This window comes from Homo sapiens, chromosome 4 (assembly GCF_000001405.40).
Source record: "Homo sapiens chromosome 4, GRCh38.p14 Primary Assembly".
NCBI classification, from domain to species: Eukaryota; Metazoa; Chordata; class Mammalia; order Primates; family Hominidae; genus Homo; species Homo sapiens.
This window is the reverse complement of record NC_000004.12, coordinates 144,991,497-145,279,854: the sequence shown is the minus strand read 5'-3', so window position 1 is coordinate 145,279,854 and position 288,358 is coordinate 144,991,497. Positions and strand designations below refer to the sequence as shown.

Below are 288,358 nucleotides of genomic sequence, written 5' to 3'. Positions count from 1 at the left end.
TTAAAACCAAATTGACTTACAGCATTACTCATTAGATTTAAGTACTAGGATGATTCATCATTTACAGTAAATCTATTAGAGAGATTACACTGCAAAATCCACCATTGTCCATGTGGCAGGCCTGCCTGGAAATTAAGAATGGGAAGGGAAATTGAAGGAGAGAGATTCCTATCCGTGATTTGAAATTTAAACTTAGATAGCTATGGCAAGCATCCGAGCCTCAGCCAAAGCGGACCAAGGCTTCTGTCACATGTCTCAGATATTCCACTCTAATAATAGCCTAAGATCTCTTTTGGAATAGGTTGGTGCCTTGTTTCATAAGGAAAAGGCTTGCATGTTAAAATACTTTAAGGAGTATTTCCTTACCCCTTAAAAAGATATTTGCAATATAACTGGGCTGCACATGTGATACATGTAACAATAGTTGAGTCTCTACTGGTTAAATATAACCCCAAACCAATAGCGTGTTCAGCTGGGGGCCCATGCTCACCAGATGTTATTCCACTAATAGTGAGTGAGCTCATCCTTGATGTGGAAGGTTATTCATTTGGGAGAGAATAATGAACGTGAGACAATCATTACATCACCTTTTCCTGTACATTATTCTCCCCTGCAGCTAAGAAGGAAAACATGCTGCCGGGTTAGCTGTCAGCTAACTCATGTTCTTGCTTTCTTAGATCTACATAAAGTGAATCACAGGGTAACTCTCGTCCAAATTAATTTTTAATGTAGTATCTAATAGTTTATTAGGAGAGTTAGACTTTGGGACGGTCTCTGTCTCAGACCAGAGCAGCATGGCTTTTTGAGGTGTGATTATCAGTACTTTACTCCTAGAGGCACTATCCTCTCCTCACTCCTTTGCGGGGGTTATCTCATTGTCCACAGTTGACCATCTGGGAGGCAGAGATGGCTGTTTCTAGAAACATGAAGACTTCTGAATAATAGAGTAAATGTTTAAAATAGTGCTCATGAGATCATGTCTTTTTTTGTTTGAATGACTCATTTGGGCTACCTATCAAACCACAAGTTCAAATTCAGAATAAATTAGGTTATAGATAATATAGCAAAAGGGAGCAAAACATATACACACACATATACATATATATACACACACATATATATACATATGTGTGTGTATATATATATATATTTTATGAAAGACAAAAACAATCTTTCTGAGAGAAACTGGGTTTTTTAGAAAGCACATATGTATCAGTTAAGAACCTTAACTCACCACTGAATTTTAATGCAGCCTTCCTTTAAACACAGTAACAACTCAGCAACTGGCAATCTTACTAAATGTCTTTAAAAGGCTTTAACTTTATGCCAAGGGCTTAAACTTTGTTTCTGTCATGTCTTATTCATGTTTATAGAACATGATCACAAAGGAAAGTGAAGCACTAATAATAACCACCCTGATGAGTCTGTCTTGGGCAGCAGCACCATCCCCTCACTTTCCCTTATACCTTCTTGGGCTACCTAAAAGTATACATTTTGACAACTAAGTGTCATCTCAGGAAGAAAATGTGGTGGCTGGGGAAACACTTGGCCAGTTATAAATCCTTCCATACTTTAAATTTTGATTCTATTCTTTCCATATTTGTCCCTGCCCCATATCTGCCACCTCCTGTGGCACCCTTTGCACAAAGAGCACTGAAATGAAGATCAGGACACCTGAGAGTAGCCCCCAACTCTATCACTTTCTTTCTCTTCACTGCCTTCCAGGCGTCAGAGTCTTCATTTGTAAAATGAGAATAAGAATATCACAGGTGGCAAAAAACTGCATAGCACATACATGTTTAATAAATTTAAATCATTTGGGACATGAGAGTGTACCCAGGGGTGCATTTTGTGACTTCTATGGGCCCTAGACACTTTTGCCTTCATGGACCCCTTCCTCATAAAAATATATTAAACATTATCTTATGACTGTGTTGGTATAATGATAAACACACTAATATCATATATCGAAACTTTTTCTTGGCTGGGCGCGGTGGCTCACACCTGTAATTCCAGCACTTTGGGAGGCCGAGGTGGGTGGATCACCAGGTCTGGAGTTTGAGACCAGCCTGGCCAACATAGTGAAAGCCCAAAGTTAGCCGGGCATGGTGGTGCACGCCTATAGTCTCAGCTACTCGGGAGGCTGAGGCAGGAGAATTGCTTGAACCTGGGAGGCAGAGGTTGTGGTGAGCCGAGATCATGCCACTGCACTCCAGCCTGGGCAACAGAGCGAGACTCTGTCTCAAAAAACAAACAAACAAACAAACAAACAAAAAACAACCTTTTTTCTTGACCTAAAGGCTCATTTATTTTTCTTCTGATGTTAAAGAAATTAAAACACTTTTCTAGCCCCTCAGCACTGTGCCCGATAGTAAGTCAGCCCTGTCTGCATCACAGAATCCCCGCTGGTGGATCATACTTTGCTCTTTTTTCTCCCTCTTGGATGGCTTTTGTGGATGCTGTTCCTTTCCTTCTCTTCTCCTCATTTCTTGCTGATTTTTTCAATGAGTATACATTATCTCTTCCACCTCTCTCCAACGTCTCTTGGGTTCTCCAACTCTGGTGAGTCAAAGCTCACTTACAAACAGACACATAGTTCAAAGAATAAAAAGGATCAAAAACTGTTCTAGGAGAGTGGAGAACTGATTCCAATTCAGTTCAGGCTGCTATCCTCCACCATCCCTGGAGACCCTTCTAAGCTGATCAGAAACACCTCTAAGTAGAGAGGTTTATATGCAGAGGTTTCTGGAATGGTGTGCAACAAATTTTAAGAATAGTTTGTATTAGGTAGTGGGCCTTGGGTGTATTTTCCCTTTCTTCTTGGTAATTTCTGTATTTCTTACACCTTTTAAATGAGCATTATTTTTAATAGGAATGGTAGAAATATTGAAATCCAACTTTAATAAGGATTGACTATTATACTTTGCTTCAGTAATTAAAAAGGGGGAGTTACTATCTTGGGATACTTTAAGTTGAATAGTTTTCTCAGCGGGTGGCCGGGTGCGTGCGCGCACACACACACACACACACACACACACACACACACACACGGTGGCTGTGGCCTAGCCCACCATATGGTCCTCATTTTCTGTATCTATTTCTATTTATGTTAACTCAAGAATTCGACCACTGTAATACAGCTGACTAACCTTTTTCCCCCTGCTTCCTTCTTGTATTAAACAGAGGGCTTATTTCTTGGGTGCTGTTTTCTTCAGTTTTCCTCACATAAGAGAAAGAATTCAAAGCTAAATTACATAGTAAAAAATTATATTTGTGTAATATTTTCTTTTAAGGCATTCCCTTCTCTCTGAATTGTCGAAATCATTTTCCTTTTGTGGCATTTCATTTATTGAAGGCCATAGTCTTACCATCTCCTTTTCAACCAAGGAAGAAAGCGAAGAAGTCTGAAGAATCAGAATCAGGGAACAATTGAGCACCTACAAAGAGCCCACCCTGAGCCCTGCCTTCTGCTGGCCACTATGGGCAGTTAGAAGAGGTTCCTGGAGAGACGGGGAGGTCCACTGCCTCGGTGTTCACAAGCACTCCAGTCTCAGAGTGGGGTGGGGACTGAGGAGAACTGGATAGCACCAGCAGCTGCTCCCCAGCTCCAGCCAACTGTTGCCATGTGGGAATGGAGGCTCAGTCTTGCCAGGTCAGCAAATTTTTCCAAAAAAGTTAGGAATCATGATTTTTGCATGAAACCGCTCTATTTAATAAGTTGACAACGAGAATTAAAAAACAAAAAAAAAAAAACAGAAACAAAAAACACTGTGTGGGCCAACAAATGTATAGGCCAAATTGAATATGTCTGCAGGCCTGATTTGGCCTGCCAGTTTGTACTGGCTGCTTTATATTATGAATTCCCTCAGAATTTAAAAATGCTTACCACTCAAAATGATTTGGTGACATTTATAATGATCTGTACACATTTTATGAGAAAAAAACTTGAATAAGATTGCTTGTATACAAATTATAAACTACAGAACTGGCAACTCTAGTCATTTAGCACTTCAGGGCAAAGTAACTTCTTGACAGAATTTTTCACTTTTGTTTTTCTTTTTAAGAGATGGAGTCTTGCTTTGTTGCCCAGGCTGGAGTGCAGTAGCACGATCATAACTCACTGCTGCCTCCAACTCCTGGGCTCCCACCTTAGCCTCATGAATAGCATATGCCACCACACTTGGCTTATTTTTAACATTGTTTATATATTGTAAAGACAAAGTCTCACTTTTGACCCTGTCTGGTCTTGAACTCCTGGGCTCAAGCAATCTTTCTGCCTCAGCCTCCCCAGGTCCTGGGATGATAGGCATGAGCCACTGCTCCCGGCCACAGAATTTTTACTTCTAAATAATTGCTTTGATATCATGTAGATTCAGGCTAAATTATGTCTATACCAAGTCTTAACAACATATTTTCGAGGATGGGCTCTACCTGTGGAAGATTATTTTGGGTTCCTGCAGGATTATTATTGTTGGAAATATCATTTTCAGTTTTGACAATAATCATTAATAAAATGCATAAATCTTTTTTGTCCTTGTATCAAAATAAGTTTGTTAGCATATTTTTGAAGTATAACATAAATATTAGAAGGTTCATGAATCTTAAAGGTACAGCTTAGATGAGTTTCACAAAGTAAGCAACTTGATATCCAAATAATCAACACCCAACTCAAGAAAAAGATCATTACCAGAAAATAATAAACCAGCACATTTGGTGTATTATTACTCTTAATCTTAAAATATCTAGAAATGAGACTCCTTATAGCATACCTTAACTTTCTAAGAAGCAGGAACCACCCTGTGGAATGATTAAGTTAAAACATATTTTATTATTTTCTTTAATTTTCCAACTTTATTAAGCTGATCATTTTTTAAAGAAAGATAACTTTCTGAAGAATCTCTTAAAAATCATATATGAAAAGCCCACAGCTAAATCATAATCAATGATGAAAGACTGAAAGCTTTTCCTCTAAGGTCAGGAACAAGACAAGGATGCCCACTTTTGCCACTTCTATTCAACATAATCCTGGAAGTCCCAGCTGAAGCAATCAGGCAAGAAAAAGAAAGAAAAGGCATCCAAATTGGTAAAGAAGTAAAAATTATCTCTGTTCACAGATGGCATGGTCTCATGTGTAGAAAGCCCTAAAGAAGGCCAGGCACGGTGGCTCCTGCCTGTAATCCCAGCACTTTGGGAGGCTAAGGCGGGTGGATCACTTGAGATCAGGAGTTTCAGACCAGCTGGCCAATATGGCAATACCCCATCTCAACTAAAAATACAAAAATTAGCCAGGTGTGCTGGCACAGGCCTGTAGTCTCAGCTACTCAAGAGGCTGAAGCAGGAGAATCACTTGAACCTGGCAGGCAGAGTTTGTAGTGAGCCAAGATGGCGCCACTGCACTCCAGCCTGGGCAACAGAACGAGATTCCATCTCAAAAAACAAAGAAACAAACAAAAACCCTAAAGATTACACACACACACACACACGCACACAAACACTGTTAGAACTAATAAATGAATTCAGCAAAGTTGAAGGATACTAAATCAACATACAAATATCAGTTGTGTTTCTGTACACTTAACAATGAAAAATCCACAAGGAAATTAAGAAAATAATGCCACTTACAATAGTCTTAACTGAGGAGGCAAAAGACTTATACACTGAAAACTACAGAAAGTTTCTGAAAGAAAACATAAATTAAAAGACATCCCATGTTCATGAATTAGAAGACTTAATATTGTAAAGCTGTCCATACTACCCAAAGCAATCTACAGAGTTAATGCAATTCCTATCAAAATCCTAACAGCTTTTTTTGCAGAAATAGAAAAATTCATTCTGAAATTCATATAGACTCCCAAAGACCCTGAATAGATGAAACAATTTTGAATAAGAGCATAGTTGGAGGGCTCATACTTCCTGATTTCAAAACATATTATAAAGTTACAGTAATCAAAACAGTGTAGGACTGGCATAAAGATAGGCATACAGACCAATGAAATATAATACAGTACAGAAATAAACCTTCACACGTGTGGTCAAATGATTTTCAACAAGGGTGCCAAGACTATTCAATGGCAAAAGGACAGTCTTTTCTCAAAAAATGATGTTGAGGAAACCAGATATACACATGCAGAATAATGAAAGTGGACACTTACTGTATTAGGCTACTTGGGCTGCCATAACAAAATACCACAGACTGAGTGTCTTAAACAATAGAGATTTATTTTCTCATAGTTCTAGATGTTGTAGGTCCAAGATCAAGGTGGCAGCAGAGTTAATTTCTGGGAAGGCCTCTCTTTCTGGCTTGAATATGACCACTTTTTCACTGAGTCCTTACGTGGCCTTTCCTCTGCATGCACATTGAGAGGGAGCAAGATCTCTGGTGTCTCCTCCTCTTCTTATAAGGATACCAGTGCTATTAGATCAGGGCCTCACTCTTATGACCTCATTTAACCTTAATTGTCCCCTTAAGGGCTTTATCTCCAAATGTAGTCACATTGTAGGTTAGAGCTTCAACATATGAACTGAAGAGGGTGCACAATTTAGTCTATAACACTTACTTTATGCCGTATAAAAAATTAACTCAATCAGTCAAAGACATAAACATAAAACCTAAAACTATACAACTCTTAGTAGGGAGAAACCTTCATGGCATTGGATTTGGCAATGATTTCTTGGATATGACACCAAAACATAGGCAACAAAAGGAAAAATAAACTGGACTACATCGAAATTAAAACTTTGTGCACATCAAATGACACAATTAACAGAGTGAAAAGTCAACCTACAAAATTAGAGAAGATATATGAACTCATGTATCTGAGAAGGGGTTAATATCCAGAATATATAATGAAATACAACTCAACAACAAAAAAAACTGAAACAACCTGAAGTAAAAATGGGCAAATAACTTGAATAGACATTTCTCCAAAGATGATATAGAAATGGGCAACAAGCGTGTGAAAAAATGCACAATATAAGTAATCATTACAAAACTGTAAATCAAAAGCACAAAGAGGTATCACTTCACACCCATTAGGATGGCAACTGTAAAATTAAAAAAAAAAAAACAGAAAATAACAAGTGTTGGTGAGAATGTGAAGAAACTGAAACCCACATACACTTGGTAGAAATGGAAAATGGTGCAGCCATGTGGAAAACAGTATGGCAGCTTTTTAAAAAATTAAAAATAGAATTAGTATATGACCCAGCAATTCCACTTCTAGGTATAGAGTTAAAAAATGGAAAACAAGGTCTTGAAGAGATACTTGTACATGCGTATTTATAGCAGTGTTGTTCACAACAGCCAAAAAGTGGAAGCAATTTGTGTCCTTTAATGAATGGATGGATAAATACAAAGTGGTATATACATACAATGGAATATTATTTAGCCTTACAAAGAAAGCAAATTCTGACACATGCTACGACGTGGAGAAACCTTGAGAATATTACCTTAAGTGAAATGAGCCAGTAACAAAAAGACAAGTACAATATGATTTCACTTATATGAATGAAGTATCTAAAGTAGTAAAACTCATAGAAACAGAATGTAGAGGCCAGGAATAGTGGCTCAGACCTGTAATCCCAGCACTCTGGGAGGCTGAAACAGGAGGATTGCTTGAAGCCAGGAGTTTGAGACCAGCCTCGGCAACATAGTAAGACCGTGTCTCTACAGAAAAATTTAAAACTTAGCTGGGCATGGTGACTCACACCTGTAGTTCCAGCTACTCAGGAGGCTGAGGCAGGAGGATTGCTCAAGCCCAGGTGTTTGAGGTTACAGTGAGTTATGATTGTGCCACTGTACTCCAACCTAGGCAACAGAACAGGACTCCATCTCTAAAATCAAACAAGCTGGGCACAGTGACTCACGCCTGTAATCCCAGCACTTTGGGAGGCTGAGGCAAGTGGATCACTTGAGGTCAGGAGTTCGAGACAAGCCTGGCCAACGTGGTGAAACCTCGTCTCTACTAAAAATACACAAAAAAGAGCCAGCTGTGGTGGCGCACGCCTGTAGTCCCAGCTATTCCAGAGGCTGAGGCAGGGGAATTGCTTGAACCCGGGAGGCAGAGGTTACAGTGAGGGGAGATCGTGTCACTGCACTCCAGCCTGCACTCCAGACTCTGTCTCAAAATAAATAAATAAATAAATAAAAAACAAAGAAAGTAGAATGATGGCTGCGAGGGGCTGGGGAGTTGGAGGGGCAAACAGGGAAATGGGAGAGTTGTTTTTTAATGGTTGTGTAAATCAGGGTTCTCCAGGGAAACAGAACCAATAGGATGTGAATATATGTATGCACACACACACACACACACACATGCGTGCACACACACACATACACACAAAGAAAGTTTATTTTAAGGAACTGGCTCAGGTGATTATGAAGAGTGGCAAGTCCAAAATGTGCAGGGTAGGTTGGCAGGTTGGAAACTCAGGCAAGGGCCAATGTTGCAATTTGAGTTCAAAGGCCACCAGGCCGGAGACCCAGAGAAGAGCCCATGTTGCAGTACAAGGCTGTCTGCTGGCAGAATCCCCTATTGTTTGAGGGAGGCAGTCTTGTTCTTTTCAGACCTTTGGCTGATTAGATAAGGCCCACTCACATTATGGAGGGCAGTCTGCTCTTCTCAAAGTCCATTAATTTAAATATGTAAATCTCTTTTTTAAAATTTAAAAATCCCATGGCAGTGTATTTATAAATGTAAATCTCATCCAAAAACACCCTCACAGAAACATTTAGAATAATGTTTGACCAAATATCTGGGGACTGTGGCCCAGCCAAGTTAACATATAAAATTAAGCATCACAATAGGTAATAGAATTTCTGTTTTGTACGATGAAAAGTTCTGTGCAACAACGTGAATATACTTAACACTACGGTACTGTACATGTAAAAATGGTTAAAATGATAAATGTTATGTGTATTTTACCACAATTTTTAATAAAGGTATATTAGCTCTTTCACTCAGACCTGTGGCACCAGCAAGATGAGCAAGTGTTGCAGTCTTTTTTTTTTTTTTTTTTTTTGAAACAGAGTCTCACTCTTTTACCCAGGCTGGAGTGCAGTGGCACGATCTCAGCTCACTACAACCTCCGCCTCCCAGGTTCAAGTGATTCTTCTGCCTCAGCCTCCCAAGTAGCTGGGACTACAGGCATGTGCCACAATGCCCGGCTAAGTTTTGTATTTTTTTAGTAGAGACAGGGTTTCGCCATATTGGCCAGGCTGGTCTCGAACTGCTGACCTCATGATCTACCCGCCTTGGCCTCTCAAAATGCTGGGATTACAGGTATGAGCCACCACAGCCGGCCTGTGTTGCAGTCTTTACACTGCCAGGAAGCTCTCGAGCCACCAATGCGACCAGAAGAGGCATAATAAACAGTTTAAGACCCATTTGGGTATATTTTTGAAGGCAAGCTGCCACCAAGTTTTTTTGGGGGAAAATGGTCTTGCTCTGTCACCCATGCTGGAATGCAGTGTCACAATCACAGCTCACTGCAACCTCGACCTCCCAGACTCAAGCGATCCTCCCACCTCAGCCTCCTGAGTAGCTGGAACCACAGGTGCATGCCACCACATCCAGCTAATTTAAAAAAAATTTTTTTTTAACAGATAGGACCTCACTGTGTTGCCCAGGCTGGTCTCAAACTCCTGGGCTCAAGTGATCCTCCCACCTTGGCTTCCCAAAGTGCTGGGATTCTGTAATCACAGGGGTGAGCCATCACACCTGACCTAAGGCAAACCCCTTTGAAGGCACTTCACATGCAAAGGGAATTGTGCTAGAAAAAGTAGAGGTTAAACCCAAATAGCCAGATGCTGCCAGCAAGAAGTGTATCAGGGTCCAGCTAACCAAGAAATGCAATAAAATCACAGCTCTCATACGCAATGACAGTTGCTTAAACTTTACCGAGGAAAATGATAAAGTTCTGGTTGCTAGATTTGGTTGCAAAAGTCATGCTGTTGGTGACATTCCCGGATTTCGCTTTAAGGTTGTCAAAGTAGCTGATGCTTCTCTTGGCCTGATGCAAAAACAAGAAGGAAAGGCCAAAATCATAAGGTTTGATGATGCAAAAATGGTAGCAATAAATTTTCATATGCTAAAAAGAAAGTATATTAGAGAGAGAAATTTCTTTAATTAAATACCAAAAGAAATCTTTCCCTAAGAGATGTTAGAATACAAAGAGAATTTTACCTTTGTCTTGGGTAAAAAGACCTTCAAAGAGTGAACTTCCATAAAGATTGAGAGGGCAACTTACTAAGTCATATCTCTAAGAAGCAATTTCTGTGGGGGAGTTGAGATTGCAAAATCCAGGTATATTGCTTCTTGGGAATGTAATTTTTCTCGGACATAGAGAGTAAGAGAAATAGCAAGTAGCTAATACATTCCTTCTATTGTTACTCTAAAATAACAAACTCTTAAAACAAAATTTTCTTCCCAATTGTTCTTTTAGAGACAAGTCCGAGATAACTTTTTTTTTTTTTTTTTGGAGACAGGGTCTCACTCTGTTGCCCAGGCTAGAGTGCAGTGGCATAATCACAGCTCACTGCAGCTTCAACCTCCCGGGCTCAAGCAATCCTCCTACCTCAGCCTCCTGAGTAGCTTAGGACTACAGGTGTGGGCCAGCATGCCTGGCTAATTTTTTAATTATTATTTGTAGAGATGGGGGTCTCACTATGTTGCCCAGGCTGGTCTTGAATTCCTGGGCTCAAACAATCCTGCCTCCGCCTACCAAAGTGCTGGGATTACAAGCATGAGTCAACACACCCAGCCTAAAATAACACACTTTTCAACTGAAGTATTGGTAATACCAGTTAATTTATGGCTAATTATACGACAAATGACTATAATTTTAATACTGTGGTGAACATTGCTATGTACACAGGAGGTAGAATTTGATCCATAGAATAACCAAATCTATGCTTCCAATGCATTTTAAGTAGATTTTATGAAATTTTATGTTCATACTTGGGGATTCTTCACTAGGTAAGGGAGGTATACATTAAATGACTGTTATGGTGATCTTAACTTGGAAACTATCAGAACATTCATTCAAGTTTTTGTATTCTAGAGAACCTCTTAATACAAGTTCCCGAAACACACTTAAGTATGACAAGAAGAATCTCTTCTTTAATCCCATTATATCGAGCCATTAGTTTATCCTATTAACAAGATTATATGAGTAATAATAGTTCTGATCCTAATGCTGATGGTCAAGGTATAATCAAGATAGTAAAATAATTACTAATTATAACCAAAAAAGTAATATAAATTCAACTTACTCTAAATTCTATAGGAAAGATCAATTTAGCTTTTTGTATTCTATTAATTTCTGTAGCAGCTTTTTTTCCTCCATGAAATTAGAGTTAAAGAAGAGAGATAAGTATTGCCAAATCAAGAAATTAGCTTTTCTTCCCCAAGGAAAGTTAATCCCTTGAAAAGTCTTCCAGGGCCTGGCGCAACAGCTCGTGCCCACAATCATAGCATTTTGGGAGGCGGAGGTGGGAGGATGGCTTGAGTCCAGGAGTTCAAGACCAGCCTGGGCAACATAGAGAGACCCTGTCTCTACAAAAAATAATTTAAAAATTAGGCAGACATGATGGCACATGCCTGTAGTCCCAGCTACTCGGGAGGCTAAGGTAGGAAGATCACTTGATCACTTGGGCCCAGGAGGTCGAGGCTACAGTGAGCAATGATTCATAATTGCACCACTGTACTCTAGCCTGGGTGACAAAATGAGACATCTCAAAAAAAAAAAAAAAAAAAAAAAGAAAGAAAGGAAAAGTCTTCCAGTCTCCAGTAAAAGCTCTAACCCTTTGAGGAGCTCATTTAGGTTGGGTAGAGCAAATCCAATGAGGTGATGACAGAGGAGCTAGCTGAAATGCTGAGCTCAGGCCATTGCAATTTCACGTTTTTAAGTATCCCTGTTTTGAAAGGAAATGTATTCTTTTCCTCCATTTCTACTTCACTTTAAAAAAATTCTTTTAAAAAATGAACACAAATTTGGGAAACCAATGAATCATAAATATGAATGAAATCTCTAAAGGGTGTCTAGCCTATTTTCCTGCTTCTGAGTAAAAGTCTAACTTAAAATATATCTCCAGGGAAGGCTTTTCCCTAAACTCCTCCAAATTAGGGCAGGTACCTCCAGTATACCCTTTCACACTATATTGTATTTATCCTTCAAAGCACTTACCACAAACGAACTCAAATAATTATGTGGATTTGTTTAAGATGGCTAACTAAACTCCTCACTCACCTCTCTTCCCTCCCAAAATCATAACAACATGATGAAAGAAATATGGCAATACAAATAAATCCATAACATGAAAGGTACCAATAGACTGGAAGAGTATGGAATTTCTAGAAGATTTAATCCAGCTAGAAGAAACCCTATAAACTTTCCTACTGAAGAATAGGACTAAACTCTGATTCAAAGTAGCTGGGGATAGCAGGAAACTGAGTCTAAGAGGCAGCCAGCATGTAATGAAGGGTCTAGGGAATAACTGCATCAGCTTGCAACTCTCAGAACTGCTGACTTGGCCTCAGCCCTGGGGTAAAGCCATGAATCCACTTTCAAATAGCCAAATAAAATTAATATTCTATTAAGTAAGACTCCCAGTGTGAGCTCTGAGACTACAGAGTTTAAGCAATAACCCCTATAACTGACAACTAGCTTGAGGGACAGGGAGCTCCCACATGCAGAAAACCAGGTTCCAGATGCCCTGAAGAACAGAGCTCATTTGGCCGCACTCAGTACTCCTGGCCCTCCCCTTCCTTCAATCACCATTGCTGGATCCTGTGACGGGAAGTCATATTCACTGACAGGAGATCAAGTGTCTTCAGAGACACATCAGCCAATCTAGGCCTCTTTTACAAGTAGTTACAAACAATAGAAAACTACCAAACATTGAAATAAAACCAAATTATTTCATTGTGTGGTATCATTTTATTTCACTGAATTAACCTCTGAGAAAATAGGATTAATACAGGAAATGAAAGATAATTTTTAAAGTATATAATTTATTATCCCAAGAGAATATCACACTCATTAAAACAGAAGAGATTGCTGTGAGAAAGAATCAATTACAGTTCTTGGAAACAAGAAATTTGATTAACTAAATTTAAATGTTTCAATATTTTGGAAAAATATTAAAGATAAACATTTCTCCTGACTACTAGCGATGTTGAACATCTTTTTATGTTTTTTTTTATTATTTAGACTTCCATTTCTATGAAATATCTGTTCATAGTTTTTGCTCACTTTTTCCTCTTAGGTCATTGCAATTTTTCTTATTGATTTGTGAGTTCTCTTTATATATTCTGTATATTGTTATACACCAGGCAGATAGTTTCTTTCAGCCTGCCACCTGCCTTTTAACTGTCTTTAAGTGTCTTTCAACCTATAGAAATTTAAATTTTTTATAGAGAGTAATCTGTAATTATTTCCCTAAAAGCTCACAAGCTCTAATTTTGCATAGAAATGTTTTCTCCAGCCCCAATACAATAACAAATCTTCTTCTGATATAATTATAAACATTTGCTGGGCGCAGTGGCTCACACCTGTAATCCAGCACTTTGGGAGGCTGAGGCAGGGAGATCACCTGAGGTCAGGAGTTTGAGACTAGCTTTGCCAACATGGTGAAACCCCGTCTCTACTAAAAATACAAAAATTAGCTGGGCGTGGTGGCACACGCCTGTAATCTCAGCCACTCAGGAGGCTGAGGCAGGAGAATTGCTTGAAACCATGAGGCGGAGGTTGCAGTGTACCAAGACTGTGCCACTGCACTCTAGTCTGGGAGACAGAGTGAGACTCCATCTCAAAAAAAAAAGATTATAAATATTAAAACCATCTAACCTTTCTATATTTCAGTTTCCTAATTTGTAAAATTGAGATAACTTCCTTGCAAGGTTGTTGTGGAATGAATGAGACAATGCACATAAAATGTATGATATACAATAGGCACTCAAAACAGACTTAGATGATGTAGCCTTATTACAGGGATAAGAAAAGTGAGAACAATGAAAGAAAGGGACCTGGCCAAGATCAGATACAAACAAAAATATAACCTCCCAAGTCATAGATTCAGAGCAACAAGACTAAATGATTTCTCTTTAGCCTCTTTTATGGCCTGGATAGGTCTTTACCACTACTTTATAGTTTAAAAAAAAAAAAAGAAAAAAATACATAGATACCTTGTAAATAGCTTATCCATCCCCCAATCAGCAAGGGAAGATTGTTGCACATGTTGAGATTTCACTTTATTGCTCTCTTCTCTTCCACCACTTGCTTGACTCAGCATAGCATGGCTATGGCTTCATCTTTCCCTCTCCTCACCTTGTCCTTCTCACCTCCTGCTTTTGCTTTAAATCTATCAGTCCACATGCCATGTCCCTGAAGCCTGGGACATTGATGGTCATGTCGCCAATGAAGGCACCAGGACTGCCAAACTCCGTAGGGAAGAAGGAGCATTTTTGATTTTCCTGACTCCCACCATTTCCCCATATTCACCAAGTCCTGCCATGCTAATTCCTAAGGCTCTCAATCTCATTTTCTTTCTTGTATGTTGCTTCAGCAGCTTCCTTGCCTCCCAGCCTCACATATACTCCATTCTGTTGTCCTAATGATATTCCTAAAGTATAATTGGATTATGTCACTTTTTATTTAAAACCCTTCAACGCTATGTCATTCACAAGTTGTTTGGCACCAGGAAAATATTTACCTTCATTGAGCCCATTTCTCCATTTGAAGAATAGGCATAATAATGGTGACCCCATTACTTTTAATATGAAATTAGAGTAGCTTAACTTGGCCTATAAATTCCTGCATGGTCTCCAGCTTCATCCCTGGCCATTCCCCATCTTACATTTCTTGGTCCAGTCATCTTAATCCTCTTTCTATTTCTAGAACACAACATGCTCACTGTTACTCTATCATTTTGCACATGCTGTTCCCTCTGTTTGGAATAATAATCTTCTCCCTAATCCCAGGGCCCTTCCATCCACCTTTATTGACTAACTCTTGTTAATACATCAATGTTTAGCCTTCTCCTGAAGTATGTTTCTGACACATAGTTATTATTGAATGAATAACAAATATGAAGCATCTACTCTGTGTTAATCATTTTATGTACAGTATATCATTTAATCTTCATGAAATTCCTATAAGGTAGATATCATTATTCCCATCATTGTGGAAGTTGAAAGCAAGGCATCAAGAGGTTGAGACACATGTCTAAGTTGATACAGTTATAAGAGGCAGAACTGGCATCTGAATCCAGGTCTTTCTGACTCTAAAGGCCAAGTTTGGAATGAAGCAGAGGATCAAGCAGGACATGAAAGATGAGGTAATACTAAAATCAAATCTTAATCAGAAAGCTTTCAAGAATAAGGCCCTCTCCTGCAGAGTCTGCATAGGTTTTCAGAAGCAGCACAATATCTTTAAAGGCTAGCTTTTTCACCAAGTCCTGAAGAAAGAAGCCAAGGACCCACACAGCAGTGGGCTCTCTTGGCCAGCAAAGAGACGTGGCAACCTGTGATTTATATATATATATATATATATTTTTTTTTTTTAATTCGCAGTTCCTGGCTTATACCTCCCATTGCCCTTGTTACAGTCCTTTGTTATAATGTTGGGGCACTTTAGGCCTCAGGACCAGCTCTCAGGAAACAGAATTTCTCCCTCTCACCTTCTCCTGTCCTCCTTTTACTTGCCTATGGCAGGACTCTAATCTGACTGTGGGCTAAAAGATCCTCACTTCAGAGAGAGTCCTGCCCCATACTCTGGAGGAAGGAGTGCTACAGAGAGAGGCCAAGAAGAATCTGAACAGACAGGCCTTGCTGAGTTTAAATCATATGCTTTTTGTCCAGTCACATTTCTGCATGGTTGTCAATCATGCCTACACAATGAAGTTGCCATAAAAACCCAAAAGGGCAGAGTTAGAGAGCTTCCAGAGAGCCGAACATGTGTAGGTTCATGGAGGGTGGTACACCAAGAAAAGGCATGGCAGTTCCGCGCCCCTTCCCCAATACTTCACGCTATGCATTTCTTCATCTGCCTCCTTTGCAATATCCTTTATAATAAACTGGTAAACATAAGTGTTTCCCTGAGTTCCGTGAGCCACCCTAGCAAATTATTGAGATCCAAAGAGAGGATTGTGGGAACCCCAGCTTGAAGCCAGTTGATCAGAAGTTCTAGAGGCTCAGACTTGCAACTGGTATCTGAAGGTGAGGGCAGTTTTGGGGTCTGAGCCCCAAACCTGTGGGATCTGACATTAGATTCAGGTAGATAGTGTTGTAATTAAATTAGAGAACATTAAGTTGGTGTCTGCTGCAGAAGTGACCGTATACTTGGTGGTGGGAAAAACCCCCACACACATATTTGGTCATATATGTCTTCTGTGTTAATGATTGTTGTGGCATGAGATCACAGGGGAAAATATTTCCTGAGTTTTTCCCAAACATGACCATTCTAGACAGCCCTCCCGGAGGAGCACTTTTGTCCCATGACGTCTCCATGCATAAGAAATTAGGAATTAGGCTGGGTGCAGTGGCTCACGCCTGTAATCCCAGCACTTTGGGAGGCCGAGGAGGGCAGATCACAAAGTCAAGAGATCAAGACCATCCTGGCTAACACGGTGAAACCCCATCTCTACTAAAAACACAAAAATTAGCTAGGCATAGTGGCACATGCCTGTAATCCCAGCTACTCAGGAGGCTGAGGCAGGAGAATTGCTTGAACCCCGGAGGCAGAGGTTGCAGTGAGCCAAGATCGTGCCACTGCACTCCAGCCTGGTGACAGAGCAAGGCTCTGTCTCCGAAAAAATAAAAAAAAAAATTAGGAATTAGAGGGTTATTTTCAGACTATTAGATCTCCTTTTGTGTTCGTCCTTTTTCATGCTGCTAATAAAGACATACCCAAGACTGAGCAATTTACAAAAGAAAGCCCCACAATCATGACTGAAGGCAAGGAGGAGCAAGTCACATCTTAAGTGGATGGCAGCAGGCAAAAAATGAGAGCTTGTGCAGGGGAATGCCTCTTTTTAAAACCGTCAGATCTCATAAGACTTATTCACTATCACGAGAACAGCATGGGAAAGACTTGCTCCCATGGTTCAATTTCCTCCCACCAGGTCTCTCCCAAAACATATGGGAATTCAAGATGAGATTTGGGTGGGGACACAGCCAAATCATGTCACCTTCTTTCTACACTATGAAGTGTAGTGCATTTCTTAAAAAATGTCTCTCTTTTTTAAAAAGACACTTGCACTTTTTTAAAAAGGACTTCCATCCTGATATATACAGGTTTACAAGAAAAATCATACTATTAGAGTAGAAACAATTTAAATATAAAGGATAATCTACTTAAACATCGATTTTTAGAGCTTAGGACAATCTTATTTGTAGTCATAGCAAATTAAAACACATTATTTTAGTGTGCTATACATGGTCATAGATTATAGGTGCAGAAATAAAAATATGGTAAAATATGGATCTTTCTATTTTCAAAATATCTGAGTTTCCTTTTTCTTTGTTCATCATAAGAAAATGATTTACAAATAATTGCATGCTTGTGGTACTGTTAAAGTTTGCTGGAAGCTTTTTTGAGTGGTCTGTTAATGGTATATACATAATGATTCTATAATGATTTATACCTAATAATTCTATAATGGTTTTTCCTCAAACAATTCTGACTTCAGGTAAGGAAGAAGGTAACTTCCTCTGAAGATTAGTGTAGTGATGAATAGAGAGCCAAAGAGAAGGTTAGAAGCAACAATTGTGTGCAATAATGATGGATATGGTGGGAACATAAGAACTGAAAGTGAGGCACTCAAAATATAATGGATAGATATATTGTTAAGTAAAAAAAGCAGAAAGAGCAATGGACAGAATATACTACTGTGTGTGTGTGTGTGCATGTGTGTGTGTGTGTGTGTGTGTGTGTGTGTGTGTGTGTATGAAAGAGAGAGAGAGACAGAGAGAAATGTCTCTGGAAAGACAGGAAACTAGTTGCCTCTTAAAAATGGGATTAGAAATACTGGGTTGAGGGAAGAGGTCAAGAGTTAGTAAAGGCTTCTGCTCCTACCATGTGAGACACCTGCTCCCCCTTCACCTTCCACCATGAATGTAAGCTTCCTGAAACCCTCACCAGAGGCAGATACTGGCACTATGCTTCCTGTCCGTGAGCCTATTAAACCTCTTTTTTTTTTTTTTTTTGAGACAGAGTGTCACTCTGTCACCCAGGCTGGAGTGCAGTGGCACAATCTTGGCTCACTGCAACCTCCACCTCCCGGGTTCAACCAATTCTCCTGCTTCAGCCTCCTGAGTAGCTGGGACTACAGGCACCCACCACCACGCCCAGATAATTTTTGTATTTTTAGTAGAGACGGGGTTTCACCATGTTGGCCAGACTGGTCTCGAACTCCTGACCTCAGGTGATCTACCCACCTCGGCCTCCCAAAGTGCTGGGATTACAGGCGGGAGCCACTATGCCCAGCTGTAAACCTGTTTTCTTTATAAATCACCCAGTCTCAGGTATTTCTTCATAGCAATGCAAGAACAGCCAAATACAGAAAATTCGTTCTGAGAAGTGGGGTATTGCTATAAAGATACCTGAAAATGTGGAAATGACTTTGGAACTGGGTAACAGGCAGAGGTTTGAAGAGTTTAGAGAGCTCAGAAGAAGACAAGAAGATGAGGGAACGTTTGGAACATCTTAGAGACGGGTAAAATGATTGCGACCAAAATACTGATAAGTGACTTGGACAATGAAGTCCAGTCTGACCAGGTCTCAGATGAAAGCGAGGAACTTACTGGAAGATGGCATAAAGGAAACCCTTGTTGTACCTTAGCAAAAAGCTTGGCTGTATTGTGTCAATGTCCTAGAGAACTGTGGAAGTTTGAACTTGAGAGTGATAACCTAGGGTATCCGGTGGATGAAATTTCTTTGTTTTTTTGTTTTGTTTTGTTTTGTTTTGTTTTTGAGACAGAGTCTCACCCTGTTACCCAGGCTGGAGTGCAATAGCACAGTCTCAGCTCACTGCAACCTCTGCCTCCCAGATTCAAGTGATTCTCCTGCCTCAGCCTCCTGAGTAGCTGGGATTACAGGCACACACTCCACGCCCGGCTAATTTTTGTATTTTTAGTAGAGACGGAGTTTCACCATGTTGGCCAGGCTGGTCTCGAACTCCTGACCTCATGATCCACCCACCTCGGCCTCCCAAAGTGCTGGGATTACAGGCATGAGCCACCACGCCCAGCCCGAAATTTCCAACCATCAAAGTGTTCAAGAGTTAGCGTGGCTGTTTCTAATGACCTACATTCAGATGCAGGAGCAAACAAATAACTTAAGGTTGGAAGTTATATTTAAACAGGAAGCAGAACATAAAAGTCCGGAAAATTTTCAGTCAGGCCATGTGACAGAGAAAGAAAAAGCATTATCTGGAGAGGAATTCAAGTAGGCTGCAGGGCAACTACTTGCCAGAGAGATTTGCATAACTAAAAAGGAGGCAAGTGCTGATAGCCAAGACAATGGGAAAAAGACCTTGAAGGCATTTCAGATATCTCTGCGGCAGCCCCTCCCATCATAGGCCTAGAGGCCTAGGAGAAAAGAATTGTTTAGTGGGTGAGGCCCAGCGCCCCACTGTTCTGAGCAGCCTGGGGACACTGGTACCTGCATACCTGCCTCCCTGCTGCTCCAGCTCCAGCTCCAGCTGCAGCTCAAAGGGGCCCAGTTACTGCTCAGACCTCCACTCTGGAGGGCACAAATCATAGGCCTTGGAGGCTTCCATGTAGTGTTAAGCTTGTAGGTGCACAGAGTGAAGGAGACTTGGCAGCCTTATCTAGATCTCAGAGGATGTATGAGAAACCCTGGGTGCCCAGGCAGAAGCTTGCTGCAGGAGTGGAGCCCTGATAGAGAACCCCTACTAGGGCAGTGCAGAGGGGAAATGTGGGGTTGTAAGCCCCACACAGAGTCCCTACCGGAGCACTGCCTAGCGGAGCTGTGGGAAAGGGGCTGCTATCCTCCAGACCCCCTAGAATGATAAAGCCACCAGCAGCTTGCATCCTAAGCCTGGAAAAGCCACAGGCACTCAAGCCCAACCTGTGACAGCAACTGCAGGGGCTGCATCCTACAAAGTCACAGAAGTGGAGCTTCCCAAGACCCTGGGAGCCCAACCCTTGTGCCAGTGTGCCCTGGTTGCAGGATATAGAAGGCATCAAAGGAGACAATTTTGGAGCTTTAAGATTTAATGACTGCCCTCCCCTGGGTTTCAGACTTGCATGGGGCCTGTAGCCCCTTTCTTTTGGCCAATTTCTCCTTTTTGTAATGAGAATGTTCACCCCATACTTGTACCCCCCTTGTATCTTGGAAGTAAATAACTTGTTTTGATTTTACAGGCTTATAGGTGGAAGTAGATGAGTCTCAGATGAGACTTTGGACTCTAACTTGGGACTTTTGAGTTAATGCTGAAATGGGTTAAGACTTTGGGGGACTATTTGGAAGGCATGATTGTATTCTGCAATATGAGAAGGGCACGAGATTTTGGGGAAACGAGGGGTGGCATAATATAGTATGGATATTTGGTCCTCATTCAAATCTCGTGTTGAAATGTAAACCCAATGTTGGAGGTGGGGTCTAGTGGGAGATGTTTGGGTCATGGAGGCAGCTCTCTCATGGCTTGGTACTGTCCCCATGATAGTGAGTGAGTTCTCATGAGATCTGGTTGTTTAAAAGCACCTACCCCCACCTCTTGTTCTCATTCCCACCATGTGACATGCCTGCTCCATCTTTGCCTTCCAGAGGCCTTCACCAGAAGCAGATGCCAAGACTATGCTTCCTGTACAGCCTATAGAACCATGAGCCAATTAAACTTTTCTTTATTTAAAAAAAAAAAAAGTATGAGTGGACTTTTTTGTTCTGTACTTTTTGTGTGTGTGCATGTGTTTTTGCTGGGTTTTTTTGTTTTTGGTTTTGGTGTTTTTTTTTTTTTTTTTTTTTTTTTGCCATGTATTTTCATTTCAAAACAAAACAAGAATGCATGAAGTTGCCCAGAAATGCTAGGCTCAGGTGATTGGGGCACATTCAAGTTTAGCCAAGCCATACTGGGTGCAGCCTCTCAGAAACTGGCCTGAAATAGATATACAACTTATATTAAATTAATGGTTAACCAATTTTATTGTGCTCTGCCTGGAGAAAGCCTGATGGCCAATCTGAGAGCCAAGGAAAGAGTAGTGGGACAACTGAAAGATAGATGAGCACTATGGAGCCAAGGAAAGTGAGAGATGGACATCAAGAATGTATCTCCATTCAGATACTAGGTACCCAAGTAAATGTAACTCTTGGTCTCTGTAAGGTCTTTCTCCAGCAGTAGAAGAAGGCACTTTAGACTATGATAGTGATTGACATAATCCATTTGACTCTACTTGCTTTGATAGCAAGTTTCTAATTATTATTTGGCTTCCCATGTGTATTATCCACATAGAAAATATGTCCCAATAGAGAAAATTTTTGCAATCTACCCATCTGACAAAGGGCTAATACCCAGAATCTACAAAGAACTTAAACAAATTTACAGGAAAAAAATCAAACAATCCCATCAAAAAGTGGGCAAAGGATATCAACAGACACTTCTCAAAAGAAGACATTTATGCAGCCAACAGACACATGAAAAAATGCTCGTCATCACTGGCCATCAGAGAAATGCAAATCAAAACCATAATGGGATATCATCTCACACCAGTTAGAATGGCAATCATTAAAAAGTCAGGAAACAACAGATGCTGGAGAGGATGTGGAGAAATAGGAATGCTTTTACACTGTTGGTGAGAGTGTAAACCAGTTCAACCATTGTGGAAGACAGTGGGGCAATTCCTCAAGGATCTAGAACTAGAAATATCATTTGACCCAGCCATCCCATTACTGGGTATATACCCAAAGGATTATAAATCATGCTACTATAAAGACACATGCACACGTATGTTTATTGCAGCACTATTCACAATAGCAAAGACTTGGAACCAACCCAAATGTCCATCAATGATAGACTGGATTAAGAAAATGTGGCACATACACACCATGGAATACTATGCAGCCATAAAAAAGGATGAGTTCATGTCCTTTGCAGGGACATGGATGAAGCTGGAAACCATCATTCTGAGCAAACTATCACAAGGACAGAAAACCAAACATGGCATCTTCATACTCATAGGTGGGAATTGAACAATGAGAACACTTGGACACAGGGCGGGAAACATCACACACTGGGGCCTGTCGTGGGGTGGGGGAATGGGAGAGGCATAGCACTGGGAGAAATACCTAATGTAAATGACGAGTTAATGGGTGCAGCAAACCAACGTGGCACATGTATACATATGTAACAAACCTGCACGTTGTGCACATGAACCCTAGAGCTTAAAGTATAAAAAAAAAAAAGAAAGAAAAGAAAATACATCCCAATCAGCCAAGGGAGGGTTAGGGGTGATTCCAGTCCACCTTGAATTCAAATTTCTTACTGTATTTAAATAAATAAATAATGAAGTCCTTTGTACGTAGACAAGACAATATTTCTGAAAGAGGAGTTTTTTGTTTCCCAGCATTTTCTTCACTCTACTAAGACACCTAAACCAATAGGTATTAATTGGCTTAGGAAAGATATGTAATAGCAGAAAAGAGAGGAAAAAATGGAAACTCTTTTTAGCTTTGTCTTTTGAAATTTAGCTCCTTAGAGTAACACAAAGGATCATGACAACATTCTTGAACAGTATGAGCAGACCTTTTCTATCAGCCTCCCTTACCAACTACAAACAGATTCTCCATATCTGGGGGGAAAAAAGTTAAAGGGGAAGTGATAACGGTATGATACCAGTGTGTCTGGGAGAGTCTGCCTGTCAGGCCTCTGACCCCAAGCTAAGCCATCATATTCCCTGTGACCTGCAAGTATACATCCAGATGGCCTGAAGCAACTGAAGATCCATAAAAGAAGTGAAAATAACCTTAACTGATGACATTCCACCATTGTGATTTGTTCCTGCCCCACCCTAACTGATATGATATTCTCCCCTGCCGTTAAGAAGGTACTTTGTAATATTCTCCCCTGCCCTTAAGAAGGTACTCTGTGATATTATCCCCGCCTTTGAGAATGTACTTTGTACGCCTATCCCAAACCTATAAGAATTAATGATAATCCCACCACCCTTTGCTGACTCCTTTTTTGGACGCAGCCTGCCTGTACCCAGGTGAAATAAACAGCCTTGTTGCTCACACAAAGTCTGTTTGGTGGTCTCTTCACATGGACACACATGACATTTGGTGCCGAAACCTGGGACGGGAGGACTCCTTCAGGAGACCAGTCCCCTGTCCTCGCCCTCACTCCTTGAGGAGATCCACCTATGACCTCAGGTCCTCAGACCAATGAGCCCAAGGAACATCTCACCAATGTCAAATCAGTAAGCGGTCTTCTCACTCTCTTCTCCAGCCTCTCTCGCTACCCTTGAATCTCCCTGTCCTTCCAATTCCAGTTCTTTTTTCCTCTCTAGTAGAAACAAAGGAGACACATTTTATCCGTGGACCCAAAACTCCGGCGCTGGTCACAGACTCGGGAAGACAGTCTTCCCTTGGTGTTTAATCACTGCAGGGACACCTGCCTGATTATTCACCCACACTCCATTGGTGTCTGATCACTGCAGGGACACCTGCCTTGGTCATTCACCCACATTCCCTTGGTGGCAAGTCAATTGCAGGGATGCCTGCTTTGGCTGCTCACCCACATTGCAGCCCAGGGCCACTCACCCACCTTCTCTGTGTCTCTACCTTTCTCATTAAACTTACCTCCTTCACTGTGGGCAACCTTCCACCCTCCATTCCCCCTTCTCCCTTAGCCTGTGTTTTCAAGAACTTAAAACCTCTTCAGCTCACACCTGACCTAAAACCTAATTGACTTATTTTCTTCTGCAACACCACTTGACCCCAGTACAAACTCGATAATGGTTCCAAATAGCCAGAAAACAGCACTTTCAATTTTTCCATCCTATAAGATCTAGATAATTCTTGTCGTAAACTGGGCAAATGGTCAGAGGTGCCTGATGTCTAGGCATTCTTTTACACATCGGTCCCTTCCTAATCTTTGCTCCCAATGCGGCTCATTCCAAATCTTTCTTCTTTTTCTCCTCTCTGTTCCTTCAGTCTCCACCCCAAGCTCTGAGTCGTTTGAATCCTCCTTTTCTATGAACACATCTGACCTCTCCCCTCCTCCCCTGGCTGCTCCTCGCCAGGCTGAGCGAGGTCCCAATTCTTCCTCAGCCTCCGCTCTCCCACTCTATAATCCTTCTGTAACCTCCCCTTCTCACATCTGGTCTGGCTTACAGTTTCATTCAGCAACTAGCCCTCCCCCACCTGCCCAACAATTTCCTCTTAAAGAGATGGATGGAGCTAAAGGCATAGTCATGGTTAATGCTCCTTTTTCTCTATCAGACCTTTCCCAAATCAGTTAGCATTTAGGCTCTTTTTCATCAAATATAAAAACCCAGCCCAGTTCATGGCCTGTTTGGCAACAACTCTTAGACGCTTTACCACCCTAGACCCAGAGGGTCCAGAAGGCTATCTTATTCTCAGTATGCATTTTATTACCCAATCCACTCCCGACATTAGAAAAAGCTCCAAAAATTAGATTCCGGCCCTCAAACCCCACAACAGGACTTAATTAACCTCACCTTCAAGGTGTACAATAATAGAAAACAGTTGCAATTACTTGCTTCCACTGTGAGAGAAATCCCAGCCACATCTCCAGCACACAAGAACTTCAAAATGCCTAAACCGCAGTGGCCAGGCATTGCTTCAGGACCTCCTCCCCCAGGATCTTGCTTCAAGTTCCAAAAATCTGGCCACTGGGCCAAGGAATGCCTTCAGCCCGTGATTCCTCCTAAGCCATGTCCCATCTGTGTGGGACCCCACTGGAAATCGGACTGTCCAACTTGCCCAGCAGCCACTCCCAGAGCCCCTAGATCTCTGGCCCAAGGCTCTCTGACTGACTCCTTCCCAGATCTTCTCAGCTTAGCAGCTGAAGACTGATGCTGCCTGATTGTCTCAGAGGCCCCCTGGGCCATCACGGACGCTGAGTTTTGGGTAACTCTCACAGTGGAGAGTAAGTCGTCCCCTTCTTAATCAATACGGAGGCTACCCACTCCACATTACCTTCTTTTCAAGGGCTTGTTTCCCTGTCCTCCATAACTGTTGTGGGTATTGATGGCCAGGCTTCTAAACCTCTTAAAACTCCCCAATTCTGGTGCCAACTTGGGCAACATTGTTCTGTGTACTCCTTTTTAATTATCCCCACCTGCCCAGCTCCCTTATTAGGTCGAGGCATTTTAACTAAATTATCTGCTTCACTGACTATTCCTAGGCTACCTCCATACCTCATTGCCGCCCTTCGCATTGCCTTAACTCGGGCCCTCACTCTTGCAAAGAGACTACATGTCAATATTTATACTGACTCTAAATATGCCTTCCATATCCTGCACCACCATGCTGTTAAATGGGCAGAAAGAAATTTCCTCACTACACAAGAGTCCTCCATCATTAATGCCGCCTTAATAAAAACTCTTCTTAAAGCTGCTTTACTTCCAAAGGAAGTTGGAGTCATTCACTGCAAGGGCCATCAAAAGGCATCAGATCCCATTGCTCAGGGCAATGCTTAGGCTGATAAGGTAGCTAAAGAAGCAGCTAGCGTTCCAACTTCTGTCCCTCATGGCCAGTTTTTCTCCTTCTCATTGGTCACTCCTATTTACTCTCCCACTGAAGTTCCCACCTATCAATCTGTCTCCACTCAAGGCAGATGGTTCTTAGACCAAAAAAAAAAAAATACATATATATATATATCCTTCCAGCCTCATAGGCCCATTCTATTCTGTCATCACTTCACATCCTCTTCCATGTAGGTTACAAGCCATTAGCCCACCTCTTAAAACCTCTCATTTTCTTTCCATCGTGAAAATCTATCCCCAATCCGCCACTCTTGACTCCCTTTTGGAGTGGATAGATGATCTTTGCTGACAGGGCACACTCCAACACTTTTACCCTGATGAAGTCCTTTTTTTTTACTTTTATACTCACTCTTATTCTTGTTCCCATTCTTATGTCACCATCCAGCTCTCCCCAGCTATCTCCACCACACTATCAATCTCACTCACTCTCTCCTAGCCGTTTCTAATCATTCTTTAACAAACAATTGCTGGCTTTGCATTTCTCTTTCCTCCAAAATTGCCGAGGCCCCGACTTACTCACTGCTTAAAAAAGGGGGGACTGGGTATATTTTTTAATGAAGAGTTGTTTTTATCTTAATCAATCTGGCCGGTATATGACAACATAAAAAAACTGAAAGAGCCCAAAAACTCACCAGCCAAGCAAATAATTATGCCGAAACCCCTTGGACACTCTCTAATTGGATGTCCTGGGTCCTCCCAATTCTTAGTCCCTTAATACCTATTTTTCTCCTTCTTTTATTTGGACCTTGTGTCTTCTGTTTAGTTTCTCAATTCATACAAAACCGCATCCAGGCCATCACCAATCATTCTATATGACAAATGCTCCTTCTAACAACCCCACAATACCACCCCTTACCCCAAAATCTTTCTTCAGTTTAATCTCTCCCACTCTAGGTTCCCATGCTGCTCCTAATCCCGCTCAAAGCAGCCCTGAGAAACATCGCCCATTATCTCTCCATACCACCCCCCAAAATTTTCACTGCCCCAACACTTCACCACTATTTTGTTTTTCTTATTAATATAAGAAGACAGGAATGTCAGGCCTCTGAGCCCAAGCTAAGCCATCATATTCTCTGTGACCTACATGTATACATCCAGATGGCCTGAAGCAACTGAAGATCCACAAAAGTGAAAATAGCCTTAACTGATGACATTCCACCATTGTGATTTGTTCCTGCCCCACCCTAACTGATACGATATATTCTCCCCTGCCCTTAAAAAGATACTTTGTAATATTCTCCCCACCCTTGAGAATGTACTTTGTATACCTATCGCAAATCTGTAAGAACTAATGTTAATCCCACCATCCTTTGCTGACTCTCTTTTCGGACTCAGCCCGCCTGTACCCAGGTGAAATAAACAGCCTTGTTGCTCACACAAAGCCTGTTCGGTGGGTTCACTTCACACAGACATGCGTGACACTGCCTTGCTCTCAGACTGAGCATAGGAAAGTGAGGCAGAGCCAAAACCCCAGACGAAATTATGGAATCCAACAGCAGAAGACACCTGTGCTCCTGCAACTAAGTAGAATCCTGGGTAAATAGCATAATACCACAGAAGAAATATCTCTGTGATCTGTCCAGAGATACTCTCAATGTCTAACTTTGAAGCTATCATGGTGGGGCAGCAACAGAATATTCTCATGCACCCAAAGGACAAAAATATTTGAGGGAGACTAACTAGATTTGCACAGATGAGAACAAAAGATATTGCCATGACAACCTGCATAGCCCAATGAGGGAGTAACAGATTTCCCTTTGGCACCCTCAGTGAAGACCAGATTTCCTTTAACCCTATGCTAACCACCAATGCTCTGGAACCAAATAAACCATATAATCACATAAATTTATATAAACCATACGAAGTCAGAACTCAGATATAACCCCATGTAAGAGAGAAGGCAGGAATTCAAGTTGGGAGAGATTAACTTTTTGCCATCCTGTTGGAATAGTGGCTCAGGATGTAAATTTAGCTGAGTTACATAAGAATAAAACTGATGTATTTCTTGTGCACCTAAATCTGTGGCCTTAGATTCATACCCACTATACATATTATTCACATCAGAGTTCTGTGAGTTGGAGAGGTTGATCCAGAACTACTTACATATTGTGTGCATCGTTGGAGTTTCAATTTCCCCATAAGTCAAATAAGGATTTTAATACCCATTGCATGAGGTTAATAAGAAGACTCAATGAGATGATGTATGCTGTATAAGTTGCCAGGCCCACCCAAAGTAGATGCTCCAGAAAAATGCTATTTCCCTCACCCAGTATTATTATTTCAATCAATATACATAAAATGTTACAATTTCCAAGTTTACAGCTGGTTATACATTAGTTATACTTTAGGTTGGCTGCTTCACGATGGCATTTTAGCATCTTAATCTCATCAGTAAAATGTCCTCAAATCACATGGATTACTTCTGGGAAGAATTTCTGTGGCCAGTTAGGCCCACCCACAATGTGTGGTTTCCAGTAAGCTTCAATCAAAGAGAGTGTCCCCTCCCTGACCTAAGCTTGCTGTCATTTCCCAGTCCTTTTGCCACAATCATCTCAGAGTCCATCTTTTGGCATGCTATCCCTCTGTCTTTTATACAGAAGTTAAGCCATGGCCTTCTTGTTCCAGGTCCGGGAAGTGTGTGCTGCACCATTGCAGGACATCTTCTCCTGTTACTAGGTAAGGAAAAGGGAAGGATACCAGAGCAGGTATTCAATCTTTGCAATTTTCATCATTTTATTAACCAAGAAACCAAGGCTCAGAGAGGCTAAGTGATTTCCTTGGTATCCAAGAACTAGTAAGTGATGGAGCAAAGCTTGAAGCTAAATGCAGTGGGCTCCAAAGCCAAAGCTCTTTCTACCATGTAATCACCACATAGGAAAGGATATGAATAGCAAGTATAATTTGTACTAAAGTGATGGTTGATTGGAGTATATGGCCAGTATGTAAAGGTATTTGCAATTGTCACCAAAACACATACATGTGTTTAGATAGTAGCATGTAAACTCAGAGAGAGAGAGAGAGAATTCAGTCGTCTTTCATTGGGCTACAGTCAAAACTTGGGTTGACATTTAGCTCTATAGTAGTAACAATAATGGTAATAATACTTCTTGTATGTCTAGTACTCAGCTTTGCTAAGTATTTTCATATCCATTATATGATTTAGTTATCACAAAATTCCTGGCAAGATATATAGGGAAAACATCATTATTCTCATTCTTTTGAAGAGGAAAAGAGGCACAGACTTGTTCCACATCCCCTAGCAGTCTCAGAAATACAGAATTGAAGCCTCAAACTGTGTTTGAGTATGTGTGGGTACTCTGAATGACGGCTGGAGATATGAAGACATATGGCTGCCTTTTCCTTGGTGAAGTAGAGAATGAGATGTACTGCTCAGTGCCTCAGCAGGAAACAGATGACATGGTCAAAGTTGATACTTTGAGGAGATTTTAATAAAGGAACTATCTACAAAAGAGTGCTCAGAATATAGGGAAACTACAAGACCTAGTGGAGTTCTCTAGGTGGCATCCGTGAGGAACCATTACCATGCATAGGACTGAGTGAGCAAGAGCATGATGTGGTTATTAGAACAGGGAGAGAAAAGTCTGTGTGGAGAGACCATGTGAAAGGAGCTTTAGCATTTGACCAAGGAACACAGCAGCTTGTAGTGACCCTACAAGGTGGGGGTCCAGGGAAAAAAATACCTTGATCTTACTCCTCTCTCTCCATTCCTCTGATCACCTGCTGATGATTCCCTTTGGCCAAACCCGCCTGGAAGTCAGAGGCAAGGATGCCTATTAATGGAGTCAATACCATTTTGTTTCATGAGGTAAGAACAGGGAGCAAACGAGTGGAACAGATCTGGAGGAGCAAACGGAAGATGTCCTGCACATGAGGTTTTCCACTGAGAGAGGCCACACTAGAACAGTGTATCAGTAAAACTTCAGCTTAGTTGAAGTAATTAAACAATAAAAAGGAGTTAACGGACAGGTTTCAAGTGCAGTCAGGTCAGGAGGCTGTCTCTCTACAATGCTGTGGGACCTGCTTTCCTCAGTGTGCCAACTGTCTACTTAGCCTACTTTACTGCATAGTAGCAAAATGGATGCAGCAGCTCCTGACATTGCACTGGAACACCACACTGACTGGAGAAAGAGAGGGACAATATTTCAGAATTCCCAGCAAAAGTTTTGAGACTCACTCTGATTGGGCTATCTTGGTTTAAACACCCAGTTGTGAACAGTATGGCTACACTATGGAGTGCACCAACTGGCTTTGTCCCTGGTAAGTCTGCTTCGTCCCTGAATATGGGAATGAGTTGGCTTTCCATAAACCATACAGATTTGGGAACAAAAGTAGGAACTTTGTGAACCAGTTAAAGAGACCACCAAAAGATGCACACTCAGGTAGAATTGCAAACTGCCACTGTAAAGAAAGGGAGCCAACTGGTGCTAAAAAGTGTTTCAATCCAAAGTGTAATCAAATAACGAGAGCCTAACATGGATTAAATGGACAGGGGTTTATTTATTTACCCAATGAAGGGACAATGGAAAGGAAATAAAGGTGGTTTAATAATGCCCTTAGAAGCCCAGGTTTCTTAGGATTGTTACTTCATGTGGAAAGATGGCTGCAGCACTTCCAGGTATTCCATCCAAGTTCAAGGTAGGAAAAAGAAAAAGAAAAAGGACCAAACAATTTAAAGGGAAAAAGTGTTTTCATAGGGAGCTATTACCTTTCTATTTGCCAAAGGAAGCACTTTGCTTCATTGGCCAGAAGTATTTTATATCTCTTCACTGCAAAGGAGGCTGGGAAGTAGGGAATTTTAGTTTTCTCATCTGAATTGCAGATAAAGGTAAGAGAGAAGATGATTATAAATTGTTTCAGATAGCTCAGCCTCAGTCTCTGTCACAGAAATGATTGCCTAACAGCACTGAAGATCCAGCCGACGCTTGAAATCACAAATTTGTGGTGGAACCAATCAGCAGAGAATCACCCACTTGGTTAACTGGAAAAAATGACAGCTTTATACTAAATTTCACTGATTCTGCTAACTTGGGAAATCTATGAGCCAAATTTTTCTAGCAAAGAGGGCAGTAAAACCAACCACATAGTTCAGGAAAATTGCTGGAACAATGCTGCTATTTTATTTCCAGAAAAATTAAGAGACTTTCTGAATAAATTTATAAACTAAAGCCCATAATTTGTAACATATCCCAACATTCATATTTGTTATTTTTCCAGAGAAGCTCATCCATTTAGGAAGAAACCTTGCATCTAATTTTAAAGACTACTGACAAAGTTTTAGTGCTTGTCTAGATAAATGCAAAAGAAAAAAATTATTTCGCTCTCTTTTAAGGCAGTTTTTCAAAAGAAATCCCTTAGTGGGCAGGTTTTCTCAACTTTTTTGCATTATCATCAAAAACACAATTTTTTTTCTTATATAAGCATTCTGCACAAGGCCATACACAAATGTGTATTTAATTAAATATAGCTGAATTAAATACATTTTGTGTATATGATTGTATCATTCAAATATAACATTGCTGCAATCTTAGGACTCACAGTGACACATTCAAAATATTTACAAATTCTGGTGCTGGGCATGGTGGCTGATGCCTGTAATCCCAGCACTTTGGGAGGCTGAGACGGGTGGATCACAAGGTTCAGGAGATTGAGACCATCCTGGCTAACATGATGAAACCCCGTCTTTACTAAAAATACAAAAAAATTAGCCGGGTGTGATGGCACACACCTGTAGTCCCAGCTACTCAGGAGGCTGAGGCAGGAGAATCGCTTGAATCCAGGAGGCGAAGGTTGCAGTGAGCTGAGATCGTGCCACTGCACTCCAGCCTGGCAACAGAGCAAGACTCCATCTCAAAAAAAAAAAAAAAAAAAAAAAAAAATTTACAAATTCAACTCCAAAAGCCTTGAAAAATAACATAAATCTTCATAGATCTTCTACATCACAAGGTTCCCTTCAGTCTCACATCGCATGGAAGCTGCTGTGCCCACAATATTCTTCCTGTCTCTCTTGCCTGTTCCAGGAGAGCTGCCTCGTGTCCTTATATATGTGAAACCATCTACCCTTTTTTCTAGGCTCCCATGGGTCGGCAGCCTTGCACATTTCTCCACCAGTATGTCAAAGGCCCCAGTCTATCTTCCCAAACAGGAAAAGACCTTCCTCTTTAGACAAAAGTGAAGAGAGAAAGACACATAAAGGTCAAATCATAGCAATAGCAAACTCCAAGCAAGTGCTTAATATAGCATCATAGAAAGTGCCAGTAACTTCCCACCTTCAATAAATAATAAAACGATTGGAACAAAAACATATTAATTTATTTTCATATGGCACCATACGGCAAAAATAACAAATGCCACAGATTTCACTGATCTTCAGTGTGAAACAGAAAAGGAAAAGGGAAAGAGGTAGATAACGACAAAAAATATATGAAGCAAGAGCAATAGTTAGATTTTCCTTTGCAAACCATGTGTAACTGGAAGGGAACTGCTGAAAATATGAATTTTAAGCTATCCAATAAAAGGCGTTAAGTGTTCTATTAAAATATGAAATAGCTTGCAGTGTAAATGAATAAGAAAAATTATGCTTCACTGGAAACCATCATTCTCAGCAAACTATCTCAAGGACAAAAAACCAAACACCACATGTTCTCACTGATAGGTGGGAACTGAACAATGAGAACACATGGACACAGGAAGGGGAACATCACACACCGGGGCCTGTTGTGGGGTCAGGGGAGGGGGGAGGGATAGCATTAGGAGATATACCTAATGTTAAATGACGAGTTAATGGGTGCAGCACACCAACATGGCACATGTATACATATGTAACAAACCTGCATGTTGTGCACATGTACCCTAAAACTTAAAGTATAATAAAAGAAAAAGAAAAAAGAAAAAGTATGCTTCATACAGCACATGAACTGACAAAGTTTCTTTGTGGTTTGTGGATATGCTTAGGTATATTACTACAAGGCAAGTAAAATAAGACAATTTCCATTTCAAAACAAAGACATGATTAGGGCAATTATTAAGCTAACCAACAATTCCACGAATGACTGTTTTCAATCTCCATGATTCTTATTAACAACCATGAGTAATAAAAACTTATATTCTACTTTGGGTTCTTCAGTTTACCAGCCATGTTCAACTCAACTTTTCTCCAAGCCTCTTTTCCTACCTCTATTACACTGAGATAACAGTTGCCCTTCTCCAGGTGCAGTGAGGACCAATTTAGATAATGCTATGCCACCATTTTGAGAATTGCAAAGTATTTATCAAACTTAAAGTAGTTTTGTTTGGCAAAATGCTGCTAGGTGCATTGGAGACATAAAATGCATGCATTATAGCCACTCTAAAATATTTAACTTTGGCATCATTGTCTAGGACAGTATAATATACTCCTTGGAATTTTAATTAGTAGATAATCATAGCATCTATCTTTTAGTGAGCACCTGTGAAGCATTAGTCTAAACTCTTTAAATACCTTATATCATTTAATGTTCACAGGAACATAATGAGAGAGGGTATTGTTATAATCAGCTTTATTTCATAGTAGAGTATAGGGACTCAAAGAGTTTAAGTAGGCCAGGCGCAGTGGCTCTTGCCTATAATCCTAGTACTTTGGGAGGCCGAGGTGGGTGGATCACTTGAGGCCAGGAGTTCAAGACCAGCCTGGCCAACATGGTGAAACCCCGTCTCTACTAAAAATAAAAAAAAGAATTAGCTGGGCATGGTGGCAGACACCTGTAATCCCAGCTACTCGGGAGGCTGAGGCAAGAGAATCACTTGAACCCAGGAGGCGGAGGTTGTAGTGAGCCAAGATCATGCCACTGCACTCCATCCTGGGTGACAGAGCAAGACTCTGTCTCAAAAAAAAAAAAAAAAAAGAGTTTAACTTCCTCAATCCCAGTTACAATAGTATTAAGTAGCAGAATTTGGGATTGAATCCAGGCAATCAAATTGACATGCCATGACATTCTCTTGTAGATAAACCATGGTGTGTGCGGGTACACAAGCAATAAAATACATGTTGACTGACTGAATGGACATATATAGATGCCTATTTTTCAAGTAGTCAGAGTATTACCAAGTTCTCGTGGCATATGTTATTATTTTCTAAATGAGGAAAGGAAAAAGAAACTTTCCCACTATTAATAACTGTCATCATTGAGAAATGAGCTTCCAAGAGCACAGTTTTTTGTTTTCTTTTCTTTACTCTTTTTTTTTTCTTTTTTCAAGACAGACTCTCGCTGTGTTGCCCAGGCTGGAGTGCAGAGGTGTGATCTTGGCTCACTGCAACCTCCATCTCCCGGGTTCAAGCGATTCTCCTGACTCAGCCTCCCAAGTAGCTAGGATTACGGGTGCCTGCCACCATGCCCAGCTGATTTTTGTATTTTTAGTAGAGATGGGGTTTCACCATGTTGGCCAAGCTGGTCTTGAACTCCTGACCTCGGGTGATCCGCCCTTCTCAGCCTCTCAAATTGCTGAGATTACAGGCATGAGCCACTGTACTCGGCTTCTCCCCAGCTTCTCTTCTTTTCTTTTCTCTGTTCTCTTCTCTTTTCTTCTTTTCTCTTTTTTGTATTCTTTTCTTTGAGACAGAGTCTTGTTCTGTCACCCAGGATGGACTGCAGTGGTGCAATCTCAGCTTACTGCAACTTCTGCCTCCTGGGTTCAAGTGATTTTCATGCTTCAGCCCTCCGAGTAGCTGGTATTACAGGCCCACACCACCGTGCCCAGCTAATTTTTGTATTTTTAGTAGACACAGAATTTTGCTATGTTGGCCAGGCTGATCTTGAACTCCTGGCCTCAAGCAATTTACCCGCTTGGCCTCCCAAAGTGCCTGGCCAAGAGCAGAGTTTTCTAGATAGACAATGAACTCTTAGAAGACTAAATTATAAATTATAAACTTTTAATTTACTTTGATAAAAATTTCTTAAAATATATTACAAAGAAACTTTTGAGGGTCAATAGAGGTGGATAGCTATTTGATGCCCCCTCCAGGAACTAAATTTCTTTGTCTCCTAAACTATAGTCTCTGCTTTCCAAGTATCTGTTACTCACTGCACCTGCTTCTAATACATGGTACTGTGATATATCTCTACTGTTTTCCTCTTCTTTTTTTCTCTCTTTGTTCTTGCATCACAGATCATTTATATCCTCTTTTCTCTATACTTTCATTTGAAAATCTGGCTTTTTACAGACAGAATCCAATTTTTTATTTATCAAAGTAAGTAATCACAATGAATTGAAAGTGTTCCTGGTATTTATTTTCCTTTCACTCAGTTTTCTTCTTGCTCCTTGCCCAGGACTTGTCTCATTAGAAACAAATACCTTTTAGGGGGTCTAAATCCTAGTTAGACTAAAGTGGGCCACCAGCACTTCCTGATAATCCTTCCACATTTCTGTAATCAATTTGCTATCCCATTCTCTCAAAGGATACCTTATCATTTCTCCTCAAACCTGCAACACCTTTTCACTTCAGCTGATGCTTATATCTCTAATTTTACTGAAAAAAATAGAAGCAATACAAAGGTATCTGCCTAATCTTCCATCACAAAATGCACCAATTTGCCTGTTTCCATACCCATACATACTCTCTCTTTGCTCTCCTGTATTCTGGGGTATTCCTTTTTAAGATCTTGGAAATCACTAATTTTTTCTTCAACTATATCAAAATTCAAATCTTCAAATACATTCGCACTCCAGCTTACAAATTTCTAATAATTTCTTTTGTATTTTATTTTTGCTTCTTTTTATTTCATAATTCCTTGTTCCTTTTAGTGGAACTTAGGCTTTTATGTCTTTGAACCACTCATTCATATTTACATTAAAAGCTTTTCAAATGGCCAGGTGTGGTGGCTCACACCTGTAATCCCAGCAATTTGGGAGGCTGAGGCAGGTGGATAGCCTGAGGTCAGGAGTTAGAGACAAGCCTGGCCAACATGGCAAAACCCTGTCTTTACTAAAAAATACAAAAATTAGCCTGGTGTGGTGGCACACACCTGCAATCCCAGCTACTAGGGAGGCTGAGGCAGGAGAATCACTTGAACCCAGGAGGCAGAGGTTGCAGTGATGTCACCACTGCACTCCAGCCTGGGCAACAGAATGAGACTCTGTCTCAAAAAAGAGAAGAGGTTCTTCCAAGATGGCCGAATAGGAAGAGCTCCAGTCTGCAGCTCCCAGTGAGATCAATACAGAAGGTGGGTGATTTCTGCATTACCAACTGAGGTACCCAGCTTATCTCACTGGGACTTGTTAGACAGTGGGCGCAGCCCACGGAGGGTCAGCCAAAGCAGGGTTGGGCATTGCCTCACCCAGGAAGTGCAAGGGGTCGGGGAACTCCCTCGCCTAGCCAAGGGAAGCTGTGAGGGGCTGTGCCAAGGGGAACGGTGCACTCCAGCCAAGATACCATGCTTTTCCCAGGGTCTTCGCAACCCACAGACCAGGAGATTTCCTCTGTTGCCTACGCCACCAGGGCCCTGGGTTTCAAGCACAAACCAGGCAGGCATTTGGGCATTCACCAAGCTAGCTGCAGGAGTTTTTTTGTTGTTGTTTGTTTTTTTTAAACCCAAGTGGCGCCTGGAACACCAGCGAGACAGGACTGTTCACTCCCCTGGAAAGGGGGCTGAAGCCAGGGAGCCAAATGGTCTGGCTCAATGGATCCCACCCCCACGGAGTGCAGCAAGCTAAGATCCACTGGCTTGAAATTCTTGCTGCCAGCACAGTAGTCTGAAGTGGACCTGGTGTGGGGAGGGGCATCTGCCATTACTGAGGCTTGAGTAGGCGGTTTTCCCCTCACAGTATAAACAAAGCCACTGGGAAGTTCAAACTGGGCAGAGCCCACCACAGCTTGGCAAAGCCCCTGTAGCCCGACTGCCTCTCTAGATTCCTCCTCTCCAGGCAGGGTATCTCTGAAAGAAACGCTGCAGCCCCAGTCAGGGGCTTATAGATAAAACTCCCATCTCCCTAGAACAGAGCACCTGGGGGAAGGGGCGACTGTGGGCACAGCTACAGCAGACTTAAACTTTCCTGCCTGCCAGCTCTGAAGAAAGCAGTGGATCTCCCAGCACAGTGCTCGAGCTCTGCTAAGGGACAGACTGCTTCCTCAAGTGGGACCCTGACCCCTGTGCCTCCTGACTGGGAGACACCTCCCAACAGGGGTCGACAGATACCACATACAGGAGAGCTCCAGCTGGCATCTGGTGGGTGCCCCTGTGGGATGAAGCTTATAGAGGAAGGAACAGGCAGCAATCTTTGCTGTTCTGCAGCCTCCGCTGGTGATACCCAGGCAAACAGGGTCTGTAGTGGACCTCCAGCAATCTCCAGCAGACCTGCAGCAGAGGGTCCTGACTGTTAGAAGGAAAACTAACAAATAGAAATGAATAGCATCAACATAAATTAAAAGGACATCCACACAGAAACCCCATCTGAAGGTCACCAACATCAAAGACCAAAAGTAGATAAATACACGAAGATGAGGATAAACCAGCCAAAAAGGCTGAAAATTCCAAAAACCAGAATGCCTCTTCTCCTCCAAAGGATCACAACTCCTCACCAGCGAGGGAACAAAACTGGACAGAGAATGAGTGCCAACTGACACAAGTAGGCTTCAGAAGGTGGGTAATAACAAACTCCTCCGAGCTAAAGGAACATGTTCTAACCCAATAAAGGAAGCTAAGAACCTTGAAAAAAATTTAGAGGAATTGCTAGCTAGAATAACCAGTTTAGAGAAGAACATAAATGACCTGATGGAGCTGAAAAACACAGCATGAGAACTTTGTGAAGCATACACAAGTATCAATAGCCGAATAAATCAAGTGGAAGAAAGGATATCAGAGACTGAAGATCAAATTAATGAAATAAAGTGTGAAGACAAGATTAGAGAAAAAAGAATGAAAAGGAATTAACAAAGCCTTCAAGAAATATGGTACTATATGAAAAGACCAAGCCTACATTTGATTGGTGTACCTGAAAGTGATGGGGAGAATGGAACCAAGTTGGAAAACACTCTTCAGGATATTATCCAGGTGAATGTCCCCAATCTAGCAAGACAGGCCAACATTCAAATTCAGGAAATACAGAGAACACCACAAAGATACCCCTTGAGAAGAACTCCCATGACACATAATTGTCAGATTCACCAAGCTTGAAATGAGGGAAAAAATGTTAAGGGCAGCCAGAGAGAAAAGTCAGGTTACTCACAAAGGGAAGCCCATCAGAGTAACAGTGGATTTACCCACAGAAACCCTACAAGCCACAGGAGAGTGGGGGCCAATATTCAACATTCTTAAAGAAAAGAATTTTCAATCCAGAATTTCATATCCAGCCAAACTAAGCTACATAAGTGAAGGAGAAATAAAATCCTTTACAGACAAGCAAATGCTGAGAGATTTTGTCACCACCAGGCCTACCTTACAAGAACTCCTGAAGGAAGCACTAAATATGGAACAGAAAAACCAGTACCAGCCACTGCAAAAACTTACCAAATTCTAAAGACCACCAACACTATGAAGAAACTGCATCAACAAACAGGCAAAATAACCAGCTAGCATCATAATGACAGGATCAAATTGGCACATAACAATATTAACCTTAAATGTAAATGGGCTAAATGCCCCAATTAAAAGACACACACTGGCAAATTGGATCAAGAGTCAAGACCCATCAGTGTGCTGTCATCAGGAGACCCATCTCCCATGCAAAGGCACACATAGGCTCAAAATAAGGGGATGGAGGAAGATCTACCAAGCAAATAGAAAGCAAAAAAAATCAGGAGTTGCAATCCTAGTCTCTGATAAAACAGACTTTAAGCCAACAAAGATCAGAAAAGACAAAGAAGGGCATGACATAATAGTAAAGGGATCAATGCAACAAGAAGAGCTAACTATCCTAAATATATATGCACCCAATACAGGAGCACCCAGATTAATAAAGCAAGTCCTTAGAGACCTACAAAGAGACTTAGACTCCCACACAATAATAGTGGGGGACTTTAACACCCCTCTGTCAATATTAGATAAAAGAGACAGAAAATTAACAAGGATATTCAGGACTTGAACTCAGCTCTGGACCAAGCAGACCTAATAGACCATCTACAGAACCCTCCACCCCAAATCAACAGACTATACATTCTTCTCAGCACCACATCTCACTTATTCTAAAATTGACCATATAATTGGAAGTAAAACACTCCTCAGCAAATGCAAAAGAACAGAATTCATAACAGTCTCTCAGACCACAGTGCAATCAAATTAGAACTCAGGATTAAGAATCTCACTCAAGTGGCCAGGCACGGTGGCTCATGCCTGTAATCCCAGCACTTTGGGAGGCTGAGGCGGGCAGATCACGAGGTCAGGAGATCGAGACCATCGTGGCCAACATGGTGAAACCCCATCTCTATTAAAATACAAAAAATTAGCCAGGCGTGGTGGTACACGCCTGTAGTCCCAGCTACTCAGGGGGCTGAGGCAGTGGAATCGCTTGAACCCAGGAGGCAGAGGTTGCAGTGAGCCGAGATCGCGCCACTGCACTCCAGCTTAGCGACAGAGCAAGATTCTGTCTCAAAAAAAAAAAAAAAGAATCTCACTCAAAACCTCACAACTACCTGGAAACTGAACAACCTGCTCCTGAATGACTACTGGGTAAATAACAAAATTAAGGCAGAAATAAATAAATTATTTGAAACCAATGAGTTATTTGAAACAAATAAGTTATTTGAAACCAATGAGAACAAAAAAACAATGTACCAGAATCTTTGGGACACATTTAAAGCAGTGTTTAAAGGGAAGTTTATAGCACTAAATGCCCACAGGAGAAAGTAGGAAAGGTCTAAAATCAACACCCTAACATCACAATTAAAAGAACTAGAGAAGCAAGAGCAAACAAATTCAAAAGATAGCAGAAGACAAGAAATAACTAAGATCAGAGCAGAACTGAAGGAGATAGAGACGCGAAAAACCCTTCAAAAAAATCAATGAATCCAGGAGCTGGTGTTTCAAAAAGATTAACAAAATAGACTGCTAGCAAGACTAACGAAGAAATGAGAGAAGAATCAAATAGACACAATAACAAATGAAAAAGGGGAGATCACCACTGATCCTACAGAGATACGACCTACCATCAGAAAATACTATAAACACCTCTATGCAAATAAACTAGAAAATCTAGAAGAAATGGATAAATTCCTGGACACATACACCATCCCCAGACTAAACCAGAAAGAAGCTGAATCCCTGAATAGACCAATAAGAAGTTCTGAAATTGAGGCAGTAATTAATAGCCTACCAACTAAAAAAGGCCCAGGACTAGACAAATTCACAGCCAAATTCTACCAGAGGTACAAAGAGGAGCTGGTACCATTCCTTCTGAAACTATTCCAAACAATAGAAAAAGAGGGACTCCTCCCTAACTCATTTTATGAGGCCAGCATCATCCTAATACCAAAACCTGGCAGAGACACAGTTACAATCATCTGATCGTTGACAAACCTGACAGAAATAAGCAAGGGGGAAAGGATAGCCTATTTAATAAATGGTGTTGGGAAAACTGGCTAGTCATATGCAGAAAACTGAAACTGGACCCTTTCCTTATACCTTACACAAAAATTAACTGAAGATGGTTTAAAGGCTTAAATGTAAGACCTGAAACCACAAAAACCCTAGAAGAAAACCTAGGCAATACCATTCAGGATGTAGGCATGGGCAAGGACTTCATGACTAAAACACCAAAAGCAATGGCAAAAATAAAGCCTAAATTGACAAATGGGATCTAATTAAACTAAAGAGCTTCTGCACAACAAAAGAAACTATCATCACAGTGAATAGGCAACCTACAGAATGGGAGAAAAGTTTTGCAATCTATCCATCTGACAAAGGGCTAATATCCAGAATCTACAAAAAACTTACACAAATGTACAAGAAAAAAACAACCCCACCAAAATTGGGTGAAGGATATGAACAGACACTTCTGAAAAGAAGACATTTATGCGGCCAACAAACATGAAAAAAAGCTCATCATAGGCTGTGCATGGTGGCTCACACCTGTAATCCTATCACTTTGGGAGGCCAAGGCAGTGAGATCACCTGAGGTTGGGAGTTCAAGACCAACCTGACCAACATGGAGAAACCCCATCTCTACTAAAAATACAAAATTAGCTGGGCGTGGTGGCACATGCCTGTAATGCCAGCTACTTGGGAGGCTGAGGCAAGAGAATTGCTTGAACCCAGGAGGTGGAGGTTGTGGTGAGCCAAGATCGTGCTATTGCACTCCAGCCTGGGCAACAAGAGCAAAACTCCATCTACGGGGAAAAAAAAAAGCTCATCATCACTGGTCATTAGAGAAATGCAAATCAAAACCACAATGAGATACCATCTCATGCCAGTTAGAATGGCAATCATTAAAAAGTCAGGAAACAACAGATGCTGGAGAGGATGTGGAGAAATAGGAACACTTTTACACTGTTGGTGGGAGTGTAAATTAGTTCAATCATTGTGGAAGACAGTGTGGCCAGTTTTCAAGGATCTAGAACCAGAAATACCATTTGACCCAGCAATCCAATTACAGGGTATATACCCAAAGGATTATAAATCATTCTACTATAAAGATACATGCACACGTATATTTATTGCAGCACTGTTCACAATAGCGAAGACTTGGAACCAACCCAAATGCCCATCAATGATAGACTGGATAAAGAAAATGTGGCACATATACACCATGGAATACTATGCAGTCGTAAAAAGGATGAGTTCACGTCCTTTGCAGGGATGTGGATGAAGCTGGAAACCCTCATTCTCAGCAAACTAACACAGGAACAGAAAACCAAACACCACATGTCCTCACTCATAAGTGGGAGTTGAACAATGAGAACACATGGACACAGGGAGGGGAACATCACACACCAGGGCCTGTCAGGGAGTAGGTGGCTAAGGGAGGGATAGCATTAGGAGAAATACCTGGCTGGTTGCAGTGGCTCACGCCTGTAACCCCAACACTTTGGGTGGCCAAGGTGGACGTATCACCTGAGGTCAAGAGTTCAAGACCAGCCTGAGCAACATGGCAAAACCCCGTCTCTACTAAAAATACAAAAATTAGCCCAGCATGGTGGCAGGAGCCTGTAATCCCAGCTATGTGAGAGGCTGACATGGGAGAATCGCTTGAACCTGGGAGGCAGAGGTTGCAGTGAGCCGAGATTGCACCACTGCACTCCAGCCTGGGCAACAAGAGCAAAACCCCATCTCAAAAAAGAAAGAAAGAAAAAAAGAAATACCTAATGTAGATGATGGGTTGATGGGTGCAGCAAACTACCATGGCGTGTGTATACCTATGTAACAAACCTGCACGTTCTGCACATGTATCCCAGAACTTAAAGTATAATAATAATTTTTTTAAAAAAGATTATCAAGCTGCTCCAGAGGTAAAATTAATTTTTATCTACAGGCAATTCACATTCTAATTATTGATTTTGTTGACTTTCTTGCTGAGCATTAGACCTACCCATGTTTTTTGGAATTTGGCTTTTCAGGCTCATATTGAAACATTTGCAAGCTTTTAACATTTTTTTCTGCCCTTCCCCCATGCCTTAACCATGAACTCATTCTGTCAGCAGACCTTCAATCAGAAACCAAATCCAACTGTTCCAGCTTGAAATTTTGTCTACAAGGTGATATTGAGGACTCCATAGGTCTAGTCATAGAGCAATTAGGTATTTTGACTCAATTTTTGATTGTGAGATTGTATCTATGCACCCCCTTCTCCTTAGGTCCACAGCTTTCTAAAAGCCACATCTCCAAATACAAGTCATGCAGAGTTTTAATATTTTTTCAGAGCCAGGCATGGTGGCACACATCTGTAGTCCCCACTATTCAGGAGGCTGAGGCAGGAGGATCACTTGAGGCCAAAAGTTCAAGGCTGCAGTGAGCCATGATTGAACCTGTGAATAGCTTTACACTCCAGCCTGGGTGACAGAGTGAAACCCATCTCTAAAAAATAGATAAATAAATGTAATTTTTTCCAGCCTCACTCCTGAGAATAGAAGAGTTTTCAAGCTGTAAAACTGGATTCAGTTTCTCATGGAGCAAGTTTAGTGTCCTCTGCCCCTCAGGAGCTGAAATCCTAACCAGTACTTTATGCTTTCTGGATTTTCCATAAACTTTGTGACTTCAGTCTAGCCACTTTGACATTTTTGTTCTATTTTCATTTAGGAGATGTTTGTCTTATTTTTTATCCTAGACTTATCTTTTTTTTACATTTGATCTATTTTTGTCATGTATTTGGAGCAAAGTGCGTTATCGAAGCTTAAACTCAGTGAGCCGTCTTGCCTATAAGTTGTGCCCCCATACTCTGCTTTCTCTGTCATTTACATCAAATGCTGATCTCATTTGTGCTTTGTATTTTGTCTCCCCCGTCTTCTTGAGGACTTTACTCCTACAATTATTCCCCTTTCCCTGAGTCATTCATTTCTTCTTTCCTAAACCACTCCCATTATTATACTAATAGGTTGAAATATTATTCTTTTTATAAAATGAAACAAAATTCTCCTGAGATTTTACATTCTCCTCCAGCTACTTCCCATTTTTCTGTTCCTCTGCTCTTCTTTCTATCAAAACTCCTGAAAGAGTTCTCTATACTGTATTCACTGTCTTCACTTTCTCACTCCTCATTCTTCCCTCAACTCACAGTCATTCATCTTTGAGTCTCCATTACAAAGGCAATGCTTTGCTCATGTTAAGTTTTAGTTGCCAAGTGTGCATCCAAGCACAGTAAGTGGTCTTGAGGCTTGGAGAAGAGTGCAGGGCTGGAAATATGAATATGGGACTCTTTGATATATTGATGTTATGGCAGAAACTACTAGGTACTTACCAAATATTCTTTTTCCTCTTCCCCCTTAGAACTTCACATTTAGGCAGGGAGCAGTGGCTCACACCTGTAATCGCAACACTTTGGGATGCCGAGGTGGGAGGATCACGAGATCAAGAGATTGAGACCATCCTGGCCAACATGGTGAAACCCCATCTCAACTAAAAATACAAAAATCAGCTGGATGTGGTGGTGCGTGCCTGTAGTCCCAGACTTGAGAATATAAGCCACGTGCTAAGATGATGGAACAGAAAGTCAGAAGCAGCCTGAGTTTCTGATGACCTTGTGAATATGCCATATCAGCTGTGGATGGCCTCCTTCTGACTCCTAATATGGAAGAGAATGAACTATTTTGTGTCAAAGCTGCTGTAATTGGATCTTTGTTATCAGCAGTTGAGCAAAATTTCTTAGGGAACAGATGATATTTAAAGTCATGGAACTGGATGAGATCACTTGGGAAGTGAATGGAGGTAGAGGAGAGTAGAGGACCATGCCAGAGCCTATGGAATTCTAGCATGCTAATGTTCAGGAAGAGGAAGAGGATACAGAAAGAGATCAGCCATGAAGGATCAACTAAGTAACAGGACAACCAGCCTCTGTGGTGTCTTGGAAGCAAGTGAAGAAAATGTTTGCCAAATGCTGCCCATAGGCCAAATTAGAGGAGAACTGAGAAGCGGCCATTGGATTTAGCAACATGGAGGTCACTGGTTACCCTGACGAGAGCAAGTTCAGGGGCAGGTGGGGAAAAGCCTGATTTGAATAAGAAGAAGACAGAAAGTATAAGCAACTTTTTCAAGTAATTTTTGCTGCAGAGGAGGGCAGAGACACAGGGCAGTAGCTGGAGAAGTAGGCTCAAAAGAAGTTGTATTGGCTGGGCATGGTGGCTCACACCTGTAATCCAGCAGTTTGAGAGGCCGAGGTGGACAGATCACTTGAGGTCAAGAGTTCGAGACCAGGTCAACATGGCAAAACCTTGTCTTTGCTAAAAATACAAAAATTAGCTGGGCATGATGGCACGCACCTGTAGTCCCAGCTGCTTAGGAGGCTAAGGCAGGAGAATTGCTTGAACCCAGGAGGCAAAGATTGCAGTGAGCCAAGGTCACACCACTACACTCTAGTCTGGGCAACAGAGTGACACTCTGTCTCAAAAAAAAAAAAAAAAAAAAGAGTCATATTTGTTTAAGATTAGAAAAACAATAGTATATTTGATGCTTGTAGGAATGATCTAATTTAATAATGCACAAATGAGAAGGTAGAATTGGTGGTGTGATATCTTTGTTTAAGTCAAGTTGCTCCCTGAGTTTCACTCAAATAATCACTTTATTATGTTTCCATAACTACCACATAGCTAACTTTTCCTGGTTCTTTTTCATTTGTGTAATTTTTTTAAAAATCAATGCAATGAGTTAAAATGGCATAAATATAGAAAAGAATTTTAAAGAGAATGCTTGATTCTAAAAAACAATTAAATATATTCTAATTTAATCTTATTTATATTACATCATTTAGATTCTAAGTGCTTCAAATACTTAGATTCTAAGTGCTTCAAATTTCTAAGTGCTTCAAATATCTCCAATTTATTAGGAGAAAGTATAGATTGAAGAAAAAAAGAACAAAAAAGTACAGTAATTTTGTTTTTTATACATTTGTATCTAAGGATAAGAACTTTAATCTACAATGTATGAGGCATGATGTGGGGGTTATCTTTCCTGTCCATCCAGGAATTTATAACAAAAACAAATACATACGATTTTAAAATAACATTACTTGCTTCAAAAAGTGTTTAAAGTGTTAGTCAATATTAAATCAGGACAGACATGAATACAATGTGAATGTTGAGCCTTAGTGTTTATAATGTTCTATAGAAACTGGAACTGTATAAAGACCAGAGGGTGGATTCTTTAACATGATACCTATAGGCTCTCCAGGAAGGAACTATGGTGACCCCTGCTGGGAGGATGAAGCTCTCCATATAGGGCCAGGCTTAGAGTAAATGAGAAGGTCACAAATTAGAAAACTTAAGAACATGAGGATTTAACATGAGGAAGGAAAAAGAATACCAGAAAAAGTGATCATGCATGAACAGGCTGAAGTAGCTGGTCTTCAGTAAAAATCAGAGCAAGGGCAGGATGAAGAGTCATAGCATGAAAAGAAAGAACTGTAACAGACGATACACAGGATGTGTAAATTAAAATGGAGCTTTGGGTTCCAGACCCCTTTTAAAGGGGATCTTTGAATGCTGTAAGTGTTCCCAAACCCCACATAGGTCAAAACTCCCTGCTAGGAGAAGGCAATATTCTCTCAGATGTGCAAGTGGTCAATCTTCATACACAAAAACTCTTGAGAGATTCATCACAATTTCAGAGAAACATTGGGATTTTAAAAAAAGTCTGGAGAGAGAGGAGGAAATGGCAAAGGGAAAGATGAGTTTTTTCCAGGGGCCGTCAGTGTCCCTTTGCACCACAGTTTAGAAATTGCTGCTCCAAGTTATTTTAATTATTTCCTGTCTCACTTCAGACAATTATACTTAATAGATGAAGGTAAAAGTGAAGAGATAGATTAGTATCAGAAGATTAAAGCCTTATTGATAGATGAAGTTGTTAGCCCTTGGTTTATAAGCCAGAGAACTAATGGATGACTTCTAGAGGATCCACAAACCTGGGGAAAAATATACTTTTTTTGTACGTCTTCCCCAATATTTAAAACTATATTTTGGGGAGAAAAACTTTTTGTATAACATTTTATGAAAGCATTGTTTCATAATAAATAAGTAAAAAGCAGTATGCAAAATTACAGTTTGGTACATTATTGGTGTCATTGGCCTGTTATAATATTTACCAGGCCATTCTTTGACATGAATTGAAAATGAAACATGATTATGAACATCTGTTTATACCTTAATATCAGTTTAGGCTAGGATATATCACCAAAAAAAAAGAATCCCTCTTTTTTTTTTTTGAGACCGAGTCTCGCTCTGTCGCCCAGGCTGGAGTGCAGTGGCGCAATCTCAGCTCACTGCACCCGCCTCCAGGTTCAAGCGATTCTCCTGCCTCAGGCTCCCCAGTAGCTGGGACTACAGGCGCCCACCACCACGCCTGGATAATTTTTTTTTATTTTTAGTAGAGATGGGGTTTCACCGTGTTAGTTAGGATGGTCTCAATCTCCTGACCTCATGATCACCCGCCTTGGCCTCTCAAAGTGCTGGGATTACAGGCATGAGCTACCGTGCCCAGCAAAAATCTCGCTTTTTTTTTTTTTTTTTTTTTTTTTTTCTTGAGACGGAGCCTCACTCTGTCGCCCAGGTTGGAGTGCAGTGGCACAATCTCGGCTCACTGCAAGCTCCGCCTTCCGGGTTCACGCCATTCTTCTGCCTCAGCCTCCCAAGTAGCTGGGACTACAGGCGCCTGCCACCATGCCCGGCTAATTTTTTGTATTTTTAGTAGAGACGGGGTTTCACCGTGTTAGCCAGGATGGTCTCGATCTCCTTACCTCGTGATCCGTCTGCCTCGGCCTCCCAAAGTGCTGGGATTACAGGCGTGAGTCACCGCGCCTGGCCAAGAATCTCTCTTTATCTCTGTCTGCCCCCTTGGATTTTGCTTGCATTGTTGAACATATTACCTATGGAAGCAGGAACCGAACAAAGCTGAAGTGATCCCTTACATCCTGAAAATACACTGCACAGTCTGCCTCTTTTGCCTTAGTAAAAGGGTCAATTGGAAAGCATTAAAAACTTGGATTTTCTCCAACACAAAGATGTATTGTCTTGAGTCATCCTGCAAGATCGCTTGCTGCACGACTAAATAAAAGACCTTGCTGAAGCAAAATGTCCTGGAAATGGTTATTCTGATTTGTAATTTGAAGGAAAATTTAAAAAGTAAAACAATGCTTCTGTCAAATCTTCTCATCCATTCCAGAATCACTAAAATCTATTCCAATATTTTGAAGCAGATCATGAAGGAATCGCTATTTCTCTTCATCGTGAAAGTATTGACATCTGTTGGCAGAGCCAGGTCCAGTTCCCATGTTATCTGCACAAGAACAGCATCAAATGAGGATTTCTATTTTGGGAGCACTTTTAGAAAGTTCAAAGGCCTCCTATGGTGTTGAAATTGTAAAAACTTTATTGGCCAAACAAAATTTCCACTCAAAGAAACATTGATACTATGCATGCTTGGAGAACTAGCAATGAGATTCATTCCATTCTAGATTGTCTTGCATTAGTGTCAAAGGTAAATCCCAAATAAAATTTTGCTTGCAACCACAAAGTCATCAACCTATTTAGCTTCAGAGCCTTGCATTTCTGTCTTTTCAAGAAGTTTTCTTAGAAAAGCAGATTATGAAGTTTTCTTTTGCTATATGGAAATTCATCAGCTGTCTGGAAGTTAAGTCTAATAGAACTTAATTGAACTTGGGGTAAGTAACTCTTTGATAACTTCTACTTAGTCTTAAGATTGCAGATTAAACAATGTTTTCTTATTGGTTAAGTCTCCATTATTTTTTCTCACAGAACAATATACCTTTTCTCCACAGCAACTTTACATGTGTGTTTATGACTATTTGATTAATATCTGTCTTCCCCATTAGACTGAAGGCTCAATGAGGCCAGGCACTGATTCTATTTTAGCTGATCATTGTATCTCTGGCACACAGCACAATGCTGAGCACATAGTGGGTGCTCAGTAAATACTTAGAAATATATGAATGAATGAACAGAAGAACGAACAGCAAGGAAGAGATTTTTTCATAGTCTTCCAGATATATGTGGCCATTTGAACAACTAAAAAATGCAGATGCCCCTATTATAAGGTTTTATCTGAATTAAGCTAATTCCTATAATAATCCTATCAAATAGGTACTGTTTTACTCACTGATGAAGAAACAGGCAAGTCACTTGCTTAAATTACCATGGTTAGCAAGGGGGTGGAGCAAAGCTTTTAACCTTGGTAGTCTAAATTTGGAGCCCATACTCCTAACTACAGGTCTCATACTCACCATTATGGAGTTGTTGGAAAACCGCACTTTGGAGGAAGTACCTCTCTGTATGTGAATATTCGAGGTAAGCAACTGTAGAAACTTTCCAGATCTGGGGGAAATTCTTCTGGCAGCTAGAGTCTGTAGTGGCCATCTCTCTGCGGGAAGAAACTGCAGCACTTGGAAACACTGCAAAACTCTGCTCAAAATACCATGTAGACAGTGCCAGTAACAAAGATGTTCTCAATGATCTGGGGAAAAAAAAAAAGGCACAAATAGAATCTAACTCATAAACTGTTTGAGAATTCTGGTATTTTTTGATACAATCCTTACTTGAAAAAGCAAGCAAGCAATGGGAATTTTGATTCCATCTGCAATTACTCACCCTTGGAAGTCAGAGATTTCATAACTTTCTATCATTAGTGTTAGAGTTGACATCTGTGGAATGTCAAAGTTGAAAAAGTTGGCATGTTAACCTGCCAGTGACCGCTCCAAAAGTTGTTCTTATTGAAGTTAAAAAAAAAAAAAAAATCCATGTACTTTTGGAATGTCCTTGTTAACAGAAATTTCCTATTGAATTTCTTTTTTTTAAATTTTAAATACACAATTTGGATTTATTTTTTAAGTTGTTACATATTGGCCACTTTTTTTTCTGAGAATATAAGTGAAAAAATCAAATTCATTATTTACTAAAATATTATCTGTCTCTGAGGAGGCAAAATATTGTACATAAATTTGTGTGAGTACTTACATGCACATCTTAAAATCTGTGACCCCAAAGGAATTAAGAACCACCAATCTCTCTCTCTTTGTTTTTTGTTTGTTTGTTTGTTTTTGTTTTTTTGAGACAGAGTCTTGGTCTGTCACCCAGGATGGAGGGCAGTGGTGCCATCTCAGCTCACTGCAACCTCCACCTCCCGGATTCAAGCGATTCTCCAGTCTCAGCCTCCCAAGTAGCTGGGACCACCATGCCTGGCTAATTTTTTGGCATTTTGAATAGAGACGGGGTTTCACCATGTTGCCCAGGCTGGTCTTGAACTCCTGGCCTCAAGTGATCTGCCTGCTTTGGCCTCCCAAAGTGCTGGAATTACAGGCATAAGCCATTGCACCAGGCCTTCTTTTTTTTTTTTATGTATAACAAATAGAATTTATTTCTCACAGTTCTGGATGCTGGGAAGTCCAAGGTCAAGGTGCCAGGAGGTTCTGTGTCTGGTGAAGTCAGCTCTCTGCTTCATAGGTGGTGCTCTGTTGTTGCATACTCACATGGTGGGAGGAAGACAGGCAAGAGGGCCTGACTAGTTCTCTCCACCCCCAAGGTCACTAATGAGAGCTCCACCCTCATGACCTAATCAGCTTCTACAGGCCCTCTATACCTAATTCCATTGCACTGGGTATTTAAGTTTCAACATGAATTTTGAGGGGGACATAAGCTTTCAAACCATAGCGCCTCCCTAATGAATAAGTTTCTTGTATGTATTTTATTTTTTCTTCCAGTGCAAGTATTTCTGTTTCTATGAGCTCTCTAAATAGTGATTCAGGGACTCAGATTTCATCCATCTTTGACCTTTTCATCTTCAACATATGATTCCTAACATCATAATAGTAAAGTTTGCCTTCATTCCAGCCAATTTAAAGAGGAAAAGAGCATGGATGATCAAACATGCAGTTTTTCATGAGCCAAGCTTGAAAGAGGGATAAACCCTTTATACTCACCTCCCATTGGTCAATTCAGTCTCAATGTGTCACCTACATACAAGGGGATGGGAAATGTGGCTCCTGGATGAGTGTTTACTTCCTAGAATAATCTGACATTAGGAAAGTATAGAAAGAAAATTTTGAGAACCACTAGTCTCTAGATTGAAACCATGTATTATGACTTTCTAGATCAGAAGTGAGTAGTTTAAGGCATTAATGTATAAGGAGAACAGGGTATTGTTGGAAGTCTGTACATGGATATTCTCTGTATGCTTCTCCAGACCCACTATCTATTCTTTCTGGCTCTTCTTTGAACCTCTGGTGACTGAGCTGTGCAGAATGCATCATGGATCCCCTGTCTTCTGGCTTCCAGTTGGTTCCAGAAGTCAACAGGCAGGAGCAGAGGCCTGGCTAGCTTCCTGCAGGTCTACAGTATGGCAATAGTTGTGTGCCCCCACTAAGACCCTACTTTTGTCTGGCACATTCAGCCTTTGCCAGCTTCCAATTGCCAATCCCTCATATTGCCCCCTTAGCCCTTAGATTTATTTGACTCATGGTTCTGCAGACTGGGAAGTCCAAAAGCATGGTGCTCTAGCATCTGCCAAGGGTCACCCCACAGTGGAAGGCAGAATGACAAGGAAGCATACAAGGCAGAGAGAAAATCAAGCCAAACTCATCTGTTTATCAGGAGACCACTCCCAAGATAATGGCATTAATCTTTCACCTCTTAGAGGCCCCACTTCTGAATACTGTTACAAAGGCAATTAAGTTTCCAACACATGAAATTTTGGGGGACACATTAAAACCATAACATAGGCATATGTCAAAATGCATCTAAATGGGGGTTCCATTCCAAGATGGTCGAATAGGAACACCTCCGGTCTGCAGCTCCCAACACGATTGATGCAGAAGACAGGTGATTTCTACATTTCCAACTGTGCTCTGAAGAGAGCAGTGGTTCTCCCAGCATGGCCTTTGAGGTCTGAGAACAGACAGACTGTCCCCAAGTGGGTCCCTGAACCCCATGTAGCCTAACTGGGAGACACTTTACAGTAGGAGCCAATGGGCACCTCATACAGACAGGTGACCTTCTGGGACGAAGCTTCCAGAGGAAAGATCAGGCAGCAATATTTGCTGTTCTGCAATATTTGCCGTTCTGCAGCCTCTGCTGGTGACACCCAGGCAAACAGAGTCTGGAGTGGACCTCCAGCAAACTCCAGCAGACCTGCAGCTGAGGGACCTGACTTGTAGAAGGAAAACTAACAAACAGAAAGGAATAGCATCAACATCAACAAAAAGGACATCCACACCAAAACCCCATCTGTAGGTCACCAACATCAAAGACCAAAGGTAGATAAAACCACAAAGATGGGGAGAAACCAGAGCAGAAAAGCTGAAAATTCTAAAAACCAGAGCCTCTTCTCCTCCAAAGGATCACAGCTCCTCGCCAGTAATGGAACAAAGCTGGATGGAGAATGACTTTGACGAGTGGACAGAAGTAGGCTTCAGAAGGTCAGTAATTACAAACTTCTCCAAGCTAAAGGAGCATGTTCTAACCCATTACAAGGAAGCTAAAAACCTTGAAAAAAGGTTAGACGAATGGCTAACTAAAATAAACCGTGTAGAGAAGACCTTAAATGACCTGATGGAGCTGAAAACCATGACACGAGAAATTTGTGATGCATGCACAAGCTTCAATAGCCGATTTGATCAAATGGAAGAAAGGGTATCAGTGATTGAAGATCAAATGAATGAAATAAAGTGAGAAGACAAGGTTAGAGAAAAAAGAGTAAAAAGAAATGAACAAAGCCTCCAAGAAATATGGGACTATATGAAAAGACCAAATCTACATTTGATTGGTGTACCTGAAAGTGCTGGGGAGAATGGAACCAAGTTGGAAAACACTCTTCAGGATATTATCCAGGAGAACTTCCCCAACCTAGCAAGGCAGGCCAACATTCAAATTCAGGAAATACAGAGGAACATCACAAAGATACTCCTTGAGAAGAACAACCCCAAGACACATAATTGTCAGATTCACCAAAGTTGAAATGAAGGAAAAAATGTTAAGGGCAGCCAGAGAGAAAGGCCGGGTTACCCACAAAGGGAAGCCCATCAGACTAACAGCGGATCTCTCCAAGGAAAACCTACAAGCCAGAAGAGAGTGGAGGCCAATATGCAACATTCAGAAAAGAATTTTCAACCCAGAATTTCATATCCAGCCAAACTAAGCTTCATAAGTGAAGGAGAAATAAAATACTTTACAGACAAGCAAATGCTGAGAGATTTTGTCACCACCAGGCCTGCCTTACAAGAGCTCCTGAAGGAAGCACTAAACATGGAAAGGAACAACTGGTACCAGCCACTGCAAAAACATGCCAAATTGTAAAGACCATCGATGCTAAGAAGAAACTGCATCAATTAATGGGCAAAATAACCAGCTAACATCATAATGACAAATCAAATTCACACATAACAATATTAACCTTAAATGTAAATGGGCTAAATGCCCCAATTAAAAGACACAGACTGGTAAATTGGATCGAGAGTCAAGACCCATCAGTGTACTGTATTCAGGAGACCCATCTTATATGCAGAGACACACATAGGCTCAAAATAAAGAGATGGAGGAATATTTACCAAGCAAATAGAAAGCACAAAAAGCAAGGGTTGCAATCCTAGTCTCTAATAAAACAGGCTTTAAACCAACAAAGATCAAAGGAGACAAAGAAGGCCATTACATAATGATAAAGGGATCAATTCAACAAGAAGAGCTAACTATGCTAAATATATATGCACCCAATACAGGAGCACCCAGATTCATAAAGCAAGTCCTTAGAGACCTACAAAGAGACTTAGACTCCCACACAATAATAATGGGAGAATTTAACATCCCACTGTCAATATTAGACAGATCAACGAGACAGAAGGTTAACAAGGATATTCAGGACTTGAACTCCGTTCTGCACCAAGCAGACCTAATAGACATCTACAGAACTCTCTATCCCAAATCAACAGAATATAAATTCTTCTCAGCACCACATCTCACTTATTCTAAAATTGACCACATAATTGGAAGTAAAGCACTCTTCAGCAGATGTAAAGAACAGAAATCACAACAAACTGTCTCTCAGACCACGGTGCAATCAAATTAGAATGCAGGATTAAGAAACTCACTCAAAACCACACAACTACATGGAAACTGAACAACCTGCTTCTGAATGACTACTGGGTAAATAAGGAAATGAAGGCAGAAACAAAGATGTTCTTTGAAACTAATGAGAACAAAGACACAACGTACCAGAATCTCTGGGATACATTTAAAGCAGTGTGTAGAGGGAAATTTATAGCACTAAATGCCGACAAGAGAAAGCAGGAAATATCTAGAATTGACACCCTAACATCACAATTAAAAGAACTAGAGAAGCAAGAGCAAACAAATTCAAAAGGTAGCAGAACAGAAGAAATAACTAAGATCAGAGCAGAACTGAAGGAGATAGAGACACGAAAAAACCTTCAAAAAAATCAATGAATCCAGGAGCTGGTTTTTTGAAAAAATCAACAAAATTGATAGACAGCTAGCCAGACTAATAAAGAAGAGAAGAGAGAAGAATCAAACAGATGCAATAAGAGATGATAAAGGGGATAACACCACCGATCCCACAGAAACACAAACTACCATCAGAGAATACTACAAACACCTCTACACAAATAAACTAGAAAATCTAGAAGAAATGGATAAATTCCAGGACACATACACCCTCCCAAGACTAAACCAGGAAGAAGTTGAATCTCTGAATAGACCAATAACAGGTTCTGAAATTGAGGCAATAATTAATAGCCTACCAACCAGAAAAAATCCAGGACCAGACAGATTCACAGCTGAATTCTACCAGAGGTACAAAGAGGAGCTGGTACCATTCCTTCTGAAACTATTCCAATCAATAGAAAAAGAGGGAAGCCTCCCTAACTCATTTGATGAGGCCAGCATCATCCTGATACCAAAGTCTGGCAGAGACACAAGAAAAGAAAATTTTAGACCAATATCCCTGATGAACATCAATGCAAAAATCCTCAATAAAATACTGGCAAACCGAATCCAGCAGCACATCAAAAAGCTTATCCACCACGATCAAGTTGGCTTCATCCCTGGGCTGCAAGGCTGGTTCAACATATGCAAATCAATAAACATAATCCATCACATACACAGAACCAACGACAAAACCACATGATTATCTCAATAGATGCAGAAAAGGCCTTCGACAAAATTAAACAGCCCTTCATGCTAAAAACTCTCAATAAACTAGGTATTGATGGAACGTATCTCAAAATAATAAGAACTACTTATGACACACTCACAGCCAATATCATACTGAATGGCCAAAAACTGGAAGCATTCCCTTTGAAAACTGGCACAAGACAATGATGCCCTCTCTCACCACTCCTATTCAACATAGTGTTGGAAGTTCTGGCCAGGGCAATCAGGCAAGAGAAAGAAATAAAGGGTATTCAATCAGGAAAAGAGGAAGTCAAATTGTCCCTGTTTGCAGATGACATGATTGTATATCTAGAAAACCCCATCGTCTCAGCCCAAAATCTCCTTAAGCTGATAAGCAACTTCGGCAAAGTCTCAGGATACAAAATCAGTGTGCAAAAATCACAAGCATTCCTCTACACCAATAACAAACAAACAGAGAGCCAAATCATGAATGAACTACCATTCACAATTGCTACAAAGAGAACAAAATACCTAGGAAGCCATCTTACAAGGGATGGGAAGGACCTCTTCAAGGAGAACTACAAACCACTGCTCGACGAAATAAAAGAGGATGCAAAAAAATGGAAGAATATTCCATGCTCATGGATAGGAAGAATCAATATTGTGAAAATGGCCATACTGCCCAAGATAATTTATAGATTCAATGCCATCCCCATCAAGCTACCAAGGACTTTCTTCAAAGAATTGGAAAAAACTACTTTAAAGTTCATATGGAACCAAAAAAGAGCCTGCATTGTCAAGACAATCCTAAACCAAAAGAACAAAGCTGGTGGCATCACACTACCTGACTTCAAATTATACTACAAGGTGATAGTAACAAAAACAGCATGGTACTGGTACCAAAACAGATATATAGACCAATGGAACAGAACAGAGGCCTCAGAAATAACACCACACATCTACAACCATCTGATCTTTGACAAACCTGACAAAAACAAGAAATGGGGAAAGGATTCCCTATTTAATAAATGGTGCTGGGAAAACTGGCTAGCCATATGGAGAAAGCTGAAACTGGATCCCTTCCTTACACCTTATACAAAAATTAATTCAAAATGGATTAAAGATTTAAATGTTAGACCTAAAACCATAAAAACCCTAGAAGAAAACCTAGGCAATACCATTCAGGACATAGGCATGGGCAAGGACTTCATGACTAAAACACCAAAAGCAATGGCAACAAAAGCAACAATAGACAAATGAGATCTAATTAAACTAAAGAGCTTCTGCACAGCAAAAGAAACTACCATCTGAGTGAACAGGCAATCTACAGAATGGGAGAAAGTTTTTGCAAACTACCCATCTGACAAAGGGCTAATATCCAGAATCTACAAAGAACTTAAACAAATGTACAAGAAAAAAACAAACAACCCCATCAAAAAGTGGGCAAAGGATATGAACAGACCCTCCTCAAAAGAATTCATTTATGCAACCAACAGATACATTACAAAAATGCTCATCATCACTGGTCATTAGAGAAATGCAAATCAAAACCACAATGTGATACCATCTCAAGCCAGTTGGAATGGGAATCATTAAAAAGTCAGGAAACAACAGATGCTGGAGAGCATGTGGAGAAATAGGAAAGCTTTTACACTGTTGGTGAGAGTATAAATTAGTTCAACCATTGTGGAAGACAGTGTGGTGATTCCTCAAGGATCCAGAACTCGAAATACCATTTGACCCAGTGATCTCATTACTGGGTACATACCCAAAGGATTATAAATCATGCTGCTATAAAGACACATGCACACGTATGTTTATTGCGGCGCTATTCACGATAGCAAAGACTTGGAACCAACCCAAATGTCCATCAATGATAGACTGGATTAGGAAAATGTGGCACATACATACCATGGAATACTATGCAGCCATAAAAAAGGATGAGTTCATGTCCTTTGCAGGGACATGGATGAAGCTGGAAACCATCATTTTCAGCAAACTATCACAAGAACAGAAAACCAAACACCACATGTTCTCACTCATAGGTGGGAATTGAACAATGATAACACTTGGACACAGGGCGGGGGACATCAAACACCAGAGCCTGTCGGTGGGTTGGGGGCTGGGGGAGGGATAGCATTAGGAGAAATAGTTGATGGGTGCAGCAAACCAACACGACACATGTATACCTATGTAACAAACCTGCAGGTTGTGCACAGGTACCCTGGAAATTAAAGTATTTTAAAAAAATGTATCTAAGTAGACACTTTAAAAATATGCAGTTTATTATAATATTTTCTGTTATATAATTATATATTATAATTGCTTTATTGAAGTATTACCTCGGTTTAAAAAATAGAGATAACAAAAGACACACAATGTTGCAATTTGCTTTTAGGCAACTTATATGTTTTTTCTAATGTAAAGTAGGTGACAGGCACAATTAAGGTCAGTCTTACTAAACAAAATGCTCAGGGATAAAAAGAAACTCCCTCGTTGTTCAACAAATGAACATATTACTAGATTATCTTTCTTTTCATATTTCCATAGTGTTATCTACAAAGTTTCTGAAAGATAACCATTGACTTAAGATGGTAAAAATTGATATTATAAATTTAAAAATGAGTTATTGTGTAAGTTTTGTTATCCTTTTCAAGTATTTCTTTAAATTTTTTTTTTTAGTTTATACATGTAGGGGGTAAAAGTATAGGTATTTTACATGTGCATAACGTGTAGTGGTAAAGTAGGGGCTTTTAGTGTACACATCAGCCAAATAGTGAACGCTGTACTAAATAGGTAATTTTTCTCCCCTCACTCCCCTTTCGCCCTCCCACCTTTTAGAGTCTCCAGTGTCTATTATTTCAGTCTGTATGTCCCTGTGTGTCTATTGCTTAGTTCTCACTTGTAAGAAAGGACATGCAGTATTTCTGTTTCCGGGTTATTTCACTTAGGATAATAGCCTCCAGTCCCATCCTTGTTACTGCAAAAGACATGATTTTATTCTTTTCTATGGTTGAGTAGTGTTCATACATATATATCACATTTTCTTTATCCATTCCTCTGTTGATGGAGACTTAAGTTGATTCCATGTCTTTGCTGTTGTGAATAGTGCTGCAATAAACATATGAGTACCGGTATCTTTTTGGTACAATGATTTATTTTTCTTTGGGTGTATACCCAATAATGAGATTGCTAGATAGAATGTTAGTTCTATATTGAGTTCTTTGAGAAATCTGCATACAGTTTTGTATAACAGTTGTACTAATTTACATTCTAACAGTGTACAAGCATTCCCTTTTCTTTCTTTCTTTCTTTCTTTCTTTCTTTCTTTCTTTCTTTCTTTCTTTCTTTCTTTCTTTCTTTCTTTTTCTTTCTTTCTTGCTTTATTTTGAGACAGTCTGTCTCTGTCACCCAGGCTGGAGTGCAGAGACACGATCTTGGCTCAGTACAACCTTTGCCTCCCTGGTACAAGCAATTCTTGTGCCTCAGCCTCCCAAGTAGCTGAGATTACAGGCGTGTGCCACCATGCCTGCCAGGCTGGTCTCGAACACCTGCCCCCAAGTGATCCACCCGTGGCCTCCCAGAGTGCTGGGATTACAGGTGTGAGCCACTGTGCCCGGCCACCTTTTCTTCACATCCTCACTAACATCTGTTGTTTTTTGACTTTTTAAATATAGCCATTCTGACTGGTATGAGATGGTATTTCACTGTGGTTTTAATTTGCATTTCTCTAATGATTAGTGATGTTAAGCATTTTTTCATATGTTTGTTGGTCACTTATATGTCTTCCTTTGGAAAATGTCTGTTCATGTCCTTTGCCCACTTTTTAATAGGATTATTTTTTTTTCTTGTTGAGTTGTTTGAATTCCTTATAGATTCTGGATATTAGCCCTTATGGATGCATTGTTTGCAAAAAATTTTTTCCCATTCGTAGGTTGTCTGTTATTCAGTTGCTTTTATTTATTTATCTACTTATTTAGTTACTGCTGTGCAGAAGTTTTTTAGTTTAGTTCGTTCCATTTGTCTTTTGAGGACTTAGTCATAAATTTTTGCCTAGGCCAGCATCCAAAAGAGTTTCTCTTCTAGGATTTCTATAGTTTCAGGTATTGGATTTAAGTCTTTAATTGATCTTAAGTTTTATATATGGTGAGAGATAGCAGTCCAGTTTCATTCTTCTGCATATGGCTCTCCAATTTTCCCAGCACCATTTCTTGAATAGAGTGTCCTTTATCCAGTGTAAATTTTGTTGACTTTGTCAAAGATCAGTTGTTTTTAGGTATGTGCCTTTATTTCTGGGTTCTCTATTCTGTTCCACTGATCTATGTGTCTATTTTTATACCAGTCCCATGCTGTTTCAGTTACTATACTCCTGTATAATTTGAAGTTAGCTAATGTAATGCCTTCAGCTTTGTTGTTTTTGCTTAGGGTTGCTTTGGCTATTTGGCTCTTTTTTGGTGTCATGTGATTTTTACAATTGCTTTTTTCTAATTCTGTGAAAAATGACATTGATAATTTGATAGGGACTTTATTAAATCTGTAGATTGCTTTGGGCTTTTTGATCATTTTAACAATATTGATTCTCCTAATCCATGAGCATGGGATATTTTTCCATTTGTTTGTGTCATCTACGATTTCTTTCATCAGTGTTTTGTAGTTCTCCTTATGGAGATCTTTCACCTCCTTGGTTAAATATATTCCTAGGTATTTCATTATTATTTTTAGCTATTATAAATGGAATTGCCTTCTTGATTTGGTCCTCAGCCAAATTGGTATTGGTGTATAGAAATGCTAGTGTTTCTGTACATTAATTTTGTATCCTGAAACTTGACTAAATTTATTTATCAAATCCAAGAGTTTGTGGTGGTATCTTTAGGGTTTTCTAGATATAAAATCATATCATCAGTGAACAGGAATAATTTGACTTTCTCTCTTCCAGTTTGGATGCGTTTTATTTCTTTATCTTGCCTGATTGCTCTGGCGAAGACTTCCAGTAGTATGTTGAATAAGAGTGGTGAAAGTGGGCATTCTTGACTTGTTCCAGTTCTTAGAGGAAGTGCTTTCGACTTTTTCTTATTAAGTGTGATTTTGGCTGTGGGTTTGTCATAAACAGCCTTTCTTATGTTCAGGTATGGTACTTTTATGCCTAGTTTGTCAAGGATTTTTATCATGAAGGTATGCTGAATTTTATCTTTTAAAATTCATTTATCTAATGCGTTTTCTGTGTCTATGGAGATGATCATATGGTTTTTGTCCAAATTCTGTTTATATGATGTATCATATTTATTGATTCCTTTTCAAATATTTAAAAATCTCTAATTGGTTTAATGCAATTTCTGTCTTAGTATTATTTAAAGGGGAAATGGTTATTGATATATTTTTTAAATGCTAATAATTTCAGTGCCCATATTTCAAAGTCAAACAGATCTCAATTTGGATCATCACTTTAATCATAGGTAGAGTCTCCTCTACCTATGATCAATAAAAAAGAAAAAAACGATTCCTATTTTTTAGGGTTTTCATGAAGAGTAAATGTGGTAATTCATATAATACACTCAACAAATGTTAGTTCCCGCTTGTTCTTCATAAGCATATTTTTCTAGTCCAGTAAATAATCTTCTATATAAATCATAGAATGACAAGTGGGATAGTTTCTGGGAACCTTAGAGGGTCTGATGAGGCCTCCCTGGGAATCTTAGAGGGTCCGACGAGGCCTCAAATTTGAGATAGGTGGCATAAGGGCCCACACATTCAAAGAGAGAAATTAGACACATTCCTTTCAAGGTAGCCACACTGGTCCAGCAACCAGTGCCCACCAAAAGCCTAGCAATTCATTTGATAGCAGATTTCTTTCATGGAATCTGAAGGGTAGAGAATCACTGCAGATACACAGACCCAAGGTACAACCAGATCACAATGCAGTGTACAGTAAGAGTTCTTACAGAAACGTGACACGTGTCCCCTGAAATTTGGGAGCACAGAAGCTGGTGCCTGGATGAGCCTGAACACAGGAGGATGTCTTGAGCTGCCAGCAACATCAGGGCCAGCATGCAAAACAGCAGAGGGCCCACAGTCTTACATAGCTGTAAATATTCTGAGTTCCAATTGAACTAGTAACTTCTCATAGCAAAATAGGAATTGCTTTCATGAACCAAAGACAAACATATATATATACCTACAAAATGGAAAAGGAGTTTAAGGTTTTATTATACTTTTCATATTGATGAAACATTGTTTATGTAATTCAAACATATATGGATAAAAATATGTTAAACATGTTACTGCTATCAAACCATGAATCCTTAAGTGGCTGTAGCTGGAGGCAGAAATATTTGAATATGTTATTCAATTCTTTGGAATAAAATTGTGCTCATTTCAGCAGCATATATACTAAACACTGGAATAAAATTATATTTGAAGGTGGGGTACTTACTTCCCTTTATTATAAATAGTATTTGTTCTGTATACAAGTATAGGTAAATAAAACCACAGAGAGTAATATCATTGAACTAATAAACTATTAGTTTAGTTGAATCACATACTTTCTATGATCAAAAGCTATTATCTTTTCCCAAAACAGTTAAATACTTCTAGTGCCTTGGGATAGACTGTTACATAAATCAGCCAAAGATAGCCTCTGTATATTAGCCTCAAAGTTGGTTGTTTCTCCACTGCAGGCTGAGACCCATTAGCTCAAAAGCCCACTGACACCAAACTTAAATTTTTACACATCCAGTTATTTTAAAAATAGCCTGACCAAGAAAAGTTTAGCTGCTTAGAGCCTGTCTGCTTTGCATACCCCGCAAAATCTCACCCAGCAGCTGTTACCTATTCATAAGACAGGGCCGTGTAGTTATAAGGCCTCAAGCCAAGCTGGGCTCTCTGACCCAGAGACTCTATGTAAGCTTCCTCTCCAATCTCTCTCTCCCTTGTCCTCCTCCCTCACCAGTAAGGCTGTGAGGGACTTCTCCTCTCATGCAACCCTGGCCAAGCACCAACAAACTTGTCACTGCCTCTCTTGTGGACATCCTGTTCCTTGATCAGCCCCATATCCCTCGACCCCCTACATAGACTAATTACAAATTCAGTGAAAAATTATAAGATGCTGCTGATTATGGTTAAGATATAACTATAGAAAAGAAAAAATTTGTGAACTGCATCTAAAATTCATTAATTGTAATCTGAGACTATTAAGAAAAGTTGTGAAATTTTATATGGATTCAAAAGATGTCAATCTGGGATAGGCAAAGAAATATGTCTCAAACTTAAAAAAATTCTTCCTATTTCCACATGCATTCAATAGGAATGGACCATCATCTTGATTCTCTCATTTACTAGTTGTGGGAATTTAAACAAGTTTTTCTTTTTGAAGAAAACTCTCTCTGAACTTCCAGTTCTGTTCCAATAAAATGGAATTAGTCGTGCTTATTTGCAATGTTATTGTGGGTTACTGTGAATATTATTTGAGATAACAAGTGTAAGTCACCTGCCACATAATGGGTTTTCAAAGTTCGTTAGCTCTCTACCCTAGACATGATAACAACACGTTTTCTTGAAAAGAAAAACTATCACTAACATATATAGGAAGTATTTCATTGATCTTTACAAACAGTATTTTCAGGAGTAATTTATTAAAGAAAAAGCTAACATTCAAAAGGCAGAGATGGCTCAAGTCACTCGCCTGTGAATAAGGCTATTCTTACTGTTCCCTGTCCTTGCCTTAAAAGAAGTTTTTATAAAACAAGTGAGTTGAAGAGTTTCCTTCCTGCTTTCAGCACTACTGTGGTTTCATTTGGAAGACAATGTGGTCTAGTGGGAAGACAGAACAAGGATCTTGGAGCCAGCTGATTCCAACACAGTGTAGAGGAGGCTAGCCACAAAGTCACCAACCTGAGACCCCAGGCAAATCCCTTGACCCCCCAAGCCCCAGTCAAACCCATGACAACCAAGTAAAATGTGCTAAAATCTGACTCTCTTTTCCTGAAAGGAAGGCATCTTTTAAAGGAACCAAAGTGCCTTGAGAATTTTTTTAATAGTGTCTTTCAGAAACATGAATTCTGAATGAAGTAGCAAAAAAGTGATAATATGAATGATAATATGTATGATTCCAAATACCGGAATCCATACAGATGGCAATTTCTCCACATCCTTTATTGCTAAATATTTGGCTTAAGCTTCCATTATGCCAACCATGGTAAATGCTGATGTCTGAAGTGTTGATTCAGAAAAATAGGTATAAGGGATTTCTTACATACATGAAAGAACTCCCTTTCAATCCAAACTTTTACAAAATTTGGGCCAAACAATAGTCTCCATTTTGCTTAGAACCTCACATTGAACTTCAGAACATTTTTAAGATTTTTGTTCTAAAAGTATCTAATCCAAGGCAAAGAACTGGAGAATATTTGTTGTAGAAAAAAAAAGGAAGACATCATTTAGTCAACATGTAGTTGCATAATGAAAGAGGTCTCAGGATGCCTAGCTTCTATATTAATTTATATTTCATTCTAGACCTCAAATAACATTTGGATCAGCTTTTAAATCCATCAAGCTGTCAAAACATACATACACACATCCAATAAGCAAAAATCTCTGTAACACATGCCCAAGGATCTAATGCCACCTAAAGGCAACTGTAGCTAATTGCAAAAACAAAACAAAACAAAAAAAGGATATATGACAAGATATTAAAACTTTTCTCCCTGGATATAAACATAAATGATATGTTCTTAGCTTAATACATTCCTATGTTGCTTACAGACAATACCTACTAAAGTGAGTGACAAATTTAGCATAATCAATTTTAAAATACAAATAGCTACTCAGGGGCAAAATCTGTGTGTTTGTGTGTGTATGTGTTCAGTATTACAATAAATCAAATAAATACAATTAAAACTAGGGTAGAGTCTTTTTAAAATTCAATGCTGAATAGCCAAAAGGTGAAAGCAACCCCAGTCTCCATTGAAAGATGAATGGAAAAACAAAATGTGCTATATACATACAATGAAATATTATTCAACCCTAAAAAGGAAGGAAATTCTGACAGATGCCATAACGTGGATAAACCTTGAAGGCAATTAATTAAATAAACCCATCACAAAAGGAGAGATGTGATTCCACCCATATGAGGTACCTAGAGTAGTTAAATTCATACAGACAGAAAGTAGAAGGGTGTTGCCTGTGGTCGTGGGGAGAAGAGAAAGTTAGTGTTTCATGTGGACAGAGTTTCAGTTTAGGAAGAGGAAAAAGTTCTGGAGATGCATGGTGATGATGGTTGCACAACAATGTGAATACACTTAATGTCACAGAACTGTACACTTAAAAATGGCTAAAATGGTAAACATTATGTTACCATATGTTTATGGTATATTTTACCACAATAAAAAAATTCAGTGCTGATATGAGAAGGATGAGATGCACTAACATATTGCTAATAGAAGTAAAAAGTGATGCAACCTTTCTGCAAAATGTGACAATTATGGAGCAAGAAAATTTTAAATGCTTATATCATTTGATTAATTAATTCTATACCTAGGACTCTAGCCAAAATATATATATAACAGAGATACATTCAAAGAATTATGTCCTAGGATGATCATCAAAGTCTTATTTATAACAGAAAAAAATAGGCCGGGTGTGGTGGCTCCCGCCTGTAATCCCAGCACTTTGGGAGGTAGAGATGGGTGGATCATGAGGTTAGGAGTTCAAGACCAGCCTGGCCAAGATGGTGGAACCCCATCTCTACTTAAAATACAAAAAAAAAAAAAAATTAGCAAGGTGTGGTGGCGGGTGCCTGTAATCCCAGCTACTCAGGAGGCTGAGACAGGAGAATTGCTTGAACCCGGGAGGCAGAGATTGCAGTGAGCCAAGATCGTGCCATTGCACTCCAGCCTGGAGGACAGAGCGAGACTCTGCCTCAAAAAAAAAAAAAAAACAGAAAAATAGAAAACAATCTACAAATTTTGTAACAGGAGACTATAAAACTAAATTGTAGAAAAGCCATATGGAATTGTTACAATTACAACCATATTTATAAAGAATAGTTAATGACATGCAGCATTAAATGGAAAAAGGAGATTTTTGTGTATTTTATCAATATTCTCTAAGTATTTCTCATGGCTAATTGGAATAAGTGTGTACATATATTTAACAATTTGTAACGTGAGGAAAGAGTTGAATTAACTTGCTCTTTGAAATATATCAGGAGGTTATTTTACTAAACTAAAGCCTCAGAACAACCCATGATCACATTATACTAATAGCCAAAACTATATTCTGTTTTAATTTAATGAGAAATCTGTTGAGAATGTTTAAGAATTTTTAAGGGTTATATTGAGATATAATTATCTTTTATTTTACAAAAAAAAATTGAATTTATTCAAAATTCACATCATATCTACCACTGTAAGAATCCATTGTGAGTGGAAATGTAATAGGCCCTTAACAGATTAAATACAATTTATTTAAAACCATCAACTCTCTCCAGCTACGCTTAGACTTCATTTGAACTTAAATGACATGATACAACTTTTAGATGAACAGAATGCTTGTTCTGTCACAACAAATAAAATAAGCATTTGTCTCTATGCCAAAGATAATGCTTTAAAACGTTGATTGCAAGCCAGATGCACACCTATAATCCCAGCTACTTGGGAGGCTGAGGCAAGAGGGAGGATCACTTGAGCCCAAGTGTTCAAAGCTGTTCTGTGCCATTATCACACCTGTGAATAGTCACCGCACTGCAGCCTAGGCAACACAGTGAGACTTTGTCTCTAAAAGCAAATAATTATAATAAAATAAGTGTTGATGGTTTTATTCAATCCAGTAACATTTACCAGTATGATATAGGTATTAGAGCTATAGAAGTGATGGCAACAGGAGGAAGCCAAATGCCCAGGCAGATAGGGGTGGGTCCCCAGTGAAACCACCTTCAAGCCAGAAACAGCCTGAAGGCTGAAAGACCAGACTGCTGGTTACAAATGAAATCCACAACCCAGAGAACTTCTATTTCTGTTTGCCTGCCCTTTCCCAATTGATTCTTTCTGAATAGTGCATTTTAACCAATCAAATATTGCCTTTCCCAATACTACCTATGGCCTGCACCTCCCCATTCTGATCCCATAAAAGCCCTGGACTCAGCCATATACAGGGCACTTTCCTGTCTTAAGGTAGGAGGACAACCCCCACATCTCCTCACCCCTGAAAGCTATTTCAACACTCAAGAAAACTCCCCGCCTTGCTCACTTTTCAGTTGTCAACATATTCTCATTCTTCCTGGATGTGAGACAAGAACTCGGGAACTGATGTGCAAGCAAGACTTGGCCCAGACGGGCCAAGTGAGCAGGCCATCTCCTGCAGCAGGTAGCATGCCCTGAGCAAGGCCCAGGCAGGGGCATCACCAGCCAGAGGTCCTTGACTGGCAAAGGGACTGAGAAAAATCCTGCATCAGGAGTTAACACAACAGACAAAAATCCCTACTTTTACAGGATTTACAATCTAGTGAGGAAGAGAGAAAATAAAGGAAATAGATAAGTAAAACAAAAAGTATGTTAGATTATGATAAGTGCTTTGGAAAAAGATAAAACAGAGTAAAAGAATACAGAGTACTAGAGGGGAGTAAGTAATGTGATGAGGAAAAGTGACCTTTGAGGAGGCATGAGAAAATCGAGGGATGTGTGTGTGTTAGCCCATTCTTGCATTGCTATAAAGAAATACCTGATGCTGGGTGCTTTATAACGAAAAGAGGTATAACTGGTCACAGTTCTGCAGGCTTTACCGGAAGCATGGTGCTGGCATCTGCTTCTAGTGAGGCCTCAGGAAGCTTATAATTGTGGCAGAAGGTGACCAGGAGTAAGGCATGTCACATGAAGAGAACAAGAGAGTCATGGGGGGAAGTACCACACTCTTTCAAACAACCAGACCTCACATGAACTCAGAGTGAGAACTCACTCATCACCAAGGAGATGGTGTTAAGCCATTCATGAGGGAATCACCCCAGTAACCCAAACACCTCCAACCTGGCCCCATCTCCAATACTGGGGATTACATTTCAACATGAGATTTGGGAAGACCAATATTCAAACCACTTCACTGGAGATATTTGGGTAAAGGGCGAAGGCATTTCAGGCACACAAAAAGGAGCCTAGTGTGCCTGGGGCAGAATGCACAAGGGAAAGAACAGGGGGTCAGAGAGGTGGGGAGAGCAGGAAATCATGTAGAGCCTCTCGTAGATCATCATTAGGATTTTGGCTTTTGTTCTACAAGACTGTCCATGAAGCCTGGAAATGTAAATAATTATGTTATTTTATTTTTTACAGATTGAAGATGTCCTGGATAGTGTTATATATATGAGCCTATGTTTTCAGACTTTATGAACACCTTGAAATGAGATAGAAAGTCATTTGGAGGGACAACTGAATGACACACTTCTGGTAGGTCCAAATGTTATCCTTCCACAGGTTAGCCTAGGATGTTCCCATCGTGAAGGCAGAGGAACCAGACAGTGAGTGGAAATGTGCAAGCACTTTTTCAAGCCCCTGGTTGAAAAACATCCCATTGGTCATATCAAATCACATGGCTGAGACCAGAACAAAATCCCAAGGCAGATCATCTCATCCAGAATGGGAGGGTATTACAAAGTTAAAAGGGCATGGATATGGGGAGGGGTGAAGCACTGGGCCCAATAATGAACACAACTCCCTGAGGGAGGGAGCTGCTGTAGGAAATTCTTATTTCTCAGCCAGATGAGAGCCTAAGAACCTACACTAGAGAACACCAATGCTAGAATCTGATCCACAGTTCCTGTGTAAACCATGGTTCTCAAAGGTCAATAGACCACTGGGAGGAAGGACAATATATTAGGTCTAGCAGCCAAGGAGAAGATGAATACTCAGAAGAATCCCTTATTAAAAGAGAGTGACTGGAAGAGAGTTAAAAGTATAATAAGAACTCTTAAAAGAGTTTCATGAATAGCATGAATGAACTAGGAACTCAGCGTCTCAATTAAAAGAGATGTTTAAAGTTGAAATTCAGGTTACTGGCCTGAAGTTCAAGTGAAAGAGATCTTGAAGCAAAGAACAAAATTACAAAGAGATGAAAATCATTAGGGAAATGATAAAGGATTTGAAGGATAGATCCAGAAGATCCAACATGTGAGTAATAGGCAATCCACAGGGGAATAAAATGAAATAATGGAAAAAAGAAAATAATTAAACATAGAAGAAGAAAATTACCTTGAGCTGAAGAAACATACGCATCTGCAGACTGTAAGGGCTCACTGAATTCCAGATGGTTTTAACAAGAAAACACACATTGCTGGGCACGCTCTTGTAAACTTAAAACTTCAAGAATGATGAAAAACTCATAAAAACTTCGAGGCAGAAAAAAAATTTACTCATAAAGGAAGAAAGACAATCTGTCATTTGACTTCAAATCTACAATGTTAGAAGCTAGAAATTAGTAGAGGCCAGGCGCAGTGGCTCACGCCTGTAATCCCAGCACTTTGGGAGGCCGAGGCGGGTGGAACACGAGGTCAGGAGATCGAGACCATCCTGGCTAACACAGTGAAACCCCGTCTCTACTAAAAATACAAAAAATTAGCCTGGCGTGGTGGGGGGCACCTGTAGTCCCAGCTACTAGGGGAGGCTGAGACAGGAGAATAGCGTGAACCTGGGAGGCAGAGCTTGCAGTGAGCCGAGATCGCGCCACTGCACTCCAGCCTGGGCGACAGAGTGAGACTCTGTCTCAAATAAAAATTTTAAAAAAATTTAAAAAAAAGAAATTAGTACAATAACATCTACCCATTACTGTGAGGAAAGGGCTGACATGCTACTTTACATAGACAAAGAACAAAAACAAAACAAAACAATTGGCTAACCAGGAAATAAAGTTATATGCAGGAACACAGATAATATATTACCCTTGTATTTGATCTGAGAACAATGCTTGAAAAATAACTCTAACCAAGCAATACACAAATCAGACAAGAAGCCCTATGAGTGTTGAGCAAACAAGGAAAAATGACCACACAGCACACATATAGTTGCATTCATAGGAGAAGATTCACAGAAACAGAAATCTTAGGAATGTAGATTGTCCCATTTTCCATACATTCTGGGGCAGCACAGAGACTTCTGGCTGTGTCAGTCTGTGGGGGAAGGACCCCAACCCTTGGGCTATGAGGCCTTTTTGCTGCTCATTATTAAGGAAGCAATAGCCCCCTACTCCAAACCCCCATCCCCCATGAGGTATCATCAGAGCCTGCAACACAACAGCAATATGACAGAGCAGAAACACAGATCTAGCTCTGTTCTTCCAGTTCAGCACTATCCTCTCATCTTCTGGTATGAAATGAGTAGAGGCTGGAGTCCAAGCCTGGAAGCTATGTGATATGGTGAGTTGGTTGCCTAACTCAATACCTTAACATTCACAGTTAGGGGAGCACCAATCCATTCCCTGACATCATTAGGATGGGGGAGCTTAGGTCCAATACTTACCATTGGCCATTGTCTTATGCACTGAGCAATAATCAATTTCCATAAAACTTTTCAGGAAGCCAACTCATTTTCTAAACAGCATCCTGCAAGGGGATCAATCTTGTACAAGTTGACCCTTATCTCTTAGTGCCTCCTCCTGCAACTCTGATCCCCGGGTTTGCCTGGGGACTTCACTCTGTCGGCACTCTGTTTCAACCACAGGGCCAGTGAGGCTGGTCACTGACTTTGTAGGTTGCACTATAGATAATTAGGAATGACCAAGGGTGAACCCTAGAGTACTCTGTACCCCAGAGCACAGATAATATGTACTCAAAACAGACAGAAGAGGCCATTTGTGAGAACAGCCTGTGAGGCACACATTATCCAGTCTGGAATGTAAAACAAGACCAGCATACATTGCTTTAGTCCAGGGATACAGTAAAGGTTGAACAGAACCTGGGACTTTGCTGGCATACCTCCTTCAATGACAGGGTATCCCATGTTTACTAGGGAGAGGAAGAGCCATCCTGTGTGACTTGATCACCAATCTTTCCTATCTTTCATCTGTCATTGCTTACAGACCCAGAAATAGAGTCAGATCACAGCATGCTGTGGGGGAGAATTGCAATCTGATCCAGGTGCAGATAGCCTATATACCAAAAGAATTGTCAAATCTTGCCAATTTTCATCAGAATGAGCCCAGGTAAAATGTTTAAAGATAGTTTCTTTTTTTTTTTTTTTTTTTTGAGATGGAGTTTCGTTCTTGTTGCCCAGGCTGGAGTGCAATGGCGCAATCTCAGCTCACTGTAACCTCCACCTCCCAGGTTCAAGCAGTTCTCCTGCCTCAGCCTCCCACGTAGGCGGGATTACGGGCATGTGCCACCACGCCCGGCTAATTTTGTATTTTTAGTAAAGACAGGGTTTCACCATGTTGGCCAGGCTGGTTTCAAACTCCTGACCTCAGGTGATCCACTGGCCTCGGCCTCCCAAAGTGCTGGGATTACAGGCATGAGCCACCATGCCTAGCCTAAAGATAGTTTTTAGGGTGCTAGACCAAAGAGAATGGAATTTAACACTGAATCAAGCCAAATTTATCTAAGGGTGCACTTATTCAGTATATAAGATTTGGGGTACGTAAGTGGGAAATGGCTTAGCAGTGTCCTTGGTTGATTGGCTTAAACTTGTATTCAGTAGAGGCCTACCTTCAATGAAGTTAACATACCAGAACTTCCCTTCAAAATGTGGAAGAAGAAATTTTAAAAGCTTAGGGGTACGAGAATGTTGGAGTAGATTAATTCTATGAAACTCACTCGCCCTTTCCCTATTTTCCTTATTTGCTACTTCACTGAGAAAATGCATTAGCAAAAGGTGCACCAGCATCTTGGAAAAACCTGGTGGTGGCTGTTCTTTGTTGACTGGGTAGGATGCTGGAAGATGCTGCCATTGGGATGAGCTCCACAACTTGAGTGGGAATAATTGGATCCTGGCATGACCTAGGCCAGGTGAAAGCTCTTAACTATCAGAAACAAACTGGATGCAATTACCAGAATGAGCAGCAACAGGTACACAGTGACAATGAGAGTATTTTGACACCAAGGGATCTGTGGTGGTGGCTAACTGAACAAAGTGTTCTTAGGAATGAAATAGATGGCAGCATACTAACACATTTGATCTATACCATCAGAAATATTCTAGAAGTGAGGAGCTGAAACCTTACCTGATCACTGCAAAAGGAATTCATAGCCTCTCACATTTCCCAGATCTAAGCCAATTCGACAGCTTGGGACCCTTTGAAAGGGAGAGTGGGGTTTTTTTTCTTTTTTTCTTTTCTTTGTTGAAACGGAATTTTGCTCTTGTCACTCAGGCTGGAGTGCAATGGCACGATCTTGGCTCTCTGCAACCTCTGCCTCCTGGGTTCAAGCAATTCTCCTGTCTCAGCCTCCCAAGTAGCTAGGATTACAGGCACCGGCCAACATGCCCGGCTAATTTTTGTATTTTTAGTACAGATGGGGTTTCACTATGTTGGCCTGGCTAGTCTCGAACTCCGGACCTCAGGTGATCCACCTGCCTTGGCCTCCTGAAGTGCTGGGATTACAGGTGTGAGTCACCGTGCCCAGCCAGGAGTATGGGTTTTATCAGGAAGGATCTGAAAACACTGCCTGCTTGTACTAGAAATCGTCCTTCAAACCTACCCCGTGAGATCTGCAGTCCTTTACCAGGATGACTGTGCACTGGGAAAAGACAAGTATCCAAATTTGGGGGAATTCATAGATTTGAGTTGATGCTAATCAAATTTGAGTTGATGCTAATCCCTGGGAAAAATCACTGTGATCCATCATTCATTCAGAATGGGGGCTTATAGAGGTCAGGGGGTTAATGGAGTTTGGGGCTGAGACTATGTCACAGTGGGCCCAGTGGGCTCGCAGCCCCATCCTGTGGTTATATCCTCTGTCTCTGGATATATCTCTGGATAGTTGAGGTAGACATACCTAGCAACTGCAGAATCTCACATGCAACTACTCATAACTCAGAGTACAGTGGAGAGGGGAGCAAAAAGAAGATATTCGGTACAGCCTCTTTTCTCACCCATCGTGGTACTTGATTGCATACAAAGTGACCATAGCAGTAGGGATAGAGTCAATCATAACAGGGACTTCAATAACAGAGACTTCCCTTAACAAGGCTGATCTGACTATAGCCACTGCTGGGTGCCCAACCAGCCAACAGCAGAGGCCAACACTGAGTCACTGATAGGGCACATTTCCCAGAGGAGACCAGCCAGCTGTTTTGTGGTAGGTAGACAATAGTGAGCTCCTTCCATCACAGAAGGAGCAAATTAAGCACTTACTGAGGATATGCATTGGTCCTCAATGCCTGCAATAAATCTCCCAATACCATCTATGGGTTCACAGGAGGCCTTATTCAGTAGCATGGTATTCCTTACAATATGACTTCTGGAAACCATTTTACAAAAAAAAAAAAAAAAAAGTACAATTGTTCATTGCTCATGGAGTTCACTGGTCTTACTACCTAAATTATCAGCCAGAAGCAGCTGGCCTAATAGAATGGAAGAATAGCTTACTAAGAAGCCAGTTATGTCATCTGCCAGAAGACAACATTCTATGATGTAGGGGTGCAGTATAACTCTGATCCAGCTCTCTACTTATGATGTGTTATTTCTCTCATAGCCATAATACATGGGATAGTCCAAGTGATAGAAATGGGAGTGGCCTCTCTCCCTGTTAAGCCTAGCCCTTTCTCAGAGGTTTTGCCTCTCATTCTCACCCTTGGGCTTTGCTAGTTTACAGGACTTAGTTCCCAAAGAGGAATATTGTCACCAGAGAATCCAACACAAGTCCCATCAAATTGGAAGCTGAGACTCACCAACAAGTAGAGAAGGAAGTTGCTGTAGAGACTGGAAAAATTGATCTGATTAACACAAGAAAACTGGGTGGCTGGTGCATGGTGCAGGTAGGGAGGATCATGTCTAGAACCCCAGGGATTCTCTAGGATATCTCATTACTTCTATGTCCAGTGTAAAGCCACCCAATAAAATCTGAACTTCTATGGACTAAGATCCTTCAATATAAAGGTCTTAGTCACCCAATCAGGTACAGAATCCCAACAAATCCAGGTGCTATATTAGGACAAAGCAATCATGAAATGGGTGGTGGAAGAAGGAAGTAATAAATATCACTCTTGACCCTGTAATCAGTTACAGAAATATGGATCATAGCAGCTATGCACATACACGCACACAATATTTCATATGTGCCAGTTTTTTTTTCTTTCAGATTTTCTTACCATTATCTTCCCTCTTATGTTGAATGAGAATTGGTAGTGACTAATTTTACAATTTAGTTCACAGGTAACCAGGACCACAAGGAACCACAACAGGGAGGATTACAGGATTGTGTTATCACCTGGAAAATCTTGAGATAGGTACAATGGCTGACTTTTCTAGGACCTTGTGTGTCCATTTTCTGGAAAAAAAGACAACAGTATCTTTGTTTGCATGATGGATAGTAGACTCATGTTAGGCAGAATCATGGAGTTGCTGTTGTATTGGTATAAGGGTGTTATGGTTTGGCTCTGTGTCCCCACCCAAATCTCACCTTGAATTGTAATAATCCCCATATGTCCTGGGAGGAACCTGGTGAGAGGTAATTGAATCATAGGGGCGGGTTTTCCTCCACTGTTTTCATGATAGTGAATAAGTCTCATGAGATATGATGGTTTTATAAAGGGGAGATCCCCTGCACAAGCTCTCTTGCCTGCCACCATGTAAGATGTACCTCTGCTTCCCCTTTGCCTCTGCCATGATTGTGAGGCCTCCCCAGCCATGTGAATGTGTGAGCCCATTAAATTTCTTTCCTTTATAAATTACCCAGTCTCAGGTAAATCTTTATTAGCAGCATGACAACAGACTAATACAAAGAATAAGAATAGATCCTGAATGGCAAAATGGTTAGACTCTCAAATAAATTTTCTGCCTTTTCTGTGCTCCCCCCACGCTATCTCACAGGAAAGTACATTTTCCAGGTTCCTTCTTCCTCTGGCTTCCAGACAGGTTCAGCCAATGGAAAACACTGGTGGAAAATTGAAGTACAGGAGGAAACAAGAAGGTAAATTACTTGTAACTCTGCTAGGGGTGGTGGTAGCTTATTGTGGGGCCAGTCTCTTGGTTGCCTCAATGTCCTATGCTTAAATTTTCAGCTTTTGTTTCTGACCATTAATTCTCCGTATCAAAGCTCCCTCTGGTGAAACATCTTGAGTGGTTTATGCTTTCCTTCCTGGACCTTGAATGAAACTATATGTATATATATATTTCATTATAAACTACTTCAAACTGTTCTGAAAGTAGGTAGGAGTTTTTTAAATTAAAAGATATTGAAATTGTACTTGAAATTTTGTCACAATTATCTCTTTAAAAAGTCAGTTATTAATTTTATAAAATGTAAAAACAAAGCTTTTTCCTTATATAAGTGAAAAAGTACTTTAATATAAGATGGTGTTATTATTTACATGAATATTGTTGAGTATTTTTCTTGTAATGCAGCAAAGAAATGACCTTCTAAGTTTAATCTCTTTATTTACACAATGAGTATGGATAGTTTTTTGATAAATAAAACTCCACAAGCCTACCCAAAGAAGTCCATTTTTCAAATTTCATATATGGCCAAGCCTTAAATATATTCTTCTAGGCATTTTATTTTTTCCCTTAAAATTGCATGTGAAGTTGCAAGTAATCCAGATATTACTGATTTGTTTATATTTAACAAGAATTGTTTGCTACAAAATATTTAAAGGCCAAAATGCATTTCAAATATCTTTATTCTTAGAAAACTAAAGTTGAGTACTGCCGATGCTAAGTGAAACTTCAACTACACAAGGCTCAAGTCCAACGAACCTAAGAATTTTCAAATTTTCACATGGCCCAAAGCTAAGTGATATTTTCACATCTGACTCTAGATACTAAGCCACCAAAGACAGGAATTTTTTTAAATGGTTAATTCTATTCTTGTTGAAGTTCTTATTTTGTCACAAATTATATTTTAATGCCTTGTGATTTTAACCAGATAGTTTCAAAATTATACCACATTGGAATGCAAGAATGCAGCCAATATATTTGGCCTCTTTATTCTGAAACATTTTTTACTGATCAAATGAGGTAACTAGTCACCAAATAATACCTATACATTTCCCCTCCCATGTATTCAATTTTATTGTGCTGATGTTCAGCCAAAGTTCATTGAAGAATTCAGGAAAGAAGAAAGAAGAATTCATTGAAAGAAGAAAAGAACAGCAGTATGGCAGTGATTAAACACAAGTTTTTGAGTCAATAATACGTGGGTGTCTCTAGTGTTGTTCCTAGTTGTGTTACATCAATGCCTTCCTTCATAACATGAGATAATTGTACCTGTCTCATGGAATTGTAGAGATTAATTGAGAAACCATTTGTAAAGATCTGAGTATACTACTTGGCACACAACGTATGTTCAGTTAGCTACTACTATTTTATACATTTTCCAAACATACTTTTTCCACGTTGGAAAGGCTTTTTATACAAGATGAAAGATGGAGATTATAAAGCATTCCTAAGTATGGCTAGAATTAATGAAAGTTTTGTGGGTTCATCTGTGTATATTTAGTTTTAAATGATTTGTGTTTTGAACAGTTAGTACATTTACATGATTCAAAATTCAAAAAGTACTAAAAGGTATACAGTGAAAGGTACACACTAAAAGGACCCACTCCCCCCTCTGTATGTCAGTCACCCAGTACCACTTGTCATGAGGCAATCAATGCTAGCACTTGCTGATGTATCCAAAGACATGTTATGCATATACCAACAAATAAATATGAATACAACCCCTCTCTTTTACACAAATAGTAGCATACTATTCACTTTGATTTTTACTACACTCACTATTTTTGCTTCACAGTATGTATCTTATACATCATTCCATATTGATATGGCTCTGTAGTATTCCTTATTTTATTTAACCTGTCTTTTATTAATAGAAATTTAGGTTGTTTTCAGGCTTTTGCTATTACAAAAATATGTCACAACAAATAACCTATGTGTGCATGCTTTAGCATATATGTATATGCTATAAATATCTGTAGGATAAATTCTGTATATCTGCAGCAGAAATTCCCAGAAGACCTTCTGTGTCATTGGGTATATATAATTGTAATTTTGATGATTATTTGCAAATTATTCCCCATAGAAGTTACATCATTATATATACCAACAAACAATGCGTCTGGATAGTTAAAATTCCTTTTTTTTTTTTTGAGACGGAGTCTCACTCTGTCGCCCAGACTGGAGTGCAGTGGCACGATCTCGGCTCACTGCAAGCTCTGCCTCTCGGGTTCACGCCATTCTCCTGCCTCAGCCTCCTGAGTAGCTGGGACTACAGGCGCCCGCCACCACGCCCGGCTAATTTTTTGTATTTTAGTAGAGACGGGGTTTCACCGTGTTAGCCAGGATGGTCTCGATCTCCTGACATCGTGATCCACCCGCCTCGGCCTCCTAAAGTGCTGGAATTACAGGCGTGAGCCACCACGCCCGGCCTAAAATTATTTTTCAAAACTACTAACAGACCAAGGGTTCAGCTAGCTTAACAGTCCACGAGTCTGTCTAGATATACTTTGAGCTTCACATCCTTTTTTTAGTAATAAGCTCCATGCGGGAGGAGATCTCGGAGAGATTTCTTTTTGTATCCATGGCAACACTTACCTACTTAGAAGCCTCAAATTATCGTTCCTAGGTTACGAAAGTAAAAACTCTGGATTAAAACATTCTGCCCACTCCATGTTTTAAATAGAGAAGAGATAAGAAAAATCTGTGTTGGAAACCAATGGTACACACACTGCTTCAGGTACTTGAGGATTGCTCGATTTAGGCATTTTCCTAGTGCGTATTTGGAATATATTTTTCTGCTTTCTGAGGCTCTCTTCAGTTTTGCTCCCTGGCTTTTGAGAAACAGACTAATTTGTTTTCTTTACTGGCTGAACATGGAGCAAGTCCAGGGTAGGAGTGGTATGATTACGGGTTTGTCCTTAATTCTTAGCCTCTCCTTTAAGCAGGTAAATGTGCTATATTCTGGTATGGCCCTTATTGACCTAAATGCATTTGAATTTATTTTTGCTGCTAAGACTTAAATTGGAGTGAACAGTATTATCCAAGTACAAAAATGTGTCTACTTGTCAAATTTTTTTTTTCATTTAAATAGTAATTAGAAAAAAAATCAACTGAGCATTTGGAAAATCTCACAGGGAAGAAGTAAACACATGTATAATCCTTAGTGTTATTAGCTGCAGTTACAAAAAAAAAAAGTCCCTTTAAGATGTCCTGCTTTGAAAACATCAGAGGCATGTACATATATGCTCCTGCCACTTGCAGTCCACATGTAAAAATCTGCCTATTTGCAGAAATGATTCAATTGACTGTTAACCTATTTGTTTGCAACATTGAACAGCCCATTTGTAAATGTGTGCCCATCTCCGGATGAACTGTCTTTTGCACATAGGCCAAGCCATTGGAAGGTATTTAAAAACAAAAGTTTCTGTGGGGCTAGGCTCTCACTACAATCCCCTTCTTTCACAGTGTTGATTTTAAACTCAAATTCAGCATTAAGTGAGGTATGATTTAGTTGGTCCAGTTTTATAATGCTTTTCAGAGTGAAGCAGCAAAAAGCATTGTTGTTTCCTTATTGGTACAAAATTAGTCTTTGAATTGTGGATAACTTGTAATTTCAGTTAAAAGAGAAAAATAAAAGCAAAACTAGCCTATTGTACGATAATAACTCAAATCAGTTATTTGCCACACATAAGAACAAAAACTTGACTGATGTAACAAATGTTTTTTGCTTTTTATCTATCTTTTTTAACATCATAAATACAGCTACTGAAATATTTTCTGACTGCAAGTAATCGATACAGCACAACTGATCTTTTCAAGGTTCTCTCCAGGAACTGATATAGAGTTGAAATGTGAACTACAGCAAATGAATTGAGATTACTTTATTTACATGAATAATAGTCTTTAAAAAAAAAAAAAAGAGCCACAAAAACTCCAGCAAATAAATTTTTAGAACAATTGCTCAAAGTAGCTTAGGAAAAAAAGAAATTAATTGGTTCAACTAGCCAAACATGAAAATTTTGACTTATGACCTAAAATTTAATAACCTCACCTCCAAAGGCCTGATAATTATTGAAAAAATGCTGCTCTGGCCGGGCGCGGTGGCTCACGCCTGTAATCCCAGCACTTTGGGAGGCCGAGGTGGGCGGATCACGAGGTCAGGAGATTGAAACCATCCTGGCTAACACGGTGAAACCCCGTCTCTACTAAAAATACAAAAAATTAGCCGGGCATAGTGGCGGGCGCCTGTAGTCCCAGCTACTCCTGAGGCAGGAGAATGGCGTGAACCTGGGAGGCGGAGTTTGCAGTGAGCCCAGATCGCGCCACTGCACTCTAGCCTGGGTGACACAGCGAGATTCCATCTCAAAAAAAAAAAAAGAAAGAAAGAAAGAAAAAATTCTGCTCTGTGTATCTTTTCTTAATGTACAGTAAGCTTAATTTGATAAAAAAATATTGAAATGTATCAAACAAATTTTTAAAAAAGAATAAGAGAAGGCAATTTGGTCAGAGGATATTAAGACAAGGCTACTTGTATATATGTTTTATTTTATATTTTTCTCAGAAAAATAAAACTAGCTTTAAATAGTCACTGGTTTTATTTCAGGACTATGACTGGAGCTTCTCTTCACTGCAATATAGAACAGCATCAAAGGCAAATAAGACCAATAGAATCACATTGCTAATACTGCCCTCATTTCGTTGTGTGCACACCATCAAACAGGCAGATGAAGAGGATCCTTGTCTTGGGTAGATTCAGTACTTTTTTAAAAAGTCGAACAGTGTTCAATGTTTAGTAATAATATTTTTGTACCCTGGGCTCTACCTAATTATTCTTCCTAAACCAACTTTTATAGGCAAAGGTTGAACTATATACAATACACCTTCAGGGGTTTTCCTTTCAAAATATAATGTATCTACACTATGGGTGAAGCAGTATAGCATAGTAGATGAACTTAGGAGTCAGTGAAGCCTTGGTTCAAGTTTTGTCAAGTTATTGTAATTTTAGTATTTTCATATTTAAAACAAATAACAAAACTTCCTAGAGTGACAATTAAACAAGATAATATATGAAAAACATAGTTCCTTAAATAAAATGGAGTGTTAACAAATAGAGGCTATTGCTATTACAGTATGCTATCTGAATATTCCTTAGGCACCATATACAGTTGGCCCCCTGTATATCCGCAGGTTCTGCATCTGCAGATTCAACCAACCGTGGGTTGAAAATATGTGCAAAAAACCATTTTAAATAGCAATACACCGATAAAAAAATACAAATAAAAAAACACAACAAATATTTACATGGCATTTACATTGTATTAGGTATTATAAGTAATCTAGAGATGACCAAGTATACCAGAGGATACGCATAGGTTGTACGCAAATATGACACCATTTCATACAAGGGACTTGAACAGCATGGATTTTGGTATCTGCAGCGATCTTGGAACCAATTCCCCCTTTCACACTCCCCCACCCCACCCCATGGATACTGAGGGAGGGCTGTCCTGTAGTACATATTTAAATAAGACCCCTAAAGGGAAATAACCACATTTGTAACGCTATGGAATTTCCATTCATCAACTAAATAGCAAACAACATGCATGGCACTGTAACAGATGTGCCAATTGCCATCTAATTGGCAATAACAAAATGTATATATGCAAAATATGGCCTTAGATACCGTTAGCTAAAAATGTAAAATTGTGCCATATGGGCGGTTAGGGAAGAAGCACAGTGTAAAGTAGCAAATGGTTAGTACATATAAAATATGCTGAAGGAATAAAGAGTGGAAGTGAGAATGCGGTCAAGGGTCCTCAGGAAAGTTAACATTTTAGGATACTCAATTATAAGTGATAGAAACCTAACACAAAGTAGCTTAGGGGGAAAAATAAATTAGTTGGTACAAGTAACTAAACCGTGGTAAGGGCCAGGGCACATTTGTGCCTGTGATAATACTAAAACCAGGCGCTCTAACGCCAACATTTTTTTTTTCATTTTCCTCCTACTGTTGCTTTTCTCTATATGTCAACTTCATTTTCTTAGACTGACTTTTTCCACAAGGCTAGGAAATTACTAAGCCAAGGGAAAAGTCAAGCTGGGAACTAGGTCAGACAAACCTGCCTCCCATTTTATTTCTAAATAAAATACCTACAAAGCTACATACCTCCCTCACAATTTGCCCACAAGGAAATTCCTTGTGGGCCTCAAGATCTTTACCCTAAAACAGTTCTGTTGAAGTTCATCCTGATCGCTTATCTTCACAGATGTGAGCAGAAGCTCATCCCTCTGCTCACCTGAGAGAAATGCATATCTGATGGCTTCCTCTGCCCTAATATTCATGTAAAAATGTGGATTCACTGAGCCAGACTAAATTGTGTACTCAGTAAAAAGCTGATCAAGGACTCAAAAAGAATGTAACCCTTTGTCTCTCACCTACCAGTGTCCTAGAAGCCCCTTGCTTTGAGTTGTCCCATCTTTCCAGACCGAACCAATGTACATCTTATATGTATTGATTGATGCCTCATGCCTCCCTAAAATGTATAAAATCAATCTGTACCCTGACTACCTTGGGCACATGTTGTCAGGACCTGCTGTGGCTGTGTCATGGGCGTGTCCTTAACCTTGGCAAAATAAACTTTCTAAATTGATTAAGATCTGTCAGGTACTTTTGGGTTCATATCACGGATAGCAGATTTAGGGAGCAGCCACTACCCACAGAACCGAGATAAGGAAGCCCATTCCGGGCTGACATCCAGACCTCATAGAAACAGCAAGGACTTAGCTCAGTGGATGGCAGAGAAGTTTGCGGAGGTGCCATACTAATGAAACTTGCTGGAAATCCACCTAATGAAGTGCTGGGGGAAGCTGTTCATGGAGAAATAACTTGTCGCCAGCACTCCACTGTCAAGTCACCAAAGAGGTCCCATGAAAAGCTGTTCATAGGGAGGTGCCATATGCTAATAATCACTGGGTGCAACTGGGTGTGGCTGAGTACTGCAGGAGCCTGACAAGAAGAGCACACTGCAACCAGGGAGAGAGAAACTCTTTTCTTCTCCAGCCAGCATCCCCCCAACACCCTCTACTGACAAAGCTTAACATCATGGCAACTGGCAAAGGAGAAAGTCTAGCTTCATTATTATGGTGCAGGCAATGAAGTGTGGATTTGGAGCTAAGAAGCAATAAACTAGTAATTGACACAGATTATTTATGGAATTTTCTTAAATACTCATCTTGAAAAAATACCATCCATCAGCCTTATGCTGCTCTACTTAAACACAACTTAGCCAGAGAAGGAGGAGGGGATATAGTGTCTCAAAAGGCTCTGCAAATTCTGCAGGTGAAAGGAGACTACTTAAAAATTAAAAGAGGCCAGGTGCAGTGGCTCATGCCTGTAATCTCAGCACTTTGGGAGGCCATGGTGGGCAGCTCACCTGAGGCCGGGAGTTTGAGACCAGCCTGACCGACATGCAGAAACCCCGTTTCTAGTAAAAATACAAAATTAGCCAGGCGTGGTGGCACATACCTGTAATCCCAGCTGCTCTGGAGGCTGAGTCAGGAGAATCGCTTGAACCCAGGAGGTGGAGGCTGCAGTGAGCTGAGATGGCGCCATTGCATTCCAGCCTGGGCAACAAGAGCAAAACTCTGTCTCAAAAAAAAAAAAAAAATTAAAAGAAAGGGGGCCGGGCGCAGTGGCTCACGCTTGTAATCCCAGCACTTTGGGAGGCTGAGGTGGGCAGATCACCTGAGGTTGGGAGTTCGAGACCAGCCTGACAGACATGGAGAAACCCCGTCTCTACTAAAAATACAAAATTAGCTAGGCGTGGTGGTACATGCCTGTAATCCCAGCTACTCAGGAGGCTGAGGCAGGAGAATCGCTTGAACCGGAGAGGCGGAGGTTTCAGTGAGCAAAGATCTCGACATTGCACTCAGGCCTGGGCAACAAGAGTGAAACTCCGTCTCAAAAAAAAGAAGAAAAAGAAGAAAAAGAAGAAAAGAAAAAAAAGAAAGGGTTACATATCTTGCCACTGGAAGAGCTTTTTGGTTCTGGATAGATGACCGAAGATGGAAATTTGGTAGTCTCTCTCTTTTATCTGGGGAGTGGTCTGGAAATATATTAATAGAACTTCTGCTCTTACAAATACAATTGGAATTATACTTTTATAATTTTTATTTCACAAAAATGTGTTACATACTCTAAGAAAAAGAGTCTTCAGTGTTTATTTTATATGGAAATCCATTCATTAAGACAAGAGGCATTATAGGTGGTGGTTAAGCATGTTGAAAAACAAGTGCATAAGTTCAAACTGAGATGAACTTAAAAATTTAGCTAGAAAGATGATTTGGGTTGAGTTAACCAAGGAGCAAAACTTACCCATTTTTTCTTCTCTTTTGGTTCAGTCTTTACCCTTTATAAAAGAAGAAGGGAATGTTGCTCCATGTTACAGCTAGCAAAGGGTAGTATTGTATCAGCCACAGTCCAGTCAGGAAGGAAAACAAACAAACAAACAAAAAACAGTGCTAGGTATTTGAACAGGGGAGATTACAGAGACAGAATTGATTACTCAAGTGCTGTAAGACTGGAAGAACAAAAATGGAGCCCTGGGGTAACCCAGAGAGAACAGCAGAAACAACAACCTTCAGGTCTCGGGAAATAAAAGGGAAGATATTGAGATGACCACTCATCTCCTTGGAGGAAGGGCCTCCTGAACTGGGGATAAGACATCTGAGAAGTGCATGCTCCCTGGCACCTCTGAGAGGGTAATGAGGCTTCTTCTGGGGGTGAGAGAAAAAGCTAGGCCAACATAAAAACAGCAAAAAGTCAGAAAGAAGTCACTTCTCCTCCCCTTCAACTTTCCAATCTCCCTCTTGTGCCTCTGATTTGCAGAATTTAACAGATTGCCAACTGGCGAAGGAGCTCGGGAAATGTAATTTGCAAAGTCCCAGTCCTGGCATCAGTGAGCAGCTACAAAAGGATCTATTTGGGATCAAGAGACAATAGGTAAATTGTTGTCTCAGTAAGCTCAGGAGCATAACTTACCATTTTTTTGTTCTTTCTTGTTTCTTTTTCTTTCTGTGTTACAGTAAGGGAAGAAGTCACCACACATCCCAGCTGGAGGAGGGAACATGACTGGCTCACTTCAGCACCCTCACCATTGTTCCAGATATCCAAGGCCCTCCTTGGACCTCAACAAGACTTAAGCCGCTGCAGAGACGGTGTAAATGTGGAGTGGCTGGTTGGGGACAGAGTGAAACTCCTGGAATCAGATGGTGATCTGCTGATAAGCTGGGTCTGTGCCAGCCAGCAGAGTCCATGCGTGCAAGAGCCTGGAGTCTCCCCCTGTGAAGGCTTGGGGCTGGTTGGGCAGTAAGCCTCACAGTAATCCTTAGTCCTGTTAGATGGGAGTTCTAAATTTATTTTCAAAGAATTAATATGTCAGTATGTTCAATTCTTTGCCTTCTACTTTTAAACTTAACTTCCTCATAAAGCAACCTTTTTCCATTACCTACCCCACCCTAACTCATTCTGATCACCTGCTCCACCCTAACTCATTCTGACCACCTGCTCCACTCTAACTCATTAGGATTACCTGCTACCTGCTCTGCCCTGACTCCCGCCAAAGCTCTCATCCCATCATTCTCTTTCAATTAGCCAATCGGAATTAGTTTAGCCTGTGTGGTCTAACCCTAGCTAACAGGAGAATGACACAGCGGCTGCAGCCAAGTTCGTCAGGGATAAGAACCCCTTCCCCTCCCTTGTCCACCTGGGCGCTCACCATTGTTCCATCTGTAAGGGCGCACCGTTCTATATAGAAGTAACTTGCCTTGCTGAGAATTAAAAAGAAAATTTTATATTCGAGTGCTATTTCTTTTGCGGCACCAAAACTTTATGTGTAATAGTCCACCTACTCTGCACTTCTTGCGCACCAGGCTCCTACTTTCTGTGACATTTTTTCCTAGGTTTATGTCCCAATCACCAGTTCCTATCATCTCACTTCATGTGCTTTCTGCTTTTTTTTTTTTTGTACATAGTCACACACAAATCAAATGACTATTCTTAATTTCTTTCACAATAGTTTTTTTTTTTTTTTTTTTGAGACTGACTCTTGCTCTGTCGCCCAGGCTGGAGTGCAGTGGTGTGATCTCGGCTCACTGCAACCTCCACCTCCTGGGTTCAAGCAATTTTATTGCCTCAGCCTCCCAAGTAGCTGGGATTACAGGCGTGCGCCACCACTCCTGGCTAATTTTTGTGGTTTTAGTAGAGACGAGGTTTCACCATGTTGCCCAGGCTAGTCTTGAACTCCTGGGCTCAAGCAATCCACCCACCTCGGCCTCCCAAAGTGCTTGGATTACAAGTGTGCACCACCATGCCAGGCCCCACAATAGATCTTGATGGCTCATTAAAACTCGTGCTTAGAGCAATAGCCTTATAGGCTAGTGGTCAGTCTTTAAAACAGGTAAGGGAAATACCTTCATTCCATTCTCAGGAGTGGCAGTAGACATGCCTTTCCTGGAATGTGTTTATTGCAAAGAAAGAGAAAGAAAACATTAAAACAAGAAGTTCATGTCCTGCTACACTTTCTCATTCTACTGGTGCTTTATTTTTTCTTGGTACTTTATTGTCTACTTCTTCATCTTAGATTATCTATGGATAAGATTTTTATAAAAATGGATAATTAGGAGACTGAATGTGCTATTTATAGTTACAAGTATTTATCCTAGAAGATAATACCAGACAAGCTTATTATATTACCAAATAATGAGTTTACACATGTTGACTGTTCTTGCTAATTGGGGAAAATGAAACAAACACTTACTGAATTGTTTGGAAACATGGTAGATTTTGGCACAAGAAAATGTGGCTGACTTTATACAACTGAGCCTTGTGGTAGACCCAACAGCAAATACAGGAGTCTCCCTTTATCTGAGGTTTTGCTTTCTGCAGTTTCAGTTCCCCATGGTACAGTACAATAAGATATTTTCAAAGAAAGAAAGGGAAAGACCACATTCACATAACTTTTATTACAGTATTTTATTATAATTATTCTATTTTATTTGCCGAGTTTATAAATTAAACTTCATCATAAGTATGCATTAATATGTATAGAAAAAAACAGAACGTATAGGTTTCGGTACTGTCTACAGTTTCAGTCATTCCCCTGGGGGTCTTGAAATGTATCTCCCGCCAGTAAGGGGAGATTACTATAATAAAATGCATTTTTTTTAATTTTTAAGTTTATTTGAAATACTTATACTTCTTATTTATTTATGTATTTATATTTTTGGAGACAGAACCTCACTCTATCCCCCAAGCTGGAGTGCAGTGGCGTCATATCAGCTCACTGCAACCTCCACCTCCCAGGTTCAAGTAATTCCCATGACTCAGCCTCCCCCATGTAGATGGGATTACAGGCGCCTGCCACCACACCTGGCTAATTTTTGTATTTTTAGTAGAGAAGAGGTTTCGCTATGTCGACCAGGCTGGTCTTGAACTCCTGACCTCAGGTAATCCGCCCGCCTTGGCCTCCCAAAGTGCTAGGATTACACGTGTGAGCCCCACCATGCCTGGCCCATTTTTATTTATTTTTTATGGCAGCTCTATTGAGGTATAATTCATATCTCACAAAATTCACCTTTTCAAAGTGCACAATTTCATGGTTTTAGCATATTCATAGAGATGCACAACTTTTACCCTGATCTAATTTCAAAATATTTTCACCTGTCCTCAAAAATCTTACCTATTAACAGCCACTCCCCATTCTCCCACTCCTCAACTCCCTCTACTTTCTGTCTCTATGGATTTGCCTTTTCTGGACATTTCATATAAAGGGAATCATACATGTGGCCTTTTGTGCCAGGCTTGTTTCATTTAGCATATTTTCAAGGTTCACCATTTTGTTGTTGTGTTGTACTTTGATTTTAATTGTATTATATGGATATACCATATTTGTTTATTCATCCATCAGTTGATGGACATTTGGGTTATCTCTACTTTTCAGCTATTATGAATAATGTTGCTAAGAACATTAGTATACAAGTTTTTATCTGGACACGTTTTTAATTATCTTGAATGTATACCTTGAAGTATAATTGTTCGATCATATGATAATTCTATATTTCAGATTTTAGGAAACTGGCAAACTGGTTTTCCAAAGTGGCTGTACAATCCCTCTAGCAATGTATGAGAGTTTTACAATCCCTCTAGCAATGTATGAGAGTTCCAATTTCTCCACATCCTTACCAAAACTTGCTATTGTCTGTCTTTTTTATTATAGCCATCCTAGTATGTGTGAAGTGGTATCTCATCACGGTTTTGATCTGTATTTCCATGATAAGTAATGAAAAATCTTTTCATGTGCTTATTGGCTATTTTTATATCTTTTTTGGAGAAATGGCTATTCAAATCTACTGCTTATTTTTAATAGGGCTGTCTTTTTATTCAGTTGTAACAGTTCTTTTATATTCTCAATAAAATCCCTTACTAGATATATGATTTATAAATATCTTCTCCCAAGAATTGTCTTTTTTTTTTTTTGGAGAGTCTTGCTCTGTCACCCAGGCTGGAGTTCAGTGGCACAATCTCAGTTCACTGGAACCTCTGCCTCCCAGGTTCAAGTGATTCTACTGCCTCAGTCTCCCAAGTAACTGGGATTACAGGCGCACACCACCACGCTCGGCTAATTTTTTGTATTTTAGTAGAGACAGGGTTTCACCATGTTGTCCAGCTGGTCTTGAACTCCTGAGCTCGGGCAATCTGCCCACCTCAGCCTCCCAAACTGCTGGGATTACAGGTGTGAGCCACCACGCCTGGTTACTGTAGCTTTGTAATAATTTTGAGATTGAGAAGCATGAATACTATAATTTTGTTCTTCTTTCTCAAGATTGTTTTGACTATTCTGGGTCTCCTTCATTTCCATATAAATTTGAGGATTAGCTTCTCAATTTCTGCCAAGGTAGCTGGGATTTTGGTAGGGATTATGTTGAATTTGTAGATTGATTTTTGTAGTATTACCATCTTAACAATATTAAGTCTTCTGGCCAGGCGCAGTGGCTCACGCCTGTAATTCCAGCACTTTGGTAGGCCGAGGTGGCCAGATCACGAGGTCAGGAGTTCTAGACCAACCTGACCAACATAGTGAAACCCCGCCTCTATTAACAATACAAAAATTACCCGGGCATGGTGGTGTGTGCCTGTAATCCCAGCTGCTCAGGAGGCTAAGGCAGGAGAATTGCTTGAACCCAGGAGGTGGAAGTTTCAGTGAGCTGAGATCCTGCCACTGTCCCCCAGCCTGGGTGACAGAGCTAAACTCCATCTCAAAAAAAAAAAAAATTAAGTCTTCTGATCCATGAACATTAATATCTTTCTATGTGTTTATATCTCTTTTAATTTCTTTCAACAATGCTTTATACTTTTCAGCATACAATTCTCAAACTTCTTTTGTGAATTTTTTTCTAAGATTTTATTTTTTTGGATGCTATTGTAAATAGAATTTTTTTAATGTCATTTTTGGATTGTTTATTGCTAGTGTGTAGAAATACAATTGGTTTTGGATTGAACATGTATCTTGCAACCTTACTAAACTCATGTATTGATCCTTAGAGTGTTTTGTGGATTCTATTTTATTTTTTCCAGTGTGAAAATGCATCTTTGGTATGTATGTCAAATATGTACTTCTTTCACTTTTAGAAAACTCTTTCTTGGCCGGGCATGGTGCCTCCTGCCTGTAATCCCAGCACTTTGGGAGGCCGAGGCGGGCGGATCGTGAGGGCAGGAGTTCCAGACCAGCCTGAACAACATGGTGAAACACCATCTCTTGGCCGGACACGGTGGCTCACGCCTGTAATCCTAGCACTTTGGGAGGCCAAGGCGGGTGGATCACGAGGTAAGGAGATCGAGACCATCCTGGCTAACATGGTGAAACCCTGTCTCTACTAAAAATACAAAAAATTAGCCGGGCGTGGTGGCCAGCGCCTGTAGTCTCAGCTACTTGGAGAATGTCGTGAACCTGGGAGGTGGAGCTTGCCGTCAGCAGAGATCGTGCCACTGCACTCCAGCCTGGGCGACAGAGTGAGACTCCATCTCAAAAAAAATAAAAAAAAAAAGAAACCCCATCTCTACTAAAAACACAAAAAATTAGCCAGGCATGGTGGAGCACACCTGTAATCCCAGCTACTTGGGAGGCTGAGGAAGGAGAATTACTTGAACCCAGGAGGCAGAGGTTGCAGTGAGCCAAGATCACGCCACTGCACTCCAGCCTGGGTGACAGAGTGAGACTTCATTTCAAAAAATAAATAAATAAATAAATAAAAACTCTTTCTCTCCAGCTGAGTTTGGTGGCTCACTCCTGTAACCCCAGTACTTTGGGAGGTCAAGGCAGGTGGATCACTTGAGGTCAGGAGTTCAACACAAGCCTGGTCAACATGGTGAAACTCTGTGTCTACTAAAAACACAAAAGTTAGCCAGGTGTGGCGGCGTGTGGCTGCAGTCTCAGCTTCTCAGGAGGCTGAGGCATGAGAATCACTTGAACCCGGATGGCAGAGGTGGCAGTGAGCCAAGATCACGCCACTGCACTCCAGCCTGGGTGACAGAGTGAGACTTCACCTCAAAAAAAAAAAAAAAAAAAAAAAAAAGCAGGGGAAACTAGACTTATTTTGTGGCCCAAACTGAAAAGTCTGTAAACATAAAAATACTCATTGTATTTGTTTTCAAATTTCTGCTTCTGGCCAAGATGTAGTAGTAGAGATCTTATTTACCTTTCCTCCTGAAATGACAAAGAAAAAAGTCAAGAAAATATATGAAAGAATAATTTTCAAGACACTGGATATTAGACAACAAAGGACAGCAATTACAGAGGTGGGAAACAGATGAAGTAAGCCTATAATTACCTCAGCTTATTGCCTTGAGAGAGTTTTCAGTCATGGCACAGGCAGGGGAAATTCAAGTGAAGTGTAGGGACTCCCTGAATTGAGTAGATGGATCTAAGAGTCTGAGAGAGCAAGGCAACTCCAATTCACTGGACACAGTACAACAGAGAAGAGGGCTGCATAGAGAAATAACTGTGATGATTTGTGGAGAAGTCTTGTAACGAATGCATGCATGGGAGGAAACCACCCAAGGCCAGGGAAACAACTTCCTGAGAAAATTAGAGAAAACAATGCCCAGTATAGAGACAGTGCAAGGAGAGCGCTGGTTCCTCCTAGCCACACTGGAAAATCTCATAATTCATGAGACATTGGTTAGAATACTCAGAAAGGTCTTGCCTCAGTAGTGGATATAAATTAACCCTAAGCTAAATGCTGCTCTGGTCCCACCTAACAAATCCTAAAAGCAAGACCCCCAACCAAATTGAATACTCAACCAAAGAAGAAATACAAATGACATACAAGCACATGAAAGGAGGCTCCACATCATTAGTCATTAAGGAAATACAAAGTAAAACTGCAATGAAATGCCACTGCATACTCATTAGAGTAGTTAATATTTAAAAAGTCTGTTACGGCTGTAATCCCAGCACTTTGGGAGGCCGAGGCGGGTGGATCACGAGGTCAGGAGATCGAGACCATCCTGGCTAACATGGTGAAACCCCGTGTCTACTAAAAGTACAAAAAAAAAAAAAATTATCCGGGCATGGTGGCGGGTGCCTATATTCCCAGGTACTCAGGAGGCTGAGGCAGGAGAATGGTGTGAACCCAGGAGGCAGAGGTTGCAGTGAGCCGAGATCACGCCACTGCACTCCAGCCTGGGCGACAGAGTAAGACTTCATCTCAAAAAAAAAAAAAAAAAGGCTGACCATACCAAGTGTTGGAGAGGATGTGAAGGGACTAGAACTCTCATGTACTGTTGGTGTAACCAATGAATATAAAATGGTACAACCCACTTGGAACAGTTTGGTAGTTTTTTTTTTTGTTAGAAAGTTAAACGTTCACTTACCATGTGACATATGACCCAGTCATTACACTCCTAGGTAATTTGCCTGAGAAAAGTGAAGAGTGTATTGTAGCTTTATTTTTAATAGCGCAAACCTGGAAACAACCCAAATATACGACAGCTGAATGGATAAACAATGTGTGGTATGCTCATACAGTGGAATGCTACTCCACCAAAGAAAGAAAAAGAAAAAAACTACTGATACATGAAATGAACAAATCAGTCCCAGAATAATTGTGCTGAGTGAAATAAGTCAGACAAAACAGAGCACATATAGTATAATTCAATTTATATAAAAACTCTAGAAAATACAAACTAATCAGCTGGGCACGGTGGCTCACGCCTGTAATCCCAGCATTTTGGGAGGCCGAGGCGGGTGGATCACAAGGTCAGGAGATCGAATCCATCCTGGCTAACACGGTGAAACCCTGTCTCTACTAAAAAATACAAAAAATTAGCTGGGCGTGGTAGCAGGTGCCTGTAGTCCCAGCAACTCAGGAGGCTGAGGCAGGAGAATGATGTGAACTTGGGAGGTGGAGCTGCAGTGAGCCAAGATTGTGCCACTGCACTCCAGCCTGGGTGACAGAGTGAGACTCCGTCTCAAAAAAAAAAAATAAGATAAATAAATAAAAGAAAATACAAACTAATCTACAGTAACAAAGAACAGATCGGTAGTTATCTGGAGACTTGGTGGGGGTGTGTGTGTGTGTGTGTGTTTGTGTGTGTGTGTGCATGTGTGTGTGTGATATACAGGGATTACAAAAAAGGAAAAGGAAACTTTGAGGGGTGATGGATATGTTCATTAGTTTGATTATGGTGATAGTTTCATGGGCATATCATTATATCAAGATATCAAAATTGTACACTTTAAATATATGCAGTTTATTGGGTCAATTGTATCTCAAAGCTGTTAAAAATTATTTTACTCAGGTTTTACAGTGCTTTTAAGAGTAATATGTTCCGGGCCAGGAGCAGTGGCTCACACCTGTAATCCCACCAATTTGGCAGGCAGAGGTGGGTGGATTACTTGAGGTCAGGAGTTTGAGACCAGCCTGGCCAATGTGGCAAAACCCTGTCTCTACTAAAAATACAAAAATTAAGGCCAGGTGCAGTAGCTCACGCCTGTAACCCCAGCACTTTGGGAAGCTGAGGCGGGTGGATCACAAGGTCAGGAGCTCGAGACCAGCCTGGCCAACATAGTGAAACCCCGTCCCTACTAAAAATACAAAAATTAGCCGGGCATGGTGGCATGTGCCTATAGTTCCAGCTACTCAGGAGGCTGAGGCAGGAGAATTGCTTGAACTCGGGAGGCAGAGGTTGTGGTAAGCTGAGATCGTGCCACTGCACTCCAGCCTGGGCAACAGAGCAAGACTCCATCTCAAAAAAAAAAAAAAAAATTAGCCAGGTGTGGTGGTGCAAACCTAAAATCCCAGCTACTTGGGAGGCTAAGACAGGAGAATCGCTTGAACCTGGGAGGTGGAGGTTGCAGTGAGCTGAGATCACGCCATTGCACTCCAGCCCGGGCAACAGAGCAAGACTCCATCTCAAAAAAAAAAAAAAAATTAGCCGGGCGTGGTGATGCACACCTATAATCCCAGCTACTTTGGAGGCTGAGACAGGAGAATCGCTTGAACCTGGGAGGTGGAGGTTGCAGTGAGCCGAGATTGCACCACTGCACTCCAGCCTGGGCAACAGAGTGAGACTCTGTCTACAAAAAATAAAAAAATAAATGAATAAATAAATAAAAACAAAAGTACATATTCCACATATATGTTGTTTTGGATTTTTATGCTACATATTTGCATATTTTGTTAACAATGCCTTATTGTATGTTTTTACTTTAATGTAAAAATATTGATACTACATTTTACAACCATCTCAAAAATACAATTTTATCTTTAGATGTCTTTGCAGATGGTATTATAAATAAAACAATGTGCAATATTAAGATTGGAGTCTTCAGAAATTTTTCCTGGTGATCTAGAACAGGAATTATAAACTTGGGATGCAGGTCACAGTCTATTTGCTTATATTAATTTAAAAATTTATAATTTCCTTTTCTTGGGTTGGTGCCTCCCCTATCCCAATTTTCAGATGCTCCCAAATGCTGGCTGACCTTCAGAATCACCTGGGGAGAAACTGAAAAAAACACAGATTCCTGTGTACCATTCCTGGTCATTCTGAGACAGGAAAATTGAAGTGTGATTTTATTTATTTATTTACTATTTTTTTTGAGACAGAGTCTTACTCTGTTGCCCAGGCTGGAGTGCAGTGGTGTGATCTCAGCTCACCGCAACCTCTGCCTCCCAGGTTCAAGTGATTCTCTTGCCTCGGCCTCCCAAGTAGCTGGGATTACAGGCACGTGCCACCACACCTGGCTAGGTTTTGTAATTTTAGTAGAGGTGGCGTTTCACCATGTTGGCCAGGCTGGTCTCGGATCCCCGACCTCAGGCGATCCACCCACCTTGGCCTCCCAAACTGCTGGGATTACAGGTGTGAACTACCACATCCAGCCTGAAGTAGGATATTAAAAACCCTGTTTTTAAACTTTTTTGTTATAGAAAATTCCAAACACATACAAAGTAAAAGGAACAGTATAATGAACTCACGTGTGCTCATCACCTAAGTTGTACAATCATTAATTTGTGACTGATATTAGACTAATTCATCACCATCTTCTACCTTCAATTTCAATAATCTGTGGTTTTATACAGTTTTCTGGATGATTGTGATATGACACACACACAGAAACAGACACATTGTATTTAAAGGCTGAATAGTACTGTATTCTAATTGTATTGACATATTAGAATGTGTTTGACCAATTCTCTATTTAGATTATCTTCAATTTGTTTGGTTAGGAAGATGGTATTAAGTATTACTTAACATATAATCTTGGTCCACTGTTCTATATCAAATATTTAGACCTCAACCTACAGGTTGAGGTTCCATAACCTGTGGTTATTTATGTATTTTCATTTGAAATACTTTCTTCTTTGAGCATTTCATTGGGAATACATGAAATCATTTAATGAATATTCATTGAATTTTTAATCTGAATATGCAAAAGCAAATATACTATTAGACACTTGAAAAAGAAAAAAAGAATCTTAAATTCTACAAGCCTACAAAGAGTTTACAATCCTATTTGGGGAGCTAAAGTAAATACCTTGCAATGGGACTTTGCAAGTTTGCTTCTGTCAGGGTGGAATCAAGAGGTAGTGGTGGAAGGAGAGGTAAATGGTTGGAAGTACGTGGAGGTTTTATTTGCAGAGATAATGGACTATGACTAGCTATAGCTACTTGTGTAAGAGCCTCAGTCTACTGTGAGGTTTATTAGTTCATCCAGCTTAGGCATAGGAATATACGGAAGTCGAAGCTCTAATAAGAAACTAAATCATAGTTTCACTTCTCTAGTCATACAGGTTATAGGGTCTCAGGACTGCAGTCCTAGCTCTGGGGTTTGAAACTTATTCAGTTCATCTGTCTAAAGTGCAGATGGGGGCTCTTTTTTCTCTACTAGGATTGAGTAAGGATCTCATGGCATATACCAACTTTGGTACTACAGAGCAGTCAAGCTACGAAGTGCTGGTACAGTTAAGTAGCATGGCCAACAAGAGATGCTCCCTCATGCGGAGGCTGGATGGTGAGCTAGAAAAGACAGATATCTGAGCATTTGCAGCCAAGCCCCTTGCAAGGTCCTTCTCTAGGTTAGCTCACTTGGCTAATAGATGGCACCAGGGTCCTGGCCCCTTTACCCTTCCTTGTACTTCCTTCCTTCTTTCCTTTTTTTTTTTCTTTTGTAATTTTTTGAATTGATCTTGATGACCATTAAGCCAGAGTGAAATTTTAAAAATTACTTTAAAAACTAAGAAAAGTGGTCTTCTTTTCTTTCAAGCCTTGATCTTCAAACACTCTCCTGCAGTAAGAAGTATTTGCTTCCCATTTTGGGAGATGAAGTCTCCCCTCTGTAATTCTTTTGATCCTTTTGCTCTAGCAAGGAAAAGGTAAACTAACTCATGCAATGTTATTTTCTGCTATGCAGGAATGTATAGTATTGAAGACTTGGAAGGCTTGTGAAGGACTTTGCTAAGGTTGATATTCCAAGTTACCAGAGAAGGTGGGCAATGCGTATAGAATCATAAGCTTACTAGGTAAAATCTTTTACTACTACCAGCCAGTTCCTCCTTGTGATAGCTTGCAAATGAAACACAAAAGCTATAGCATACATTCTCTCCTATCATTTCATTCTGTTGTAAATTTACAGATAAGATTATTTTTCTGAATGATCATTCCTCCAAAATATAAATTGGAAATGTAGTCCCATCACACCAGTTTTTTCCTGATTTTCCTGAGCATTTAACTAAATTATTTCATTTGCAAAAAGTTGGTTTTTATCACCTTGACTATAACTCCTTATTGTTTCTCATCTATTCCACAGAGAATGGATAACGATTAAGCAAAAACAAGAGCTATCTACCATAATAAATGATACATCATTAAATCATTCAGCAAATGTTGTGTTTTTTGAGTATCTACTATTTAAACCCAATGCTTGATGTTAGAGTGCTTGAGGGGGATGGTTTTAAGGGAAAAATGAGTTTACTTTTAGAAATGTGTTTTAGATGGAAATGTCCTGCATGGACTAGAGATAAGACATTAAAGCTTGAAAAAGAGAACAGGGCTAAATAAAGTTAAAACTTGAGACCTGGGGCACCCCCACATTTAGGAGATGGGGAGTGGGGGAGAAAAGGAATCAGCAAAGGAGATATAATCAAGACAAGATATTTAAATAGCTTGACTACACAAGATATCTCACCTTACAAAAGGTGAAGGAGAGTAACAAAATGAAAAGGTGGTCAACACCATCAAATGTAGCAGCTGAAGGGGAATGTGGGTTGGTGAGGGAGAAAGTCATTAGTTGAAATAACACCATTATTTCGATGTTAAAACTTCATATTTTGAAGCCCTTTAACATTTGGAATCTTGCAATTAAGACTTTGGCAATTCCCTAACTTCTCAGAAAAAAGAATTATGGGCCAGGTGTGGTGGCTCACGCCTGTAATCTCAGCACTTTTGGAGGCTGGGGCAGGAGGATTGCTTGTACTCAGGAGTTTGAGACCAGCTGGGGCAACATGGCGAAAACCCATCTCTACTAAAAACACACAAAATATTAGCTGGGAGTGGGGGTGCACACCTGTAGTCCCAGCTACTTTGGAGGCTAAGGTAGGAAGATCACCTGAGCCTGGGGAGGTGAGCCGTGATGGTGCCACTGCACTCCAGCCTGGGTGACAGACTCTGTCTCAAAAGAAAAAAAAAAAGAATTATGTTCTGCTCAACTCAGAAACTCTTATAAATAAATTTAATTTGTCCCAAATGTTATCACTTATTTAATATTTGAGGGGGAAATGTGCTAGAATACATAGACTAAGTAGCTATAATAACAACAGCAGCAACGGTTGGTAAAATAAGTTTATTTCTCACAGTCTGGAGAGGACTGGTTCAAGGATCACAGGCTATGAAGTATTCAGGAGCTCAGTCCTCCATCTCATTGCTCTGTTATCTTACGGTGTTGTCTTTGCATGATCAAAGCTGGGTAACTAGTTTCGTTTTTTGTTTTTTTTTTTTGAGACGGAATCTCCCTCTGTTGCCCACCCAGGCTGAAGTGCAATGGCCGGATCTTGGCTCGCTGCAACCTCCGCCTCTCGGTTTCCAGCGATTCTTCTGCCTCAGCCTCCCGAGTAGCCGGGATTACAGGCGTGTGCCACCACAACCAGCTAATTTTTGAATTTTTAGTAGAGCCAGGATTTCACCATGTTGGTCAGGCTGGTCTCAAACTCCAGACCTCGTGATCCGCCTGCCTCGGCCTCCCAAAGTGCTGGGATTACAGGCGTGAGCCACTGTGCCCGGCAAAGCTGGCTAACTAGTTTCAACCATTTTTTTTTTTTTTTTTCTGAGATGGAGTCTCACTCTGTTGCCCAGGCTGGAGTGCAGTTGAGCGATCTCGGCTCCCAGGTCCAAGTGATTCTCCTGCCTCAGCCTCCACAGTAGCTGGGATTACAGGTGCCCGCCACCAAGCCTGGCTAATTTTGTATTTTTCATAGAGATGGGGTTTCACTACTTTAGCCAGGCTGGTCTTGAACTCCTGACCTCAGCTGATCCGCCCGCCTGGGCCTCCCAAAGTGCTGGGATTACAGACGTAAGCTACCGCACTCGGCCTTCAACCATGTTTTCAGAGCAGCTCATGGGAAGTAGGACAGAGAGTAGAAGGCAAGAAGCTTCATCTTTAAGGAGATGAGCTGGAAGTTAAATAATTCTGCTTACATCCCATTGACCTAAACACAATCACAGGGTCACATTTAGTTCTAAGGTAGCTGGGAGATATAGCCCAAAGTTGGGTGCCCATGGGCCCAGCAAAAACTCAGGGGAAATCAAATGGGAAGTGGAGAACGACAATTAGCAGCCTCTGGCAGATAAGATCCAGAAGAAACAGGTCTTTCTTCATAAAATACATTTTTTGAGTAGGATTCCATTACTTGAATTTTTGTAGAAAATGAAACAATGCTATGTGGCAATAAAGACATTCTTAGGTTACTCTATTTTTGTAAGAGATTTCATAGATTCAAAAGAAATCCTATTACTTACTATTTTGACTCTTTGGTAAAATAACTTACCTTTTCATCTTTAGAATTCAGAGAACTGGTACAACCACGGATACTAAACTAGTGATTATTTTCACGAATTGTCAAAATGCATTCATTCTCTATCTAGTAAAGACAAATAATGAAGAATTATATCTGTATTATTTATCTATTGCCATGTAACAAATTACGACTAAATTTAGGAGCTTAAAATAAACACTATCTCACCCAGTTTCTGAGGTCAAGAATTTCAGAGCTTATCTGGGTAGTTCTGGCCAGGGTTTCTCCTGAGGTTGTAGTCAAGATTTTGGCCAACGCTGGAGTTGTCTGAAAACCTGACTGGGCTGGAGGATTCGCTTCAAAGCTGACTCACATGACTGCTGGAGGAAAGCAGGCTCCAGTTTCTTACAAGGGGAACCTCTCTGTAAATCTGACACATAGCAGCCAGGTTCCACCAGCATGAGTGACCCATGAGACAGGGAGTATGAGAGGCCAATCAAAATGCCAAAAATGTCTCTTATAACCTAATCTCAGAAGTGACATACCACTACTTTTGCTCTATTCTATTGGTCACTCAGACCAATCCTGTTACAAGGTGGAGGTGATTATATGAGTGTGAATACCAGGAAGTGGGAATCACTTGGTGGGGGTCGGGAGTGGGGCATTTTAGAGGCTGCCTACTACAATACCTAACCTTAGGTATTGTTGGAAAAAACAAAACTCCATAAAATCTATCAATCTATGAAGTTTAAAAACAATTTAAAAAATTCTATCTAGTACAATTATTAGCCCTAAAGTTTGTCAGAGTAAACAAACTTAAGGCATTGACTTTGCACAAGAAGAAAAAAGTTGGTTGACTCCTTTGCATAAGTTTAATTTTATAATTTCATTAGGTCTCAAAAGCATTGAATCTTTCAGGTATTATTTGATTAAAATGATGTCTGTTTAGAGTTCTTCACACAGTCAGAAATGGCTTCCTTAGAATAAACATTCATCAACTCTGGTTTGGTTTCTTGAAAAGGTTCAGAAGTTAATGTCAACAAGCAAAGATCCTTTGAAAGTTAAGTGAGTTTCTCTAAGTTTTGGTGCAGTTTAAAGACATAGGATCCTCTAATATTGCCTTAACGCTGAGCTATATTTGGGAAGTTGGCATACAGAGGGTCTGTCTTGGATTAAGTCTCAAAATACCTAAAGGATTTCCTTAAACAGGCCCAGGGTCAGATATAACAGGTGCATCACTTCTAATTTTGGAACCAGAAGCAGCCAGCTTAGAGTGAGGTTGTTCTACATTCATTCAGCAGGAGTTTAGATATTACTTTGAGTTTCTCTTTGAGTTTAAAAGGCAAGCTTTTAAACTCAAAAACAAGGGCGATCCATGTTTTAAGTAGTGGCAATACTCAGGAATTTTTTTTTTTTTGAGAAGAATGAGAAGTATATGCAATGTAAGTGTATTTTAAAAAGAAAAGCAACAGGTTTGACTTGAAGCTATATTTTTCTTTTCCGTTTTTTTTTTTTTTTTTTTGAGACGGAGTTTCGCTCTTGTTGCCCAGGCTGGAATGCAATGTTGGGATCTCGGCTCACCGCAACCTCTGCCTCCTGGGTTCAAGCTATTCTCCTGCCTCAGCCTCCCGAGTAGCTGGGAGTAGCCTCCCGAGTAGCATGTGCCACCACGCCCGACTAATTTTGTATTTTTAGTAGAGACGGGGTTTCTCCATGTTGGTCAGGCTGGTCTCGAACTCCTGACCTCAGGTGACCGGGCTGCCTCGGCCTCCCAAAGTGCTGGGATTACAGGCGTGAGCCACCACGCCCAGCTGAAACTATACTTTTCTAAACCTGATTTCAAAGTGTTTCTTCGCTACAACAAGTAAATTTGAGGCAGGGACATTTTTTCATTTAGGTAACGATAACGTTTGTATTCTCTAAAAGCAGCATAATTTGAGATACAATATTTAAACATTAAGAAATCAAAGACGCTCCAAGGAAAGTGAATACATGACTGATTGCTTGCACTGAAAATACTGAAAAGTGTCTAACGTAGTTTTTAAAAAATTTTTGTCGTTGGACTCTCACCACCTGGCCTGCCTTGCCCCCCATTCCAAGGTATTTGACTACATGTCTAAACCTATAGTAATGCTCCCTTTTCTTCTCCCTCTCCTCCACCATAGCCTAAAAGACTGAATTAGTTCCTATGATTAACCATGTATTTAAATAAGGACACCAGATGTTGTATCTTAGCAAAATAAAATTTTGGTGCAACAGAAGCATGCTGGATAAATTCTGGGTTCTAAAGCATAATTTAACTTTGTCAATTCCCTGCCATTCAACGTCGGAGGGTGGGAAGTTGAGCTGAAGCCTCGAGCACTGGTGGAAGCCATGGCCAGTCCAGTCAGCATGTTATCAAGCAATTTACAAGATGAATTTTTTAAGGGGGAAAAAAAAACCCTAACGTCTTCCGACAGTGACATGTCTCTGTGATGGGGTGCTCAGCTACAGTGACAGGGTGAACAAAAATGTCTTTGGCAAAGCCTTCATCTTGCCGTAGTACGTGAGCTGTACTACTAATAGCAATCAGCAGTCCACGGTTGATTTATGGACAGAGTGTGTCGTCCCGCACCGTGCCAGTTCCCGGAGCCTCAGCCAATTAGCTCTATTTTCTGCTTAAGCCGTTAAAGCCACCTCCATGGAAACACCAGGAGAGCAGGCCGGGGGGAAGGGAGCAGACAGGTGCGCCCTCTGGAAAGAAATACACAAAGGGCCGACACTGCGCCGCCGTGTCCCTGGCAACTCCACGCCAGCCCGGCGCGCGCGATTCCCGCGGCGCAGCGGCAGGGTTGGCGGGTGGCGCGCGCAGGTCGCCCCACATCGGCCGGCGGAGCCCCTCGGCCTGCTCGCGGACGCGGCGCCAGTGCAGCGCGAAGCCGGCTTGGGGCGGTGGCGGTGGCGGCGGCGCGCCCGCGCTGTAGGGACTTGTAGTCCGCGCGCCTCCCGGGCACCTCCCCCGGGTAGGCCGGCCAGCGCGTCCCCGCCCGCCGCAAGCCGACTTCCTGCGGCTGCCAAGACTACATCTCCCGCCGTCCTCTCCGCTGTCGGGCCGAAAGCGAAAACAAATTCTGGGCTGCGAGGTGCTGTTCTCTCCCGGGCGCCCCCACCCGCTCCCTGCCCCTCCGGCGCCCTCCAGCGAGGTGGGGAAACGAAAGGCCGCGTCTTTCTTTTTGGTTTCCTCGGCTCCCGGCGTGGGGAGTGCGCGGGGGCGCAGGCCCCGCTTCACCTGAGCCGGCCCAGCGTGCGCGCCAGGGGCGGGGGTTTTCTCGCTTCACACCGGTACGGAGGAGGAAACTTGTGGGGGCGGCGACCCCCGGCCTGGGTCCTGAGTCAGGCAGCGAGGCCGTCGGGAAGTGACTACTCACTCTCGGGGTTTTCCTTAATCCCGCTCCCCCCGTTTGTCGTGGGCGCGTGTTCGCTCCGAGGAGGCGGCCGCGTGCGGACAGCCATGCATTAGGCAGGGCTTCCCTATGCGCCCGGAGAGCGCGGACCGCTGCCTCGGGCCGCCGCCGCCTGCCGCCGCTCGCGGAGCCCGAGCCCCAGCCCGAGCCGCCGCCTGCCCCAGGCCGGGGCGTCGAGCAGCCGGCGGCCTGGCCATGTGGGGCTAGCCCTCGCCGCGCCTGGCCTGCAGCAGGACCAGCAACATGGAGGCTGCCGTCGGCGTCCCCGACGGCGGGGACCAGGGCGGCGCGGGGCCCCGCGAGGACGCGACGCCCATGGACGCCTATCTGCGGAAACTGGGCTTGTATCGGAAACTGGTCGCCAAGGACGGGTCGTGCCTGTTCCGGGCCGTGGCGGAGCAGGTAATTGCGGGGGGGCGGGGAGGGCTTCGAGGGGAGGCGGGGACGGCCCGGCGGGTCTGGGTGGGGAGGCAGCTGCGGGCTGTCCGGGCCGCCCACGGCCGGGGCTGCGCGTGCCCTGGCTGTCGTCACAGCGCCCCATTGTAACGCCGGAGTGGGACGCTGCTTTGCGTCTGAAAGGTGCAAATTGAAACTCGAAAGCCCGCAAATTAACGGGGTGTCTCTCTCCTGATGAAGAGGTAATGAGTTGAGGACAACTTGTGAGGCCTGCTCGGAGCTTGTACAGTTGATTTATTGCTGGGGACCTGGCGACATGATATTTTTTACTTTTGTTCCGCATTCACCTTCCTTCCCTTCGTTTGAGAAGCACCACGCTCACCCCACTCCAGTAAACCAAGTGTTTACTAGAAGTGGTGGATCAAACTTTACTTGTGGAACATATTTTGGTTTGCTGCTGGACTTTGGAATGTAGGGTAGGCAAGCTCGCCCATGTCACTTGAATCAAATGGGCAAACTGCCGTTTGAGAAAACCAGCCTTTTACAAATATAGAATATTTTGAAGGATTTGTCTTGAGTAGGTTCCACCCTTTATTATGCTCTGCTGGGCTGTGTAGGTATACTAAACAGAACTGACTTTTTTAAAAAAGCCTGTTTTGATGTTGGTAGTAGAAAGGGTACGTGTAACTGGAGCTTTTCAAAACCATTTTCTAACACAGTTGCTCAGGAAGATTTTTCTGAATTTTTTTTTTTGAGCGAGCTTATTCCATGTTATATAACACTGTGTGTTGTAGGTGTGCAGTCACCAAAACCCATCCTATATTGAAAAATAGCTGCCGAAGTAGCTGGATAAAAGTTTCTGCTCTGGTGTGTCTTTCAGACGATTCACATGTGCTTTCCTTTGACCTAGGACCTGCTCCCCACACCCCATTGCACACCCCTCCCTACCCGCCTGTGGGGTTTTTATGATGTTTCTGTTTTCTTTTCCCTCACCTTTTTTGAATGCTAAATAACTTTTAAAATTTCTATTTGTGAGTAAATGTTTTACTTAACATGTGGAGGCCAGTCTGTTCTCATTTTTAAACATTGAAAGGCAAGCCATTTATTTACCATAGGTAGCGTAAAATCTTTCTTTAAAACAAGAAATTGATTTAACGGACACAAACCGTTGCTTTATGTTGCGGACATTGTCATTGAAAAATTCTTCCAAAAGCTCCCCAAACCAGGCTCTGTCCGTTTCTCATTTTCAGTGTTGCTGTGGGGTATGTTCACAGCCACCCACTGCCTCCGGTCCTTATTGTTAGTAGGTAAATAGTCTGCCCCATTTGTGAATTTTCTGAATCTCTGTCTGTCCTGCTTCCTTGGACTCCTCAGCACCTCCAGAAGCCTAGGGAAGAGGTGGAAGTGAATTCAGCCCGTATTTATAACGTACTGTTAGACCTAGCAAGAGTTTGGTAAGCAAGGAGGTAGAAATAAATGGCGGTAAGGGAAGCTTGGCGCTTACTTGGATTTGAGTTATCTTGAGTCCTAGTTTATATTGAAGCAGAAGGGTGTGCCTGATTTCCGTAGTGCATACCATAGATACTCGGTGGCCTTGATTATACAGAAGCCTCTTTTATTATAGTGGGATCTCTGTTTTTAAGTAGAAAAGGGGCAAGAGCTAGTTTACACTAAGAACTCTTTGTTACATCAGGTAACACATTTTATTGTATTTTGTAATGGGGTTTAGGTTAGGCATAAGGGACTACCCTTCCCAGTTATGTGACTCAGTTTTAGTCTGATGAGCTTAGCTGAAGACCTTGAACTTTGGGGGAAGTTCAGTTATTCAGTAGGCTACAGTTATAGCCATCATCGCCAAAGGCAAAGTGTGTGTGTGTGGGAAAAAGGAAGTAATACCAGCGTCAGGCTTCCCTTTTAAAATGTGTACCAATAATTTATATTTTTTGCCAACAATTTCTCCTATAAAATCACAAATACTCATCATTTCTAAGAAGGAATCAAAGTAAATAATCTAAGTGGCAGTTTTTAAAGACGGGGAGGAGACTCGAGTTAGGATTTTGGTCTTTCTCTCCAAATTATCTGATTTAGATAGGCCATTTCCTTTTTACACTTACGGATTTGGGCCTGCCGGAGGCCTGACCTGAATCAGCTCCACAGCCATGGAGCTAAAAATAGGGCAGTCTTGGAGGACTTGCTAAAACAGTGTCTCAGCCTTTCCCAGTATTTATCACTATCTTGTCCCAAGTAAAAATGGGAAAGCCTTCTAGTTTGCTTTCATGTATATATTAATTTGCAGAGATATTTGTCATACTACTTTAATTCTTTCGAAGTGTTATCAACCTTGCACAATAATTTACATTTTAGACAGTTGTCATTTAACCTTGCTTTTCTTGCAGTGCTTGACTTTGTGAATTACCAGCACTCTCACACTTTATAGAAGTTGCTAAGAGTTTTGCTTCTGAGCAACAGGTTCAGATAGATTGTATGTGCCAAAATCTTTGTTAAAAGAGAAGAACCAGTAGATATGCCTACCATTGCTTTTGATTGAAAATAAGCTTTACTAACTTATGTTTGCCACCTGTTGCTAGGTAAATGGCTTTAAGACTAGCTCCACGTTGCTAATGGCAGAGGAAAGCCCTATCAGATGACACTGTGGTTTATTCATACGAGTAATACCTTGATTCATGATAGTGTCTAACATAGCTTCTGTGAAAGAAGTGTTGCTAAATGTCATTTGTTGAATTGGCAAAAAAATTCTACGGTGGTTATTTTTATATATAGATAGTCCTTTTTGGTCACATACTCTTAGAATATATAAGAATATAGTTTAATAGTGTCCAAGAACAGCAGTGAAGGTAGAATCAGTTAAACTGAAAACCAGTTATTACACTGAAAACAAACTAATTGCTAACCTCAACAGGTGCATTTTCAGTGTATCTCAGCGTAATAGGACATACTAGGCGTCCAGGCAGTTGTGCCGGTTCTGTGGGTATAAATGAGCCTTGGTTGTGATCCAAGAGAGCTGTAGAATGCACAGCTGGAGCCTCCCTTTTCCCAAATGCTCTACTCATGCTAAACGTAAAGGGAGAACCACTCAATTGGATCTGTAACTTTTTTTTTTTGAGACAGAGTCTTACTCTGTCACTCAGGCTGGAGTGCCCTGGCACGATCTCGGCTCACTGCAACCTCTGCCTCCTGGTTTCAAGCCATTCTCCTGCCTCAGCCTCCCAGGTAGCTGGGACTACAGGCACGCACCACCACACCTGGCTAATTTTTTTTTTTTTTTTGTATTTTTTAGTAGAGATGGGGTTTTCACCATGTTGACCAGGCTAGTCTCAAACTCCTGACCTCAGGGGACCCACCCTCCTCGGCCTCCCAAAGTGCTGGGATTACAGGCGTGAGCCACAGTGCCCGGCCAGGATCTGTAACTTTTAAAGATACTTTCTATTAATATAAATTCTCAAGAGGCCTTGATGGTAGTTTGAAATGTGTTACTTTAAGTGTGTCTGAGTTTTTTTTTTTTAAACCATAACCCTTTACGGTACAGGAATATCTTTATTTGAGATACCCAGTAATAGAAAAGAATTTTAATCTCCTTTAAGCATGTTAAATAATTGGGAGCTAGGGCCGGGCGTGGTGGCTCATGTCTGTAATCCCAGCACTTTGAGAGGCCCAGGCGGGCAGATCACCTGAGGTCAGGAGTTTGAGACCACCCTGCCCAACATGGTGAAACCCTGTCTCTACTAAAAATAGAAAAATGAGCCGGAAAAAAAAAAAAGAAAGAAAGAAAAATTAGCCGGACATGGCAGCTCCTGTAATCCGGCTACTCGGGAGGCTGAGGCAGGAGAATCGCTTGAACTTGTGAGGCGGAGGTTGCGGTGAGCTGAGATTGCACCACTGCACTCCAGCCTGGTGGGGGAAAAAAGAATTGGGAGCTAGCTAGAAGGAAGCATTGGATAAGAAATAGTTGTTTCAGGCTGGGCACAGTGGCTCATGCCTGTTGTAATCCCAGCACATTGGGAGGTCGAGGTGGGCGGATCACGAGGTCAGGAGTTTGAGACCAGCCTGGCCAAGATGGTGAAACCCTGTCTCTACTAAAAATACAAAAATTAGCCAAGCGCCGTGGTAGTTGGCTGTAATCCCAGCTACTCAGGAGGCTGAGGCAGGAAGATCGCTTGAACCTGGGAGGTGAAGGTTGCAGAGAGCCAAGCTTGCGCCACTGCACTCTAGCCTGGGTGACAGAGCAGGACTCCGTCTCAAAAAAAAAAAAAGAAATAGTTGTTTCAATTCACAGCTTTAGAATTTTGGTAAAAGACCACATGCCAGTAAGTTATCTTTTTGTTGAACTGGTTGTTTAATAGAAGAAAATGTAAACTGCAGAGTGAGAGGATCTGGATCATACTTTGTAGGTTGGTACTTTACAATTTAGGGCATAAAAACAAACCCCAAACCTCTTGGGATGATACCACACAACATTTTTGCACCCCCTATGCTGCCTACTTGGATGTTCTTTCTTGTCTTATAAGCTTGATCACCAAGGAAAGAATGAGTGCCTTAATTTTTCTGAAACCATAGTGGACTTAAATTTTTACACAGAGCCTCTAAGTGGATTCAGAATTAATGGGAAAAATAAATCGGCCTCTTACAGGCTGAAAGCCTCAAAATACATTCCTACAGAAGTTGCCAGTTTGTCTTTTTCAATATGTATAGGATGAAGTTGAGCGTGGCGTAGCATGGATTTTGTTAGCTCTTCTTTGTGAAGAGTAAAGTTATTGTGGAGGGAAGGCCAAGGGAAGAGAGTGTCCTAAATTTACAAAAATGTCCTAAAGGAGAAAGGCTAATAAATTCTTTACAAATTTGGCTTAAGAAGTAGTATTGTTTGTATATGTCATGTCTTCGCTGTGCTTAGTTAGAAGAAGAGGTAGGAATGAGTAAAGATATCGAAATTATAGAAAGGGAAATGGAGAAAGACTGATAATCTATTGGTTGTCAGATTATTTTGGGTGTAAAAGAAGACATTAGGTTGTAACTTTTAACTAAATGCTTAATAGTGTGTTTGTTGCCTTTTCTTTTTAGGTATTGCACTCTCAGTCTCGCCATGTTGAAGTCAGAATGGCCTGTATTCACTATCTTCGAGAGAACAGAGAGAAATTTGAAGCGGTAACTTGTAATTTCAAACATGTAATGGTGTCTTGACTTGGTTTTACATTTTGGCTTTTAGAAGTGTTCTAGTAGAATTTCACAGGCTGGATCTTAATGCGGGTTATGAAAATAACACTTATTAAAAAAACTTCTCTATTGAACTTAATCTAGTTATATTCAGTTATGTTGTTTTCTAGGCTATTTTATGTTTTGCATTTATTTGGACATTTAGAAAGCTACTATGATGGATAAGACGCTGAGCTGTGGGGGATGGAAAGATGACCTGGACAAGGCCCTTGCATACTAAGAGTGGGCTTTGTCTGACATGGTCAGGGAATTGGGGGTGTTGTGATTAATAGTGGTTTCTGTGATGGGTAACTCCCTATAAATTAAAAGAAAAAAAATTCAGTCTGGGCATGGTGGCTCACACCTGTAATCCCAGTACTTTGGGAGGTGAAGAGTTCAAGACCAGCTTGGCCAACATGGCAAAACTCTGTGTCTACTAAAAGTAGTGGCATGGTGGCACATGCCTGAGTCCCAGCTACTCTTGAGTCTGAGGCACGAGGATTGCTCGAACCCAGGAGGCAGAGGTTGCAGTGAGCCGAGTTGCGCCGCTGCACCACAGCCTGGGTGACAGAGTGAGACTCTGTCTCAAAAAAAAAAAAAAAAAAATTCAGACTTGCAGTGTAAAAAATACGCTGAGTGTAAGTAATGCTGAACCCTTAATTTTATCAGAAGGCATTCATAGGTTTTTAATTTTCAGGGTTCAGTGTGAACTCACATGTCAGAACATTATAATTATGTAAGTAGTGATTAATAGTTAATAAAATGTTGTATAACAGCTTAATATAATTTTCTCAGTAGTATGTGAAATAAGATGCCACAGTGACCTGTTTTCATTTTACATTCAAAGTCTTACAGGATTTATTACTTACTGGTTTTAAGACCTAGAATTATGTAATCTGACAACTTTGGGTGTTATTTCCCCCAGTTGACTGGTAGAGAATGTTGATATAATACTTTGCAAATGATAGGCTTGAAACCTTGTTTTATTAAAAAAACCTGGTAACGCAGAGGCTAGATAAGAGAGTGCAGAGGTGTGGTAGAGAAGGGAAGTGGGGAGGTGGAATGGTCTTTAAATTAATTCTTATTAATCATTGGCCCCAGAGGGTAAAACTGTGTTGATAATAATGGACATTGCTAACATTGGTTGAGGTGCTTACTATATGCCAGGCATTAAGTGTTTTGCATATATTTTTTTTAGTCCATATAATTTTTTTTTTTTGAGACAGAGTCTCGCTCTGTCGCCCAGGCTGGAGTGCAGTGGCGCCATCTTGGCTCACTGCAAGCTCCGCCTCCCGGGTTCATGCCATTCTCCTGCCTCAGCCTCCAGTGTAGCTGGGTCTACAGGTGCCTGGCACCATCACGCCAGGCTAATTTTTTGTATTTTTAGTAGAGATGGGGTTTCACCATGTTAGCTAGGATGGTCTCGATCTCCTGACCTCATGCTCTGCCTGCCCCGGCCTCCCAAAGTGCTGGGATTACAGGCGTGAGCCACCGTGCCTGGCCTTAGTCCATATAATTTTATGAGGTATGATCAGAGGTTGAAAGTTCCATGGGGAAAAGTTTCACTTTCCTTTTATGAACCTTCAAGCAGTTTCAGTTGTCCAGAATTGGAAAGAGATGTTGTAGAAAGTATTATGCCTTGTTACTGACATTGTTCAGCCATGGCATAGGTGGACGCTTTCTGCTCAGAAAGGAGACTCTCAGAGAGGATGCAGGCTTGTGTCAGAATTCTGCAGTCTCTAGTAACTTTAAATGGTTCTGTGTTTTTTTTTTCCTTAGACCTATAATCATCTAATACAGAACAGTAGCCCTTTATTGGTGGGCTCTTTAATATATATGGCTCTTTTATTATAAATATCTTTCGAAATTTAAGATATTTTTGGCAATTTGACATTATATAATCTATGAAAGAATCTCAATCTTAAAATCCAAGGGTGCTTAAAAGATTTTATAGACAAGGGAGTATACTTTAATGTCTTTAAGTATATCTCTGCTAAATCAACTGGGACTGTAATTTAAACGCAATTGAATTTGGTGGTTCAACAAATGACTTTTAGAGATTTCTCAAATGAGTGCGATTGCTATTAAAGAAACATAAAAAAGGTTGTGTTATTACACAGCTTGAATAAACTGTTTTTATGTCAAAGTAACAATGAAGCGATGAAGCAAGCTGTATTAGAAAAATTTTGTTGATGCTTCAAAATATTTTTCGCCTTACTAGTTCTCATCGCTCTTTCTAGTATCACTTGAGAGACAATGAGTACTCTTATCTGTATTATTAAGCTATACTATTTCTTAGCTTGTAAGTCAGTCTTTGTTTTATTCCCTTCTACACACTGGTCACTACCAAGTTAAAGCACTGCTTTCATCATATAATTTCTCAGTTCAGAATGTCACCTGAAGTGGCCTTGAATGGCCTTTCTCATCTAGCCTTCAAGTCCTGCCTGGGCTCAAGGCCCTCTGTAAACAGGCCCCCCTTTGGGTTCTTCTCCCACTCAGTTCCACAACAGGTTGTCCTGCTCCAGCTGGCCAGATTGCTTGTCTTCCCAACACAGTGTTCCTCTTCCTCCTCACGCCACATTGGCCCTCTCTGTAGAGTATCAGCTGCCTGTTGCCATCCAGATCCTGTCCAGCATTCATCTTGAGTCACTCTTCTTTCAGGAAACCTTTCCTGACAGAATTTCCTTCTTTAAATTCTTTTGTATGTTTATAGTCTTTAATGATTGCTATATGTTTTCATAATTAGATTATGTACATATTTTTAAATAATACTGAGGTATTTTAGGTTTATGTACAAACTCAGTAATTCACAGTGAATGTTTACACAGCGAAGCGGTTAACTGTTTTGGCATATATGTTAGATGACATTTCTAATAGATTTATTTTTTGCAGTTTATAGAAGGATCATTTGAAGAATATTTAAAGCGTTTGGAAAATCCACAGGTATGTCACAGTCTTCTAGTATATTTCTATTTTTATATATCCAAATAATGTATTTAAAATTCATTAAAATAGAAGATTACTATTACAGTGTATAGAGGAGTTGCAGTGACGGTGTATCCTATTTCCTTATAAACGTTTCCTACACATTTTATGCAGCACTTAAGTTGGAGCTATATGTTAGAGGTTGCCTCACTAAGGCAGAGTTGTGATATTTTATCTTGGCTATAATGGCATGTAAATGTAGTATAAAAATCTGAAATAATACTGGGGTGATGATTTTCAGAATGCTACGTTGGTGTGTGTATGGAACTTGGACAGGGTGAAGTTTGATTTCTTTTTTTTTTTTTTTGAGGTGGAATTTAACTCCATTGCCAGGCTGGAGTGCATGGCATGATCTCGGCTCACTGCAGCCTCCGCCTCCCGAGTTCAAGCGATTTGTCTCCCGAGTATCTGGGACTACAGGCGTGCACCACCATGTCCAGCTAATTTTTTTATTTTTAGTAGAGATGGGGTTTCACCATATTGGCCAGGATGGTCTCGATCTCTCGACCTCGTGATCCGCCTGCCTCAGCCTCCCAAAGTGCTGGGATTACAGGTGTGAGCCACCACACCTGGCCTGCAGAGTTTTTCTTCCTAGGCAACTGAGAAGGCAGAGTTCTTTCATGCAGGTTCCTATTTCCATGATCATCTCGTGAAGAGGGAAGAGACTGTTGAGACAGAAAAGGATAGCACTTACTCACCAACTCCTGCTGCTATACTTTTTCAGTCATGTTTATGTTAAAAGGATTTTTCTTAATTTTTCTGTTTACAAAACTAACGTTCTCACTGTAAAAATCCAAGTATCTTGGAATGCCATTTAGAATGTTAAGGTAAAAATAACATTGGCAAAGAAAAAAGCTAAGAAGAGTTAAGGAGTAAAGGGAATGTAATGTAGGAACCAAGGGTGTTTGATCGATGACTGATGTATCCATTTGGTTGCCTAACACTAATTTGAGTGCTTGTTATGGGCCAAGAATTCCTAGTCACCCTGGGGATGCAGAGATAATGTAGATAACAAAAAAGTTTCCCTATCATAGGAAAGAAGGTCAATACAAGCTAGAAAAGGAGATTTGTCACAAGAGGTATATAGCTGTGATGCTGTAGGCATTCAAAGTGTTATTTCTAGCTGGGTAGACAAAGCAACACTTGGAGAGTGAGTTGTATTTGAAGTCTGAATGGATTCTAAATAGGAAATGCCTGGGCTGAAGGGCATTCCAGGCAGTGAAAACTGTGAGCAAAGCAGATTCAGAAAACAGTTCCAATTGTGTGGAGCATTGAGTATGTGAAGATAAGAAGTGGTGAGAAAGGAGTTGGAAGGCAGGTTGGGGCCAGACTGTGGGAGAGCCTTCAGTGTTAGGGTCAGTGGTTTGGAGCTTATGCTTTAGACCCGTGTTTCTCAAAGTGTGATCTGTAGGTTATCTGTATCAAAATCACTTGATGTGCATGTGAAAATGCAGATTCCCTGGCCCCTATTCCATACCTGAATCAGGGCCTCTGGGCCTGGGGCCTAGGCATCAGGCATTGGGAAACCATATAAGGTTTTTGGGGCAGGAAGTCAGAGTAGTGGTTATCCTATCTAAAATTGTAATTCTCAGCTTCCATCACTTTCCCTGTACCCCTCTCTGCTTTATTTTTCTCTGTAGTGCTTATATCATTTAATGTACTGTGTACTTTGTCATCTTCCTACTTGAATTAAGCTCCATGAACACAGAGTTCTGTATGCTTTATTCACTGCTGTGTTCCAGTTCTGAGGGATTTTGTTGACTGAAGGGTTGGATGGCATCTTCTGACAGTTGTTTCTTTTTTGTTACTAGCAACAAATATTTATAAATCTTCATTCTTATTTTTTTGCTTTCCTGGGCTGGGCACAATGGCTCGTGCCTGTAATCCCGGTACTATAGGAGGCAGAGGCGGGAGGATCACTTGAGGTCAGGAGTTCAAGATGGTGAAACCCTGTCTCTACCAAAAATACAAAAAAATTAGCCAGGCGTGGTGGTGTGCACCTGTAGTCCCAGCTATTCAGGAGGCCAAGGCAGGAGAATCGCTTGAACCTGGGATGCAGAGGTTGCAGTGAGCTGAGATTGTGCCGCTGCACTCCAGCCTGGGCAACAGGGTGAGACTCCATCTCAAAAAATAAATAAATATATTTTTTTGCCTTCCTAATATATGGCTGTATAAAATGGAAACAGAAACCATTTGGCAGATATTTGATGGATAAACTCAGTTGCTTCATCCAGTTCTCAGAGAAAGCATCTTTATCCTCTTAATGAGTAATAGTGGAGCATTTTGAAGGTACTTCAAACTTGTGCGAGAATATGTTTTTGTCAGCTTTGAGGTAAAATTGACATACAGTGAAATTCATCACTTATAAATATACAATTTGATGAGATTTGACAAGTGTATATGCTCATGTAACCACCACAGCAAACATCATAAAGGACATTTCCATCTCTCCAGAAAGTTTCCTTTTGCCTTTTTGCAGTTAATCCTCTTCCGCCTATCCCCTGGGACCTGGCAAGCACTGATTTGCTTTCTAAGTTTTGCTGTTTCTAGATGCATATAAGTGGAATGATAGAGTTTGTAGTCTTATGTATTTGGCTTCTTTCACTTAGCCTATTGGAAATACTAAAATTCATTCATGCGTTTAGCAGTAGTTCCTTTTTATTGAAGAAAAATAATCTGTGTATGTATCTATCACAACCTGTGTATACATTTACCAGCTGATTGATATTTAAGTTCTTTACAGTTCTGGGTTGTTAAAATTGAAGCTGCTGTGAACAATTGCTTATAAATCTTTGTGTAGACATGTGTTTTCTTTTTTCTTGGATTAATACCTTAGAGCAAAATTGCTTGGTCATCTGGTAAACATATTTTTAAGAAACTGCCAAACTTTTTGAAGTGACTGTACCATTTTGCTTTCTCATCAGCAATATTATGAGAATTTCAGTTTCTCCACATATTTGCCAGCACTCTTTGTGATTTAACTTGAATTTCTCTAATGATGTTGAGCATCTTTTCATGTGCTTATTTGTCATCTATCTAATTTTGTTGGTGAAATGTCTGTTCATAGGTTTTTGCCCATTTTTTAATTGCTGTTGTTCTTACTGAATTTTACTAGTTCTTTATACTGGATATAAGTCCTGTATTGGATATGTGTTCTACAAATACATTCTTCTAGTTTGTATTTTGGCTTTCCATTTTCTTTTTTTTTTTTTTTAATTTTTTATTTTATTTATTTATTATTTTTTTTTGAGGCAGAGTTTTGCTCTGTTGCCCAGGCTGGAGTGCAGTGGCATGATCTCAGCTCACTGAAACCTCTGCCTCCCGAGTTCAAGTGATTCCCCTGCCTCAGCCTCCAGAATAGTTGGGATCACAAGCTTGGCTTTTCATTTTCTTAACAATGTCTTTTGAGGAACAAGAGCTTAATACTGATGACTAAGAACATTTAAGTTATGTAATTTTGTTATAGTATGGTTAATTAGTTAAAACATATTTTGAAGGAATTCTTTTTACAAGAAAGATATATGTCACACATCATAAAAAATGCTGATTAAGTAAAATTACAGTGTTAGAAGACAGTGGTAGTATAATATCGATTTTTTTTTTAAATAATTTAATACTGACACTGCTTGGGGAAGATTTTAGGATATCCATTGTTTACCTAACCAGACTACAAAAGAATTTATTCTGAAGGTTACGTATCAAAAAGTACATTATTCTCATGTAGCATTTTGTTGAGATGGATAGAATTTTTCATTTTTAATTTTTTTTAGAGATGGAGTTTCACTCTTAATACGCAGGCTGGAGTGCAATGGTGTAATCTCAGCTCACTGCAACCTCTGCTTCCTGGGTTCAAGCAATTCTCCTGTCTCAGCCTCCTGAGTAGCTGGGATTACAGGCACCCACCACCACGCCTGGCCAATTTTTGTATTTTTTAGTAGAGATGGGGTTTCACCATGTTGGCCAGGGTGGTCCTGAACTCCTGACCTCAGGTAATCCACCCTCCTTGGCCTCCCAAAGTGCTGGGATTACAGGCGTGAGCCACCGTGCCTGGCAGAATTTTTCATTTTTTAAAGTGATGTAATACTTCTTGTATAAAAATTAGAAATGTAGCTCGTGTGTTTGATCTAAACAGACTCATATCAGTGAACGGTTTCCTCTACACCAGAGGGTATCACTTCTAGCAGTTTGTGAGAAGCCATGATTGTTAGGCTGAGGCTTATTTTAAGAGATCTATTTTAATATATGGCACCTATTTCATTTTGAAAATCAGAGCTAACTTTTAAGAACTATTGAAAAGTCTCTGAGGGAAAAGATTGTGCTGGTCTAAGATCAAAACATTGTTTAAAATATTTTCCTTATTTCAGTTTTTCTTTCCTTTCAAGGAATAAGTGGCAGCATTCATTTACCAAAGCTCATTGTTTTTGGTGACTTAATGTATTAAGTCTTTACCGACTTCACAGTACTATAGGAAAATATTCTTACGGTAAAAGTTTTAAAATATAGATGTATTATAGAATAAAGGGTGAAAATTCTTCATTTTTCCTCATGTTAACTTCCCTGTCTCTATTGTCAATTTAGGATGTATCCTCCCCATCCCCTTTCTATGTGTGCACATGTACCAATATATATGCCTTTTTGTTTTTCACAAATAGTATTATTTTCCCATGATTTACTTTTAAAACTTAATCTTGAGTGATTTTTCTAGGTCATTTCATGTGGTTATACCTCATTCTTTTGAATGAATGCATGATATTCTATAGTGTGGCTGAAACATGAATTATTTTTTATGAGACATAGTTTCGCTCTTGTCTCCCAGGCTGGAGTGCAGCAGCGCGATCTCGGCTTACTCGACTGCTGCCTCCCAGCTTCAAGTGGTTCTCCTCCCTCAGCCCCCGAGTAGCTGGGATTATAGGCATGTGCCACCAGGCCCGACTAATGTTTTGTATTTTTAGTAGAGATGGGGTTTCACTGTGTTGGTCAGGCTGGTCTTGAACTCCCAACCTCGTGATCTGCCTGTCTCGGCCTCCCAAAGTGTTGGGATTACAGGCGTGAGCCACCACATCCTGCCTGAAACATGAATTATTTTACTATTCTGTAGGAATCTTAGGGACTTTTTTTTTTTTTTAAACACTGTTACAAATAACTCCCAGTGACATCATTATTTTACATACACTTTTGTAGATGTGAAATATTTCTTTATGATAGACGTATAGAAGTTGAATTGCTGGGTCACAGGGTATATGGGACATTTTAAATTTTGAAACATACTGGCCATTTGCCTTTCAGAAAGGCTTTAAGTGACTTTTCTAAGGAGTGTAGAATTTCTCTTGTTTTCAAAACAATTGCTAGGACACTGCTCTCTTTTGTACCTTCATTTACCCTGAAGAGAAGAGATCTTCTGCCCTTTTCTATACTTCCCAATTTTCTGCTTCTATTCAATATTTCTTTCTTTCTTTTTTTTTTTTTGAGACCGAGTTTTGCTCTTGTTGCCCAGGCTGGAGTGCAATGGTGCAATCTTGGCTCACTGCAACCTCTGCTTCCTGGGTTCAAGCGATTCTCCTGCCTCAGCCTCTTGAGTAGCTAGGACTATAGGCATGGGCCACCACACCCGGCTAAGTTTGTATTTTTAGTAGAGAGGGGGTTTCTCCATGTTGGTCAGACTGGTCTCGAACTCCCGACCTCAGGTGATCCGCCCTCCTTGGCCTGCCAAAGTATTGGGATTACAGGCATGAGCCACTGCGCCCAGCCGCCTCTATTCAGTATTTCATTTCCCGAGCTTATACCATGTGCCAGGCGCTCTCCTGAGGGCTAGGCTGGAGGATAGCCCTTGCCTTCAATACGTTCTCAACTTGGGCCAGGCGCAGTGGCTCACGCTTGTAATCCCAGCACTTTGGGAGACTGAGGCGGGTGGATCACCTGAGGTCAGTAGTTGAGACCAGCCTGACCAACATAGAGAAACCCCGTCTCTACTAAAAATACAAAATTAGCTGGGCATGGTGGCACATGCCTGTAATCCCAGCTACTTGGGAGGCTGAGGCGGGAGAATCGCTTGAACCTCGGAGGCAGAGGTTGCGGTGAGCCGAGATCACGCCGCTGCACTCCAGCCTGAGCAACAAGAGCGAAACTCCATCTCAAAAAAAAAAAAGTCTCAACTTAACAGATGCCATGCTGTGGTCTTGCCACACCAATAGGAACTGTCATTTCACCCTGTTAGTATTTTTTTGTGTATGTGTGGGAGAGACTTGGACTGCATTTTACCACATATTGTGGTCTGTTTTATATAAACGTTTTTATAATATTCACAATACTACTAATAATAATGAGCTTTAAGAACTCATTACGTATGCTGTATGAAGGTATGTATAGAAATATAAAGTGGAATCTAAAAAGTGTGAGACACTTACATGCCACCTTTTTTTCTTCAATACAGGAATGGGTAGGACAAGTGGAAATAAGTGCCCTTTCTCTTATGTACAGGTAAACACTGTAATAACATAAGTAAAAGAAAATGAAACCAGTGGGAAATTATATTCCATTATATTAAAAATGTTAAAATAGCAAAGCTCTTTTATACTTTAGTTATGAAGTATCTTTTCTAAGTTTTTTTTAATTGCATCAATTAGATTTTGACATTTAGATATGTCAGTGTTTAGAAATTTTAATTCTCAAAATACTTTGGAAAAGGGTACAGAAATTTTTCCGGTCTATGTTCTGTAAGATATCACTTATCAACTTTGTAGAGAAATGATTTTCTACTTTCTCAGGGTCAGTGGTATTGAATGGCCACTAGAACCGTACTAAAATACCATGTTACAAATTGGGTATTCCTTATCTGAAATGATTGAGTCCAGAAGTTTTTGGATTTCATTTTTTTTTTAAATTTTGGAATATTTACATTATGCTTACCCAGTTGAGCATCCCTAATTTGAAAATCTGAAATCCAAAATGCTCCAATGAGCATTTCCTTTGAGTGTCATGTTGGTGCTCAAAAAGTTTTAGATTTTGGAACATTTGGGATTTTGGCTTTTTAGATTTGGGATGCTCAACCTGTATTCAATTTTGCTACTTTTGCCTAGTAGAGGAGCAGGTAAATACTTTGTTTTTTCTTTTCAGAATGTTGTTTAAATTTCATCTTCAAAATTTCTTTGATTTTTGAAGTGTCCCTTTAGAATTATATCTGAAATTTAATATATATACAAATAATATTTGAAATTTTACATGTTAAAAAGGTTACTTTTATATAGATATTTTACAACTTAGTTATCTCATTATTGTCTTTTGTATCTCCAGTGGTTGGGACAGTGCCTGGCACGTATTAGGCCCTTGATGAATGAATGAATGATTAAATTCAAATTCATGAAGTATAGTCCATTATAAATAATTTCTAATTGTTATTTTCAGGAAAGATTTTATAATTTATCGGGAACCAAATGTTTCTCCTTCACAAGTAACAGAAAATAATTTTCCTGAAAAGGTAAGAATTTTTCAAAGTGTTCTAAAGTATTTAAGTAAAAGAACCGCTTAGTTGCTACCATGACCTCATAAGCTATAATTTTAAATGATTTTTTGAAATATTTCTGTATTAAGGTTATGGTATTCTGATTTCTTAAAAGTTCCTATAGCCGGGTGCGGTGGCTCATGCCTGTAATCCCAGCACTTTGGGAGGCCAAGGCAGGCAGATCACTTGAGGTCAGGAATTTGAGACCAGCCTGACCAACATGGAGAAACCCTGTCTCTACTGAAAAAATACAAAATTAGCCGGGCGTGGTGGCACATCCCTGTAATCCCAGCTACTAGGGAGGCTGAGGCAGGAGAATCGCTTGAACCTGGGAGGTGGAGGTTGCAGTGAGCCGAGATCACACCATTGCACTTCAGCCCGGGGATCAAGAGTGAACCTCCGTCTTAAAAAAAAAAAAAAAAAAAAGGTTCCTATTAATTGTCACTTAGTCATATTATTTTGTATTTTTTTTGCTCCCACAAGTTACTGTATTTAACCCTTTTATAACATTTTAGTAGAAACACTGAATTATGAGACATTAATACATATGATGAACTAGACTATTATAGTTTTTTATCAATATAAACATTAGTAAAAAAAAATAACTTGTGAAAATAGGTTCTGCCATTACATCCAGGAATACTTTAGTAATCATAAATATTTCCCTAGTGTAAATTTTACTCACAAGGGTGTCGTTGCATTATCTGTCATAAAGCAGAAGCAACTGAAAAATTTTGTGAAGCCTAGAAAGAAAGATCAACTGACTTATTATAAGAGAATTTTTGTCTTAAGTAGCTATTTTGGAGTCATGATGGCCAAATTGAAGTGACTTGTGTTCCACCATGCTGGTGGTGTTAAGTTAGAGGGGAATTGAGTGAAATACTACTGTTATAAGGGTTTTGGGGTTTCTGGGACTTTCTAAGGGATCTGGCTTTTTCAAAACAAGTTTTGAAATATATTGTTATATTCTAAACAAAATCAATGTGCATTTTTCTTTGTATAAGTGATGATTTAGAAAATCACTTATACAAAGAAATTTAACTTTGATTTTGCTTGTTAGAAAATTTTGCATGTTAGAGGTTAGCATTAATAAGGTTTTGAAATATTTTCTTACAGTGTCTTGTTCTTTAAGTAGTTGAAAGCATGTTTTCATATATTATTTTTATTTTTTTGTGATCCTATAAACATTTCCAGAAATCATTTTGAATTTTTTGATTTAATGTTTATATAACATTTCAGCATATGGATGTACTGTAGCTTGACAACACTGAAGCTTTAGGTTACTCCTAAAATACTCACTGTCTGTTTGGAAATGATCTAGTAATTCAGAGGCATTGGAGACATACATTGCTATGTAAATGTTATATGTATGAGGGGCTGAAATGTTTCTTTTATTTTTCCCTTTCAGGTGTTACTGTGTTTTTCAAATGGAAATCATTATGATATTGTGTATCCCATAAAGTATAAAGAAAGCTCTGCTATGTGTCAGTGTAAGTATCACCTTGTGTTTATATGGGAAATTATATTCCTAAACTTATACAGTCTTTTTGTTTTTTGTTTTGTTTTTTGTTTTTTTTTGAGACGGAGTCTCGCTCTGTCTCCCAGGCTGGAGTGCAGTGGCGTGATCTCCGCTCACTGCAAGCTCTGCCTCCGGGGTTCATGCCACTCCTGCCTCAGCCTCCCGAGTAGCTGGGACTACGGGCGCCCGCCACAACGCCTGGCTAATTTTTTTGTATTTTTAATAGAGACTAGGTTTCACCGTGTTAGCCAGGGTGGTCTCGATCTCCTGACCTCGTGATCCGCCCGCCTCGACCTCCCAAAGTGCTGGGATTACAGGCGTGAGCTACCGTGCCCGGCCTTATACAGTCTTAATGTAAACAAATCAGAGCAAATAATTCTATTCTGTTATAATATAAAAGATATGTCCAAGAACCTTAAATTACCAAGAGTATTAATATTATAATAAAAACTTGTTGCAGTAGGAGGAAAGGTAGCTGGGCATGGTGGCGCATGCCTGTGGTCCCAACTACTTGGGAGGCTGAGGTGGGAGGATCACTTGAGCCCAGGAAGTCAAGGCTGCAGTGAGCTATTATTGTGCCACTACACTCCAGCTTGGGCAGCAGAGTGAGACCTTGTTTCAAAGTGAAGCAAAGCAAAACAAAACAGAGAGAAATTGGAGGAAAGGGAGCTTGTGGCTAGAGTTTGACTTGTAAATACCAACTTTTTTTTCCTGCAATCATTTTGGTAATAAAGATTTATATGCATTTTAAAAACTGTTAGTGTATAGCTTGAAAATCCAAATGACTGAGCAAATCAAACATTTGATTGTATTTGGCTCCGGGGCAGCATTTTGAACCTTGGAACTATTGATATTTTCGGCCAGATACTCCTCTGTTGTAGGCTCTCTTGTGAACTTCAGAATGTTAAGTAGCATCCTTGGCTTCTACCTAGTGGATGGCAGTAACACACTCTCTCTCCCTTTGTGACAACCAATAATATTTCCAGATTTTGCCAAATGTTTCCTGGGCATATGAATTCCCTTTGCCCTTCTTCTGTGTGAGAATTCCTGCTGTAGAAGAGCAGTGACCCTTCCTACCAGTTTCTTTTATATCATCCGTTCTGGCAAAGTACAGATCAGTCATAAAGCAGTGGTGCTGGGCTTGTGACAGCTTTTTCCTCTGCTCTTAAGCTAGTGGTAACCAGTAAAGATATGTGCAATACACTATTTTAAATAATTAATCCATTGTAAGATATCGAAGTGTAGCCTCTGTACCCTGGGCTGTGTCTTCTCCCTCCTAGCTAGTCACAATCTGGACACCTCAGCTTTGGGAAAGATAGCTCCTAGAGCTTGTCTTTCCTGTGATTCTAAGTGCCTGTGGTTTGGGTGATACGAGGGCTGCAACTCCTGTTACTGGAACCTGGAAGAAAGATGGTCTATAAGAAGGAAGTCTCTGTGGGAACTCATTTAGAGGTGGACACCCAGTGTTTGTTGTTGTTGTTGTTGTTGTTGTTGTTGTTTTGAGGTGGAGTGTTGCTCTCTCGCCTAGGCTGGAGTGCAGTGGCACAATCTTGGCTCACTGCAACTTCCGCCTCCTGGGTTTAAGCTATTCTCCTGCCTCAGCCTCCCGAGTAGCTTGGATTACAGATGCCCGCCACCAAGTCTGGCTAATTTTTGTATTTTTAGTAGAGATGGGGTTTCACCATCTTGACCAGGCTGGTCTTAAACCCCTGACCTCAACTGATCCGCCTACCTCAGCCTCCCAAAGTGCTGGAATTACAGGCATGAGCGCTATCCTGTCCGGCCTTTGCTGTTTTTTAAGACAGGGTCTCGCTCTGTCACCCAGGCTGGAGTGCAGTGGCATGATCTCAGTTCACTGCAACCACTGGCTTCTGGGTTCAAGCGATTCTGCTGCCTCGGCCTCCTGCGTAGCTGGAATTACAGGTGTGCACCACCACACCTGGGTAATTTGTGTATTTTTAGTAGAGACAGGGTTTCACCATGTTGGCCAGGCTGGTCTTGAACTCCTGACCTCCAGTGATCTGCCCGCCTTGGTCTCCCAAAGTGTTGGGATTACAGGTGTGAGCCTCCACACCTGGCCCCATTGTTGATGAATTCTTAGTACATTGTTTTCTTAAAGCTCATTGTTATAAAACCAAATCAGAGTCCTAAAATCCATGTATTTTTGAATTTTTGTTAAAATATATTTCCCTATATTCAAGACTGGAGTTTTAAAATTTTACTTTATTTAAAGCAGCAAAGTTGTCTAAATATGCTTCTTTCTTTCAGTGGCTGCTGAGAATATATTTTGTAACAGCTGCTTTTTTAGTTCCTTATGTAAAATTAAAATCTGGAGCTAGGTTATGTAGTCAAACATCCTCTTTTTCTATAGCAACCTGAGAAGTGCTCGTCCAAGGTTACAATTAGTGGGAAAGCTTAGACTAGCATCCAAGTCTTCTGACTTGTCAGCTAGTATGTACTATACTATATTCCTCTTTCTAGCAATCTTAAAGCTTCTTAATGTTTTTAATCTAAGTCTCTTAAGATTGGGCATGTTGTATGACATCCCTAAGTCTCAGTTTCCTTATCTGTAGAATCAGAATAATGCTTCACTGTGCTGGAATTAAACGTAAGGATATATAAAGCTGCACAGTGTGTGGAATGTAGTAGTAATAATTGCTCAGTGTGTGTGTTTTGGCTTTTCCTGTTGTCCTACTTGTTTCACAGTTGTGATACCTTTTTGTGATGGTGTTAGTTTTAAAAATGGCACTGTCTTTTGCGATTATTTTAAACTACTTAACTGCACTTACAGAAATTTTAGCTGTACCCTAGGTAACTTTCTGATAAAATTATGTTATTGACCATAAGGTTTAGCAGATATCTAGTCAGGATTTTAAAAGCCTGAGCAATAGAAAGTTACAATGTGATGGTCTGTTCCTGTTTTTAAAAAACTGCCTGTAGTTAATGTTGGAAAATCTGTCTGTCATTAATTGCAGCTCTCCTTTATGAATTGCTGTATGAGAAGGTATTTAAAACTGATGTTAGTAAAATTGTGATGGAACTAGACACGTTGGAAGTAGCTGATGAAGATAACAGTGAAATATCAGATTCAGAGGATGACAGTTGCAAGTAAGAATGAAATCCTAAAATACCTTTCTTAGTGCCATACAAGGAAAGTTAAGTAAATGTCTTTACATTTCAGTAAATGTCTTTCTATAACATATATTGAGGTATTAATGGTATTCATAAAATACAGCAGTCTGCTGAAGTTTCTTTATCCCTGTCACTAATTTTACCTAATTTCTATTATGGGACTGTTTGTTTTGAAAGTTGGTGTTTTTGGTTGATGAGAATTTACGTCTGCAATCTAGATGCATATTTGTAGAATAAATTTGGTCCTACCTATATGTGTGTGTATTGTAAAATTTTAAAGTTAACTTGTCAATTGTTCACATACCCAGTAATGAAATAAAATGGCCGTTTGGATTTCCTTCACTTTCTTTTATTGTTTTCTTTCTTAGGTAGTGCCTCTTTTTAGATAATGAAAGTTCCAAGTTGGGGTTATAAGTATGTGAACACCTGGATAATGCCTCTGTGTAGGTTGTGAGTAAATATGTCTGAACGTAGAATCTCTGAGGCTTAGCTTTCTTTTTCACACAAGACGTACAAGATAGTGTTTAAGAGGTTGGGCTCTGGTTTCAATCATGGCTTCCTGCTAACTTGACTTGGGGCAGGTTACTTAAATTCTCTAAGAAGCCTTAATTCCAATACTCTAAAATTAGGATATAATCAGTATTTCCTCAAAAGGGACAATTCATGAGATTCAATCTGAGATAGCATATAAAGTACATAGCCTAGGTCCTAGATACGGTATCCAGTATATTAGTTATCAGTTATATTAGGATGTTTACTCTGTCTTTTATAAGAACCAAACCTATGGTATTCTTATTGAAGCTAAAAGTATACATTGTTGTATGAGAATATGAAAGGATTGTACTTGGTATGTTACACTCTGTGACACTAGAGATAGAAATGGAACTTAAGGCTTAGGATATCTAATTCTTTATTATAAAAATAACTTTAAAAATATATGTATATCTCTTGATTTGTTTTTTTTTTGTTTTTTTTTGTTTTGTTTTGTTTTGTTTTTGAATCGGAGTCTTGCACTGTTGCTCAGGCTGGAGTGCAGTGGTGCGATCTCGGCTTACTGCAAGCTCTGCCTTCTGGGTTCACGCCATTCTCCTGCCTCAGCCTCCCAAGTAGCTGGGACTACAGGCGCCCGCCACCAAGCCTGGCTAATTTTTTGTACTTTTAGTAGAGATGGGGTTTCACCATGTTAGCCAGGATGGTCTCGATCTCCTGACCTTGTGATCACCCGCCTTGGCCTCCCAAAGTGCTGGGATTACAGGCGTGAGCCACTGCCCAGCCTGTATATCTCTTGATTTGTAATTCCAGGTATTTATTGAATTAAAATTTTCTGATCCTGATTGAAAATTTGGCCACCATTTCTTTCTAACTTGAATCAGTGTCTGCCATTGTAAATTTAATTCTAGAATAGACTGACTTTGCCTAGGTAGAAATTTTGCTTTACGGTTCTCTCTGAGCACCATGTCATTGAGCATGGGGGACATTGGAAGAGAGAATGACTAGCTTGTTACAACTTATTACCTGTGATTGGGGTTGGGGGACTTTTAGAACATGCCCTTTGGTTGCTGTTGCTGTTAATGGTGTTAGAAACAACTGGGTCTTGTATGGCAGTTGGCAGGTGAAGTATAGAGTAGGGGCTAGTAAGCTGGAGAAGTTTACCAGAGAAGGTAGAGCAGGTGTGTAAGAAGATGTGTTCACTATTGTGTTTTTCTTTTTATACTGCACTGTTGTTGTCCTTGGAATGTGGATTACCTTTCTATTGCATTATTAAAATTTCTTTTTTTTTTTTTTTTTTTTTTTGAGACGGAGTTTTGCTCTTGTTGCCCAGGCTGGAGTGCAATCGTGTGATCTTGGCTCACTGCAACCTCCGCCTCGCGGGTTCAAGCGATTTTCCTGCCTCAGCCTCCCGAGTAGCTAGGATTACAGGCATGTGCCACCACGCCTGGCTAATTTTGTATTTTTAGTAGAGATGGGGTTTATATTGGTCAGGCTGGTCTCGAACTCCTGAACTCAGGCGATCCACCCGCCTCGGCCTCCCAAAGTGTTGGGATTACAGGCGTGAGCCTCTGCGGCCTTTTTTGTAAGACCATCAGATCTTGTGAGAACTCACTATCATGAGAACAGCATGGGGGAAACCACCCACATGATTCAATTATCTCCACCTGGTCTTGCCCTTGATACTTGGGGAGTATTACAATTCAAGATGAGATTTTGGGTGGGGACACAAGGCTAAACTATATCAGCCTACATCTCAACACTCATTTTTTGCCTACTTATTTTTTTTTCTTTATAGCAGTTATCAGCATTTAACATACTTATTACTTATTTAGTTTTTATCTGTTGTCACCAGATTGTACATTTCATGTAGGCGGAGTTTTTGTTCTCTTAAATGCTAGACCCTAGCACCTAATAATACAGTCATCCCTTGGTGTTTACCAGGAGATTTGGGACTCTTGAGTATACCACAATCTGCACATATTCAAGTCCTACCACGGGCCCTGTGAATCTGTTTATATGAAAAGCTGGCCCTCTGTATACTTGGGTGTCACATCCCGAGAATACTGTATTTTTGATCTGCTTTTGGTTGAAACAAAAAACCTGTGTGTAAGTGGACCTGCACAGTTCAAACCTATGTTGTTCAAGGGTCAGCTGTGTACACTGCATGGCACATAGTAGACAATCAAGTTATTTATTGAGTATATGAATGTGTAGGTGTGTATGTGACAGTGAATTTAAAGGGCTAATGATGGTGCTTTCATTGTGCTGAACATTATTTGACGTAGAGTATTTTTTTTTTTTTTGAGACGGAGTTTCGCTCTTGCTGCCCAGGCTGGAGTGCAGTGGTGTGATCACAGCTCACTGCAACCTCCGCCTCCCGGGTTCAAGCGATTCTCCTGCCTCAGCCTCCCGAGTAGCTAGGATTACAGCCATGTGCCACTACGCCCAGCTAATTTTGTATTTTTAGTAGAGATGGGGTTTCTCCATGTTGGTCAGGCTGGTCTTGAACTCTCAAACTCAGGTGATCTGCCTGCCTGTGCCTCCCAAAGTCCTGGGATTACAGGCGTGAGCCACCATGGCCGGCTGATGTAGAGTATTTTTAATAAAAGGGTTGTCGAATCTGCCTATGGATACTTTTGTTGTAAATGGATTGTGTTTTTAAACGGGGCCTCATGTGTATATTAAAAGGAAGTTTTTACATTCTTTTGTAAATTCAATTATTCTACCCACCCAAATTTCACAGTTTATGTTTTCTTATTACTGAGCCAGTTAGAATTACTGTTGTCTTTGACTTCTGTCTTATATACACACATTTACATACATATACCCTTTTATATATAGATATACTTGTACCAAAACTTGTATGAGCTCACTGGAATATAGCTCTTTTTGGAGCATAGTTCTGACTTTGAAGACGTTTAGATGAGGTTAGAAGGTAATTACGTGCAAATACCTTTTTCTGCCCCAATTATGGTTATCTTTCTTTGTAGGAGTAAGACTGCTGCTGCTGCTGCTGATGTGAATGGATTTAAACCTTTGTCAGGCAATGAGGTATTTTTTTTAAAAGTGGTTTTAAATGTAGTTCTTTAATATAAGAAAGCATGTACATTAAAATCTTAATTTTTTTCTTTTTTCTGGTACATTTCAGTCAAGTCAGGATCATCTACTCAGAAATTGATTTGGTGGCTTCCTAATTTTTTGAAGTTTCTTTTCTTCATTTGACTTTAGTTTTACGTGTATCTCAAACAAAAATGTTTTAAAAGCACTTATGTGTTGATTGGACTTCCTGACTTTGTTTAGCAGCTGAAGAACAATGGGAACTCTACTAGCCTGCCTTTGTCTAGAAAGGTTCTTAAGTCACTCAATCCTGCAGTCTATAGAAATGTGGAATATGAAATTTGGCTGAAGTCTAAACAAGGTGAGTTAAAAATCTGCATTTTCCATAAATTTGCTTTGTAGCACTTGAAAATAAGTCAACTTTATATTATACTGACCTTTTTTTTTTTAACAGCTCAGCAAAAACGTGATTATTCCATTGCTGCTGGCTTACAATATGAAGTTGGAGACAAATGTCAAGTAAGTGACTTATGTAAAAGAAGAAGAGATTTTACTTGAAACTTTGCTTTTTCTAATACAAACAGAGAAAACAGCTGAGGTGTGAATGTGTTGTTAATTTGGGATTTCAGAATATATTTATCATGTATATACATTTTAATAGTTTACAAGTATTTAGCTTTTTGACTCATTTGAATACGTTGCTAAAATTGTATGTATCTAAAACCGTGGCATCCCATCACATGATCTTTAAAAACAATTCAGCCTTTGGTATTACTTGGTTCAAAGAAGTAATGATAACATTTCAGATATTGAGGTATTTTTGTTAAAATGGACTGAAATTGATTCAAAATTGACTTTATAGGTCATTTAGTTTTGTTTATGAAAATCATCTTGGGAGATGTTGATACGTACACAATATTTACTGTTGGACTGAGGAAAGAAAGTGAGCCACAGAGGAGTTTTTGCCAATTAATTTGAATAAGCAGCTGCCCTGGATTTGAGTAGCTGATTGTTAAAGGAAAAAGTTGGATTAAAATCAGTGTTTCTTAAACTAGTGGTTAACCCTCACTCTGCCCCCCGCCCCCCACCACCACCATTGAACATTCAGCAGTGTCTGGAGACATTTTTTATTCTCACAACTGGGAGGGTGCTACTGACATCTAGTGGGTAGAGGCCAAAGCTGTGGCCAAACATTCTACAATGGACAGGACAGCCTCCCTCATCTCCCTCTAACAAAAAATACCTAGTCCAAAGTGTCAGTAATGCTTAGGCAGAAGAAACCCTAGGTAAGATAATTTACAAGGTCTCTTTTCTTGTTTTTTGTTCTTCATTTGTGGAAAAATACTGCTATTTCAAAAACAAAAACAAAACCCCCACATACACAAAAAATGTTATATGGAAGTTAATTCTCATCAGAAATTATTTCCATCAAAAAGTGTTGCCTTTTAAAAAAACTACTTTAAAACAGCCACTGGCAAACATTTCTTTTTGACTTATGGAGGAAACACTCATTTACTTTATGATAAATTGGTTTATGTGAAGTCATCTGATTAGCCAGGATTTTATTTTAAGAACCTTCAATAGTTCTGGTTCTGGGGTATTTAAAGGTGAGGGAGAAGAGAACATGATTCATTCAGGTACTGCCTTATGGGATTGTCATAAATCTGCTCTAATTGTAGAAGGGAATTGTGGAAGTTTTTACTACATTGATTGGGAAAACTTGAAAGAGAACAAATGAGATTAAATCCAGGGTTTAAAGGTCTCTCTCCCCACCCTTCTCAAAAGAGAAGATGGCTTATGCTGTATCACTAAAGTCGTGTTACTTATTTTAAGTCAAGCATATTTCCTTTGAGGTTGAAACTGCTTTTGGTAAAGTAGGTGCTTTTGATAAAGTAGATGGTAAAGCACATGCTTTCATTTTTTTCCTATTGAGAGTATTTTATTTCTATCTGTACTACTTGACCATTCTTTTGGATAACATCTCATTAAAATTTTAAGAAACTGAGATGACTCTAAGGTGATTTGTTTACTCAAGTGTGTAAGATGTAGTTTAAACTTTTGATAACTAAGTTCAGAAAAGAATTTTTTTATTGTGAAACTTTTGAAGGAAAAATGTCTTTATTGTCATTGATGAAGAATGAAATACCAGCTTGAGGACTTTGATTTACTGCTAAAAGTGGGAGGTTGCTTAAAGCATTGTCCTGTATGTTGTACTTGGCAGGTGCACAATTTCAGTGTGGGCAGTTTATAGGAAGAAAACTTAGGCTTATTTACTCTTTTATCATGGATTTACAACTGCGTAATATTAATTGTATGCTAGAGAACAGTTAATGGATCTATTTTTAGGGATAAAAATCACAGTTGCACATTTTTAATATAGGAAAAATGGGAAGATAATAATTGTAATAATAGTTGCTCTCACTTGTAGAGTGGTTGCTGTGTGCAAGTTGGTATTCTTTATGTGTATCCTGTGCACCCTCATTCCATCTCCATGAGTTCTGTGACGTAGGTACTATTATTAGCTCCATTTTGCATTATGAGGAAACTGAAGGGAGAGAAAAATAACTTGCCCAAGGTCATATTGCTGGCAAGTGGAAGAGCCAGACCTGGAAGCCTGGGGTATGTGGGGCCACAGCCCTGCCTTCAGAACCAGGACCTGCTGCCTGTTTTGTTTAGAGCCTTAACATATTGTGCTCCTACTTTTTGAACAATTTAGAAAATAAGTGTTAGAAAAAAATTTAGAAGGACAAAGAAGAAAAGGTTTTCTTTCTTTTAGGTAGGAGATATGGAGGTCTGGGAGGTTAAGGAGATGGATTTGATTGTAGACCTATTTGAACTTATTTTGTTTTTACTGATAAACTTTATTTTCTGTTTAATTAAAGACTAAATTTTAAAAGCTGGGTGTGGTGGCTCACGCCTGTAATCCCAGCACTTCGGGAGGCCTAGGCGGGTGGATCACTTGAGGTCAGGAGTTTGAGACCAGGCTGGCCAACACGGTGAAACCCTGTCTCTACTAAAAATACAAAAAAAAGAAAAAAAAAAAAAGCCGAGTGTGGTGTCACACACCTGTGATCCCAGCTACTTGGGAGGCTAAGGTAGGAGAATCCCAGGCTTGAACCAGGGAGGTGGAGGTTGCAGTGAGCCAAGATTGTGCCTCTGCACTTCAGCCTGGGTGACAGAGTGAGACCCTGTCTCAAGAAAAAAAAAAAAAGAACCGCAAAAAACTGATAAGTAATGCAAAGGAAGCAGGTGACTGATTTTTTTTTTCCTTTTCATTTTTGGAATTTTTAACAGGTTAGGTTGGATCACAATGGAAAATTTTTGAATGCAGATGTTCAAGGAATTCATTCTGAGAATGGACCAGTTTTGGTTGAAGAACTGGGAAAGAAGTATGTACTACTCTTCAGCTAAGGCATTTACTGCCTCCTCCATTTAGCCTAATCATGAGCATTTTAAAATGGCCTTCAGTATTTGCAAATTCAATGAAAGATAATTGCCCATGTATAGAAAGTATATTTGGGCCAGGGACGGTGGCTCATGCCTGTAATCCTAGCACTTTGGGAGGCCGAGATGGGTGGATCATGAGGTCAGGAGATCAAGATCATCCTGGCCAACATAGTGAAACCCCATCTCTACTGAAAATATAAAAATTAGCTGGACATGGCAGCGCATGCCTGTAAATTCCAGCTACTCAAGAGGCTGAGGGAGGAGAATCGCTTGAATCAGGGAGGCAGAGGTTGCAGTGAGCCACTGCACTCCAGCCTGGCGACAGAGCTAGACTTCGTCTTAAAAAAACAAAAAGAAAGTATATTTGTTCCGACCTCTAGAAAAGCACTAAATGTGCAAATTTAGTATTTTGCACATTGTCAAACTTTAAATGAAGATTATTTGTTTTGTTGCTTACTGTTTAAAATGTACCATTGTGCACAAAGGCAGTTCAAGAAATTGACTAGATCGTAATATGGGAACTTTGGAGGGATTCATTTTAAATTCATTCAGTACTGCATTGCATGTAGTTAGTATTCAGTCAGTGTTTGTCAGATGGAGTAGCAAAATATTGTTGGCTTACCTTATACAGTGTTATTTTAGAGCATCTTTGTTTCAGTTGCCGCTGGGCTTTATTAGAGAAAAAGGTAGTAAGTCACACCTTAAACTTTACTGTGGAAAAATTTAAACATATACAAATTAAGAATAGATCCCCATTATAACCAGCAGCACAATTTTTGAATCCCAATATAACTCAACACCCATTTTTAGCAACTAACAGCGTTTGGCAAATTTTTTTCATTTTTTTTGAGATGGAGTCTTGCCCTGTCACCCAGGCTATAGTGCAATGGCGCAATTTTGGCTCACTGCAACCTCCGCTTCCCGGGTTCAAGTGATTCTCCTGCCTCAGCCTCCCCAGTAGCTGAGATTACAGGCATGTGTCACTACGCCCGGCTAATTTTTTCTGTTTTTAGTAGAGATGGGGTTTGACCATGTTGGTCAGGCTGGTCTTGAACCCCTGACCTTGTGATCTGCCCACCTCAGCCTCCCTAAGTGCTGGGATTACAGGCATGAGCCACTGCACCTGGCCTTGGCAATATTTTCTATTCTATTTTCCCTAATATGTTTTTAAAAAATGAAAATGAAATTGGCATATTTTGAAGGAATCCAAACATCACACCATTTCTCCAGTAGATGTTTATATGTTTCTCTAACAGAACAAAGACTTCCTTCCCCACCTTAACTACAGTACCATTATCCTAACAGAATAAGTCATTCTGTATTTATTTAACTTTTGCTTAGATTGTGATTCAACTGTCTTTTTTTAAAATTAGAAAATATGCTTTTGATTTATATCATTTTTTTTTATTAGAATTACATCTGGATTGGTAAATGCAATTTGTACCTTAATTGTAATTTGTTTTTAATGTAAGAAATAAAACTAGAAATTCTTATATAAGCTGAAAATAAATATGCAGAATATTTAACTATTCTTACTAGGGTATTTTAAGCTATCACAAGTCTTTTCCCCTTTGAAGGCACACATCAAAGAACCTCAAGGCACCTCCCCCAGAAAGCTGGAACACAGTGTCAGGGAAGAAGATGAAAAAACCTTCCACTTCTGGACAAAATTTCCATTCTGGTAGGAGCACATCAAGCTATCATTCCTTTGGGATTGGGATGATGGTACTTGGGATTGTTTATAATATGAATATTATCATGTACTTTTGGGTTCTTACAACAGATGTGGATTACAGAGGGCCAAAGAATCCAAGCAAGCCAATAAAAGCCCCATCAGCACTACCTCCTCGACTGCAGCATCCTTCAGGAGTAAGACAACATGCGTTCTCTAGTCATTCTTCAGGGTCACAGTCTCAGAAATTCTCCAGTGAGCACAAAAATCTTAGCCGGACACCTTCACAGATCATAAGGTAACCTTCTTGAATGTAAGAGAAGTATAGAAATCAAGTAAGAGGCATTTGTTATATTTGCCACATTATGTGCATTTGAATAATTATAACTTTTTACTCATATCATTGTCCCTATATTAGTATTAAGAGCATTTTGTATAAAACTTCATGTGAGGATCTCAATTCTTTATAATTCTCTTCAAAGCAAGGAAGTATATATAGAGAGACCTTTATTTTTTAGTAATTTTTTCAAATGGTTTGGGAGATCTTATTCTAGCCCAATTCTATTCTGGCACTTAATTATTTTCTGGTGGCTTGTAATATGGTAAATACTGGATTCCAGATTGCATTCCTATTTCCTTGGGAGGTGAGGATACTCCCATTTGTACAAGAACTTAAAACAGCCCAAAATTATTGGTTTACTTTGATCTGATAAGTTTTGATTGTGGTGATGTCTCTTAATACCGAATGGGGCTACAATTTTAGGTCTGTGAAATTATAAATATCAGCATTCTGACTAAGTATCCAGAGGCAGATGAACTTTTAGGATCATAATTTTCCTGTGCTATATGGATTTTAATTTTTCCCTAGTCTTCACTTTCTGTTCAGTAATTTTATAGCCCTTTGGAAGAGCTTTATTTGAGAGGCTGTGTCTTATGTTGAAACTGTCTTCATCGTGCAAATATGACCGTGTTTCCTGTGGAGTCTTCATAGGTGACTATGACAAGTACCTTTCCCATCAAAGCACCTTCTCAATTGCCCGAAGAGCTGTAGCATCAGCTTATGTGTTTGCTAACCCTCTGGTCTTTAGTTCCATTATTTCTGGCATTTGGGTGTTCCTTTTTTTGTGAATGCACTTAACATTTTGTCACTGAAGATGTATAGGCTGGTGTGAAGGTCGTGAGTTATCTCAGTTGATTGTTCACAGTCAGTTACAGATCAAACTCCTTGTTCTACTCTTTCACCCCTTCTCACTACTGTAGTTGGCTAGTCTTAAAAAGAAAGGAAAGAAAAAAATATGTTTTATGTAGCGTCTTCAAGACAGAATTATAGCTTCTTAAGCTGACATTTATCAATACTATTTTAGTTTCTTGGGGCTGTTGTAACAAAATACCATAAACTGGTCAGCTTAAAACAACAGAAATTTATTTTTTCACACTTCGGGTTGCTAGAAGTCTGAAATCAAGTTGTTGCCAGGGCCATGCTGTCTCCGAAGGCTCTAGGGGAGAATCCGTTCCATGCTTGCCTCCTACTTCTGGAGTTGACTGCAGTCCTTGAGGTTCCTTGGCTTGTAGGTGCATCACTCCATTCTTTGCTTCCATCATCACATGGTGTTCTCCCCATGTGTCTGTGTCTGTCTCTTCTTGTAAGGGCATTAGTCATACTGGGTTTAGGTCCTACCCTATTCAGTATGACCTCACCTTAACTTGATTACATCTGAGAAGACCCTATTTCTAAATAAGGTCATGTGCACAGGTACTAGAGATTAGGAATATGAACATATCTTTTTGAGAAATACACTTCAATCCATAACAAATACTAATGATTCTAATCCGTTATATTACCTCTCCCAAACAGACAGAATTTATGCCACTAATCAACTAGTTATGGCTGAAGTTTGTTGTTTGGACATTGACCAAACTCCAGTAGCCCCTGGTGGTAGCTTACTCAATGCACGAAAAGTATCTAAGATATTAACTTACTTTGAATGTTAACTTTGGAAACCTAAAAATATAAAGTAACTATAGGAAGGTTATAGGCAGAAAGTAATTGTTTAATATTCCCATTTTTTGACAGAAAAAGCAATATTCTTTTTCCTTGAACACAAGTGTACTCTTTAGTGATTTAAAGATTAATAAAGAAAATACACATAGACTACTAAATGGTTAATTTAAATAAACTTGTTTATTATAAACTGAATTTATAATCCAGTGTGTTTCTGGTGTTGACTCTGATCGCCTATGAATTGGTATAGTGCTCAGATAGATGTCTTGTACCAGTAATACTTTTAATCAACAGTTTTTTTTTTTTTTTGAGACGGAGTTTCACTCTTGTTGCCCAGGCTGGAGTGCAGTGGCGCGATCTTGGCTCACTGCATCCTCCATCTCCCAGGTTCAAGCGATTCCCATGCCTCAGCCTCCCAAGTAGCTGGGATTATAGGCATGCACCACCATGCCTGGCTAATTTTGTATTTTAATTAAAGACGGGGTCTTACCATGTTGGTCAGGCTGGTCTCGAACTCCTGACCTTAGGTGATTAGCCCACCTCTGCCTTGCAAAGTGCTGGGATTACAGGCGTGAGCCACCGCACCCGGCCTCTAATCAACAGTGTTTTCAATACTATGGTATAGAGAAGCATATCTTATTAGGATCCTTTTTTATGTGTTAGCTATATGTGTTACTTGGTATGTAAAAATACTTGATGGTGTGTGACAAGGCAGTGGTAATTAATACCATAGACATGAAACTTTAGAGATTTTTTGACATTGTGACTAATTACATTAGAACCTAGTGGTATTTGCAGTTTGTCATTAGGTTAGTATGCCTTCTCCATTGTGTGTGTGAGTGAATTTTACTAATGTATTAAAACATTTAAAAACTTTATTGAATATTTAAAGTAAGATTACAAAATCTAGTCAGATTTTAGAATTTTATAGCTAACAATCTAATTGATTTAAGCCCAGTACAGTTCATCTTCACTGTATTTCTAATCTGTAACACATCACTTTTGAATTTCTTCTAGTTATAGAGCAAAAGAGAACCGTAGTGCTGGATATGAGACCTTCTTGGCCTCTCACTTTTTCCAGTTTTTCTTCATTGATAATTGTCTCTTCCTGTGGAGAAAACACAGAATATAACCAAAAACCAAGCAAGATTGCCATATATGCTTTTGTTAATGTGGCTATCCAGGAAATACTGTGGCTGAATATCTGTCTTCAAGCTAGATGAAAATAGGTAGTAGTAGCTTCTCTCTGTGTGGTAGGTGAGGATGAGATGAAGGCCATATAGTAGTGGTCATTTTTTTTGGATGATAGGAGATGGTGATAAGGTAGTGCTAATTTTCCAGAGACTCCTGACAGTTGCTGAGTCCTCTTCAAAATTTTTTACCACTGGGATTTGGGAAGGATTGGTCTAAAATTTTGAGAGTCCAGATTTTCTATCCCTCCCTTTTTTCATCGATACCATTAGGGCTGACATCTGTCCTATTGTAATTAGAGTGTGATTATAAATGGGACTGTGTAAGGACATGAAATGGCTATTTATTTCAGAGGTTAAAAAAAAATCAGATAACATCATAGTGCTCTACTCGAGGAGGATAATATTTCTTTGTACTGTGACAAAGTATTTTTTTTAGAGGTTTTTAGATTTTCATGTTCCATTTTGAAGAACTGTTAGACATGATGGAAATAGTATTCATACTGCTTTTGATAGTTATAAGCCATATAACACATTAGGGTTGGATTATAGGGTACTAAACTCTATTCATTAATTTCTTGTCATCCTTTTTTGACCAAAATTATGTTGAAATGACAGCAGTCTTATCTATGCAATTGGTATCCAGCCTGACATGTTTTAGTTTTTCTTTTTCAGCTTTGTGTCTCCCTTGGTGGTGTCATAAACAAGTGGGAAGATGGTCCTAGTGTCTCATTGGACCATTGGACCATTCCCCTTTACTTAGAACAGAAAGTGAGAATGCTTTTGAGACCTAAACTAATAACTTTCCCTTTGAGAATTAATTCTTAATGAAAATATTGGAATATGGTATAACAAGTATATACAGTGCTCACTCATTTTTGTATCATTTGGAAATAAGTTTTTTTTTCTTTTCCCCTCTACCTCCCATTGCTGTTTGTCTTCTTGACTCTCTGTAAGGTAGGCTAATGCTACAGGAGCTTCCATTTGCTTAAACATTCATTAACCAGACTGCCAAATGTTCTAAAATGTCAGTGTAGCTAAATTAGTAAAATGTTTGTGTTGCAAAATAGATCATTTTATTTTAGGTACTCAGTACAGTTTTGTGTTTTTTTTTTTTGACAAGAATGTTTTATTTATTTATTTATTTATTTATTTATGTATTTTCTGACAAGAATGTTTTATTTGACAGAAAACCTGATCGTGAAAGAGTTGAGGATTTTGATCACACAAGTCGAGAATCTAACTATTTCGGCCTTTCCCCAGAAGAGCGCAGAGAGAAGCAAGCTATAGAAGAATCCCGTTTACTCTATGAGATTCAGAACAGAGATGAACAGGCTTTCCCAGCCCTTTCCGTATGTATGAAAAGACAGTTTAAAAGTCATTATACAGAAGTTTCTCTTAATATAGTTTTTAGATTAAGCCATAGTTCCCAAGGGTAAACTAATAATTTTTAAACTCTAAATACTTTAAAGATCACATTTTTCACATTTTTCCTATTTTTCCTTTTCACATATTTAGTAATATCTCTAGACCTAGAGATATTACTAAAAGGTTGATGATAGAGTTGAGGCAAGTAAACTGGTTTGTTCACTTGTAGTGTTTCGTGTTTTCTTTTGAACTAAAATGTGTTTAATTTGTTAGCAAAAGTACTGTGTAGTAGAGGTTCATGATTTAGTTAATCCATTACAAGATCTATGTGTAAAATCAGGAAGCCCTTTTGAGAGCTGTCTTTCAGGGTGTTTGCTGTTGGAGGTGGTAGCACATGTCATCCTGTGGCTTTGTCCTTTCTCCATGTGTCAGGCACTGGGCTGTGATGGATGCTTCTCTGATAAAAGAAGTGTTCTCTATCTTCAGGTTTCTTAATTCTTTTTGGGAAGTCAGAAGGGAAAACTGTTCTCATGTAGAATGAAGTATGTGCTCTGTGAGGTGGGTTTGTTGGCAGCACAGAGGAGGGGTACCTAATTCATTCTCATGTCTGGGAGCCTGTGCCTGTGGTCTTTTACATCTTGGTAAGTAGTACCCAAATGACCTATGATCCAGAATGGTGGTTGGACACTTTCTCTCTTTAGAGTAGATTAAATAAATAATGGACTGTTACGGGAGGTTACCCAGTATACCAGTATAAAACATTAAAGCCCCACACACTCAGGTGTGTCTTCTGGTCTCTGTGGACTTCCTTAGAGGCTTGAGGAGGAGCTCAGTTGAAAACAGGTGATCTGGAATAGCAGTTTAATCTGGCACAGGCATTGGAGTTTAGGAATTATTGGAAGAAGTGCCGAATCCATTTAGGAATAATTGAAGTGCCCAAATCCGTACATAAATAAGCATTGTTTATGTGCAAAGTACATTTATCTCTCATGTCATGTGTTATTATATAAATAACAACTACAAATTGTTTAAGCTTGTATTCATACCATTATGCATTTTTCAGTTAGTGAATTGTAAATGTACAACTACTGTAATGTGGGTACAGATGGTGAAATTTCTTTCTTATTAAGAATGGGGTCCTTCATACTCATCATTTTAGACTAAGGAGTTTGATACTGATTGCTTTTGATAGTGGCTCAGATTTGTTTTCTAGAAAACTGTTAGAGAGGGCTGAGATCCTCCTCTTAGCTGTGTGGAACATTTATTTAGAATGCCAAAACAGGAACCTAGAACCCTCAGTGATAATTTAGCTTAAAAACCTCACTTATTTCAGTCCCTTATCTCATGCAGAGTTTAAGTGATTTGCTGACAGTAAGCATTTCAGTGATAAGAATCCTAGTGCACTGTATTTGCTAATTTGCACTTAGGTTCTCCCCAACTCCCCACCAAAAAATATGGCGCTACAATGATTTTTTTGGAAGGTTGGCACAGAAGATGTTGTTTTTTTTGAAAGAAAAATTGTAGGGTAAAGGTTTGTTCAGGGTGGCTTCCTGAAATAGGGATATGAAGATTAAGTCTACTAATCTAAGTTGAAATCTGATTGCTTAATCCTTTCAACTTAGCGATAAGACTATTATTCTAGGGTGTATAATTAATTATGGACCCTAGATTCTATCTTCTTTAGTTTCAGTTAAAAATACAGGGCTGTGAATTTTAAGATTTTAGAAGTATGAAGAGTGAGATTAATTACAGAATTTGTTCATGTATCTGTGGGTAAATCTTTAACACAAAATGTTGGGTTTTGTTCATTTTAAAGAGCTCATCAGTCAATCAGTCAGCTTCTCAGAGTAGCAATCCATGTGTCCAGAGAAAATCATCACATGTAGGTGATAGAAAAGGAAGCAGGCGGAGAATGGATACAGAAGAACGAAAAGACAAAGGTAAGTTATCTCATCATTAGAAAGCAGATGCTAGAGATCTCTTTAGATGACTGGCTTAATGTCATATATTTGGGAAAGAACCCTTTTTAAGTTGTTAAGTAGTTTATCTAATGTCACATATTTTGAATGTTGCAGAGAAGTATTGACTCAAGCTAAAGGATGTTAAGTGCTATTCTAAAAACTACATTTTCACTGACTAAACATGGTTCAAATAATACTTTTGGCTTCTTCTATCTTCGTATTTTGTTCTTCTGTGTTCAGACATGACTGGTGGCTTATGCTGTCTTTTTTAATCTTGATCTGCTATAGACTCTATTCATGGACATAGTCAGTTGGATAAAAGACCCGAACCAAGCACATTGGAGGTAAAAGTTTTAAACACTACTTGCATCTTTTCTTTTTCCTTAATACTGTGTAGTACAGTAGGAAGAAGTGGAAGAAGGTGAAAATAATTTCGAAATTTTATAGCTGTGTATTAGGAAAGTAGAAAAGCAGGGAAAAGATGATGGGGATTGAGAAGTCACTCACAAATTATGACAGTTTCTTCAAGGTACATTAGGGTGCCCTGCCTGAATTGTTAGAAAGTAGCCTTTATTCTCTGTCCCTCTAGAGTGATGTTTTTAAAGGAGAAGAGTATAATGTTTGAAGCCTTGCCTCCAGTGAAAACTGCCCAGTAGTTTGATGTAATAAAGATGTTCAGGCAAAGTTAGCCTACCTGTTGAAAATAACATATAATTGGAAAAAATACTCAGTGGTGAGAGGGTTCTGTCAGATACAGGTAGGGTGAATTATAAAAGGAAACCATCAATATTCCAGAATGTGGGTCTCTGAAATACAAAACTTTGCTTCTTTTTTGCTTCCAAAGAATATTACTGATGATAAATATGCAACAGTTTCATCACCATCAAAGTCAAAGAAGTTAGAGTGCCCTTCTCCTGCGGAACAAGTAAGTATATTGTTGCATTTAACATTGAATGCTCCACTCTCTGGGTTTCTGTGCTCTGTGTATAGGGTCATTTAAAAACAGAAAACATCAGTATGGGAAATGGGAGAATTTTTTCTGGCATCACAGTTTGGCTGTGGTTATGATTTTTAAATGTATTCTGATGTTAGTCTAGAATGTTCTCTATTTATGGAATGTTATAGAAATAACCACCATTTTCTGGTGATTGAGACCATTTTTTTGAATTGACTTTGAATATATTTATATTTGTTATCGTTATATTTGATACTTTGTATTACTTTGGTAGATTTCCTTGAAAATTAGATTTTTGAAGGGAAACTGAATTTCTACTTTATTTCAAAATTTAAAAGAGTTATCTGCATCAGTTATTTCACAGATGGGAGGGAATGTACTGATTGAAAAGGTTTGAAAAATATACATTAAAAAAATACCAATTTACAAATTTCATGATGAACCTGTGTTCTAGCAGACATTTTAGTTCTTGACTAATACAAGAGTAGAGAAAGTTAAATGTTAAATGCCTTTCAACCAACATTCTTCATATTGGTAAGAAAGCATATAGTTACATGAGGAGTTTTTCTAAATAATCATGAATTTCAAGATTTCAATGATTTTGCTCACTTGCCTTAAAAGTATTGTGTTGTATTTAACTCTGCTAGTGGATAGGTGCGGTGGCTCACGCCTGTAATTCCAGCACCTTGGGATGCCAAGGCGGGCAGATCGCTTGAGCCCAAGAGTTTTGAGACTAGCCTGGGCAACAGGGTGAAACCCTGTCTGTATTAAAAAATACAGTCCTTGTTGGTAGGCAACCCTTGGTTAGGATCAAATTTGTTTGCATATTATCTTTAGCTACTGTGTGTTTTTCTTACATTTCTAAGACTATAAGGGCTATTTGTACTTCATTTGTATAAAAGGCAGGCAACTCAATATGTATCTGGTGGTTAGAAATAGTGTTAAAGCAAAATGACCTCTTGTCTTTTTCTGTCTTCCCCCACTCACCCCTTTCTTGAAGAAGCCAGCAGAACATGTGTCTTTGTCAAATCCAGCTCCCCTTCTAGTTTCTCCAGAGGTACATCTAACTCCTGCGGTGCCTTCTTTACCAGCCACTGTGCCAGCCTGGCCAAGTGAACCTACAACTTTTGGACCAACAGGTTAGAGAAGGGTTTAGAAAATCTAGCCAGCCAAAATACCTTTCTAGTCAGAGACTTCAAATTCTTGAGTGGAAGTTTGACCTCTGAGCAGGATTAGGTGTGTGGAGCCTCACAGAGCTTTCTGTGATACTCTGCTTTGCTCTGCTTCCAATGTGGAAAGACCATGTACATTTGGTGTTGTATTCATCTGACATATGCCCTCATAGTCTCAGGAGCATGATGTTTGAGCTGGTTGCTTTGGTTGCTCAGCACTAATTAGCACCACGGTTTGATGCTTCCTTCATGGGCCAGCTCTTTATGGCCCCGTAATGAACCCCTTGACCAGCCCCATGTCCTACACGTGCCTGCAAGAGCTACTATTAGAAGACATTGACTCAGAGCTTGTATCCTGGACGTATTTCCTTCTTGGTGTCCAGGAGGGCTCTTGGTTGATACTAAAAGGTACTACTTTAGATTGGCTTTATCAGTTATACAGCATTCTTTATAGGTTAATGTAAGCATATTTGTAGAGATTTTCATCTTTTGTCATTTTGATTCCTTTTCTTCTCTTTTGTAGGTGTCCCTGCTCCAATTCCCGTTTTGTCAGTGACACAGACTTTGACCACTGGACCTGATTCAGCTGTATCCCAAGCTCATTTAACACCCTCTCCAGTTCCTGTGTCAATACAGGCAGTTAACCAGCCCTTGATGCCTTTGCCTCAGACATTGAGCCTTTATCAAGACCCACTCTATCCTGGGTTTCCTTGTAATGAAAAGGGAGATCGAGCCATTGTACCACCTTATTCACTGTGTCAGACTGGGGAGGACCTACCTAAAGGTGAGCTCCTTCTCCAAGTTCAAATCGACTTTATCAAGTCCAAATAAGCTTAGTTAAGAAATGAAGAGATGTAAGTAGAGGTCAGAGGTCTGGTTTCTTAGTAAGCTCAAGGATGGGAAGGACAGCAAAGTTTTAGCTATTAGTCAGTCATTCTTGTTTCAGCTTGATTTATTAGAAAATGTATTATAATTTTTTTTTTTTTTTTTTTTTGAGACGGAGTCTCGCTCTGTCACCCGGGCTGGAGTGCAGTGGTGTGATCTCGGCTCACTGCAACCTCCACCTCCCAGATTCAAACAATTCTCCCACTTCAGCATCCTGAGTAGCTGGGATGACTACAGGCACATGCCACCAGGCCTGGCTAATTTTTTGTATTTTTTAGTAGAGACGGGGTTTCACCGTGTTAGCCAGGATGGTCTCGATCTCCCGACCTCGTAATCTGCGTGCCTTGGCCTCCCGAAGTGCTGGGTTTACAGGTGTGAGCCACCGCGCCTGGCCCAGAAAATTTTTTTTTGTTTCTAGCATACTTGTTAATGCTAGTATGCTTAGTAATGATACCTCCTTCTGTGTTTTTACATAAATGGACTTGAAACCATTCTGAATTACAATAATAATTTCACTAATTAGATACCTAAACACTGTGGAGCTTTATCAACACTGGTCTGCATTTCAGACATGCATCCGTGAAAAAGTTACAGAGAAAAGCAAATATAGTATGTAGTGGCTGTTAAAGTACTATATTTAGTATGTCTTATTTTTGTTTAAAAAATTCTTTCAAAGTTTGCTTTCCCTCTTTATTTTTAAGGAATTTACACCTCCCTCCTTTTTAGTTTCCAAAATTTTATATCTGTAAATTTGAGTAATGCACTGACTACTATATGCTGTTTACCTGGATTTATGTGGATGTTTTTGTTTTATTAGTTAGTAGTTTGATGTTTGTGTCTATGAGTAACTGGCTCATGGCATATGAATACTTGGAAGAATATTATCCTGCAAATGATGCTACTAATAAGTTAGGTTTTATGTTGATTTTACCATTCTTCTCAACATTTTTATTTCCTAATTTTTAAACCCCCAGAAAAGTTGAGAAAGAAAGCCACCTGAATGTCCTTTACCCAGATTCAGTTTTAATGAGATAAAAATTTCAATCTAAGCCATTTTGGGATTTATATGCTAACAGACAAAGCCTATTGAATCTGGAATTAACCTTTGGGAACAACCTGTTTTTGGGTTGTGTTATATTACAGTTTTTATCTATGTTTTGTATCACAGGCTAGAGAAGACAATTATAGTAGGTAAAATTGTCTTTAGAACTATATATTTAATGAGGATGATTTAAAAAAATCTCTGCAGATATATAATTTTAACAAGTGATTACTTTTATTTTTAGATAAGAATATTCTTCGATTCTTCTTCAATCTTGGTGTGAAGGTATTTACATTTTATCATCTTAAAAGTTATTTTATTCATTAATAGTGTTTTAAATTATTACTAGTGTTAACTCTTACCCTGTCAGTCAGTAACCTAAAGTTTACTAAATCTCATCATTTTAAAAACCAGCATTTTCAGTACTATATCGTTTGTTTTTGGTGCTAGTAGAGGCTCCAGTTTTACTTACTTTTTTGTCTTAACTGGTGATGGCTTAACCTGTGAGTATATTTAAGACATAGCTGCATCTTTGGGCAGCCTAGTGGAAATGCCCTTGCTGGGGAATAATTAGATGTAAATCTGGGCTTGAAGTTCTGCTCCATCACTCTTTAGCTGAATTTCCCTGGGCAAGCCATGTAGTGTATCTGGGCCTAGCTTTTTTCATTTATAGAATGGGGGTAATATTCTTTACTTGCCTCCATTATTGAAAAGATCAAAGGAAATAACGTGTACATCCTCCTATGTAAGATAGTGTGGTTGTTGACTAGAAGAGCAGAGGTATCCTTTGGGAAGTGGTCAACCTAGAAATAGCTTTTCTTAGGTTGGAGAACTCTGTCCTTGTTAAATGTTAGGTTTTCTCCTGACCTAGATTAGTTTTTGTGGGTTCTAGACAGTTAAACTATGAAACGAAGTGCCCTACCTTTAGCCTGCTGACCACTTTCATAAAAAGAAACTTGATTATTTTACTATCTGCTGCATTGCTTAATTTTAATGTATTTAATGTTGATTTTAATTGGTTAGCCAATTAGCTGGTTATACTTTCTTCATATTTTGGTTTTTAGCTGAACTCTTGCAGAGGAAGGATTTGGAATATTTCATTTTCAACATTATCCCTCCCTGATTAGAGGTCTAACTTAATCCTTACATTCGGAGTACTCTTGGGGGCTCCTAGAATTGCAGAGTCCTGACATTGGAGATCATCTACTCTTATACTGACATTCCCAGTAAAACAAATTCAGATGTTAACTGGCCTGCATGGGGTCACACAGTGAGTTAGTGGTAGAGCCCGAATGTGAATGCAGGTCTGGCTAAACAGTCAGTGATGGAGATACTATCTCCTATCAACCTATGAGGACTTCAGATTGGTTTTAGGACAGGAGCAAGCAATGGAGTCTTAAAGCAGTGAATTTTGTAATTCATTTTCACGTTGGTTATCACAGTGATTTAGTATTTGGACTATAGATTATATGGTCTTTGTAGGCATGAGAAACTTATTTTGACCCTAGTACTTGTAGATTGATATCCACCCAAACCTCTCTTTTTTCTCCTCTTTTGTTTATTTAACTGTTTTTTGTCTCTTCAGGCATACAGTTGTCCTATGTGGGCCCCACATTCTTACCTGTACCCTCTGCACCAGGCCTACCTGGCAGCCTGCAGGATGTACCCAAAGGTCCCTGTCCCTGTTTATCCTCATAATCCCTGGTTCCAAGAGGCTCCTGCTGCTCAGAATGAAAGTGATTGTACCTGTACTGATGCCCACTTTCCTATGCAGACTGAGGCCAGTGTTAATGGTCAAATGCCACAGCCAGAGATTGGACCGCCGACATTTTCTTCACCTCTGGTTATCCCTCCATCTCAGGTGTCTGAAAGTCATGGACAATTGTCTTACCAGGCTGATCTTGAATCTGAGACCCCTGGGCAGCTTCTGCATGCTGATTATGAAGAGTCACTAAGTGGCAAGAATATGTTCCCCCAGCCATCTTTTGGACCCAATCCATTCTTAGGCCCAGTTCCTATTGCACCTCCTTTCTTTCCTCATGTTTGGTATGGGTACCCTTTTCAGGGATTCATAGAAAATCCAGTAATGAGGCAGAATATTGTCCTGCCCTCTGATGAAAAAGGAGAATTGGATCTGTCTCTGGAAAATCTGGATCTGTCTAAAGATTGTGGTTCAGTTTCAACAGTAGATGAGTTTCCAGAAGCCAGGGGTGAACATGTACATTCTCTCCCTGAAGCAAGTGTGAGCAGTAAGCCGGACGAAGGCCGGACAGAGCAATCTTCCCAGACACGAAAGGCAGATACGGCATTGGCTTCCATCCCTCCTGTAGCAGAGGGAAAGGCTCATCCTCCCACTCAGATTCTAAACAGAGAGAGAGAAACTGTGCCTGTTGAACTTGAACCTAAAAGGACCATTCAAAGCCTGAAAGAAAAAACAGAAAAAGTAAAAGATCCTAAGACTGCTGCTGATGTGGTCAGCCCTGGGGCCAACTCTGTTGATAGCAGAGTGCAAAGACCAAAAGAAGAGAGTTCAGAAGATGAAAATGAAGTGTCTAATATTTTGAGAAGTGGTAGATCCAAGCAGTTCTATAATCAAACTTATGGAAGCAGGAAGTACAAAAGTGATTGGGGCTATTCTGGTAGGGGTGGATATCAACATGTGAGAAGTGAGGAGTCCTGGAAAGGACAGCCAAGCAGAAGTCGGGATGAAGGTTATCAGTACCATCGAAATGTCAGAGGGCGACCATTTAGGGGAGATAGGAGGAGATCAGGGATGGGAGATGGCCATAGGGGACAGCACACTTGATGGTTGTTGCCGAAGTATTTTCTAACAGAAACTCTTAGGTGGAATGTTTCTGAAGGCTTTAAAAAAAATACAATAAAGTAAAAACCGCAGTTGGAACTCTTTCCTCTCCCCAGCCCCCCTTACCTTCACTCCCATACTGGACAAGACATTTTGGACATGAGTTCAAGGGGGCAGGTTAATTCCTGGCATTGCCAGTTTTCTTCATTCAGAATCTGTTTGTTGATCAAGTGACTGTCCCCGTAAAAAGTAGAAGATAAGTTTGTTAAAGTATTTTTTATAAACAGCTTAATATAAAACATTATAGATTTAGTGTTTGGCTTTTTTCCTTATAAGTTTATAAGTTTGATTTCAGATGTTGGAAATGTGTGCTTTATAGTGTTTACTAAAGTGACAAGAAAATATACCATTTGACACACTATAGATTCCAAACATAACGTTGCACCAAATAGAAATGTATATTTTATTATGCAATGCCTTAGTCATAAACTGGGCTCAAACAATTCTCAGCCTAAAACACTGTTGTCTTTTAAAATGCTTCCAACCCAAAGGCCTTTCATCTCAATATCTGTCAAACTTGAATAATGTCTTCTCTTTAATATTCACATAAGGCAGCCTATTAACTGTGTCTTAGCAATGTTGTATATAGTTCTTTTAATATTCATAAGGTATATTTTTGAATTTTGGTATTTGTTGAGATTGCATAGAAGAATAGTAGGAAATCCAATGAAATGGCTGTTTCCACCAAGAATTCTTAGCACTGGTGTAAATATCATGGTGCCTACTCGAAAGAAATGTAGATGCTATGCATTTTGAAAATAATCTGCATCAGTTAGAACTGCAGAAGTTTTTTTAATGCCACTTTAACACTAATGCACTGACAGATTCTAAATATTTTGTGAGAAGAAATGTTAAAAATTTTTAGCTTGACAGGTTTCTAGAGTTGTTTTCTTCCTCCCCCCCCCCCCCGCACCATTGGTTGTGTATCACTTTCACTTTACACTTGCATGTTCTACTTGTCAGGGCTGGAACTATTGTATAGAAGATAATATGATTGTGACTTCTAGTTCTTTTCTAGAGGATGCTGCTAGAAAATGGTTTTGCTTTGTATTTTATAGCTTGTTACCCTTAGGTAGGTAACATCTTACATTCTGTTTTCTTCCAGTCTTTGCAGTATTCACTAGAGGTTCCCTTTGCATGTTGCACTCTGTTCTCATTTGGAGATTGAACTCTGAATTAACACAGTATTCATTCATCTGTGTTATTTTGTAAAAATAACTGTAGCTTATATTCTTTATTTGTGCATACCAATGTGAAAATCCACTCTTTTATTATGTTGAGATTATCTTCTGATCAGGAAGTTTGAGTGCTATGCAAATAACATAGTAGTAATTTCTCTTTGCATGCCATGTGTAATATACCTAGCCAAAACCAGATGCGGTGACTTTCTTTTTTTGTAAAGCAAATTACTTAAGAAAATACAATTCACTTGAATTTGACAAACTGAAACAGATGGGTTTTCTGGGTTCTCTGATAACCTATGGGAATGTTTGGATGCCAGTTGGGCTAGTGAATCGCCACTGTACTGTAATAATGGTTATTTACCTCTGTGCTGTTTTAATTACCTAACGTCTGTGTAACTGCTGATTTGAGTAGTGATTAGCATTTAGATAATGTAACAGGATTTTAGAGAGCACTTTGAAAGATAACATTTTATTATGATGGTGCTAGGTAAAAAATTGTAAAGACTGGGATGGTTGTGTGGAAAACTTTTCTTGAGAGAACCTATTGAAAGGAATTTGTTGTCACCTTCTTAACTAGAATAGTTGTTGAAGGTACCGCTTAAGCCATTTTTTTCTTAACATCGGTGGCTCAGTTAAGGAATGAGAAGATAGAGGGTCCTCCACTTTCAGCTCATGCTTTTTTATGTAGGACTAGCTTACCTGATTTTAATGAAAATCACATTTTGATACAAACACCAGATTTGAAAGTTCAATGTGTTTGATCTCAGGAGTCCAAAATAAGTTGTTGCTTCTAGTGTCCTGCATTTTATTGACTGGGGTTTGATCTCAGCTTCTGAAAATGTTTAAAAATTGGAAGGAAATACTACTCATATCTTCATTGTCACTTTGTCTTACCTCAATTGAGTAACAGAATATAGCTCCTGAAGGAAACACTGATTTGCTTTCTGTTTCCCATATCTCACCTCTAGGATATGATGGAAGAAGTGCTTGAAAGAGAATTTTAGCAGATGGTACTTTTCTCAGTGACCTCTGGAATAAAAGAACTGACTTTTGATAGTTTTAAAATTAATCTTTGCATGAAGGTTGGTTTCGCTTTTTTTCCTTTAAGTTTGTTTTTAAATGTATTAGTCCAGGGGATTTTGCCTTATGCTGAGGTCAAACTAAGGATAAGCAAGCTTTTGTCCTTCATTTTAACTGTTATGTCATACTGTTATGTTGACATATTTCTTTATAAGAGAATAGAGGCAAAAGTATAGAACTGAGGATCATTTGTATTTTTGAGTTGGAAATTATGAAACTTCACCATATTATGATCATACATATTTTGAAGAACAGACTGACCAAAGCTCACCTGTTTTTTGTGTTAGGTGCTTTGGCTGAACTTGATTCCAGCCCCCTTTTCCCTTTGGTGTTGTGTATGTCTCTTCATTTCCTCTCAAATCTTCAACTCTTGCCCCATGTCTCCTTGGCAGCAGGATGCTGGCATCTGTGTAGTCCTCATACTGTTTACTGATAACCCACAAATTCATTTTCATGGCAGACCTAAGCTCAGACCCTGCCTTGTCCTGGCAAGCATAGGTTTTCCCAGACCACAATGCTGATATATCTTATTTAATGCAGACTGTATTCTTGCAGCGTGTTGTTTCCTTTGTGACTCAAGGTTGAATTAAAATGCCTGTGAACTGCAAACTTGCTTATGATTGACTTGGTGCAATAAAGTTCCTTTCTAACCATTTCTGGTTTAGAAAACATTCAGCCATCCTAGAAACTAGCAATATTTATTTTTGCCTCTTTCGTTTTACCTTCATTTTTAGATGAGGTAAATGTTTTGTCTTTTACTTAAGGGTACTAAGCAAGGTCCACTCTAGTGTAGCTGAAGAGAATGCATATTTGGCTACACTATTTCTGTTTACTGTATTTTGCTTCCTACTTTATGTCTAAATGCTATTGTTTGTTTAAAATCCTAATAATGTCTCATTTCCAATATGTTATTTTCAGATAACTAAGGTTTTGCTACTAATGTCAGCCATTTACTCTCCCACTAATTGGGATTATTTTTTAAAAGAGGTCTTTCTCCCCGAAATACAAGTTTTAGAAAATCTTAGAAGAGGGGTGGGTGCATGTCTTAATGCTGGGAAGCGGCAACTTTGGGGTTGAACTTACTTGAATGGATTAAAAATTGCATTGTGTTACAGAGCTAGAAAATTTTATGTATGAAAAACGATAATAGCCTTACACTGAGTACAAATAATACTTTAAGAGCATGTGAAGATGTGATCATTTGTGATGTTACTTGTAAAAAAAAGTATATATACATATCTTTTGAAGTGTTAAAAGGAAACTAGTACTTTATATTCTTTATCATATCACTTTTTGTAAGTGTTGAATATATTCCTGTTTATTTTTCTATGTTCTGTTTTGTAGCCTTAAGAAGTGTTTCAAACATATCTGAATGTATAAAATAAGAGTAAATGCCCTACATGGTGTGATGCTGCATTATATATAAAACTGTGTGCATATATTAAATTTTGTCTCTTGATTCTGCTTGTGATTCTTTGGTTCCAGGGTTAACCAGGTAATATAGCATGTAGATCTTGAGAATTTTTGTAAACTCCTTAAAATAAATGATTTCCATGACATGTTTCCAGCTAGAAGACAATTCTCATACATGCAACTAAAAGCCATGTAGAATTTATAATCTATGGGTACTGTGTAATTTTCCCTAGTTTATATAACGAAATTGAGGCCAAGTTACTTGCTTAGGGTTATGCAACTAGTAAGTGGTAGGACTTGTATTTGAGTCTAGTTTTAAGTGATTTTATAGCTAGTGCTACCATTTTTTTTCTGCAATGACTAAATGGGAATGTGCAGAATATCTAAGAATATGGATTAAATTGTTTTTTAATGGTTTTTACATTTAGCATTCAGTGATATTTATGTTGGCTAAAGGTGAAAGCAAATTGAGTGTTTTGAAAACAAAGTATACTTACTTTATACTCTGAAAACTCAATTTCTTAAAGCCTGTTTTTCTTTATAAAAGTTACCAAAGAATATTATCAAGTCAATACTTGTTTACATACAATATGAACTTTCTGTTAGCCTGGCTTCCTCAGGAGGCCGAACCTGAAACAAGAGCCTCTTTCAGTTCAAGTATTTGACAGAAAAGTGAGTGATCTAGGAACAGGGTCAGCAGGCTGGGAAGGAGGATGAGCTGTTATAAAGGTAACGAGAGTTGGCATGTGGAACTTTTGAGACTGCTTTAGGAGCTGAGTAAAATATAGAACCTTGTGGGAAAGGGAGAAAGGAAGGAGAAAGGAAACATTAGGTTCTTGGCAGTATGCCCGTGGGTTTATCCATGGAGTCAATAAGAGAAGCCAGTGTTGGGGCTGGTTAGTAAGAGGTGTGTTTGTGGCTGGATGGGGGGCTCTTGCAGAATTGGTCACTCCAGAAGTGCATGGCAGTGACCCAAATTAAGTCAGCGGTCTCCAAAAAGTGTCTGATACAAAGGGCCTGCTTTTCACTTTGAATAATTAAACTTTCCCTTTTCATTCAAAGACTTAGGTCTGGGTCTAGGGCATAGTATGAGAATGTAAGTAACTATGAAAGAGGAAGTTAAACACAGCTTCCCTTCATAAACTTTTGCACCCTAACTTAATCTGTGAGTTCTTCATGAAACGTGGACCCCTCAGAATAGTTTAATAGGGTTTTCTAAGAAAAGCTACAGACAGACATAGGTATAAACATCAGTTTTTGAAACTGGTTTTTCTATAATGAATTCATTAGAGAAACTGGGGCTTTAGAGGCAATCCTTTAAAAATACATAACATTCCTGTAATTATATTTTATTTTTCACATTTAGTAAAAAGCATTACAAAGATTAAAGATGTTAATGGTAGGCCAGGCGTGGTGGCTCACACCTGTAATCCCAGCACTTTCGGAGGCTGAGGCGGGTGGATCACGAGGTCAGGAGCTCGAGACCAGCCTAACCAACATGGTGAAACTCTGTCTCTACCAAAAATACGAAAATTAGCCGGGCATGGTGGCACGCACCTGTAATCCCAGCTGAGGCAGGAGAGGCTGAGGCAGGAGAATCACTTGAACCTGGGAGGCGGAGGTTGCAGTGAGCCAAAATCGTGCCGCTGCACTCCAGCCTAGGCAACAGTGAGGCTCCGTCTCAAAAAAAAAAAAAGATGTAAATGTAGATGAGTGTGGTTCTTAAGGCCTCCTATCCCTATGAATATTCTTAACTGAACTGGCAGGTTAACCGATTGATAACAAAATTCTGTGTAGTAAGCCAATTTCTTTTTAAAAAAAATGAGAACCTTGACTTTGGACTAACGACCTCCAGATCAAATAGAAAACAAACTACTGCAATTTACCTATCTAGGGATATATTTGTTACTTGTTGCATCCTTCCAAACTAGTAGTAAAAGCATTTAAGTCCTGTATAGTTTTATAAGATACTTTTATAAATGGAGACAAGAAACCAGAAGCACAGATATAAAGTGACCATTGACATGGGAGACCTATACTTAGGCACATGCAAGGTTGGGAGCTGGAACTAACATTTTCATTAAAGCCAGAGTCACCCCAGCGAAAAGGAGTGAAATTAAAAATTCCCAGACAAAACTGTCTTGGCCTGGGATCCAGTTTCTTAAAGGCAAAAAACAAAACAACCACTGAAAATGTTACCACATTCATTTAGGTTTGAGGTCCAGAAACTCACAAACTAGGAAAACTGAAAAGTGGTTCCAGGGTGGTAACACACTTGGCTCCCCTGGCAGAAGGCAAATGGAGAGCCTCTCAAGGAAAAGACCTTTCTTGATGGCAAACAGGAAACCAGTTTGACTTAACCAGGTTTAAACAAATAGGGATTTATTTCTCAAGAAATGTGGAGAGAAGTGGCTGCTGGCAGTTGTGCAGCATTTTAATGTCAGGAGTAACATTCTTGTAGCTTGTTTTGCATTTCCCTTATATGTGTCACCTTCTGGGCATGAAATGCTTGCTCCATATATTACACCCTCAAGAAGCAGTACCAGATGATAATCTCCCTTTATTAGGAAAACGAGGTTTTCTTGAGGTATTTTCTAGAAAAACCTCAAGAGGTTTCAATTTACTGGCTAGAACTCTCTTGCAGTTAGGTCATATGGCTTAACTGCAAGAGACTAGGAAAGTATGGAAGAGGATTTTCTATGTCTTAGACCAATTATGACCAACCACGTGGGACTGGGCATTGGCAGAGGAGGTGGTAGTGGTGGTGAGTACAGGGCTGAGGATAAATGATATTTGCCACACAAAATCTCAGAATTTTCAGATACAGCCTCACTGAACATCTGCTCACAAACTGAAACACTACAAAGGAAACAATCTTCCAAGAGCAACAGTCAGCACAGTATACAGCCAAGTTTAGACCTGCATGTATTAAGTGGACAGAGTAGAAATGCTTAAAAAAATTAAGACAAAGCGGTGAAAAATTAAAGTAGAAGCTCCGGAACAACTACTGTCTGGATATTTCCGCTTCTCTAACTGGCCTTGCTTTGTCTCTTCAAGTCCTACTACTTTCAGCATGTAAAAAACTAACTTCAATCTGGAAGGCACAGAAAGCTCATCACAATCTGCCCATATCCATCATTTCCTTCCATTAATCTCTTAAATGCCCATGTTCCTTTCTGCCTCTCACCAGACATGTATTTTGCTTTAGGTAGATTATCTCACTTATCCTTTTAACAACTCAGTAAGATGGGTGCTGTTACTCTTTCCTGGGACCTAATTCCTTTATGTAGTCCTTTCTGACATTCCAACTCAGAATGATTACTTTCTCTTCTGAACCACTCACTGAGTGCTCACAGCAGACTAGGCACTGGGGTTAAGGACTTGACATACCTGTATCCAAGTATATTGATGAACATGAAGGAAATTATACAACACAGCAGTTTTGTAGTCTTCCTACTTTCTCTGTGGCATGCAGGTTCATTCCTTCAATACAGTAGGCCACTACATGCCAGACACCATGCTATATATACTGAGTGTTAAGACAGATACAAGACTGGACTTCAGAATGCTTGTAGTCTAAAATTAGGTTAACCTAAATTGCAAAAAACAGTTGTAGCATCAATACACTGCCTTTAAGACTACACTAAGTGAACACAGAAAATATGGATTATCCAGTATTATCTCAAATGTGGAGAGAAGTGGCTACAGATGCCACTATTATTATCCAATGACGATTTAAAAACTTCAATGGCTGGGCGCGGTGGCTCATGCCTGTAATCCCAGCACTTTGGGAGGCCAAGGCGGGTGGATTACCTGAGGTCCAGTTGAGACCAGCCTGGCCTACATGGTGAAACTCCGTCTCTACTAAAAATACAAAAATAGCTGGGTGTGGTGGTGGGTGCCTGTAATCCCAGCTACTCAGGAGGCTGAGGCAGAATTGCTTGAACCCAGGAGGCGGGTTGCAGTGAGTGAATATCACATCATTGCACTCCAGCCTGGGTGACAGAGCGAGACTCCATCTCAAAACAAACAAACAAAAAAAAACCCCCAAAATTTCAATGATTTATAATCACATGCAAAGTGTAAAATTCAAAGGGTATTATATATGTGTATATATAAATGTCTCCTTTTCCCGTCTATTCTTTGATCAAATTGTCCTTGTCAAAAGCAATCTGTTTCTTGAGTATTCCTTTATTTCAATATTTTGTATATTTTCACAAAAATGGTAGTATAATAAACTGTTCCAGTTTTTTGTTTTTTTAAGTATTTGAGACTTTTTCCAATTAGGACATATGAAGTAGTCTCATTCTTTTGCTAACATCTGCATTGATTTTATACTGATTTTATAAGTATTTTTCTTGTGTTAGCAATTGTAGGCCTTTCTGTTGCTATGTAAAATTTTAAGATACATATTTTAAAGATTTCATTTACATGAAAATACGTTTAATACATATTCTGTCATTAGCAGTAAGTAGAACTGTGCTCTTATATCACAAGTACTTTCTTTAAGACAATCCAGGATCAGTAAATAACAATAGCTTTTGCTTATTTTATTCAATATATTTGAAATGATCATTCACAAATTTAACCTATCCTTAAAAATAGGCATTACTTATTTTAGTATAATCCCATTTGTATACAAAACAAACCCTTTACATATTCACACTTAGGTAAGTGCACAGAAAAAAGCATGAAAGAATATACATTATTAAATTCAAACGCTGGTAACCTTTGGGAGGGTAATAAAGGGAGATCATTTTTTTATTCCATTCTGTATATTTGAATTTTTTACAACATGTATTTATGGGTTACTGAAATTATTTTTAAAAGGCATAATAGGGTCCAGTTAAACCATACTTTCTAGCCATTATTTGCATATTAATCAAGACTTCTGTTATTTCAAGTAGCTCTTAAAGTTTGTCAAACAGTTTCTAATTTCCTCCTCAATTTTGCTTGCCCCAGTCATTTATTTAGTAAACACTCTTCCTCACTCATAATTCCAGTTTAGTCAGAAGTACAACTTAAAGTGGCTCCAGGCTCCAGGTAATCCTGTTCAAAATTCAGGAACTCAAGAAATTTAGATGGGTTTTTGGAACTACAAAATGGTTTAGATAATGTGCTCTATATCCAAACTCACAAATGAATATATGTGGTACCAGGGGATACTTTGTATTGCCATCTGGGGACTTTTGCATTAATGTTGCCTTTAGGGAAGTGGTTTATAATCCTTGGCTGCCCAACAGAAAAATCTGTGGAACTTAAAAAAAATACATAGATGCTTAGGCACCATCTTTAAAGATTTCGAGTCTGTAGTTCTAAGGGAAGCAAATATTCTTTAGAAATGCTTTTTCCTAAATCTCAATCAGTGATTATATAAATATATGTGTACAAAAATGACATTACCTAGAGAATGACTGAATACAGAACCTCATGGAATGCAAAAACAAAAAAAGTTCAGAGTAAAGTTAGGGGTTTTTTGCGGGGAATGGAACTGAATTGGTTTTTGCTAAACATGTTTAAAAGCACCAAAAAAGATTAAAAACAATTTAAAAATACCTATTTTTCCAACAGTGGTGTTTTGCAGTAGATAATCTTCCTCGGAAACCATATACTGGTAATATAGTGCAAAGACTGAAAACAAACAATAAACATAATCCTGATGTTTATTTATCAAATGTCAATCAGTGGAATCTTTGACTGGCTTTTAAAATAAGGGCAGTTTCATTACACTGGCATACTTGGCAAACCAGGTAAGTACAGAAACCCTTTTCAAGATTTAAAAAATGGAGCAACACTGGTCAGCATTTGGTACCGTGAATATAATACACCTACTGAAAATCTTCCCATACATCATGAAAACTTGGAAGTAATTTGTATAGCTTGAAATGTCTTCATTTTAGAATATTATGCACAAAAGAGCCTCTTCAGGAACAGAAAAGTGGCATTTTCTGTGTTTCAACTACAATTTAGAACCCAACTGGCTTTTTATGTTATATTAAGTATATTATACTTCAAGTTCCAGAGTATGTGGGGCATAAAATCCTGATTCAAGTTTTATATGACAAAAAATTCTAGTAAATACTCCTTTTAATAAATGGCTTATCAATATTCTCAGAGTCAGTCTAATCATCCAAGAAAAAGTAGTTTCCACTCTTCTTTTGTTCTACATCCTAAAAAAGAAAACAGAAGCCACAAAAATCAGCAACACGATTCTACTATAGGTAAAAGTAGACTTTCACTCATGGTATTACTTAGCTGTGCTTAAAACAGTGCCTGTACAACCTGTTCTGCACATACCATCTGTTTCTGGATATTCCTGGGTCCACTGCTCAAAGGAAAGATAACTACCTCTGCCCCATCCCTAATGCTAGAATGACTCACTTGCACCAACTCAAGTAAAGTCCCTTTATATAAGATGCCTCACATATATAAAATTTTGCTATGTGTTATTATTTCTAGGAAAACTATTAAATTCCATTTTCATCAATGCAACTTTTATCTCCAGATTCAAAATGCAGCATACTGTCAGTTTGAGATCTGCCTACTACACAAAATATATATATATAAAGTTTTTTCCAATACTGGCCAGTAACAATCTCACCTACCTACTTGTTGAGCTGTTCTCTTATTAGGATTAAGGTATGACAATCTTAAGATGAGTAGGCATACAGAAATGATAACTCATGGTGACTGAACCATAAGTCTGTCTAAGAAAATGACAATACAAAGTGTCCTTAATGCTTCCAAAGAAATTCTTCTTTTCTACCCAATATGCTTTTCAAAACTGAGAAAACTCTTCAATTTTATGTGAGAACTTAACCATTTCTCTATCCTGGCCAAGAAGTAATATCAATCAGAAAAAAGGCATCCAGACATACTGTTAGGTGCTTAAGAATACAATGACGTGCAAGATAACTTTGCCTCTGGCATTCCAAGAGCTCATGGTTTAGCAGCAAAGCTAGGACTACAAATATGAAAATAAATGCTACAGCAGAAGTATGTATAACATACTTCTAAAGCTTTTAAGCATTAAGGATGATGGATACAGAGTGATAAAATGTAAACACTTTGAGGCACTGCAGATATTAAAAACAGAAATGATGGCCAGCATGGTGGCTCACGCCTGTAATCCCAGCACTTTGGGAGGCCAAGGCAGGTGGAACACTAGGTCAGGAGTTCAAGACTAGCACGGGCAAGATGGTGAAACCCCATCTCTATCAAAAAAATACAGAAAATTAGTCGGGTGTGGTGGTGGGCACCTGTAATCCCAGCTACTCGGGAGGCTGAGGCAGAGAATTGCTTGAACTCGGGAGGCAGAGGTTGTAGTGAGCCGAGATCACGCCACTGCACTCCAGCCTAGGTGAGAGAGTGAGACTCTGCCTCAAAAAAACAAACAACTAAAACCAAAACCAAAAAAACAACCCAGAAATGCTTTTAGAGTTCATTTACTTTCTGTTTCTGAGTGACTAAGATTTTTGCCTTTTAAGAAACAAATACTGTATTTCACAGAGGAAATCAACTGTAGGGTGCACAACTGTGAACTACAAAGACAAAAAACATTGTCAATTAAGTAGACACAATGTTTTCCTCATCACAGGAGCTTGTTTAGACTTTCAAAATATACTTTTTTTGCGGGGGTTGCGGGGGCGGGGGCAGGGACAGAGACTCGCTCTGTTGCCCAGGCTGGAGTACAGTGGAACGATCTCAGCTCACTGCAACCTCCACCTCCTGGGTTGAAGTGATTCTCCTGCCTCAGCCTCCCGAGTAGCTGGGATTACAGGCGCATGCCACCACGCCTGGCTAATTTTTTGTATTTTTAGTAGAGATGGGTTTTCACCGTTAGACAGGATGGTCTCGATCTCCTTGGCTTCCCAAAGTTCTGGGATTACAGGCATAAACCACTGCGCTTGGCCTAAAATACACCTTTTAATCATGTATTGAAAAATATAACAGAAATTGGTTAAGGTATTCTTAAAAAATTCTTTGTTACAATGGTGAATTAGTGTAATCTTTCCCCAGACATTTTAAGTGGTAATCAATATAGGTAGTACAACTGTGATACAACTTAAAGAGAAAACAGGAAGAGCTCTTGAGTTCACACAGCAATGACAGCTACATTACAATTGCTGCCTACCGCACACTAAAGTATGCCATCAGGTCTTAAAATGTAAAAAACATAGGAATTTTAAAATAAAATATGGTTGTTTTTTAATTTATTTTTATTTTTTTAGACAGAGTCTCACTCTTTTGCCCAGGCTGGAGTACAGTGGGATGATCTCAGCTCACTACAACCTCCACCTTCCAGGTTCAAGTGATTCTCCTGCCTCAGACTCCTAAGTAGCTGGGATTACAGATACCTGCCACCAGACTCGGCTAATTTTTGCATTTTTAGTAGAGATGGGGTTGCACCATGTTGGCCAGGCTGGTCTCAAACTCGTGACCTCAAGTGATCTGCCTGCCTTGGCCTCCCAAAAGTGCTTGAATCACAGGTGTGAGCCACTGTGCCCAGCCATATGTTATTGATTTTTAAATAGCCTTTCAAGTGTTTATACTGAGATCAGTAATCCATGATTTAAGACAACTTTTCTACATACCTTAATTGAATTAAGTTTGTTTATTCGTGGCCTATAGTTGTTTGGATCTCTTCTGAATGTAATTTCAAGCTGAGACAAAAATTTATTCATGCCAGCCAAAAGGGTTTGAGGACTAAGAGAAAAAAAAAAATCAATTTTGATTAAATTTTACTTCAGAAATGTAACTACCTTTTGAGAGGAAGGGTATTAAGAATTACTATTACCTCAAATTCCCCAATCATAAATCATCTGGATAACAGTATAATAACAGCATATTACAAATCCTGTGTTCAGAAATAGCTTTGCTTGGACTATATAGTTTTCTTGGCTGTAATATTTTTGTGCAAAACAAAAAAAAAATTTAACCTGGATTTCTAATCTGGTGAAAGAAACATTTAAGATAGAAGTACTACTTTAGAAAAACAGAAGATAATTAATAAGTAGATTACAGAATCTCCAATTGCACATTTTTAGGGGGGATGAGAATCTTAAAAAGTTATATTTATATGAAAAATTTGTTACTGGAGGGAATATGTCCTCCTAATAGTGGTTTTCAGTGACAATTCCTTTCTAAATTTCTATGCTTAATCGTTTTTACCCAAGTGAGTTCTTAAATCATGCCAAATCACAACATACATGTGAAACATTTTAAAATTTTGTAAATAGAAAGGTGGGATATCACTAGATGAACAAATAAACATCACATATGCTAAGAAATTTCCCTAGCTCTTTAAGAAATATGTAATTCTCAATTTATAAAAAAAAAAAAGGAATTCAGGGAAGAAGCCCAGCAAAATACTTTTATTTCTTAGATGAATTATTAAAATGGCAACTCCATTCCTTGCTCTCCAATACCAGAAAACATGCTGAAACCACATGAAACTGCTGGTTTTATAGGTGAAAACTGAACACCAGTAATTTCATTTAGTTCAATCTAATAATATAGGCTTTAGCACTAAAGGTAAAATGAATTTCTCATAACTTGATCTGAATGTTAGGCTTCTCTATATTGCAAGTGCTCTTAATCAGGCTAACAAGGAAAAATGAGAAGAAAAAACGAAAAAAGTAAAACCATTTATTTTAACTCTGCTATAGATTAATACCAGATATTTGGGATCCACTGTGAGCTCAATCACTGTCAGCATAAGTTGGACAAATCATGTAACCTCTTTAATCTTGTTTTCTTTTTCTATCATGTATGAAAGCAATAGTTTTCAATCTTTTTTGGGAAATTCAAATAATAAAGCAAACAAAAGTTAAGCTGAGAAAAGGTGAGGGGCCCACAGCTTTTTATGCTGTGGCCTACAGCTTTTTATCTTCCTGGTGAGGGATTCCACACTGAAGCCTAAACACTACTCTTCCACATGGTCCCATCCAGTCCCCAATACCAATGATCTCAGGAGTCACAGAATCAAGTCTAGAATTTCTAGCTTTCATTTTTTAAAAATTAAAGTGAGTGACTTTACTATTTACTGGAAAATTTAAAATGAATTACTTTGAACATATTAAAAAGTAATTTTACCTGTTTGCAACTGTGTTCTTAGATGGAACACCATCAAAAACGATGACGCGATCCGCTAGATAGGTGGCCATGATGAAGTCATGTTCCACAACAAAGGCTGTCTTTTTTGCATGGAGTATGAAACTAAAACACAATGATTTTGAAATCTTATAGCTTTCTATCATAAAACATTCGACTGTTATATTAAGCACACTTGTAGGACAGTATACATAATCAAAATATGGCTAGGAGCAAGATATTTACCGTTTGACAACTCGAGCTGCCATCAGTCTTTGCTCAGAATCCAAATATGCAGATGGTTCATCAATTAAATAGACATCAGCAGGTTTGCCCAAGCAAAGGGCTAAAGCTACTCGCTGTAGTTCACCACCAGATAATGTCTGCACCTAATTGGAGGAGTTTAGCAAACCATGTAAAGGCATCCAAAATTCAAAATAATAAAAAAATAAAAAAAATTATGTTAAAGTACCTCTTGATCAATGATGTTTTCAATTTGCAGAGGCTTCATTACATCGGTCACAAATTGTGGGTGAGTATAAGCATCTCTTATCTTTTCATGTAGTAACTGGCGAACACTTCCCTGTTTTTAATATAAAAAAGTATTTAAATGATAAACTTTCACTATAGAACTCTTCTATTTATGAATCTTGACAAAGTTAAGCTTCAGAATAAAAGTATATCAATTTGCCACCAACAGATATCAATGTGTATCCACCATCTATGACATGTTTTGAGATTTTCTATTCAAAACCCATCATGTCCAACAAGTAAAAAGGAATTTTTTTTTTTCTTTTGAGACAGGGTCTTGCTCCATTGCCCAGGTGTGCAATGGCATGATCAGGGCTCACTGCAGCATCAACCTCCCAAGCTCAAGCGATCCTCCCACTTCAGCCTCTAGAGGAGCTGGAACTACAGGCATGCACCACCATGCTGAACCAATTTTTAAGTTTTTGTGGAGGCGGAATCTGTTGGTCAGGCTGGTCTTAAACTCTTGGGTTCAAGTGACCCTCCTGCCTCAGCCTCCCAAAGTGCTGGGATTACATGCGTGAGCTACCATGCCCAGCCTGCAACAATCTTTTTTTTTTTTCCACTCCACAGCCCCTGCAATAATTTTAAAATTAGAAAGTAATAAGCAAATAATGAATGTTTCAGAGGAAAAATCATTTAAGAGTAGAAATTCCAAAGGTCAAAGTGGGTATCAAGCAACCTTAGGCAATCAGTAAGAGAACACAAAATGCATGATAATGTGCTAGGGATGAATCCTAAGATGGCTTTTCCTTGCTGTTTCAGGATAAGGCTGAATTTTAGAATTTAAAGCTAAGCTTATAGAGAGCATCAATGACAAAACTTTTATGGTAAGCTAAGCCAAGTAGACAAAACATAAATTGAATGTTGAGGTACTGAGGAGTTCATTACAACACCCGCAGAAATCAAAGGAGGTTAACTTTAACAGAATGGTTTCAAGGACTGTGGCATTTGTTAATATTTCATTTCTTTTTATGGCTGAATAACTAAAAGACATTTGCTCATTTTTAATTATAAGAGTTCTTTATACATGCTGGATACAAGTCCTTTATTGGATATATGATGTGCAAATGTTTCTCCCATCTTGTGGGTAAAGCCTTTTCACCTTCTTGCTGTTGTCAATTTGCAGCACAAAATACATTAGGTTTTTAATTATTTATTTAGCAAAAAGATGACAAACATCTTTATTTTTTTATTTTTTTTTGAGACAGACTCTCGCTTTGTCGCCCAGGCTAGAGTGTAGTGATGCAATCTCCACTCACTGCAAGCTCTGCCTCCCAGGTTCACGCCATTCTCCTGCCTCAGCCTCCTGAGTAGCTGGGACTACAGGCGCTGCCACCACGCTCGGCTAGTTTTTTGTAGTTTTAGTAGAGACAGGGTTTCACCATGTTAGCCAGGATGGTCTCGATCTCCTGACCTCGTGATCTGCTGGCCTAGGCCTCCCGAAGTGTTGGCATTACAGGCGTGAGCTACTGCACCCGGCCAAAGATGACAAATATCTTTAAAGCACTTTCTTAGCAGTGGATATGAATCAAGGATTGGACTCTTAATACATTTGTTTGCAACTATCAATAAAACTGTATAGAATCTAATTTGGAGAAAAATTTTAATATAGTAAAAGATGAAAGCTATAGGCATATATACAAAATTTTCTTTAGTAACCATATAAAAAATAATAACTCACAGTTGATTTGGGACTAATTTTCTGTGGCTTATAACTGACATTTAGAACTGGTACTTCTCCTGCAAAATAATGAAATACATAAGACACTAAAAACTGCCCAGATCTTTAAAGTTTACTGTGTAAAACAGAGTAAAAAGACTCAACAGTTACAAATGTACCTCCTTCATCAGGTTTAAGTCTTCCAGCAAGCATTCTGATAAATGTCGTTTTACCCGTTCCTGGCAACACAACATATGACAGTTTGATCTGAAAGATGCTTGACGTTTAAAGTAAATCACTATGTCCTATTTGGTTTTAACTGAGAAATTTGTTTTAAAGATATACACTGACATTATTGAATTCTGAAGTTTATATAGAAAAATACTTAAGTCTTTCATGGCTCACCTCTGAAGTGTCATTCTAAGGTAATTAAGAGGAATAAAGACTAGTCAAAGCTTATGACAATTTTAATAAATGGTATGTCTATAAAGTTTAAATCCTGCAATAGTTTGAAAAGATCTACTTAGCTAAATTATCAGGGCACACAATTTATTAAGACAGTATAGACTGTTTTATGAAAGATAACTGTAATTTTAAAGTTTACTTATATAAAATATTTAAATTAATTGCAACCCAATTCAAAATTCCCATTATCTAAAGACTGATACATTGTAACAATCTTTATATAAAATTTATCTTCTATAGTTTTGTAAGCTGTAAGATTACAATTCAAATAGTTCTTAAATCATGAAGGCAATATCACATATTTAGTAGTCAAATTCATCTTATATCTACACTTATGACAATTTATTATGAAATATATGCTGGTAATACAATTATTTACAAAGGTAGATTGCTCTGAATTTAAAATAAGAAAAGTTCCACATTGAAGTGTATGAGGAAAAAATTTTTAAAGCTGGATTATTTCTGAATCACCATTTATCCTTTCCATCTTAGTCAATTTATAAGATTAATAACTGCCTTATCAATTTACATGTAAAAAACCAGCTGACAAAGAACACCTTATTTTCACTAGAGGTTATAAAACAAAATAAGAACTATTAACCTGATTGAATTACAGTGAAATTGAATTACACAATGCCAAAAAAATGTGAAAGTACACTAAGAAATTTGTGGGTTTAAATAAAACTCTGCTTCTAGCCCTATAACATATGATTCAAATTTTTCCACAAAACAGTTAAAACTAATTTACTAGATAAACAGGAAGATTTTTACTTATCACAAAACAGAAAACTTACCATTTTCCCCCAGCATCACCATAATTTCAGAATCTGTAAACTCTCCAGCTACAATTGCTAGCTCAAATTCTCCCATTTTTTTCTTCATTCCTGGATATTTATACATACACATCTTTTTAACTTCTTCTTCATTTGCTGTCTCAGCCACTTTAAAAACAAGTGATGCATCTCTGAATCTCAAGTTTTCTGTTGGAACATAGCCATCCAAAAAAATGTTTATGCCTGTTGGGAAGAAAATTGTCAACCGGGAGAAATCATTAGAGCCAAAATCCTAAGCTCTCTTGGGAGCAATCTATAGACTATATACTTTAAATTTCTGTGGATTTTTGCTAACATGTTGGTCTGCATATAAAGAAGTAACTTAAAAAACTATATATATTTAATGTAAGTTTAAATAATTCATGAATATATATGCATGTCCCCCCCAACCACATGAAGTACATCTTCTCATTATCCTGTAATTACTTTTTCCATCAGGTTTTATGCAAAAGAGAGCACATGATGTCCTTTTTGCTTTATCTTTAAAGCGAAAATGACAAATATGTAAGAGTATTTTCAGATTGATGTAATATTGATATAAAAGTTTGGGGGATAAATTTTTTAATATACAATGTTATCAATATTTAATTTCATATGAGACATAAGCACATATTTTGAGGTTATAATTTATTGCTTTAAAAAAATTAATCCTGCAGGTTCATATGAAATTGAATATGAGCTAATTCCAGTTAACATTTTTTTAATGGCTTCACTGTACAAAGATAACAACCATTATCTAAACAGATTTTAATAACTTAAATCCACATTGTATACAAGAACCCTCTGTAATAAAATTTTAAGATCTACAATGGCAGACACACTGAAATGAAAAGCGTATTTGAGAAACAATGAATAATCCATATTTCAGTGTTTCCTATATTTAAGTGAAGAGAAAGCTGAAGTTTCTTGGAAGGTCTTGACGTTATTCATTTTATTTGGAACTGAGAGACACATCATGCAGCCTGTATCCTCATCCTAGAACACAGGTGTTCAATACATCTTTGCTGACAGAACAAATGAACAGATTACATTTATTTTGCCAAAATCAGCATGTTTTTTGATCTTAAACTATCTAAAACCTATAAATGTGAAGTTAAAAAATTAAATAAAAACAATTACATAAAAACATAAACTCAAAGGAACCTTAGCAGCCACTTGGTTCAAATACCTAACTTATTTTGGAAAATAAAGGCTCAAAGAACTAAGTGACTTCGTTTAAAAAAAACACAGCAAGTCAGTCTTTACAGTCCTACTTCAATGTTTGTCTTGTCAATTTAAAAATGAGTTCAAACCATAATCACCTTTACAGTTTATAGAAAGCTTTTAAGTATGCTGCACTGATTTCAATATATTAAAGGAACAGAGAAAAACTAAAGTTTCTTAAGCTGTTTTAATAGATCGAGCACATTAAAAACCTTACTGGGTACCATTTACTGAATGGCACAGCCTTTAGACATGACATTTATAACTGGAGTTGTGAAGAATGACTGCCGAGTACCCATATTATTATCAACTTGATTCAAAGACTACCATATGGTATAGAGTAAGGTACTCAATACATATTTGTTAATTGACAAGAATAAAACATTAATAAATTTGTTCTGATGTCATCCCTTAAGACTACTGGCAAGAAAACTAGGTAACTGCAAATTTTTCTTTAAAGTATGCATCTATCTCAAATGTATAAGTAGGTAAGTTACAACCATTTCTTCCCCACATCTTAATATTTATGTACTTTTTATAAATTATAAAAACTCCCAATATCTTTTTATGAAAAGGATTATAATGCAATATAAATTTATTTTTCCAAAAGAGCTTTTAGGTATAAAAAAGATTCCTCCAAGATTAAAAAAAAAAAAAAGAAAGAAAGAAACCAAAAAACCTGTCACCTCTTAGGGAACTACAGGCTACATGAATTTTTCTACTTCTAGGAGATGGTATTTTTTTCCTGAGTAAACAGCCCTTTTAGTGTTCTGAATTGTCAGTTTAAGACAGGTGGAGAGAAAAATAAAAATAAGACACAAGTAAGGAAGCAGTGAAAGGAAAATGGGAAGAAAAAAAGGAAAAAGGTATTGAAGGCAGAGAGTACATTGGTACTTTTTTTTAAGGAGCCACTTAGTGGTACGCTAGTTTCTATTTTTGCTTAAATTACACAGGTAAGGAGGAGACATGGAAGGGAGAGGCCAGGGAATCTCATTTTCTTGGAAGTACAAAGACTAAATGAAAATTTTAATACACTTACTAAACTATCTTATTAGGTTTTTAGATAGCCTTAGTTCCAAAAACATAGTATACATATTACAGATAAATTTAAAACATGAAAACAAGATGAACACTGAAAGCATTTTAAGAGTTTCATTACTGGTATTGGCCTGTCAAAGTTAATTTGAAAATGACAAATACTACAGTAATACTGCAGAAGCCAAAATGCAGAGGACTTTTACTGTAGCCTCCCAACCCCCAACAAAAGTAACATTGCATTTCTACCCATCCCCAGGAGAAAATTCTCCAAAATGAAAAAAATATATTTTGTATAACAACTGATATATATAACCTTATATGCTCAGTGATTAAATTCCAAGGAACTAGAGTTTTGGATGATATCAGACCAATGTAAAACTACTTAATATCAATAATGTAGTTTATAAGCATTAGAGTAGAAGAGAATACAGCATATGTGAAAAAAGTTTTTCAAGTTACCTTCTCTTACACTAAAAGGCATAGTGACAACTCCATAGGCGCTTGGTACACCATATAAACAGCAGATGAAGTCGGAGAGATAGTCTAATACACTTAGATCATGTTCCACCACAATGATATATCTGAAAATCAAACCAGATTTTAGTTAAAACTCTTACATAACTATTTTTAATAGTTGGAAATTTCAGAAAAAGAGATACATCTAATAAAATTTAAGCATAAAGACATAAGAAGCAAAAGCCATAAAACATTTTTAGTAAGGCTCATTATCAATGCTCATATTTAAAAATGTTTTCCTGAACTAAAAGGAAAAAATCAGCCAATTTAAAAGTTTATTGATATATGAATTAAATGCATTCTGCTAATAAGAAACATATTTCGAAATAAGTGTTACAAAGTAATTATAATAGATTTAATTCAGATGTAGCCTAAACTGTTTATTATGCTACTCAATTTATGTATTAAGCCCTGTACCTGTCCTGTCCCATGCTAGCTGTAGTAGGGGATGGACGCATACACAAAGATAGGACAGAATCCTTAACCTGAGACGTTTCCATTTAGCTGGGGAAGACAAGGAATAGGTATGAAATGGTAACAAAAAAAGATTACATGGCAAAATATGCTCCACAGATAATAAAATCAGTGAACATCAGAAAGAAAATAGGTTAGTGGGTACTGGAGCACTTTATGAATGAGAATGGGATATGATGTGAAGCTTAAGTGGCTATATTTGAATGAAGTGATACAGTATTGGCTGGAATAGAAGTTTTAGACGCAAGTAATAGTCATGAAGGTTTTATGTAGCACTTTATTCCCATTTCCATATCGAACACCATTCAACATGTTAAAAAAATGTCCTGCAAACATCTCATATGTCAAATTAATGTATCAGCTTCCTACACAAATAAAAATTCTCCATATTTGTATTAACGAAATTATCATTCCCTCAAAAATGACATTTTATTCCCACTGATATTTTGTTTAAACTGTTAAAGTCTGTGAATTCCTTCTCAACAATGTCTTGTGTTTCAATCTCACCCTTTTTCTTCTTTGCCTAAATTCTAGTTCAGGCCCTCGTATTTCTTTCATATCTCATTTTCTTTAGGTCCCCTGATGTGGGTCTCAATTCCAAATGAAATTAATCACTTAAATTAATTAGACTTAGACTTTCAACACTTTCTAAAACTTTAGTTACTATCTTTCTATTAGCTCATACACAGGAAACACTGAAGAATGCATCTTTTTTCTTAAATAAACCACTTCTCTACTTCTCTGGTGTCTAGGAAGCTATTCTTTTTCTAAGTAGTCTCCTGCCTAGATCTTTACCTGCTGAAATCCCACCTAACCCTTTAAGGTCCATCTCAAATCCAACTTGCTATGGGAATACTTTTCCTAATATGCAAATGAGCTTTCCCCCTCACTCTTGAATACTGGTAACAAGTATTTGGACTGATACTTGGACTTTTATTATTTTTGATTACCCCATAACTTGCTCATAAACATCTTAAGGGAGACTCTTAATACATTTTAGCACCTCTGTGATCTTTAGTCTTACACTGTGTACTAACAGACACCTAAAAAAGTTGTTGAATGACAAAATGAAGAGTATGAACTAATTGGAAATGAGGAAGATAGTAGTAGGTTCTGAAATAGCACTGTCCAGAACTTTCTACAATTATGAAAATGTTCTATCTCTATGTTGTCCCATATAGTGACTACTAGCCATAAGTTGAATGTTGCTAGTTTGATGAAATAAAATTTTAATTTCAATTAAAATTTAAATAAGGATGTTTGTCTAGAGGCTACAGCACAATTCTAGAGTAAGGGAATGAAATGAGAAAACATTTCAGGAGTAATCTGGCAAGAAAAAAAAAGTAACAATGGAAAATTGGAAAATAAGAGCAGGTCTAAGATGAAAAGGGAAAATTAAAAGGAAATGTTTTCTACCACAATGGTGGTAATTATCAATAAAAATGGCAAATCACCCAGGTGAGCTGGTGATACTCATCTTGCATCGGTGTCTTTGTTGGCACTAATCCATTACATGGAATACTTCTCTACTCTTAAAATCCTATGTTTCCTTAAACAGCCAGTGTGAGGGAGCATTGTATTACGTAGTAGCTTTTACTTTGCTTTGAAAAGAAGAAAAAAATAGGTCAAACTTCCTGCCCCCAACCCCAACCTTCAAATGGAGGTTATGGAGACAGAAGTCCAAAATATAAACATGATTTAGGTCAGCCATTCTGTTTTCTGAGAAGTTGGGAAGAAATAAAAATCTGGAGCATAGTAAGGAATCTAGGTTGTAAAAAATGTATACCCTACAGTTAATTTGGGGCTATCTCTTAGTCTTCAATGTTACTGATAATGTTCTGAGGTCAAACTCTATAAAACTTCTTAAATCTCTATTCTTTTGTCCAATGCATCCTCTATTTTTCATTATCCAAGGATATGATCTCCAAAATCTTTTTATGGCATTAAAGACTGAATGTATGCCTTGACCCATCAAATTTCAGAATGGAGATATACTTTTTATGACTCTTTATCATCAATCTATCACTACATAGAGATCTTAACTTTATACCTGTAAATAAGACCAGCCCACTTGTGAAATGTCTTAAAAATTTTCTCTACGTTGTCATGCCAATCTGTCTTACCATGTTATCCCTATTACAATTAAAGTTACTGTCCTCTCTCTTATAATATAGGAAAGTCTTGGGTAGTATTACTTTTCCTTAACTAGTTTTTTTTTCCCCGAGGTCCATCTACACTTATTTATTTCACTTTCCTATTGCAACTATACAAAATAGTTACTGATCTTTTAATTTTAAATTTATTCGTTATAAGTCAATATAAGTACCTGATGCCTTGTTTTCTAGTGATGTGTCTAAACAGTTACACATTGAAATACTGGCTGTAAACTAGTATTTTCTTTTAGTTTTCCTCTTATTGTTAGGACATGATTTGATATCTTTAAAGTTTTATATGAACGTAGATATTATCTATGACTTTCATTTTAGTATAAAAAGGGACTATAAAAATACTTTTTATAAAAAGTGACTTGAGTTGAGAACTAGTGACCTGACTTTGTGTATTCCTTTCAAGACTCTGGTACATGTGTATGCTTTTCTTTACCACAGTGTGTATTTTTCTTTACCACATTGTGAAGTCCTTGAATACTGGGACTGTATTTTTACACTTGCCTTCCCCAAAGAGCCTATCATAATGCCCAGGCTCTTAATGCCTGTGTATGGAGTAAAAATTATGGCTTCTATTTGGCTCACATGAGATTGTCTCTTTATCACTGATATTCTAAGTTTCACTTCAAAGTATCTACATGAATTAGTTAGTATCTGTAGAACTTGTGCTCCTTGAATCTAAGGAGCTGAATTTTTCATCAATTCTGAACAGTTCTCAGTCATAATCCTTTCATCACTTTATTTTTCAGACTATTAAGATATATGTAAATAGTTTCCTCATTACATTCTCCAGGTTTCTGAACCTTCTTTCCACATTTTAATTTTATTCTCTCTCTGCTGTATTCTAGTAACTTCCTAAGATCTGGTTTCTAATGCACTTTTCTGCTGTCCCTAACCCATCTAACATGTCCAGTGAATCTGTAATGTCACCATGCTTTTAATTTCTAGATTTGTCTGGGTTTCTGAACATCTACCTATTGCTTTTTTAGTAGCATTATATCCTTAGGGTTTTGAATCCTTTTATTTAAAGATTTTATTTTGAAGATTATTTAATAGCCGCCCTTAGAATGTCACCTAAAGTTCTTGAATCCTGCTGCCATATAATATGTGCTGGCTAATTTGCGGACCGTTTCCTCCTCTAATTTATAAATTTTATAATTTACAATTTGAGCTCGTCCTCATGAGCCATTACCTATAGGAATCCTGTGCAACCAGGGTTGAAAGCATATTGGTTCGTTGCTTCTGCTATGTACCATAAAAGTTCCAGACCCCTTAAACATATTACTTTCTCACTTTGAAGGGTTCACAGATTCCACTGGTTATATAAATTTCAATTCCATAGCCAGGCGAGCTGCTGGCCCATGAATAGAGATTTGAAACAGAGCAATCCCTTCACTTCCAGGGAGCTCAGTGAATGATAGATATTTGCTTTCTTGACATTTCCGTGCAATGATAGACAAGTTGTTTCTAATTCGCCCTTTCAGTGAGAAAGCAGTCCTTTGAGAGTCCTGGCACTTTATGTGTGAAAATCCAATACTAGACCTTGCTTCTTGCCCATGAGTGGATGTTAAAACCCAAGACCTATTACAGAAACCATCAACATCTGGTCCTATTACTCCTCTATAGTTCTAATGCTTTAGTTTTTGACCATTTGGGATTTCTCTTGCTTTCTTGCAAGATGAGCCATGTATTTAAAAGGATGTTCATTAAATTGTTAAGTCAGAAGAGGCAGTATAACACAGAAAATACTATACAGAAAAAAACCCCTGGGGTCTGGTCACAGCTTTGTCATACAGTAAATTTGTAACCTAGAACAAACAACTAGATTTTTGACCTTGTGCTTCATCTGCAAAATAGGAATACCATCTAAAGATTCCTACAAGATAACCATGAGGATCAAATGACATAATGAATCTGAAAACTCTACAAACCACAAAAGCACCCTATAAACACAGCGTATTTTGAATACTAACAGAAGTTATGATAATTTTCTTTTCTTTTGTCCAGCAAGATTCTGAAAAACCAGAATTACTCTAGTGATTCTTACAAATTCTAAGCGTGTGCGTGCGTGTGTTGTGTGTGTGAAAATGAGAGACAGAGAGAGAGAAAAAGATAGCTGGTAAAAGCTAAGGGTCTGCTTCCTATAAAGCTACGGAATTTGCATATAATTTCAGAATATTCCTAAGCTCCCTGGAAGCGGGGGTGTTAATAAATGAATCTTGCATTGAGAACCTCTGTTCTAGGTAAAGAAAGGTAAATTTAGGTGGCAGCTATAAACAACCAAGATAAAAAATATGTACATCACATTGACAGTCCCAGTGTTTAATCCTTAGAAATCTGTAAAAATCTCCAAACAAAACAACACAGTAATATGCCAGATCTCTACTTACCTATCTGGATTTATTAGAGATCGTATAGTAATAGCAGCCTTTAAACGCTGCTTGACATCTAGGTAACTAGAAGGCTCATCAAACATGAAACTATGAAAAAAAAAAAAAAAAAGCAAATATAAGTTTGAAAGACAAGACATTCTACCTTACATACTATTTTAAAGCACTGTAGTATCAAGAGCTTTTGAGTTAACCACAACACAAATCTCCAATAGTAATGAAGAGTCTACTTGTAATGGTAAAAATTTCTGTATTCTGTTCAGAAGTAGAAGGAAAAAATTACAGAAAGCAAGATTACACACCAGGTCTGGTGAGGGTCTACCAGGTTAGGCTAATTTACAAATTGGTCACTCCTCATAAAAAGTATTCTGATATAGTCTCAAGTAGTTTGGAGAGCTTTTCTCTTAAGTCAGCTGCATTTAAGCATAGTTTTTTGGAGGGTATTTCAAGAATTTATAGAATACTTTGTGGAGAAGAGTTAGCCTTCACCGGACAACAGGGCAGAAATGTGGAAAAAGCAGCAATAAATGTCTGGGAGGAGAGACACTAAATAAAGGAAGGAAACTTTCCTCTCCTCTCTTTCACATGGCATGCCACAGTGATCTACAGTGATTTAAAAGACCTCGCGTCTTGCTTCAGATATTAAAAAGCTTGCTAGCCTGGCTGGAGAGCTTAAGTCTTTTCACATAAAAACAGGGCTTAGGCCAGGCGTGGTGGCTCACGCCTGTAATCCCAGCACTTTGGGAGGCCGAGGTGGGTGGATCATTGAGGTCAGGAGATCAAGACCAACCTGGCTAACATGGTGAAACCCCGTCTCTACTAAAAATACAAAAAAAAATTAGCTGGGTGTGGTGGCGGGCGTCTGTAGTCCCAGCTACTCAGGAGGCTGAGGCAGGAGAATGGCGTGAACCCGGGAGGTGGAGCTTGTAGTGAGCCAAGATTGCGCCACTGCACTCCAGCCTGGGCAACACAGCGAGACTCCGTCTCAAAAAAAGAGAGCTTAGATAATGAATAACTGACTTTATATAAAAAGTTCCGGCACCTATCAGTTATAAACTATCTAAATAAATAAATATTTTCCCCTGTGAATATAACAGGGAAAATGAGTAGTGGATACACAACTGCTTCAACATCTTACCTCGAAATTAGGAACTTAGATACTATTTCTATTAATTTCTCTCAAAACCATTCCTCTATTAGCAGCATCACAACTGAAAACTCTACAATACGGATGAAGATAAACAAAAATTGTAAAGTAACCTACATATCAGCTTTCTGTATGCAAACGACAGCACAAGCAAATCTCTGCAACTCTCCTCCTGAAAGATCTTCAACATTTCGTTCTTTTAGGTGGGTTAAATCTACAAAGAACATAGAGGCATTGTGCTCAATGTATTTCACCTCTTCCAGGTAAAAAGTATACTGCATGTCATCATTTGAAGTTTGAATGCTATTTCAGTTGAAAATTGTTTAAATATAACAATTACTGGAGATTTTCAGTAATCCACATAAAGATGTGTACTTTCATCACTTAAGTTCAGGGCCTATTGAAATATATACACAAAATGGCCGGGCGCAGTGGCTCACGCCTGTAATCCTAGCACTTTGGGAGGCTGAGGCAGGTGGGAGTTCGAGACCAGCCTGACTGACATGGAGAAACCCGGTCTCTACTAAAAATACAAAAAATTAGCTGGGCGTGGTGGCACATGCCTGTAATCCCAGCTACTTGGGAGGCTGAGGCAGGAGTATCGCTTGAACCCGGGAGGCAGAGGTTGTGGTAAGCAGAGGTTGCATCATTGCACCCCAGCCTGGGCAACAAGAGCGAAACTCCGTCTCAAAAAATAAATAAATATATATTCACACAAACAAAAAATAAACACTTACCAAGCTGCTGACATACAATTGCCTGTGTCTTTGTTTCATCTTTTCGGTCCAAAATAGATCCCACTGTCCCCTGCCACAATATACCAAAAACAGTTACTATTTTCTTTCAATATTAAAAAGAATCACAAAGTAAAACAAGTTTATTTTGATATATCTTTTATACTTCTACTAATATCCGTTAAGTTCCCTCTATCAAAAACCGACCTTTGCAGCCTTAGGAATCTGGTCTACATATTGAGGTTTGATGATGGCTTTTAGGTCATCTTCTAGAATCTTTGTAAAGTAATTTTGTAATTCAGATCCACGGAAATAAGTCAAAATCTCCTGCCAGTCAGGAGGATCCTAAAAAAAAAAAAAAAATACAGAATCATGTGAATTTAATAATACAATGACAAAGAGGATGAATGCTACAGGAAATAGATTATATATGCAAATAGAACACTTGTGGCTTTTAACTTAAGGTTGGAGGCGAACATAATTAATAAAAGTCTCATTTCCCTATAGCAGCAAAGAAAGAAAACAGAACAGATATTATGTTATTCAAAAGCAGATTCCTAGCACCTAGGACATAGAAGGGCATCTAATAAGAGGTTAAGCTGGAAGGAATGTTTCCTGCTCATATTTTCAAAACAAGTGAAAATGTTTTCAGGTATCCAAGATATCTTTCTGGATACTTAATCAAGGATTCAGAAATGAAAAGCAAAATACACTTATGATTTATTTGAACAATTAATAGGGCGGCATTCACACTCTGGTGAAGCTCCATTTTATAATATCTACAAATAAAAATATCTAACTTAAGAACATTACACAGTGGCTCCTAAATTTCTTTATGTACTAAAGTTGGAAATTTACCATTCATGAGTCAAAAGCCTAATCAAACTATTGACTGCAACAAAAACTAATTGAGCTATTTTTACATTATTGGGACAAATTAAATAGAAACGTGTGTAATACAGCAGAATCAAGCAGAATTCTGCTTCAGATCAAGGCTTAACAACTCAGAATTTTCAGTTAAGTAACATTAACAGATTTTTAGTTCAAAAGTACAAAAGAGCTTTGTTTATAAATTTCTCAGCATTAATTCCATAAATAATTTTGAAAATAAGAATATTTTAAAAATATACATATCATCCCCCCAAAATCTCATAAAACTGACTCATGATATTAATTTTTACAAGGTGATAATACATACATCGTACTTTCCAAGGTTTGGCTTTTGTTTTCCTGCTAAAATTTTTAAAGCAGTTGACTTTCCAATACCATTAGTTCCAACTAATCCCAAAACTTCACCTGGACGAGGGATAGGCAACCTGTTACAAGTATACAAAAATAATAAAACAACTCAGATTTACACAGAAAAAGCCACATAACATCAGAATGATATATTTTAATGCACCTGCACTTCACAACCATCCATTAATAAGCTAAGAAACATATGCCAGATATTACTGGCTATTAGGAAAAAAACAGCCAAGATTAATGGCTATTAGAAAAAAGAACAGCCAAGATTAACTTACACTGTTAATTGTTAGAAATGCATCCTTAAACAACATTACTACAAGTTTTATTTATTCAGTTTTCAAAGTCCATCCTAAAGTAAATTTCTTCTTTACATATAAGGCCCAGTTTTAATGTATAACAAAATGCTTTGGTACAAAATTACACAGCAGGTGCAACCTCACAATGTCTTTCTTTTCTGGCCTGCCATTTACTTACAAGGAGAGAAGTGCCACATCAACCAGAAATATTCCACTTCCTTCTCCCTGCTGCAGTAGGCCCCTTAAAGCTGGCAGGTTGAGAAATACTTTTTTATTAGTAAAAATCTAGACTCCTAGATTCAAAGTGTTAGTGTTCAGCAGATAAAAATCCCAAACTAAGGATTTATTTGTGCCTTAATAATACATGTCCAAATTCAAAGTGATATTCTCTGTAGATCATAAGATTAATGGATAAACAAAATCAAAGGCAAGTTCCCTTAAAAGTTATTTTGGGGATAAGGGTACTAGGAACAACAGTGACTCTCAGTCCCAGTTGTATATTAGAGTCACCTGGGACTTTTTCAATATACTAAGGTCCAGACCCTATGATGTAATTAAACTGGGCTGAAACCTGGGCATTAGTAGCTTTAAAAAGTCCCATAGGTAACTGTAATGTTAGCCAGAATGAACCACAGACATATGCAGTATGATTCTGCATGATGTTATAATATTGTATTTTCCTTTAGTGACTGGTTAATAGCATTTCCCCCCAATTTCTGCACTTCTCTTAAAATCCCAAATGTATTTTACTCTTAACTTGACAGAAGAGGAATCCTGATGTGAAAATATACCTGTGAAGTTTGAAGGCATTGGCACAATATCGATGTGTGGTTTCTTTTTCCAAGTTGCTTGGTAGATTGACAATTGATAAGGCGCCAAAGGGGCATTTCTGTTATTTAAAGTAAAGAATTAATTTTTGTATTAATTTGTAGACATATACACATAACTAAAATGGATTAAAAATATTTTTATAAGCAATCTTCTAAACATGATTTCATAAAGATGTGAAATGTTGTTTCATTTCCTTCTACTATTTACTTAAAATAAAAGGTTCCTTGAACATTAGAATTATATCAATTGTCTCTCAGTATATGTGGGGAAAATTGTTCCAGGACTGCCGAGTACACCAAAAAATTGGCACATACTCAAGTCCTGCAGTCAGCCCTGGAGCACCTGAGTAAAAGAAAAAGTCAGCCCTTTCTAAAATGGTTTTGCATCCTGCAAATACTCTATTTCCAATTGGCATTTGGTTGGGGGAAAAAATACACGTGTATGTAGATCTGCACAGTTTGAACCTGTGATTTCATGGGTCAACTGTAACTTGATATTCCCTTTAGTGTTGGGTATAATCCTATACATTTAAAGAGTGCTTAATACTTATTGAAAAACCTTGTAGAACTTGAGGTTTTTTGTTTGGTTTTGTTAAAACATATTAGATGAGGGGAGGCTAAGAGGCAAGTCAACAAAAAAGTCACTGAATATATGGCTTTATATTCTTTCCAAAACAGATGTTCTCCCTCTGTTTCCTTCAATTATTCCTGCCCTTGTATACTTCCTGTTCTACCTTGTAAAGTCGTTTGAGGTCATGGATCTTATCCTTTTTTGGGCTATTTCCATCCCACCAATAGCTAGCATATTTGCACAGACTGGGGATTAATGTCTTTCCATTATGACTTTTATCTATCTTATATGAATAAGATACTTGAATTCTCGGAGTCAATTCACATTAAAAAACAAAATAAAACACATAGGCTTATTCAAATAACATTCAACTATAAGATGACTGTCCAAGGAACAAGAACAGCAAAAACAGGAAGGTCATTTAAGAATGGTAATATGGCTAGAAAAATTTTTCGTAAGTACAGACAACTACAGAGGTACATGCAAAAATTATAACCTCATGTTATTAGAGATCTGTTCAGCAGACATGTTCAATGAGCTTAGGGGACCAATTCTAAGTTTCCGTGTTTAGAGATTCCAGGGAATTTCCATTTTATACATTATAAAAACAGATAATTACTCTTGTTTTCTAATAAAGTAATTTCCACCCTCTAACCAAAACTATTAAGTTTTTACAAATTATATTTTTCTATATTACAGTGGAGGATAGTGGAGTTACCTCCATTATCCTCTTCTCTTAAATGTACATACAATGCTTATATGCTGCAAGTGATTTAAACTCAATTCTACAAGGAAAAAAATATCCACTGTTCATATATGAGGTACATTATAATATCTTAGTGTTCAGGAATTATACATTACTTCTCCACCCTCAAAGAGGACCACCTCATTAGTATGTTTTTAGCCACTCAAGTGTATATCCAAAATTTAAAATTTAAATTAATATAATTTTCTTACAGCACAAAGAGAGAAAACAGAATAGATACTATATTGCTCAAAACCAGATTCCCAGCACCCAGGATAAAGGCAGGTATCTAGTAAGAGATTAGTAAATATTTGCTGGAAGGAATGCTTCCTGTTTATATTTTCAAAGCAAGTGAAAATGTTTCAGGTATCCATGAAATCTTTCCGGATACTTAAACAAGGATTCAGAAACCAATGTGAAATATACACACGATTTATTTGAACAATAGTGTGGTATCTGAATTCTGGTGAAGCGCCTTTTTATAATATCTACAAACAGAAAGATCTAAATTAAGTATGTTACACATTAGCTCCTAAATTTCTTTTATGAACTAAAGTTGGAAATTCACCATTCATGAGTCAAAAGCCTAATCAAACTATTCAAGGCAACAAAAACTATTAATAATTGAGCTATTTTAAGTATTATACTATTGGGAAAAATTCAATAGAAGCATGTGTAATACAGTAGAAGAATTATGTTAAATTTTAAAATTTTTGGCTGTGTGCATTTCTATTTAAAAGGTGTGAATTTAAAATTCAATACAGACTTGAAAGAAACATGTAATGTGATGGTAATGTCCTTATAAAAAGGTGAAAAAAGAGAAATTTTGGTTGGAAATGGCTTTATAAAGTTGAGTACAGCAAGAGTAACTTTTAAAAAGGGTGGTTTAATTTATTTAAAAAAGCAACAATGTCACTGATATTAGAATACCACTTTCCTAAATTTACATTCTCTATTCATTTGCTTTATACTTTGCCTCACTTAAAGTAGTTATAGCATAGTATCCAGAATTTTCAGATTTCAGTTTTAGGTTACACGTTTGATCCAGTAAATAAAATATTACTTACCTTAATACAGATACCACAACCAATACAAAGAGTTTCGGAAATCCATGCTATTTTGCTCTGGGGTGTAACCTCTATGCATAATTTTCCTGGTAAAGGAAAAGATATAATTAAGCCATTTCCTTTGATCTTCTAATTTTCCGAACACTGTTATTTAGGCAATGCTGGTTCTAAATTTCCATACAGAAGCAGATTTTCAAAAACAAAGGCCACACAAAGAAATACATTTGAGATAATGTCTTAAATCAGTGCTTTGTGGGGACAGATTTCTAATCACTTATATGAATATCCTTGTTTGGCAGCAGGGAGATGATTAATTAATATATATTTATTTTACTTAATTTACTACTGGGGAAGAAAATATGCTAGTAAAAGTATGACATATCCTGAAATATTTTTAAGCTGATTAACCTAAATTTTAAATTCATAAAACAAAATATGCCTTGAAAATGGTAAGGCAGAGCATTAAACGAATGAACTATTGTAGCTAGATCAGTAAAACTCCAAAAAGGTATGCAGTCATCTAACATACAGCTAAAATTAAACATGGTAGTAGGGATAATGGAATTTCTGAATAGCAAAGGAGACAATAACAGATGACAACTAAAGTTTCTAAGTTTCAGTAATTCTAAGAGTCAGTAATTCTATGCCTCATTCGTATATTCACAATTACTTAACATAGCCCTTAACGACTACCAATAATTTTTCAACTGAATTGTTGGAAATTTATCTAATCTTCAAAATATAGTTAAACCTTATGAATAGTCATTCTTATTAAGCTCTTTGTTCATTTTTTAAATATGAAAATACTGTCAAAGTTTACTGTAACCCTTCCCCCATTGATTATAGTAATTAATTACTATATATATAATATTAAAGTAATTATAAGATTTTGTAGATTTCAAGATCAGTAAGCTGAACTCTGCTTTGAGTTCACATCCAATACACTTTTAAATATTGATGTATTATTCTAAAATTTGGTCTTTCTTTAAAAAATATGATCCTTCAGTCACAAAGCAATAAAAGAAATTTAGAACAAACTACTTTTCTTGTCTTCACAGTTTTATGAAACTAATGGTGAACACAAAGTTTATGTTAATGTCCGTAAAGAATTATCAAACCAGTTGATTTCTTTCATGGTTTTCTTTTATACTTAAATGATCCACAGAACAGCTTACCCATTCGAACTACAGGACAACTCTTTTTGCATTCCTGTCGACATTTCTTAGGTTTACATTTGTCATGGTTGACAATAGCAATTCTCGTTAACTTGTCTGCCATAACTGGGCGAAAGAATATCCAGCTCTTCTATGAAAGAAAAATCAACAAATTTAATGCCATTAGTTAAGGGAACTAATTTGCATACATGAAAGACAGGAAAACATAAATGATCATTATATGGAGATGAAATGATTATCTGCAAAAAAAAAATATAAATTTTGACAAATGTAAAAATTGTAAAATAATCTATAATCTAGTAAGGTTGGGAAAATCAAATTTTACATATATACTTTAATCAGAAGATTTATATAAGGAAAGAAAAAAATGTCATTTACAATAGCGACAAAAAGAAAATATCTAGGAATATACTCAACAAGATATATACACAAGAAAACTTTAAAACAACACCAAATGATATAAATGACCTGAACAAATGACATGCTATCTCAGTTTTTATAATAAAGAATAGTTAATATCACAGATTTAAACCCTTCCTGAATTTATATATTTAATTCAATCTCATGAGAAAAAACAAACAAAAGAACCCCAGACATGTGGTGGTGTGCGCCTGCGGTCCCAGCTATTCCGGAGGCTGAGGTGGGAGGATTACCTGAGCCTAGGAGGTGGAGGTTACAGTGAGCTGAGATCACACTACTGCACTCCAGCCTGGATGAGAGTCAGACCCAGTCTCAAAAAAAAAAAAAAACCCCAACCAACCCAGACAAAGCAAATCTAAAGCTCTAATGGAAAAAGAATTATTAATAGCCAGGAAAACTGAAAAAGGGGAAGCAGGATGGGGGAAATCCCACAAGCTCTTCCCCCAAACTAAGCATTACTTCACGTCGTGTACATCTGACTATAATGACACTGACAGAAATGGCAAATAATCATAATAGCAATGAAATTAAAAGGAGACCAAATAACTATATGTATATACTATGCTCACTTTTAAAGCTTTTATAAGTCTTGATATTCCAATTTAATCAACTACACAGCATTAAGATCAAAGTTAACTTAAAAATCTTTCACAATATTGGGCTTAGTGGTTCAGAAATTAATTTCCTTAGAATGGTGATTAAAGTAAAAAATTCCAAAAGGTGCCTTAATACTCAAGTTTATTCCAATATGTAATGAATGAATCTGAAACCAAGATTATCCATTTAGAAAGAGATCATGTTGTCTTTTTCTTACTGTGATAATCAATCTTGATTTTATTTTATTTTTTTTAATAGACTGCTTCCCTTTGTAGACATCTCAAGTCTTTTTCACACCCATCAATATCATTAGGCTTGGATGGGGATAAGAGATCTTGCTCCTCGACGCTGTCCTAGACTATTATCTCTCCCTCCTCCCTAAAAAGTTTTGCATCTCAACTATCTAACTGCTTTAGTTAGTAGTGACCACCAGATCACTCCCTTTCATTCTTTGAAGATTTCAGCCCCTGTTAACTTTCACACACTCTTTTACAACTCCTGACATAGTTCTCGATTTCAATATGCTCACAGATGACCCTCCTGTCCTCTCATTTAACCCCTCTCCTCAAACAGCTTGTCTTCTACCTTACCACAGCCATTCATTTTTTCTGGTTACATCCTAGACCTTATCATTACCAGTAATTGCAATCCTTCTATAACCTCAACTTCAAATACTCCATTCTCCAACCACCATTCTTATCTTTTTAGTTCACCCCCTACTACACAACAATCCAACAACTCTGATTCCTCCATTCTTCAAACCTTTCATTATCTCTTGATTCTATCATATTTCCACTGTCCCTCAGCTCTTGGTGTTTTTATTTTCCTTCTCACCCAGCTAAAATACCCTAAATCACAATCTTGGTTAAATTCGACTCTTCACCTGCACACATAGAGCTGAAAATGGTAGGTGAAAAAAAAACACAAAACCTGCTGACTAGTCTCCCTTTAAATTCATCATCTCAAATGGACCCTTATGCCAACCAGCAATGACACTGTATGTATTTCCCTGGCTAAGACCATTTGTACACTAGAAGACATTCCATAAGAATGTCCCAACAATTCTCCCTTCTGTCTTTAACTTCATCAATTATTCTCTCCACTGGCTCATTCTTATCAGCATTCAGGCATTCTATTATCTGACCCCATCGTCTCCCATTGTTTTATTTTTCCTTCTTCAAGACTACTTCAAAGAGTTGCTTATACTCAATGTCTCAAATTTCTTGCTACATGCTCTCTGGAATCCATTCTAGGCTCTAGAGCCCATCATTTAATCAAAACTTTTCGAGCCATCATTGTTCTTCACATGGCTAAAACAAATGGTTATCAGACCTTAATTCACCTGACCAATCAATTGCATCTGACACAAATAAACACTTTTCCTACTAGATAAAAACCCTTTCTTAACTTGGTTTTAGGATACAACACTAATCTGGTTTTTCTACTGTTTTCCTGGTCACTCATCTTCATCTCCCAGGCTTCTAAATGCAGAGTGCTCTAAGACTTGGTCATTTTTTTCCACATATACTCATTCCCCAAGTTGTTCTATTCTGGTCTCACAGGTTTAAATTCCATTTATATACTGCAAATTTCCAAATTTCTATCTTTAGTCAGCATACCTCTCTTGAACCCTTCCTGCCCACCTAACATCTCTGGAAGGCTTAAGAGGAATCTCCCAACTAAGCTCCTGATATCCTCACCAAAATTTCAGCAGTCTTGCCCATTTTGTTAGATGGCAACTCCAGTCTTCCATTTGCTCAGGCCCAAATCCTTGAAGTCATTTTCTTTTCCACCTAATAACAGCAAATCCCACTGAAGCTATAAAACATCCAGAATCTGATCTCATGAGTTTGGTGTAAGCTATCACTATCATCTCTTACCAGCATCACTCAAATAGCTTCCTAACAGATCTCTTTGCTTTTACCCTCACCTCTTTCTACTCTAACCCTCAACAGTTCATTCTCAACACAGGAACCATAGGAAGCCTTTTAAAGAGTAAGCTAGATCATGTCACTCCTCTATTTAAAATCCTGCAATGGCTTCATTCTCAATCTGAGTAAATGCCAAAGTCCTGAAAATAATCAATGAGGCATTGATCAGCCTCTGTTAACTTTCTGATCTCATCTCCAACTACTCTAGCTCTTGTATGGCTCCAGCTACATTGGCTCTTTGTTGTTCCTAGCACATGCCAGGCATGTTCTTGCTTCAAGATCTTGGCACTTTCTGCCTGTAATGCTATTCCCCCTAGAGAGTTACATGGCTTACTCCTTTCAATCTTTACTATTTCTCAGTGAGCCTTTTGTAACTACACTACCACAATATACACTACCGAAAAATACACCCAACTGCCTCTTCATCCTTCTTTCTTGCTTTATTTTTCTCCCTAGCTCAACTATATGACATACTATATATTCCATATATATATTTTTTTTATATATATCTGGTGTATATGCACACATCTATCGTGGGTGTGTGTATGTATATTGTCTCTCTACAAACACATACACATTTTTCCCCTCCCCAAGTAGAATGTACTCCATCCATCATGAGGGTAGGAATTTTTGTTCATTCCAGTGGCTGAACCTGTGCCTAGCACACAGGAGATCAAGCATTTCTGCTAAATGAATGAGAATATGAATTTAAATATAGTAAATAATTTTCCTGTAGGTTATAACAACTTTAGAAATCTTGCAAGTTACCAATATTTTATAGTGACAGTTGTCCACTAAACTACATACTGAAAAAAAAAATCATTCAAAAGGAGACTAAATGTTCATGTAATAAGTACAGGGTTATTCCAATAAACAGGTTGACTCTATTCCTCTAAAAACTGGTCCAGGTCTTGTAAAGATTAGAAGAGGAAGAAATTAGATGGCTTGAATTGTCACAAAAAAGCTATTATTCGGGAAATGACAACTTCCTAGGAAATGAAGATTCTTCAGCAAGCTATTAAAACTGGACACCATGCATTCTAATTTAAATACTGAATGCCTTTCTACAATTACTCAGTGAAAGAGCATAATGAATTCCCCTCCAGGGGATAAATCACCACGAAATTGCTTAAACTTTATTTCTGTTAAACTACTAAAATATTTAATTTTTCAAACTATTTTAAAAACCAAAAGACTGTAAAAGACAATTTTTTAAAAAGACACAGGGATCTTGCTATGGTGTCCTGGCTGAGGGCAGTGATCACAGGACACTACAGACTGGGACTCCTGGGCTCAAGGGATCCTCTTGCTTTAGCCTCCCGAATAGCTGGGACTATAGGTGCATGTCACTACCCTGGCTTGATTTTTACAGTAGAATAAAAACATACCAGAAGTGGTTAATAAACTGATTTATATAAAAATAGTGATAAATTGTAATGCATTTAAGAAAAATGAACATGGATTCTTTGTAGAACTGTTAATTAACTGTGTGAACACTTTTAATTCAATTTCTGTATCAGTTTCAATAATTGGGGCAAGGGGATTCCCTACTTGTTTTTCAATAGAAAACCTAGGCACAGTAAAGCTTGGAGAGGAAGATTATAGTTAACAGGCTCCTGCAAACAAAGAAGGATTTGCGGATATTTCAGATTCGAAGACAAAAGTGTTCAAAATTGACACTAGAACAATGACCCTCAGTGTCATTCTTACAGCTGAGAGGAAAAAAGGAAGTGAGGAATACTTAGAAGCATTTACAGTCTAAAGCCAAAATAATTGTAACGCTGTGTAAAAGCATTTCAAAGACTGCTGTTAACTAATGATGTTTAGTATCACATGAAATAGTCTAACCCATGCTTATTGTAGTTTATTAGTCTTACAAAACACGTAGAAGTTAGGAGTGGTACACGGCTCTGATTTCAAAGAGTTTTAAGTTTAAGACATTTAGAAGAACTCTAACTTAATATTGTTTTCTCCCCCTCTCTCCCAATTGTTAGATGCTCTTCCAACAAACAAACAAACAAAAAAACTCCCTTTTTTAAAATAGGGGAGAACTAAGTTCTCAAAAAGCTCACAAACCCCAAACAGCTTTTGGTTCAAATACAGGTTCTGAGCCTTTGGTTACACTAACAAAGTATTAGTGTCAGGTGGCTGGTATACAATGAATATTCTCAGAATATGGGACAAACTACTGCAACATAAATGCCACTATCATAAATGACTAGTTAGCAGTCCTGTTGGGAAAGAGTAAAAAAATAAAACATGTTATTTGGACAGTTCTTCCTCTTATAGATTTTTACCATCAAAAAAGAGAAAATAAGCTTATGTAGTTAATGGGAGGTGGGAATTCGGCTTTGGCTGTCATTCATTCACAATACGTATTAAATGCCTACAATGTACGAAGCCCTGAAGAGATAATAAAGGTATTCTGAGTAAAGACATCAACCTTGATCTCAATGAGTATTAGATACAATAAAAGGAAAAACGGGTAAGGGGAGAAAGTGCCTAGTGCTACAAAAGCGTACCAAAAAAACTATAGGATTTCTACTGGGAAACTACTTGGGACAACCCCAGTCATAGCTGCGTACACGCTGTTCTGAGAAAAGCAGAGTGACATGTGGGCATCATTTCTATAAAGCCTGGGAGTGGACAGCGAGTATTCGACTTCATGGCGGCAAGATGCCATGACTCATTCCACTCAACAAAACGTGGAAGCCACGACTTCCCACAACCAAATATGCACATGTGACAATATATCCATTTTGGGTGCTGGAGGAGTGTGGGGGTACTAGAGAGTGCTGTAAGTTCTAAAGGTGCCTTCCTCTCCAGCAGGTTTAGCTTCAGGGCGGGAGTGGGGTAAAGGGGGAGTGGAGACTACGGCATCTAGGTCCATTCTCGAAGTCCCTCGCGGGTGTGGCAGGCAACAGCGGCGACAGCCGGGTCGGCTGGAGGGGAAGACCGAGGCGCCCCCAAGCTCTCGGCGTCGCCCGCGCTCCATCAGTTCCAGCTGTCCCGCAGGAACCGCTGCCACGCGCTGCTGCTGTCTCCGCCACCTAAGGCCTAACCAAAGGCTCTCGGAGAACGTCCCTACATTCTTTCCAACCTGGCAGATGGCAGCTAACGGCCAAACCTCTCCGGGCTATTCACGTACCTGGAGAAAACGATCCCCTTGCGGAGGGGAGCACAGAGGCCAAATCAGCTCTTGCCTTCACTTTTCAGCCACACAGCGTGTTCTCACGGCCACCGGCCAAAATGGCGGTGCCCAGCCGCCGCACGCGCAAGCCATAGGACGTAGTGCGCGCGCGCGACATAGAGCGTGAGGCGGAACCCTGGAGGTAGGTAGGGAGATATGACGTCATTGAGCTGCGACCCTTGTTCAACGCCGTTGGCGAAGCCAGCTGCTGGAGGTGCCGAGAATCTGAGTTTCGGCAAGCAGCCAGGTCTGGAAACTGTGAGTGTGTGGGCTTTTCTCCGACGTCGAGCGTGGTCCTAGCGTAAACAGATGCATTCGCCTCTCCGGTTTCAATCTTTTTTTACGTTTGCGCTTTCCTCAAGGCCGGTGGGTCAGGAGTGGAGCCTTAGTCATTCTAACGCTGGAGGTGTCAGTAGGACCAACAGAGTCTGGTGCCGACACGGCTTACTGTTGCGCGCTCTTCTAGGCCTCAACTTCCTCTCAACTGTGTGGTCAGTTCAGGGCCGGGAATCCAATCTTTTCCGAGCTCCATATTTTATCCACTTGGTGGCGTCCAGTCCCAAGTCCGGCAGTTGAATTCTGCCCTAAAGATGGGCTTTATTTCTATCTTTTTTTAGGTAACAGGACATTCAGTTAGTAATGATGGTTGCAGGTTGAATAGTCTCGCCCTAGATCTCACCTAACTTGCAGGCAAGTGACAACTAGTTCATAACTGAACCTATTCATCTGTTTATTCATTCAGTAAATTACTTATTGAGCGTTTAAGCCTCAGGCCTTGCCAAAGTTTACAGTCCGTTGTGTCTGCCGTTATTTAGTAAGTATCAAGTGCTTGTGTGCCGATTAAAGAACAACTTCGGATACAATGGGAGGTGTCAAGGAAACGGTATGCAGAACTATTGCACCTATTTTGAATAGCATATATAACAATGTTCAGTAGCAGTAACTGCGCTACCAAAGCAGTTTTACATATTGTTCACGATCCAGTATTGAAGTGTTTTTTCACATATGAATAGACTTAGTAAAATTAACAAAAGATGTGAAAGATGAGGTCAACCTTTTTAGAATGGGCCAGTTATTCACTTCAAAATCTTGAAGCCATTTTCCTGACCTTATCTTCTATGGTAAGAGCATATGTAAGTGAACTTTTAACATTTTTTTCTTATTTTTGTGCTTTTTGGGACAGTGTCTTGCTCTGTTACGCAGGCTGGAGTGCAGTAGCACGATCTCGGCTCACTGCAACCTCCGCCTCCCAGTTCAGGTGATCCTCCTGTCTCAGCCCCCCTGGGACTACAGGTGTGTGCCGCCACACCAGGCTGATTTTTTGGAATTTTTTTAGAGACAGGGTTTCACCATATTCCAGGCTGGTCTCGAACTCCTGGGCTCAAGCAATCCACCTGCCTTGGCCTCCCAAACTGCTGGGATTACAGGTGTGAGCCACCGGGCTGGGTCTTAAATAAAACTTTTGACAGCTAGAGGGCAGGTATGACTGTTCTCTGCATCACTCAATGAATATTTAAAATGAGGATCTTAGTGGGGTGATGGGATCACACCTGTAATCCCAGCTACTTGGGAGGCTGAGGTGGGAGGATCGCTTGAAGCAAGGTGTTCAAGACCAGCCTGGGTAACATAGCTAGATCCTGTCTCTAAAAAAAAAGGAATTAAGTAAATAAAATGAGGATCAATATTTATATATTCCTAGAATAAAAGTATTTCAGTCTGACTTTTCTAGGGCTAAAAGTCATTTGAATTTTCAGGCACAGAATTATAGAACTGCATAGCATTGTAGAAGTAAAAATCATCAAGTGAACCTCTTTAACAGGAGAGGAAATAAAGCCCAGACCTACTCAAAGTCTAGGCTGATTAAAGGAGATACTGAAGCCAAAACTTTGATTCTGTGCTCTTTTGACTACTATAGCTCACTGCTTTGCATATCTGGTCATATGAAACAAAACCTGAATTCCTAAGATTTTTATTTATTTAAAAATAGAGATGGGGTCTTGCCATGTTGTCCAGGCTGGTCTTGAACTCCTGGGCTCACATGATCCTCCTGTCTCAGCCTCCCAAAGTGTTGGGATTACAGGTGTGAGCCACCATGCCCAGCCCCTAAGATTTAAATTACAGTGATTTAATTATATTAACTGCATTCTTCAGAATAAATGATTAATGTCAGGGTATATGAGTTCCATTAAATTTTTCTTGGTAAAAAACTTTTGTAGAAAGATGCCCAGTTCCTGATACAATGTGTGCATTCTTGTTTTCTACATAGAATATTTTAAAAATGACTACACCAAACAAGACACCTCCTGGTGCTGACCCCAAGCAGTTGGAAAGGACTGGAACAGTACGGGAAATTGGGTCACAAGCTGTTTGGTCACTCTCATCTTGCAAACCAGGTAAAAACTAACAAACAAAAAAGCTGTTGGAAATAGTCACTTGCAGTTTCCTTGTACAGGCATCTCCCCTTATCCCAGGGGATACATTCCAGGACTCCCAGTGGATGCCTAAAACCATGGATAGTACTGAACCCTTTCTATATTAATACTATGTTTTTTCCTATACATAAATACCTGTGATAAAGTGTAATTTATAAATTAGGCACAGTAAGAGATTAACAATAATTAATAATAAAATAGAACAATTATAACAATAGAAGTAATAAAGTAATAAAAGTTTTGTGAAAGTGGTCTCTCTCGCTCTCAAAATATTATATTGTACCCTTCCTCCTGCGATGATGTGAGAGATAAAATGTCTATGTGATGAGAGCGAGTGAGGTGAAGAATGTAGGTGTTGTGATGTAGTGTTAGGCTACTATTAACCTTCTGACAATACTTCAGAAGGAGGAGCATCTGCTTCTGGTGATTCTGGATCATCAAGCCACGATGATGTTGATGATTGGATATCAGGAGCAGATGATGTTGATGGCTAACGGTCAGGTAGTATACACAGTGTGGATATGCTGGACAAAGTGGTGGATGTGCTGGACAAAGTGGTGGATGTGCTGGACAAAGTGATGATTTATGTCTTGGGTGGGATGGAGCAGGATGGTGAGAAATTTCTTCACACTACTCAGACAGTACACAGTTTAAAACTTACCAATTGTTTGTTTCTGGAATTTCCCTTTTAATATTTTGAACCATGATTGACCAAGGGTAACTGAAACTGCGGAGATGAAACTGCAGATAAAGATACTACTGTACACTGGTCTGATTTTAATATTCCTTTTGTTTAGATGCTTTATTTTAATTCTAATGCACTGAATTTTTTTTTATCATATATCTCTGTCCAATTTCTTTACTATTCCCTAGTTAGATTTAATTACATATGTCATAAGGTCTTCTCTTTTCCTCCTCTATCTCTACTATGATTCAGTTGTTATTCATTTATTTTTTTTGGCCGTTTCTCTCAATTGGATAAATGAGTGATAACATACGCCAAAATACTTTCCTTTTACTCTTTGTTGGGATAGAATTCTTGGGTGGCAGTCCTTTTCTCTCAAAAATTTATGAATGCTCTTTCACTATCTTCTTTTGCCATGTTGTGGATATAAAGGCCTATGCCTACCTCTCTTTTTTTTTTTTCCTAAGTAACTTGTTTTTTTCTGGAAGCATCTAAGGTTTTTCTCTTTATTCTTGAGTTCATGGCATTTGCCAGATATCTTTTCTCACCCTTGTAACCCATAATTTTATAGGCAGTTTTCACCTGCAGACTCAAGCTTGGAGAAATTTCTTTAGCTTGAGGGACTTTATAATGTTATTAGTTTAGTAGTCATCTTTCTTTCAGAAACTTTTATTATTTGCACATTATGACTCCTGTATCCATCCTCTCAACCAAGCCTCTTCTGTTTCCCCTCAAGATTCCCTTCTCTGTCTTTCTATGAGCACTTTCTTGAGGTATAATTTACATACTATAAAACTTACCCTTTTTAGGTGTACAGTTCTGTGAATTTTACAGACATGTACAGTCATATAAGCAGCATTATAATCGAATATATAACATTGCCATCATCCCACAAAGTTCCCTCATGTCTCTTTATGGTCAGTCTTCTGGGCCTTTCCAAGCCCCTGACAGCTCAGTTTTGGGTCCCTTTGGTTTCGCCTTTCCCAGAATGCCGATATAAATACTGTATGTAGCTTATTGGGTCTAGTGTCTTTCATTTAGCATAATTCACTTGTGGGTTTTGCTGGGGCACATATCTGTAGTTTATTCCTTTTTATTGTTGATTACTGTTCCACAATATGGGTGTACCAGTTTGTTTATCCATTCACCAGATTAGTAGTAGCTAGCTTTCAAAATGGTCCCCAGTTATCCTTGCCTTCTGGTATTCATGCCCTTCTGTGGACCGCTTCCAAATTGTGTCAGGATTGGTTTCTGGGACCAGTAGAATAAGGCAAAACTGATGGTATATGACTTTTGAGACTAGGTTGTAAAAGACATTGTGTCCATTATTTCTTCAATTATTTCTTTTGCCCTATTGCTTCTCTATTATCTTTCTAAGAATCTGGGAATCCAATTATACATATGCTAGACCATTTGTTATTATCCCACAGCTTTTGGGTACTCTATTTTTTTTCACTTTTTTTGGAGTTGTGTTTCAATTCTGGTATTTTTCATTGGCCTGTCTTCAAATCTGCTGCATTCATCTTTGGCTTTATTGAATATACTGATAATTCTGCCTAAGAAATTTTTCATCTGTGATATTATATTTTTTATTTGTAGCTCTTCCATTTGACTCGTAGAATTTTCATCTCTATTGAAATTCCTGTCTGTTAACACATTTCATCTACCTTTCTAGGTTTTTGTTTTTTTTTTTTAACATCTTACTCATAGTTATAGTTATTTAAGATTCCTGTCTGGTAGTTCCAACAACTGGGTCATCTCTGGGTCTGTTTCTGTTTATGATAATTCTGTTTTTCTTTTTGTTTGTCTTTTTTTTTTATTGAGTGCCAAATATGTGCAGATTAGTAGATACTGAGATAAATAGTTTTTACACCTTGAAATGGGTGCCTTTTTTCTATCATTTGTCCTTTATTGTGGGATTTGCATTAGTTAGGAATTGAGCTGAGTTTGAGTTTTGTTATTGCTATGGTTACCTTCAGTGTCTCACAGGCTTCAAATTCCTCTAAAGATGCCCTGTGCTTACTGTGAGAACATTGTGCCAGAGACATTTTCTTATTTTTCTATATAATAGTTCCACTCCAGTTTTCCTGTGCTTTGGCGCACACTTGTGCTACAGAGGGTGCCTCTTGCCATGCTCTTGCCCTACCTCCAGCTGTAGAATACTGTGTTTCATTACTCAGTTCAGGGTATGAGAGGCAGGTTAGTTCTCTGTTTTCCTAGTGCAGCTACACTCTTAGGTAGGCTGTATGTGCCTGGCCTCAGCATTTTGGCCCCTGCTGTTCATGACAGCCTTGTATCTGTGGCTGGTCTTTTGTGGTAAAGAGTTTTCTGCCTCACTCTGAGAAAGGACTGTTGTTTGCCCCTCTCTCAGGTATAGAGAGTTTTTTCTTTTACTCATCTTTCAGCAAGGATGGATTGTATTTGTGTCCTGGGGTCAACAGGGTTGATTCTCCTCCTACAGTAGCTTAAGTCCTTTCCTCTATGGGAGAGAAGGGTTTGGAAGGAGGGTAGAACGTTTTGCTTTCCTTCACTGGTGGTCAGTCCCCTCCTCTGTATCTGTAGCACTGACTTAGGCTGTTTAGTCTCTTCCCCTCTCCCAGTCTTTATGTGTAAAGTGAGGGCCCTTGCAAAAGAGTCTGAGAGTCAGTGTGAATTCACCTTGTGTTTTGGGCTCTCAGTGTTGCTGTACTATTATGCTAGCCTGCATTTGGTCTTTGTCAAATTATTAAAGTTATACTTGGTTTCTTCTTATGTATTTATTTGGTCTTGTTCCTTCCTCCTATGCTCTACTACAGTTGGGACAATCTGTAATCTTTTTTTCTCCTGGGAATGGGGGCTGCCCCATTCCTGGATTTCAGGCTGTCTGGTAGGAGTTTGTAGTTTATCCAGCTTTTTCTGTTGTTTGGATGGAGGTGATTTTTTTTAATTTAAATTTTAAGTTTAAGTTCTGGGGTACATGTGTAGGATGTGCAGGTTTGTGACATAGGTAAATGTGTCCCATGGTGATTTGCTGCACCTATCAACTTATCACATAAGTATTAAGCCCAGCATGCATTAGCTATTTTTCCTAATGCTCTCCCTCCCCCTACCCCATCCTGACAGGCCCTAGTGTGTGATGTTCCCCTCCCTGTGTCCATTTGTTGTCATTGTTTAGCTCCTATTTATAAGCGAGAACATGTGGTGTTTGGTTTTCTGTTCCTGTGTTAGTTTGCTGAGGATGATGGCTTCCAGCTCCTGAAAGGGAGAGGCAGGGTAGTTCTCTGTTTTCCTAGTGCAGCAGCAGTCTTAGGTAGGCTGCATGTGCCTGGCCTCAGCATTTTGGCCCCTCCTATTCAAGATAGCCTTGTATCTGTGGCTGGTCTTTTGTGGTCTTTTGTCCAAGTCCCTGCAAAGGACATTATCTCATTCCTTTTTATGGCTGGATAGTACTCCACGTGTTTACAGTGTTGGTGGAAATGTAAATTAGTTCAACCATTGTGGAAGACAGTGTGGCGAGTCCTCAAAGATGTAGAACCAGAAATACCATTTGACTCAGCAATCCCATCACTGGGTATATACCCAAAAGAATATAAATTATTATTTTACAAAGATACATGCACATGTATGTTCATTGCAGCACTATTCATAATAGCAAAGATGTGGAATCAACCCAAACGCCCATCAGTGATAGATTGAATAAAGAAAATGTACATATACACTATGGAATACTGTAGCGGTGATTTCCCCCTCCCCCCGTTTTTTAAAAGCTTTTTCAGCTTTCTTTTGGGTTCTTTGGAATTCCTTAATATCCATTATTGTATCAAATATTCCTGTAAATATGATTAAATTGAACATCTTTCACTGTTTGATCTATTAGTATGACTAGACTGGTGCCATATTGTGTCAGTAATGAGATACAAATCAGTGCTAGTTGAACTCCTTTGGTAAAGTTTACCTTCCTTGGTAAACTAGCACTGAATCGTACCTCATTACTATCACAATATTGCACCAGTCACTGGTTTGAAGAGAGCAACACATGTCACCAGTTTCCTGAAAATGCCCCACTGCTCTGACATCTTGGAGGTGCAGAAGAGATCAATAGTTACTGCTACTAGAGGAGTGGCAGGATCACTTAAAAATGTGTTGAGTATGAAATTCATGAAGTTCAGTAGTGCAATGTCATATGTCTTACTTCATGTGATTTTGAGCTTTGAGTCTATCAGTGAAATATCATTATATGATTAGCATTTTACATATTAAGAATGACTACTCTTTATAAACAGGAAACTGCATGAGAAAGTGATTGCTCGATCTTTGCTTCTCTAGGGTCAGATATTTTTCAGTTTAAGTCAGCAGATAGTTGCTGAGATTTGTAACTCAAACTTGTTAGAGATTGAAAGACAAAAAAGACACAATCTTTACTGTCAAGGACTTCACAATTTAGTGGAGGAAGTATAGCTTTAAACTATTACTACATAATGTAATAATTAATAACTTTTATTTAGTGCTTACTAAGTGATAGATGCTGTTCTAAGAACTTTACATGCATAAAATAACCAGTTATCTCAGTAAGGTTTTCAAAAGTTATATATGAAGTTGTACTATTTCTTTTACCATTTTCCAAATGAGGAAACTAGTACAGAAAGATTAAGTAATTTGACAAAGATCACATGATAAGCAGGAAATTCTGGAATTCAAGACAGACTCCATTACACAATAGTGCTTTCCACTAAATATGGGCTCAGTGTAGAACTAGCCCAAAGAAGAAAGTGATTTACTTTGCTTGAAACGATCATGGAAGTCTTCATGGAGATGATGCTTATTCTGTATGATGAAGCAAGAATAAGATTTCACTAAGGACATAAAAGCAAGGGAAATGGGACAGTTAGCCTTCCATATCTGTAGGTTCTAATTTCATGGATTCAACTAACTGAGGGTTGAAAATAGTTGGAAAAAACCCACAAAAAATAACAATACAACAACAAAAATAACACAAATAGAAAAACAACACTGTACAACTTTTTACATATTTACATTATATTAGGTATTATAAGTAATCTAGAGATGATTTGAAGTATACAAGAGGAGCCATTTTAAATAAGGGACTTGTGCATCAGTGGATTTCGTTAACCACAGAGGTCCTGGTACCAATCCTCGTTGGATGCCAAGAAATGATAATATGTGCAGAGGTATACAACTTAAACAAAACATGGCTTAGTCAATTAATTTCATGTAGTAAATGAGACTAGAAATAGGGAAATGGCGTATGTGAAGCTGTATAGTTAGGTAGAAGCCTGATTATAGAAGACTTTATTAAACAATTCATACTTTACTGTATAGATAATATGAGCAGTTGAAAAGGTAAGTAACAGAGTAAAACAATCAGTGTTTGTTCATATTTGAGAAGTGTGGAGGATGGATTGAAGTGAGGCAAGATTAGAAATAAAAAGGAAATCAGGAGACGCGATAAATCAGATAGGAAGTGATATAAAGGAGAATTTTAAGAAATTTTCAAAATGTTAATGTCAGTCTTTGGGAGATACAGATTTACTTGCCTGCTACAGGATGGTAGGTGGCACATGGCTTTGCAAAAATCTTTTTGTATCTTTGAAATAATGGTTCAATATTTCATTCAGATTAAAGTTGGAATGTGTTTAGTAGATTCAGCTTAGTTGAACACACACCACAAAACAATCTTACAATTCAGCACAATTGTTAGTCTCTACCTAAGAGACTGGAAAAACAAAAGAACAAATTTGTGTTATGACTGCTACCGTATAATAGGGTCTTTTAAAATAATTTAATCATTTCATAAGCACCAAATTAATCCAATGTTGAAAAACAAATTTAGGGGAAAAATAAGTACATCTGCTGTGCTTAACTCTATATTTGATACAAAGAAGGGATTCAGTATGGCTGTATTTTGTGAACATCTTACAGGGCTTATATGCTATTTGTTCCCTGTTTTTTTTTGAAGACATTGAGTTAATTCTTAGAAGGTTAATGGGATGTTGTAAATTCTGTTTTTCTTAAAATAAAAATCACTAAATTTTTATTGAAGTTCATGCTATAACTGACAATTATGGCCTTTGAGTTAAAGGATTTCTGAGTTGAATAGTGATATTTGCTTTGCAGAAAATAAGACAGCAATATAATAGAAAGTAACTTTAAGTGGGAGGCTACATTAGTTTGTGGGATTATGGAAGGCCTCTTTTATAAGTGAAATTTGCACAGAGACATGAATGTTAAGAAGAATTCATTGTGCAAAGATTTCAGAGAAGAACTTTCTTGACACCAGGAAGTTAGTTCAAAGGCTCTAAGTTAGTTGATTTGGCATTTTAGAGGTTCAGAAAGAAGGCTATAGGGGCTGGAGAGCAGTGAGTAAGGAGGAGAAATGGTAGAGTGGATTGGAAATGTAATTAGACATGGTGGGACAGATTATATGAACTCTTGTAGGCCCTGAAAAAGAGTATTGATTTTAAGTACAAAGGGAAACCACTGGAGGTGTTAAGCAGGAGAGGAAGATGATCTGATACAGAATTTTTAAAAGATGACTGTGTCCACTGTGGATAATGGTTGATAGTGGCATAATGGTGAACACCAATGGAGGAAATGATGTTATAGTAATTTATGTTAGAGATGATGTTGATTTGGACTAGGATTAAGAACTGTTGATATGGAAAGGAATGATGGCTTTGGGATATATTTTTAGAGGTGGAATAATTACGATTCACAGGAGGAAACCTTCAGAGTGACCTTTCTGGCAGAACAACTCATACTGTTTCCTGAGTTGAGAAAGAAGGAGGGAGTGGAGGGAGTAAATAGATTTTGGGTCAAAAAATAAATAATTTAATTTATATATGTTAATTTTGCAATGCCTATTTTTCTAGTTGAAATGTTTAGTAAGCAATTGACTGTAGAGGCTGGGAGCTCTGCTTGAAGTTCTGGGTTGGAGATACAAATTTGAAGGTCATCAGTGTGCCAATGATATTCTAAGGGAACTGGACTAACTCATCTAGGGAGAGAATTTAGAGAAAAGAATAAAGCTTTGGGACACTTGAAGATGAAGAGATCTGGCAGAATAGTGGAAGAGGTGTCAACAAAGGATACTAAGAAGTGGCTAGTGAACTAGGAGGAAAACCAAGAGAGTGAGAAATCATGGATAGAAGTCAAGAGGAAACAAGTGTTTCAGGAAGTTAGTTAATTCTTCATTTCTCTTTTATTTTTATTCTTTGAGGTGGAGTCTCGCTCTGTTGCCCAAGCTGGAGTGCAGTGGTGCGATCTCAGCTCACTGCAACCTCCACCTCCCGGGTTCAAGTGATTCTCCTGCCTTAGCCTCCCAGGTAGCTAAGATTATAGGTGCGCACCACCACACTCAGCTAATTTTTTTTATTTTTAGTTTAGACAGGGTTTCACCATGTTGGCCAGGCTGATCTCAAACTCTTGACCTCAAGTGATCCGCCCACCTCAGCCTCCCAAAATGCTGGGATTATAGGCATGAGTCATTGCGCCTGGCCTCATCTCTTTATTGTTGTACTAATACTTCATATTATAATCTATTTGCTTAAATCTATCAGTGCTGTCCATTAGAACTTAGTGCACCATGCAGTGAGGTAACTACTAGCTACATGAAACTATTGAACATTTGAAATGTTACTACTGTTACTGAGGAACTAAATTTTTAATTTTACTTCGTTTAAATGTATATAGCCACAGTGTAGGTCTAGTGCATGATATGGATGAACTTCTCTACAGAGACCATTTGTATCTATCTTTAGGTCTTCATAGTTAAGACATTTGCCTCAGTTAAAATAGCCCCCTAGCAGAGCCTAAGGAGGTTGAGGCTGCAGTGAGCTGTGATCGTACCACTGTACTCCAGCCAGGGCAACAGAATGAGACCCTGTCTCAAAAAAAAAGAAAAAAACAGCCCCTTAGCAAATGTGAAAGTAGTTGTGTTAATAGATATGCTTGAAAGGAAAATGACTGTTTTATTCATAAAGGCAGTCTAAGCTGGGCTGCTCAAATATGTCTCTAGTGGTGTTGTGTTAGTGCTCTTGCTCCACTAATGCTGCTTAACGAACAACCCTAGTCTCTCAGTGGCATGATCAGCCAAATTTACTTTGTGCTTTGGTGATGGCTCGGCTTTAGGCTGTGAGTCAGGTTCAAGTCTGCTCCATTTGTCCAGGCATATTCTCTTAGTGGAGTGCAGAGCATTCAGAAGACCAAGCCAGACTTTGCAAGCACATTTACCGCCTCTGCTTGTGTCACAGTGTATTGACTGAAGTAAGTCATGATTTAGCCCCGTTATTGACTGGAGTGCAGAATCGTATCCCTCCCATGGAGAGTGGGGAGAGAAGCATGAATATTTACCAAACAATAACAATAACCATAGATGAATACTGATTTTCTTTTCTTTAGGGCAGTTGCTCTCACCAGGGGATGCTTTTACCCTCCAGGGTACAAAGTCTGGAGATATTTTTGATTGTTGTGATTACTGGGGACATGAGGGTGGGGGGAGTTGGGGAGTTGGGGGAGTGTTTCTATTGGCATCTAGTGGGTAGAGCCCAGGGATACAGCTAAATACCTTTCAATGCACTGGACATCCCCTGTACTGAACAAAGAATTATTCAGTCCAAAATATCAGTACTGCCATGATTGAGAAACCTTGCCTTAGAGGAGTAATTCTAACATTTTAGCATGCATCAGAATCACCTAGAGGATTTATCACAACATAAACTCTCAAAAGGGCTGAGCTCTCAAAGTTTCTGATACATGTCTAGAATTCCTAACAAGTTCCCAGGTGGTAATGATGCTGCTGGTTCAGGAACGACACTGTACGAACCACTGCATTAGAGAACCAGTACATCATATAATAACTGCATTGGAGAACCAGTACCTCTTATAAAAGTTTTTTTCTGTGTAATATTGTTATTTGTGTGGATTTTCTGGATACCTGTTAAAGCAGTTATCATAGATACGTCTTTGTTTTAGTTCTTTTGTTTAAATTAAAACAATTCAGGGCCGGACACGGTGGCTCATGCCAGTAATCTAAGCACTTTGGGAGACTGAGGCCAGTGGATCACTTGAGGTCAGGAGTTTGAGACCAATCTGGCCGACATGGTGAAACCCTATCTCCACTAAAAATACAAAAATTAGCTGGGCGTGTTGGCAGGCGCCTGTAATCCCAGCTACTCTGGGGGAGGCTGAGGCAAGTCTTCACTCTTACGTCCTTCATATTTTAGACTTTTATTTTTTGAAGCTCTGCCCCCTGCAAAGGTGAGCTTCAGCCACCTGCAACAGTCACTTCTGGGAATTGCTTGAACCCAGGAGGTGGAGGTTGCAGTGAGCTGAAATCGCGCCACTGCACTGCAGCCTGGGCGGCAAAGTGAGACTCCATCTTAAAAAAAAAAAAAAAGAAAAAAAATTCAAATACAATACTGAGTGGGAAGCTTTGGAAAAGAGGTTGAGACGGGATTGGCACATAAGGAGATGTTTGTAAGAGGTTCCGTTTGTAAGGCATATTGAAGAAGCAAAAGTTGGTAATCATACTTAGTATTTCAGACATAAAGATTTAGACTAATCAGTACTTGAAGATATTAGACCTGCTTAGTTGTACTATGATACTTTCTAAGCAATAAATTAGAGACAAATTTTAAATGATCAGTTTTGAATTATAGGACATTTCTTATTCTGAATAAATTATTCAGATTTGTGTTTAATTTTTTTTTTGCATTTTAAGAACAAATACTATTTTGTTCTTTGAACCTCTTTGAGCACATACATAATAAAGTTGTGAAATGGAGGAGAAAAAAAACCTAGCTGAGGTAGCCAAAATAAAATAACTGAAAAAAAAAACCTTTTAATCAATAGAACATTAAACTGTGGAGCTTTTACGGAAGAATCGTGATTTAGTTATCCTTTACTAGGGAACTCAAAAACTAGTACTAAAAAGAAAAAGAGAGTTAAGACCTATAACTCTTTATATTGGAGGTAAAACAGTTATTTTTATTTTTATTTTTATTTTTTTGTCCGTTTCTCGCACTGTTGCCCAGGCTAGAGTGCAGTGGTACAGTCATGGCTTACTACAGCCTCGAACTCCAGGACTCAAGTGATCCCCCTGCCTCAGCCACATGAGTGCCATCACGCCTGGCTAAGTTTTTTTATTTTTTGTATAGACAGTGTCTCACTATGTTGCACAGGCTGGTAAAACAGCTTTTTATCTTGTAACTTGCATTACCTAATATTCTGGATTAGCTTTAGCAATATTGTGTAAAGAACGAAGCATGATTTGAAGCATGACTGTCCAATAGAATATGTGACGTGAAATATATATACAAGTTTCATGGGGAATTTTATAGTAGCTACGTTTAAAAGGGCTAAAAATAGGTGAAATTAATTGTAATAATATTTTTAAATCTAGTATAACTGGACTACTATTACTAATGACATATTTTACATTTTGTCCTAATCTTCAAACCAGTGTGTATTTTAACACTTACAGCACATCTCAATTTGGACTTGCTATATTTCAAGTAGCCACATGTGGCTAGTGGCTACCGTATTGGACAGTGCAGATTTAAGAGTTACGGAAGAAGTAATAGCCCAATTTTTACATTTTATCGACATATATGGCCCAGGACAGCTTTGAATGCAGACCAAATTAGTAAACTTTTTTGAAACATTATGAATTTTTTTTTTTTTAGCTCATCAACTATTGTTAATGTTAGTGTATTTTATGTGTGGCCCAAGACAGTTCTTCTTCCAGTGTGGCCCAGGGAAGCCAAAAGATTAGACACCCCTGGTCTGTGTGATCTGGCTCCTTTGATATGTCTGGCTTATTTCCTGCTTCACACCAATGTATTGCCTTAGCTCTCAAAGGACCCACTGTTGTTTTCCATGTATGCCATTTTTCTTGATTCATGACATTATATGCTTATCTCTTTGCTGAATGCCCCTGAATCTTACCATTCTACCTCTTTATCTAGCTAACTAGTAATTTGAAATTCAATGCAAAACTCATTTTCTCTGGATAAACTTCTTTTATCCACTAGTATGCACAATAAAGGCAGCAGATGCAAATTTAAGATACAAATCCATTCATGTTTGGATTACGTGGAACAGACATAGTGTTAATATCCATAATAGTGACTGAATGTGGTGGCACATGCCTGTGGTTCCAGCTACCTAGATGACTGAGGTGGGAGGATTGCATAAACCCAGCAGGTCATGGCTGCAGTGAGCTTTGATGGTGCTACTGCATTCCAGCCTGTGTGTCAGAGCAAGACCCTGTCTCAAAAAGAAAAAAAAAAAAGATCTGTAATAGTAAAAGTGTTATGAATAATCAAAAGACCTAAGTTTATTGAAAATATAGGAGGATATGAATAAGCATGAAAATATAAATATTAATAAATGTGAAATACAATTTTTTTAATCTATCAGGTGAGTAAATATTTAAAAGATTAACTGCATTTTTGCCTGGGTGCAGAGCAGTGCTATCCAACAGAAATGTAACACAAACCACATTTGTAATTTAAAATTATCTAGCAACAACGTTAAAAAAATTTTATAAAAGTGCAATTATTCTATTTTTCTCAGTATGTTCAAAATATCCCTTCAACATATAATCAATATAAAAACATTAGATATATATTTAAAGTTTTTGTCATACAAAGTCATCAAAATCTGGTATATTAATTTCAGAACATACCAACTTTTACTAGCCATTGAGAGGGAATAGGTATTCTTTTACATTTTTGGTGAGGAAATGTTTTAGAGGACAATTTGGCAATATTTATCAAATTAAAGATTCAAATGACCCAGGATTCTATTCCTAGAAATCTATTCTCTAGAAATAACATATATTTAAAGATTGTAGACAGCTAGGTGTTTATTGCAGTATTGTTTGTAATAGCAAAACATTGGAAACAACCTAAATGTTCTGCAGAGGTGTGGTGAGATAATTATGATATTTCCAGACAGTGGTAGAATATACAACCTTAAAAAATATGGAAGCTGTTTATGTTGTTATATGAGCTAATAAATATTAGATTATTTAACATATATAAAATGTTTAGAATGCGCCTGGCACATAGTTAATGTGATATCAGTGTTTGTTATTGTTATTATTGTTGTTAATTTATTGATATGGAATAAATATTCGTATGGTAAAAAACTCCAGATATGTTAAGTAAAATTAAAAAACACCAACATGCAGAGCTATTTACTGTATGCTATCATTTGTTTAAAGAAAAGGGAATAGAAAGAATACATATATGACTGCTTGTATATGCATATAGTATCTGTGAAAGGGCATGCAATAAACTGAAAACATTAACTATATTTGGAGAGAAGAATGAGATGGTAGATAGTGACTTTTCACTGTGTCTTGTTCCTTTTGGATTTGTTCCATAATGAATATATTACTTAGTGTAAAACTGAAATGTAAGTTAAACTTATTTCTCTTATTAAAAAGTCTGCATTTTACCATTAAATCAGATTCATTTCTAAAATTAGTATGAATTATTGTGGTTTTAATCAGGAAAAAACACAGGATTGTACAACTTCATTTATGTAGAATGGATGGAGAACATGGGATTCTGGGTAAATTTAATTTTGATTAATCAGAATTTTAATCAGAAGCATTTGGCTTCAGAATATATATGCCTTTTGAAAATATTTTAAGTCATCTTTTTTCTTGTCTCAGTAAGCATGGCATATTGAACTTATTAGAATGTGTTTATTTTTGAGGATTTTGTGCTTAGTCATTTTTACTATCAGCTTGCAAAAAGCACAAGAAACTGAGTTTAAATACATACGTTCTTTAAAATGTATCCGGCTGGGCGTGGTGGCTCACGCCTGTAATCCCAGCACTTTGGGAAGCTGAGGCGGCTGGATCACTTGAAGTTGGGAGTTCGAGACCGGCCTGACCCACATGGAGAAACGCCTTCTCTACTAAAAATATGAAATTAGTCTGGCGTGGTGGCGTGTGCCTGTAATCCCAGCTACTTGGGAGGCTGAGGCAGGAGAATCGCTTGAATCCGGGAGGCGGAGGTTGCAATGAGCCGAGATTGTGCCATTGCACTCCAGCTTGGGCCACGAGAGTGAAACTCTGTCTCAAAAAAATATAATATCTCCTAGAAGATGTTTTTTAAAAAGGTGACAACAAAATAACTTGATCCTAATATAGGGTTTGTATGTGCAAGTGATATTTCTCTAATAAGAGTTGAGCTCTGAATAAAAGGGTAGAAGAATTCTGGTTAATTTAAGTTTCACAGCTGGGTGCTATGGCTTATGCCTGTAATCACTGCACTTTGGGAGGCCAAGGCAGGAGGATCACTTGAGGCTGGGAGTTCGAGGCCAGCCTGGGCAACACAGCAAGACCCTGTCTACAAAAAATAAATAAAAAAAAATTAATATTTCTGACCTTTCTGTTTATCAAAATTTCTGGACAAATACATATGTTAATTTTATGTTTTGCATGTATAGTTGTTTCTTTTTCACAGGGATTTATTGACACTTTTGGTGTTTTTAGGATTTGGAGTGGATCAGTTACGAGATGACAATCTAGAAACTTATTGGCAATCAGATGGTTCCCAGCCTCATTTAGTGAACATCCAATTCAGGTAATTAATACATTTTCAAATTTTTCATCTACTGTAGGTTATAGACAAATAAATCTATTTTATTAACATAAAAATTAAAGATAGAAATTACAATGAAATACACTTAACTTTTTAAACTCTGAAGTCTTATAGATTATTTTTCAGTTCAGTTAGATTATTAGCATTTTAAAGTTACTCTGTCTTATTTTTTATGAATTTTCTTATGGTATGTTGCATAGTTCCTTTTATGTAGATGTTTCTCAAATATACTTTTCAATATAATTTATTTTTTGCGGGTACTTTCAGAAAGATATATTTTGCTTATGGCCCAATACAATACCTTAATGTATCATATTAAGTAAACCTGGAGTGATCGTAAGTTTTTTAGCTGTGGAATATTCATATAACTTCTCAAATTTTTACTTTTATTTGGAAAATTTTTTTTTTTTTTTTTACTTAGAACCTTTAAGGACATTTTCCTTTTTGATAATGCTTTTTGAGGGGAAAGGAAAAACAGCCACATGTTTTTCAATGCTTTGAATGTATTTATTATCAGATTTTTAAAATTTTAAATAAGAGACAGTTGGCCGCTATGTTGGCCAAGCTGGTCTCGAACTCCTGGCCTCAAGCATTCCTCCCACCTCAGCCTCCCAAAATGCTGGGGTTCCAGGCATGAACCACTGGGCCTGGCTGAATTTATTGACATAGTTGGAAACCAGTTAACTCAGCTATCTTGTTCCATTTATACCATCTTTTTTTTTTTTTTTTTTTTTGAGATGGAGTTTTGCTCTTGTTGCCCGGGCTGGAGTGCAGTGGCGTGATCTCGGGTTACTGCAACCTCCGCCTCCCAGGTTCAAGCGATTCTCCTGCCTCAGCCTTCCGAGTAACTGGGATTACAGGCATGCGCCACCACGCCCGGCTAATTTTGTATTTTTAGTAGAGATGGGGTTTCTCCATGTTGGTCAGGCTGGTCTGGAACTCCTGACCTTGTGATTCAACCCGCCTCGGCCTCCCAAAGTGCTGGGATTACAGGCGTGAGCCACTGTACCTGGCCTATACCATCTATTTTAACATTCTATAGCATTGTATTTTTAGTTGTTTGCTTTTATTGTCCTAGAGTACAAATCAGCAAATTTCCAACAAGCCAGATAGTGAATATTTTAGACTTTGTGGGCCATCTCATCTGTTTTGCAGCTACAGTGCTCAGTTCCACTGTTATGGCACAAAGGTGGCCCTACACAGTGCATAAATGACAGAATTTAGCTGTTCTAATTAAATTTTATCTTACAAAAGCAGATGTTAGGCAGGATTTATTTATTTTCCTTCTGACTTTTATTTTAGTTTAAGGGAGTACATGTGCAGGTTTGTTATATGGGTAAGTTGCCTTTCGCTGGGTTTTGGTGTACAAATTTCGTCATCCAGGTAGTAAGTATAGTACCTAATAGGTAGTTTTTGGGTCCTCACCTTCTTCCTTTCCTTCACCTCAAGTAGGCACCCATGTCTATTGTTCCCTATTTTGTATCTGTGTGTATTCAATGTGTGTTTTTTTTTTTTTTTTTTTTTTTTTGAGACAGAGTCTCTCTCTGTTGCCCAGGCTGGAGCGCAGTGGCGTGATCTCTGTTCACTGCAACCTCTACCTCCCAGGTTCAAGTGATTCTCCTGCCTCAGGATCCCGAGTAGCTGGGATTACAGGTGCCTGCCACCACGCCCAGCTAATTTTTATATTTTTAGTAGAGACAAGGTTTCACCATGTTGGCCAGGCTGGTCTCAAACTCCTGACCTCAGGTGATCTAGCCGCCTCGGCCTCCCAAAGTGCTGGGATTATACGTGTGAGCCACTACACCTAGCCATGTATTCAGTGTTTAGTTCCCACTTATAAGTGAGAACATGCAATATTTGGTTTTCTGTTTCTGTGTTCTCTTAGGATGCCGGCCTCCAGCTGCATCCATGCTGCTGCAAAGGACATGATTTCATTCTTTTTTATGATTGTGTGGTGTTCCATGGTGTATGTTTACAATATTTTCTTTATCCAGTCCACTGTTGATGGGCATCTAGGTTGATTCCTTGTCTTTGCTATTGTGCGTAGTGCTGCAATCAACATATGTGTGCATTTGTCTTATGGTGAAATGATTTAAATCCCTTTGGATATATACCCAGTAATGGGATTGCTTGGTCAAATAGTAGTTATGTTTTAAATTCTTTGAGAAATCTCCAAACTGCTTTCCACAGTGGCTGAACTAATTTACATTACCACCAGCAGTGTATAAGTATTCCCTTTTTTTCACAACTTCACCAGCATCTGTTATTTTTTTTTGACTTTTTAGTAATAAACATTCCAACTTGTGTGTGAAATGGTATCTCATTGTGGTTTTGATTTGTATTTCTCCAGTGATTAGTGAGGTTGACCATCTTTTCATATGCTTGTTGGCTGTATGTCTACTTTTGAGGAATGTCCGTTCATGTCCTTTGCCCATTTTTTAATAGAGTTGCTTTTTTCTTGTAAATTTAAGTTCCTTATAGTTTCTGGATATTAGACCTTTGTCAGATGCATAGTTTGCAAATATTTTTTCCCATCCTGTAGGTTGTCTGTTTACTCCGTTAATAGTTTCTTTTGCTGTGCTGAAGCTCTTTGGTTTAATTAGGTCCCACTTGTCAATTTACATTTTTGTTTTAATTGCTTTTGGAGTTTTTGTCATGAAGTCTTTATTAGGTCCTATGTTCTAGGTATTTCTAGGTATTTCCTAGGTTTTCTACCTGGGTTTTTATAGTTGTAGGTTTTACATTTAGGTCTTTTATAAATCTTGAGTTGATTTTTGTATATGGTGAAAGGGAGGGGTCTGATTTCAATCTTCTGCGTATGGCTAGCCAGTTATCCCTGTACAATTTATTGAATAGGGAGTTCCTTCCCCTTTGCTTGTTATTGCCAACTTTGTTGAAGATCAGATGGTTGTAGATGTGCAGCTTTATTTCTGGGTTCTCTAACCTGTTCCATTGGTCTCTGTGTCTGTTTTTGTACCAGTACCATGCTCTTTTGGCTACTGTTGTTTTGAAGTTTAGTTTGAAGTTGGGGGTAATGTGATGCCTCCAGCTTTGTTCTTTTTGCTTAGTATTGCTTTGGCTATTGAGGCTCTTTTTTGGTTCCATATGAATATTAGAATAGTTCTCTAATTCTGTGAAAACTGTCAGTAGTTTGATTGGAATAGCATTGAATCTATAAATTGCTTTGGGCAGTTATGACCATTTTTTTTTAAACAATATTGATTCTTCCTATCCATGAGCATGGGATGTTTTTCCATTTGTTTGTGTCATGTCTGATTTTCTTCAGCAGTGTTTTGTAATTCTTGTAGAGATCTTTTGCCTCCTTGGTTAGCTGTATTCCCAGGTGTTTTATTTTTTTTTTTGTGGCTGTTTTGAGTGGAATTGTGTTCTTGATTTGGCACTTAGCTTGTATGTTATTGGTATATAGAAATGCTATTGATTTTTGTATATTGATTTTGTATCCTGAAACTTTGCTGAAGTTGTTCATCAGATCTAGGAGTCTTTGGGCAGAGACTATGGGGTTTTCTAGGTGTAGAATTATATTGTCTGCAAACAAAGATAGTTTGACTTCCTCTCTTCCTATTTGAATGCCTTTTATTTTTTCTCTTGCCTGATTGCTGTGGCTAGGACCTCTAGAACTATGTTGAATAGAAGTGGTGAGAGTGGGCATCTTTGTCTTGTTCTGGTTCTTAAGTGGAATGCTTCCTTCCAGTTTTTGCTCGGTATGATGTTGTCTGTGGGTTTGTCATAGATGGCCCTTATTATTTTGAATTATGATCCTTCAATGCCTAGTTTGTTGAGGATTTTTAACATGATGATTGTTGAATTTTATTGAAAGCCTTTTCTGCATCTCTTGAGATGATGATGTGGTTTTTGTTTTTAGTTCTGTTTATGTGATGAATGACATTTATTGATTTGCATATGTGGAGCCTATCTTACATCCGAGGAATAAAGCCTGCTTGATTGTGGTGGATTAGCCTTTTTTTGATGTGCTGCTGGTTTCAGTTTGCTAGTATGTTATTGAGGATTTTTGTGTCGATGTTCATCAAGAATATTGGCCTGAGGTTTCTTCTTTTACTGGATCTCTGGCAGGTTTTGGTATCAGAGTGATGCTGGCCTTATAGAATGAGTTAGGGAGGAATTCTTCCTCTCAGTTTTTTGCAATCGTTTCAGTAGGGTTGATACCAGCTCTTTCATATACTCTGGGGTTCTCTGAATTTCCTGAATTTGAATGTTGACCTCCTTAGCGAGATCGGGGAAATTTTCATGGACAGTATCCTCAAATATATTTTCCAGTTTGCTTGTTGTTTCTCCCTCTCTGTCAGGGACCCCAATGAGTTGTAGTTTTGGTCTCTTTACATAATCTCATATTTCTCAGAGGTTTTGCTCATTTTTTCAAAAATTCTTTTTCATTTTATTTTATTCTATTTATTTATTTTTTTTGAGACAGAGTCTTGCTCTGTCGCCCAGGCTGGAGTGCAGTGGCACGATCTCGGCTCACTGCAAGCTCCGCCTCCCGGTTTCACGCCATTCTCCTGCCTCAGCCTCCTGAGTAGCTGGGACTACAGGTGCCTGCCACCACGCCCACCTAATTTTTTGTATTTTTAGTGGAGACAGGGTTTCACCGTTTCAGCCAGAATGGTCTCGATCTCCTGACCTCGTGATCCACCCGCGTTGGCCTCCCAAAGTGCTGGGATTACAGGTGTGAGCCACCACGCCTGGCAAATTCTTTTTTATTTTTGTCTAGCTGAATTGATTTGAAGAACCAGTCTTTGTTCTCTGAGATTCTTTCCTCAACTTGGTGTGTACTGCTGTTAACACTGCTGAATGTATTATGAAATCCTTGTAGTGAGTTTTTCAGCTCTACCAGGTCAGTTTGGTTCTTTCTTAAAATAGCTATTTCGTCTTTCAGCTCTTGATTCATTTTACTGGATTCCTTAGATTCCTTGGATTGGGTTTCAACTTCCATCTGCATCTTAATGTTCTTCACTGCCATCCAGATTCTGAATTCTGAATTCCAAATGTCTGTCATTTCTGTCATTTCAATCCGGTTAAGAACCATTGCTGGGCAACTAGTGTGCTCATTTGGATGTAAGAAGACACTCTGTGTTTTAGACTTGCCAGAATTCTTGCTCTGGTTCTTTCTTATCTGTGTGGGAAAATGTTCCTTTAATCTTTGAAGTTGCTGTCCTTTAGATGGGACTTTTTTGCTTTTATCTTCTTTGATGTCATCGAGGGTTTTACTGTGGTACAAGTTGGGTTTAGTTGACTAGTTTCATTTCTGGATGATTTCAGGGTACCAAGGCTCAGCTCAGTGCTTGTGGGTTGCATGCTGTAATCCAGAGGGCCTTTGAACAGACCCAAAACCTTGTTCTCTGGCCCTTCAAGATAAGCAACTGCTGTACTGGAGGGGCCACAGTGTTTCCAGTGTGCTGGCAACAACACTCCAATGAGGGGTGCAGTCAAAGCAGTCAGGGGAAGTCTGTGGGCAAATGTATGCTGGCAGCAGCCCATCTGCTAAAGCTTTCTGTTGGTTAGGTGGGGTCTGTTGGTGAAAAAGCTATGGCAGTGGCTGCTGGGAAGCACCCAGTAGGTCATCTGAGGCTGTGCTGCAATCAGACATGGCCAAGCAGGGACCCTGGGAGAGACTGGCAGACAAAGTGTTGCTCAGATCAGACTGGCCCCCATCCCATGGGTAAGACAGCCCTATATTGTGCAGGTCCAACAGTCAACAAAGGCCAAAGCCACCTAGAGGTACATGACAAGCCTTAAGGGACAGGCATCCCTGGCTGTGCTCCACTGTAGCCATTTCCATGCCAAACCCTCTGGGCTCCACACAGGCTGGGGTCCTATGCCTGCTAACTCTCCAAGCAGCACTCCCTGCTGGTTCAGATGCCTGGGGGGGTTGTGGGGCCTCCTGCCACTAGAATTCTGGAGATACATGGTGAGAGTGGACTACTCCACACCTATTTAGTTAATTCTTCCCCAGGAGCTGCTCAGGGCCAGAAATGAGTCCTGGTGCTCAGCAACCCCATTCACGGTTCCTAGCTTACTCCCCTTTCAGCCCAGGGTCTGCTTGGTCCTCCCTCTGTCCACTCTCAATGCCTTCCTTCTGACAGTCTGCTTAAAGTATGCTTGTCTTCTTGATGGTCTGGTTTCTCGGTGAATGAAGCTCTTCCTGGCCACATCTAGTTGGCCATCTTGGCTCTGATCAACCCTGAGATTCTTTTTAAATAAAAGTTTTATTTAAGATGGTTGCTAAAATTAAAATAAAAGGTACTAGTCTCTTTATTAGTAAATAATAAATGTAATATAAAGTTATAGTTCTACATTTAATCCACTTCTCTTCCTTCCTTTTGAAGAGTGTAAACTCAAGATGGGAAAGGAGGACAAAGCCAGAAGTGTGAAAGATATTTAAGCAGTTTTAGTTGACAGTGAGTTTAGTTTCAATTAACAGTGTGATGTGGTTGCTAAAAAAGCTAGTATGATTTTGGGATGCAATAAGGTAAGCACAGAATCTATGAAGACCTCCTGGTGTGTTGTATTCCATGTCGGCTTCCCCTGCTAACACTGATAAAGAAGGTCTAGGATGTGCTCAGAAGGGAGTAGGCAGAATAGGGGATTGAAGCCAAACAATAATAAAAAAAAAAAATTTGGAACCTATGGTCTGCCGAAAACTTTGGGGGACATGGTAGCTTTCTTTCCGTAATTTGAAGGATTTATACTTTGTGGAGGAATTAGATGTTTTGTATGTGTCATCTCATAAGAAAAAACTTAGCCCAAAAGGTAAGAGCTACACAAAGACCAGTTATGGCTTAGTATAAAGAAAACTTTTAAAAATTGGAACTGATCAAAGATAATTTAACTGCTTGATAGTAATAGTTGCTACCTGTCAGAAAAATTTTGAACCTGGTTATTTATTTGTATAGATGGTGGTTAGATTACATGATCCTCTAAGCTCATGTTTAGTCCTAATGGTTCTGATTAGGTCTAATTAAAATACATTATGCTTCACTTGCTGAATGTTTAGCATGCTTTTTTTGTGAAATAGCTTTAAATGTTAGAATGTGAACATAATTTAAAGTATGAAATATTTCCAAATTCAAGAATAGACACACTAGCAATTAAGTATCACATAGGGCTCATACATTGAAAATCTAATTTGGAAAATTTTCATATTTCTTGGTTTTTCTTTGGAGGAAGGTGCTGTTCTATCAGCCATGCAGAAAACTTACAAAGAAATGATCTTCATAAAAATTTGAATAGAATATATTAAAAACTTACCTATTACATAATTAAATGAAGGGAAAAAGCCCTCTGCCCTCCTCAAAAAGAGAGGTAATTTTTCTTGGCAGTTAGGAGAAATAAGTCCTAACGTAGAGAGGGGGAAGGAAAAAATATAATAAGAAAATGAAATGTTCTTTGAATGTGTAATTTTGTACTTAAATGGAAAATAGAGAAGCTTTTTGCTTCTCTATTTTATATAATATATGTTTTATATATTTTATAAAGTGAATTATTTTCTGTTTGTAAAGGGCTAATTCTCTTGGGAAGAATTTCAAAATTCGTTAATAATTTTTTAAGGAATATTGGGAATAATATTTTAAGGAAAATTGGGGAGTAATTTAGTTTAATATGGATTATAGGGACTAATGTACTTGTTTGCTGATTTAAAAGGATAAATACTGAAATATTAAACTGAGTAGGAACAAAGCAAAATTTGTGCTTTTGTTTGATCTGCCTTCATCAAAATTTCTACAAATTTTATTAAATGTAATCTTGCTATTTTTATCATGGTAATAACATTATACAACATTTTTAATTATATTAAAATGATTTCTGTGTCGCAAAGAAATTTATTGAAATAGAAAAGGACACAAGAATGCTGAGAAAAATATTGAAAAGTTGTGCTGGTTTGCTTCATTTTAAAGAGAAATTTTGATAGTTTAATAATGAAAGATAAATTATAAATTTTAAAAAACCTGTATTTACTAAAGCCTGGGTTGAATGAAAACATTGATAGTAATAAACTCCATTGTCATGTAAAGCACTTTGAACAGAAAGTACTTTATAAATTTAATAAAATCCTATATATACTTTAATACCAATATATGTATGGATGTAAATTGCTTAAGCCAAATCATACAAATTAGTTTATTTACCCTCCTCCCCAAATTACACTGTTCATAAATTTTAAACTTTATAATTTTGTGACATTTATACTTTTGCTTAATCATCTCTTTGGATTAATTTTAGGTTTTTAAAAAATATCAGGTAACAGGTGAACAACAGGACCTATTGCCTGGTAGCACTACAGTTTCAGCAGCTTAGGTATCTTTGTAAAAAAGCATTTGTGCAATTATAGAATACTTTATTGCATTTTCCCCTTATTTTTAAAAGTAGAGCAAATGGAAAAATTAAAGTGCTGATGTCATTTAAAAAATAGTAGATTGGGTGCAGTGGCTCACGCCTATAATCCCAACACTTTGGGAGGCTGAGGTAGGAGGATTGTTTAAAGCCAGAAGTTCAAAACTGGCCTGAGAGATAAAGCAAGATTCTGTCTCTATAAAAAACTTAAAAAATTACCTGGGTGTGGTGGTACACACCTGTAGTCTCAGCTATTCAGGAAGCTGACATGGATCGCTTGGGCCAGGAGTTTGAAGCTGCAGTGAACTATTGTCATGCCACTGCACTCCAGCCTGGGTGACAGAGCGAGACCCTGTCTCCTAAAAAAAAAAAAAAACAGATACGTAATAGATACTAGGCTTAATCACAGTGTATTAATACTTGTGAATACATTAGAAATCATTAGACTCAACTAGATATTCATTGGACTTTACTAGTCACCTACATATTGAATTATGAACACCAAAAGGAAATGTTAAATATTTATTGTCAAAGATTGTGACTGAACCATCTGGTATAATTTAGGATTGTGATTTAGGATTGGGTAGATTTTTTTAGCACTTGAGAGCTAACTTTCCTACCTCTATTGGGTAGATTTTTTTAGCACTTGAGAACTAACTTTCCTACCTCTATTATATAAGTTCAGGGTTCAGCTTTCTTCCATTTGATCTTCATCCATGTTTTCATGAAAACATTATGTACTAATGGAAGAAATTCCTGTATTCAAAAAATTATATTACAAACAAGTTTGAAAGAGGTTCAATTTGGAGTTTATATTTTGTTAAACTATTTGGTTCCTTAGATGTTTTTTCTTCACATAGAAAATAAGCAACTCTCGATTTATGTAGCAGTTTCTCAGCTAGTTGAGAAATAATTTGTATGTATTACTGATCTGTTAAGGTGAACATATATTGTAACATATATAAAGCAACATTATTTTATATCTCATTGTGTTTTAAAATTAGAACAAGCTCTTTCTCTGCTCTGGATGAGAACTTGGTGGGGAGCATATAGCACACTTTTTGGTAACCTACCCAGTTTTATGTTTATTTCAAATGGCAAAATATATTTTAGAAATAGAAGTGTTCAGTTCTAGTGAGTAGTGAAAGCCTCAATCTTGCTTTAAAGTTTCTTTAAGTTTTATTCCTCTCCCTAAACTTGGGCTTGTTGCAAGTTGGGTGTAGTTTGCTTCTCTTACCCTACCTAGTTTTTTTTTGTTTTTTTTGTGTTTTTTTTGTCCTTTCACATTTCTGAATTTGTTAGATCTGCTAGTATGGGAACGAAGAAGAGGTAAGAAAAGAAGGAAAGTCTGTAATTGCCATTTGTATCTTGGTGATATAGCATTGATGTTCTCTGTACTTGGCTGTATGTTTAAAGCTGACTATTATCTTATGGATGCTTTTGTGGGTTGAGAGAATCAGCCACCCACATTCACTTAATGCTATGGATGATTTATCTGCAGTTCTCTTGTTGAGGGTATATTAATCATCTTCTTTTTTACATGGTAGTACCTCCAGCTTCCTGATGAGGATTATTCATCCTTTCTAGAAAGAAACTAAGATAACCCTTCAGGTTATCAGGTTATAAAGTTCCCTTTTCCCAGTTTCTTGAGACATTTTTGGATTTTCTCAAATGCCTTTTCTGTATCTGTTCATACGGATCATATGGTTTTTCTTTATTCTGTTGAGATGGTGAATAATAAAATTCAATATTATTTATTTAATATTCTGTTGAGATGGTGAGTAATAAACAGTAAAGATTTTTTTTATTTGTAGTGAAATATAAATATAAGTTTACTGTTATAGCCTTTTTATTTATTTATTTATTTTGAGACGGAGTTTCACTCTCGTTGCCCAGGCTGGAGTGCAATGGCACGATCTTGGCTCACTGCAACCTCTGCCTCCCAGATTCAAGCAATTCTCCTGCCTCAGCCTCCCAAGTAGCTGGGATTACAGGCATGCATCACCACGCCTGGCTAATTTTGTATTTTTAATAGAGATGGGGTTTCTCCATGTTGGTCGGGCTATTCTCGAAATCCCAACTTCAGGTGCTCTGCCCTCCTCAGCCTCCCAAAGTGTTGGGATTGCAGGCATGAGCCACTGTTCCTGGCCAGCCATTTTTAAATGTACAGTTAAGTATCCTTAAGTACATTTACAGTGTTGTGCAACCACTACCACCTCCATCTTCAGAACTTTTCATCATCCTGTGTGGAACCCATTAAATAATAACCACCCAATTTCCTTTTCTCTCCAGCCCATGATAATCGCTGTTTTATTTTTTGCCTCTGTGTATTTCACTGTTCTGGGGACCTGATATAAGTGGAATTATATAATATTTGTCCTTTGGTGTCTAACTTTTCTCACTTAGCCTAATGTTTTCAAGGTTCATTCATGTTGTAGCATGTGTCAGAATTTCATTCCTTTTTAAGGATGAATAATATTCCATTGTATGACTGTGCCACATTTTGTTTATCCATTCGTCAGAGGACATTGGGTTGTTTCTACCTTTCGGCTGTTGTAAATAATACTGTTATGAACATTGGTGTGCAAATATCTGTTCAAGTACCTGATTTCACTTCTTTTGGATATATATCCACAGGTGGAATTGCTGGATCATATGGTAATTCTATGTTTAAGTTTTTGAGTCACCTCCATACTGTTTTTCACAGTAGCTGTACCATTTTACCTTCCCACTGGTAATGCCCAGAAGTTCCAGTTTCTCCACATCCATGCCAACATTTGATAATAGTCATCCTAATGAGTCTGTCTCATTATAGTTTTGATTTTCATTTCCCTAATGTTTTGTGCTATCAAGCATTTTTTTCATGTGCTTCCTGGTTATTTGTATATCTTCTTCAGAGAAATGACTGCTTAAGTCCCTTCCCTCTTTTTACATTGGGTTGTCTTTTTGTTGTTAAGCTGTAAGACTTCTTTATATGTCCTGCTGCAATTGCTCAACTTTGCCATTGTAGTATTAAAGCTCCCATAGACAATGTGTATATGACGGAGTGTCACTTAGTTTCAATAAAATTTTATTTACAAAAATAGGTGGCGGTCCACATTTAGCCTGCAAGCTGTAGCTTACCAAGCCCTGCTTTAGAGCAGAAGTTCTTAAACTTTTTAGTCTCAGTACTGCTTTAAACTTTTATTGAGGACTTCAGAAATCTTTATATATGTATCTCATTATTTACTATTTTAGAAATTATAGATTAGGGACTTTAAATTATTTAGTTATTCACTAAAAATAAACAATAATTAACCTATTATGTGTTAACAACATAAATAACAATTTTATGAAAAATAACTGTCTCTTCCCAAATGAACAACAACAAAAATAGTGAGAAGAGTGTCATTGTTTACATTTTTTGTGAACCTTTTTGGTTCACAAAAAATAGCTGGAGTCTCATTTCTGCTTGTTCATTAAATCTTTTACAATATCCCATGTCAGCCTGTGGAAAACTCTACTACATACTCATAAGAGAATGATTCTGAAAAAGGCAAATTACATCTTAGTAATATTAAGAAAATAGTTCTGACCTTGCTGATCCTCTGAAAGAGTCTTGAGGTCCTCTGTAGGTCCCCAGACCACTCTTTAAGATCATTTCTCTTGGGCAAGATTAGCCTCATTACTAAGGCTTGACTCATCTGGGATCTCAAACGAATGTCTTAGGTATTTGAAGAGGACTTACCACTTCGGTTATTGGGAGCTTTAATGATTCCCAGTCCTCTGTGCCCACTGGAAATTGTTTGGCTTACTGCTTTCCAGTAATTGTTCTTTCCCCAGTGCTTGTTCTTTGCCTATCCTTGTGAAGTTTTGCTGTATGCATGTTCATATTGTGTTCAGGCATAGAATGAAGGGGACCCCACGCATATTTCTGGAGTTTTTTCTTTGTGTAGCTTATTCCTTATCAATTCAGTAGACTACTAGATTCTCTTTGGCATCTCCCTCTTCACATTGCAGTCCCAAAATTGCCTGCAGCCAGAAAACTCAGTTGTTTGTAGGGCTCACCTCATTTATTTTCTTTCTCTCAGGACCTAGAGGCCTGTGCTGCCTGTTGCTCAGCATCTCTGGATGCTTCAGATATGTTCTCCAGTATTCTAGTTGTCTGTAGTGGGAAGGCAAGTCATGTAGCAGTTAACCTTCATGAGCAGATGTCTCGGACTTTCTTGTTTTATTTTATTTTAAGACCGTATCTGCTGAAAATTATGCATTAAGGTCTCATATATCCTTTCAAAACATGGTCTTTGTTGTTGTAGTCTTCCGCGAAAACTTTCATCTTAGCATCTAGTTAACATTGATACAGAGGACATTTTTCACTTCTTATTTTGAGATGGAGTTTCGCTCTGTCACCAGGCTGGAGTACAGTAGCGCAATCTTGGCTCACAGCAACCTCCACCTCCTGGGTTCAAGCGATTCTCCTGCCTCAGCCTCCCAAGTAGCTGGTACTACAGGCACATGCCACCATACCCAGCTACATTTTGTATTTTTAGTGGAGACGGGATTTCACCATGTTGGCCAGGATGGTCTCGATCTCTTGGCCTTGTGATCTGCCTGCCTCAGCCTCCCAAAGTGCTGGGATTACAGGCGTGTGCCACTGCACCCGGCCCCCATTTTTCACTTTTATACCAGGAACATATATGGAAGAATATAGTTATTTATAAATATTTGCTTCTGATTTAAACAACTATGTGGACTGTGTTTATTTTGTCTCAACCTCCTGGTAATATATCTAGCACGTTAAGAAGAACGATTTTAAAAACATGTTTTATAACTATTTTGTTTTTTACATTTAGCTTTAAATGTAAAGCTATCGTCTATCACATATATTTAGTTTTAAGTTTTGTACCTTAGGGTTTATTAGTTACTCTTATATAATGTAGTCACATAGACCTGGATTAAATTCTGGCTCTGTGCTTTACTAGATGTGTAAACAAGGACCACTTGCTTAACCTGATGTGAACCTCAGTTTCTGCATCTGTAATACAGACACAGTAATGCTGTATTAATTAGAAATCAGAACATATAGTAGCAGAGCTTTTGATAATGGTGTTTTCTACAAGGTGGAAATTTATTTCTTCTACCTCTTCGTGTAAGAGGAGCCTGGCAGTCCAGGAGTGGTATGGCAGCCTCACAGTGTGTTTGTGGACCCAGTTTCCTTCTCTTTACATTCCTTCATTCTTAGCTTGTAGATTTTATCCTCAAGGTTGTCTTATGGTCCAAGATGCCTACTGGAATTCCACCTATCATGTCCATATCCCAGGCAGCAGGAAGGAGTAGATGAGAAAGGTAAAAGGGGCATGTTTTTCTTTTAAAGAAACTTTCTTTAGTACACACCATCATTTTGTTTAAATCTTACTGGCCATAACTTAGTCATATGGCTCTACCTAACTTTAAGGGAAGTTGGATCTTTTAGCCAGATGTTATGAAGAAAGAGGGGATAAAGGGATTTTAGGTTAGGCAACTAGGAATATGTCACTAATGTCTTCAATCAGAATTTCATGGGTTCCAAACCCAATGAGAAATTATTCAGCAGATGCTCGTATCTGTGGTAGCAGGAGGCGGCCAAAATATCAACTTTATAAAACAGACAGAACTGATATTTGAGAAATATAACTGCATTATATCTTAGTCAAGTGTGTTTCCTAATATTGAACCTTAGAATTAAACAGTCTTACCCATCCAGTTATACCACTAGACCAGGTAGCATGTGCCTCTATTAAATTAGTGGCCTGAAGGAACAAAGCAAATGTTTGGTTCCTGCCAGAAGCTCTTTCTCAGGAGAAAGCGTGTAGTGAGTGAGGGGATAGAGAGTGTCCAGGAGTGTTACTTATGTCATCAGAAATAGGAAAGTATTGCCCTCTTCCTTCCCCACTCTTGTAATATCTTATGCTACGAATATAGCACGATGCCTGGCGTATAGTGAGCATTCACTATGGAGTGATTATTATTATAATGATGGTTTTGAGCAGTTTGAGCTACTGCCTCTATGTGTAATAGTCTGTATGTTTAATCTTATGACATGCATTGCTATTTGAAACATAGCATGCTTTTCCATGAAATATTATTTTTAAAATTCATCATGAGATAAAATTGATAAATGATTTTAAAATTTTTTACTCTACCTTTTAATTATTTTAAACTTTTGGTGAGGTCACAGTTTCCTATGCAAATTTAATGAAACTATGTATATAGCAAATTATACGTACGATTTCTGTGGGTACGTGAACCTTACGATAATAACTCATGGCTTAGAAAAAATTTAAAAAACTACAGACACCTACCTATTACTGTAAACTCGTATCAATGACTATTGAATGAGCTAAGCACAATTAATTAAAAGGAAGTTTTGGTTAAAATCATGTGAGGTCGACAGACACATTTTTTAATTTCAACTGTTCCCTCCTACTAGCTTTTTGACCTTAAGCCAGTTATTAACCTAAGTGTTATGTTTTTTTTTTAAATCAGAAAAATGAAGAAATAAAAGTTCCTATTTGACAACACTGAGAAATAAATGAGACAATATGTATAGAGCATTACTTCTGGGCCAGACACAAAATATTCACTTGCTCTTTGCTGTTACTGTGTTTATTATCATTAGTGTTTTTAGTATTCTTTGCTTTTCTAAACTTGCCCTGATCATCTTGAAGGCAGTGAATAAGTGTACCTGAATTTCACAATTTAGAAACGTAATTATTCTGAGCAAAACACTTGATCCTTTAGATCTGCCTTTCTTTTCTTCCTTAAAAAAAAAAAGTTCTTAAGAGCCATCTTCGTGATCTTTGATCTCTCCATAAGAAGAAAGACCATTTACTTCCTGCTTATGGCTCATCAAGGAAAAAGGTCTTCAAAAATTTCCTGTCCTTCTTTGCTTCCTCTCCTGTCTCCTTTCTGGCTCAGCAGAGAGAAAGATGTCAGTTTGATACCTTTGGCCTCTTTTAAAAACCTAATAATGGTCTTTATCCTGTCAGCAGTTCCTGGGTATTTAGTGTTTTACCTCTTGATCCGAGGAAAAGTGCTTAACTTTCCCTATTCCTTTCTAATGAATAGCTTAGGCTACAGAAGTTTGGTCTCCTTACTAAGAGCTACAGAGCCCCTGCTGTTTTTATAGGCTGACTTTTGACACAGAGTACTTCTGTTCAAGGAGCTCATTGTTACAAAGTTAGTGCCAGTTTATACTAGAACTTAACTTTTAAAGCACATGTAAATAGATTTCTTAATGGGTTTTTGGGTTTTTAAAATCACCTAGATTTTTTTTTTCCTGGTGGCCAAATAGCACATGCTCATTCTGAAAAATTGTTCAGAAACTTTAAAAATCATAAAGAAGAAAATAAAGATCTCCTATGGTCCCATCCCACGAAAACAGTTAATTTTACTATTTTTGGGTAATTCCACCTAGGTCTTTTTCTATATACAAATATAGATTTACATGCCTTTAAAAAATTGTTGTTTTCCCCCAAATGTGATTCTTCTGTATATATTGTTTTATAATCTTTTTTCTACTGTAACTATATATGTACATGATTATTTTAAATAGTTCTATAGCAGTTCGTTGAATGGCTATATTGTAATTTATTTAACCAATTCTCTATTGTCATGGATATTTAGGCTGTTTTTAATTTTCTAGTGATTTAATCACAGGACAAGATTTTTCTGCATCCATTTTTTTCTCCAAGGCCAGCCTTCATTAGACATCAATTTTTGAGTGATTGTGTTACTGTATTTTAATGCATTCTCAGAAGTTTGAATTAGTAGGTCAAAGGTTGTGTTTCTACTAACTGGTGATGAAAGCACCTTTTTCTAATCAAATTTGAGTACTATCAGTTGTTTAAATATTTTCCAATATGATGATAAAACTAATATCTCTGTGTGTTTTAATTTCTCTTTCTTTGATTATTAGACGTTGAACACATTTTCATGTTTTGTTGGCCACTTGCATTTTTTCTGAGGTTCGTTTTCTATTATGTGTTTCTTCTTTCCCTAGGATATGTATATTTTAAAATCAATAGCAAAAGAAAGAAAGAAAGAAAGAATCAGCAGCAGAATTCTATTTCTTGCATTAAAACTAGGTTGTTGTATTTTTTAGGAAAGGTAGTTTTCTCTTTGCTGGACCCAGTTCCTCACTTAGCTAGTTATTTTCAAGTATTTAATATAGGAAATGAAGTAAGTACTTAGTAAAGGAAACCAAACTTATGAGAATAATTTCTTTGTCTAAAATACAAATGAAGAGGATGGAAATCCTTAATGCTTGTTTGCATGATAAAGTACCTAATTTGGCTTAACTGATCCTTCTTTGCTTGCATCTGGCTCTTGACCATGTTCTACATAGGTGTCTGTATAATTAACATATTATCTGGGCCTATATTTAACATACTATCTGGACCTATATTTTTACATTTTTCATTTTTGTTGAAATTAAAAGATATGAAAATGTTGATTCAAATACTCCTTTTAGCAAACTATGATTTTTAAAATCAGAAGATAAGATGCATTGGAAATCTTTTCATATGATGAAGTGCATGTTATTTTTACTTTATTGCTTTTAGAAGAAAAACAACAGTGAAGACATTATGTATTTATGCAGACTACAAATCTGATGAAAGCTATACTCCAAGCAAGATCTCAGTCAGAGTAGGAAATAATTTTCACAACCTTCAAGAAATTCGGGTATGTCTTTCAAATTTTTAAAAATATGTCATCCTTTAACTTTTACTCATTAGAAGATAGTCACAGTTGACATTACATTAGACAGGTTAAAATGTTAATATATAAGAGAAAAATATTGGAGAAAACATGTTTGAGTGTAAAATTTTTTTCTTCTGAATTCTGATTGTTCTCTTTATTTTTTCCACAATATTTTATTATTGAAATTTTCAGACATACAGAAAAACTCAAAGAATTGTACAGTGAATGCCAGTATACTCACTTCCTAGATTCTTCAGTTGTTAATATTTTGCTATATTTGCTTTATTACAATCTGTCCATCTAATTTTTTTGTGCATTTAAAAATAACTTGTGCATATTTGTCCATTTCACCCCAAATACCAGTGTGATATATTGGTAGAGTTATCAACATTTGCTTAATTTTCATTTTTTAAGATAAAATTTATGCACAATTTTGCATAATCTTAAGTATATTACTTGGTGAGTTTTGACAAACACATACATTTATGTAATCCCAACTCCTGTTAAAATATAGAACATTTCCACCACTCCAGAGAATTCCATCATATCTGTTCGCAGTTCAGTCTTCATCTCTATCCTACCCTCAGAAATAACTATTATACTGATTTTATTGATTGATTGATTTTTTATCATAGATCCATATTGCCTGTTTTACAATGTCATATGAACAGAGTCATACAGGATATAACTTTTATGTATGGCTTCTTTCACTCAGCCTAGGGTTTTTGAGATTTGTCCACGTAGTTGAATGTGTCACTGCTTCATTCTTTTTTACTTCTGAGTTGTATTTCACTGTTTGAATATACCACAATATATTTATCCTGCATGAAGTTATTAGGACAGTGCTTTAGTCCTGAAGTATTTCAGAGGTATTTTCAATGACTTTGAACTACATAATTGTGAAGCTGTGGCTGTTGACATTTTTTGGTCAGAAAATCATTAAGCCCAAATAATCATTAAAATCTGGTGGTTCTGAGAGATTTGGGAAGCACTTGTGATCTTTGAAAGGCCTCCAGTTAATTTGTGGTCTTGGCTCTTATTTGACTTAGTGTTTATATTAAGACCGTGTCTCTAAATTTATGTTTAATCTGAGTTAGTAATAAAATACTTAATAGAAATCACATGTACTTTCATTGTTTTCTTATTAAGTAAGTGTTGTTCTCGTAAAACTTGCATATGTATTGACAAATAAGAACAGGTGAGGATATTGTCCAAGGTATTTTTGTTGTTGTTTTGTCTTTTGAGATATTCATTGTTTTTAAAAAAATTATTAAATATTGTATGTATCATGTACAGTATGATGTTTTGAAATATATATACTTTGTAGAATGACTGAATAAAGCTAGTTAACATATGCATTACTTCACATACCACTTTTTTGTGGTGAGAACTCTCAAAATCCACTCTCTTAGCAATCTTCAAGAATATAACACATTGTTTATTAATGTAGTCACTGTTATATACTGGATCTCTTGATTTTATTCTTCCTATCTAACTGAAATTTTGTACCCTTTGACCAACATCTCCCCAATCCCTCCTTCCATTATAGCCCCTAGAAACTATCATTCTCCTTCTGCTTCTGAGTTCAACTTTTTAATATTCCATATGTAAATAAGATCATGTGGTATTTGTCTTTCTGTGCCTGGCTTGTTTCATTTAACAATAGTGTTCTCCAGTTCCATCCACGCTGCTGCAAATGACAGGATTTCCTTCTCTTTAGGGCTGTATAATATTCCATTGGGTATATATACCCCACAGTTTATTTACCCATTCATTGATGAATACTTAGGTTGATTCTATATCTTAGCTATTGTGAATAATGCTGCAGTGAACATGGGAGTGCCATCTTGCTGACATCTGAACTCAGGTTGTTTGTTACTTTGAGATAACTTCTTGGTCTTGTTATAGACAATTATCTTAATTTACTTTTTTTTTTTCTTTTCTTTGGAGACGGAGTCTTACTCTGTCACCCACACTGGAGTGCAGTGGTATGATCTTGGCTCACTGCAACCTCCACCTCCCAGGTTCAAACAATTCTTAAACCTCAGCCTCTTGAGTAGCTGGGATTACAGGAATGCGCCACCATGCCCAGCTAATTTTTTCTATTTTTAGTAGAGATGGAGTTTCGCTGTTTTGGCCAGGTTGGTCTCGAACTCCGGCCTCAAGTGATCTGCCTCTCTCGGCCTCCCAAAGTGCTAGGATTACAGGCGTGAGCCACCATGCCCAGCCCTTACTTTTAAGAAACCCTTCTTGAAAACTAATTTCAGCTTCTGAAAAATTGAAAAATTGTTGTAAATTAGTTTTCTTTTAATTTAAAAACATTTCTTCTTTTGTCTGACAGGCCATGCTGGTTGATGTGTACTTCCTGTGCTTGAATAGATTAATAAATAAATCAGCTCTTAGTCTTCTTAAGTTTTTCTATTCACCCAGTGCTTCTTAAATTCAGAATATTTTAAATTTTTTTATCATAATCTTTTTTTTTTTTCTTTTTTTGACAGAGTCTTGCTCTGTCACCCAGGCTGGAGTGCAATGGCCTGATCTCAGCTCACTGCAGCCTCTGCCTCCCAGGTTCAAGTGATTCTCCTGCCTCAGCCTCCTTTGTATTTTTAGTAGAGATGGGGTTTTGCCATGTTGGCCAGGCTGATCTCAAACTCCTGACCTCAAGTGATCTATCCACCTCGGCCTCCCAAAGTGCTGAGATTACAGGTTTGAGCCACCGCGCCTGGCCTCTTATTTTTGGACCAATTGACAGCCCTTCTTTTAGTCACATATCTGATACATTTAATCAGTGTTTAGTTCTCTGATGACTTGACGTATTAAATTGTATTTTATTAAAAATTTCACATTACCAAATGATTGGATCACTCATATTGGTAAGCCTTTTATAAGTAGAGTTGGCTTGTTTTGATTTATAACTAAAGATTTATCATATAGCTCCTCAGGCAGTTGTGATAAGTGAAACACTAGCAATAAAATGTTTTGATTTGATATACGTGGTATATATTTGAAACCTCCTCTAGATGTCACTGTTGTCCTTTATTTTCTAGTTTCGTAGCCTATTTGTACTAAGTTCAAGACCTCATGTAATCTTAGTTGTACTTGTTTTTCCTGGAGAATATATATTCAAGAACTCTTTGATGCATTTTTGGGAAGTGTACATATTCATATGAAATTTCTAGGTATCTGTATTAAAGATGTTTTGTATTCTATTGTAAATTTTACTGACATTAAATAAGGATTTTGAGAAGTTAACAGGAGAAACTTTAAGCGATATTTGGACCTTGTAAAATACTTTTAATCTAGTCTTTGCTTCTATTATGTCATCTAAGTGCTGAAACATTAGCCATATAGAAAAAGAGCTCTTATAGGTAGTCTCTTAATTTTTTCTAAGTGTGTTTATATTTCTATTTAGTGACCACATAGCCTCATGAGACCAGTAATACAAAATATTATCAGGTGATAATGTGAGTTGTTTTCCTGGAAAACTTAATGAACATACTACTTTTCTGCCATAGTTCTCACTCAGGAACTACAATTTTTGGATGTTGCTTTAAATTGTTAGTGCCTAGCTTTTGCAGCTCGTGATATGAATACTTTTATCTTTTAATTATACATCTTTGTATGAGATTTATACTGTTTACCTTTTTTTCTTTCTAAGTTAAATAGGAGCCTGATAGCACTTTGCTTTTTAAGGAAAGATGAAGCAGATCATGATTTTATTTTTTCTGTTATTCTACCACAATATCTAAATATATAAAAAAAACTTTGCTGCTTCTGACTCATATACTAAAACAAGTTATTAAAATAGTGTGAATTTTTATGAGGTTTTCAGAGTCATCATTTCATTAGTTATAGTACTGATTTAACTGAGTGGAAAATCCACCTAAATCTTTTTTATTTTTCCGTGGATGTTTGCCCACTGGAGGGTGTAGTGTAGTGTGTATTGAAATGTTTTAATAGATTTTCCTTTTTTTTTCACTAGAAATTATGAATTTGTTTACTTGAGATGCTTATTTTTTGTAATTGTTGATTTGAAGTAGTAACTTAAAAAATAGTCTAAGTTGAGAAAAGCATATAGCTGCCTTATTTAGCAATAAATTATTCTTTTTCTATCCTATTTATTTTCCTTCATTTTAGTTATGAAGCATGTATTGTATCTAGATCTTTGTTACTTCTATTGATAACTCTCTACAAAGGCATCAGACCCTTCCTTTAATACCCTAGAATGTGTATTTTAACCACTATACCTGAGGACTTAAATTGAACTTTCTGCTGAATAGTCACAAGATACTAAAACTGGATTTGGCCAAACAGAATATTTTTAATGACAAAATTGAAATTATTTATGCTTCTCGTTCTACTTTCTTGTATTCAAAATATCCTATTCCACATAAATTGAAAACCAACAATTTAAGAACACTTTATAAGATGTTTGCAATTTATTGCTTCTACACAAGAGACTATTTCTATATAGAAGTGATAATTTAGCATTTCTGAGTCTACACTGTCTTTCTTTGCAGAATGCTTCATCTCAGTTGGGTTACTTTTGTGCATGAATTCATGTTATTCAAGAGAAATTTTCAAATCAAGATGGTAGTTTTTAAATTCTTAAATCCCTTGCGTTTTAGCATTATGTTTTGATTTAATGTTGTTCTTTTCTTTTGCTCTCAGAAGGAAAAATAATGTGTGAGATTTTTTTTTTATCATTTAGAGCAATGGACCAAAGAACATTATATTTTAGATGTGATCATTATAGCATTTTAGAAAATATCTCTAGCTGAAATTCAAGGATACTTAAAGTCCTTTTCAGTTTGCTAACTAGTTATTGTTGTTTTTAAAAATTATTGTAGAATATTTTGTACTTAAATATGAAACTAAAGTGTTTTTTAGACACACTGTGACAGTTCTCAAATTATTTCTATATTGTTATATGAGAAACAACTTGTTAAGGTTAAGTAGACACTTTCAGCATATGTGAAAGTTGTCCTTTGGTTTATTGCTTCTAAAATTTGTGGCCATGAAAGGATAAAATATTGATAGAGCACAAGAGCACAAGATCGAGTGCTTAAGTGAATTTTAAGCTCTGTTTTTGTCTTCAGATAATAAAGCTGTTACCAAGTGATTTTTTTTAAAAGGAGGCTTGAAATAAGTCTTCAGTGTTAGAGAGAGCTGTAATGTTTTCCCATGGTTTCATGTGGCCTTTCGCTCTCTACTTGTGTCTTATTTCAGTAGCACAACCATGTGAGTCCATATATGGTACTTTGACAGAAGTGGTTAGTATGTCAGTTCTTCTGATAAAATAATATTTCCTATTAAAATTTGAGTTCCCCTAATGTATGTGATAGAGTAAGAAGATGCAGACAAAAGTTCTGGCTCTATTTGTTGATCCCAAAATCTACTTATATTTGCTTTCTTATGAGGGGCCTATTTTAAACAATTTGATATAAAGTGGAATGGCTTAGGCAGTATCTATAAACATAAATTGGTTTGATAAGACAGAAAGTGTAATTTATCAAGTCTTTGGAAAAATAGTTTTTGTTGAATTTAGCTAGTTTAAAAGATTTTTTTAAAAAAGTAGTTTCATAACTAACTTTAGTTCATCTTTGAAGTCATTGTAGAATGTTTTGGTGTGATACACATAATTTTTAGGCCAAAAAATGTTACCTTCTAACCTTCTCTAAAAGCAATATATAGAATTTTTGAAAACTTTTATTTATTATTGTATGCATCACTTATTTCCAAAATGGAGTTGAGGTAACTATGCATTTGGGGCATATTTCCTTTTGGAACTAAAATATGTTATACAGAAAAGTAACATCTGTATTTTTAAGAAGAAGTATCATCTATATTTTTTAGAAACTTAATTGTATCTTGTTTTTGTTTGACCACAAACTTATACTGTAGATTATTTAAGAGATGTAGTCTGGCATTTCATACAAAACAGATTCATGCTTTATTCTGTGAATAATGCTGTAGGGCCTGCTAAGTGCCAGGTACTGTGTTAGATACTGGGGATACAATAAAGTCACAGTTTCTGCCTTTGAGCACTTCATAGTCTCATGGAAGAGATATGCAAAAAATTCTCAGTTGCCATTTAGTATAGTAAGTACCTGGAGGTGGCTATGGGAACACAATATTGTTTTGTGGTTTTTAAAGCCCAGTGGTTTAAAAAGCTGAAGAGGTTGATGGTTCAACTGACTGTTTAGGATAAATACAAAGCCTATTCAGGTGCAAAATCAAGTGGAGGCATTCTAGCAGGGTCATGATGTACATAAAGGTATGGAAGCACAGTAGCATGGTATAGTGACAGAAGTGCAAGTAATTCAGTCTGCCATGGAAGCTGGATAGGTCTGAGGGAGTGGTAAGAAAGACTGGAGAAGTATTTATTCATTCAACACATATATTGTGATGTAACATGGTTCCCATACATAAGTTTACATTCTTGTAGGGAAATAAATATAGTATATAATTGTTTCAGTGAAAATGTATAGTCAGATTGTACGTAATGGCAGACATTAAATGAGGAAACATCAACACAGCTTAATCATGGGAATGGGGGAGCTGGAGCACCTAGAGACCAGGTAGATATAATATTAGCCAGGTAAAAATTACGAGGATTTAATTAAGGCTATGGCAGTTGGGTTCCCTATATTTGAAATAAATTAAAAGGACTTGTGACTGATTGCTACCTGGGGTATATTCAGAATATTGGGTAGGATTTGAATAAGCAGAAAGGGGCATCTGGAATTCTCAGCTTAGGCAACTGGTTGAAAGTTGGCATTTACTAGTAATGGCATACAGAGAAGGAACATTCTGAGGGGGAGGGGCAGAGAGAAAGGGACTTAGATAATGAGATTAATTTTGGTCACTGATATCTGGTATCTCTTCAAATGGAGGGATTTTCAGTAGGTAGTCCATGGATAGTAGGGTATGGTATATGGATCTGAACCTAAGGAAAGAAGTCTGGGTTAGAGATACAGATTTTGGAATCATCAGTGTGTAAATAGAAGCTTAGATATGAAAGAAGAGTGCTAGGGCTGGAACCATGAAGATGCCAATATTCGAGAGTTGGATAGGAAAAGGTTATCCAGTGAAGAAAGCTGAGAGGAACTCTCAGAAAGATGAGAAGAAAATTAAGAGAATATGTTGTCATATTCTCATATGAAGTCATATAAAGTCAGGATTATCTAGGCAGATAGGGACTGAAACACTTCCTGTATTTCATGTTTTAATAGGCAGTTTACTTAATGTAATTTACTTAATGCAATTCTGAACTAAGGTAGTTCTTAAAACTTGTTTAAGCACTCTTTGGAGTAATTGTTTCTAAATTTATAGATTGGGGACTAATGAAATGATTTAATAGCAGGAATTCTATCTTTTCTTATTATAATATTTGTGCCAAATAAGATGATTCTGAGGAGGATTCTTGTTTGGTTTCATAATGTGTTGATTTGGAAGGTTCTGTACTGCTAATGCGTACTTAAACTTAGAAGTTGATGAATTTTCTTTCAAGAGCATTGTCCTGTAAGGTCACTTTTTTCAAGTGATCTTTTGCAGCAGTTATAGAAGACCTGCACTGTTTCTTTTAGGCAAAGTGGCAATGGTAACAGCCTAGGGCAAAGAAGACAAAAAACCCACAAAATCTAAAAACCCTTTATTTAACCATATGACAGGATATGATTCAATAGAAATATGCATTTTACTTATGAAAATGAAAATGACATGGTTTTAGAAATGCAGATTATCAATCCCTCTTATAAGGAAAACATACTGGGAATATAGCCTGCTGGTCAGAGCAGGGGTGAGCATTTGGCTGAGAGCCTAGCATAGTGTCTGAAACAGTAGGCATTTAATTAAAAAGTTGTTAAATAACCACACTGTTACAGGACCCCACCACTTACCCAAACTTGTTAACCTTTGGGTCGGGGATTTCCACACTATAGTCCCTTCAGTGGTCGCCAGAAAGATGTTACAAGGAAAGGGGTCCCAATCCAGACCCCAAGAGGGGGTTCTTATATCTTGCGCAAGAGGGAATTCAGGGCAAATCCATAAAGTGAAAGCGAGTTTTTTAAGGAAGTAGAGGAATGAAAGAATGGCTACTACATAGAGCAGCCCTGAGGGCTGCTGGTTGCCCATCTTTATGGTTATTTCTTGATGATATGCTAAACAAGGGGTGGATTATTCGTGCCTCCCCTTTTTAGACCATATAGGGTAACTTCCTGACTTTGCCATGGCATTTGTAAACTGTCATGGTGCTGGTGGGAGTGTAGCAGTGAGGACTACCAGAGGTCACTCTCGTGGCCATCTTGGTTTTGGTGGGTTTGGGCCAGCTTCTTTACTGCAGCCTGTTTTATTAGCAAGGTCTTTATGACCTGTATCTTATGCTGACCTTGTATCTCATCTGGTGACTTAGCATGCCTTAACCGTCTGGGAATGCAGCCCAGTAAATCTCAGCTTCATTTTACCCAGCTCGTATTCAAGATGGAGTTGCTCTGGTTTCACACGCCTCTGACAATACCAGAAGTTCATAGGCTTGCCATTGACCCATGCTTGTGTAGTTTGCTTCAAAGAGATTATCTGGGCAAATCAGATTCCCTGTCTCAGACATTTTAAAAACTTTTTTAATTGCAAAAAACATATACCACAAAATTTACCACCTGAACCATTTTTTATGTAGTTAGTTCAGTAGTGCTACATATATGGTATTCACGTGGTTATGAATACACATTTCCAGAACTTTTTTGTCTTTCAAAACCAAAAATCATAGTCATTAAATAACAACTCCCAGTTTCCCCCTTCTCCAGGCCCTGGTGAGCACTGTTCTAGTTTTTGTTTCTATGAATTTGACTGCTTTAGATACCTCATATAAGTGAAATCATACAATATTTGTCCTTTTTTGACTAGCTTACTTCACTTAGCATAATGTACTCAAGGTTCATGTTGTATCATGTGACAGGATTTCCTTTTTTTTTTATTTAATTTTTTTTTTATTTATTGAGACAGTGTCTAGCTCTGTCACCCAGGCTGGAGTGCAGTGACGTGATATTGGCTCACTACAACCTCTGCATCCTGGGTTCAAGTGATTCTCATGCCTCAGCCTCCTGAGTAGCTGGGACTACAGGCACACACCACCATGCCCGGCTAACTTTTGTATTTTTAGTGTAGACAGGGTTTCACCATTTTGGGCAGGCTAGTCTCGAACTCCTGACCTCAGGTGATCTGGCCGCCTCGGCCTCTCAAAGTGCTGGGATTACAGGCCTGAGCTACCTCACTGGCCTCCTTTTTTTTAAAGACCAAAGAATATTCAGCAGGTGCAAAAGGTATGTATTTCATTTTGCTTATCTATTCATCTCTCAGTGGTCACTTGGGTTGTTCCCACCTCTTGCCTAATGTGAATAGTAGTGCTGTGAACAGTGGATGTACACTTATCTTAAGATCCTTTATTCAGCTCTTTTGGGTATATATGCAGATGTTGGATTTCTGGATTACAAGTTAGTTCTATTTTTAATTTTTTTTGCCTTAGAAATTTAACTCAGAAGAAACAGAAGCAAAGTTAGCATCGGCAAGATCTGATACTGAGAGATAGTGATATGGAAAAGGGTGGGTAAGGTGAAGGGCCATGTGCAAACTGAAGTTATAAAGTAGAAGAGTACAACTATAAGATACGGGAAGACACAGAATGGTGTAGAATGAATAAAATAGATGCGAGGGTAGATACATAACAAGGAGAAAGAACAATAAACTTGAGCAAGTGGCTGGGGTCTCTTATAGTCTTCATTTACTGACCTCTTTCATACTTGACCACTTTTTCCTGAGTTCCATGGACACATGCACACACACACATGCACACACACACAGGCACACACACAGGCACACACACACACATGCGCTGCACGCACGCGCGCGCGCGCGCACACACACACACACACACACACACACACACACACACTATTCAGTATGTCCCCTCATCCTGTGGTAAGTTTTTTTTTTTTTTTTTGAGATAGAGTCTCTCTCCATTGCCCAGGCTGGAGTGCAGTGGCGCGATCTCGCTCACTGCAAGCTCTGCCTCCTGGGTTCACTCCATTCTCCTGCCTCAGCCTCCCAAGTAGCTGGGACTACAGGCGCCTGCCACCATGCCCGGCTAATTTTTTGTATATTTTTTTTTTAGTAGAGACGGGGTTTCACCATGTTGGCCAGGATGGTCTCGATCTCCTGACCTCATGATCTGCCCTCCTCGGCCTCCCAAAGTGCTGGAATTACAGGTGTGAGCTACCGCGCCTGGTGTGGTAAATTTTGCGTAAATATTTCTGGCGACTAACATGTTGCTGATTAAAACAGTAGTAATCAGGCTGGGCACGGTGGCTCAGGCCTGTAATACCAGCACTTTGGGAGGCCGCAGCGGGCAGATCACAAAGTCAAGAGATGGAGACCATCCTGGCCAACATGGTGAAACCCCATCTCTACTAAAATTAGAAAAATTAGCTGGGAATGGTGGCGAGTGCCTGTAATCTCAGCTACTCAGGAGGCTGAGGCAGGAGAATCGCTTGAACCTGGGAGGCAGAGGTTGCAGCGAGCTGAGATTGCACCACTGCAGTCCAGCCTGGTGACAGAGAGAGACTTCATCTAAAAAAAAAACACACACACACACAGTAGTAATCAGCTGAAAGTGCTGCAGTAAATCTTGCTGAAACTACCTGCTGAAGCATTTTATCATAATTTAAAAGTATATCTTAATAGAGGTGAGCCTAGTCAGGAACCTTTTTTTTTTTTCAGCCTCATGTTTTACATGTGAATGAAGAATCAATGAATCTTCAAGTCTCAGGATAAAGGAATGAGAATATTGAAGCAGAAACTGCAAATAAAAGACAATGCATACTTTTCTGTGTCCATTTCTCCTTCATAAAGGAATTAAGAGAATTCTTCCTACAAGGATTTGTAGATATTTGGGAATCTTTCCTCTTGTATTTGAAATTATAGTTGATGGTACAAAACAGAAACCGTAGCTTAGCCATCTCACCACTTTTTTAGAATCTGTTGCCTACTTTGTAATTAGATAGCTAATTAATAATGATAATTAGCTAATTGGATGGCCTACAGCTAGTCTTGATTTCTTATACTTAATTAAGTAGGACAGAGGCAGTACGTAGAGGAAGCTTTCTAAGCACTTACCATGAGAAAAGATCTAGATTTAGACTAAGTGGTACCATAAGTATGAGGCAATAGTAGGGAAATTGTTCAGATAATATGTTAGCTATCTATTTTAATCTTTATTGAGCCTAAAGTCTTTAGATTTAATCTTGTTCCAAATTAACATGTTTCCTGAGTAGCTATGTGAATTTTCTGTTACTTATTTTTGATAATGAAAAGATTAAATTCTTGTTCTGGTTCTTATATATCTCCTAAGTTCCCATTCTTTGCCACTACATAAACAAAACATAAGGGCAAGTCCCTCATATTGAAAATATATAATCTTCTCTGAATCTTCTTCCTCATCAGTCAGGATAAGGTTTCTTAGGGTTTGCCTGGCACACTTAGCTAAAATAATAATAGTATTTATAGTACACTGGCAACTGCTGTTTTTCCTACTTCTTCCCTGAGACTGTATATATGCTGCTAAAGAAATGTGATTTTTATAATAAATGAGTATCCCTTTTTTTTTTTTTTTTGAGACAGAGTCTCGCTCTGTTGCCCAGGCAGGAGTGCAGTGGTGCAATCTCGGCTCACTGCAACCTTCGCCTCCCAGGTTCAAGCGCTTCTCCTGTCTCAGCCTCCCGAGTAGCTGGGATTACAGGTGTGCACCACCACACCTGGCTAATTTTTGAGACGGGTTTTCACTGTGTTACCCAGGATGGTCTCAATCTCCGGACCATGTGATCTGTGCCCGCCTGAGCCTCGCAAAATGCTGGGATTATAGGCATGAGCCACCGCACCCAGCCCCCGATATTTTTTTTAAATAGGAAAACCTCCCTAATTTTACAATAGAAATCAATATAGTTATTTATAATTGAAACTTATAACCAGTAACAACAAAAATACTATTTTATTGTATTAGTATATCTATTTTATCTGTGAGAACAACTAAAATTAGAAAATACGCGGATTCCACCTCTGTAAACTGGTTAGGCTAGTGTTATTTTACTAATTTTTAAATTTAGTTTTTTAAATTGACAGAAAATTGTGTATATTTATGGTGCTTATAATGATGTTTTGATATTTTTATACATTGTAGACTGACTAAATCAAGCTAATTAACATAGGTAATACCTCACATATATGTCATTCTTTGTGGTGTGAACGCTTAAATCTGTCTTAGCAATTTTCAAGTATACAATATATTATTATTAATTGTACTCATAGTGATGCACAGTAGATGACTTGAACTTATTTCTTATGCCTCACCGAAATTTTATGTCCTTCGACCAACATCTCCCAACTGTCCCCCTTACTCCCAGCCCCAGGTAACCATCATCCTACTCCCTGCTTCTGTGAGTTCAACTTTAGATTCCGTGTATAAATGAGAAGATGCAGTTCTTTTTTCACTCCAATTTTTTAAAATGTTACTTAAAATCATATTTTCTTTAACATACAGTTTTTCAATTTTGTAGGAGTTAACCTAAGTAATCAGACTATGTGAAATCCTCTGAGGTTGACTAAAAGGTACTCTGCGATTATTTAATAGATAGTGTCCTTAGACTAAATTAAATTTTTCAGGAAAATTATAATATTCTTCAAAGTCCTGTTGGCTCCTTCTCTCATTTCACTTAATTATGGTGAATCTGGCCAATCCATATATATAGTTTATATAGAATGTCTCTTTACAATAACTGTATGCAATAATAACTATGTGGCTGTTGGCTTATTCCTCTAACTGCATGAATTTTTCATGAATTCTTTGAGATTCATGAAAAAAAAGAATAGTTCTTTAAAAATTACTGCATCCATTTTCATTGTATACTAAGTACTATACAGGCCTACCTCATTTTATGCTTTTCACCTTATTGCACTTTATAGATAACTGCATTTTATTACAAATTGAAGCTTTGTGGCAACTGTGTCAAGGAAGTCTATTGGCACCATTTTTTTTAACAGCTTGTGCTCAATTCCTGTTTCTATCACATTTTGGTAATTCTCACAATATTTCAAACCTTTTCATTATTATTATATCTTTTATGGTGATCTGTGATCGGTGATTCTTAATGATACTATTGTAATTGTTTTGGGACGCCATGAACCATGCTCATATAATATAGCAAACTTAATTGGTAAATATTGTGTTCTGACTACTCCACCAACTGGCTGCTTTTTTATCTCTTTCTCTCTAATTGTGTTTTCCTGTTCCCTGAGACACAACAATATTGAAATTAGGCCAGTTAATAACCTAATTAATTGGCTTGATTCAATTAGGCCTCTAACTAATGATGATGGTCTCTAACTATTTAAGTGAAAGGAAGAGTTTCACATCTCTCACTTTAACTCAACAGCCAGAAAGAATTAAGCTTAATGAAGAAGGCATGTTGAAAGCCAAGATATGCTGAAAACTAGGCCTCTTGCTCCAAACAGCGAAGTTGTGAATATAAGGGAAAAGTTCCTGACGGAAATTAAACGTGCTACTCTAGTGAACACATGAATAATAAGAAAGCAATACAGCCTTATTACTGATATGGAGAAAGTTTGAGTAGCCTAGATGGAAGATTAAACCAGCTACAACATTCCCTTAAGCCAAAGCCTAATCCACAGTATGGTCCTAATTCTCTTCAATATTAGGAAGGCTGAGAGAGGTGAGGAAGCTACAGAAGAAAAGCTTGAAACTAGCCGAGGTTGGTTCATGAGGTTTCAGTGAAGAAGCCATCTGCATAACATAAAAGAGCCAGGTGAAGCAGCAAGTGCTGATGGAGGAGCTGTAGGAAGTTACCCAGAAGATCTGGCTAAAATAGTTGATGAGGGTAGATACACCAAGCAACACATTTTCAATGTAGACAAAAAGCCTTCTACTGGAAGATGCCAGCTAAGATTAGAGAGGAGAAGTCAATGCCTGGCTTGAAAGCTTCACAGGACAGGCTGGCTCTTTTGTTAGGGGCTGATGCAGCTAGTGACTTCAAGTTGAAGGCAGCCCTCACTATTCTAATAATCCTAGGGTCCTTAAGAATTATGCTAAATTTATTCTGCCCATGTGCTATAAATGGAAGAACAAAGCCTGGATGACAGCACATCTGTTTAGAGCATGGGTTCCTGAATATTTTAATCCCACTGTAAAGACCTACTGCTCAGAGAAAAAGATTTATTTCAAAACACTATGCTTGTTGACAATGGACATAGTCACCCAAGAGCTTTGATGGAGATGTACAAGGAGGTAACACAACATGTATTCTGCAGCCCATGGATCAAGGAATAATTTTGACTTCCAAGTCTTATACATTTCTTTAGGCATTAGCTGCCATAAATAGTGGCAAATGATCTGATGGATCTAGGCAAAGCAAATTGAAAATCTTCTGGAAATAACTTACCATTCTAGATGTTACTGAGAATATTTGTGATTCACATGAAAAGGTCAAAATATGAACATTAACATTAGTTTGGAAGAAGTTGATTCCAAGCCTCATGAATAACTTTGAGGGTCTGAAGGCTTCATTGGAGGGAGTAACTGCAGATGTAGTGGAAACAGCAAGATAACTACCATTAGAAATGGAGCCTGAAGGTCAGGTGCATTTTGGGAGCCTGAGGTGGAAGAATCTCTTGATCCCAGGAGCTCAAGACCAGCCTGGGCAACATAACAAGACCCCCATCTCTACAAAAGAAATTCAAAAAAATTAACTGAGTGTGGTGATGCACATCTGTAGTCCCATCTACTTGGGAGGCTGAGGTGGGAGGATTGCTTAAGCCTAGGTGGCGGCGGTTCCAGTGAGCCATGATCATGCCATTGCACTTCAGCATGGGCTACAGAGAGAGACCCTATCTCAAAAAAACAAAAAGAAATGGAGCCTGAAGATGCGACCAAATTGCAGCAATCTCATTATAAAACTTGAACAGGTGAAGAGTTGCTTCTCATAAATGAGCTAAGAAAGTAGTTTTTAGTGTGTGAAGGTGCTGTGAACATTCTTGAAATGACAACAAAGAATTTAGAATATTGCATCATCTTAGTTGATAAAAGAAGACTGACTCCAATTTTAAAAGAACTTCTACTGTCAGCAAAATGCTATTAAGTGGCATTGCATGCTACAGAGAATATTTTTCATGAAAGGAATATTGAATAAATGAGGTAAACTTCAGTGTTATTTTAAGAAATTGCTTCAGCCACCTCAGCCTTTAGTAACTACCACCTTAATCTGTCAGTAGCCGTCATCATTAAGGTGAGATACTCTGCCTCCAAAAAAAATTACAACTTGTTGAAGGATCAGGGGATTGTTAGCAATTTTTAGCAGTAAAATATTTTTTTGTGAGGATATGTACATTGTTCTTTAGACATAATGCTATTACACACTTAATAGACTACAGTAGAGTGTGAGCATAATATATGCACTGAGAAACCAAAACATTGTATGACTGACTCACTTTATTGTGATACTCACTTTATTGCTGTGGTCTGGAACCAGACCCACAATGTATCTGGGATATGCCTGTACTTATTTTAGATATAATTGCTAAAACTTTAAAACTTTATCTCAAAGTTGTATTTTCCTATTTATAAATTAGAGCAAAGAGGTATTACACACAAAACTTGCATAAGAAATAACTGAGATACTGATAGTTTCAGTTATTCCTGTATCTTTGGACTATTCCTCCAATGGTTGAATTTCCTTTTTTTTTTTAAATTGGGGCTGCTTGAAAAACATACATGTTCTTTAGCAATTTTGAATATTATTCTTTGGCAGCATTGTTTTAGAAAATTGTTTTCATAGAATTTCTTCTTAGTATCCATGGACCTATATTGAGGGAGGTGGTTGGGGGAGAAATATGTCAGCGCTGTCAACTACCAGTAGATGGTATTAGTAGTTGCTTCTATAGTTAAAAATCGACACATGTGATTAAGTAGACTTAATGATGACCCTTTGGAAATGAATCTGTAAGTAGAAGAATCTCTATACTGTGTCAGAACCAGTAATGATACCCACTTCGTGTTGACTGTCAGGAAGCTTAGAACCAAATTTGTGACCCATGTGGTAACAATTGTATATATTTATTTCTATACACTAATCTTGGCCCTCAGTTATTTATTTTGTCATATTATGGCATATTTCTTTTCAGGGCCCACAAATCTTTGATGGCTTTGGTTAGCACAAGGACATTACCTGTCTTGATCATCTTGATCACTCATGTAGCTGAGTACCTACCACATAGGTGCTCAGTTAATATTTGTGCAATTTATTTCTGCAGTGGCCTTTGATATTTATTTTAAAGATAGTGGAGGGGCGTCCGTTTTAGCTTTACTGAGGAAAAGAATCCAAGGCAGATTAGTTCTAAAATTGATTCGACTCTAGCAGCCTACTTTCTGATATAAGCATGTGATCTTAGAGAAGATAATAATGACTAAAGGGAATGTAATATAGCTTTGGGGAATATAGGGCAATCCTAATTTGCCTCTTATCATAGCCCAGAGGTTATGAGCTCTGGCTAAATATGATAAGCAAGGTACTTTAGGGAATAAAGAGAGACTGAGGAATGAGAAGAAATCTCTTTCTGCCTTCACTGTTCTACCTTAGTATTTAGGTAGCCACTTCACATTTAAGATAATAAAAGGGTAAAAGTTGAGTCAAAGTTACTGTCAGCCAGTTTGTAAAATCTAGTTGAACAATAATCTCATCAATTTAAAAATTTTATCATTTCTCTGAGGAAATTTAATGAAAGGCATTGAGAAGTGTTCCTGACTTTAAGAAACTTATTGTGAATGAAGAGTTGCCTTGTGTTGAGAGGGAATTGTCTCTGAGGAAATTTAATGAAAGGCATTGAGAAGTGTTCCTGACTTTGAGAAACTTATTTTGAATGAAGATTTGCCTTGTGTTGAGAGGGAATTGTCTAAGGCAGATATGGAATTCAAATTTGAAACTTTTCTGTTGACCAGGTTCAGGATTATCGGTAGCATGGAATTATCATGACTCACTGAACTCCATTTAACCTGAAGTTATAGTCATTTGAAACTTGCTGATATTCCCCCAGAGTCATATTGTACTCGCCATTGAACGCAGAGTTCTCTAACCTTGGCTTACAGACGGAAAAACCCAGTCTGTTTCATAACCTGCAATCTGGGTTTTAAATATTGTTTTCAGAGTAGGACAGAAGGGTGAGACCTAAGCCAAATAAAGGAACATGTTTCTAGATTGTCTTTGCCACATGCTGCTTTAATCATGGGGTTTGGAGCCTGTCAGATCAGAGTTGGAATCTTGGTATTATCACTTCCTTGAGAGAGAGTACAATTTCTCTGTTTTTTCTGAGCCTCTGTTTATTTACTTTAAAAAATGAAAATTACAATGCCTGTCTTGTTTGGGTGGTTGTGAAAATTAGATAAGCAGTGTAAAAACATCTACCATGAACCTAATATGTATAGATTCTTAGTCAATATAACTTTACGCCCATCCATACTACTTTTCTCTGTTAGCTTTGTAATGGCTGCTTGCTTTATCCTTACTCGTACATGACTGTACAAGGTTGGAAAGTGCTAGATAAATGTGTCTTATGTATATTAAGACATGCTCAAGTTATGGAAAATGGATAGGTTGTCTTGGATTCAATTCCTTACTATCAGATCTAAGCATGAAGTGTTTTTTTTAAGGTTGATATTTGGCATTTCGATATCAGTGTTTTCTCTGTTGCAACTGGACAGAGAGAACAACCTATGTAGGTTATTTGGATTTTTAAAAAAATTATTTTAATGAAATTTCCCCTGGCATTCGAGTAGATATACAGATTTAATTCTTTGAAACTACAGCATCAGTGGCATTATTTTTTGTGGCATATGTAAAGCAAGAATTTAGCAATTTTAAGCTTCCTAGTATTTAGCTAATAACTTCACATACTGGAGCACATCTTTATCCGTTGTGTCAAAATATTAGATATTTTCTAAGGTAATAGTTTTACTAACGTGGATACTTCCTTTGATTTTGTTCTCTGTTCTTGAAATTGTTTGTGCTTATGGAATTTATTTTGTTATATTTAAAAAAGTAAAGCTGACTTTATAATATGGATGACTTTGAATTTTACTTCTTAGCCCTTATACTTTCTATGCAGGATGTATTTTTAAAAAGAAATACAATATTTACAGGAACAAATTTATAGAGTAGGGAGTATAAATGGGCATTTTAAAAGTTATTTATATACATCTTAACTGCCATGACTTTTAGCCAAGCCAGTATTTTCAAGAAAGCGCTGTCTATCCTAATTGCACAAATATTTTTGCAGACTTTTCCATTAAGCAGTGAATGAAGCCCTGAAAGTCACTGTAGCCAATGTGAAGGCAGAGGATTTGAGAGTAGTAATGGATTTTTAGAAATGCTTAGGGTGCGCTCCTGTAACAGGGCATTTGCTTTTAGGGCAGTTTGGCCCAACAATTGAACAAATTAGTTATGTTTGAAAATTTATAAAGCAAAAGCATAGATAATCATAATATAATTTTTGCTAGAACATATGTTAAGTTGGCTTATTAGATCAGATCGTTTTTTAAAATTACAGTATGAAAAAGTTATTCAACTTATTTTAAAAATTCTTCTTTGCAAAGAAATTGATACCTTGATACCCATGGCATTAAGACAGCTTTTTACTTCTTTGTGGGCTGGCATAATGGACAGACAGTACTTTAGCCTTGGAAATCAGGAGTATTGACGTGTGACATTTTAGATGAGTATGTGTGTATGTGAACAGGTACATGTGGATGCAAGCATGTGTGTAGAAGATCACGTATACATTCATATATGTGAGAGTGCATTTGGGTTAGAAGTGATATGAAAAAAAGTGGAGTATTGTATCTTAGTAAACTTTTACTTCATTAATCTCCTTCAAGTTGTTGATCATTAATAATTGGATATTCTTTTGTAGAATGGCTTTGGAACTTGGCAGTATTCTGTAATCCAGTTTTACAAGATGACATGGGGAGATGACCAGGGAATTTACTCATATTTTTTTTAGGCCGAGTGATGTTGATAGACCACAGTTTGGCAAAGTAGACAGATCTGGTTTCAGATCTTAGTTTTGCTACTTACTAGCTGTGTGAATCTTGGAGATATATTTGGCTCTTTTGAAACCTCAGTTTCCTCATATATAGAATAGGTGAACAATGTCTGTCTTATTGGATTCCAGAAAGAATTAAGTAGGATAAAGTTTGCAAAGTACTTATTCACATTACCTGGTCACATAGTAAACAGTCAGTTAATGCAAATTCTCTTTTTGGGTGTGTTTTTAAAAAAATAAATAATATTTTACAACTTAAGCCTTTTTTGAATATTTGAAGTAAAATGCAAATTTATTTTTACATTAGCTTTTGGAGAGTATTAGTGCTTTCTGCATCTTGGGAGAAATCTTATTCTTTTATTTAGTTGTATAAACATATAAGCAAAAGTAGGCATAATAGCTGATTATTGTTTTAAAAAAAAACTTCCGAATGTTTATAGTGAACTTCTATAAAATGAAAATTACTCTGTGCAACTTATGTGGCATAATTTACAAATCAGTTCAATTTGGGGAAAATATAATTTATATCAAATAATATACCACCAATTTGGGGGAAATTATATTACTATAGTGTAATATAATTATAGTGTGTTATTAACTATAGTGTGTCACTAAGATAAACTAAAAAGCCCATTAGTTAGCCAGTATTGTCATGTTTCTGAGGTTAATTGGCTGCATTCAGTTATAGGTTATGAACGGTACCACTTGAATGATCCACCAAGCTATCAGGCAGAAAGACCAATAGTTCACAAGACTAATTGACCCTGTCAGTATAATAGAAACACTTACAAATAAAATTCTCTTTGCAAACAACATTGCGAATGAAAACCCCAGAAGAAACTGTTATGTCCTGTAACTGTCCTGGAATGCTATGATTCAGTTAGCAGACTGTGGGTGGAGGTGGGTCATGGTGGGTGGGAGTTGGGGGGAAGGAAATGCAAAGGATAGAAAGGAGAATTTTGGAGGGAAATTAATCAGACAAAACGTTAGAGAGAAACACACATTTTTTGAAATGATTTTAACCTTCTTGAATCTCTAAAAAGTACTGTCTTTAAATTTTTCATTTTTTTACCCTTGTTCTGTATCTTAAGCCCTTTTGTTAGATTTGATAGTCATTGTTGCATTGAGCTCTTTTCTGAAAGGTAAGAACGTATTTTTGTCAAACACATTGCTATAATGAGTATGATGTGTGGCTGCCATTCTTCAGTCTTTCTTCATTTACATGTATCATCAATATAATGCAAATACTGTCAAGGGCAGCATTATCTCCTTGAATCTATTTTTTGTTTTGTTTTTTAGTATAGGTTTGTATTTGTGCTGGTGCAGGAGGAAGGGGGAAAGTGTTGGGAAGAAACATAGAAAGAGAGAAAGAACATTTACTTTCTAACAAATTTTGACAATTTGTTTTTCTCTTTTTTTGGTAATGATCAAAATTATATATTAAAGAACTTCCCAAAGCAATATATCAGCTTTTATTAAAGAAAGCAAGTATTTTCAAATGCTTTAAGAAACTTGGTGAACTCTAGTATAAGGGTTTGGTTTTCAAAGGGAAAAAAAAGAATTTTATCTGGAAACATTTTAGGTAATATGGATCCTCCAGTTAATCTATGGGAAATTATGCAGCAGATATCAGCCTTCATTTGTAATACTGTAGGAGGGTGATAACTTTCCTGTTGCATTTTCTTTTTGTAAAAGACATCTTTTACTTTGTCAGAAAACAACAGTCAAGTTGTAAATGGTCTTCAAAAATAGTAATAAAAAAAGATTTATAATGGAAAGAATTGATGGTATATTTCACCTAAAGTAAGAAAGACAATGTGTAATAAGGGATTTTGCGGTTTTACAGCTCAGTGCATGTGTTTGAAAGCTGTTCTCTCAGCAACGTGGGTGGCAGGTTATGCTACCATATAATGTATTGTAGTTGGCTCTCCACACTTGTCAGGGTTAGTGTTCAACCATTCGGAAAATTTTCCCATTGTTCTATCATGTGAACCAAGACTAGTGTAGAATTCCCAATAACTTACAAAAAAAGGATTAATTAGAAAGTTTGAAATTTGATTACTTATTGTTTTAATACAGTACTATGTATTTTAGTATTTTATCTATAATTAGAATTGTTTTTTAGTCAAAATAATGTATCAAAATCAAAACTTCATCTTATTTTTTAATAGATTTTACAGAAATTTGTATACTGAATCCTGCCTCTTTTTTTTGTATTAACACTGTTTCCATCTTAAGCATTTTGCTTTAGATGGACCATAGCTCTTGGCAGCTAGTGCATTTTTAGCAAATAATACTGTTTCTAGTAAGAGTTGCAGAGAAAAAAAAAAACTTTGTGTGAGGTCCTTGTAAACTGAACCTTTGGAACATTACTTTATTTCTTTTTTCCCCTCTTTTGTGCTTCTTCGCTATTTGTGTAATGGTTATAAATTACATCGTTTGAAAAGAAGAATTAAAAACACTTTATTTTGTTTTTTTTTTAGACAATTTTTTCTTTACCTGTTATTTTAAAGATGTACAGAGAAATAAGCAGTTAGGGTATTGAAATTCCATTGTGCCAGCACCTCCAGAGCATAATCCAAAAAAAACAGAAAACCGCCTGCTGGGTTGTCTGCAGTATGCTTGTGTGAACATCAGTGTCTGCTGTTCACACATCATTTTTTTTTTACTGAAAGTTCCTCTTGGAATAAAGACTCTGTGTTTTCTGAGTGTAGTGAAACATTTGTTGGTTCTTATATTTTTCAATTTGTGAGGGATTCTGTTTATAGGATAAGTTGTCATGGCTATATGTTGCACTAATGTTATTGGCACATCAAAAAAGTAGAGAAAAGGCTTGTGTATTTATATACTATAAAATAATGAAAAAATGAAATTAGAAAGTATTGAAGGTGAGAAATTTTGTTGAAGATATATGTGAAGAAGGATTGATTTAAATATTGATGTTTGCCCTTTAAAATCTATTTTATTTATAAAGTATATCTTGGCTGGATTATACATCTGAAAATATCATAAATGTCTTGTATTTCACTTGGAATTCAGATTCTTAAGTATGTTGGCTTCTTGATAGTATTGTTATGAGTTAGTCAAATTTTTCAACTGACCCTACATAATCAAGGAACGTTCAGGAAGTATATTTATGGGTGCTTAGAATAATTTTTAATTTTTGATTATGTTTCATATCATTTATTTTTACTCTTATGCTACTGAGTATCACGTTAGATACAGGCAGCAAACTTGTGAAATGTAGTCTAGTGTGTTGGCAGTCTCAACCTTCATTCAGATTCATACAGCATCAAAACAAAAAATTATTTACCAGATAATAGGGAACTTAAGGTTAAAATTTGGTAAAATGGATGTTGTGATCCACAGTCTCCCCAAAGGTTTATTGGAATTATTCAACATTTTTTGTTTTTAACTTTCTATATAGAAGTTAATAAAGGAATAAATATACATATCTGAAACTGGGTTTTTACCATTTTGACTATTTTTTATAAAGATATAATTTCAGGTTTGTTTGTCTCTGAATTTCACTCTGAGTTTCTTGATCAAAATTCAGATGCACGTTTACATTTCATAATTGTTGTATGAATCTTTTAATTATTGTTTCTTGTGGTTATTTAGGATAATATTGCTGTATATCTGGAACCAGTTATTAAATTTTAGTCAATAGATCCAATAGTCAATGAATGATTCTTGCTCCTCAATTTGCTTCTTATTAGTTGTCTTATTCTCTCACTGAATCCAGAATATGGAAGAGATTGTCATCTAAGCAAGACATATCTTGCATATGCCTTCTAGAAGGGGAAGTGAAAGCACCAAGTCCTTAATGTGTCAGTTTTCTAAGGGCCTACGATGTCTGAGTTTCTTGATTGCCAAGAAGCCTAATTCTTCACAGGGCAACCTGGCATACAGCCATTTCCACACTGGGCTGTTCGTTGGTACTTGTGAATAGAACAAAAACGGTCTTTGCTTTTTCTCCTCAGTTATCAATGATTATCATTTTTGGAAACAAGTTAAAACATTTTTCTCAAAATGATGATTATTCATGTCAAGATGAAGTCAAACTTCATGCTATCTAAGCTGTAAGTAATAGAGTTAGTTCAGTATTTTAAAAATTCATGTAAAATAAAATTTGTTACTTCTCACTCCAAAATATTCATTTTGTAAAATTTCACCTTAACTATTGTTAGACAGATGTTCTAGATTTAGCTAAACACTTTTGAAAGTAAATTATGAGGTGGGTTTTTGGCTAATTTTTATACTTCTATAAGTAAAATCTGTTATATATGAATTATGGGACCACTAGAAGTCATAGATCCTACAAGCAAAGTGTTTGTGGGTCATTGGGTTGGGGAGCTACTTCAGTTGTTTTTTTTAATATAACTGGAGGTGTATATTGGATTTTTACCTCTGCGTAGATCTGTAGTAAGAACTTTGTTCCCATTGTCATGCATTATTTCTGTGCATATTAACTAATAATATAAAACAATAAGTATTATGAGACTTTCACCCAGTTGAATTAGTTTCTTCCTTCTCAGTCCCCTTCAAAGTTCCACATCTCTTTATAGCATATGTAGAATTATGGCTTTTTGAGTTGTCGGTATTTATTCACTTGTACTTATCTTAGAATATGTTCTTTTATTTTTATTCTAGGCATACATACATACTTTAAGGTTATTACTTCGGTGATGTTCAGGATTTTGGTTGGGTAATTACTTTCAAATCCTGGCTAGCTAGGTCACTAGCTAGGTGACCCTTGGGCAGATTGTATAACCTTTCTATGAACTTCAGTTACCTATAAATTAACTATAAATTGGAGATATGATGTTGGGATGATTGCAACAAATGTTTTAAGTGCCTGGAACATACTAGCAGCTCAGTGAATGGTAGCTGAAAGGAGCAAAGCCATTAAAATTTGTTATGTTTTTATAGGTCTTAAAAGCATACAATAGGCTGGGCATGGTGGCCCACGCCTGTAATCCCAGCACTTTGGGAGGCCAAGGCGGGTGGATCACCTGAGGTCAGGAGTTCGAGACCAGCCTGACCAACATGGAGAAACCCCGTCTCTATTAACAATACAAAATTAGCTGGGTGTGGTGGCACATGCCTGTATCCTAGCTACTCAGGAGGCTGAGGCAGGAGAATCGTTTGAACCTGGGAGGCAGAGGTGCGGTGAGCCCAGATCGTGCCATTGTACTCCAGCCCGGGCATCAAGAGCAAAACTCCGTCTCAAAACACACACACACACACACACACACACACACACACATACACACACACTAAAACAAAAGCATACAATAGTTTGCTTTTCTATATAATCTCATGAAATTAAGAGTTTTCATTACATCTAACTGTTTATTTCTTTGGGTTGTTAAAGATCCAAGAGCATGGGCTTTGGAGTCATCTGCTGGAGTTTGAATTCTTGCTCTGCCATTTAACCATGAACCTTGGAATGTTAGCCTCAGATTTCTAGTATCTAAAGTGAAGATTAAAAGAATGTACCTTGGCTGAGTACAGTGACTTACGCCTGTAATTCCAGCACTTTGGGAAGTCATGGCAGGCAGATCACAAGGTCAAGAGATCGAGACCATCCTGGCCAACATGGTGAAACCACGTCTCTACTGAAAAATACAAAAATTAGGTGGGTGTGGTGGTGCGTGCCTGTAGTCCTAGCTACTCAGGAGGCTAAGGCAGGAGAATTGCTTGAATCCGGGAGGTGGAGGTTGCAGTGCTCCAAGATCTAGCCACTGCACTCCAGCCAGGCGACAGAGCGAGACTGTGTTTCAAACAAAAAAAAAAGAGTATACCTCATAGGGCTATTGCAAGGCTGGAAAAAAATCAATACATCTATAGTTCTTACAACTGTGCTTGCCAAAGAAAAAGTGCTTCCAAAATGTTTATTGTTATTTATTATTATCTCATAGAAAAGGAAAAATCTAAAGCAAGAAAACTTGAATGGAGTCAGCCTTAATCATGTCTCTTTCATCCACTCCTATATAATTCACACTACTTTTCTTCCCAATCTCTTTCAGAATTCCACATTTCCACAAAGCATATTTAGATTATATTGAAGTCAGAATTGTGCATCTTATTCATTACCTACATAGGATTGCGATAACCTTGCAGTAAGAATCGCTTAGCTGTGGAATTCTAGTTTGAAAATAATTTTCCTTAGAATTTTAAACACATTTTCCACTTCCTCATTGTTTTTATTGTAAATGTTGAGAAATACAATGCCACTTTTGATTTCTGATGCTTTGCATGTGACCTATTTTTCTCTGTAGAAAGTGATGTCTCGTCATCAGAAGTATCTGTTGAATTTGTTGCCTGCTTCTTATAGGTTTTGCCTTAGTTAGCCTTTTTTTTTTTTTTTTTTTTTTTTTTTTTTGAGACATTGTTTTTATTGTAAATGTTGAGAAATACAATGCCACTTTTGATTTCTGATGCTTTGCATGTGACCTATTTTTCTCTGTAGAAAGTGATGTCTCGTCATCAGAAGTATCTGTTGAATTTGTTGCCTGCTTCTTATAGGTTTTGCCTTAGTTAGCCTTTTTTTTTTTTTTTTTTTTTTTTTTTTGAGACAGAGTCTCACTCTGTCTCCCAGGCTGGAGTGCAGTGGTGCGATCTTGGCTCACTGCAACCTTGGCCTCCCAGGTTAAAGCGATTCTCCTGCCTCAGCCTCTTGAGTAGCTGAGATTACAGGCATTCACCACCACACCCAGCTAATTTTTACTATTTTTAATAGAGACAGGGTTGCATCATGTTAGGCTGGTCTCGAACTCCTGACCTCAAATGATCCTCCTGCCTTGGCCTCCCAAAATGCTGGGATTACAGGCATGAGCCATTGCGCCTGGCTGCCTTAGCTTTTTTCTTCTTTTTTTTCTTTGAGACGGAGTCTCACTCTGTCATCCAGGGTGGAGTGTAGTGGCACCATCTCGGCACTCTGCAACTTCTGCCTCCTGGGTTCAAGCAGTTCTCCTGCCTCAGTCTCCCCAGTAGCTGGGATTACAGGCGTGCACCACCATGCCTGGCTAATTTTTGTATTTTTAATAGAGACGGGGTTTTGCCATGTTGGCCAGGCTGGTCTTGAACTCCTGACTTCAGGCAATCCACCTACCTTGGCCTCCCAAAGTGCGAGGATTATAGACATGAACCACCATGCCCGGCCCTAGTTAGCTTTTTAACCGTCCTTTTGAATGACCTTTTATCTATTATTTATTTTTATTTTGTAGAGATAGGGTCTCACTATGTTGCCAGGCTTGTCTGGAACTTCTGGCCTCAAGCTATCCTCCCCTTTACGCCTCCTAAAATGTTGAGATTACAGGCGTGAACCACCAGGCCCAGTCATAAAATGGCCTTTTAAAGGCTTCATTGTTATCAGTTGTTTAAAAGGTAGGTTGGTGTCCATGTATCTTTCTGCTTCAACTGGATTTTTTTTTTTTTTTTTTTTTTGAGACAGGGTTTTGCTCTGTCACCCATGCTTGAGTGCAGTAGCGCAATCATGGTTCACTGGGGCCTAGACCTTCTAGGTTCAATCGATCCTCCTGCCTCAGCCTCCTGAGTAGCTGAGACTACTGGCATATGCTACCATGCTCTGCTAATTTTTGTGTTTTTTGTAGAGACAGGGTTTTGCCATATTGGCCAGGCTGCTCTGAAACTCCTGGGCTCCAGGGATCTGCCTGCCTTGGCCTCCGAAAGACATGGGATTATAGGTGTGAGCCATTGTGCCTCGCCTTCATCTGGATTTTTAAATAAGCAATTGTTTACTTAATAGTTAAATGATTTATATAAAAAGTGTTTTATAGTGACTTTTTGGCATTTTGAATTTATGATGCCCCCACCTGTTTCTCAGTGGGTTGTAATCCAGTGGCATGATATCAAATAGCCTGTTTTCTTAGATATATTTCTGACACGTTTACTTAAAGGCTAGTTTTAACCTTTCTTTCTTTTCAATATTTATTTACTGTTAAAATTTATGGTGATAGGGCTGGGTGTAGTGACTCATGCCAGCATAATAAAACATTTAAAAAATTATGGTAATAGAATGATAGTGTACTTTTTAATTTAAAAATTACTCATACATGTGAACAGTCTAAATTTCTATATGTTTGCATAAGATTTTCTCATACCTGCCATACATACAATTCTGTTTCATTTTTGTTCTAAGATAAAAGATACGTTTCAATATCATGTAGCAGCAAATCGTGATGTTACCTGGAGTATGAAGGACTTGGAAAAAACTAAACCTCATGGATAGCATGAGGAGCTCCGCAACTGTGTTCTGGAGTTTCTGTTGGGTCCTTAGTGTTTCCCTGCTCTCCAGAGTCCATAAAACACACATTCATGCATGCACACACATACACACACACACACACACACACACACACACACACACACACACACGTTATCTATTTGGTATAAGAAATAGAACATTATGAGTATCTCAGTTCCTGTCACAAACCTTCCCCTACCCTTTAGGGAAAACTATGATCCTTCCTTTTTATGTTAACTTTCTTAATTGTCTTTATAGTTTTACCACTGTGAATATGTACCTCAGCATTAATTGAGTGCTTGTTTTTGAACTCGAAGTAGTTTAGACTTGGTATTGTTAAGTTTCTGCCTTTCTTTTTTTGTTTTGCTAACTTACTAAGTCATAGTTTTTTATTTTCAGTTATACTAACTTTGAGTTTTTGTAATTTAATGTTTCTTTTTACTACAGTAAAACATGTATGTAGGTTAAAAGCGTGAAAGAGCTGGGTATGATGGCATATGCTTATAGTACCAGCTACTTGGGAGGTGAAGCAGAAGGATTGCTTGAGCCCAGGAGTTCAAGGCCAGCTTGGACAACATAGTAAGACCCCAATCTCTTAAAAAAAATAGTGTGAAATATTTGCAGTAGCACTTGCAACAATCATACTTCTCACCCTGTCCCACACTCTTGCCTCACTCTTTGGGAGCAATCCTGTTAGCTATGTTAGCCAATTTTTGTTAAAAAATTGTAGAAATATTTACTTTCATATTTCTAAATGCATGTACGTAGATACCTGTATTAGATGTGTACAATTCTAAATAACGTGTACGTATCTATATTTAAAGCTGTGATCTAATCATATCTGCTATAACACATCAGGATTTAGCTCTATAATCCCATTCCTTCTCTCATCTACTTCCCTTATCTTCATCTTACTAGTGTAGGTTTTTGTGGTATTTGCTGAAATCATTATGCATGTTTTCATTATTATGATCGCATAAGTATTTTTATGCCTGAATCATACCATGTCCTAATGCTTAAATTTTTTTTAGGCATTATTTTGTTTTCCTGGAATTAATACTTTACCTTGTTTCTTAATTTTTAAAATGTTGGTTACCAACATATGTCTAAATTCTCTGACAGATTATAAACTCTTTCTTGAAACAGCAATACGTAACTCTCAGTTCCACATTTTTTCTGGGTAACATCCCTCCTGGACTTCCAGCTCATCTGCTACCAGTGGAAGGTCCATCAGAAAAGCAGAGAGTGCTGAGGAAGACCAGGGGTGTATAGTAAGGGATTTACTACAGGGATTTTACCTTTCCCAAGTAGAAGTTGGTTAAATAAATTCTGTAAGACTGTTGTTTTCACATCTGATGTAAACAGATGAGCGTGAAGTCCATAGGGCAGGAAGTTGAAAGTGAAGATTTATGTAAAGTGGTGGGGAACAAAAACAATCTGGAACCTATGAGCACAGGCTGGAACCCATGAAGATGAACTGGAATCATTCATGTTCACTGCCTCCAATCTTGTGACAAGTGTCCTGCAGAAGAAGTTGATTTCTTTTTTCTTAGAGCTAAACACTCACCTGACCTAGGAGTTGGAGAGCCTGCAGGAAGATCTAAGGGAATGAGGGTCAGTTGTAGGCCTGGCTCCTGCCCCATGACAATGGTGTGAAGCAGTAGATAATGACAATGTATATGATCTATAAAAGCGCCTGCTTGTCTTGAATGTAAAAATAAAATGGCTGCTGCCTCTCTTTTGCTCTCCAAAATCTTGAGAGCTTGTTTGGGGATTCTGTGAGGGAAGCACAGCTACTCGTATATTCTTGACCAAAGAGTGGTCCTCCTCTATTAGGGAGGGTCGTCCTCTTTGACCAAGCACACAGCTTTGGGAGAGATGCACACAGAGCAGTGAGGGAGGAAGTTAATACCAATCTAGCCAGCTAGATCAGCTGAAATCAACTCTGGTGATTAGTGGGGTGACAGATGTCGCAGCCGGATTGCCCTCACATCCTGCTTTCCAAATCTTGCATGAAAAGAACTCTTGTGTCTCACCTAACCAGAATTGTGGGTAAGGGAGTCTTGAGAAATGTACTTTAGACTAGCTTGAGTTGACACATTACAAAGTCGCCACAGGTGTCCATGAGAATGTTCCTCTCAGATCTCTGCCCACAAACAGTAACTGACTGATGGCTCCAGCTGCTGCTCTCTGAAATCCATCACCATGTTTGTTCCAAGGCCATGCTTCCCACATTCTGACCCAGTCAGTGGCTGAGCACAACAGGGACACTAAAGCAGGCTCATTCCTGGGAGACGTTGAGTCATCTGACAGACAGTTTCATCAGATTTTCCTTAGACCGGCACTGCAGCCTAACACACATCCACCCAGCCTGCCTTCCTTCCCTGTCCCCTGGGTCGAACCTGCATCACCATCTGTATTAGTCAGGTTTCTCTTAGAGGGACAGAACTAATAGGATTATATACATATAATTTTTATCCTGTATATAGGATATTATATATAATACATATCCTTGTTATAATATATATAGGATATGTATGTGGGATATATACACACACACACACACACACACACACACACACATATATATATATATATATATAAAGGAGAGTTTGTTAAGTGTTAACTTACAGAATCACAAGGTCCCACAATAGGCTGTCTGCAAGCTGAGGAGCAAGGAGAGCCAGTCAGAGTCCCAAAACTAAAGAACTTGCAGTCTGATGTTCAAGGGCAGGAGGCATCCAGCTCAGGAGAAAGATGCAGGCTGGGAGCCTAGGCCCATCTCTCCTTTTCATATTTTTTCTGCCTGCTTTATATTCACTGGAAGCTGATTAGATTGTGCCCACTAGATTAAGGGTGGATCTGCCTTTCTCAGCCCAGTGACTCAGATGTTAATCTCTTTTGGTAACACCGACACAGGCATACCCAGGATTAATACTTTGTATCCCTCAATCCAATCAAGTTGACTTTCAGTATTAACCATCGCAAGTCTACCCCTTGTCAACTTGAACCTATATGTATCTGCTGAGATCCTACATAATCTTCATATAAAGACAATATTGGGTCATAATTATGCCTAACATAATACAACTATCCTTCGTACAACCAGAAATGCATCAATCCCCAACCCAAATACTAGTACATACATGAAGTTAACAATACTTAAATGCTGATGTGAAGTCTGTAAATCTTACGTCACTTGATAAAGGAAAAGGAAATAAAATGAAGATATTTTCTTAGTACAAGTCTATACATGCATAAACATGTTTTTAACAAAAGCAGAAGGAACTCATGACAGTTACAGTCCTCATTTCTGCAGCTGGTCACAAGATTGTAGCTGGTATTGATGACTGCCTTCTTCTACTACCCGTTCTGTATTCCCTTTGCCTTCAGCAAGCACCTCATCAGGTCATGGATTTTTTTTCCTGGTGGAGTGACCCAAAGCTTTGTTCCTGAAGGGTCTGGGTCATTTGTAGTCCTGCCTGGATTGGGCTGTTGTAGTTTCCCATTGACCTTAATCACAGGGCATAGTAATATTAAGAGATGTCCTAATGGATCTCCTGTATTCCATGCATATTCTTCCTTACTTCCATTGTGGAGTAGTAGACTGATTTCATCTTGATAGTCCAGGTCAGTCATCCCAGCCAACACTGTAACTCCCTTTTTAGCCTATTGACTTAAAGGTAAGAGGAGCCCAAAGTGTACAGGTGGCAATCTTAACTTCCAGTTTAATGGAATCGTTGTTGTGTCTCCAGGTGGCAGCGTTCCTCCCTCTGAAACTAAGACGTCTAGGCCAGCAGAACGTAATGTCGTGGGAACAGGAAGCAAAAATGTTGCCAGTGGATCACCAGGGGTGATGGTGGTACCATTTTCACTTCCACCCCTTGATTCCTGGAACTGTGAATCCTGGCTATGGGAGAAACTGTACCATATATTGGACCCTGATTCAGAGCATACACAGCCTTCTGGAGAACTTTGCCCCAGTCCTGCAAAGTATTGTCATCTAGTTGGCATTGTGATTGTGACTTCAAAAGGCTATTCCACCATTCTGTCTATCCAGCTGCTTCAGGATGATGGGGAACATGGTAAGACCAGTGAATTCCATGAGCATGTGCCCACTGCCATACTTCTTTAGCTGTAAAGTCAGAGGCAATGCTGTGTGGAATACCATGACAATGGATAAGGCATTCTGTGAGTCCACGGTTGGTAGTCTTGGCAGAAGCATTGCATGCAGGATAGGCAAAACCATATCTGGTAAGTGTCTATTCCAGTGAAGACAAACCTCTGCCGTTTCCATGATGGAAGAAGTCCAATATAATCAACCTGCCACCAGGTAGCTGGCTGATCACTCTGAGGAATGGTGCCACATCAAGGGCTCAGTGTTGGTCTCTGCTGCTGGCAAATTGGGCATTCATCAGTGGCCGTAGCCACGTCAGCCTTGGTGAGTGGAAGTCCATGTTGCTGAGCCCATGTGTAACCTCCATTCCTGCTACCATGGCTGCTTTGTTCATGGGCCCATTGGGCGATGACAGTGGTGGCTGGGGAAAGAGGTTGTGTGGTGTCCACAGAACGGGTCATCCTATCCATGTGATTATTAAACTCCTTCTTTGCTGAGGTCACTTGTTGGCGAGCACTCATATGGGATACAAATATATTCAGCTTTTGACCACTCAAGAGAGGCCCATCCACATACCTCTTCCCTAAATTTCTTGGTCACCAATTTTCCAATCATGATTCTTCCAAGTCCCTGACCATCCAGCCGATCCATTGGCTACAGCCCATGAATCAGTGTATAATTGTACATCCGGCCATTTCTCCTTCCATGCAAAGTGCATGATCAGGTGCACTGCTCGAAGTTCTGCCCACTGGGAAGATTTCCTTTCACCGCTGTCCTTCAGGGATGTCCTAGAAAGGGGCTGTAGTGCTGCAGCTGTCCACTTGCAGGTGGTGCCTGCATATCATGCAGAACCATCTGTGAACCAGGTCCTGGTCTTCTCTTCCTCTGCCAGTTGATCATAGGAAACTCCCATGAGGCCATCGGTGCAGGCTGGGGGAGAGATGTCAGGGTGGCAGGAGTGGAGAACATGGGCATTCGAGCCACTTCCTCATGTAACTTGTGCCTTCCGGACCTGCTCGAGCCTGATCACGTATATACCACTTCCATTTGATAATGGAATGCTGCTGTGCACAACCCACTTTATAGTTAGATGGGTCAGAAAGCGCCCAGTTCATGATAGTCAGTTCAGGTTGCATGGTGACTTGATGACCCATAGTCAAACATTCAGTTTCCACCAAAGCCCAGTCAAGAGATGTCTCTCAAAAGGAGAGTAGTTATTTGCAAAAGATGGCAGGCCCTTGCTGTGAAATCCAAGAGGCCTCCACTGTGATTCACTATGGGGGCCTGCCAAAGGCTCCAAACAGCATCCCTATCTGCCACTGATACCTCAAGCACTATTGGATCTGCTGAGTTATATGGCCCAAGTGGCAGAGCAGCTTGCACAGCAGCCTGGACCTGTTGCAGAGCCTTCTCCTGTTCTGGACCCCACTCAAAACTGTCAGCCTTTCAGGTCACTCGATAAGTGGGCTGGAGTAACACATTCAAATGAGAAATGTGTTGCCTTCAGAATCCAATTAGACCCACTAGGTGTCGTGCCTCTTTCTTGGTTGTAGGAGGGGCCAAATGCAGCAACTTATCCTTCACCTTAGAAGGAATATCTTAACAAGACCCACACAACTGGACCCCTAGAAATTTTACTGAGGTCGACGGTCCCGGAATTTTAGTTGGATTTATTTCCCATCCTCTGGCATGCAAATGTCTCACCAATAAGTCCAGTGTATTTGCTACTTCTTGCTCACTGGATCCAGTCAGCACAATGTCATCAATGTAATGGACCAGTGTGATATCTTGTGGAAGGGAAAAGTGATCAAGGTCTCTTCGAATAAGATTATGACACAAAGCCAGAGAGTTGATATACCCGTGAGGTAGGACAGTAAGGTAAATTGCTGGCCTTGCTAGCTGAAGGCAAATTGCTTCTGGTGGGCCTTATGGACAGGAATGGAGAAAAAGGCATTTGCCAAGTCAATGGTTGGATACCAGATACCAGGGGATATATTAATATGCTCAAGCAATGAAACCACATCTGGTACAGCAGCTGCAATTGGAGTCACCACTTGGTTAAGCTTACGATAATCCACTTTCTCCAGGATCCATCTGTCTTCTGCACAGGCCAGATGGGAGAGTTGAACGGGGATGTGGTGGGAATTACCACCCCCACGTCCTTCAAGTCCTTGATGGTGGCACTAATCTTTGCAACCCCTCCAGGGATGTGATACTGTTTTTGATTTACTATTTTTCTAAGTAAAGGTAGCTCTATTGGCTTCCATTTGGCCTTTCCCACCATGATAGTTCTCACCCTACCAGTCAGGGAGCCAATGTGGGGGTTCTGCCAGCTGCTAAGTATGTCTATGCCAATTATGCATTCTGGCACTGGGGAAATGACCACAGGATGAGTCTGGGGACCCACTGGACCCAGTGTAAGTCAGACCTAAGCTAAAACTCCATTAATTACCTGACCTCTGTAAGCCCCTACTTTAACTGCTTTAACTGGAGGACCGAAATGACTCTTTGGGTCCCCTGGAATCAATGTCAGCTCAGAGCCAGTGTCCAGTAGTCCCCAAAATGCCTGATTATTTCCCTTTCCCCAGTGCAGTTACCTTGGTACAAGGCCAGAGGTCTTCTTGGGGAAGGATGGGAGAAAGATTCACTGTATAAATTGTTGGTAATGTAGTGGGGTCCTTCCCCAAGGGGACCTGGCCTCTCCTTCATTCAAGGGGTTCTGGTCTGTAAACTGGCTCAAGTCTGGAAATTGAGAGGCTGTGATTCTCTGTTTTTATAATTCAGATTAGTCCTTTGTCCATTCGACCTAGAAGTTTTCTGTTTGTATAAGTTAAGTAGGAATGCAGTAGGCTTCCTATCAATTTCACTTCTAGGAACACCATGATTAATTAGCCAATGCCAAAGCTCTACACAAGTCAGACTATTCTGATTGCTGCTTTGCCTCTGCTGTCCATTACAGTAGCTATGCCTACCTTGCCTTTGATGATTGAGTGCTGCCACTTAGCGCCTGCCACCTTGGGATTCAATTATTCCCATTTTATTTAAATTTTGTAGTTGAGTGACCGTGGTTCTCATCGTTAGATCTGACATACAGAGAAGAGCAATTATAGGGCTCTTCAAAAATGGGGGTGCTGCCCTCACAAATCTGTTTTGCAAGGCATTGGTCAAGGGTATATCTTCTGGACCCTCCCAGCTGGGATGAGTAGGTCTAAAGTGACTAATCCACTACCCCATCCCAATCTCCCTAAGCTTTTGGATCCCTTCCTCTACATTAAACAAAGGGAGATCAGGTATTTCCACCTCTCTCACAGTGGGCCATTTTTTAATCCATATTTCAGCTAACCAAGGAAATAACCTATTAGAACCTTTTTTAACTCCTTGAGCTGCAACATTAAAAGCAGAGTCCCTACTTACTGGGCCCAAATCAATAAATTCAGCCTGATACAACTCTTATGTTCCTTCCACCATTATCCATACCTTTAATATCCATTCCCATGCTTGTTCTCTAGATTTCTGTTTATATTAATTAGAGAACTCAAACAGTTCTTTTCAGTTGTAGTGCACCTCCTCATGGATCACACTCTCAACTTCACCTCCAGGGTCCTGCCAGGACTTTAGTCTAATTATAGGTCTAGAAGCAAACAAGGGTGTCGGGGGTGGCTCCTGAGGAGAATCAACATTTTCTTGCCTGGCAGCTACCTCAGATCATAACTGTTGCTTCAGGCAGCACAGGGTTTATCTTCTCAGACAAAGGTGGAAAGACTGATGGCAGTGTGGGTCGGGGAGGGGATGTTGCCACTACTGGGGATGGTGAAGCTCTTTCTTCTGGCAAAAAACCTCATCAGAGTTTACGAACTCAGTGTCCCCAGCTTCATCAGAGTCCTCCCACTCTTCCTAATTCCAAGTTTCAGGGTCCCATTCTTTTCCAATCAATGCCCTCACTTTAACAGTAGACACCTGGCGAGGCTGTACATGCATCTTTCGTTGCAGGTCAGCCACTCACATGGTAAGAGATTGTGTCTGTTTTTCCACAATTTCAGCTTTTTCTCTACAGGAGTTAAGACTCCCACTTAGGGCAGTCTTAGCAGATTTGAGGGGTTAATACCTGCTTCTGAAGCCAGGAGTTAGAATCCCTGAGTTCATCATTTTCTTTCATCACTTTGTCCACTGAACTTAGGAGCAACCAACCAGCTTCATTATGTTCCTTGGTTCTCCACATATGGTCAAAGGTATTATGTGTAGTGTCATTAAACTCCTTGCCGCTCAAGAGTGGTGAATCAAGTGTCAAACACATTTATTTTGCATAACTCTCTAAACAGTTTACACCAAGGACTATCAGTATTTTCCATACTATTTGAAGTAGAGTCCTTAGCAGTTTTGGGTCTAATCATATTAAGCAGCCAACTCCAGAAACCTCAAAACCAATGAAACAACCCCATCCTTAATATTCTGTTCCTCTAGAACCACTCCTGGTACCAAAAGCTGTATTAGTCATGGTTCTTTTTGAGGGAAAGAGCTAATGGGAGATATGTATATATATGATATGAGTTTCTTAAGCATTAAGTTACACACAAGGTACCACAATAGGCTGTCTGCAAGCTGAAGAGCAAGGAGAACCAGCCCAAGTCTCAAAACTGAGCAACTTGGGAGTCCTATGTTCGAAGGCAGGAAGCATCCATCATGGGAGAAAGATGCAGGCTGGGAGGCTAGGCTCGTCTCTCCTTTTCACATTTTTCTGCCTGCTTTATATTCGCTGGAAGCTGATTAGATTGTGCCCACCAGATTAAGGCTGGATCTGCCTTCCTCAGACCACTAACTCAAATGTTAATCTCTTTTGGCAACACACACACAGGCACACCCAGGATTAATACTTTGTATCCCCCAATCCAATTAAGTTGACACTCGGTATTAACCATCACACCATCTAACAGCTCTTTCAGCTTCCCCTGGCTCCCTCCCCATTTTCTCTTACAGATATTTCCCCTACTAAATTTCTTGTATTTCTAACCCTGTCTTGGTGTCTGCTTCTCAGACACAGCTGTATTCTTAAGACATCCCTTTAAGATCATCCTGGGAATTTCCTTCACTTTTTCTTTTGGGAGACCTCTTATTTCTGGATCCCAGGTCTTCATCATTCTTGGTTTACTTCCTTTATTGGTGGACTACATCCTCCACATGGGAGGTAAATTGTTGAAACCTTGCATGACTGAAAACTTTATTTTAATCTCACCCTCAAGGGATGATTTGGCTAGGTATGGAATTCTAGTTTGGAAATAATTTGCTCTCAGAATTTTAAACACATTCTCCATTGCCTCATAGTTTTGGCGTAAATGTTGAGAAATACAATGCCACTTTTAATTTCTGATGCTTTGCATGTGATCTATTTTTCTCTCAAGTAGCTTTTATAATCTCCTTATCCTTGATATTCTGAAAATTCATGATGCTGTGCCTTATTGCATATGTGTTTCCTTTATTGTGCAGGGTGCTCAATGGTTTCTATCAATTTGAAGATACCTGTCCCTGAGTCCTGGAGACACTCTTGTGTTCTTTGATAGTTTTTAATAGTTTTCTCTGTGCTCTCTATCTGAATTCACATTTATTAGCTATGATAACCTCCTGCATTAGACCCCTAATTTTCTCATTTTCTACTTCTTTTGTTTTCCTGTCTTCCAATTCATTTAACTTCTATTAAATTAAGAAGTTTTTGGCCAGGTGTGGTGGCTCACGCCTGTAATCTCAGCACTCTAAGAGGCTGAGGCGGGCAGATCACCTGAGGTGAAGAGTTCAAGACTAGCCTGGCCAACATGGCAAAATCCCATCTCTACTAAAAATACAAAAATTAGCCGAGTGTGGTGGCACTCGCCTGTAGTCTCAGCTACTCGGGAGGCTGAGGCATGAGAATTGCTTGAACCCAGGTGGCAGAGGTTGCAGTGAGCCAAGATCATGCCACTGCACTCCAGCCTGGGAGACAGAGTAAGACTCTGTCTCAAAAAAAAAAAAAAAAAAAAAAAAAAAAAAAAAATATATATATATATATATATATATATATATACACACACACACATATATATATATATATATATATATATGTATGTATAGGCAAAAACTTCATTTGTATATATAAATTTCTAAGACTTCTTCTTGTTCTTTGACCATTTTAAAAATTAACATTCTGTTCTTGTTTCATGGATGCAATATGTTATATCACTGAGGATATTAATGATGCTTTGTTTTTGTTTTTTAAATTCTTGTACTTCTTCACTGCCTCTCTTTGGAGTTCCTTTTTTTGTCTTTGTTTGCTTGCTGCTTTCAATTTCTGTCTTATTTTGTCTTGTTTCTTACATACCAGGAGATCCTTGACTATTTTCTCTTATTTAAGAGTGAGGCACAGATAATAAGTTTGGAACCATTTGTGTTCATAGAATTTGTTCTTGGTGGGCCTCCTATAGTGTAGCCAGTCTGGAAGCCTCACCTCCTTCCAGTCTTTGCACACATCACTTTCTCATTGAGGCCTATTCTGACCACCTTATTTAAAGCTGTACACATCTGCCCCTAATACTTCAGCTCTGTCTTTTCCTGCTCTGTTTTTTTCCCATGCACTTTTTATACTTATATGCTATGTAATCACTTATCGATTACGTTTATTACTAGAACATCACTTACAAGAGAACAGGGATTTTGTTGTTGTTCTTGGTTTCACTGATATATTCCAACCAATGAGAATAGTGCCCTGCACAAAATAGTCATTCAGTCAATCAATAAATGTTAAATTGAGGACATTCACACATCATTATGTATAGGTCTTTTCTTACGGATTTTCATTTTGCCCATAAAATAATAATGCATTCTCTGGCCTGGGGCACGTGGCAAGGGATGGGAGGTGAGATTTGTAGGAAACTACAAAGTGATCTGCCTAGGAGTCAGTGTTCTCGTAGCTGAGCAAGAGGAAGGGAGGTGAGATTTTACTGTTAAATGTCCAGTTGTACAGTTCGCTTTATATTCAGGTGCTGCCATCTAGTCTTGTTTTACCTGAATCTAGACCCTCTTTAATCTGTCTAACTGGTAAGACCTTAGTTTTCTATAAGAGTGGGAAAGGAAACCATCAACTGCCTGCTCACACTGGGGGCAGGTAAGAATCTAGGGCTTTAACTATTCCTTACACTACAGACATACCTCATTTTATTGCACTTCTCTTTGATAAATACTGTGTTTTTACAAATCGAAGATTTGTGGCAACTCTGCATTGAGCAAGTCTATCAGTGCCATTTTTCCAGCAGCATGTGCTCATTTTATGTCACTGTCATATTTTGGTAATTCTTGTAGTATTTCAAACTTCAAACTTTTTCACCAATATTATACCTGTTACGGTCATCTGTGATCAATAATCTTTGATGCTACTATTGTCATTGTTATGGGTCCCCACGAACTTAAGCCCATGTAAGATGGCAAACCCAATCGATAACTGTGTGTGTTCTGACTACTCCAGCACCTAACCAGCCGTTTCCCATCTCCCTCCCTCTCCTTGGGCCTCCTTATTGGTTGAGACACAACAATATTGAAATTAGGCCATTTAGTAACTTGACAATGGTCTCTAAGTGTCCAAGTGAAAGGAAGTGTCTCACATCTCTCACTTTAACTCAAAAGCTAGAAAGGACTGAGCTTAAAAGGGGGGGGGGGCGTGTTGAAAGCCAAAATAGGCCAAAAGCTAACCTCTTGTTCTAATGGAAAAGTTCCTGAAGGAAATTAAAAGTGCTACTCTAGTGAACACATGAATGATAAGAAAGCAAAACAGCCTTATTGCTAATATGGAGAAAGAATGTTCTGGATAGAAAATCAAACCAGCCACAACATTCCCTTAAGTCAAAGCCTAATCCACAGTAAGACCCTAACTCTTGAATTCTATAAAGGCTAAGAGGTGAGGAAGCTGCAGAAGAGAGTTTGAAGCTAGCAGAGGTTGGTTCATGAGATTTAAGGAAAAAATCCATCTTCATAACATAAAAGAGCCCAGTGAAGCAGCAAGTGCTGATGGAGGAGCTGTAGCAAGTTACCCAGATCTGGCAAAAATAGTTGATGAGGGTAGATACAGTAAGCAATACATTTTCAGTGTAGACAAAACAGCCTTCTGCTGGAAGAAGATGCCAACTACGACTTCCATAGCTAGAGAGGAGAAGTCAATGCCTGGCTTGAAAACTTCACCAGACAAGCTGATTTTGTTAGGGGCTGATGCAGCTGGTGACTTTAAGTTGAAGGCAGCACTCACTATTCTAAAAATCCTAGGGCCCTTAAGAATTATGCTAAATCTGTTCTACTCATGTGCTATAAATGGAAGAACAAAGCCTGGATGAGAGTACATCTGTTGAAAGCATGGTTCCCTGAATATTTTAATCCCACTGTTGAGACCTACTGCTCAGAGGAAAAGATTTATTTCAAAATATTACTGCTCATTGACAATGTACCTAGTCACCCAAGAGCTTTGATGGAGATGTACAAGGAAATTAATGTTTTCATGTTTGCTGATACAACATCTGTTCTGCAGCTTATAGATGAAGGAGTTATTTTAACTTTCAATTCTTATTATTTAAGATATACATTTCATAAGGCATTAGCTGCCATAGTGATTCCTCTGATGGAACTGGGCAAAGTAAATTGAAAATCTTCTGGAAAAGATTCATCCCAGATGTCATTAAGAACATTTATGATTCATGTGAGAAGGTCAAAATACGAACATTAACAAGAGTTTGGAAGAAGTTGATTCCAGTCTGCATTGATGACTTTGAGAGGTTCAAGACTTCAGTTGAGAAAGTAACTGCAGATGCATTGGAAATAGCAAGAGAACTAGAATTAGAATTGGAGCCTAAAAGATGTGACTGAATTGCTGCAGTCTCATGGATAAAACTTAAACTGATGAGGAGTTGCATCTTATTGATGAGCAAAGAAAGTAGTTTCTTGAGGTTGAATCTACTCCTGGTAAAGATGCTGTGAACACATTGTCAAAATGACAACAAAGGATTTAGAATATTACATCAACTTAGTTGAAAAAGTAATGGCAGGGTCTGAAAGGACCAACTCCAATTTTGAAAGTTTTGCCTTAAGTAAAATACTACTAAACAGCATTGCATGCTACAGATGAATTTTCCATGAAAGGAAGAGTCAATCATTGTGGCAACCATCATTGTTGTCTTATTTTAAGAAATTTCTACAGCCACCCAAACCTTCAGCGACACCACCCTGATCAGTCAGTAGCCATCAACATTAAGGCAAGACCTTACACCAGCAAAAAGGTTATGACTCACTAAAGGCCCAGATGATTGTTAGCACTTTTTAGCAGTAAAACATTCTTAAATTGTTTTCTTAGATGTAATGCTATTGCATACTTAATAGACTCTAGTATAGTGTAACACAGCTTTTATTTGCACTGGTAAACCAAAAAATTTGTGTGACTTGCTTTATTGCAAACTGGTTGAAAGTCTACAGGGGCCTTCCCCGAGAGAATTTGAGGGTTCAGTTTGAAACTGTCACAACAAATGAAATCTTCATCGTGTAAATTTATTTCTGCATTACTACAGATTATATAGGTAAAATATAGTTAGTGAGGCAAAGGACTGTTCAAGATAAAGCTGAGGAGGTAAGCAGAGACCAAAATCATGCAGGACCGTGTCAACCATTTTAAGGATGTGTTATTTTATAACAAAAATCCTTATACTTCCTGAAGGCTAACGGTTATTCTGACTCTAGGATAGATTACTTTCACTAAAGTTTTGTTTGCCTGTTGTTATTTGTTGGTTTTTTTTCACTTTGCATAGATGGAATCATATTGTGCATACTCTTTTGTGTCTGGCTTCTTTTATTCAGCCTTATGTTTGTGACAGTCATTGGTACAATTGGGTAGTTAACAAATGGTTCATCCTCACTGCTATATAGTATTCCATGTTGTAAATGTACTCCAATTTATCCACTTGACTATTGGTGTGTATTTTGATAATCTGGCTGTTATAACTAGCATTAGGAGATATACCTAATGTAAATGACGAGTTAATGGGTGCAGCACACCAACATGGCACATGTAAACATATGTAACAAACCTGCATGTTGTGCACAGGTACCCTAAAACTTTAAGTATAATAATACAAAAATACATAAAAGAATGACTCATATATTAATCATCCTAAAATATAAAAAAAAGATGCTGTTTTTAATTTTTTTTTTTTTTTTGGTTTGGCAGTTTTTTATAAAGTTAAACTTGCCTATGACCCAACAATTCCAGTGTTAGGTATTTATCCAAGAGAAATGAAAATACATGCTCACAGAAAGTTCTATATATGAATGCCTATATATGCTTTTTAATTAAAAAAAAATTTTCCATAGGTTATTGGAGTACAGGTGATGTTTAGTTACATGTGTAAGTTCTTTAGTGGTGATTTGGGTGCACCCATCACCCAAGCAGTATACATTGCACCACCCTGTTTGTAGTATTGTATTCCTCACCCCCCACTTTCCCCCAAGTCCCCAAAGTCCATTGTATCATTCTTATGCCTTTGCATCCTCATAGCTTAGCTCCCACATATCAGTGAGAATATACGATGTTTGGTTCTCCGTTCCTGAGTGACTTCACTTAGAATAATAGTCTCCGATCTCATCCAGGTCGCTGCGAATGCCGTTAATTCATTCCTTTTTATGGCTGAGTAGTATCCCACCATGTATACTGTGGTATACATACCACAGTTTCTTTATCCACTTGTTGACTGATGGGCATTTGAGTTGGTTCCATGATTTTGCAATTGTGAATTGTGCTGCTATAAACGTGTGTGCAAGTATCTTTTTCATATAATGACTTCATTTACTCTGGGTAGATACCCAGTATTGAGATTGCTGGATCAAATGGTAGTTCTCCTTTTAGCTCTTTAAGGAATCTCCATACTGTTTTCCATAGTGGCTGTACTAGTTTACATTCCAGCAGTGTAGAAGTGTTCCCTGATCACTGCATCCCCAGCAACATCTACTGATTTTTTGATTATGGCCATTCCTGCAGAAGTAAGGTGGTGTCACATTGTGATTTTAATTCGCATTTGCCTGATCATTAGTGATGCTGAGCATTTTTTCGTATGTTTGTTGGCCATTTGTATATCTTCTTTTGATAATTGTCTATTCATGTCCTTAGCCCACTTTTTGATGGGATTAATTTTTTTTGGCTGATTTGATTGAGTTCATTGTAGATTCTGGATATTAGTCCATTTTCAGATGTATAGATTGTGAAGATTTTCTCCCACTCTGGGCTGTTTACTCTGCTGACTGTTCCTTTTGCCATGCAAAAGCTCTTTAGTTTAATTAAGTCCTAGCAATTTATCTTTGTTTTTATTGCATTTGCTTTGGGGTTCTTGGTCATGAAATCCTTGCCTAAACCAATGTCTAGAAGGGTTTTTCCAACGTTAATCTTCTAGAATTTTTATAGTTTCAGGTGTTAGATTTAAGTCCTTAAGCCATCTTGAGTTGATTTTTATATAAGGTGAGAGATGAGGATCCAGTTTCATTGTCCTATATGTGTCTAGCCAGTTATCCCAGCACCATTTGTTGAATAGGCTGTCCTTTCCCCACTTTATGTTTTTGTGTAGTTGTTGAAGATCACTTGGCTGTAGGTATTTGGGTTTATTTATGGGTTCTCTACTCTATTACATTGTCCTATGTGCCTATTTTTATACCAGTACCATGCTGTTTTGGTGACTATGTCCTTATAATATAGTTTGAAATCAGGTAGTGTGATGCCTCCAGATTTGTTGTTTTGCTTAGTCTTGCATTGGCTATGTGAAATCTTTTTGTGGTTCTTTATGAATTTTAGTACTTTTTTTCTAATGCTGTGAAGAATGATGATGGTATTTTGATGGGGATTGCAGTGAATTTGTAGGTTGCTTTTGGTGGTATGGTCATTTTCACAATTTTGATTCTACCATTCCATGAACATGGGATGTGTTTCCATTTGTAGGTTGCTTTTGGTGGTATGGTCATTTTCACAATTTTGATTCTACCATTCCATGAACATGGGATGTGTTTCCATTTGTTTGTGTTGTCTATGATTTCTTTCAGTGGTGTTTTGTAGTTTTCCTTGTAGAGGTCTTTTGCCTCCTGGGTTAGGTATATTCCTAAGTTTTTTTCTTTGTCTTTTTTATTTTTTTTTTTGCAGCTATTGTAAAAAGGATTGAGTTCTTGATTCGATTCTCTAGTTGGTTGCTGTTGGTGTATGGGAGAGCTACTGATTTGTGTACATTATTCTTGTATCTGGAAACTTTACTGAATTCTTTTGTCAGTTCTAGGAGCTTTCTGGAGGAGTCTTTAGGATTTTTGAGGTAAACGATTATATTGTCAGTAAACAGTGACAGTTTGACTTCCTCTTTACTGATTTGGATGTCCTTTATTTCTTTCGCTTGTTTGATTGCTCTGGATAGGACTTCCAGTACTATGTTGAAGACGAGTGGTGAGAGTGGGCATCCTTGTTTTGTTCCAGTTCTCAGAGGGAATGCTTTCAACTTTTTGCCATTCAGTATTATATTTGCTGTGGGTTTGTCATAGATGGCTTTTATTACATTGAGGTATGTTCCTTTATGCCGATTTTGCTGAGTTTTAATCATAAAGGGATGCTGGATTTTGTCAAATGCTTTTTCTGCATCTGGTGAGATGATCATGTGATTTTTGTTTTCATTCTGTTTATGTGGTGTATCACATTTATTGACTTGTGGATGTTAAACCATCCCTGCATCCCTGGCATGAAACCCACTTGCTCGTGGTAGTTTATCTTTTTGGTATGTTGTTGGATTCAGTTAGCTAGTATTTTGTTAAGGATTTTAGCATTTATGTTCATCAGGGATATGGGTCTGTGGTTTTCTTTCTGGTTATGTCCTTTCCTGGTTTTGGTATTAGGGTGATGCTGGCTTCATAGAATGAATTAGGGAGGGTTCCCTCTTTCTCTGTCTTGTGGAATAGTGTCAGTAGGATCGGTACCAATTCTTCTTTGAAAGTCTGGTAGAATTCTGCTGTGAATTTCTGGGCCTGGCCTTTTTTTTTGTTGATAATTTTTAAATTACCATTTCAATCTTGTTGCTTGTTATTGGTCTGTTTAGGGTATCTAATTCTTCCTGATTTAAGCTGGGAGGGGTGTACACCTCCAGGAATTTATCTGTCTCTTCTAGGTTTTCAAGTTTATGCCCATAAACATATTCATAGTAGCCTTGAATGATCTTTTGTATTTCTGTGGTGTGAGTTGTAATGTCTCCTGTTTCATTTCTTATTGAGGTTATTTGGATTTTCTCTCTTCTTTTCTAGGTTAATCTTGCTAATGGTCTATCAGTTTATCTTTTCAAACAAGCAGCTTTTTGTTTCATTTATCTTTTGTAATTTTGTTTTAGTTTCATTTAGTTATGCTCTGATCTTGGTCATTTCCTTTCTTCTGCTGGGTTTGGGTTTGGTTTGTTCGTGTTTCTCTAGTTCCTTGAGGTGTGACCTTTGAGTGTCAGTTTGTGCTCTTTCAGTCTTTTTGATGTAGGCATTTAGCACCATGAACTTTCCTCTGGGCACCACCTTTGCTGTATCCCACAGGTTTTTATAGATTGTCACTATTGTCATTCAGTCTGAACATTTTATAATTTCCATCATGATTTTATTTTTGGTCCAGTGATCATTCAGGAGCAGGTTATTTAATTTCCATGTATTTGCATGTTTTGAAGGTTCCTTTTGGAATTGATTTCCAGTTTTATTCCACTGTGGTCTGAGAGAGTCCTTGATATAATTTCAGTTTTCTTAAATTTATTACAGCTCATTTTGTGGCCTATCATGTGGTCCATCTTGGAGAAAGTCCCATGCGCTATTGAATAGATTGTGTATTCTGTGGTTCTTGGATGGAATGTTCTGTATATAGCTGTTAAGTCCATTTGTTCCAAGGTCTAGTTTAAATCCATTGTTTATTTGTTGACTTTCTGTCTTGATGACCTGTCTAGTGCTGTCAGTGGAGTATTTAAGTCCCCCACTGTTATGGTGTTGCTGTCTATCTCATTTTTTAGGTCTATTAGTAATTGTTTTATAAATTTGGGGACTCCAGTGTTATGTGCATATATGTTTAGGATTGTGGTATTTTCCTGTTGGACAAGGCCTTTTACCATTATTTAATGTCCCTCTTTGTCTTTTTTAACTGCCATTGCTTTAACGTTTGTTTTGTCTGACATAAGAATAGCTACCCCTGCTCACTTTTGGTGTCCATTTACATGAAATGCCTTTTTCCACTCCTTTACTTTAAGTTTATATGATTCCTTGTGTGTTATGTGAGTCTCTTGAAGGTGGCAGACAATTGGTTGGTGAAATTTTTTTTTTTTTTTTAGATTTCGAGATTTTGAGATGGAGTCTCGCTCTGTCACCCAGGCTGAGTGCAATGGCACGATCTCGGCTCACTGCAAACTCTGCCTCTCAGGTTAAAGCAATTCTCCTGCCTCAGCCTCCTAAGTAGTTGGGATTATAGGTGCCTGCCACCATGCCTGGCTTATTTTTTTTTGTATTTTTAGTAGAGATGGGGTTTCACCATGTTGGTTAGGCTGGTTTCAAATTCCTGACCTCAAGTAATCTGCCCGCCTGAGCCTCCCAAAGCCTTGGGATTATAGGTGTGAGCCGCGGTGCCCGGCCAGTTGGTGAATGCTTATCCATTCTGTAGTACTGCATCTTTTAAATGGAGCATTTAGGCCATTTACATTCAATGTTAGTATTGAGATGTGAGGTACCATTCCATTCATCATGCTATTTGTTGCCTGTATACCTTGATTTTTTGGTTTTTGTTTTTGCTTTTTAAATTCTATTTTTGTTTTATAGGTCCTGTGAGATTTGTGCTTTATTTTATTTATATATATATATATTTTTTTTATTATACTCTAAGTTCTAGGGTACATGTGCACAACGTGCAGGTTTGTTACATATGTATACATGTGCCATGTTGGTGTGCTGCACCCATTAACTCGTCATTTACATTAGGTATACCACCTAATGCTATCCCTCCCCCCTCCCCCCACCCCACAACAGGCCCCGGTGTGTGATGTTTCCCTTCCTGTGTCCAAGTATTCTCATTTTTCAGTTCCCAGCTATCAGTGAGAACACACGGTGTTTGGTTTTTTATCCTTGAGATAGTTTGCTGAGAATGATGGTTTCCATCTTCATCCATGTCCCTACAAAGGACATGAACTCATCCTTTTTTATGGGTGCATAGTATTCCATGGTGTGTATGTGCCACATTTTCTTAATCCAGTCTATCATTGGACAATTTGGGTTGGTTCCAAGTCTTTGCTATTGTGAGTAGTGCTGCAATAAACATACGTGTGCATGTGTCTTTATAGCAGCATGATTTATATTCCTTTGGGTATATACCCAGTAATGGGATGGCTGGGTCAAATGGTATTTCTAGTTCTAGATCCCTGAGGAATTGCCACCCTGTCTTCCACAATGGTTGAACTAGTTCACAGTCTGACCAACAGTGGAAAAGTGTTCCTATTTCTCCACATCCTCTCCAGCACCTGTTGTTTCCTGACTTTTTAATGATCGCCATTCTAACTGGTGTGAGATAGTATCTCATTGTGGTTTTGATTTGCATTTCTCTGATGACCAGTGATGATGAGCATTTTTTCATGTGTCTGTTGACTGCATAAATGTCTTCTTTTGAGAAGTGTCTGTTCATATCCTTCACCCACTTTTTGATGGGGTTGTTTTTTTTTCTTGTAAATTTGTTTGAGTTCTTTGTAGATTCTGGATATTAGCCCTTTGTCAGATGAGTAGATTGCAAAAATTTTCTCCAATTCTGTAGGTTGCCTGTTTACTCCGATGGTAGTTTCTTTTGCTGTGCAGAAGCTCTTTAGTTTAATTAGATCCCATTTGTCAATTTTGGCTTTTGTTGCGATTGCTTTTGGTGTTTTAGACATGAAGTCCTTGCCCATGCCTATGTCCTGAATGGTAATGCCTAGGTTTTCTTCTAGGGTTTTTATGGGTTTAGGTCTAACATTTAAGTCTTTAATCCATCTTGAATTAATTTTTGTGTAAGGTGTAAGGAAGGGATCCAGTTTCAGCTTTCTACATATGGCTAGCCAGTTTTCCCAACACCATTTATTAAATAGGGAATCCTTTCCCCATTTCTTGTTTTTGTCAGGTTTGTCAAACATCAGATGGTTGTAGATGTGTGGTATTATTTCTGAGGGCTCTGTTCTGTTGCATTGGTCTGTATATCTGTTTTGGTACCAGTACCATGCTGTTTTGGTTACTGTAGCCTTGTAGTATAGTTTGAAGTGAGGTAGCATGATGCCTCCAGCTTTGTTCTTTTTGCTTAGGATTGACTTGGCAATGTGGACTCCCTTTTGGTTCCATATGAACTTTAAAGTAGTTTTTTCCAATTCTGTGAAGAAAGTCATTGGTAGCTTGATGTGGATGGCATTGAATCTATAAATTACCTTGGGCAATATGGCCATTTTCACAATATTGATTCTTCCTATCCATGAGCATGGAATGTTCTTCCATTTGTTTGTGTCCTCTTTTATTTTGTTCAGCAGTGGTTTGTAGTTCTCCTTGAAGAGGTCCTTCACATCCCTTGTAAGTTGGATTCCTAGGTATTTTATTGTCTTTGAGGCAATTGTGAATGGGAGTTCACTCATGATTTGGCTCTCTGTTTGTTTGTTATTGGTGTATAAGAATGCTTGTGATTTTTGCACATTGATTTTGTATCCTGAGACTCTGCTGAAGTTGCTTATTAGCTTAAGGAGATTTTGGGCTGAGACGGTGGGGTTTTCTAAATATACAATCATGTCATCTGCAAACAGGGACAATTTGACTTCTTCTTTTCCTAATTGAATACCCTTTATTTCTTTCTCCTGCCTGATTGCCCTGGCCAGAACTTCCAACACTATGTTGAATAGGAGTGGTGAGAGAGGGCATCCCTGTCTCGTGCCAGTTTTCAAAGGGAATGCTTCCAGTTTTTGCCCATTCAGTATGATATTGGCTGTGAGATTTGTGCTTTAAAGAGGTTCTGTTTTGATGTGTTTCCAGGATTTGTTTTAAGGTTTCGAGCTCCTTTCAGCAGTTCTTGTAATGGTGGCTTGGCAGTGGTGAATTTTGTCAGCACTTGTTTGTCTGGAAAACACTGTATCTTTCCTTCATATTTGATGCTTAGTTTCACTGGATACAAAATTCTTGGCTGATAATTTTGTTTGAGGAAGCTGAAGATAGGGCCCTAATCTCTTCTAGCTTGTAGAGTTTCTGCTGAGAAATCTGCTGTTAATCTAATAGGTTTACCTTTATAGGTTACCTGGTACTTTTGTCTCACAGCTCTTAAGATTCTTTCCTTTGTCTTAACTTTACATTACCTGATGACAGTGTGCCTAGGTGATGATCTTTTTGTGAGGAATTTTCCAGGTGTTCTTTGTGCTTCTTGTATTTGGATGTGTAGGTCTCTAGCAAGGCCAGGAAGTTTTCCTTGATTATTCCCCCAAATACGTTTTTTCAGCTTTTAGATTTCTCTTCTTCTTCAGGAACACCGATTATTCTTAAGTTTGGTTGTTTCACATAATCCTGGACTTCTCGGAGACTTTGTTCATATTTTCTTATTCTTTTTTCTTTGTCTTTGTTTGGTTGGGTTAATTCAAAGACCTTGTCTTCAAGCTCTGAATTTCTTTCTTCTGCTTGTTCATTTCTATTGCTGAGACTTTCCAGAGCATTTTGCATTTCTATAAGTATATCCAATGCGTCCTGAAGTTTGATTGTTTTTTCTTTATGCTATCTATTTCCTTGAATATCTCTCCTTTCACTTCTTGTATCATTTTTTGGATTTCCTTGCATTGGGCTTTGCCTTTCTCTGGTGCCTCTCGAAATAGCTTAATAACTAACCTCCCAAATTCTTTTTCAGGTAAGTCAGGGATTTCTTTTTGGTTTGGATCCACTGCTGGTGAGCCAATATGATTTTTTGGGGGGTGTTAAGGAGCCTTGTTTTGTCATATTACCAGGGTTGGTTTTCTGGTTCTTTCTCATTTGCATAGCCTCTGTCAGAGGGAAGGTCTAGGGCTGAAGGCTATTGTTCAGATTCTTTTGTCCCATGGGCTGTTCCCTTGATGTAGCACTCTCCCCGTTTTCCTATGGATGTGGCTTCCTGAGAGCCGAGCTGTAGAGATTGTTGTCTCTCTTCTGGGTCTGGCCATCCAGCAAGTCTACCAGCCTCCGGACTGGTACTGGGCATTGTCTGCACAGAGTCCTGTGATGTGAACCGTCTGTGGGTCTCTCAGCCATGGATACCAGCACCTATTCCAGTGGAGGTGGCAGTGGGTGAAATGGACTCTGTGAGGGTTCTTAGCTTTGATGGTTTAATGCTTTATTTTTGTGCTGGTTGTCCTGCCAGGAGGTGGCGCTTTCCAGAGAGCATCAGCTGTGGTAGTATAGGGAGGATCAGACGGTGGGCGGGGGGCCTAGAACTCCCAAGAGAGTATGCCCTTTGTCTTCAACTACCAGGGTGGATAGGGAAGGACCATCAGGTAGGGGCAGGGTTTGGTGTGTCTGAGCTCAGACTTTCCTTGGGTGGGCCTTGGTGCAGCTGCTGTGGGGGATAGGGGTGAGGTTCCCAGGTCAATGGAGTTGTGTACTTAGGAGAATTATGGCTGCCTCTGCTGAGTCACGCAGGTTGTCAGGGAAGTGGGGGAAAGCCAGCAATCACAGGCCTTACCCAGCTTCCACACAATCCAAAGGGCCGGTCTCACTCACACTGTGCCCCCCACCAACAGCACTGAGTCTGTTTCCAGGCAGTGGGCAAGCAGACCTGAGAACTTGCCCCATGGTACCCACCTCCGAGCTATGAAATAAAAGGATTTTAGTTCTTCCTCCACCTGTGGAGGCTGCACACTGGATGCTGGATTTGGGCTCTCCCCTGAGTTCTGGCCAGGAGCCTTCTTGACTAGTTCAAATTGTTACAAAATTCAGCTGGAGACTTCCTTCTCCCTGTGGCATTTTCTCCGCACCGCTGGCCGCCCTCCTGAAGGATCCCTGTGATGCCAGGCAAGAATGGCCTGCCTGGGGACCCAGCAAGCTCCCAGGGCCTTTTCCACTGCTTTCTCTACCCCTGTATTTCACTCTGCTCCCTAAATTGATTCAGCCCCAGGTAAGGTCAGAATCTTCTTCCTCAAATGAGACCTTCAGTTTCCCCAGTAGGAGTGTGTGCTTGGGGGTGGAGGATCTTCCTTTTCTGCTTCTGCAGTTTGGGTACTCAGTATTTGGGCTGTCTCCTGGGTCCTGCAGGAGCAGACCGCTTTTTTCAGAGGGTCTGTGGGTCCTCTTGGGATTCCTGATTTATTCCTGCAATCACTCTGGAGCTAAAATTCACGATATGAGCCTCCACATGCTGCTCTGTTCATCCGAGTCAGAGCTGCAATCTACTGCCTCCCATCCACCATGATGAAGTCTCTGATTATATATGAAAAGATGCTGTTTTTTATTAATGATTGCATTCTGTTTCCAATTTGCTAAGAGTTTTAAAATCATAAATGAGTATTGAATTTTGTCACATGGGTTTTTTTCATATAATGAGATGACAGTATGAGTTTTCTCTTTTCTACTATTAACAAAGTCATTACATTGGTTAATTTTCAAATGATAATCCAGCCATACATACCTAGAATGATATATTATCCTTTTTATATATTGCTGGATTTGATTTGCTAGTATTTGTTCTAGGTTTTTTTCATTTGTGCTCATGAGAAAGATTAGTTTGTAAAGGTTCTTTCTTATACTATCCTTATCAAATTTTGGAACAAAAATTATGCAGGCCTCTGTTATTCTGTTCTTAGATTGCTGTAAAGAAATTCTTGAGGCTGGATAATTTGTAAAGAAAAGACACTTAATTGGCTCACAGTTCCACAGGCTGTACAGGAAGCATGTCTGGGGAAGCCTCAGGAAATGCTGAATCATAGCAGAAGACAAAAGGGAAGCAGGCACATTTTACATGGCTGGAGTTGGAGGAAGAGAGGGAAGAGGGAGGTGTCACACACTTTTAAACAAACACATCTTGTGATAACTCACTCACTATCATGAGAACAGCACCAAAGGGGAAATCCATCACCATGATCCAGTCATTTCCCACCAGGCCCCCCTCCATCATTGGGGATTACAATTTTACATGAGATTTGGGCAGGGACACAGACCCAAACTATATCAAGGCCTTATAAAAATAGTTAAAAAGTGTTTCTCCCTTTTCTATTCTCTGTGTTGGCGGAAAATTTAGGTTATTTTTTAAATATTTAGAAGAAGCCAGTCCAACTGATAAAGCCATCCAGGTCTGAAGTTTTGTTGTAGATTTTAAATTATGAGTCAGTTTCCTTAATAAATGTCATTCTATTCAGATTTTTCTACTTCTTTATGTTAGCATTGATAAATTGTATTTTTCAAGGAATTTATCCATTTTGTCTTATGATGTATGTATAATCTGCTGTTAAATGAATCTGATGAATTCTTAGTTACAGATATTTTAGTTTTCAACTGTAGAATTTTTATTAAAAGTGTATTCTAATTCTCAGATGAAATTCTTTATTTTTTCTTTTTGTTTTTGCCTCATTTCTTAAGCATGTTAATCATAGTCATTTCTGATTGTCAGACACTGGAAAAATCTTTTTTACACTTTAAAATATCTTCTTAACAACCTTGTGTATTCAAAACATGTTCAAGTGACAATATTTTCAATATGTTAAGTATAAATTTAATATCACTCATTTCTTTTTAATTTTAATGTAGCTACTAGAAAATTTATATATATGTATATATATGTGTGTGTGTATATATATATATATATATACACACACACACATATACATATAGCTTGTAATTGTGGCCCACACTGTTTTTCTATTAGAGCTGCTCTAGGTGATGTTTTCTTTTTCTAGGGAAAGTTCACTTTTTCTCCCGCTAAGCAGATAGACTGAGATGCTTTACTCCTCTCAGTCCCTGAGTGGAAGCTGCTTTGCAGTGGAAGCTGCTTTGCAGTTCTTGCAAGGTTCTCTCTAGTTCTGTTCTTTAACACTTCTGGGGCCTAGCCCCTCAAGGCTTTCAACTAGGAGCCTGGTATTTTCATGCTCCTTCCCCTTGGCAAGTTCTAAACTCTAGTGCTTCCCTCCTTAGCCCTGAAAAATTGCCAAAAACTCTGCTGTGCTTCTCAGAGGCCTCTTGCTTAACCTTTCAGCAACCTATCCTAGGCAACTTCAGAATGTGGCAAATATTGTGAGGGAAAAATAGGCCATGTATTTGAAGCCCTTGAAGTCTCTAATTTTGTCTTTTCTGAAAGACCCTAGTAATAGCTCTGCATGTTTCTCTGACTTCAAGAAACAACTCTCTACCTGGGCAAAGCCATAGTTTTTAGCCTCTCGCCCTTTACCAGCATCAACAAATGCTCCTGTTGTTAAAATGGGTGCAGAAAGACCATTCACCTCCCTGAGGCTCTCTCCTCCCTCGAATCCTGGTCTCCATTAGTCTTCATTGCTTTTTGCTTGTCTCTGATACCTATAAAATGATAATTTTTATGTTTTACCTATAAGCATTCTCAGCAGGGGCATTGGCTTGCCACAAACTACTCCATCCTCTTGAATTTTATTTTATTTTATTTTATTTTATTTTATTTTATTTTATTTTATTTTATTTTTTAAGACAGTCTCATTCTGTCATCCAGGCCAGAGTACAGTGGCGCAATCTTGGCTTACTGCAACCTCCGCCTCCAGGGTTCAAGCAATTCTCCTGCCTCAGCCTCCTGAGTAGAGTAACTAGGATTACAGGCATGCACCACCAAGCCCAGCTAATTTTTGTATTTTTAGTAGAGATGGGGTTCCACCGTTTTGGCCAGGTTGGTCTCGAACTCCTGACCTCGGGTGATCCACTTGCCTCGGCCTCCAAAAGTGCTGGGATTACAGACGTGAGCCACTGCGTTCAGGCAATCCTCTTGAATTTAAAAGAGACATTTTAAAAGTCCAGACCTTCTTCATGTGACTTCTATTGTGGAAGCTTTCTGTCTTGCCGTGCCTTCCGTGGATACCTGGTCCCTTGCTGGTGCCTTCAGAAAGTTGCCTTCTAAAAAAGAGATGTATATTTTTGTTTTTTTTTCCCCATATACCTCTCCTTTTATTGGTTAAAGATCAAGCGATTTATTTATTTATTTTTTATTATATTTTAAGTTCTAGGGTACATGTGCACAACGTGCAGGTTTGTTACATATGTATACATGTGCCATGTTGGTGTGCTGTACCCATTAACTCGTCATTTACATTAGGTATATCTCCTAATGCTATCCCTCCCCCTCTTTCCCCACCCCACGACAGGCCCCAGGGTGCGATGTTCCCCACCCTGTGTCCAAGTGTTCTCATTGTTCAATTCCCATCTATGAGTTAGAATATGTGGTGTTCGGTGTTCTGTCTTTGCGATAGTTTGCTCAGAATGATGATTTTCACCTTCATGCATGTCCCTACAAAGGACAAGAACTCATCCTTTTTTATGGCTGCATAGTATTCCATGGTGTATATGTGCCACATTTTCTTAATCCAGTCTATCACCGATGGTCATTTGGGTTGGTTCCAAGTCTTTGCTATTGTGAATAGTGCCACAATAAACATAAGTGTGCGTGTGTCTTTATAGCAGCTTGATTTATAATCCTTTGGGTATATACCCAGTAATGGGATGGCTGGGTCAAATGGTATTTCTAGTTCTAGATCCCTGAGGAATTGCCACACTGTCTTCCACAATGGTTGAACTAGTTTATAGTCCCACCAACAGTGTAAAAATGTTCCTATTTCTCCACATCCCCTCCAGCACCTGGGGTTTCCTGACTTTTTAATGATCGCCATTCTAACTGGTGTGAGATGGTATCTCATTGTGGTTTTGATTTGCATTTCTCTGATGGCCAGTGATGATGAGCATTTTTTCATGTGTCTGTTGACTGCATAAATGTCTTCTTTTGAGAAGTGTCTGTTCATATCCTTCACCCACTTTTTGATGGGTTTGTTTGATTTTTTCTTGTAAATTTGTTTAAGTTCTTTGTAGATTCTGGATATTAGCCCTCTGTCAGATGGGTAGATTGCAAAAATTTTCTCCCATTTTGTAGGTTGCCTTTTCACTCTGATGGTAGTTTCTTTTGCTGTGCAGAAGCTCTTTAGTTTAGTTAGATCCCATTTGTCAATTTTGGCTTTTGTTGCCATTGCTTTTGGTGTTTTAGACATGAAGTCCTTGCCCATGCCTATGTCCTGAATGGTATTACCTAGGTTTTCTTCTAGGGTTTTTATGGTTTTAGGTCTAACATTTAAGTCTTTAATCCATCTTGAATTAATTTTTGTGTAAGGTGTAAGGAAGGGATCCAGTTTCAGCTTTCTACATATGGCTAGCCAGTTTTCCCAGTACCATTTGTTAAATAGGGAATCCTTTCCCCATTTCTTGTTTTTGTCAGGTTTGTCAAACATCAGATGGTTGTAGATGTGTGGTATTATTTCTGAGGCCTCTGTTCTGTTCCATTGGTCTACATCTCTGTTTTGGTACCAGCACCATGCTGTTTTGGTTTTAGTATATTTTGAAGTGAAGTAGCGTGATGCCTGCAGCTTTGTTCTTTTTGCTTAGGATTGACTTGGCAATGTGGGCTCTTTTTTGGTTCCATATGAACTTTAAAGTAGTTTTTTCCAGTTCTGTGAAGAAAGTCATTGGTAGTTTGATGGGGATGACATTGAATCTATAAATTACCTTGGGCAATATGGCCATTTTCATGATATTGATTCTTCCTATCCATGAGCATGGAATGTTCTTCCATTTGTTTGTGTCCTCTTTTATTTCGTTGAGGAGTGGTTTGTGGTTCCTGAAGAGGTCCTTCACATCCCTTGTAAGTTGTATTCCTAGGTATTTTATTTTCTTTGTAGCAGTTGTGAATGGGAGTTCACTCATGATTTGGCTCTCTGTCTGTTATTAGTGTATAGGAATACTTGTGATTTTTACACATTGATTTTGTATCCTGAGACTCTGCTGAAGTTGCTTATCAGCTTAAGGAGATTTTGGGCTGAGACAGTGGGGTTTTCTAAATATATAATCATGTCATCTGCAAACAGGGACAATATGACTTCCTCTTTTCGTAATTGAATGCCCTTTATTTCTTTTTCCTGCCTGATTGCCCTGGCCAGAACTTCCAACACTATGTTGAATAGGAGTGGTGAGAGAGGGCATCCCTGTCTCGTGCCAGTTTTCAAAGGGAATGCTTCCAGTTTTTGCCCATTCAGTATGATATTGGCTGTGGGTTTGTCATAAATAGCTCTTATTATTTTGAGATACGTCCCATCAATTCCTAGTTTATTGAGAGTTTTTAGCATGATGGGCTGTGTTGAATTTTGTCAAAGGCCTTTTCTGCATCTATTGAGAAAATCATGTGGTTTTTGTCTTTGGTTCTGTTTATATGATGGATTACGTTTATTGATTTGCATATGTTGAACCAGCCTTGCATCCCAAGATTGAAGCTGACTTGATCGTGGTGGGTAAGCTTTTTGATGTGCTGCTGGATTCGGTTTGCCAGTATTTTATTGATGATTTTTGCACCGATGTTCATCAGGGATATTGGTCTAAAATTCTCTTTTCTTGTTGTGTCTGTGCCAGACTTTGGTATCAGGATGATGCTGACCTCATCAAATGAGGTAGGGAGGATTCCCTCTTTTTCTATTGATTGGAATAGTTTCAGAAGGAATGGTACCAGCTCCTCTTTGTACCTCTGGTAGAATTTGTCTGTGAATCCATCTGGTCCTGGACTTGTTTTGGTTGGTAAGCTATTAATTATTGCCTCAATTTCAGAGCCTGTTATTGGTCTATTGAGGGATTCAGCTTCTTCCTGGTTTAGTCTTGGGAGGGTGTATGTGTCCAGGAATTTATCCATTTCTTCTTCATCTTCTAGTTTATTTGCATAGAGGTGTTTATAGTGTTCTCTGATGGTAGTTTGTACTTCTGTGGGATCGGTGGTGATATCCCCTTTATCATTTTTCATTGCATCTATTTGATTCTTTTCTCTTTTCTTCTTTATTAGTCTTGCTAGCGGTCTATCAATTTTGTTGATCTTTTCAAAAAACCAGCTCCTGGATTCATTGATTTTTTTTTTTTTGAAGGGTTTTTTTTGTGTCTCTGTGTCCTTCAATTCTGCTCTGATCTTAGTTATTTCTTGCCTTCTGCTAGCTTCTGAATTTGTTTGCTCTTGCTTCTCTAGTTCTTTTAATTGTGATGTTATTGTGTCAATTTTGATCTTTCCTGCTTTCTCTTGTGGGCATTTAGTGCTATAAATTTCCCTCTACACACTGCTTTAAATGTGTCCCAGAGATTCTGGTTTGTTGTGTCTTTGTTCTCATTGGTTTCAAAAAACATCTTTATTTCTGCTTTCATTTCGTTATGTACCCAGTAGTCATTCAGGAGCAGGTTGTTCAGTTTCCCTGTAGTTGAGCGGTTTTGAGTGAGTTTCTTAATCCTGAGTTGTAATTTGATTGCATTGTGGTCTGAGAGACAGTTTGTTGTGATTTGATTGCATTGTGGTCTGAGAGACAGTTTGTTGTGATTTCTGTTCTTTTACATTTGCTGAGGGATGCTTTACTTCCAACTATGTGGTCAATTTTGGAATAAGCGTGTGGGGTGCTGAGAAGAATGTATATTCTGTTCATCTGGGGTGGAGAGTTCTATGGATGTCTATTAGGTCTGCTTGGTGCATAGCTGAGTTCAAGTCCTGAATATCCTTGTCAACCTTCTGTCTCGTAGATGTGTCTAATATTGACAGTGGGGTGTTAAAGTCTCCCATTATTATTGTGTGGGAGTCTAAGTCTCTTTGTATGTCTCTAAGGACTTGCTTTATGAATCTGGGTGCTCCCGTATTGGGTGCATATATATTTAGGATAGTTAGCTGTGACCTGTGCACTGGAGCTGTTCTTATTCGTCCATCTTGGGACCCGCGCCTCCCAGGAGATGTATATTTTTATATCTTCAGCATATAGCCACTTGAGGTACCAGAAGTGATGGACCTGGACAGTTATATACATTAAAGCCTGTATTGTGGGACTAATTTTAGGACAGAACTATGAGGAATGCAACATTTAAGGAACATACAGAGGAGTCTCTGCAGAGACAAGGGAGAAGTGAGAGAGGTGGGAGGAATACCTGAAGAAGGTGGAATCACAGAGGCAACAAAACAGGACATTTCAGTAGAGATTTTGCACCAAATACTGACAGAAAAAAGGCTAAGAAGGTTCAAACTGAAAAGGATCCCATGGATTTAGCAATAATGAAATTTATGTTATCTTACTATCTTAAATTTCTGAGGAAAGTATAACAATTATACAGAAATAAAATTATCGTCGTTTTATTTTTGACCTACAAAAATGACAATTTGATATGATTCATCCTAATAGATGGAGAAATAAAGGTTAGCTAGCATAAGTAATTTGCTTCAATTCCTGATCAGAAGTGAAATTCAAATCTAGGTCTTCTTGTATCATCTGGTCTGATGTTCTTTCTACTGCCCTACATTCTTTTATTCATTGCTATCGTTCCTTTCTTATTCCTTATTTGAAGACATGTATTCAGGAGACCCATATCTCATGCAATGATACCCATAGTCTGAAGGTAAAGGGATCTGCCCAGCAAATCCCTTTATGTTTGCCAAACAAATTCCCTTTATCTTTTCCACTTGATTGGCAGATTTTTCAGATAAAAAGTCTGGGTTGCTATAATTTCAGACAAAACAACCTTTAAAACAACAAAGATCACAAAAGACAAAAAGGGCATTACATAATGGTAAAGAGCTCAATTCAAGAAGAGGACTTAACTGCCCTAAATATATATGCAGTCAACACAGAAGCACCCAAATTCATAAAGCAAGTTCTTAGAGACCTACAAAGAGACTTAGAAAACCCCACAATAATAGTGGGGAGACTTTAACACCACACTGTTAGTATTAGATCATTGAGGCAGAAAACTAACACAGATATTCAGGATCTGAACTCAACACTTAACTAAATGGGCCTAATAGATATCTACAGAACTCTCCACTCCAAAACAGCAGAATATACATTTTTCTCATCTACATGTGGCACATACTATAAAATTAACCACACAATCAGGCATAAAACAATCCTAAGACATTCAAAACTGAAATTATACAAACCATGTCCTTAGACTACAATGCAATAAAGATAGAAATCAATACTAAGAAAATCACTGAAAACCATGCAATTACATGGAAATGAAACAGCCTGCTTCGAGTGACTTCTGGGTACACATGAAATTAAGGCAGAAATCAAGAAATTATTTGAAACTAATGAAAACAAAGATAAAATATACCAGAATCTCTGGGGCACAGCCAAAGCAATATTAAGATGGAAGTTTATAGCACTAAATGCCCACATCAAAAAGTTAGAAAGATCTCAATTTAACAACCTACGATCATAACTAAAAGAACTAGGGAACCGAGAGCAAACCAACCCCAAGTCTAGCAGAATACAAGAAGTAACCAAAATCAGAGCTGAACTGAAGGAAATTGAGACATGAAAAACCATACAAAGGATCATTGAATCTAGGAGCTGGTTATTTGAAAGAATAAGATAGACTGCTAGCTAGACTAATAAAGAAAAAAAGAGAAAAGATCCAAAATACAGTCAGAAATGACAAGAGGGATGTAACCACTGACCCCACAGAAATCCAAAATCCCTGAGAGACTATTATGAACCCCTCTTTGCACATAAGCTAGAAAACCTAGAAGCAGATACATTCTTTTTAGCCAGGTATGGTGGTTCACGCCTGTAATCCCAGCTACACAGGAGACTGAGGTAGGAGGATGGCTAGAGCCTGAGAGGCAGAGTTTGCAGTGAGCCTTCAAAAAAAGAAAAGGAAAAAGAAATGGATACATTCTTGGAAATATAATCTCTGAAGATTGAACAAGGAAGATATTGAATCCCTAAACAGATCAATAATGATTTCTGAAACTGAATCAGTAATAAAAAGCCTACCAACCAGGAAAAGCCCAGAACCACACATATCCATAGCCAAATTCTACTGGTTGTGTAAGGAAGAGCTGGTTACTAATCCTACTGAAATTTTGAGGAAGAGGGACTCCCCTAATTCATTCTGTGAAGCCAACAGCATCCTGACACCAAAACCTGGCAGAGACACAACAACAACAAAAAAGAAAACTTCAGGCCAATATCCTTCATGAACATAGATGCAAAAATCTTCAACAAAATACTAGCAAACTGAATCCAGCAACACATCAAAAAGCTAATTCACCAACATCAAGTGGGCTTCATCCCTGGAATACAAAGTTGGTTCAACACATGCAGATCAATAAATGTAATGTAATTCACCACATAAACAACTGAAAACAAAAAGCATGTGATCATTTCAATAGATGCAGAAAAGGCTTTTAATAAAATTCAACATCCTTTCATGATAAAAACCCTCAACAAATCAAGCATTGAAGGAACATACTTCAAAATAATAGGAGACATCTTTGACAAACCCACAGCCAACATCATACTGAATGGGCAAAAGCTGGAAGCATTCCTCTTGAAAACTGGAACGAAACAAGGATGCCTTCACTCACCACTCCTATTCAGCATAGTCCTGGAAGTTCTAGCCAGAGCAATCAGGCAAGAGAAATAAATAAAGACATCCAAATAGGAAGATCGGAACTCAAACTAACACTGTTTGCAGATGATATGATGCTAGACCTACACAAACACCATAGTTACTCTGCCCCAAAGCTCCTTGATCTGATAAATGACTTCAACAAAGTTTCAGATACAAAACCAGTGTACAAAAATCAGTAGCATACCTATACTCCAACAACATCCAAGCTGAGAGTCACATCAAGAATGCAGTTCTATTCACAGTAGCCACAGAGAGAAAAACCTGCCTAGGAATACACGTAACCAAGGAGGGGAAATGAGAATTACAAGATACTACTCAAAAAAAATAAAATAAAATCAGAGATGATACAAACACATGAGAAAAACCTTCCAGGCTCATGGATAGGAAGACTCAATATTGTTAAAAGGCCATACTGCCCAAAGCTATTTACAGATTCAGTGCTATACCTATCAAATTACCAATGACATTGTTCACAGAATTGGAAAAACCTGTTTTGAAATTCATACGGAACCAAAAAAGAGCTTAAATAGCCAAGATGATCTTACACAAGAAGAACAAAGCTAGAAGCATCATATTACCTGACTTGAAACTGTAGTATAAGGCTACATTAACAAGACAGCATGATAGTGATACAAAAACAGACACATACACCAATGGAACAGAATAGAGAGCCCAGAAATGATGCTGCACACCTGCAACCATCTGATCTTCAACGAAGTCGACAAAAACAAGCAATGGGGGAAGGACTTCCTATTCAATAAATGGTGTTGGGATACCTGGCTAACCAAAGGCAGAAGATTGAAACTGGATCCCTTCCTTACACTGTATACAAAAATCGGTAATACTGCTGTTGGGAATGTAAATTAGTTCAGCCATTTTGGAAAGCAGTTTGGCAGTTTCTCAAAGAGATTAAAAATGGAATTACCATTTCACCCACAAATTCCATTATTCGGTATATACCCAAGGGAATATAAATCGTTCTACCATAAAGACATATGCACATGTATGTTCATTGCAGCTAATAGTAAAGACATGGAATCAACCTAAAAGCCCATCAGTAGTAGAGTAGATTTTTTAAATGTACATATATCACATTTTGGAATTCCAAATTTCACATAATGGAATACTGTGCAGCCATAAAAGAGAATGAGATCATGCCCTTTACAGCAACATGGATGGAGCTGGATGCCAGTATCCTAAGCAAACTGACACAGGAACAGAAAACCATATACTGCATGATCTCACTTTTAAGTGGGAGCTAAACATTGAATACACATGGACACAAAGAAGGGAACAATAGTGGCTGGGACTTTCTTGAGGGTGGAAGATGGGAGGAGGGTGGGAATGGAAAACTACCTATCGGGTATTATGCCTACTACCTGGGTGACTAAATAATCTTTATACCAAATCCTCATGATATGCAATTTACCTTTATAATAAACTGCACGTGTGCCTCTGAACCTAAAATAAAAGTTAGAAAAAGATATTTAGCCTTTTACAACAAAAATAATATTATGTATATAATTTTGTAAGTTTAAAAAATTTTTACTATGTACATATGTATGTAACTTTTTAATGATAGTTAAATATGATTAATCTGGAAATAGTTTTACTTTTTTCAGTCCAAAGATTTTCTGTAATTTCTTCTTAAAATGTGTTTACTATCTTGGGCTTTTGATAAAATTGTTCTTTTTAATTGACATTGGCTTCACATTTATTCAGAATTGTCATGCAGATGAGTAGAACACTCTATCTAGTTGTTCTTTTGTTATGCGTCTTTTTTAAAAAATAAGTTACTTTAAGACTAGTTAAGCTATATAATCTTAACTCTCCAGGGACGACTTCTGGAGCAGTTTCTCTGTATAGAAACTTTTCCGATTTTCTAGTCTAAAATGAATGATTTGACCATGTTTAGCAGGGGGACTGATTTTGACTTTCAAAGTCATCTTCTTAGGTGGTCGCCTTCTTCACTAGGGCAGAAGAGCTTGCTTTCCATAGTGAGCCTTTTGAGTTGGAGTCTGTCTTTCTTCTTAAGCTGCTTTTGTGGTAGCTGCTTCCTTTTAACACATTTGGAACTTCTGAAGTTTCTTTTGGATCATATTAGACCTTTTTTCTCCAGAACTAGGTCATCATTAATGTTAACTTGTTCAGTTTCTTTCTAAGTGAAAGGATGGTTAAAATTCTAGAATCTGCTGCTTCATGTGTTGACAGTTCTCGTAGTAAGATTCTACAGAATTTCATTAAGTCACAGATATGGTTAGTAAAGGAGAAGTAGTGAGAGTAGGGAGAAAAGAGCAACTACTGAAGCAACTATCAAGTAGTTTTTCCTTCCTTCTTTTATTTTCCATGGCAGTAGGAAGACATGTAAACAGTTTTGTACTTAATATTTGACATGTTTTTTATTGATGAATTACTTCCTTTTTTTAATGTAAGCTTTGTTTATGCTGCAGTTAATACTGTAAATCAGTGCATGCCTAGCGGGTTACATCTGCTCTTAAGTAAGTCACAGCCAGAGTAGATAGTGACTTAAAGGTTGCTAATAGGAAGCAGAAGATCCAGAAGCCAGACTGAGAGATGTCGATGTCTTCATAGAGAAACTCTAATGGATCCTGTTTACACCACTGTAGGTTTCATACCATAGCAGCTGATATCAACGAAAGAATATTGAGTGATGGGAAAGGTGGTGGGTGGTTCCTATTCAGAAGTGACCTGGCAGTCTTTGGGTTGGCAGTAGTGCTGATTTTGTGACCCATTACATAACTTCTCCTAATGTTAGTACAATAGTATTTAATCTTACAGTATTTAAGAACTATACATCGTCAAAACTCTTCATTTTGTAAAACTTTAACTCTCTACCATGTAAACAATAAATTTCAATTTCTCTTTCCCCTTGGCAACCACTATTCTACTTTCTGTGTCTATGATTTTTGACTACTCTTAAGTACCTCATCTAAGCAAAATCATGCAGTATTTGTCTTTTTGTGGCTGGTGTATTTCACTTAGAATAATGTCCTCAAGGTTCATCCATGTTGTAGCACATGTCAGAATTAATTTCTTTTCTTTTCTTTTCTTCTTTCTTTCCCTCCCTCCCTCCCTCCCTCCCTCACTCCCTCCTTCCCTCCCTCCCTCCCTCCTTCCTTCTTTCTTTCTTTCATTCATTTATTATACTTTAAGTTCTAGGGTACATGTACACAATGTGCAGGTTTGTTACATAGGTATACATGTACCATGTTGGTTTGCTGCACCCATTAACTCGTCATTTACATTAGGTATTTCTCCTAATGCTATCCCTCCCCCTGCCCTGCACCCTACGACAGGCCCCGGGGTGGGCCCTGTGTCCAAGTGTTCTCATTGTTCAATTCCCATTTATGAGTGAGAACATGCGGTGTTTGGTTTTCTGTCCTTGCGATAGTTGGCTTAGAATGATGGTTTCCAGCTTCATGCATGTCCCTGCAAAGGACATGAACTCATCCTTTTTTATGGCTGCATAGTATTCCATGGTATATATATGTCACATTTTCTTAATCCAGTCTATCACTGATGGACAGTTGGGTTGGTTCCAAGTCTTTGCTATTGTGAATAGTGCCACAATAAACGTGTGCATGTGTCTTTATAGTAGCATGATTTATAATCCTTTGGGTATATACCCAGTAATGGGAATGCTGGGTCAAATAGTATTTCTAGTTCTAGATCTCTGAGCAGTCACCACACTGTCTTCCACAATGGTTGAACTAGTTTACAGTCCCACCAACAGTGTAAAAGTGTTCCTATTTCTCCACATCCTCTCCAGCACCTGTTGTTTCCTGACTTTTTAATGATTGCCATTCTAACTGATGTGAGATGGTATCTCATTGTGGTTTTGATTTGCATTTCTCTGATGACCAGTGATGATGAGCATGTTTTAGTGTGTGTTGGCTGTATAAATGTCTTCTTTTGAGAAGTGTCTGTTCATTTCCTTTGCCCACTTTTTGATGGTTTTTTTTTCTTGTAAATTTGTTTAAGTTCTTTTTAGATTCTGGATATTAGCCCTCTGTCAGATGGGTATATTGCTTTTCTCTCATTCTTTAGGTTGCCTTTTTTGCCTTTTCACTCCAATGGTAGTTTCTTTTGCCGTGCAGAAGCTCTTTAGTTTAATTAGATCCCATTTGACAATTTTGGCTTTTGTTGCCACTGCTTTTGGTGTTTAGACATAAAGTTCTTGGCCATGCCTATGTCCTGAATGGTATTACCTAGGTTTTCTTCTAGGGTTTTTATGGTTTTAGGTCTAACATTTAAGTCTTTAATCCATCTTGAATTAATTTTTGTATAAGGTGTAAGGAAGGGATCCAGTTTCAGCTTTCTCCATATGGCTAGCCAGTTTTCCCAGCACCATTTATTAAATAGAGAATCCTTTCCCCATTTCTTGTTTTTGTCAGGTTAATCAAAGATGAGATGGTTGTAGATATGTGGTGTTATTTCTGAGGCCTCTGTTCTGTTGCATTGGTCTATATCTCTGTTTTGGTATCAGTACCATGCTGTTTAGGTTACTGTAGCCGTGTAGTATAGTTTGAAGTGAGGTAGCATGATGCCTCCAACTTTGTTCTTTTTGCGTAGGATTGTCTTGGCAATGCGGGCTCTTTTTTGGTTTCATATGAACTTTAAAGTAGTTTTTTCCAGTTCTATGAAGAAAGTCATTGGTAGCTTGATGAGGATAGCATTGAATCTATAAATTACCTTGGGCACTGTGGCCATTTTCACGATATTGATTCTTCCTATCCATGAGCATGGAATGTTCTTCCATTTGTTTGTGTCCTCTTTCATTTCATTGAGCAGTGGTTTGTAGTTCTCCTTGAAGAGAAGTGGTTGTGTAGTTCTCCTTCACATCCCTTGTAAGTTGTATTCCTAGGTATTTTATTTTCTTTGTAGCAGTTGTGAATGGGAGTTCACTCATGATTTGGCTCTCTGTTTGTCTGTTATTGGTGTAGAGGAATGCTTGTGATTTTTGCACATTGATGCTGCATCCTGAAACATATTGGTCTAAAATTCTCTTTTCTTGTTGTGTCTCTGCCAGGCTTTGGTATCAGGATGATGCTGGCCTCATCAAATGAGGTAGGGAGGATTCCCTCTTTTTCTCTTGATTGGAATAGTTTCTGAAGGAATGGTACCAGCTCCTCTTTGTACCTCTGGTAGAATTCGTCTCTTAATCCATCTGGTCCTAGACTTGTTTTGGTTGGTAGGCTATTAATTATTGCCTCAATTTCAGAGCCTGTTATTGGTCTATTCAGGGATTCAACTTCTTCCTGGCTTAGTCTTGGGTGGGTGTATTTGTCCAGGAATTTATCCATTTCTTGTAGATTTTCTAGTTTATTTGCGTAGAGGTGTTTATAGTATTCTCTGGTGGTAGTTTGTATTTCTGTTGGTTCAGTGGTGATATTGCTTTATCATTTTTTATTGTGTCTATTTGCTTCTTTTCTCTTTTCTTCTTTATTAGTGTTGCTAGCGGTCTATCAATTTTGTTGATATTTTCAAAAAACCAGCTCCTGTATTCATTGATTTTTTGAAGGTTTTTTGTGTCTCTATCTCCTTCAGTCCTGCTCTGATCTTAGTTATTTTTTGCCTTCTGCTGGCTTTTGAATGTGTTTGCTCTTGCTTCTCTAGTTCTTTTAATTGTGATGTTATTGTGTCAATTTTAGATCTGTCCTGCTTTCTCTTGTGGGCATTTAGTGCTATAAATTTCCCTCGACACACTGCTTTACATGTGTCCCAGAGATTCTGGTATGTTGTGTCTTTGTTCTCATTAGTTTCAAAGAACATCTTTATTTCTGCCTTCATTTTGTTATGTACCCAGTAGTCATTCAGGAGCAGGTTGTTCAGTTTCCATGTAGTTGAGCCGTTTTGAGTGAGTTTCTTAACCCTGAGTTTTAATTTTATTGCCCTGTGGTCTGAGAGACAGTTTGTGAATTTGATTGCACTGTGGTCTTAGAGACAGTTTGTGATAATTTCTGTTCTTTTATATTTGCTGAGGAGTGCTTTACTTCCAACTATATGGTCAATTTTGGAATAAGTGCAATGTGGTGCTGATAAGTATGTATATTCTGTTGATTTGGGGTGGAAAGTTCTGTGGATGTCTATTAGGTCCGCTTGGTGCAGAGCTGAGTTCAATTCCTGGATATGCTTGTTAACTTTCTGTCTCATTGATCTGTCTAATGTTGACAGTGGGGTGTTAAAATCTCCCATTATTATTGTGTGGGAGTCTAAGTCTCTTTATAGATCTCTAAGGACTTGCTTTATGAATCTGGGTGCTCCTGTATTGGGTGCATATATATTTAGGATAGTTAGCTCTTCTTGTTGAATTGATCCCTTTACCATTATGTAATGGCCTTCTTTGTCTCTTTTGATCTTTGTTGGTTTAAAGTCTATTTTATCAGAGACTAGGATTGCAACCCCTGGTTTTTTTTGTTTTCCATTTGCTTGGTAGATCTTCCTCCATCCCTTTATTTTGAGGCTGTGTGTGTCTCTGCACGTGAGATGGGTCTCCTGAATGCAGCACACTGATGGGTCTTGACTCTTTATCTAATTTGCCAGTCTGTGTCTTTCAATTGGAGCATTTAGCCCATTTACATTTAAGGTTAATATTGTGATGTGTGAATTTGTTCCTGTCATTGTGATGTTAGCTGGTTATTTTGCTCCTTAGTTGATGCAGTTTCTTCCTAGCATTGATGGTCTTTACAATTTGGCCTGTTTTTGCAGTGTCTGGTACTGGTTGTTCCTTTCCATATTTAGTGCTTCCTTCAGGAACTCTTGTAAGGCAGGCCTGGTGGTGAACTCAGCATTTGCTTGTCTGTAAAGTATTTTATTTCTCCTTCACTTATGAAGCTTAGTTTGGCTGGATATGCAGTTCTGGCTTGAAAATTCTTTTCTTTAAGAATGTTGAATATTGGCCCCCACTCTCTTCTGGCTTGTAGAGTTTCTGGTGAGAGATCTGCTATTAGTCTGATGGGCTTCCCTTTGTGGGCAACCCGACCTTTCTGTCTGGCTGCCCTTAATATTTTTCCTTCATATCAACCTTGGTGAATCTGACAAGTATGTATCTTGGTGTTGCTCTTCTCGAGGAGTATCTTTGTGGTGTTCTCTGTATTTCCTGAATTTAAATGTTGGCCTGCCTTGCTAGATTGGGGAAGTTCTTCTGGGCAATATCCTGAAGAGTGATTTCCACCTTGGTTCCATTCTGGCCGTCACTTTCAGGTATACCAATCAGATGTAGATTTGGTCTTTTCACATAGTACCATATTTCTTGGAGGCTTTGTTCATTTCTTTTTACTCTTTTTTCTCTAACCTTCTCTTCTCACTTCATTTCATTCATTTGATCTTCCATCACTGTTACCCTTTCTTCCACTTGATCGAATCAGCTATTGAAGCTTGTGCATGCGTCACATAGTTCTCGTGCCATGGTTTTCAGCTTCATGGGGTCATTTAAGGTCTTCTCTTTGCTGTTTATTCTAGTTAGCCATTCGTCTAATCTTTTTTCAAGGTTTTTAGCTTCTTTGCGATGGGTTCGAATATCCTCCTTTAGCTCGGAGAAGTTTGTTATTTCTGATCATCTGAAGCCTTCTTCTCTCAACTCGTCAAAGTCATTCTCCGTCCAGCTTTGTTCCGTTGCTGGCGAGGAGCTGCATTTCTTTGGAGGAGAAGAGGTGCTCTGATTTTTAGAATTTTCAGCTTTTCTGCTCTGGTTTCTCCCCATCTTTGTGGTTTTATCTACCTTCGGTCTTTGATGATGGAACTAGAGAGGGTGGGTTCCTCCCAGGCAAGCAGCATGGACAAGAAGCTGTGGGGAGTGTGGTCTTCTCATTTCTGTCTCAACAACAGCCTGCAGCTGGTCAGTTGGGACCTTCCCAGGGGTGCATGGGAGCGCCAAGTCTCCCTTCTCCCTCCTTAGACCAGCACAGCAGCAGCAGCCGTGTCTCTAGATCTCCAGTATCTAGATTCTCCAAGTGGCGCCCAGCTGAGGTTGCTCCAGGATCTGTGGGATGCCTGTGAGATTCTGAGTTTCCTTTCTGGAGTAACGTCTCTTTACAGTCTGTAGACAGCTTATTATGTCAGGCCCAAGGCCCTAGTTGGTAGAGTGTTTCTGTCATCACTAAGATCCTATAAGCCTGTTTCGGAGTGTAGAGCCGTGGGGATATCTCCATATCTCTCATATTGTTTCCCCACATCCAGGAGCCTCTCCTGGCTGTGAGTGAGTTCCCTGCCTGGGCAAGCTACCTCGAACCCTGTCGTTAATTACTTCTGGTACTTCCCATCTCTTCCCTGATGAATCCTAGCCTTCTTTCCTAGATTATCTGTTCAAAATATGAGTATCTACTTAGTATTCTGGTTCCTTTTCATGGAGGAGGCACATACTACTTGTGTCTAGTCAGCCATCTGTGTTTCACATATTTTTAAAAGTTGTGAGACATGTACTTTCTAGTGTATTTGTTTTATTCTGGCAGAGAGTACAAGTTGTATAAATTGTACGAGTTCAGTAAACATGAAGCACATCTATTTTTATTTTGTCTACTAAGATGGTACATCTAAAGTGCTTAGCAACTATAAGTAGACCATGGTAAAAGTGTCCAATAACTGGTAGTGATTATTATCATATTGTCATTCTTTCGTTGAGCAAAATGTTAATTATAAGTTATTTTATTATAGAATGCATTCATTGTTATAAATTATATTTGTTGAATAAAAGCATAATCTGATTTTTTTTCCCTTGGCAGCAACTTGAGTTGGTGGAACCAAGTGGCTGGATTCATGTTCCCTTAACTGACAATCATAAGAAGCCAACTCGTACATTCATGATACAGATTGCTGTTCTAGCCAATCACCAGAATGGAAGAGACACCCATATGAGACAAATTAAAATATACACACCAGTAGAAGAGAGCTCCATTGGTAAATTTCCTAGATGTACAACTATAGATTTCATGATGTATCGTTCAATAAGGTGACTTTAAAATGAGACGAAAATCATTAAACGTATCTTTGTTTTATCCTGTATTTAAATAATATATCATGTACCTTTATTGAACAAGGCATCCGTTATATCTAATTTTGTATATGTTTAAAAATATTTTATTGTAACTTTGACAAATAAATTTGGGGTCATATTATCTTTATTTTCTTTAACATGTAATAAAGCTCACATATTTTACATTACTAAAAATGGATTTGAAGCCAATCATTTTATTTTCCCTTGTATCAAAAGAAAAGAGTTCCTTGTATCAAAAGAAAAGAGTTGAACTGAAAATTTCAGTATATACACAATTATAATAGCTAGGTGATTATTTCATTAGTGTTCATACATTAGAGTAATGGTTTATTGCATATTTGAGAACAAGACTGTGTTTTATCAATATATATCATCTTTAATAGGTCAAAATTACTATTTTTTCTACCCAGAGGAAGGTTATTCTTTTAATACTGGATCTTTTAAAAAACAGTGTCAAATAAGCTTAGTGTTAGGTTGTCTGATGAGAACCAATCTAATATGGGGAGTATAATTAATTGTCTCATATTCACCTTCACGGAATACTTACAGCCCTAGGGTTGTCTGTATCCTAATGATATTATGTAAAGATTGCCTGTATAATCTAGCAGTACTTATGGAAGAGTTCTAGCAGTACTTATGGAAGAGTTATTTTCAAATTTGTGTCTGACATTGTAGCATTCCCTGGGCAGTCATATATCCCATAAAATCGTAAAAGTATGTGAAATTTTTTATATATATTAAAAGATTTTAAAGAAATACATGGAAATGTGGTTTTTTCCATGGTTTAAAATGAGTAGATTTGATTTTGTATGCTGTTTTCTCTAGATGTATTACTTTTTTTCGGGGGATGGTTATTTAGCCACAGAATTTACCTAGATTCACTCTTGTTTGGAAAAGATTGCTCTCTGTGGTTCATGCATTGCTGGGTACACTAAAGTATTAAATAGTGAATATTATTTAAAAAATAGTGTGTTTGCTTTATTCTGGCAGAGAGTACTAATTTATTTGGATACTATAGAAAATGGTTTCACTTTTTCACTCATTAAAAACTCTGCTCTTCTTCCTGTAAGTTCTGGGAAGAATTGTATTATTACTTTCATTTTGTTGTCTTTGAAGTAAAAAGCATGATAGGCAATCTGTGGGATCACCAAAAAGTCTGTAGCCAAAACTTATTTGGAATCACCAAATTAAGCACATTATACTTGTCAGATGCTGGGTAGGGTAGAAGAGAGGATTGAAGGAGAAGACCAAGAATAAGGACTAAAGGAAATGGAGAGAATGAAGGAAATAAGAATAGAAATATACACTAGGCACTGATGTTTTCCTTTAGTCTGATAAGGAAAACAGTCAAGTAAACAACAGGGTCTTAGTCTTAGAGATAAAAGAAATCTAATTTTTTTAAAAGTACAGGAAGTTTTATTAATAATGTTACTTCTTACTGACTGCTTATTTATTAAGTTTGCTTAAAAGAAAAAAGGAGGAAGACTAATGATCACATATACTATCTAGTGTCTTATCTCCTACTATTTATTAATAGTTTGCCAAGAGACTCCTAAAATCAGGAGGTATTAGAAGGAGTTGAGAAAATCAATATGTTTTCTACTTTTATTCTCCTTACGTATTTTTCATATGCCAGCTGGCTATCTTATTAGGTGTGGGAAAACTTGGTAGCTGAGGATTATGAAGATAATGCTTCCCCTTAATAAGAAAAATTTAAAATACAGATAATGCATTATATTAACAAAGCATAATTATCTAAAACAGTTGCATTTTACTTTCTAAAGTGCAAATTATATATTTGACCAAGATTTATATTTAGAATATATAAAAATCCCTTACAACTCAACAGTAAGGAGAAAAATCCAATTTAAAAATGAGCAAAATATTTGAACAGTCACTTTACCAAGGAAGTTATATGATTGGCAAGTAATTGTACAAAAAGATGCTCAACTTCATTAGACACTAGTGAAGAGCAAATTAAAACCACAATGAGATACTACTACACAGCCACTAGAATGACTACAGTGAAAATGATTATTCCACGTGTTGACAACAATGTGGAGAAAATGCACTTCGCACTGCTGGTACAGGCATATCTCAGAGATGCTGCAGGTTCAATTCCAGACCACCACACAATGAAGTGAATACCACAGTAAAGTGACTATCACAATAAAGTGGGTCACAGAAACGTTTTGGTTTCCCAGTGCTTATAAAATTGTTTACACTGTTGTAGTCTAAAAAAAAACAATGTATGTATACCTTTATTTTAAAATACTATTGCTAAGTGCTAACAATAATCTGAAGCTTTAGCCAAGTTGTAACCTCTATGCAGGTGGAGAGTCTCATCTAGGTGTTGATGGCTGCTGACTTATCAGGGTGGTGGTTGTTGAATGCTGACAGGGCTGTGGCAATTTCTTAAAATAGGACAGCAATGAACTTTGCTTCATTGATAGACTTTTCACAAAAGATTTCTCTGTAGCATGTGATGCAGTTTGATAGCATTTTACTCACAATAGAACTTCTTTCAAAATTGGAGTCAATCCTCTCAAGTCCTGCTATTGCTTTATCAACTAAGTTGATATACTCTTCTAAGTCCTTTGTTGTCATTTCAACAATGTGCACAGTATCTTCACCAGGAATAGGTTCCATTTCAAAAAACCAATTTTATTCCTCATCCACGAGAAGCAGCTCTACAGTCATCCAAGTTTTATAAGATTGCAGCCATTCAGACACATTTTTAGGCTCCATTTCTAATTCTTGTTCTCTTGCTATTTCTACCACATGTGCCATTACTTTTTCCACTGAAGTCGTAAACCCCTCAATGTCATCCATGAAGGTTGAAATCAATTCCTTCCAAACTCCTGTTAAAGTTGCTATTTTGACCTTCTCCCTTAAATCATGAATGTTCTTACGGCATCTAGAGTGGTAAATCCTTTCCAGAAAGTTCTCCGTTTGTTTTGCTGAGATCCATCAGAAGAATCACTTACCTGCTAATGCCTTATGAAATGTATTTCTGAAACAATAAGACTTGAAAGTCAGAATGACTGCTTGGTTCATGGGCTACAGAATGGATGTTGTGTTAGCAGGCATGAAAACAACATAACTCTCCATCAGAGCTCTTGAGTGACCAGGTATATTGGCAATGATAAGTAATATTTTGAAAGAATCTTTTTTCCAAGCAGTGGATCTCAACAGAGGGCTTAAATCATGCAGTAAATTATGCTCTAAACAGTGGTACTGTCATCCAGGCTTTGTTGTTCCACAGGCAGAGCACAGGCAGAGTAGGTTTAGCATAATTCTTCAGGGCCCTAGGATTTTCAGAATGGTAAATAAGCATTGGCTTCAACTTAAAGTCACCAGCTGCATTAGCTGCTAACAAGAGTTATTCTCTTCCTTGAAACTTTGAAGCCAGGCATTGACTTTCCTCTAGCTATGAAAATCCAAGGTGGCATCATCTTCCAATAGAAGGTTGTTCATCTACATGGAAAAATCTATTGTTTAGTGTAGCCACCTTCATCCCTTATGTTCTAGATTGGGGTGTTCAATCTTTTGGCTTTCCTGGGTCACATTGGAAGAACAATAATTGTCTTGGACCTCGCATAGAATACACTAACGATAGCTGATGAGCTAAAAAAAAAAAAAAAAAAAAAATTCCTGGCCGGGCATGGTAGCTCACTCCTCTAATCCCAGCACTTTGGGATGCCGAGGCGGGTGGATCACAAGGTCAGGAGATCGAGACCATCCTGCTAACATGGTGAAACCCCATCTCTACTAAAAACATAAAAAATTAGCCGGGCGTGGTGGCGGGTGCCTGTAGTCCCAGCTACTTGGGAGG

The 288,358-nt window shown here is 38.5% G+C and overlaps 3 protein-coding genes, 2 long non-coding RNA genes and 2 pseudogenes across 33 annotated transcripts, besides 19 other annotated features; 4 read left to right on the top strand and 3 right to left on the bottom strand.

Annotated features, from left to right (window-relative positions):
- On the top strand, positions 9,724-10,045 carry RPS23P4 (ribosomal protein S23 pseudogene 4; annotated as a pseudogene).
- Positions 19,112-19,826: an enhancer, noted in NCBI's record as "OCT4-NANOG-H3K27ac-H3K4me1 hESC enhancer chr4:146181181-146181895 (GRCh37/hg19 assembly coordinates)". NCBI's record gives its function as "activates a minimal SCP1, AML or CMV promoter by ChIP-STARR-seq in naive H9 embryonic stem cells {active_cell/tissue: H9 hESC(naive)}" and the evidence as "EXISTENCE:reporter gene assay evidence [ECO:0000049][PMID:30033119]".
- Positions 45,489-45,588: a silencer, noted in NCBI's record as "silent region_15726". NCBI's record gives its function as "represses an Ori minimal core promoter by ATAC-STARR-seq in GM12878 lymphoblastoid cells {active_cell/tissue: GM12878}" and the evidence as "EXISTENCE:reporter gene assay evidence [ECO:0000049][PMID:35858748]".
- Positions 61,253-61,342: an enhancer, noted in NCBI's record as "active region_21964". NCBI's record gives its function as "activates an Ori minimal core promoter by ATAC-STARR-seq in GM12878 lymphoblastoid cells {active_cell/tissue: GM12878}" and the evidence as "EXISTENCE:reporter gene assay evidence [ECO:0000049][PMID:35858748]".
- LOC105377465 (uncharacterized) lies at positions 76,301-83,110 on the top strand. The gene is made up of 3 exons (XR_939276.1): positions 76,301-76,363; positions 78,230-78,372; positions 82,711-83,110. It is a non-coding gene; the product is annotated as an uncharacterized LOC105377465 (long non-coding RNA).
- On the bottom strand, positions 95,013-97,662 carry LOC124900794 (uncharacterized). The gene is made up of 2 exons (XR_007058294.1): positions 96,424-97,662; positions 95,013-96,321 (listed from the first exon to the last, which is right to left on the bottom strand). It is a non-coding gene; the product is annotated as an uncharacterized LOC124900794 (long non-coding RNA).
- Positions 98,505-99,334: an enhancer, noted in NCBI's record as "H3K27ac hESC enhancer chr4:146101673-146102502 (GRCh37/hg19 assembly coordinates)". NCBI's record gives its function as "activates a minimal SCP1, AML or CMV promoter by ChIP-STARR-seq in naive H9 embryonic stem cells {active_cell/tissue: H9 hESC(naive)}" and the evidence as "EXISTENCE:reporter gene assay evidence [ECO:0000049][PMID:30033119]".
- Positions 98,860-99,259: a silencer, noted in NCBI's record as "silent region_15725". NCBI's record gives its function as "represses an Ori minimal core promoter by ATAC-STARR-seq in GM12878 lymphoblastoid cells {active_cell/tissue: GM12878}" and the evidence as "EXISTENCE:reporter gene assay evidence [ECO:0000049][PMID:35858748]".
- On the top strand, positions 99,266-146,205 carry OTUD4 (OTU deubiquitinase 4). Of its 8 annotated transcripts, none has more exons than XM_047415838.1 (21): positions 99,266-100,040; positions 105,111-105,194; positions 108,135-108,185; positions 114,658-114,704; positions 115,629-115,701; positions 117,134-117,215; positions 120,220-120,352; positions 123,859-123,919; positions 124,172-124,286; positions 124,380-124,444; positions 127,220-127,314; positions 128,950-129,053; positions 129,156-129,342; positions 133,426-133,588; positions 135,421-135,544; positions 135,854-135,909; positions 136,410-136,490; positions 137,521-137,659; positions 138,216-138,476; positions 139,864-139,904; positions 141,205-146,205. In XM_047415838.1, the coding sequence occupies exons 1-21, from the start codon at positions 99,882-99,884 to the stop codon at positions 142,423-142,425; spliced, it is 3,342 nt and encodes a 1,113-aa protein (XP_047271794.1). In that variant the 5' UTR covers positions 99,266-99,881; the 3' UTR covers positions 142,426-146,205. The 8 variants fall into 8 exon arrangements, with proteins under 8 accessions (XP_047271794.1, NP_001352986.1, XP_011530343.2 ...); NM_001366057.1 differs by having other exon boundaries at positions 124,169-124,286; XM_011532041.3 differs by having other exon boundaries at positions 105,111-105,215.
- Positions 99,335-100,164: an enhancer, noted in NCBI's record as "H3K27ac hESC enhancer chr4:146100843-146101672 (GRCh37/hg19 assembly coordinates)". NCBI's record gives its function as "activates a minimal SCP1, AML or CMV promoter by ChIP-STARR-seq in naive H9 embryonic stem cells {active_cell/tissue: H9 hESC(naive)}" and the evidence as "EXISTENCE:reporter gene assay evidence [ECO:0000049][PMID:30033119]".
- Positions 99,350-99,579: a silencer, noted in NCBI's record as "silent region_15724". NCBI's record gives its function as "represses an Ori minimal core promoter by ATAC-STARR-seq in GM12878 lymphoblastoid cells {active_cell/tissue: GM12878}" and the evidence as "EXISTENCE:reporter gene assay evidence [ECO:0000049][PMID:35858748]".
- Positions 99,700-100,159: a silencer, noted in NCBI's record as "silent region_15723". NCBI's record gives its function as "represses an Ori minimal core promoter by ATAC-STARR-seq in GM12878 lymphoblastoid cells {active_cell/tissue: GM12878}" and the evidence as "EXISTENCE:reporter gene assay evidence [ECO:0000049][PMID:35858748]".
- Positions 101,590-101,839: an enhancer, noted in NCBI's record as "active region_21963". NCBI's record gives its function as "activates an Ori minimal core promoter by ATAC-STARR-seq in GM12878 lymphoblastoid cells {active_cell/tissue: GM12878}" and the evidence as "EXISTENCE:reporter gene assay evidence [ECO:0000049][PMID:35858748]".
- Positions 110,832-111,032: a silencer, noted in NCBI's record as "peak5130 fragment used in MPRA reporter construct". NCBI's record gives its function as "represses an SCP1 promoter by STARR-seq MPRAs in K562 erythroleukemia cells {active_cell/tissue: K562}" and the evidence as "EXISTENCE:reporter gene assay evidence [ECO:0000049][PMID:32103011]".
- Positions 150,331-181,544, bottom strand: ABCE1 (ATP binding cassette subfamily E member 1). Of its 2 annotated transcripts, none has more exons than NM_002940.3 (18): positions 181,436-181,544; positions 175,340-175,469; positions 174,165-174,250; positions 171,743-171,840; positions 170,606-170,723; positions 169,615-169,752; positions 169,411-169,480; positions 168,791-168,887; positions 167,527-167,616; positions 162,441-162,562; positions 159,702-159,923; positions 158,622-158,681; positions 158,464-158,522; positions 156,724-156,834; positions 156,498-156,640; positions 156,255-156,377; positions 154,754-154,865; positions 150,331-152,329 (listed from the first exon to the last, which is right to left on the bottom strand). In NM_002940.3, the coding sequence occupies exons 2-18, from the start codon at positions 175,440-175,442 to the stop codon at positions 152,282-152,284; spliced, it is 1,800 nt and encodes a 599-aa protein (NP_002931.2). In that variant the 5' UTR covers positions 175,443-175,469; positions 181,436-181,544; the 3' UTR covers positions 150,331-152,281. The 2 variants fall into 2 exon arrangements, with proteins under 2 accessions (NP_002931.2, NP_001035809.1); NM_001040876.2 differs by having other exon boundaries at positions 175,340-175,466.
- Positions 153,484-153,723: an enhancer, noted in NCBI's record as "active region_21962". NCBI's record gives its function as "activates an Ori minimal core promoter by ATAC-STARR-seq in GM12878 lymphoblastoid cells {active_cell/tissue: GM12878}" and the evidence as "EXISTENCE:reporter gene assay evidence [ECO:0000049][PMID:35858748]".
- Positions 180,661-181,532: an enhancer, noted in NCBI's record as "NANOG-H3K27ac-H3K4me1 hESC enhancer chr4:146019475-146020346 (GRCh37/hg19 assembly coordinates)". NCBI's record gives its function as "activates a minimal SCP1, AML or CMV promoter by ChIP-STARR-seq in naive H9 embryonic stem cells {active_cell/tissue: H9 hESC(naive)}" and the evidence as "EXISTENCE:reporter gene assay evidence [ECO:0000049][PMID:30033119]".
- Positions 180,661-182,404: a biological region, named in NCBI's record as "MED14-independent group 3 enhancer GRCh37_chr4:146018722-146019921".
- Positions 181,086-182,285: an enhancer, noted in NCBI's record as "MED14-independent group 3 enhancer chr4:146018722-146019921 (GRCh37/hg19 assembly coordinates)". NCBI's record gives its function as "activates an origin of replication core promoter dependent on BRD2, BRD4, P300/CBP and CDK7 cofactors, and independent of MED14, by STARR-seq in HCT116 cells {active_cell/tissue: HCT116}" and the evidence as "EXISTENCE:reporter gene assay evidence [ECO:0000049][PMID:35650434]".
- Positions 181,233-181,312: an enhancer, noted in NCBI's record as "active region_21961". NCBI's record gives its function as "activates an Ori minimal core promoter by ATAC-STARR-seq in GM12878 lymphoblastoid cells {active_cell/tissue: GM12878}" and the evidence as "EXISTENCE:reporter gene assay evidence [ECO:0000049][PMID:35858748]".
- On the top strand, positions 181,284-285,280 carry ANAPC10 (anaphase promoting complex subunit 10). Of its 21 annotated transcripts, none has more exons than NM_001256711.2 (7): positions 181,659-181,735; positions 182,095-182,167; positions 183,744-183,870; positions 198,105-198,195; positions 215,163-215,283; positions 280,561-280,598; positions 284,252-285,279. In NM_001256711.2, exons 3-6 carry the CDS (start codon positions 183,756-183,758, stop codon positions 280,576-280,578), a joined length of 345 nt encoding a protein of 114 aa, NP_001243640.1. In that variant the 5' UTR covers positions 181,659-181,735; positions 182,095-182,167; positions 183,744-183,755; the 3' UTR covers positions 280,579-280,598; positions 284,252-285,279. The 21 variants fall into 21 exon arrangements, 20 of the variants coding, with proteins under 20 accessions (NP_001243637.1, NP_001243640.1, NP_001243638.1 ...); NM_001256709.2 differs by lacking the exon at positions 280,561-280,598 and adding an exon at positions 182,293-182,360; NM_001256710.2 differs by lacking the exon at positions 182,095-182,167.
- Positions 181,533-182,404: an enhancer, noted in NCBI's record as "NANOG-H3K27ac-H3K4me1 hESC enhancer chr4:146018603-146019474 (GRCh37/hg19 assembly coordinates)". NCBI's record gives its function as "activates a minimal SCP1, AML or CMV promoter by ChIP-STARR-seq in naive and primed H9 embryonic stem cells {active_cell/tissue: H9 hESC(naive and primed)}" and the evidence as "EXISTENCE:reporter gene assay evidence [ECO:0000049][PMID:30033119]".
- Positions 181,563-181,822: an enhancer, noted in NCBI's record as "active region_21960". NCBI's record gives its function as "activates an Ori minimal core promoter by ATAC-STARR-seq in GM12878 lymphoblastoid cells {active_cell/tissue: GM12878}" and the evidence as "EXISTENCE:reporter gene assay evidence [ECO:0000049][PMID:35858748]".
- Positions 181,903-181,952: an enhancer, noted in NCBI's record as "active region_21959". NCBI's record gives its function as "activates an Ori minimal core promoter by ATAC-STARR-seq in GM12878 lymphoblastoid cells {active_cell/tissue: GM12878}" and the evidence as "EXISTENCE:reporter gene assay evidence [ECO:0000049][PMID:35858748]".
- Positions 238,350-238,399: a silencer, noted in NCBI's record as "silent region_15722". NCBI's record gives its function as "represses an Ori minimal core promoter by ATAC-STARR-seq in GM12878 lymphoblastoid cells {active_cell/tissue: GM12878}" and the evidence as "EXISTENCE:reporter gene assay evidence [ECO:0000049][PMID:35858748]".
- On the bottom strand, positions 244,419-244,723 carry RN7SKP235 (RN7SK pseudogene 235; annotated as a pseudogene).
- Positions 285,281-288,358: the final 3,078 nt, after the last annotated feature.

Coding starts and splice junctions, on each gene's coding strand:
- ABCE1 (NM_002940.3), bottom strand. CDS start 175,442: ATGGCAGACAAGTTAACGAGAATTGCTATTGTCAACCATGACAAATGT. Junction 170,724..171,742: donor AATGCCTTCAAACTTCACAG/GTATATTTTCAC, acceptor TACTTGTAACAG/GTTGCCTATCCCTCGTCCAG. Junction 154,866..156,254: donor AAGAACACAGTTGCAAACAG/GTAAAATTACTT, acceptor TTTTTCTCTTAG/TCCTCAAACCCTTTTGGCTG.
- ANAPC10 (XM_047449502.1), top strand. CDS start 182,521: ATGAGGTCAACCTTTTTAGAATGGGCCAGTTATTCACTTCAAAATCTT. Junction 183,871..198,104: donor ACTCTCATCTTGCAAACCAG/GTAAAAACTAAC, acceptor TGGTGTTTTTAG/GATTTGGAGTGGATCAGTTA. Junction 215,284..284,251: donor ACAACCTTCAAGAAATTCGG/GTATGTCTTTCA, acceptor TTCCCTTGGCAG/CAACTTGAGTTGGTGGAACC.
- OTUD4 (XM_011532040.3), top strand. CDS start 99,882: ATGGAGGCTGCCGTCGGCGTCCCCGACGGCGGGGACCAGGGCGGCGCG. Junction 127,315..128,949: donor GTTGAAGAACTGGGAAAGAA/GTATGTACTACT, acceptor TCCCCTTTGAAG/GCACACATCAAAGAACCTCA. Junction 138,477..139,863: donor TGGGGAGGACCTACCTAAAG/GTGAGCTCCTTC, acceptor TTTTATTTTTAG/ATAAGAATATTCTTCGATTC.